The sequence below is a fragment of the Ambystoma mexicanum genome, chromosome 4p, assembly GCF_040938575.1.
Source record: "Ambystoma mexicanum isolate Mex_15411 chromosome 4p, UKY_AmexF1_1, whole genome shotgun sequence".
Taxonomy (NCBI): domain Eukaryota; kingdom Metazoa; phylum Chordata; class Amphibia; order Caudata; family Ambystomatidae; genus Ambystoma; species Ambystoma mexicanum.
Genome location: NC_090927.1, coordinates 754547185 through 754835542, shown reverse-complemented (window position 1 = coordinate 754835542; position 288358 = coordinate 754547185). Strand labels below are relative to the sequence as shown.

The 288358-nt window shown below is 45.7% G+C and overlaps 1 long non-coding RNA gene and 1 pseudogene across 1 annotated transcript; one reads left to right on the top strand and one right to left on the bottom strand.

Annotated features, from left to right (window-relative positions):
- Nucleotides 1–63904: 63904 nt before the first annotated feature.
- LOC138452617 (histone H1-like) lies at nt 63905–64470 on the bottom strand (annotated as a pseudogene).
- A 176172-nt stretch (nt 64471–240642) lies between these two features.
- LOC138453450 (uncharacterized) lies at nt 240643–245955 on the top strand. Its single transcript, XR_011260432.1, has 2 exons — nt 240643–240740; nt 245472–245955. It is a non-coding gene; the product is annotated as an uncharacterized lncRNA (long non-coding RNA).
- Nucleotides 245956–288358: the final 42403 nt, after the last annotated feature.

Here is a 288358-nt window from a genome sequence, read left to right as displayed (position 1 = left end):
CTGTGTGGCATCATTCAGAGGAATAATTAAGGTTAGTACAACTCAATGAGCTTTTTAGTATTTTCCATCTTACCAATATATTCCTTATTTATACATAGGCAACCATCAGTAAATTTCAGAATTTCCTATTATGATATGTATACTGGAGGGATATGAGTAAAGAGATCCATTAGAACAAATGAGGATTCTGGCAATGTGATCTTTAATTGACCTCAGAGCATTGGCTATGGTTTTGAGATAGAAATATGTTGGAAATATATTTTTTGTATATGTGTTGTATATTTTGTGAATACTGTACATAAGGATTAGAACCCCCTAAAAATCAATATGTTTACAATGTTACTTTTGCTGAAAAACTATGAAATAACTATGATTTAATAGTTGCTAATTTGTAATCTAATAATGATATATCTTTAATTTATTTTCTAGAAATGTTGTGAATGTACATACTTGCCTCCGAAGAAGAGAAATTATCTCAAAACCCATTGGGCTATATAAAAAATAATATAATAATAAAATAAAGCCTTTGTTTGAAAATGAAAACTACTGTAGATCTTGTATGATTATTACTTTGATCAAGATTAACCTAATGCAATTTAGAGAGTGTTAAACAGACATACATTTAGTATTTGTTATAAGTTATTGGGCTTATTATTTTTATTTTATTTTTTATTTTATTTTTGGATTTGTAAAGCGCACTGCAGCCCTCTAGGCAATGAGGCGCAATAAGTATACTTAAGGAGGCTTGCTTGTGGGTTACAATAAGCGGCCCAATGTGTGAAGCTTAACAACATGCAGTTACTTATACAGTTAAATAACAGAGTACAATGTTCTACAGTGTAGAGTGTGTCGAGTACAGATTATAACAGTGCTAGAAACATTATGTAACATTATTGATCAAGCCATTGAAAGTGTGTAAGAGATGGGAGTTATTTTACAAGGTTCTTTTGTTCTTGTGATTCACAACCCATATGCCAGGGTTGACAGTTATCTCCCCTGCACCTGAAGTTCTCTCTAATGAGTACTGTTACATAACACTAACAATTGTTTAATAGAAATTGTGGTTTGACCAAACTCAGGAGTGCATAGTGAATTAACTGCTTTATTTCATTAAGCATAGCAGCAGTTTGTAGCAGAAGCTGCAAATATGAAATGATGCTGCTAAAAAGAACAACATCATTGGGTGCGCAGGAAGAAGAAGATGTTACATTTGTAGTTAGCAGGATTGTCATTCTAAAAGGGAAAAATACTGAGCAGGAACGAAGAAGTGACATGATCTAGGTGAGGGGAAGGTTTCCTTTTGACTGACAGGCGTAGACCATAAAAGGGACTGTTTGAGGGAGTGCTGGTCAGACATCCACCAGCATCCAGGGAGTGACATTCTTGAGGGATCCTCGAGTGCTGGGCTGAGACAGGCAGTCTGAAATGCTTTGCAGAGACCCTGCTGGCGAGTTTCCTGGGGTCCTGATAATCCTTATCAGTGGGTGAATCAAGCAAGAGGGATTCCCACATTCAGCAGTGCAAGGAATATGGCCAATTTCTAGGTAAATATTAGGTCAAAGTGAGGGTGTGCTGGATTTGCCTGTCCGACAGTCAGTCAGGAATGGGTCATTTCATGTCTAATGTTTCAATTTTATAAGTGCATGCAGTTCCAAATTTATAAGATTGCTTTACGGTTTGTTTTCATAAAGCTTCATTCTTGCCAAGTTCCCTGCTTCCAATGTTGGGTTGCTAGGTCTGGGTAAAGCTCATTCTATTTCATTTTTTGTTAAGTGTGCCCCTTTGCAATTTTTTTACATTTGCATTAGCAAATCTGTCTTTTGCATAGATGTTGTCATGCATAACTGCTAAGTTTATCTGTCACGATAAAGACACATCATAAAAATGACTGTTCTGATGGATTTTGCGGTAGCTGGTCATTTTGTTTGATCTGTACACACAGACAAGTGTGTGGTAATAAATGTTTCCATGTGAATAATCTGATGTGAACTCTATAGTTAGAAAGTGAATGAGTGTGCAGTGTTTAATTTCACCTGTTTGCAGCTGTGCAGATCAGCCACCAGGGTTGCAATAGACCAGTGCACTCAAATTACTGCAAAGGAAAGGAATAGAGTGGCTCTCTCACTTGTTCCATGCCAATGTCAAAGAAATGCTTGGCAGTATATCTCCATGTGTCCAGAAAATGACCGTATCTGTAAAAGCCCTCCAGAAGGTTAATTAACAAGAAACTGTGTGTGACAGAAACCGCATTTGTAAACTTGACAAAAGAAAAATGAACCCATGTGTAAAACAGTGCTTTTACGAATCAGGAGAATCATGCAGTTAAAAAGTAAAATACAACTACAGCCTGTGCTTACACAAAAATGGGATTGAATATGTGGGGGGGTTTGCTCTAAAATGTGCATTGTATTTATTCCCCAAAAGACTTGGTTTCTGTTGAAAAAAAGACAATAAAACTTTGAAACCAGCAGAACAGGTTTGGCCCAGGCATTTACTTCAAAGGTGCCCTGCCTCCCATGGGAAATTAATTACCTCCCTAAGTGAACCAGCCCCCATGGGCATATGAAAGGCCCAAGTGTGGAAGTTTGTGGCCTCGTCAGACTTGCCGGCATCCCTATAGAACAGAACAAAGGACCCACGGGGAACTAGCATTTTCACCAAGAGGTGCGATTTCCTTTGACATCCCTTCGCAGCCCCAACTGCATGGCTTCAAAGGGCGTCATGGGAACCCTTTGTTCAGACTGACCGAGAGAAAGACAATTTGGCTGTGGAGGTTGGAAGGACCGCCCACACTTGTGACTAATCCAGCCATTGACTTTAAAGGATGTTTTATATTAAGACATTTCTCCCAATGCCCTGAATAAGCAGTAATGTTATATTATGCAAGCATTTTATGTGAGTTATGGACAAACCCAAAGTAACTAAGCAAATGTTCCTAGCACCTTGGGAACTCGAATGGCAGGAACTATGCATTTCTGGGTGAAGTATAAATGATACAGACATAAAACTTGGTGAAAATATGTGAAATAGTAGTGGGCATATGTGTAACGTTTTGCCAATTTTAAATATTATGTTTCTCCTAAAAATGGCAAAATTGTGCCAAAAGGCAATGCTACCTCGCACAGAGTTGGCGATCGCACTGTCCGATTCCCTGTGAAATATGGAATCTGAATATCTGCTTCTTATGATGGTGACTAGTAAAGATTTGAGGTTTTGATCCATAACTAATCTTTGTCAAGAAATAGGCTTGGTGAGACAAAGGAAGTCATAAATGCACACACATGAAATGATGTAATTTCCCCTGACCCAATCAGCCCAGAGGGAGGAGGGGAACACCAGTAGCCTGGCCTATCCCAGTAGAGGGGTAAGTCCACAGTACTTTCCCCCAGATTGTAAAATTCTATGATGTTACTCTGGCTATATAAGCAGGAGACAGGGAAACACAAGGGGTATTCAAAAACTCAAAAAACAGATCCAGAGGCAGCTGATTCCATCCAGGCAGGACAATCCAGATTCAGGCAGACCCACCCCTCCAGATCCAGCCATACCCAAGCATCCTGTGAGAAAGGAGGAAAGGCAGTTTATCCCATTTAGGAGAGCCCAGTGACCAGACCTTGCCCAGATGTCCCATCCTGCTGTCCACAGTGACCAGACCTTGCCCAGCTGATCCCATTCAGCAGAGGCCGGCTGGCCCAGTGACCAGATCTCTTGGCCCCCGCTGTTCCAGTGACCAGATTCCTTGGCCCCGCTGTCCAGAGACCTTGCTGGCTGTCCAAGTGACCAAACTCAAACTTACCTTGTAAGTATCATATCACCCAGTACCCAAAAACTGCATATCCCGCTCTTTTACACTTGCATAACATTCAAATCCTATTAAAATCCCATGCAAAATCCCAAATTTCCAGTATCATCTGTTCACCTTTCCTTAGAAGAATCTGTGTTAGTCCATGTCTGTTGGCGTATTCCTTTTGTAATTATTTCAGTTATCTGTGTATGTCCTTAGTTCCATTTTGAAATAAATTAATTAATTCCCCTATAAGGAGGTACGTAGTGCGAGCTGGTTAAAATTCGAAATTAACCCCCTTGCGCGCACTGTCTTTCCTTCATAATATAGTAATTAGAATATAGCCACATTAGAACCTGCCATTGTGCAACCAAAACCGAATTTGCCCATGTATTGTGCTTTTCTCTAAATTCCGATTTGCCCTTTTCCCCCATACAAAACCCAAACCTAATCCCGTTAAGAATATTCCCTTTCCCTCAGATTCCTGTCTGTTATGTGCCTTTGTTTCTTATCCAAAAACTGATTTCCGATTTTGAAAGCTAAGCCCCTTTTCTTAGCTGCTTGTCATTTTAAAGCCTGTGTAAAATAAGAGTTGCAATTCTGCCGCGTGTTTTCTTCTGCATTGTTTTCCTTTCAAAATCGATTTTCTTACCTGTGTGATGTTGCTTTGGTGCCCTGCTCAGTAGTCTGTAAGCTCCTTGTCTCTTAAGTGCAGTCACACAAATTTCTATTATAGCTATTTTACAGCAACTGTAAACTGAGATACAAGTAAAATCCGAGTATGCCATGTTGCTCCTTTCAAAGGTTTTAATTTTCTTTTCTGGCCTCCCATCTTGGGGTGGTGGGCTGAAGGTTAAATATGATTCTTCCCTCTTCTTTCTGAGTCCTTGTCACTGCTTTCCATCCAAAAAGAATTTAGTCAGCAGGTGTTTGGGGGAAGTGTTGCAGGGGGAGTGCTTACATGTGTGCTATCTGTATTTTGAAGAAAAGTAATTTTGTTTCCGTTTCTATTAAACGTTATGTGTCTTATGTTGGGAGGGTGAAGTAACTGTATTGGGGGATTGTTTTATGTATACAGCCACAAAGTGGTGGCTGCTGTCCCAATGTTGATTTGCTTGATTTTCTTTGAATTCTAAAAATGAATAAATATTTCATTGTTACACACCGGCCTGGTTCATAGTCCATTGTGACACAGGGTATTTGTTAAGGTGGGTATGAGACGGGTTGGGTGCCTACTCAAACCAAGAACCCAGGGCTCAAATAAAAATAAAAATGTTTTTATTGTGCGCCACATTCATGGTCAATGGAAGAAGTCTGATTGGAGTGTGCTCTGTCATAAAATCTGTTACAATTCTTATCTTTTAGATACATTCCTTTAGATCTGGCAATCAATGGAATAAAATAACTCAAGTTTATTCTAAGGTTTATCCTACGTAAAAAGGGGAGGTGAATACAGTGCAATTACCTAGCAACTGACTTCTGTTTTACCAGCTGACTAGGTGGGTCAACTGGTGGTTGCTGGAGGTATGTGTTCCCACTGTTGTTACCAGTGAGAGGTGCACAGGAGCTGCTTGGTTCCACGAGCAGAGTGCAACCCTATGTGAAGAAGAAATGCAGAAGATGCCGATGTAGACCACTTCAGGTTCCAGTTACAGCTACTGCACACGTAGAACAGCAGGTGTCCCTGAAGACCTTCCAGAGCATGATCCCTTGATGCTGGGTTGGTGAAATTCGTCAGGAAGGAGGATTATCCCACAAGCTGGTGACCATAAAAGTTCTGGTGATTAACATAGAACAGCAACAATTCTACGAGGTAGCCCACTGGAGAGCTGGTTAGACCACCAGGTAGTCAAAGGGCCCTTTCGAAAGCTCAGGATGGCAGGATAACTATGTGTTTGCCTGCCATGGCCGCTGCGCCCGACAGGTCTGACCCTGCCGGCACAGCCGCCAGGGTAGGCTGACCCTTCATGAAAGCACCGGCATGGTTAACAACTGTGCCATCGCTTCAGTGTCCCCAATCCTATAGAGTCCTGTTGGACTCTATGGTAATGGGGACTTACATTTTTACCTGCGCCTGACTTCCTGGGCTGCCGGACTTGTAATCTCCCAGTAGCAACTGGAAGTCAGTGGTCGGTAAAATATTACAAGTCTGGCGACAACACACCGGTAGCAGCATTACGGTTACCGCCGTACTCGTATTTAGGCCCAATAACTCCATCACAAACCATTTTACCCTCACCACTGCTAATCGTGTTAATATAATGAGTTACAGCTCATCTAGAGGATGTCAACCACCTTGGCCTTTTTTCACATTCTAATACATCTGCGTGCTGTCTAAAGAACCTGTTGGGTTCTGTCTCACAGAAAACCCCATATCAATTTCCCAAATCATATTGATCAGTAAGGGGTTAATAAGGATTCCATTAAGATATATATCAACCCTAAATGCATCAAGCAGGTGTTGGTTAGCATATGCATTAATTGTTGGGGAGAGGCATAGGATATACATATCGCATATATAATGACTAAGCATGTCCCTCTAATGTAACTGCTTTGTTACAGTAGGAATTATCAGTCATTCTACATTAGTCTTTCCTCAAACCAAATTGAAGTGACTGCCTGTCTTGTAAATTGAGCTAGGCGAGGCAGGCACCAGCTAGGACTTCAAATAAGTCCAAAAGGATGGTTTTATTGAAGATACAGATTCAAGAACAGGTAAGAGAATACATTATGTGCACCCACTAGGTATTAGATCGTCACCCATGTGCACTACTACCACTCTTCGAACACTCACCTACTCGCATCTGACCTCGCACACCAAAATTCAACCAGCTCTTCATGCATTCACAGGCAATATACCACACAGGTCCATAGAGTCTGCGACATCTTGGAGAGTGCTTAGCTTTGTCTGCAGATTTAGATCACAGGGGTTCAAATCAAGAGACAACCAGCAACAAACAACTCCTGCATTTGCCACAATTGAGCATATAGCCATAACTCAAAGATACAGTCGGAGATCCACTTGAGACTTGGGTGGGTAAAAAAGAAAACAATAAGATCATTTAATAAAATAGAACATGCTAACAGAATTTCATGAATTCTTACTCCCTTCGTGGCTTTCTCACAACCTCAACCTTACATTTCTGCCACCTCTCTCAGGTACTGTACATCTACTGTAAAATGCCTCCAAGAACCACATTTGCAGAAAAATATATCCTACACCAGGCATTTCTGATTCTTTCTGAAAATCGCCAGCCACTCTACCTCAAACTCTCAGATCAATTATATTGGAGAGCCATTGAACCCTGGATGACCTGAGGACCGCCATCTTGAGACAGTCAACATATCCAAAATATTCCTCAAATCCAATGTATCCAAAGTCGAAGGGCTCTATCAGTTTGAAGCATGTTGAAGTATGCTACCATTACATGCTCATGAGTGGGTAATGGATCCGCAACCAATTGAAGCTGGTTCCGGCAGCTGATGTTCAGAGACACTGAGGGGGAGAGTTTAGTAGCGGGCAAGGCACATGCAACCAGCTGAAGGGAATCCAGTGATAGCCCACTCACCAGTTCACCAGGCACTCAGCAGGTCAGACAAACCAACATTACTGGTAGCCACTTGGTCAATGTAAGGGCCATTGTTTTAGAACCTTCTCTAATGACAACATCCTGATTTTTGTATCAAACTGCACTGCGCCAGGAAACTGGTACACAAACGATCCACTGCCAATCAGTTCTTGAAAGTGAGCAATAAGTCAAAACAGCTGGTACGATTATCCAATTTGTTTTTGTGTGGGGAAAATTCCTGGTAATCTGTTACAAATGGTTTCTACTGAATCCATTAAGCAACATATTGGTTTTCTGACTGCTCTGAAGCTGTCGTTGGGTACCTTCATTGATTTCAGTAGCATTGTACAACTAACTGGCTGTTGGTGTCTTGTGATTTGCAATAGTTTATGTTGATATTTTTACTGTGCATGGTCTTCTGATGAATCTATACAGTTCAGTGTCCAAAAACCCATCTGCTCCAACTGGATGCAGTAAATCATTTTGAACTGGTCAGCTGCATTTTAAGGTAGGATATGAGATGGCACATCTGTGGGGGCTAGTTCAGTATGTCTGCGTGCATTTAAATGCAAGTAACATTGTGTGTAGTTCACTACTGAGTACAAACACTTCAAACATATTTTGGTGGATATTAAAAGAGTATTGCTTGTTCAGAATCACACACATTGATCATATTTAAAACTTTTGGGATGACGTTCAATGTTGAGTTTAGGGCTAGACCCGCACCGCACATCACGCATATTTTAGAATGATTTTAATAAAAACAAAATAGCAGCTTGCTTCAGTCATGCCATGAACACAACCCTATATCGGTGGATGGAAAATACATAATTTAACAGAAATTTCCGTTAAGAAATGAACAAACCACCAGCCCCCAAACCCCCTCTCTCCCGCCCCACTATGAAAACATGTAGCCCAATTTCTGTAACAGCTGTGGGGAGAATTGTCCGATGAGTCACAACCCAATGCAATTACTGGCTGTGCTTCCTCGGGGTATACAATACAGTGTGCTGGGTTCCCAGGAACACAACAGCAGCACATCGCCGGCTGGAATGAAAGCTTTCTATGGAAAATAGCAAAATGGGATACATCATAGAAAGGTGCCATGGAACATTTGAATAAGTCAAATCATATCTTCGGCACATAATTAATTATCAAAAAAATATCCAGCTTGCTTTCCTAAGAACCTTGCGCATTCGAATTGCTCACAACTGTTTGCAATTGCATGTATCACATCAGCAAGCATTTTAACCAGAAATACTGAACACATGGAACAGAAACTGTACATAGGCACATTATTAAACCATTTTTTTTTGTAATTACTGTACCGTTCAGGTCAAAGGAAAAGGTGATTTAACACGTGACAGCAGCCCTGAGCCCTTCCTAACTCCTTTAGGCTTACAATATTTAAAAACTCCTGAAAATCATCCGAACTGAGTGTATGCAAACTTAAAGAAACGGCATTACTATTAATAGCCATTCATGCCTTGAGGCTATAAGTATGGCTCTGGGGTATTAGCTGGGCCGGTATTACCCCCCCGCCCCCCGCCATGTAATATTGCTTAAATAATGTGCATACTGCTTCAACTCATGAGGGGAGGAAGGGGGAATAGGGGTGAGGCGAAACGGAAGCGGAGCATATAGCGACCAAATGCCTGGATCTACGTCCCAATAGCAAATGAGCGCATACTATACAATGAGGATGTCACGCCAATTATAGACATGTACAAGGCAGAAGGGGGAGATGCTGGGCTGGGGAGGTGATTACCCATTGAATAAAATCATCTTTCATAGCCGCTGCTTTGAGTTAAGTATCAATGCAATCAGCCAATGCAACCATTTGTAGAGGCAGGTTGCTGTCCATGCTGGAGACTGGCGTTGCTACTGGTTACCGAGGTAGTTGAGGTCAGGAAAATGTAGACTTGGGGCAGTGTCAGGGCAGGAATACTAGTTGATCTGTTGTCAGTCTATGATGTGTACTTTTTGGTTGCCTCCATCTCATCAGAATCAGAGGTGTGGCTCTGTCAAGGATCACCTCCTTAACAAAACTTTCACAATCGGCTGATCTGGCAGCTTTTTTAATCAAATTCAACTGTAATACCATAAAACTCTGTCATTTTAACTTTTTTCAATCAACCACTGATGTTAATGAATTCATTAATCTTTCTTAACGCTTTTCATAATGGAGACCAGTCTCTAAGCGTAGGACCGCAGAGCAGACTCGGGACCGGAGACCAGTCTCTGAGCACAGGACTGGGTTTCACACCTGTCTTGCTTTCATTGTCTTGCTGCATTGCCCCTTTGCTATCCTAGTGACCCAGCGTAGTGAGTATGTCCATGTTAATTACATGCTCTTATTTATGCACATTTTAAAAGCTAATGGCATGGATAAACAGCAGTTGCTTTAATGTACTGTTCAATGCAATATGTCCATATACTTACATTTCTTTGATAATAGCTGTCATTTTTAACAAATGTCATAGTACAGAATATAGCGATTTCAAAAGTGCTGACTGATGATGTAAGTGTTGGAGGACAGCACCTACATCATAAACAGTTCCCATGGACTAGTAGCACTTGAATAAAGATCAGTTAAAATGTAACCCCGCCAAAGTCAAGATTGTGATTACACGGCCACTGTAGTGGCCGTGTAGTTATGGTTAAGTTGCTAATCCCATAGAAAGAGCACTTTTTGGGCGCTTTATAACTTCGCTCTCCCTGGACAAATCCTCACCAAACTTTGCAAAAAAAGTATATGACCCACTCTGAATTTTCGTGCACAGTTTGGTGATGTTTGATTCAGGGGGGGCAAAGTTATAGGGGGGTCCCAAAATGTCTTTTTTTCCCATAGGCTAAATGGGGAAAAAACTTTGCTCATGCCTACAGCACAAACCACTCGACGGATTTTCACCAAATTTGCAGCAGGAGCAGCGACTTGGTCCCAAAAGCGTGCTTTTGTAAATTTGTGAAAATCCGTCTAGTAGTTTTTTAAAAAATGACAAAAAGTAGGTCACAAAAAATTTGTGACATCTATGTCCGGTCCGCGGACACACTTCCCTGTTCGCTCCGTGGACAGTGTCCTGATTGGCTAATCAGCTTGTGTCATGCAACGTGTTCGCTGATTGGATGGTGAGGAGCGTGAAGTGCATCAGATTGTTCCAATGCGCCCGCCATCTTGGATCCGCGGACATCCGTGGACACCGCAGTGACAAATTGTGGAGAAAGAGAATTTTGGCAAGTGTGTTGGCATGTAAGACTGTTTGGGTAGGGTGGGGGAGTAAGAGATGGGTCAAATGTTGTATTTATTTAGGTGGCAAGCACCCCTGTTGTGTTCGTTGGGTCCGCGGAAAGCCGTGCTGTCCTTGATGTCCGTATCGATCAAAATGGGGGTGTCCCAAGGACAAGGTACCTGTTCGTGTTGTCCGCAAGCATGTTGGAACAGTTCTAAGAACACGCTCGGCGTCCGGGATGTCTGCAATGAAACAAAAATGGGGGTATCCTAAGGACACTATACCTGTCCGTACTGTCCGCAGGCAAGTTGAAACTGTTCTAAGAACTCGTGCGGGGTGCTGGATGTCCGCAATTAAATAAAACATGGATGTGTCCTAAGGACAGTATACCTTTCCGTACTGTTCTAAGGACACTATACCTGTCTGTACTGTTCGCAGGCAAGTTGAAACTAATCCAAGAACAGGCGCGGTGTCCGGGTTGTCCGCAATTAACCAAAATGGAGGTGTCCTAAGGACACTATACCTGTCCGTACTGTTCGCAGGCAAGATGAAACTTTTCTAAGAACACACATGGTGTCTGCAGACATAAAAAATGCCCACATGGCATAGTTAAAATGTTTGATTCTATGGGTGTGATCTATGGGTGTGATATGCTGCGGTGGTTGTGGCCAGGGCCTAGAGTCTTGGGTGCATGGCCAAAGGCCATGCACCCAAGACTGAAGTTATATGCACTGTTTGCTTCAATGGTTGTGTTATGGAGCAGTATTTATGAGTTGTACTTATTGTAATATACTTACTGTTTTGTTTGGTAAGTGGAGTACATATATTTTTTGTCAATTTCTGTGATAAAAGAAAATATCATGTTAGTATTGGTAGTTTGTAAGGACGTATAACATTGAATAATAGACATTCTTTATTAATTTCGACCCTCATATTTAGTAGATTACAAACCGGTGTACTGTGCAATTTGCTTAGTTTCTGTGTTTGTTTTTCAAATTATTGGATCTGTGGGAGAAAAAATCCATGTCGGATTAAAGAAAAGCTTTTTTTGTTATGCTACATGTATGTTTGTTTGTTTTCAGTGTTCACTTGTTGTTTCTGGCTAATGTTCTATCTGTTGGCTTGTTGCAGATTTTTGGAGCAGTTAAGATACCTGTTGGCGTATTCTAACTGTTTATTTTTTGTTATAATTTAGTGGTATTCATTTATCTGTTTGGTTGTTATAGAATCTTGGGGCAGTTAGATACCTGTTGGCATAATCTAACAGTTTATAGTTTTTTAATTGAAGTTTTGTTTATGTTTAAGTACAGATTAGTTATTAAATTTTGGGTTTAAGAAGATTAAATAAGTGTTTGTAAGATTTTCTGGTAATCTCTGCTTTGGAGTAATGGTACTTTTATTACATTCAAACCATCAACATTTCTTTTTAATATATGCAGTGTAGTGGCCTGCATTGGTTGTGGCTCCTGTGTGGTAGATTACACCTATTGTTGTGTAGGTCTCCTTACCAAGTGATACTTGACCATGTATGAATCTAGCTAGCTTGCAGATGTTTTAAGTACCCTCTGCATTGTAACGTAGAAGCCTTAGTATTACGTATTTACTATGTGTTTGTGTTAGTAAGGTGGATAGATTTTCTGAATTGCAGATAGTACATAATCTACCATGGTTTGCCTTTTGTAAAGGTTTTTGAAATGGAACAGATTCACAATTAGGTATGGATACATACACAAGGCGCTCATTAAGGATTTGTTCCTGTGTCACATTGTTGCAGAGAGTGCATGTATGTTTCCACATGTATGAAATCTGGAAGATTTCATTTATAGGTATGTTTTTGTTTTCCAGTACTTGTAGTAAGCACATTAGAAATTCTTGTGGATCTTCTTGTGAGTTTATAGTGAATTTCACCATTCCAGTACAGTAGTCCAATTCTTGTCTTATTCGATGAACACTATATGTGTCGTCAGGATTGTTTGTTGCGTTTCTATGAAGTACTAACATTTGCAAACACAATTGGTCTGTACTGTGTAGGTAAATGTTGTCAACAATTGGTGGTAATTGAAATAGAATATTCATTGCTACATTTGCGTAGCAACTTACACCAGTTACATTTGAAAATTTGAATGTACCAGATAGGTCTGTGTCCAAGTCATTTTTTCGGAGTGTGTGTTGCTTCTTTGAAGAAGTACCTGAGTTACTTTGAGTAATAGGTTCTTCTTTGGTTGAGTAATTGATGAAGTATTAGCTTCTTTTCCTCTCTTTGGAGGATTTGCAATGAGATCCTGTCGCATTTCTGTTTGAATTAGTTTTCTTTTACAATGTTTTCCTTTTTGTGGAACAGGATATGTTTTTAGATGAGGGGTGTATAGTGAACATAGTCTATTGTATTCTAAAATGCAAAGAATATCAGCATTTACTTTACTTGCATCAAAGTTGATTAGAAATACACCGTCAAATGTACGTAAGCATGATAGTGCTACGTAGCTCATGCCTTCTTTAAAGACTGTGTTTCCAATATCTATTAATGCTTTGTCTAGGGTAAGACTTTGTGATTTATGAATAGTGACTGCGTATGCTAGAGTTAGAGAAAATTGTTCTCTGCGTACATACATGTCTTTGAAGAGAAGGAATCGAGCTGTTGAGCGCCCTATCCTTTTTCCTTCTGAAAGTTTGTCAAAGAGAATATTAACAAACTGAATGTTGTTGTCACATGGGTATGTTTGAAAGCCAACAACTGTACCCAGTGCTCCATTAACTAGTCCTTGCTCTACTTCAAGGTTACGTTTAAGCATTACTCTAGAGTTTAAGGGTAATTTTAATATTTTATCCAAACCAGCTATGTTGTAGATAGAATTTTCTAAGGTATTTAGTCTTGTTGTGGCTTGTTGATACATGGGTAGTGTCATACCATGTACGTCCAGTTTGTCTGTGGAACAAATTTCAATTATTGGTTGCATTTCTTTTTCAAAATTGTTTCATTGAATTTGGAACAGTTTACAAGAGTTGGCATTAAGGACATACAATTGACATTTGTATGCACTAATTGTTCCATAACATCAGCAGCACATGTGTTTTGGCCATAAAGTGCATGGATGTGCGAGGTTTTTAATATTTCTTGTGCTTCTTGAGATAGTGCACCAACTCTAATACTTTTTAAAATGTTGGCGTAGGTGAGGTCTGCAGACTGTCGCATGTTTTCTGTTAATTCTCTGTATTGGAAATGTTGCCAAAGGTTGACATTTCCCATGCTGCCAACAGTTTTACGGCAGAGTTTGTGTCCTATGGTTTTAAAAAGAGGTTCACCTTTCACTGGTGTCAATTGAAGAAGATCTCCGAAAACAATAATGTGTTTTCCTCCAAAGAGCTCTTCATAGTTTGTTTTAAGTACTTCTTGTAATCTGAGGTGAATCAAAGCCAACATTAGGTAGGAGACCATCCTCACTTCATCTGTTAGTAGCATTTTCATTTGTTTTAACACTCTGCGTAGTTCCATTGCAGCTTCTGTAGAAAGTTTGTAATAATCTAATTTGTTTTGGTGTTCTACTGGCAGGAGTAGTAATCGGTGTAAAATGACACCGCCTATGTTGTAGGCAGCTAAACCTGCGGGGGCAGTTACAATAGCTGACAGTTTGTTGTTTGTCAATTTTTGAAGGAACTTGTTGATGATTTTGATTAAGAATGTTTTGCCGAACCAGCTTCACCACTGACATATAGTAGTATAGGTTTGTAATTTTGGCAGATACATTCTTTATTTTCATGTTGTACACCATGTGCAATTTGTTTTGTTACTTCTTGAAAAATGCTACGCTGCTCATTGTTTAGTTTTGATTGTAGTATAGTTAAGTCTTCTGTATTTTCATACTGACACATGGTGTTTTCTACTTCTATCATAGCTTATTCTGTCTCATTTGCTATTAGTGGCTGTCCCAGTGGTTCTTGTCTTCCTCTTACAGAAGGTTGACTACTGTCAGGAGTGTCCTTATCTAGTTGGCCTGGAGTTCTTCTTCATGTTGCTGTTCATTGTGCAACATTGTTTTGCACTGTGCAAAGTTTACATTGGTGATAGTGCTTTCATTTGCTTTGAAAGCGTCTTCATAGCAGTCATAGTTATCTAGTATTTCTTCTTCTTTTCTCCATGGTTTAAAGAGTTGTAGCAGTGACATGTAATATAGTTCTTTATGTTGAGGAGTTTTAAATGTCAATTTGATATGATTAATTAAACTTGGTTTGGTAAGTTTTACTAAGCTGCCTTCAAAATTTGTCACTCTGTATGTATCTTTTTTTCATCGAGTTTTTCTATTATTTTTTGGATGTGAAGTTTTGGGCTATGTGGTATAGACACATGGTTTCCAAAGTGGTACCTCTGTTTGGGAAGTATGTGTCTAGTAAATTGTTTTTCAAAATGTATTGGCTGTTGGGATCATTTTTGGCTATTGTTTCTATGTTGTCGTATGATTTTAGAACTCTTTTTCTAGATTTAGCAGGACCAAGACTTAGCCATACTATATTTTAAGATTTTCCATACAAAGCAGTACAGATACAATTAAATGATCTGCAGCTTCATAGCAGCCACATTCTCTATGGGAGAGTATTTTTATGCCCAAGCTGTACAATTTCTGAGACAGTGTTTTGTCTGATGACAGATCATTCCAGAGGTCTTGAAGCTCTGTTTTTTCTGCTTTGTTTAAGTAGGCTGTAACATATCATGCTACTGCAGTGGAATTGTCTGCAATGTACTGCACATCTATGTTTTCATTCCACAATAGGGCAATGACTGCATTGTGATCATTGATATATTTTGCTTTTTCTGTTCTTTTTATGTAATATTTATTTTAATATGTATTTTTAGGTGATTTACCTTTAACACTATGTCTAACTGAAGACATGAAGTTGTTCACTTCACCTGTTTCTGTAACTGGTCTAGCGAAACCAAAGCGGCATTTGGTGTAGTATTTCCCTTTGTTTTGTATTTGTGACAACAATATTTGCCACATTTGTGTCTTTGAAATTGTATAATTTGTGCATGAAGATCACTATTATTTCTGATGGAATTTCACAAGTGACATATTTTTCAATAAACTGTAACACAGTGGCATCACAGTCTTGACCAAATTTAGGAGCATATTTAATCTATAAAAGCATGTGGGTATGTGGTGCTCCTCTGGCTTGGTATTATTTTCTCCAAAGCAATGAAGCGATGATGGAAATAGCTTGAAACATTAACAGGATCTAGAGAGCAAAGTTCTCCAGGTGTTAGTATATCTATGTTTGTTTTGTTTTTGTTTGATATGCCTAGGAAATCATGTAGATCTTCCCATGATATTCTGACAACTAATGTAACAAACCAAGTGGTTGGGCTAAGGTTTCTTATTCAACGTACATCTCTGTGACATCAGAACCAGTACTCTTTCGTACCACGCATGTTTGCTAACAGATTTGTAATGTTTGATTGTAAATCCTCATCTTTTTCTTGCACTTTTTGTAGTAATTGCGTAGCTGACATATTTTGAAAGTGGTTTCCTGATGTTATTGTGTGTGCAACTCTGTAACATAGAGTTGCTAGTTCACTTTCAAAGAGTAGGTGGAATATGTATTCCACATTTTGTCTAAATCTGGGGTCTTCAGAATACATCCGTAATGAGTGCTATTCTGATGCTGATATTTGAATAGGTCTACTATCGTACCTTCCTCCTTTGCCAGTAGGAAAGAGCAGAGGAAAAGCATTTGCTTCTATACTTTTTTCCCATATGCTAATTGGCAATCCTTTGGTTTGTCGCATTTGGTACATTTCTAGTCCATCTTCTATGATGTCATTAGAGTGTAATGGATGAATTATATAATGGTCTAAAATATTGGATACTGTAGCAGGATCTAGAAGTTCAAATTGACCAGCTTCTGGTGACTCTTGAATTATTTCAGTTGTTTCCCTTAAGTTTTCTTCAATATTTATTTCTTTGTAGTATTCATTATTGTATTTTAGATATTGCAAGGCTTGTCTAACTTTATGTAAGTCTACCAGTTGTTGCCAAATGTATGTCTTTTGTAGGTACACCATTTACTAAGACAATTAAAGATTGCTCTATTGGATGTTGCATTCCCCGAGTGTGCACATTTTCTTTTATATCTAATGGTAAATAGACTACTTTGCCACGAATGCCTTTGACCAATTCAGAAGGAGGTAATTTTGCTGTTTTTGGTTGAAGGCGTATTATTGCTTGAAATTGGTGCACTGTTTGAATTATGATGCTTTCATATCAATTGAGTTGTTGCAGGGGTTTTGGTAGTGGGAATAATTCCAAATTATTTGTGATAACACGTGAAGGAGTTTGATTGTTTCCAAGTTTTGTAGTGCAGTAACTGCAAAGTGTTAAGGGGTCAGTTATTTCGTATTTGTTTTCCGCTACAAGGTAGAGAGCTAATTTAAACCATTTGGAATCTTCATTTTCTTCTATTATGTATGTTAGGTCTATAGTTTTTGTGTTATTTTTATAAAAAGTGCTGCAGTAACACACACACATGGTGTACTTCAGCGGATGTACTTTTGAATTTTAGTATTTCTTTTTTGTATGTGTGTAATAGAAGGTTGCCATGTGCAGAATTGTTGTTAGTCTGTTGTAAAGCTATTGCATTTTGTAAGTGGTTTTCACTTACAAAATATTTCCTCTGGATATGGTAGATTTCTTCGAGTAGGTCTTTGGCTGTACCATGTAGAACATTGTTATTTAAATTGGCTAGTGCTAAAGCAAGACTTTTAGCATAGTACAGTTTATAGACTAGATTTCTTATAGTTGAATGAGGTGTTAATATCATTTTGATATGATGGAAGCTGCTTTTGCAAATAGGTCCTGAAATGCAGGCCAATGAATGTCCTTGCAGTCCTGTATATTTGCGCACTGGACAGGTATCCATATTTTGCAGCAGTTTTATTTTGATTTTGCCTTTGCCTTTCACATTTTGATTGAGGAACTGGCGTAAAGATTTGAAAGATTTTTTGGCAATGTTACACATTGACGTGCATGGCCATTTGTATAATGGAGGTTCTGGTTCAGTCGAATGGAGAATTGATACTGAGTTTTCTGGGGATATTTTTGTAAGCAGCATTTCTTGTTCCATTATGGTATTATTAAGTTTTTCATGACCTCGTCCACTGCTATGGATGGCAATTGTGTTTGTTTGATTTTGTTTGTATGCTTCTTCATTGAAATATGGTTCTGTGCTTGTGGTGTGACTCCGTTCACCCCCACAGATATTTAAGAAGTTATTTTTGTTGACACTCTGTTTATTGAGAAGCCTTTTTTGTAATTTAGTACTTATTTTTGTTAGTGGTTTCATTCTGTTTAACACTAAAATAAATAACTTTCTTTTGAGAAGGATTGCACTGTCTATAAAAGCTTCTAAGATTAATTTTTTACAGTAGTTTTTAAGGGTTGCGCATGATTTGTCCCTGATTTTATAAGATTCTGAAGGACTCTGTGGCGGAACATTTTTGCTAATATACATTTTGTGGTATGGTTACTTCCTACTTTATCAAGATTTATAGAAGCAGTTTTAGCAGTAGTGGTATCTGCAATTCTGTTTATCATTTTCAGCTTTCTTTTACATTTTGATAGAGGAGGAAATCTTTCTGTACTGGAAGATTGTTTTGTTTTGCTAAATGACTGTATTAGCAGTTTTGTTTGAACTTTTTGTACAAACTCTGTTAGAGATCGATGCTTATTTTGGAAATGTTTTATTTTCATTTGCTCTATTTCTGCGTTTCTTTCTACGGACTTGCTTTCTGGTAGGCATTCTGTGGGGTCTGTTGAAACAAAAAAAAGAAGGTATGGGTTGGGCTGTTGTTCAATGTATGTGTGCTGTATGCATGAGTGTCTGAGTATGATTGTAAAGATGTTTCTGGTGGTGTGTGTTTGTGCATTGGGCAGCTACAGTTAGTTGGGAAGGCTATTCTTCTATTTGTGTGTTGCTATACTGCAGTTCAGATGACAGTAGAAAGTGAGCTAATGGTGAGGATAAGCACTAATAGTAAATCAAATGGTATGCAATTAAAACAATTCTCTGTTTTGTAATACTAATATTCTAGGGGCTGAGGTATGTTTTTTGTGCTCTGAAAAACGGGGATTTGTGTGCCATTCTGCGTGCTAATCCTTGTTTAACAAATGGTGATTTGTGGGCAGAATGGTGCACAAATCTTTGTTTTTTTGGTGCACAAATTACATGAATCACCCACACATAACAATTAACATTATAACAGTAACAGTGGAAGCAATTTAAAATTGAGAATCAGACCAAGAAAACAGTAAGTATAGCAATTACACTGAAGGGGTGGAGGGTAGTGCAGTAGAATTGAGAGAGAGGGAGGGGTGGGGAAAAGGAGGAGGAGGGAAACGGATGGGGTTAAGGGTGAGAATGAGGGGTAGGGGGAAGGGGAAGGAGATGATTAAGGAGGTAAGGCAAGGGGGGAGGGGGCAAGAAGGTGGGAGGGGTTTCATGGTGGGTAAGTGCAGGATGAGGAAAAGGTAGAAATAGAGCAGAGTGAGAGAGGTAAGGAGTTCCAGTGCAGTGGGGCTAGCAGATGGAAGGAGTGGAAACAGAATGTGGCACAAGGGGAAGGGGGAATCATGAGAAGAAAGTGGTTAGGAGAGTGAAGGGAGTGGGAGGGGGTGTAGAATGAGAGGTGAGAGGAGAGATAAGGGGGAGCAAGATTGTGGAGAGATTTAAAGACTAGGCAGAGAAACTAAGGTAGTATTGTGCTTACTCTTTTTTTGTGGAATGAGCAGGTTTCTTTGTAGTTGGCATTTGTAGTTCAGATGTTGCTGTTTTCCAAGAGAGTGGTCTTCACTGCAATTGTAAAAGAAGGAAGTTAGTCATTTTGTGTGTTTATAGCAGTGATGTTAATTGAGAGATTCATTTTTATGCTGTGTAGTAGTATTCTTGTTTGATTTCTGAACATAGTGTATGCATGCAGTTTCATTTGATTATGTGCAGCCTTTATATTTTATATATATTATGTTAGTTCAACATGCTTTGTAAATGAGTAGAATATAAAGTGTATGAAATTCACTTGGGTTTTTAAAGCTGTGTTATAGAATATTAGGAGAAAGAAGAAATAATGTTATATTTATTTTGCAATTTTTATTAGGTGAATGGCAGAAACGGTATAGAAAAGCATGGACTATATGTATTTGTGAAGCTGTGGGTAATAAAGTAGAAGGATGTGATTTACAGGTAGTGGTGTTATTGCAGCTGGGAGCATTTCTTTGAAAGTGTCTATGTGTGTGAGTGTATGAAGATGCATGACATTTTACTGGCTGTGTGCAATTTTATGATACACGACTAAGTGTTTTTCCACAATTATTTGTTATTTTTTCCATGTTTGTTTGTTTGTTTATTTATTTGGTAATGCGCTCCGAGCCCGTGGGCATCTGGGCGCAGCAGTACAAGAGGACTCGAAACTTAGTTACAATGCCTGACACAGGCTAACACAGCAAAACAGTGGTCACTTCTAATATTATAATTTTTTAGATAGGTGTGTGTGTAAAAAAATGTATTAGATAGCAGACAGGTTTGGAAGTGACAGTTGATTACAGCAGATGGAAACAATTACAATAAGTTCATTTTATAGGCTATAAAGGTTAAGTGCCAGTTACTCTGTTTATATGCATTTATAAGAGTTGTACATGTATTTCAGAGTAGTTTTTGTAGTAGGTGCTTTCCAATGATATGAGACTTGTACTCAGAGTGATCAACAGTACATTTGAAGTGCTGAACTCTGATGATGGAGTTAGATGTAGAGGTCTTGGATGTGATTGGTAGATGGTTGTGTGACTGGTTAGCTGTATCCAATGAGGGAATGGCACAGAGAGTGAAGTGGAAATGGTAGAAGGTCTGTCCAAGTTACGATATATCTGCGGACATGGCGGCAGTCCCCGGACATCACGTATTACATAAGGGGACTTTGGGGTGGAGTGGTATGCAAATGAGAATGAGCAGAGCAACTGATTGGTCAGTAAAGTTTAGTGGGTGTGTTGTGTAAGGAGAGAGTTTGTCAGAAAGTCTTTTTCCTGAGAGAAAAACAGTTAGCTATGGCTGTGTGTTTCAGAAAACAGATTGTCTGGATTTTGGGGAGACTCATGGATACATTGGTTGGAGGTGCATGCAGAACGCTGTGGAGTAGCTGCAGATCTTGGATTCCCTCATGTGGAAGTGCACTGGCATGGAGTGCGTGGAATGAAGTGGCTGGACTTGGTACCTCTCTGTGCTTGTTTGGAGACAGAGCTTCATCCAGACATAATTATAATTCATTGTGGAGGGAACAGTTTAGGACATGTGTCAGAAATTTCTTTGCACTTTGCGATGAAAGGACTTGGGAAGGTCATGGACATGTTTCTAAATTCCCAAGTAATATTTTCTCGTATTGCGCAGAGACAAATATGGCTGCGTTCTTCTTCATTTGGTCCACAAATGGAGAAAGCAAGGCAGAATGTTGATAAGACTGTTGGTGCCTTTCTAAGAGATGTTGGCATGTCCTCTTTCCACAATGAAAATATTATGTTTCGTAGCACATATATTTTTTTGCAGAGATGGAGTTCATCTTACTTATGCTGGTAATCAGATTTTTCTGAGAAATGAACAAAATGCATTACAACCTTTTGTGGAATTACAGCCATCCATTTTGCAGTAAATGTTGACTATTTCAAGTTTTTGAAACACAAAAAAAACACCCAAAGGCTCTTTTCAGAGCCACCACTTCCTCCCAGAGAAAAGTGCAATGGTTTTGATAGGGCAGCACCCCAGAATTTTAGATGTCCGCGGACTGTTCGCAGACTTCTAAAAAATGCACAGGGCCCTGCTATATTTATTTACCACTTCTAGTTTTAGACTGTGAAAGGCGGCTCTGAAAAGAGCCTTTTTTTGGGGGGGATTTTTGTTATTTTATATTTGCTTTTTAGTTTTTTAAACACAACACATTAGGAGAGGAGTGGAAAGGAGGGTAAGGGGGGTCATCAACCACAGGGATAAGAAAGGGCAGGTGGAGAGAGGAAGATGTAGGGTGGGCCTTATTTAGGTAGTGGGCAGGTCTTCTCGTGCTCTGAGACCGTAGTCTCAAAAGCACTTCGAAGTCTCTCCCCCCTGCAGAGTATTGCGTTGCATAACATACACAAAACTGTGACCCTCGAAAGGTAAGGGTCATCAGCATTGTGAATGGCCTGTGAGGCAGCTGGAGGGATGCGTTCTCCCACAGGAGTGTCTCTTGTGGTGAGAGGAGCGGAAACAGAGGATGTAGTAGAGGAACTGAACCTACTATGTTCCTCACAAGGTACAACCTTGTGAACGGCCCGACGGTGGAACAACCTTAGGTGTCGCTACATAGTTGTCGTGCCAAAGCTGTACGAACCAGGCCTCCCGCGACTCAGCACCATATTGCACTGGTTGCAGGTGACCTTGTTCGCACGCGCCTTGGGTACGTTATCATGAATGGTAAATAACCGCCACACCCAAGACTCACGGCGAGTGCTGGTAGTAGGGACTTCCACTACCTCATCCTTGTCATCCTCTTCATCCTCCTCCTCTACATCCTCACAACTGTTCCCCTCTTCAGGCCCTGGTGGAGGGGGTGGGGGTGGTGCTGAGACAGATGTAGCACCAGCTGGAGCAGCAAGCATTGATGCCATCAGGACTGATGGAAAGCAGCAGAAAAAGAAAAGCAAAATACAAGCCAAAGTAGGCAATGCTTTGTCAAATAGCCAAAAGCACAATGAGGATGACCTCTGGGGTGTGGCCTTTCATAGGGGTGCGTGTGCGCACTTCGCGGACACCCGTGCTGTCTGCGGACAGATTGAACACCCAAAAAAGACAAAAAAGTTCCAAAAAGTATGTAGAAAGTCAGGGTCATTGTCTGGGACATGTGCTATGGTGAATTTTTACTATAAAATACTGTGGATTGCCTGAAAAGGTATTTTTAAAATGTTTGGGGACCCGGACAGTGTCCGCAATTCAGCTCAGTGTGGGTGCGGTCACATGATGGTGTCGCAAACATGTCTGCGAAGGGAAAGGGTGTCCGCAGGACACTAAATGCACGGGAACGGTCATGCGCATGCGCGTGGGTGTTCTACGGACAGCGTTCGGGTCCTGAAACTAATTAAATGTGCGACACAAGTGAGACGAACAGTTACAGACAGGCGCGATGTTCGTAGACCTTATGGGTGTAGTGCGCATGTGCGTAGATGTTCTTCAGGCAGTAGGGACAGGCATAGTGTCCTTAGGACACCCCCATTTTGTTTATTTATGGACATACCAGACACTGCATGTGTTCTTAGAACAGTTTCAAGTTGACTGCGGACATTACGGACAGGTATAGTGTCCTTAGGACACCCCCATTTTGTTTATTTACGGACATCCCGGACACCCATGCTGTCCGCTGACACCCCAAATGCCTTTTAAAAAAAAGAAAAAAAAGCACTGAATTCAAACGCACATAATATTTTTTTTATTATATATAGATGTACAATTTATGAAAGAGAAGGCGAAGCAGAAACTGACACAAACACAGGGGAATTGGGGGTTTCAAGAGGATGGATAGGAGGAGATGAAGGGATGGAAGTCTCATCAAAACGTTTTTCTTCATGGAGAGGGTTTGGGGATAATTGACTGGGTATGGAGAGGGGGGACAGGTACATGTGCGACAATGGTATTTAATTATTTCTTTTATGTTTTCCTCCACACATTTTTTCAAATGGTTGAAATTTGCCTTGAGCATGTCAATTTTTTCTTCCATGCACTGGAGAGTCTTTTTCAATGTATCTTTTGGTGTACTATTTTCAATGTTTGTATGGTCTGTTAAAATAAAATATATATATGTTAAGTGCACGTAAAGTAATGCTTATTAATTTGGTTATATAGAGAAGTGTCTACCATTAGTATCACTATCTTCAGACTTTCTCACATGGGAAATTCTCCTCAAGCCACTCTAAAGTACTGGACCTTTCTGTGAAAAAAAATAAATATATATTACTTTCATTGTATCTAATACAGACATTTTAGAAATATATAAGAAAAATGAAGTTTACTTACTAGCTTCTGGGAAGTTGTGTTATTACTGGTCTGTAGATCTGCTGTTGCTCCTAGTTGTGCAGTTTCTGTGAGGTAATTATGTCAGAAGTATATCTTTGTTGTTTTGGTATATTCCATTTTAGTACACATGGGGCCTCATTACGACCCAGGCGGTAAGGGGTTTACGGCAGCGTAAACAGCGCCGACCCTTACCGCCTGAGTACGAGGTCCCTTAGCGCCATGGCGGATTTAACACCTGCTTTCAGCAGGTGTTAAAATCCATGGCGCTAAGGGACCATGGAGTTAATTACGCCACCGTAATTTACGGTGGCGTAATTAACGCCTTCCCCACTCCCATTATGCCCTATGGGGCGAAAATGGGAATGGGGAAGGGTAAATGGGGATTGGGGACTTACCACCCCGCCAAGGTCGGAATAGGGCGGTAAGTCCGCCAACCACCATGGCGTAAACATAGTTTACGCCATGGTGGTAAAGTCACGGCCCAGGCGGTAACTTACTGCCTGGGTCGTAATGAGGCCCATGGTATTTAAATGGATGGTTGATGTGTTAGATATATAGGTTCCACTTCTTATTTATTACTACATATAATGTGTTTGTGTGCTGGTTTTTGAACTTGTGCAGTGTTCATTCGGCATGATATAACAATTTGAGATACCCCCTGAGTTTTTGGGTACTGTTGCTGTTGTCCGCGTCCGTCCACGGACATACGCACAGTCCGTGGACATCAAAATCACTAGCTGAGGGGTCATTATGTTCTATGTAACATGTATATAAAGTCAGGGACATTATAGTTAAGTTGCGCTACTAAAAACCTATGAAATTCAGTAAACAAACTTTGTTAAAGGGACGTTATGGTTAAGTTGCGCTACTAAAAGCCTATGAAATTCATTAAAAAACTTTGTTAAAGGGACGTTATGATTCCAAGTAAAACTGAGAAAAAAAACTTGCTAGTTATGGTAAGGTAAGCAACCATAACTCACACCACCACCATGCACTGCTAAGATTAACACCCAGGACATCAAAGATGACATCACAGATGTCATTGATGACATCACTAATGACATCACATGTCTGGTTCCCCAGTTTTTCCTTAACTGACATATCTAGGCCATATGGTTTTCTTCAGTAACAGTCAGCAACTACAAATTGAAAAGGTACTATACTTGTAAACTTATCCTTCAAGTATGTTCTTACAGTAATTCCCTTAGGGTCCAGTCACATCATATGAAACATATACATAGGGGAAGACACAAGCTTGAAAGACAGCAATGCTTTCTGTGCATGAAGATAATCAGTAGGGTTATCAGCACTTTCTGATAGTTCTGTTTTTTTTTTATTACTGTACTTTCCCTGTATATGCTCATATTTGTATACATTGTACTCACACTACTTTCCCTAGGGTCGTATCACATCATGTGATACATATACATAGGGGAAGTAGTAGCTTTGAAACAGAACAATCATTTCTCTGCATTAAGATAATCAGTTAGGCTATGAACACTTTCTGCTACTACTGCTGCTTTTTTGCTTACTTCACTTTCCCTGCATATACTTATATTTGTATGTATTGTTGTCTCTTTGTGTTTTGTCTGTAATAATGCAATTATGTAGTAAGTGTGTTTCATTAGCTACTTATTACATGTTTCACAGTACGCAAAACTCTAATAAGAAAGCAGTTATCATTTGACTGTTCAACAAGGCAAGATTATGAATATTGCACCTCCATCATGTATGCTGCACACAATTCCTATGTTTCTACATGAGTAGCTTAGTATACTGGATAGAACTTCATAATAGAATGCTATTTACATCAATGCATTGCTTAATGCACTAAGTAGCTCATGATATTAATTCCAATGACCCTTGAAACTGTTTGTCAACATTATAATAACAATCCCTTGTACAAACTTTTCATGAAAAGTAAATGCACATATGATGTCATCAGTGATGTCATCAATGACAATTGTGATGTCATCTTTGATGTCCTGGGTGTTAGTCTTAGCAGTGCACGGTGGTGGCGCGAGTTATGGTTGCTTAGCTTACCATAACTAGCGAATTTCCCTGGGTTTTTCGGTTTTACTTGGAACCATACCGTCCCTTTAACAGTTTTTTTTACTGAATTTCATAGGTTTTTAGTAGCACAACTTAACCATAACGTCCCTTTAACAAAGTTGTTTTACTGAATATATATAAGAATAGTTCTCTCTGGCATGCTAACCTTTGTCCAGATGTGCTGCTACCTTGTTCTTTCCAATGTGCACAAGTTTGTACTATGTTATCATTTTCATTTTTGAATGGCATTTGCCTCTCATATTGCGACATTCGAGTCAAAAATGTTTTTTCTCTCTTTGTGCACGTCATCAGCTGTAAATATTTTCCACATTTCATGATAAAAGTGGGTAGTTAAATACATTCTCTTTCTTCAAGGTTGGACTACTGGAGTATGATTTGGTGTCCCATTAATGATTGTTAGGATTTAGTGTATTCAGAATGCGCCTGCATATTTCATGTTCCATCAGGGGTTAGATTACAGAAACCTTGCACTGCTGTGGTGCAAGTGCAAAGTTGCACAGTATTATCACTAGGGCAAAGTTTGTCCCAGGTTGAAATTTTGCATGGTATAAGCACTAGGACAAATATAGCCCTGACCCTTGGGCACGAGGGTTGCTTCCTTGGTCCTGGATCACATGATTGCAGCAATGATTTTGGCATCAGGCTTGTTATTCCCTAACAAACAGTACATCAGAATTGAGTCTTTGACAGTGACGCAGAGTTGAGAGGTTTATCCTCTCCAGCTGAACTGCACGCTAGCCAGTGGGCATCGGGAAAGGACATCAAAACCCCTAACTAACTTGGGAGGTTGAGGAAGGATCTGGTCCTCTCACACCAACCATCGTCGAGTGGCGGTGATACTCGAAGCAGTATCAATGAGTAGTTAGCGCCACACTCATGGAGAATAAATGAGTTTATAAGTGTCGGCATCATAGACAATGAATTACCACTAGCCTCAGTGCTGTCTTAATGTACCCTGGTTCCCTGTGGGATAGGTGCTGAATCCGGTAGTGCCCTTTGGACCTTCGTTAACTATTGGCACTGGGGGCATTACCAGACGTGGTAATGGCCCTCCGGCTCAGGGCATATTGCCTTATTATGACACATGCCGTTTTTTAGCATATGGTATAGATGATAAACACACATTTGCATTTTAGCAAGATATGCTAGAATTTGAAAAATAAACATTGGTAAATCAACACACATACAATCATTGAATAATCTAAATGGTAACCACAATTCTACAGCGAAATCCAGCAATTGTTTGACTATCACTGTATTCCAAAACACTTGTTTCCATATTATTTATTTACAAAATAGGAGACCTTTGCACACCATCAAACATCCGTTAAATCTCTGAGGCACAGTTAGGGAATGCCAATTGCCTTATGTAATTGAACATTGCAATACGTTTTCTTTTTGTAGTGGCTGAATTCCAAACTGTTGTCAAATACCGTTGTTATAGTACCCAACATAATGTACTTGTTTTGGAATAAGTGAATTTAATTGTCGCGTGAATCTTATTAATGCCTTTACTCACATATTCAAGATTTAAAAAAAAATCTTTGGCATACCAAAACAATATAATTGAGGTATAATTAAGATATTGATTTACCACCTTTTTCCCAATGATCCTTGTGGACAATGGACATATTATGGCGTTAAGCCCCCGTTGCAAGGGGTGGAACGGGGTTAACGGCTCAGTAGCCCAAGTTATTGGCCCGAGCGAAGCAAGTGGGGATAACGATGGCTGCCGGGCCGTTAATGCACGCTCCAGCCATTGGAACGGGGGCTTAAAGCTATTAGCAGCCTAGGTTGTGAAAGCGGGAACCCGGGGTGCTATAAAAGAAAGTATTTTCCTTTGTACAATGGGACATGCATGGAGTCCCATTGTACCAAGGAAAATTCTTTAAAAAGATGGCTGCCGTGGAAAGGGAAAGGGGGCTCTGTTGCGAGCAGAGCGGAAGGTGCGGCTTCGGCAGCGAGTACTGTCGCAGCCAAAATATGGTAATCTGGGGGTAGGGGTAAATGAAAATAAATGGGAGGGAGGATGGGGGGAAGATGGTGACTGGGGGTGCTAGCCAAAAGGAGGCATGGAAAGCAGCCTTTCACCAGCAGTTCAAGCCCACATTCCTAGCCACCTGATTGGCTGCCCCCCCCCCGGCAAGTGCTAATTACAATTCCCTTCATAAAATAGTTGCAAATGCCTCGGTATAGCAAGCTCCCTGTGACATCCCTCTGAATTAGTGAGAATTACTGAGAATTGAGTAAGATCATTAAAAAATGAATGATTAACGCCTACTGTAATTTAATTACTTTGGGGGTAATTCATGGAATTAATGTGCGCTGAAAATGGGTGCGCAAGCGTGAAAATTGCAGCGCACGTGTGTGGAAGCCACAGGCTCAAGCGTCTGTTTGACGATTCATGGAAGGCACTGTGCGTGGCTTACTTGTGACCTGCGCCGAATCCACATGTGGCGCACACGTCATTGCAACATCCCGAAGGCTGTGAGCGAGACACCCAGTGAAGGCGCACAGCGCACACACCTAAAAAGGGGGCAGATCACGTGGATTGGTGAACAGCACGCAAAAATGTGGGCGTTACGTGGAAGTAACGCAGCAAAATCCTCGCAACACCCACGCGCTCTAACAACACATATCCATGGAATCGAACAGGGGAAACACATGTGCCACAAAAGACGTGCTAAGCCAGAAACACGTACGCCAGGCAAAAGCTGGCTAAGCGCCCCTGCGCAGCATAAAAGTGCGCGCAAACAACAAACAAACTCATACCGCTATGATGAATGTACCGTTCATTGCAGCAGGGGTTGTGGGATACTGCAGGAAGAGCAGGATAGCCAGGCCCCACATTTCTTTACCCAGGACCAGCCTTTTTGGGATGCCTGATGACCAGGTCTATGGCAGGTACAGGTTTCCACCCCATTTCATCCTAGACCTGGTCACTTTGTGGGAGGATGACCTCACATCACCCAACCTGTGCTCCCAAGCACTGAGACCCTTGGAAAAGGTGCTCAATGTACTGCATTTCTTGGCCACTGGGTCATTTCAGCGGACAACTGCCATAGTTGGTGGCATCTCACAGCCCACGCAGTCATGTTGCCTACACCAGGTGTTGGCAATCATGACTGCACGCCCCTCAGTCCGCAGGCATATATACATGCCCAGAACACCCGCAGAAAGGCAGGCTGTGGTACAGGACTTTTACGGGGTGGCACACTTCCGCAAAGTGCTTGGTGCCATTGATTGCACCCATGTGGCTCTATGTCCACCTATGGCCACTGAGAACATCTAATGCAACCGCAAGCACTGGCATTCCATCAACGTGCAGGTGGTATGCGATGCCAAGGGAATAATCACCTCTGTCTACGCAAACTATCCAGGGTCCACCCATGATAGTTTCATATTCAGAATGTCACCCCTAAACTGGGACCTGGAAGCTGGGAGGCATGGCGACACATGGCTCATTGGTGAGTACAAATGCCTGCACACATGCATGCATGTCACACACAGAGAAATGGAGAAACCCAACTAATCACAACCATAATCACCTCCAAAGGGGACAGTGCCTACCCTCTGAGAACAAACATGATGACGCCAATACGGAACCCCACCACATCACCCGAGGTAAGATACAACACACCCCATATTGCAACCCGGGGCATAGTGGAGCGCACATTCAAAGTGCTGAAGTTACGTTTCCGCTCCCTTGACCGCTCTGGTGGGCAGCTACTATATGCGCCCCCAGTAGTGTGCAGGATCATTGGGGCAGCATGTGTCCTGCACAATGTTGCAACCCGGCAGGGCGTACCGGTGGACATGGTAGTGCCCCCACATTCCCAACCATATGCACGGTCCCTGCACATGGGAGGGGAAAGGGCACGTGGCGAGGCAGCCCGTACCCAGCTTGTGGCTACATTTTTCACCTAAAATCCCACCCCTGTGGAGTGCACACAGGCCTGGAACATACCAGGTGACAGTTGATGATGAAAAAGGGACAGTGAACTGCCACAACTTTACCAACCTGCAAATGTGTCTCTGGAAGTGCTACAATGTGTGCATCCCTAGCTACTTAAAGAAATCCAATGCCATGTGACCAAAAGGCACACATCCTTGCTGCATAATCCACTACCCCCTTGCAAATCAGCACAGCCAAGTACTGGTATGTCACCTAACCCCTCCCACAGCCCATGTCACCTGCCCAATACACCATGCCATGGCATGCAATGTGAAAGCAACCAAATAAAGGCACAACACATAACACAACTGTCACAAAGTGCACTGTCACATATCGAAACAGGCCACAGACAATTCCCTCTCACATATCAAAATGAAACTTTACACATGAACATATATTTACCTGCATGACAAATCATGAATACAGGACCCAACAGTGGCAACATCAGACAGTGACCAATCACAATAGCCCGAGTGTCACAATCTGAGAAAGCCACCACGTGGACCCATCTTCAGTGTGTTGCTGGTAGGCAAATGTGGCAGGGTACTGCATACAGCATGAACTGCATCTGAAATGGAGACAGGCAAGGTAACACATGAAGAAGCAACATGTAAATATGCACAATGAGCAATATTAAAAGCAATATACATATCAACCATGCAGTGGAGAAGCCATCAAGAATCCCCACTAGGGGTATATACACAGTTTGGACTACAGACTGGCCACACAAATGATGGAAGCCCAATTCCTCTGGGTAAGTTACTGTCACACGGTGCCATCCTGGCAAGCCCATGGAAAGGGGAAGCAGGTTTGGCATATCTGTCTGGACCCCAAGCCTCAAACACAAACCCAAGACAAACCTGTATGGGCCCAGCTGGAACACACAGTGGATGCCTTCGGATGCCACACAAAGCAACACACTGTTACATAAATGCACAATAAACAGAAAAAGTGAAAAAAAGAAAGAGAAAAATAAAAATAAAAAGTCAAAAATGTCCACGGTCGACCCTCGTGGGTGTTGAGAAAAAAAACCTCTATGGGCTCATGGCCTGCATGGATAGCTGATCGTGGGAGAACTGCCATCGCTGTCGTCGCCCTCTGGTGGAATATGTGAAGGTGTGCGTGGTACAGGAGGCAGACCACGCAAAACCCTGGCATGCTCCTCCATGGCAGCAAGCATGCGGGTATGAAAGGTTTGGTTCTGCAGGATGATGGTCCGGAGGTCCCCATGTAGCACCTCACATGTAGCACAGAGTTCTGCCTGCATGGCCTCACATGATGCACGGACCTATTCACGGGTTGCCTGGAGCTCAGCTGAGATGTTGTGTGTTGCGTGTTAGCTGCTCAGTTGCTGTTCTGACCGTCTACTCCGGGCCATTTTAAGTGCATCTGTGGGCCTGTGCCTCTGCAGATATGGCTGTGCGCAGAGCCCCCAGTTCAGCCCATCGAACCCTGTTGACAGCCAACATGTCCTGCCTGTATGAGCTGCACATGGACCATGCCTTTCAGGGGGGAGAATGGAAGTGGCCACCCTTTCCACAGCCTGAGCCATCATCTCACATGATGTCCCCTGTTGTGCAATTGCGATTGTTCTCCCACACAGAATTGCTTGGTGGCGCACGGCCACTGCGTTGCCGGACACGACACCTGTCGGGCCCAAAGAGACGTGCACCTTGCTGTGCTAGCACTGGAAACAGGCACTGGGATGATGACCAAAGGTCTCACTGCAGGCGTTGGCTGCTGGGTGCTGTTGCCAGGACCAAGCACCACAACTGCCTTGGTGTGAGTGGCCTGGACCAACACTGTCCCGGCTGGGTGACTCACCGCCGGGGTAGTGTCACCTCCAGCTGCCCCTGCAGCCTCCACAACCTGGTTGCTTGTGGAAGCAGATGACATTGCTGCCCCAAATCCACGTGGCCTGGTGACAGCAACTTTCACTGCCACACGTGGCTTGGACTTCGTGACACGGTAGTCGGCCTGTGAGTCATCCCGTGCCTGTTCTGTGACCAATCCGGGCCCGGCTAGCAGGGCCTGAGCTGGGATGGTGTCAGCTGCATCTCCCTGACCCACGGGAGGAGTAGCTGTCCCTGAATGGTCCTGGACACACTGCCCTCTTGGGACACCCTGCCCACATCAACCCCCGCTGCCACCTTGGCCACCCTGGTCATCCTGGCCACGTCCCCTACCACCGACACCTCTGGGAGTTTGCACAGCTTTGCCTCCCTTACCACTTTGTGGCATCCCAACCATGGCACTGATGTACTTGTGCGAATGGGAGGTGCAGAAAAAAAATTGTCCTGGGCAATTGGGGTGAAGGGGGCAGGGTACTAGATGGAATAGGTACCCCAGTGCTCCTGCAAGGCTGTCTGTGACCACTGGGGAAAAATGACGGCTCACGCAATGCTCAGGCACCCCAAAAACAAAAACTAGCATGCACGCGACCCCTCGTTACTCCACGTGCGTAGAAATAAGGTCCTGCAGTACGCTGTGGCACCCAGAAGCAAAAAAATGCATACGCGTGGAACACGCAGGCTACTATGACCTTGTGAATGGGGTACGCAACACATGGGGGCAACCCTAGTAGAAAAAATTCGTGCGTGACTCACCGTCTGCCTGGAAAAAGTACGAAAAAAACACACGTGTGTGTGCGTTGGCAACTGCCCCGCAAAAACAAGAAGTAATCTCTGCTGCAGTAAACAAGCAGTACGCACTGAAACCGTTGTGAAGTAATCACTTGTAAAAGCACAAGAAGTAGAAGAATCTCACGCTCGCTCTCGACAATAAGCACATACAGCAAAAATGGCATACTATGCAAACCTTTATCCCATGAAGAAATCAACGACTACGCGCATCACGTCACTTAAGTGCTTACACGCTAAGGTCCTTTCCTCGAATTACATGCTCACATGCTGTTTTTTTCATGTAGGGACTCACTCTTCATCAAGCTGGCCACCCGACAACACACGGAAGACCACACTCCTGTCCAGAAGGCCATTTACCTGCCCCCCCAGAGCCCCAAGCAGCCTCCTGCTATTTGGTGCCTGCACAGAAGCCATTGCCAGGGATCCTGTTCCTGAGACCACCTCTGCTGAGCCAGAAGACTCCCAAATGGTGTACCATCACTCCACAGCCCAGCCCCAGGACCGAGTTGCCCACCCACACCTGCCTCAGGGGTTGCCATGTCAGGCCAAACCCCATCCGGGGCCAGTGGCAACCCCCCCGACACACAGGCAGAGGGCTGTCAGCTTCACAGCAAATGAAGTTGGCATCCTGGTGGAGGAAATCCTGGGGCATTATGATGCCCTATTCTCATCAACATCGTGCCTCGACAAGGATGTACGGAGGAGTATCTGGTCGGACATCGTGGATGCCATCAACGCAGAGGGGATGGCATCCCGTGACTATCATTGTTTCCTGAAGCGCTGGGAGGACTTCAAGGCCAGGACCCTCAGCAAGTCCCGGTGCCTCATAGAAGCTTGTGGAGAAGTGGGGTGCCAGGACCAGTTGTCCAACATCCAAATGAGGGTCCTGGAGCACACACACCCAGTGCTTCCCCACCTGGTCCTCGAGTTCAGACCTATCTGGAGTTGAGTGGTAAGTGTCCATGTGTTCTTGTCCAGCGTAATACATGTTGAGGTGTGGCAGGAGTATGCACCTTGACCTCATGTCTAGCATGCCCCATGTATGTATGTCTGTGTGCAGGGCCATGGCAGTGCTACAGAAATGTTTGCATGCATGTGTCTGGACTTGCCCATGTTTGGTGTGTGAGACATGGATGCTGATGTCACCATCATGGTCATGCATGGTGTACCTGTGCATGTGTCTGAGTAGTGTGTGTGTGTGACTGGGAAACGCCATGGATGCATGACACATGACCACTACAATGTGTGAATTCACTGATGCCGCCTAGTTGTGCATGAATCCACTGTGTTGGGAGGTAGACATGGCCAGATGCATGACTGTCCGGTGGTGTGTGTATGTGATCAGCATGTCCCATGATGCAGGTGATGTACAGACCCCCATCGGATGTTCCAAAGGTGCCTTGGACATGGATGCAAATGTCTTTTGCATGTGCCATGCCTGTTTCTGCATGTGTGTCGCTTGCACTGACCCATGTGTTGTGGAGGGTGATGATGGAAGTGACCTTTCACAGTGCCACTCATGTCCAATGCTTTGTGTCTAGCAGACCATTCTTCAGTACCCTGATGCTTGTGTTCAATCTCTCCCTGTCTACAGCGGCGACTGAGGAAGAGGGCGGAGACAGCGCTGTGGAGCAGAGCGGCAGGGATGCCTCCACCAGGCTGGGACGCAAGGCCCGGTCACCCTCCCAGGACATGTCATCTTCCGGGAGCGAGGGGACTGGTGCCACGTCCAAGGCCGGGCCTGCCGAGGGGATTCCCAAGAAGCGGAGGTTGGAAGTGGGCTCCTCGGCAGTGGTAGAGGCAGGTGAGCCCACACAGGGGCTGTCCACAGCGGAAGATGGTGCGGAGGACTACAGGTTGGTGGTGGGTGAGGAGGAGGAAGAGGCCGCATCAGACCCACACATGGGGCCTGGTGGGGGTGTTTCCACTGGTGCAAGTGGTGCAGTCCAGGGGTAGGGGCAGGAGGCAACACAGGTGTTCCTGATATTGAGACTGCATCACCATGCACCAGCAAGGATGACCCATCCCAGGCCCGTCCGTAGGTAGGGAGGAGGCCCACGTCAACTGGCACTCCTCTACCTGCGGATTTGACGATCCGTGATAGGGTTGAGCCCATCCATATCAGTATTGCGTTGCACACCCGCAACATTCATGATGATGTGTGTGCTTCCTGGGGGGACCACACACGTCATCACGAACAGGTGTGTGCCAACGTGAACCGGCTGGGAGGGCTCATGGTCGGGGGTTTCCTCCGTGTGTAGGGCGCTCTTGTGACCCTGTCCTCCTGTTTACACACTATGTGCCAGTGGTACTCCATGCCGTTTTCCGGCCCACATGCCACCAGGGCCCTCTGTGGTCCTGCCCAAGCCACCATGGCCACGCTGGTGGAGATCCCATCCCTGCCACAGTCGGGAGTCGGAGGTCCAGCAGAGGTGGTCACCCAAGCAACTGGACCCCTGGAAATGGAGGTTGTGCAGGCACCATCAAGCAGGGCACGTGCACTACAGCCCCGGGTGTTGCCTCTTCCCGGAGGCAGTCGTGGTGGCAGATGCAGTTGGCATCAAGGCAGCAGCAGGCTCGAAGTTGGAGGTGCTAGGCCTCGGGGCCGACTACATCACGTGGGCAGGCATCGGCGGATGGGCAGGAGGACCTTGGACAAAGTGTGTCTTCTGTGTGGCAATGGTTGGGCCAGCTGATAAGTGCAGAGACGGGGTGGGCAGAGAGTGCAGGGCTCACCATGGATGCGCAGGGAGCTGGAGGAGAGCATGGCAGCGTCCCTGCAAGCCCTCGAGGACAGGGCGCAGTCCCGCCTCCGGGCCATAGCGTCGGAGTTCAATGATATATGATATGATATGATAGTTTATTTATATAGCGCCTTTACACAATGTGTTTAAAAGCGCTTCAAGGCAATGGGGGGAACAAGGGAACATACAATGACATTCTTACAGGCCATGAACAGTAAGGATGTGAAATTAACTATCGTACTCGGCCTGACGACATTTCAGATAGTGCAAGAGCTAAGACATAGATAAGGAAGGGAGGGGGAGAGTGGGAAGGAAATGGAAACAGACAGGCGACTACCGTACTAGGCCTGAAGACATTTCTGGTAGAGCCAGAGAAAAACAAAAGATGAGGGAGGGGGGTGCAGAAAGGGAGGGGAGGAACAAAACAAGCGACTATCGTACTAGGCCTGACAACATTTCAGATAGTGCTGGAGGGGGGGTGGGGAGGAAAAAACCAGTAAGGGGAGGGGGCAGGAGACAGACGAGGTTGCTGTCATACTAGGTCCAGTGACAATTCTGATAGAGTAAGTGCATAGAAGAAAGTAAGGGGAGGAGGGAAGGAGATAGGAAAAGGGAGAAAGGGAGAGGAGGAGAGAACAGAGAGTAAGCAGTCAAAAAGAGTGGCGAAGCAAGAGGGGGGAGCGTTTACAATTGCAGAAGTCAGTAGTGACACATAATGTTGCAAGCCGGGATACAAGATGAAGATGGGAACAGTGTGATGCAGGACCACCATGAGTACAAGATGCAAAGGAAGTCCAGCATGAGAGATGAGAAAGGATGATGCACCATGAATCAATGAAGTCCATAAAAGTCAAATCCAGCATTGGCCACACGACGGTGATGGTGAAACCAGAGGGTCAGTTCTTGAGGCTACATTTCTTACAGAAGATACTGTGCGATTACACATAGTCACATCGTTACAAAGAACAAAGGGGTGCGATAAGCCAAATAGTTTGAAGAGCTATGTGGAGCCCATGAGGTGCCTGTGTCAAGACTTGGGAGCAGACAGGCGTCAAATTGCTGTGTAGGCCTGAGCAGCCTCGCCTGCCGCAGCACTCCACAAGCCTGAAGGACAAAACACGACGTGAAACATGAACGACAGCCACAAAGGCTGCAGTTTAATTCAAATCCGAATTAAGTGAGGCGAGTATGATGAGTGGAGATAATGCGTGCAAGCTTGCTCATCCAAGAAGGAACAGCGACCCTCAGACATGACATGCTGGCGCTGCCTCCAAGTTTCACACTTCCTAAGCTTCCCCACACTCGGCTTGATACAGAAGTCGGATGGTTGCTAGTGCTAGTCTCCGCAAATCAAGCAATTTTGTTTGGGATGGCGTCGATGATCTGCTCAAATTGAGATCCCATTGATGTCAGTGGTGCCCTGGCCAAGACTCTTGGGGAGGAAGATGAGCCGTAGGACTAGCCCACCGCCATTGTATATAGTTTATTAGGCTTAGGTTTCCTTTCATTTTTTTGTACATAGTTGTATTTTTGTAGGATTTTTACTAGGTTTCATTTGGTTTTGGGTTCATGGACCCTGAGAACTTTCATTGTAAATAGTTCTGGAACTGTGGACTTTATTCTTTTATGTTTTTCACACCCATAAAGGAATGTTTTATTTACCCTTGGATTCTGATTTTCTATTTTATGGACATGGACCACTTAGAGGATTTTCTTATTTTTTTAATCACATTTTTTTTAAATTTCCATTTCAGTTCTGTTCACATTCATTTATTTTTCCTTGTCATGATTGGTTTTCGTTTGTGAGATTTCAGTTTTTTAATACATTTTCATCTGTTCATATATTTATTTTGTCTGCTCTCAGTGTTGTGTGGCCATGTTGGGCATGTCTTTGGGTGCATGCATGTATGTTTCTGTGAATAAAATGCCATGGGGCTTCTACTGGGAAGTGGGGACAATGGATGGGTGTGGAGTTGCACTGTGGGCGGGGGGCAGCATGGGGTGGCATTTGGGTGGACATTTGGTACATGCATGTATGTTGTGACAATGGGCCTCATTACGAGATTTGCGGTAAAAACCAAACATTACCGGCATGAAGGCAATACTGCATCTGGGTAGCACTGAAGCTGCTAACCACGGCCGATTACGAGAATGTGTGCATGTGCGTAGCGGCATGCCGGTAACGTCTGTACCAGCATGCCATTAACGACCTTAAAACACCCGTTAGCGGCATCATGCAAAGCGCTGACACCTCCTCCACCTTCGGCCACCGCTAAATAACAGGCACGATCAATAACGGGCACCGGCAATAACTGGTCTGGCAATACCGGGCCCGGGCAAAACTGGAACCGGGAGCAACGGCGGCCATATTGAAAAACTCAATCCATTGCAATCCTCCACACACAGGAGCTGCATCCACAAAACACCAATTACATCACCAGCACAATGCCTAAGGCCATCAAGAAAGGTGCCTCCCATCAGTGCAAGGTGCGTTTTTCAGAAGATGAATTGAATATGTTGGTAGATACTCTGGCCGACAATGGTGATGTGGTCTTCGAAGCAGACCTCAGATGACCTGCTCAGATTAAAAAAAAGGAGATATGGGAGGAAGTGGCCAGAAAGGTCAGTGCGGTCGGCACTACCCTGGCACAGTCAAAGATGTGAAAAAGAGGTGGGATGACCTATGCCTCCGTATGCGAAAACATTCTCTCGGCCAATCAGAGCCAGGGTCTGGCAACAGGCAGCGGGGCCAACTCCCCCATCAAGCTCAGCAGATGGGAGGAAACATGTGCCACTATGATCAGCATGGAGGCTATTGAGGGAGTAGGAGACATGGAGCGTGCAGTACCGTCATCGTCTGATGGAGGTGAGTGTCCACACAAACCACTGGAACCCAAAGCATGATGACGGACCACAAACGTGACAGTGCCATAAGCCAATGCATGGGCCATCACACACACATGGACACATCCCTGTCTAGATGCTGTCCCCAGCACCGTCACATCAACATGCATGCAGCATGCCAATGCCATACCTGAGACACACCCCACAAACAGCTAAACGGCATGTGTCACACTGCACGCAGTCCAGAACACAAAGGCATGTCACACAGCATACACCACCTTACACATGTGAAAACCTGATGTATGGCTGAATAACCCTCCCATATAGCAAGCAACCTGTGTGTCACAACTCCAAGACAGCAAAACATCACATGCATACAACTGCACCAATACCAATGTATGCATGATGCATGTGCAACCATCACTGATGCCGTGCCTCTCTCGGTCCCCCACAGGCTCAGATTCCGACAGCCATGCTGAAGATACAGCGGCACAGGCCAGGACACCATCCAAAAAGGCCAGGGTCAGGGATGACGGCACCAGGCCAACCACATCAAAGGCCACTGGCAAGCAACAACTGCCACCCAAGCCAATACCAACCCAAGATCCCAAGGCACAGGGGCGGCAAAGAACTGCCACAAAACCAATAGAAGGCAAACAGGTGGAATCCACTGACCCTGAGGCAGTGGCAGACGGCACTCTGTCAACTGTAAACAGCTCCATAGGGGAGGCAGCAGCCACAGCGTCCCAGAGTGGAGACGAAGGACACTGCCTGGCTGAGGAATGTCTACCTGAGGACGACAACCTATCAATGGATGTGGTACGCACACCCAGCCCCCAGCAAACCCCCCAGCACACCCCACTGAGCACCCCCGATAGCACCTCACTGGACCAGTCAGGAGGAGAGGCAATCCAAGAGGCCTGGAGCCCCCCAGAGGACACACCTGCATTGGGCCCCTCAGCAGATGCCCCATCCACCTCAACAGGCATCCGGGACGTAGAGTGGCGCATGGCCCAGATGGAGGGGCGGCAGCAGGAGCTCACAGGGCTTATCAAGCAGTATGTCTCCGATGGTGCTTTGACAAGGCAGGAGGCATGAGAAAACACTGTGGCCATGACAGGGGTCATGGAGTCAAGTACCAGGCAGATTTGCGAGGAGCTGTCAGCAGTGAGGCAGGTCCTGGACAGGATTGCCGATCCTTGGAGGCTCAGTGTCCTGCCCCAACAGTGGACCATGTGGGCACAGCGTCATCCACCAGTTCAACACAAACAAGCCCCCTTCGTAGTTCTTCATGCACCACGAGTCACTCTGACATGCAGCCCCCGGAGGTCGACAGAGGCTGCCAGTAGCAGGGGCAGCCTGCATGTGCAGACTCATATTGACAAATAGTGCATGCAATGACTATGATTGCACACCATGTGTGGGGGAGTTGTGAGGGGAGGGATAGGGGGAAAGGGTGTGCGGGGGAGTTGTGGGGGGCGGAGTAGAGGGAGGGGGGAGAGGGAGTTTTGGGCGGAGGGGCAGGGGGTGTCTGGGGCATTGTGGAGGAGGGGGAGGGGTTGTGTGGGGGAGTTGTGGGGGAAAGGGGGTGTGTGAGGTGGAGGGTCGATGCACTTTGTATATATCAGCTGTTTAATACACCCGTTGTGTACGAAAAAACACATGACCGGACTTTGCTCATTATGTATGTGTGCTTTATTGGTTTACAGTGCACAGTGTCCATGTACCCCCACACCAGGTGCACAGAGTCCCACATCCATGGCACCCTCTGCATCCATGTGTCTTAGAAATACTGGTCCATCACAGACTGGCGCACAGCACGTCCCTCATGTGCATCGCCACCTGGCTGATGTGCAACCCCTTCTACTTCATCATCTTCATCCTCACCTGGTGGTTGCTGGTCAATGTCAGGCGGCAGAGACACGTTCCGTCGGATGCACATGTTGTGCAGCATGGCACATACCATGATGATCTTCAACACCTTCTCATGCCCGTACCGGAGTGTCCCACCCGACCTGCTGAGGCAGCCAATCCGTGCCTTCAAAAGGCCAAAGGTCTGCCCGATCACCGCACGGGTACAGGTATGTGCCCGATTGTAGTCCTCTTCGTGCCTGTTCTGCAGGTTCCGAACAGGGGTGAGGAGCCACAGCTTCAAGGGATAGCCAGCATCACGTGCATGGGCGAAAAAAGAGATATCTGTGAGTCAATTTCTACCATGGCACCTGTACTTATCACTCTCATGCCTGCAGATATTTGTTGTTCACTAGCACATGACCCTGGATGTCTGCACACATGTTTATTTGCCACAATGTGTGCTGTTCCATGGTCTACAGGTGTGGGTTGCGTCGTCCATATGATGCAGGGTGCCCACTTCCATGCTGGTGCTCATGTACTGTGGATGCCTACTGCTGAGTTTGCAATTATATAGGTGATGTGGAGTGATTCGTATGTATTTTTACTAGCAGCATTGGTAGATGTTACATCATGATTCGTCATTCATCAGTTATTATTCCCATGGTGACATGCAGCGCTTCTGTGGTGGTGGGCCAGTGACAATCAGTGTATCCTCCTGGTGGGATTGATTTGTACGCACTCATGGATGCATGTCCTGTTTTGTGCTTTGCTGTGGTCATGTACATTGTGCATACTCACAGCATGCTGCTGCATTGTGTTACAGAGGGTACAGTCTGATGATGTGCAGTGGATGTGTCGAGGGATGTGGGCTGGCATATTGGCATTGGTGTGCAGCATCCATCATTTCTATGACGTTTAGGTGTCATGTTCAGGTTAGGATGTTTTGGGGCACAGTGTTTTGCAGTATGGCCATTGTTCAGTCGCCACCCCATTGACACCCAGGTGGTGTGTACATCCCCCCCATTACACTGCCATGTGCCTGTCATGCAAGTTATCAAGCAGCCAGGCACGTCGTCCTGCATGTTGCTCCATGTAGCGTGGTATCGTGGAGTTCCGCAGGACCATTGAATCATGAGTTGATCTGGGATATCGGGCATAACAATGTGTGATGAACTTGCGGAGTCACATACCATCTGCACATTGACGGAGTGGTATAGCTTATGATTGCTCTACGCCACCTCCATGGCATGTGGGACCGCCAATTTCACATGGGTGCCGTCGAAGGCACAGATGCAATTTGGCATGCCTGCCAGTGCATGGAAGCCAATTTTAGTGTCAAAGATCTCCTGGGCAGTCCGAGGTAGGGATATGTAGTCGCTTGCGTGCTTCAAGAGGGCATCCAGCACTTGGTTCAGCATGTGTGAGAAAAAAGGTTGTGATATGCCATGCATCTGCCCCACTTTGTGGTGGTAGGTGCCTGTGGCCGGGAAGTGGAGCACAGACACTACCTTCAGTAGAGGGGGGATGTAGGTGCATATTTCAATCAGACTGACAATGCCATTGTGTATAATGTCCACAATGGTGGTGATGGTGTCCCAGTCCAGGCGGTACAGGGTATGGATCTGCACAGGAGTTAGGTTGAAAGGACTGCCTCTGATGCGAGGGATTGGTGGCTGCCTGCGTGGTACCACTGGCTGCACTGGTGGGACTTGCTGTGCCTGTCTCACCCTCCTTCTCCTCGTGTGTTTCCTCTGTAGTGCCTGGTGTAGTTGTTGCTCATGGTGTAGCAATGCAAGCATGTCCTTCCGCCCCAATATCACAACTGTAAGTGGGATCATTTTGGTGTGGGAAGGGGTGTGGTGTGTTGGTGTGCTCCTTCCTTTTGTGCTGGGCCAGACACAATTGCCTCCACCTGTGGCAGTTGGGAACACAGCACATTGCTATTAGCGGGTGATCCGCGATGCATGTAATGCTGGCATCACGGTATCCCTATTTACTGCCTTCTGGATGCTGGTAGGTGCATGTCCGCGTGACTTGTGATGTCCTCCTGTTTGCGGCATCCCGGTATTGCCAGCCCAAAGGGGCGCGTGCCTACGCACATGCCGGTACAGAGGTGCATGGTCTAAGCGGTGGCACTGATGCTGGGATGTCTACTTGGAATGGGCCGGAGCGGTATGTGGTGCCGGTATTCCCTTACCAGCATCGTTTTTCCATTACCGCGAATCTCGTAATGAGGCCCAATGTGTTGGTTGGGTGGACATGTGTCAGGGCCTGCTGTCAGGTGCCCGTCACTGGTGGGTGGACATGAGTCGGGGCCTGCTGGCAGGTGCCCATCACTGGTGGGGGGACATGCGTCAAGCACTGCTGGCAGGTGCCCGTCACTGGTGGGGGGACATGAGTCGGGGCTTGCAGGTGCATGGTGCCATGTGGGCTACCTGCCGGGCATGGTCAGGGGTATTGGGGGTGTCCCCTGTGGTGTGGGCTGCTTGCGGGTTGTGGTCAGGGGTGATGGGCTGCCTGAGGGTCATGGTCAGCGGTATTGGGGGTCCCCTATGGTGTGGACTGGCTGCGGGGCATGGTCATGGGTGATAGGGGGGTCCCCTGTCGTGTGGGCTGCCTGCGGGCCATGGGGAGGTGGGGAGGAGCCACTCCATAGCCAAATCACGTGAATAGCGCTCTCGCGTACCCCAGAATACACATACCCCGCTCGTGCCAGCCAAATCGTGTGAAAAGAGCACTCGCGTACCCAGGAATACACGTACCCCGTTGCACCAGCCAAATAGCATGATAAACCCACTTGCGTACCGCCTGATTTGTGCACTCGCATGGTGAGGAGCTGCGTGCACTCCCTGCAGGCAGTCCACACCACAAAGGACCCCCAACATCCCTGACCATGGCCCGCAGGCAGCCCATCACCCCTGACCATGCCCTACAGGCAGCCCACAGCACAGCAGACCACCCATTACACCTGACCATGCCCCACAGGCAGCCCACACCACAGGGGGGACCCCCAATACCTGTCACCACACACACAGCCCTATCCACGACTTTTGGCTGCCGCGTGCGGGGTACGCATATTCAAGGGGGTGCAAAAGGATGCTTTCACGCTTTTTGGTTGCCGCGAGCGGGGTACGCATATTCAAGAGGGTGCGTAGGGATATTTTCACGCGTTATGGCTGCCGCGAGCGGGTTATGTGTATTCAAGTGGGTGCGCTGGGATATTTTCACGCGTTTTGACTGCCGCGAGCGGGGCACGTATGGTTTTTCACGCGATTACAGTGTATGGGCCCTGTAAGCTGGTCCAGGGTTAGCGCGGCCCTTTGCGCTGTATTGGGGATTTCTATGCCTTTTTCTGGCACAAGGGGCATTCTTGGGGGCATAACTGGCACTGCTGGATGTTCACTGCGCCATGGCTGCAAATGGCTTGGGAAATCCATGAATACATGGTGCTCCTGAATGCTGTTTTGCGCACACAACTAGTGCACGCTCCCTCTCTGCGCCAGCCGCGTGCGCTGCATCTGCGTCGGATTCCATGAATTACCCCCTTAATCTCCTTGTGTTGCTTTTATTCCTCCATGTAAAATGTTTGTATAAAGACCTACAACATTAGTGGTGGCTATTATTGTTCATGAAGACCAAACCCTGGTGCTTTTTTGGTTAATTCTGCTGTGTCTTTATTAATCAATGGTTATTTGCCCAAAACATTGATGTATATTGGTATTGCTGTTTGCGCTGGGCGATGCTGTGTTACCTTTGGGGGTAAATGTGTTGTGCTGAGTCTATCAGCACCTTTGTATCACGGGTGCGTTTCAGAACCCTCAGACTCCACCTCCATCTTCACACGTGGCGTGCACTCCACTGACATCATTGGGAGGCGCCACAGACCATAACTGGCACGCATCAGCATGAAGCACTGACACAAAGCCTGTTTCGGCCTTTGTTCGATGGATACAGAGGCCAGCGCAAACCGCTTGTGTTTTATGTTGGATTTTGGCATGTGTTGGGGGTGAGTAAAGCACTTTTTACTGTTTTTATTCTCTTATTGCTTTGCTTAGCTGACGATATGTCGCAGCATGCATACAGCAGATCTACTCTCTTCACACAGAATAATCATTTTGAAAATGTTACACTTCGTGCATTGAATAAAATGTGGGCGTCTGGTTTAGAGAATCCCTGCTATATCACGGTTTATGAACCTCCATGCATGGCGAGTACATTTTTTAAAGCAGCATTATTAAATGTGAGATCCGCAGTTTGCCATGCACAAGAAAGAAGGAAAATAAACTTGATATTTTTTTTTATGACTGATACATGGGTCACCAATACCTGCCAGGCTTAATTTCATTGTCTAGGACCTGAGGGTTACACTTTTCAATGTATTAATCATACCACTGAGAGGGATGGAGGGGTAGCCATCATTTTAAAAGCTTCTTTAAAAATGTGTCCCTTTGAATCGTTCAGTTGGGGCAATGCTAGACAGATCGGACATGTATCTGTTTGGTTGTCCCGTACCCACTCTAGAACAATTCTGTTTGGGTACCATCCTCAAGGATCAGCCAAGGTTTTTCTGGAGCATCTGGGTCTCTTCCTCACCTCGATGAGTAGCAAACATGGGGATCTTCTTGCCTTGGGGATTTTAATATTTGGCTTGAGGATCGTTCTGTTCCTGATTCAACGCAGCTTTGGGATATTCTAAGTAACCATGATTTAATACTGTTAGGTGTCCCCCCATCTCATATTCAGGGGTACTTTCTAGACATACTCCTGTTGAGGGGTTCTATCATTTTATTGACAAACATTCTGCCCATCTCATGATCCGATCACCTTGTCAGGATGTTTTTGTTTAGTCAGCATAGCATAGGTAAATTCACTACTACCATTTCCCCTTCTTATTATTGCAGTGTCAAGGACCTGGATAAACTCCCTGGAGCTGATATGACAAGAGCATTGGATCTTATTGATCCCTTATTGAATTGCAATACCTTTCTGGCTAGGGGCAGAGGTTATGGGGAATATCTGTTTGTCGTGGCTCCATTTAAACTAACCAGGCATACCAAATCACTGAAACCCTGGATTTCTTAGGGTTTAACCCCCTTCGAAAACATTTGAGAGGGCTGGAACAGAAGTGGAGGAAACACAAAACACCTTCCTTCTTACCAAGGTGAAAATCCCCTTGAAAGAATATAAAGTGGCAATTTTTAGAGCAAGGTTAGATTCTTTACATAAAAAGATTATGGTTGCTAATAATCAGTCAAGAGAACTATTCCATATTATCTCCAACCATTTGCCAGCCAATGTTCACCTATTTAATCTCTGAAGCTTATGTAGCTCAGGACAATGTATTCAACACATTTTTCAAAAATAAAATACAATAAACAATTCTCCCATCAATCTCAGGAAATTGGCACTGATATGTGTCCCAATCAAGGTACTTGGATGGCGGACACAGGAAATCCTCATCATGCCTCTCCCTTTCAAATTTCTACGGTGTCTGAGGAGTCCATTCAGTCCTTATTGGGAGCGCTGAAGCCTACCAACAACAAACCTTTTCCTTTACCAGTGAATGTGGCAAAATTCCTAGTCCCTGATAGTTCATCGTTCATGACGCAGTTTGTGAACAGATCGCTATCATCTGGCTTTTTACTGTTGGAGATGAAAAAGTCCATGATTACGCTGCAATTGGGGAAACCTAATCTGGACCCCGAGAATCTCCAGAGCTACTGCCCAGTAGCTGGATTACCAAGGCCTGGTAAAGTACTGGAGAAAGTAGTTACATTACAGCTTCAGGAGTATCTGGAGAAGGAGTTCTTGTTAGTTTCAATCATAGTTTCACCCAAAATGCAGCACCAAGACAGCTTTACTATTGGTGTGGGATAACTTCCTGAAGGGTGTGCACCAGGGGGACATATTCCTTCTGATCATGTTGGATCTGTCTGCCGCTTTTGATTCAGTGGACCACTGTGCCTTACTTAATCATCATAGTGCAATTGGAAATGTGTCCACACAAGCCATCCTTTGGTTTGAATCATTTTTAAAAGGAAGACAGCAACAGATGACATTGGTGGATGTGTCAAAAAAGGGACAGAGAACAAAACCCAGGAGTGTAGAGAATCACAAAGAAAAAGGGTTTTGTTTATTTTACATTAACAGAGAACAAAAGCAATTTAACACACTGCGCCTCGGCGCTGGAAAAAGAGAGAAAGCATTACTAGACACATAGTAATCGGCAATATTTGTGGATTAGTAAGCATAGTGATCAACAATATTTGTGTATTGTTTTTAGTTGCAATACATTTTACATGGTTTAACATTGTCTTGCATATGTATTGTTAAAAGTGTCAATACATTTGACATTGTCTAGTATCGTCGACACACGATTTATGTGACGCTTGCAGACTGCCACTCCAGATAAACTAGCGACTGGAATACTTTCTTCTACGACCAGGCGCAAAAACTACTCGCTCATGGTAGGTCACCATTTTTGCAGTTTTTAAATTTTCCTTGACACCATTTCCAGAACTAACACAGTCCCCTATGACCCTTAGGTGGACATCCAGTCTCAACATCGACCCGACCTTAATCACCTGTCCTGATGACCGTTCGGTAACATCTCAGCAGTGCTGTCCCAACCTATACAGCCACTGCCTCCAGCAATTAAATACTGGCCCAGAAACACATAAATCGTGTGTCGACGATACTAGACAATGTCAATTGTATTGCCACTTTTAACAATACATATGCAAGACAATGTTAAACCATGTAAAATGTATTGCAACTAAAAACAATACACAAATATTGTTGATCACTAGGCTTACTAATCCACAAATATTGCCGATTACTATGTGTCTAGTAATGCTTTCTCACTTTTTCCAGCGCCGAGGCGCAGTGTGTTAAATTGCTTTTGTTCTCTGTTAATGTAAAATAAACAAAACCCTTTTTCTTTGTGATTCTCCACACTCCTGGGTTTTGTTCTCTGTCCCTTTTTTGAGTTAGTATTTACCTAGCTCTACTGCAAAAACTAGGTGACCCTATGTTACGCCTTTAGTCTGGGTAGCTTTTGACTCAACCCCCTCCTCTCTATATTATTTACCCTCCTGAGTCAAGCCCCCGTACAAAAAAGAGGGTCTGCCCTATTATTATTACTTCCCATTGGTGGATGTGTGCCAGATCTGTTTGCCTAAACCTGTGGAGTACTGCAGGGGTCCTCACTATCCCCTCAACTATTTAATCTATACCTTTGCCCTTTGATGGATATTCTGAGGAAGCAAGAAGTGAACTTTCACTCCTATGCTGATGACACCCAAATGTATATCAAAATGGGCAATGTGAAGGAGTCTTTCAGGTGACTCACACACTTTTTGTACGAGGTCAGTATTTGTATGTCATCAAATCGGCTGCTACTTAATGCCAATAAAACTGAAGTTGGGCTGATGGGGCCCAACCACCTTCTTGGACCTGGCAGAACTCCATCACCCCATTTTTTGGATGCAAATCTGCCTTTTGCTACCAAGGTACAAAATGTAGGTTGCATTTGGCAGGGGAACCTGAGTAGCGAGGGACAGGTTAGTGCTAAGGTCTAATCTGTACACTCTCCTTCTCCTCCGGCAAGTATTGCTGATTGTGACACCAGAAAATCATGCAGTAGTACTTGGGGTGTTTGTTAACTCTCAGCCGGACTACTGCAATAGCCTGCTTGCATGTATTCCATATAAACAATAACAACGACTAGAGAGGACTCAAAATGTGACAGTGAGACTTATAGGTTTGGAAATACCATAAACGTGTGAAACCCCTGTTCTTCGCCGAGGAGCCAATAAGATTTTAAGAATTTTTAGGAATTGTTCGGCAGGAATTATAGTACTGGGGCCTATGAAGTAGGCAGTGTTTGCATTAATAAAATGTAAATCATTGTAAAAAGTAAATTATCCAGTGCCTAATGTATGTGGCTAACCATTTTTCTTTGTCAGCACCAGAGATGTATGTCCTATTGGGAGTGGGTCTGCAAGGGTTTGAACGTTTTTTCTCTTGGAATCTTGTAGGCATTTGTCAGAATTCTAGTAATTTGTATCAAAGTAAAAGCATTGGCAACTGATGAACTTAAAATATGAGGCGCAAGAAACGACCAAATTGCATAAGTATTTTTTTTTTATTGTAAAACTTCAGTTCAATACATGTATCAAACTTTTGTTACATTGAGGTATCTAAAAGTTTAATTTATCCGCTCCACTCAAAGTTAATTGAAGATAAACAACTCCCTGATGCTTATTAAAGATGTTTTCCAGTTTCTTATGTTACTGATTTAAATTTAGTCTGTAGTCAAGATCGCATCGAGGAAGTTTATTAAACTGCATGTTCGCATGATGTTGTTCCCAGCTGAGACAGTTTACCACCATTCTTCAGCATCATAGCATGCAGGTTTGAAGATACTGAGATGTAGCTCTCGTGTGGTACTAAGCTCAGAACAAGCTGTTATAAGATGTTTTAGCGACTCAACTTCGCCTATATCACAGAACCTGCATTTGTCAGAGACAATTTCTTTTGATCGCCGCAACCGTTGCATTTCTCTGTTATTCAATGCATTCAATCTAAATCTCAGAAATTGATTCCTGTGATAGCGTGAAGGACACATTGTTAGGTACTTAGGTTGAGAGTGTAGTTTCAGCATACACAGGGAACCAAGGAGGGTAAATTTAAGAGTTGCTCGATGGTCGTAGGTATTAATCCCACATTTCAAGTTTTTTTTCTCGCATACTGGGGTCGATCAAGCAGGTCATCAACGGAAATGTTTGCGGCTCCCATGTTCGTTTTTATTTTTGACTTCCATAAACAAAGTAAACTCAATGGTGTATGTTCGTTTCCGTTGGTGAAGATTTCGTATGCTGGAATTTGAGCTCTAAGTAGCATCTTCCTCAAGGACGATAAGGATTTCCACATTATCGTCATATAAAGCGAGTTTAAGGACAGTTCGTATCTTATTGCTACCATTGAGATGTATTTAGGGAACCCCAAGGCTCGCTTTCAGAACCTGCCTTCTAGTTGCTGCCAAAGACGATGGTCAAGATTCCAGCCTGTTTCACCGCCTAAGCTTATTATTGGTATGAACTTCTGCAGGTAGAAAGTAATTATTGGCGCCAATGAGAATTTCCCAAAATCCTTATTGATTTTTGCTCCTTGTAGACCTAATTTATTTGTTCTGTCAATTAAGTTGTTTGTCCAAGCAGATTCACAGATCGAGTATTTGACCATTATTCCTAAATATCATATAGATGTGACAATACTTAGAGGAGCTTTTCCAATTGCCCATCTGAAGTTTTTATCTTTCCTCGATAAACTTTTTCCGATGCACCTGATCTTTGTTTTTCCTGTGTTTAGATGTAAATCATTGGCTTTTAAGTACTTGTTTAAACTGAGCAACAGGTGTTGCAGACCTATCTGAGTTTTATCAATCAGCACAATATCATCTGCATACACAAGGCATTTGATTGGTGTTTCTTTTATCTTTGGGGAGAAGCAGTGAGCAGATTCCAACCACTTTGGCAAGACTGAGATAAATAATTTAAAAATTTCAGCTGCTAGGCGGCACCCTTGTTTTACTCTTTTATACGTTGGAATTTGTTTGGTCAAGACGCCTTGCGAGTTTACTTTGACCTGAACTGTAGTGTTGGTATGCAAGACTATGAGCGGACCAAGAATCTGTGCCGGACAATTCCACCCTCAGAGTTTGGACCAGAGTTTTCCCCGATTTATTGCATCGAACACTTGTTTAAGGTCGACGAATGTGAAAAATATTTTATTCTTTGATTTTAAAGCTTCGAGTTTGAGTATGGTTAGTAGTGTGAGATTTACATCAACACCTACTTGGGCCGTAAAGCCAGTTTGTCGGCAATCTTTTTGCTTTTCTTTTGATGCCCATGCTGTCAACTTCAGGCGAAGGAATGATCCAAATATTTTACCCATGGTATCCAGGAGGGCAATAGGGCGATAGTTGGATGGATCATCTCTATTGCCCTTCTTATAAACCGGACCAGTATTGCTTTTGACCATGAGTCAGGGATTTTCATGGTTCATAAGTAGGTGAAGTGTGTGAGCAAGCCATCCTTGCTTTTTCCAGGAGTTTTAGTGGGGATTCATGGCCACAAAGGGACAAAATCATGCATTTTAATGTGTTATTTCCTAGCAAAATTGGCTAAAGAGATGTAGGTTTTACCGACGATTCTGAAGGGAGCGTTGATTAAATATAGAACACGCAACAGCTGTGCCCTTCCTGCATAGAAAACAGGTATAGCATAGGTACTGACAGGGAACGTTTTCCACACATATTGAACACAGCATTGCCAAATGCACCAATGGAACCTTCGGAATGCTTCCATTGCGCAGAACAGGTCAACATGAACAGATCAGTAAACATGGATCTCACGGACACCGAGCAGGCACATTGTGGGCAGCAGCACTACACATTTCTACCAGGCACTGACAAACAGGCACAACATGTACCACAGCAATGTGAACATCCTACAATTCAGACCAAGTATAGCATGGACACAGCAGTGTAACCTTACCACACAAACAAAGAAAAGGTAAATATGAGCTCTCCTCACAAACAGCAGGTTGCAAAAGGCCTCAAACCAAGATTTCCTCAAACAAAACCGGTTTTTCATGGGCCACAGCAATGCCCGTTTCCTCACACATAAAAAACAGGCATCTATACTACCACAATCCCAGTTCCTTCCCCTCCTCCCAATTGCCCCTGCCCGTTCAAATGTCAGCCCCATTTCCAAACCTTCATTTTCCTTTCACCTCATCACTTAACCCTCTTCTATCTTAACCACAGAGCAAGGTCTGGTGTCCCCCTGCCAGGGTCACAATATGCCACTTCGTGGACAAAGTCAGGCACTGTAAAACCACTATGATGGTGATGGGTGCAGTATAAATAACATAGAGAATATAAACATGGATAGAGAAGTAAGCGTGTCACTGAAAAACATGTCACCACGGATTGCAGCAGTGCATAGTACAAGTCAGCATTGACCTCAGCAATAAAGGTTAACCTCAAATAGAAAAGGGCAGAATATGCTGCAGCAGCAAAAGTTAATCTTCCCTCAACACAGACCAGGTCATCACCAACCACAGCACTGCAAGATTCTCTTACAAAGTATAGGTACTGCATGGGACTCAGCATGACTTTTTTCTTCACATAGGAAATAACAAGATGGGATTCAGAATTGACCGTCGCACTGACAAAAAAGTCACCACAGATTGCAGCAATTCGATCTTCGTTCCTGCAGTACAAGTCAGCATCAACCGCAGCAGTAAAAGGTACTCTCAACTGCAAAAGCACAAGCTTCAATCACAATGTGTAGGTAATGCATAGGATTCAGCAGTGCAAGCTTGGAACACATGCAACAGGCAAAGGAATGGCCTTAGCAGTTCAAGATCCACTGACGTGGCCTCAACCGTGTAAGCTCTCCTTGTGCAGAACAGGTAACACAGATGTGTATTTGTTTATTTTACTTGTTCATTATAGTGTGGCAGTCACCACGCTACACTTAAGGTGAGTAACAAGTTCCAGAGGAAATCCGAGAATTGAATTGCTAATAACATTTGATTTGCCCCCCTTGGATTGGACATTTTGTAAAATATTCTTTACAAAAATATATATATTTATTAAGGAAGCAACCAAATGCCTACTCCCATTTATTTTCCTGTAGAGAAAAAGTCCACATTTCTAACATCTGCATGGAATTTCATCAAATAAGAAAAAACTTGGATATGAAGCATTGAAGCAGAGAGGCTGAGTGGCTTTCTAGAAATGGCAAAGCAGCCATTTTTCACCCAAATTCTATTGCTAATAACTTTTGACTTGATGAATGGATTTGGATGCCATTTTATTAAGAAGGTAAAAAGAAGGTAAAAACACAGTTTTCAGCCTAGACCGATTAATTTTCCCATAGAGAAAAAGTGCAGTTTTTTTAACAGCCATAGTGTTAAAATCACTTGGCAGATTTGGAATAAGAAACAATTTGGGCATAAAGCATTGACTTAATTTCCTTCACTATTTGGGGTAGATCCATGCAATAGTTTGACAAATATTTGACATGGGGGTGCCCCCTATTCCTTAAAACCTTTATATATATATCAGCCTTGGCACTTTGCAGCAGAGAGGCTGAGAGGATTTGTAGAAATTAAAAGCCACCATTTTGTTTTGCTCTATGCAAGTGACCCCCGCAAATATTACTGGGAGAAGATGCAAATGAAAGAACACAAAACGCTATTTGGAAGTGGAAAAAACATGCCATCAACATTGCAAAGAGCTCCCCATGACCATACAGAGTCTAATAGCATTCTCAACATCAGAAAGAGACTCACAACTCTTGTGTTTATGTAGTCACTTCTAGGGGAATGCTGATTGTTTTGAACGACAGCACTTAGATGGTCTGGTCGTATGCGCTATATCAATAGCAATAGCATTAGCAATCACATTAGGCTAGAGGATGGGTGTGGGATAAAAGATACCATGTAACATTGGGGATTTGGGTGTGGATTGGGGAACCAGTTATGGGTGGGAAATGTGTGGATTATCAGGGGGAGACAGTAGTAATCTCATGAGATTACTGCAGCAACGCAGCAGGATGCGCTCAGAAGAAAATGTGTGTCACACTAAGCGTTGAGTGATGGGGTAATAGGGAAGGGTTAGGGAGGGAAAAATCATTTGGGTGGAGTGAGATGACCTAAAAAAGGAAGGGGACACATGCTGAGTGCCTGTAAACACTGGGAAGGCTTTTTAATTCTGAGCAATTTTTCCCATTATCGCAGTAATCAAGTCCACCTTAACTATGCACCCCCTGTTGTACAGTGCATGACCACAGTGATGACATCACAGATGGCAACACTGATGACATCACTAATTACATCATACATGACATCATGACTGATGTCGCTAATGGCATCATACATGGCTTCACTGATGAGATCAACAGGTACATCATATATATCATTATTGATCATATAAATTAGAATGTCTTTGTTCACCTCTTTTGATGCATATTTAATTTCATTAACACTTAACAATAATAGCAACATGAAATGGAATAATACACTGATACAAAAGTAGCATATGATTATGTGTTGAGAATTCATTTGTAGTACTTATCAACGTATACAATGTATTTAATGCCATAAAACCCCAGAAATTCAACAGGTGCTGGAAGCTTTGCCACATTAACTACGAGGCCCTCATTGTGTAGCCCCTAAGCACACTGATGACATTACAAATGGCATTACTGATAACAACACATATGACATCAACTATGGCATTGGGAGTAACTTTACGGGTAGTATAGCTCAGTGGCAACAACCTAATCTTGGAAACAAGGCGACGCAACATAACACAGGTTTGAGTCCAGGGTCTGCGCATAGAAACCTCTTCAGTATTAAGTATGTTATAAATAACCAATTATAATTATTGGTACAGCAGATAACACGTGCAAGAAAGAGAGATGCATCATTTAAAAAGTATGTTTCTGCATATATTTTGGATTCAGGGGCGAAGCTTAGCTGGAGTTTGCTTTTAAAATTACAGCATCCAGCGCCGCCACACACACAGGATTTTCTGGAGTGCCAACCAGAGAGAGAGGCTCCATGCCAATGAAATGGAATTGCCTTGAACAATGAATTCCGATATGGTGGCTGAATTGTCAATTGACTGAAGCACATCCATCCTTGAGCTTGGAAGGGTGTTCTTAAATAACAGATGTGTGTCTCGAATGTCTCATCACATGGAGATTTGAATATGTCAACTCCAAACTATTGTTCTATATGAGAAGAAATGAGGGGCTCACTGATTTAAGTTTATAAGTCATTTCTTGTCCTGAACAAGGCCCGGTTTAAATAAAGGAGAGGAACAGATGTATGTTATCTTCGTTAACGGCTGAAACACAGAGGGGCCGATTCATGGAACAAACGTGCGCCGAAAATCTTGGCGCAAGCAGGCGCAAGCAGGCGGAAGCAGGCGCAAGCAGGCGCAAGCGCAAAAAAACAGGCGCACGCGCACGTGTGCGATTCATGGAAGTCCCTGCACGTGTTTACCTCGGGATGTGCGCCAAACCTGTGCATGGCGCACAAGTCACTGCAACACCCCGAAAGGCGTGCGCGACGCGCACAGTGAAAGCGCACAACCTCGGCGCATACACCAGAAAGTGAGCGGAACACGGGGCGTAACGCGCGGAATGGGGAACAACGCGCGAAAATAAGGGCGTAACTGGGGATGTACTGTAGGGAAGCAGACGGAACGCCCAAACGCACTCGAACCACACATATTCATGGAATCGAATAGGGCAAAGCCACGCACAGCCAAATACACGCACAAGCCGAAACACGTCCGCCACACGAAGGCAGGCGGTAGCGTCCCTGCGCATTACAAAAGTGGCAACATACAGCAATTGTGCCTGTGCGAGCGGGGCACGTGTATATCGGGGGTGCGCGGGAAGTTACACACGCGATTGAGCGGGGCACGTGTATATCGGGGGTGCATGGGAAGTTACACACGCGATTGAGCGGGGTACATGTATTTCGGTGGTGCGCGGGAAGTTACACACGCGATTGAGCGGGGTACGTGTATTTTGGGGGTGCGCGTGAACTTTTTCACGCGATCGGGCCTCGGGGAGCGGGCTATGTGTATTCCAGGGGTTTGCGTGAAGTTTTTGACGCGATCAGGCCTGGGGGAGCGGGCTACGTGTATTCCAGGGGTTCGCGTGAACTTTTTCACGCGATCAGGCCTGGGGGAGCGGGCTACGTGTATTTCAGGGGTTCGCTTCACGCGATCGGGCCTGGGGGGGAGCGGGGTACCACTCACCGTCTGCCTTGCGTGTAGAAGAACGCATAGCCAACACCAGCTGTGAAGTAATAGCGTGTGAACCCCAACGGATGGAAAACACACGCACCGCACGAAAAGCACGTACAGAGCAGTTTAAAGGCACGCAGGATCTCCAAGCCCTGCCAGGGCAACGCCCATGCGCGAAACGTCACAGACGCGCTTACGCTGTAAGGGCCTTTGGTCCAATGAAACCGTGTAAGCGTGCTGACGCGCTTACGCGCTAAGGGCCTTTCCTCGAATTTCATGCTAACGTGCAGGATTTTCACGTGCCAAATCACTCCGTATCAAGCTGGCCACGCGAAAACACACGAAGACCACGCTCCTGCCCAGAAGGCCAAATTACTGCCCCCCAGTGCCCCGAGCAGCCTCCCACGTGCCATCTGCTGCTGCCTGCCTGCCTGCTGCCACCGTGCCCTGCCATTTGGTGCCTGCACATCAGCCATCTGCAGGGGTCCAGTTGCTGTGTCCACCCCTGCTGGAACAGAAGACTCCCGACTCGGATAACATCGCTCCACAGCCCAGCCCCAGGACCCAGTTGCCCACCCACTCCTGTCCCTGGGGTTGCCATGTCGGGCACATCAACATCTGGCACCAGTGGCAACCCCGGCCAGAGGGGCAGAGGGGCACCAGCTTCACTGCCACCGAAGTTGTTGTCCTGGTGGAGCAAGTCCTGGGGCAGTATGATGCCCACTTCGGATCGTCCCGCGCCAACAAGGAAGGACGGGAGAGGATCTGGGCCGCCTGTGTGGTTGCCATCAACGCGGAGGGGGTGGCAAACCGCACCATCCAGAAGGTCAAGAAGCGCTGGGAGGACTTGAGGTCCAGGACCCTCATAAAGGCCTGGCGCCTCGTGGAGGGGGGCCGGGGCCGCATGAGTTCCATCCAGATGAGGGTCCTGGAACGCGTACACCCAGCGCTCCACGCCCAGGTCCTTGAGAGGGAGACCCGTCTGGAGTTGAGCGGTAAGTGGCCAAGCATTGCTGTGTGAGACAGGGCATGTTGCAGTGTGCTGGTTGTCTGATACTTGCCTGTATGTGTGACATAGGCCATGTACGCATGTACGTGTGCAGGGACATCATGGTAATGCATGTGCGACCAGTAATGTGTGAACCGCACGGTTGTTGCATGTGTTTAAATGCGACATGGGGAGCCCTATGCAGATTGTACACATGAGAGCATGGCAGTCTCTGTTCCTGGACATGGGTGGGGGTGAGGGATGGGTGCTGATGCCAGGTACATATATGGTATGCATGTCTGTGTGCCTGACCTGCGTGTCTGTGACTTGTGAATGCCATGGATGCATGACACATGTCTGTGACAATGTACAGATTCACTGATGCAGCCTAGTCATCCTTGTATCCACTGTGATTGGGGTGTACGGGGCCAGATGGATGTGACTGAGGTGAAGTGTGCGCATGTGATAGGCATGACCCATGATGCATGTGAGTTCCATTACATTGTATGTTTCGAGAGTCCATTGGACATGTATGGAAATGTCCATGGCAAGCACCATGACTGTCACTGTGTGTGTTTTGCCTGGACTGACACATGTGTTGTGGAGGGACATGATGGAAGTGTACTTTGACAGTGGCACTCATCTGCTATTGCTTCCTGTCTAGGGGACCATTGTACAGTACCCTGATGCTTGTGTTCGCAGCCGCTAGTGAAGAAGAGGGCGGAGAGGGCGCTGTGGAGCAAGGCGGCGGGGATGCCCCCACGGCTGCAGCGGAAGGGGTGGGTGAGCCCCCACAGGGGCCTGCTACAGCGGAAGACGGTGAGGAGCCATCCAGGTTGGTGGTTTCCACAGAGGAGGAGGAGGCCGCCACTGAGGCGCACATGGGGCCTGGTGGGGGCATCCCTGCTGGTGCAAGTGTTGCAGTCCAGGGGCAGGAGGCAGCACAGGTCACTGTGGAGGGGCCTGCGCATGTCGCTGTCCCTGACCCTGTGGGTGCACCACCATGCACCAGCAGGGATGCCCCGTCCCAGGCCCGTCCGCAGGTAGAGGGGATGTCCATGTCATCTGACTCCCCTCCACCTGCGGACGAGGGACCCCTGGCCGTATGGAGATGGTCCTGATTGGGGTCGCGATGCGCACGGCTGTGATTCGTGATGCCGTGCGTGCTTCCCAGGAGGAGCACGCACGTCATCACGAAGAGCACCGTGCCAATGTGGCCCAATTGGGATCGTCCATGTTCGGGGGTTTCCTGCATGTGTCGGCCAATCTGGCTGCCCTCTCCTCCTCTGTGGAGACTATACGCCAGTCGTTCTCCTTGCCGTCTTCCAGCCCAGATGCCACCAGGGCCCCCTGTGGACCTGCCCTGACCAATGCAGCCAGCTCGGTGGGGATCCCATCCCTGCCACAGTCGGGAGTCAGAGGTCCAGCAGGGGTGGACACCACAGCAACTGTACCCCAGCAGATGGAGGATGTGCCGGCATCATCAGGCAGGGCACGTGCACGACGGCGTCGGTGGATTCCATCAGCCTGGATGCCGTTGTGCTGGCAGAGGCAGTGGCGTTGGAGGCAGCAGCGGAGTCAACGTGGGAGGCATCATGGCTCGGGGCCATCAACATCGGAGGGGCAGGCATCGGCCAGAGGGCAGGAGGACCCAGGACGGGAAGTGTCTTCCGTGTGGCAGCGGTTGGGCCAGCAGATAGGTGCGGAGCGGCGGCGGGCGGAAGAGGCGCGGCTCACAATGGTCAGGGCGGAGAACTCCATGCGGAGGGCCCTGAGGCGGGCCGAGTGCCTCGAGGCAATCCGCAGGGGGTTGGAGGAGGAGATGGCGTCGTCCCTGCGGACCCTCGGGGCCTTGGAACAGGACCGCCTCCGGGACATCGAACAGGAGTTCGATGATGCCCTGGCCCGGAACACCACAGAGTGAGCCGCTGGACTTGCCCGCCGCCATTGTATATAGTTATATAGTTAGTGTTAGGTTTCCTTTATTCTTTTTTTTTATTTGGTTGCGATTGGACAATGCGCCACATTTTTGTATGTAGTTCAGTTATTAGTTAGTAGTCATAGTTAGGTTTCATTTGGTTGGGCTCATGGACCCGGGATTATCTTGTAAATATTTCTTCAATGGATTTTTTTATTTTTTGGATTTTTTTCATCGCCATGGAGCAATGGTTTTTGTTTATCATTTACACTTGGATTACTTTTCTGACTGTGACTTTGGACACCATTTATTTTGATTGTGCTTTGTGTTTTTGATTATTTTTCATGGACATTCATCTTCTTTTGGTTGTTTTGCTTTGTGGTTTTTCTCATTTCATTTCCATTCAAGTTGATTTTAAATACATTTTTATTTTCATCCTTCAATGTGTCGTATCATCTCATTGCTTTCATGCATGTCATGTTGGGTGTTTTAACATTCACTTGCAGCCATTGTGTGTGACAGACATGTGTTCATTTGCATTATTTACATTGGGTGTGTAACATGTAATTGCCTTTGATATGTGGGTGGATGTGATAGTTGGTTGGGCCTTTTGGCAGGGGAGGATGGCCATTACGGACATGATTGGGGATTGGTGGGACCCAGGTGCAGGGGGGCATGGATGGGACATGGGCGAGGGCCTGGTGGAGGGTGCCCCATGACTGCTGGGGGTGGGGGTGGTGGGAGACATGTGTGGGGGCCTGCTGGCAGGTGCCCCACAGTGCTGGGGGGTGGGGGTGGTGGGGAACATGAGTTGGACATGGGTGGGGGCCTGCTGGCAGGTGCCCCACAGTGCTGGGGGGTGGGGGGGTGGGAGGTATGGGTGGGGGCCTGGTGGAGGGTGCCCCTGGTGGCTGGGGGGTGGGGGGGTGGCAAACATGGGTTGGACATGGGTGGGGGCCTGCTGGCAGGTGCCCCACAGTGCTGGGGGGTGGGGGTGGTGGGGAACATGAGTTGGACATGGGTGGGGGCCTGCTGGCAGGTGCCCCACAGTGCTGGGGGGTGGGGGGGTGGTAGACATGGGTGGGGGCCTGGTGGAGGGTGCCCCTAGTGGCTTGGGCGTGGGGGGGTGGGGAACATGAGTTGGACATGGGTGGGGGCCTGCTGGCAGGTGCCCCACAGTGCTGGAGGGTGGGGGTGGTGGGGAACATGAGTTGGACATGGGTGGGGGCCTGCTGGCAGGTGCCCCACAGTGCTGGGGGGTGGGGGGGGAGACATGGGTGGGGGCCTGGTGGAGGGTGCCCCTGGTGGCTGTGGGGTGGGGGGTGGGGAACATGAGTTGGACATGGGTGGGGGCCTGCTGGCAGGTGCCCCACAGTGCTGGGTGGTGGGGGTGGTGGGGAACATGAGTTGGACATGGGTGGGGGCCTGCTGGCAGGTGCCCCACAGTGCTGAGGGGTAGGGGGGGGTGGGAGACATGGGTGGGGGCCTGGTGGAGGGTGCCCCTGGTGGCTGCGGGGGTGGGGGTGGTGGGAGACATGAGTTGCACATGGGTGGGGGCCTGCTGGCAGGTGCCCCACAGTGCTGGGGGGTGGGGGGGTGGGAGACATGGGTGGGGGCCTGGTGGAGGGTGCCCCTGGTGGCTGGGGGGTGGGGGTGGTGGGATACATTGGTGGGGGCCTGGTGGAGGGTGCCCCTGCACTGCTGGGGGGTGGTGGGAGACATGGATGGGGGCCTGGTGGAGGGTGCCCCTGGTGGCTGGGGGTGCAGGGGGACATGCGTTGGTGGGCAGTAGTGCAAGTTGACATGTGGGTTGGCTGGGGGGCATGGCCATGGTGGATGGGGTGCCTGCAGGACATGTGCAGGGTAGGCCCCTGTGCAATTCACGTGTGGTGCTCCCCGCGCACCCCTGTAATACACGTAGCCTGATGGAATCGTGTGTGGCACTTCCCGCGCACCCCTGAGATACGCGTACCCTGCTCGCACGGGCCCAATCGCGTGTGGAAATTCCCGCGCACCCCTGAAATACACGTACCCTGATGGAATCGCGTGTGGAACTTCCCGCGCACCTCTCGAATACACGTACCCTGCTGAAATCGCATGTGGCACTTCCCGCGCACCCCTGAGATACACGTACCCTGCTCGCACGGGCCCAATCGCGTGTGGAAATTCCTGCGCACCCCTGAAATGCACGTACCATGCTGAAATCGCGTGTGGAACGTCCCCCGCACCCAGAAATACACGTACCCAGCTGAAATTGCATGTGGTACTTCTCGCGCACCCCTGAAATACACGTACCCTGCGGAAATCGCGTGTGGAACTTCCCGCGCACCCCTGAAATACGCATGCCCTGCTCGCACAGGGCCAATCGCGTGAGGTACTTCCCGCGCACCCCAGTGATACACGTAGCCCGCTTGCCGTGCTGGTACAGGGTTGGCGCAGCCATTTGCGCTGGATTGGGTATATTGATGGCTTTTCCCTGCGCGAGAGGCGTTCTTGGGGGCGTAACTGGCGCTGCTGCAGGGTCGCTGTGCCACTGTGCGCCACGGCTGGTTTTGGTGGCTGGAATCCATGAATACGCTGTGCGCGGAAATGGATTTTAGCGCACGCGGCTGGCGCAGGGATTCGCACGCGCACACTGTGCGCCAGCCGCGTGCGCCACTTGTGCGCTGAATTCTATGAAGAGTGTCAACGATCTTTTGCTAGTTGATATCCAGTGACTGTTCTTTTTTTAACTGGGGCTGAGTCTGTAGATCTGGGAAAGAGTACCAAATTGGGTAGTCTTTTCCAGTGTACATTCTGGCTATTGTTGGAAAGACAGCATGAACAAAAAAAAACACAAGGATGATTTGATTATTTTTCAATTTGACCAGCCCGAGATTAGATTGTATGGCACAATAGGTCATATGGAAATTATGAATGTGTGTTCTTCATATTGCATGGCTGCACTTTACTAACCTCCCATTCAGCACATATTGGGTATTAATATTTATATATAAACATTGTTCCATTGTTCTTACATTTTTTTGTATTAATGAAGTTGCATTAGTCCCTGTAACTCAGTTGACAGTGTTTGATATAGATATTCCTCTATTGGGTGCTGTTTCTGTATAAATGATTTACCAGAGTGGTGAGGATATCAAAGGTATATATATCTGGTACCCCAAACCTTTTGTCCCTATTTAAAAATACAGGCCATTTACAACCATGGTATTCTAACGCCTCAGAGTTACTCTGTATTGATTGAGCATTGGCTATTGTAATTGTAATTGGTTATTTGTAACAATTCTAATACCCAGAGGTTTCTAAGCACAGACCCAGAGATCGAACCTTTCTTGCTCCAAGTTGTTTTGCTTTAAAGGTGAGCGTGTTGCCCCTAATCACTATGTTATAAAAACAGTCCCTATGCAAAGAAGACATTGTAATACTCCAGTCATGAGTTTACACATGTCCACTAGAGAATAAAACATACATAATGAGGAGCAGTGTCAGCCACCTAAGTTATATCATTATATTTTGTACCTATATTTTGTCAATTTTGAATAAATAAAACACTGAACGAATTAGCATCAGATGAGCAAAAGAAAGCTTTCGGGACCTGACCAAAAGATCCTCACGCAAGTTTGCTATAAATTCATCTTGCATTTCAGGCTGTAACTGCAAGCAAAATGTTGTCTGCATTCAAGTATATCTAGATTTCGAAAATGTTTGGACTCCCTACAACTTTTACCACCCTTGACGTAACCGAACCAGACTTTGCAAGAATTTTCAAAGTCGGGTCTATATTGTTTTTGCAAAGATTTATGTGAATTTGTTGAACCACACCAAAATTATAAGCCACCCAAAAACTGCTCTTCACTGACACTGACCCACCTACAACTTTGGCCCTTCCTTAACGAAACCACACCAACCTTTGTAAAATGATTCTGAGTCAAGTTGATGTTGTTTTTGCCAAGACTTGTTTAGATTATTCAAATAACGGCAATGTTTTAAGCTGCTCAAAAACTGGTCTTCACCTACCCTGACCCACCTATAGCTTTGCTCCCCCTTGATGAAATCACACCAAATGCAGCAAAAATATTGAAGGCCAGGTCTATATTGTTGTCACAAAGGTTTGTGCAGATTTGACAAAATGTTACCAAAGTAAAAAGCTCTTTGCCGTCTCTGTAATGTATGCATGTATTATATCCACTGAAAAAAACTTTAGTTTGAAAACAGTTAAGATAAATAATACATTGCAACAAAAACTTTAAGTTAAAGAGATGTTAAGGTGAACATGTAACATAGCAAAACCCTTAAAATTCAGCAGACAGTTCAGGCAAAGCCTCCTTAACAACTCACCCTCTGAAATTAGAGATTCTATCACTGATGACAACACTGGCAACATCAATAATTACATCATAGATGACATCCCTGAGTACATCACTGATGAGATCAGACATAACATCATATATGACTTGACTGATTAAAGCACTGTTTACATTAATTCAATGTTCAGCTTTTTAAATGTGGTTAGTTGGGATCGTGCGATGTATCACAACAGTCACCAAGAGACCAGCCATAAAACTAGGGTGTTGGAGCACTCTCCCTAACCAAAGTGTGTGGCCCATGGCAAATAACGTTATCTCACTGCAAAACATTGTGAGTTCTCCTTGTGCTAATTTGTTAGGCAAAATGGCCTGAGGGTGCCAACCGCTGCCTTGCTTTGAAGCTGAACAGGGTCACTCGTGGTTGATACCTACATGGGAGTACTTGGTACCTATGGTGTCACTGACCCCGGACAGTGATTTTGGAACCCCACTGTACCTGTCAAAATATATGTTCTTATTTTTTAAACTTTTTTCTAAAGGCACAGGTATAGAACTCCAGATGACCTTGGCTATCTGTGTATATGAACTGCTGATAGCAGCGATTAACTGTAATTTACTATAGTCACGGATATCAGAAAAAAGACTGAAAGAAAAAATGCTCTCTTGCTCCCCCAGGATCTTACCAAGTGCTCTGATCATCTGTGCCAGCTCCCCCCACTCCCCAGATCGCCGTCTCACCTCCCCTGCCCTCTCCCTTTCCCCCACAACACACACTGTTTCTGTGACGCAGTTTGCTTTCAGATGTACGAGGACACAGCCAAGGTTACAGAAAAGCTTTGTGATGGAAAATCAGTCCCTAGATACCTTCCAACTCCCAAATTGTACTTATTTATTTATGTATTGAGTATTTATAATCTGCCCATACAGCAAAAGGTGTTTCAATGTGTAATAAGACAAGGGGGGGGGGGTGAAATAACAAAAAACGTTCCTACTAGGTCTTGTGTTATTCGAATCGTGTAAGTGCAGTAACAAGTGCAGGGGGGAGGGTTGTGGGGGAAGTGCTGGACAGAGCAGAATGCGCTAATGAAGGGGGGAAAGGAGGTGAAAGTAGGGGTGGAGAGCGCAGAATGCGCAAATGACCTGATGAACTCTAGCGACCCCCCTACCTCTAGACTAGGGACATTTGCAATTATTTTGACCTGCAAATGGCTTTTTCGCTACTTTTCATTTTGGGATATCCATTGCTATAGCCAAGGCTATCTCTCGCATTGAGAAAGGTAAAAAGATGGCAGACGTTTCATTTCTAAAAATACAAGGTTTTGGTAATTTACAGAGATATAGCTATCTATTTTTGAGAAGGAGGCACCCCCTACTCCGTCAAAAATTTTAAAAAAACAACTACATGGAATAACCACAAACCACACACATTCTTCTTTCAAATGCTTCATGTCCAAGTTGGATCTGTTCCAAATCCATCTAGCCGTTTGGGCTGTGCGGCCCGGCCCAAATGACCTTGTTTGTCTATGGAAAAATGAATGGGAAGTAGACCGCAACTTTGAAATATGTTTTTTTTTCCTACCTTTTTTTTTATTTTTTAACAAATCTTTTACGGAACTATGGAGTCAGGAAGGGCCTATGTGTCCCTAACCAACTTCAAAATGTCTCCCTAATCCGACACACAAATCAAAAGTTAATAACAATAGATGTTTTGGAGTTTCCTATATCAGTCTGACTTAACCTAACTATAGGGATATCGCTGCCCTAAAGTGGACTGTCTGGTGGAAGAGAATTCCATTCAAGTGGAGCAAGACGAGAGAAAGAGCGGAAGCGAGAGGAAGCACAGGGAGGGATAGGATAGGGAGGGATAGGCGCCACAAGAGTAGTCGAGGAGGCAGAGAAGAGATTATGAGAGGGCCGGTAGAGTTGGCTAGAAGGGGATAGATACAATGGTGTTGACATAGATTTGTGAACCAGGAGAAGAAATGTTGTTTTTTAAGGTCTTAGCAAAAGCCTATACTTCTTCTTGGGTGCAGCCTTTTTGGGCTTTGTCACTTTGGGTTTGACTGCCCTGGGCTTTGGCTCGGCTCTACTTTGCTGCTTTCACCTTTATGGCTTTGGTTATTGCAAGGCTCTTGGTGACATTCTTGGCTGGAGCATCTTTGAGCTTTTTAAGGGCTCTTGGCTTCTGCTAGTTTCTTTACCTTCTTGGGACTCCTCCTGACTGTGGCAGGAGCCTTTTGGGTTTCTTGGCAGCACCAGCAGGCTTCTTTGTTGTGGGCGTCTTGCTCTTTACCGCTGCTTTCTTGGCTGACTTCTCCTTGTCCTGCAACTGCTTCTTGTTGAGCTTGAAGGAGCCAGAGACCCGCTGCCCGTGAGCTGGGCTCCTTTGCTCACTAGGCTATTGACAGAAAGCTTGACTGTGCTGTTGTTCTTGTTCACGTCATATCCCTAGGCACCCAGAGCCTTCTTGAGGGCAGCCAGGGAAACTCCCTTTCTCTCAGGGAAGGCAGCGTGGCCTTGAGCATGACGCCAGACACGCTGGGCTCAGTGGGCTTTTTGGCCTTTCCCGAGCTGGCTGTTCTCTTCTGATTCTTCTTGGTAGCGGCAGTTTTCAGCTGGTGGAGCCACAGCAGCAGGAGCAGTTTCAGACATTGTTCTGCAGGAGGATTCGGTCAGCGCTCAATTTGAATCTGGCCCTGTTTTGCATCATCAGCCATCCAGCCTTGTGACAGTATGAGGACGTAGGTGTGAAGTGAGGGAGGGAGTCCTGGTAGCGTAGTTAATGGTTTTGTTGAGTAGTCCAGTTTATTGAAGAAAAGACTCGTTAAGAGATGCTTGGTGGTGTTGGAAGGAAGCAGGTGCCTGTTTTTCCTAATATTGAGGAGGTTTCGGCGAGTTGCCATTGCAGCTTTGGAGATAAAATTAGCGAAGGTATGAGAAGGGTCATAGATGACACAGAGGTTCCTAGTTGAAGAAGAGTAGGGTAGAGTGTCAGATCGGAACTGAACAGGCAGGGTAAGGGATGCCACAGAATATTTGGCATGGAAGAAGAGCACCTGTGTTTTTATAGAGTTTTACATCAGAGAGTGCAAAGTCATCCAATATTTAATGGCACAGAGAAAGTTGGACATTTTGATAGAGATCAGCGGAAAGTTCAGGAACAAGAAGAACATTTGTGGGTTGGCCACAAAGAGTTGATATGAGAGCCCAAACGAGGAGATTATTTGTCTCAGAGGTTCAAGCTCCACTCAAGTACAACAAGCATAGCACTGGTGCCTGCAATATTAGATTTCCTCAAGTACAACTGGCTCAGTTTGGATGTGAACGGTGTACACTCACCAAAGGAATCATCGCAGTATAAGCCCTGGCAGTTTCTGATCCTCTCGCACATAACAGTATGGACTTTGCAGTGCGGGCTCCAGATGTAGGACATGCTTGGCATGGGCCACTGCAACACAAGCTTCCCACAAACAGAGCACGCACAGCATGAGTCTCAGCAAGGCATCCCCCTTGCCAGTTCCAGCCCACCCCTCGCAGAAAAGCCAAAGCATGGGCCTCAGCAGAACGCCCTTCACCCATCCAGATCCACTTCCCACCCCCTGCCCCCATCTCCATGTTGAGCTCTTCATTAAGTGATCAGCTGGCCTAGCAATAGTCCAGGATGCGGATTGAAGCAAGGTTTGCAAATATGGAGCTGGGCATTTTTTTATTACGTTAACAGGGCACAACTGTGCTGGATTTCCCGAAAATAGTATTGCAAAACTACCTAAAATGCAATGAATGAACTGTGGGTCTCATTTTCTTAAATGCACGCAGAATTCTCGAGGGAACGAATGAATGTAAACATGGGAAATGTAATTTAAACATGTTGCTGAGAACTCGGTCAATAATTAACCATGACATTTTTAAATATAACTTGATGCAGTTTTCCAAAAATATTTAAAGGCACTACTACACAGCTTGCTTTTTTAATCTGAATTCACTGATAATCTCACTTAACACAGAAAGCTAACCTGCCAGGCTGTGAGAGCAGCTGTTCCTACTTTTCCCCTCTACTACCAGTGGCATAACACAAGCTGTGGGGGGACCTCCTGCAAGCCATGCTGAAGGGGCGCCCATGCGACTCTGCAAAAAATCACGAGTCGCACCACACTCTGGGTCTCCCTAGATTACCACGCTTGCGCAATACGCAAAAACATGTTGCTTAAGGGGTATGCCACACACTGTACTAGGAGAAAGATTTAAATATGTGTTTTAATGCAATATACAGCACACTTTCTGAGAACATTTTACTAAAAAGCCACCGTTTTTTCTATTGTTGTGTAGGGTAACAGCAATCCAAAACATGTTTAGTTTAGTTTAGTTTATTATTTAAATGGCGCGCCATACCCTGGGGCATCAGGGCGCAAGCAGACAAGGATATGCTCAACTTAGTTACAAGTACATGAAAGTATGAAAAAATACAGAGATATGCTGTGCTTGGTTACAGATATGCTCAATTTAGTTACAAGTACATGAAAGTAGGAAAAAAATACAGACATCAACAATGTTACAGTAGGCAGGTATGTACAAGGAAAGGTCAAGGAACTAGGGGGACAAGGTACATGTTCCTGCCTGGTCATAGGATAGTAATATACAGTTATGTACAGTGTGACATACCAGGTCATGCAGGTTAGAGTAGTTAGCTGTCATTGGCTCTCAGCTACCTAGTTAGGTTCTGTCTAAAATTGTCGAAAGGCTGAGGTTCTCTGATGTCATGGGGAGGGAGTTCCATAACTGCGCAGCCTTGACAGGGAAGCTATTTCCTCCTATAGTGGAGAGTTTGAAGTGCGGAACTTGGAGGCAGTTTGCGTTAGCTGTTCTAGTTGGTCTGGAAGAGGTTCTTTTACATAACCTGTCCATGAGGTAGGGTGGAGCTTTATTATTGAGGCATTTGTGGGTGAGGGAGGCGATCTTGAGTTGAATTTTATCAACGGTGGAGAGCCATTTATATTCTCTTCTTATAGAGGATATGTGCTCATTTCTGTTAATCTTGAGTGCTACTCTCAAGGCATTGTTCTGGAGGACTTGAATTTTGTGGATGGTCTGTTTATTAGCCCTAATGTAGAGTCCATTACAATAATCTAATATGGATAATATCAGGGCTCTGGCAAGTGTAATGCAGCTGTCTGTAGAGAGGAATTGTTTACTCGCTCTGATAAGTTTGCATGTGTATGCTGTAGCAGAGGCTAGAGAGTTAACTTGTTTGGTAAAGTTCATGGTGGCGTCTAGGTAGAATCCTAGGGTTTTCACTTTGTTAGCTACATTTATGTTGTTCCCATCAATAATGAAGTTGGCATAATCAGGGCTGAGTTTGGATATATAGGTAGGGGTGCCTACGATGATAAGCTCGGTTTTATCATCGTTCAGGCATAGGCCGTGTGTGGCCATCCATGCCTGAACAATGCTATGGATTCTGTTCACTAGGGCCAGATCCTTGGCGTAAACTCCTGAGAGCGGGAGGAGGATCTGGGTGTCGTCTGGTAGTTGGTGTAGGCGATACCCAGATGATCCATTTCATCAAAGAGGGGCTTCGTGAAAACATTGTAGAGGGTGGGTGACACTCAAGATCCTTGTGGTACACCGCATGTTATGGGGATTGGATCTGCTGAGGCTGATGGAGCGAAGACTCTCATAGTCCGGTTACTCATAAATGACTTGATCCATGTTATAGCCTCTATTGAGAAGTGGGCTGCAGAGTCGAGGTGACAACATAGGACTGTGTGGTCAACTAAGTCGAATGCCGCTGATAGGTCCAGAAGGAGGAGTAGGGCTGCTTGGGCATTATCTCTGCATTCGTCTATTTGGGCCTTAAGATCTATTAGAGCTGTCTCAGTCCCATGTTGCGGGTGGAATCCTGATTGGCGGGTTCCAAGTAGGTGGTTGGACTCTAGGAAGTTTTGTATTTGCATCTAAGCCACTTTATCTAGAATTTTTAGAAGAAAGGGCACAGTCGTGATGGGCCTGAAGTTAGTGGGAATGGCAGGGTCGAGGGTATGTTTCTTTAATAGTGGCAGTACCCAAGACTCTTTTAGGTTATTCGGTACTGTGCCTGTGGTAAAGGAGGAGTTGATAAATTTGGTTATAAATGGCGATAGTTTTCTCTCAGCATCCTTGATAAGTTGTGCTGGGCATTGGTCGCCTTTGCAGTTAGACGGTTTAAGTCCCAGGATGACCTTTTCTACCTCTATGGTCGATACCTTAGAAAAGCAGAATCGGGGCTTCTTGATTAGGCTGTGGTGGTGGCGCTAAGCTCTGAGGGATGTGAGGCGTTAGGGATGCCTTCTTGAGAGCAATTTTAGTTTGTAAATTAGCTACTTTATTTGTTAAGGCAAGTTGTATGCTGGAGCACCATTTTTTGTCCTTGGTGCAGTTTTCTTGAGGTACAACGGGAGTTTCCAATTCTTTCAAAATGCTGAACAGTTCTTTGACACTAGATTTTGATTTAGATATTCTAGTATTATGGGTTTCCTGTTTGGCTAATAGTATTTCTTTCTTGTACTGGGAGGAGGCTTTGGAGAGGTTGAGTTTATTTTTGACTGATGGGGAGAGTCTCCAAATGGTTTCAGGTTTTCTTTTGGTCAGCCTGAGATTTTTTAGATGAGGCGTGAACCATGAGTTGAGGTGTTTTTTCGGTTTGCTATTTCTTAGTTTGAGCGGAGCTAAGTGGTCAAGGGCTGAGTTCATAGCTTCATTATAAGTCACCAACAGTGCACATGAACATTAATGCTTTGCTATTACAAACGCCATGCCACAATCAAAACATGTCCAACTGGCTGCACAATGTAGACCAGTGTAGACATATAATAACATTACAGTAAAGCATGCCAGGCCACATTAAGACATACCTAGACTGGTTGCACCAAAATGTCAGTCAAAGCAAAAACACTCATCAAGAAGAGAGCACACATTCAAGCCTGGGTCTCGCGGCCTCTAACAACAAAGCCAAACTCTTTGAAATCTGCAAGGAACTGGCCAATCGTGTTAAGGTTGCTACCTCTCCTGTTTCCTCAACAGGCCCTCTGTAGGGCTATGGCCTCTCGCATCTCCGCTAAAACTCAGGACATCCTGTCCACTATCTCCTCTTCCTCTCCCTCTTCCTCTCTCAGCCCCTTTGGCCATCTCTCCCTCTCCTCCTCCTTTCTCCTCTTTCTCTCCAACACCTGACAAGGTTTCTAGACAAGTCCCATCTATGGAAGTGTCGTCGAAACAGGTGCTCGCCTGCTCCTCCAGAACCATTCAGGACCACATTGACACCCTTCATCCAGCCTTTGCCGATTTCTGTAATCATTCTTTGGCCACTGGAACTTTCCCCTTTCCCAAATTCGTGGAAAAGCTGGCCAACTGCCAGCTTACTCTCCACACTGAATTTGTTGGTTGTCTCCCTGACCATCAGTCTGGCATAAGAGCTGCCAGAGGCATGAAAACTGCTTTCCTGAACACCTGTGAAGATCTTATCTATAACCTTGATTCCAGTATTCCTTCTGTCCTCATCTTCCTGGAACGTTCCTCTGCTTTCCACACGGTCAACCACACCATCCTGATCAATTGAATTTGTGAGAACCTGGGCATCATGGATGAGGCCCTGGAGTGGCTGACCTCCTTCCTCTTGGACAGCCCCTCTCAGGTCCAACTTTGTCCCTTTCACTCCGCCACCTCTCTCCAGGGCTTTGAATAAGCTTTGAATAACCATGCTGCTCATGCGCCCTCATACCCTCGGATCTGGTGCGCAATACAAATGAATAAACTAAACTAAACTAAACCCTGCTTTTTCAACCTCTACTTGGCCCCTTTGACTAATCTCTACCTTCTCCTCTAACTTACAGTGTTATGCGGATGACACTCAGTTTTCCTTCAGGCTCCCCTCAGCCTACGCTCCTCTCTCGCTCATTCCTGGTGTCATTTTAAACTCCACTCTCTCTTTCTCTCCTCACATCTCGGCCGTTGCCAAGAAGTCCCACTACCAGCTGCACCTACTCAAAGGGACTCTTCCATTTCTCACTTTCCCCCAGAAGCTCACTGTCTCCAGAGCTCTGGTTCTCTCTCTAGGTTGGACTACTGCAACAGCCACTTTCTCAATCTGCCTTCCTCTACTCTCCACCCTCTGCAACTAATCCAGAACAGGACTGCAAGACTTATCATTGGCCTCAAGCCCAGGGACTGTATCTCTCCAGCCATGAAATCTCTCCACTGGCTCTTGGTGGCTGCAAGGATCAAGTTTAAGAACCTTTTCATTGTCCACAAGGCTTTTTGGGGCTGGGATCCGCACTACATCCAACGCTATCTTCCAAAATACCTTCCTTCTAAAGCTTATATGCTTATCCAGGCAGAGAGTGGGTGGGTAGATCCTTCTCCCCAGCTGGTGCCTCTCACTGAAATGGCCTCCATGACCCTCCCAAACTTCATCCGGACCACCTGAAGTTCCGGAAGCAGCTCAAAATGTTCCTCTTCTCCTCTGCTTTCTCTCTCTCCCTCCCCTTCTGAACTACCTGACCTACGTGCCCGCTGTACCAACTGGTTGCTTGGCTACCCTCTGTCTCACTGAGTTCAGGCTCTTTCTTGATCAGTCACCCTTGCACTGCCTCCAGGCCTATCACGCAGTTAGGGGCTGTAACTGTAACCCTACAGTCCCTTGTTCTCCTTGCACTACCCAGAGCCGCGTTGCCCTGGCGGCACTTACTCAGAGCATTGCTGCCCTGTTTTCCCCTCCCCTCTCCCTTGCACTTCCCCCTCCCTTTCCCCTTGAATGACACAAGGCTTAGTAAGATAATTTGTCTTGTCCTCCCTCAGTTTTCCTTCTCTTGTCTTGTCGTGCCTAAAAACACTTGTGTACAGGTGTGTTATATATGACTTATCATATCATAACATATTTGATCACAGATGCCCAGAAAAATATACAGTGCCGCAATAAGAAATGGCTAGACTGGCAGAACCCAAATGCCAGCCTAGCCAGGTAATTACACTTAGCAGGACTGCTTTATCAGAAATGCCCAGTTAAAAAACGTCATACCAAACTGAGGAATTACTAGACTGACTGCACCAAAATGCCTCTCTAGCCACTAATACCACACATCACGCCTGCTTAGCATGGACATGGAAAACCATTATGATTTATTGCACAACCCCAACCCCCGCACACATCCCTTCTCCCTCCCATCCCCTACCCCAACCTCCAAAATCAGCTCATTGGCCCAGAATTACCACTGTCCCTCTTCCTTGTCCCAGTACTTACGTATGAGGCTGCTGGCCTCACTGGTAAGTACTGCAGGAAGAGTGGGAGTAGGAGTAATGAAGATTACAGGTAGCTAAGTCAGGCAATACCTTCATGTACCTCTACCTTATCCCAGTACTTGTGTATGAGGCATACTGCCTCATACACAAGTACTGCCTCATACACAAGTACTGGGATGAGGAAGAATAGGTCTAAGTGTAAAGAAGATTACCAATAATTAATCAAGGCATTAAACACAAGTAGTGGTGCAACACCATTGAGCTGACTGGGCTGCAGCAACCCCTCCACTGAAATTGTGGGCTAAGTTGACTTGACCTGGCTGACCTACAGAGAAGTTGCCGGACAGAAAAGGACAAAGATGTTAAACGGCACCTGGGTTTTGCCGATAACAAGGGCCCGGCCCAGCAATTACTAATGTACAGCATTTCACTGTTTGTACTTGCATTCGAATGCTAAATGTTTTAAGAAACTGAAATTGTCATGTGGGTTTAGTACTTGCATGGGAGTGATCGGAAGGATAGAGTGGAAACAGGAGACCAGTCATTCTCACAGCAGCTCATAAGTGGGTGCTTTCAGACCTAAAGGAGAGAGTTAACTGCTTGTAAAATTGAAGATTCACTAGAATAGTCTCATTAAAATGCGTAAAGAAGTTAGATGCCCCCACACAAATAAGTTTGCTCCTCCCCAACACACATCATGAAGTTAGCACCTCTCCCAACATTTGAAGTTAGCCCCCCTGAAATGTAGGTTTAGTTGCGCCCCTGAACACAAGCACACACACCATTCACCATAGTTACACACGCACACCCAGCAATCCATATATTTAAGAGTGCACTCTTTCACCACATAGGCATACCCAGGTAGCCACACATACATTTAAGTGTGCATCCTTTCACCATACAGGCACACCCAGGCAGCCACCCATACATTTAAGTGTGCATCCTTTCACCGTACACGCACACCCAGCCACCCATACATTTGTGTGCACCCTTTCACCATTCTCTCACACAGACAGTCACCTATACATTTAAGTGTGGACACTTTCACCATACAGGCACACCCAAGCAGCCAGCCATACATTTAATTGTGCATCCTTTCACCGTACACGCACACATGCATACCCAGCCACCCATACATTCACCATACACTTACACACGCACACGTCTTGGGTTGAGGGGATCCATAATACTTCAAAAAGACATTGGGCCTCATTAGGACCCTGGCGGTGAAGGTATGAATGGTGCCGGTAAGGCACCGGCACCGTTCATACCGTCCCAGCCGCATTATGAGTTCTACTCACGGGTTCCTGACAGCCCGCTAGGTCTTACCTGGCGGGTGGTGCAGCACCCGCAAGCAAATGGGCTGGTACTGTTATCAACGGTGCCAGCGCAACCATGCTTCCCACCCCCATTCTGCCCTATTGGGCAGAATGAGGAGCGGGAGCCCTGCAATACCGCCACCCACCAATGGGCAATTATCGGCCCATTCATCTCGTAATGGGCCGGTATTGCCCAATCGCGGGAGGCAGTACCGGTAGCAAGCATGGAGGTAGCCGTGCCTGCCATACAGGCACGGCTACCGCCATGCTCGTAATGAGGCCCATTGTTTCTCTGTCACTCTGACTGCCTAAAGAAATTATTTCCGTTAAGGACTGAACCATAACGGAAAAAATGTCTTTATGAAGGCAGTGTGATTTCAAAAATAAAATATTTATTTTTAAAGTCATTGGGCTTCCCCCACCCCATGACATGGAGGCCTCCAGCCTAGGGTCTTCCTGTCATGGGGTGGGGTAGCCACCAGACTTTTTGTATTCACTTTGCCTTCATAAAGAAATTATTTCTGTTACAGAAATCATGTCTTTAGAAATGCAGAATGAATTAAAAAAGAAAATGTAAATAAAAAAAAAAAATTGAAAAAAAAAATCTTTTTATTTTTTACTCCAAGTGGGGGCCCCTTCCAGAACTTGTGGTTGCGGGGTCCCCCGCACCGCGGGGGGTTCCGGGGCCACTGTTACGCCAGTGTCTACTACTTAAAAGTCTGCTGAGGGCAACGAGACCCAGGACAAGCTCATTCAGCAACCACAACGAGACCCAGGACAAGCTCATTCAGCAACCACGCCAGTGGGATTCAGGAGGAGCTGTGAAATACCTTCGAGGTGTGAATCTGCAGAGATCTGGTAATGGGTGCGGGAGAGGACAAAAGTCAACAAAGCTCAGCAGGGTCAAGAGTACAGAGCACCATCTAGATGACATCGGCCTGCAGACAGTGCTCTGCTAACCTTTTCCAAACAAGGCAATTTCAGTTCAGAGCAGAACTTTGCAGTCCCTCACTTTCATGTGGGTGTGGGCAGTTACTGTAGGCCCTGTACATCCGTGTTAATCGCATGTGCATATGCTGACAACAATAGGAGGGGTACCGGGAATGGTCACGGGTTGGTGTGGACCACAGTGTTTAGGGTGCAGATTATGGACTTCCTTGTGTCCATAGAGGTTGGTGGAATGCACTTTGTTTACTTTGTTGATGGATGAGTAAAGGCAGTTTCAAAGTCCAAAAAAGATTGTAATTATGCCATCAAAAGTGTGATATACTGCCGTTAAAAGCAACGATTTTTTTGTTAAATGTCATGTTTCATTAAGATTTTATGAGAAATGTTTCTGCTGTTAATGTTTTGTTTATAATATTGTTGTTACGTACAACAAATGGCAGCCTTATTGTGGGAAAAGCTGGCGAGTAGCTGGATAATAATGAATTGTGCTTAGATTCTCCTTGATGCTGTCTGTGCTGCCTACATGTGTGTCTAGCTGCTCTGCAGGCTGCACAGGGCTTTTAAAGTACTTAAATGAAAAATGCAGACACTTTTGTCAGGCGCTCCAAACAATTGTTTAATGTTGTTTTGAAATCATCGTTGTCTCTGTTACTTCACAGTTTTTTTTTACAATTGTTCGTTCTTGAAAATTACATGTAAATTACGTGTTATGTCCTCTACACGTGTTTCCCCACCTTACTTCAGGTGATTCATCAGGAGGTAAAGTAAATCTTTCAATTTACTAGAAGTAAAACTTGAACAAGAAAAAAGGTAATTTATATTCCACTTAAAAAAATTATAAGTTTTGAATCATTTCCTTAAAACAGACAATCATATAATTAGTCAAAAATTGAGAGTTCACTGCACCAAAAAGTATATGGTTTACGGACAAAGTGGCATATTGACAACAGCCTTTTAAGATGATGCACATTTTGATATAATACATGCATTAATAAATGTAACTGAATTAGGGTGTTCAATTAGTTCTGGTAGCATATTTTTAGAAAATACAAACATTAATGTGGTAGATAAAATTAATAGTCTGCCACATGCAAGAAAATATATGAAATAAATTGATGCTTACTTATTTGTTCGTTCTTCTTGGCAATTTTATGAATAAGTCGTATTGTGGATAAATTCAATAGGCTTTAGTGGTAATCATCATATATAGTCAATTGTTAGTTTTCTCTTTGTTTCTTAGGTAATGTACAGTTCCTGTAAAATACAGAATTCCCTTGTGTTTATGAAAAAATGACAGGCTAAGGGGTTGAAATTAATGTTCTAAAACAACAATGGATGGGTCCTTACCCATCCAAGTGATTCAAGTTGTAAGTGAAATTGACAAAGATCTAGCTCTAACACATTTCAAATACCTGGATTTCTTCAAATTCTAGTTGACACTGCAGGATGTGGTGGTCATCTTGCTGGAACTGCTCTTTTAATTTTTATATGGCCGCTATTTATTTACGTGCTGTACCGTAATGACGTAAAGCACATAATCACGTGGTTGCAGTGATTACGTTGTGGATGTCATTTTGGAAGCGCGTGTCTATGTACGCGATTACTTACTGGGATCCCTCCCTCAGATCATTATTATTATCATGGCTGGTAGTCTGCCAGACTAAAACTTTAATGTGCTGAATTAGTTGATCAGCGGGACTCAATCTATATATTAATCAATTACATGATTTTTGCGGCAGGCAATTTTAAGAAACAGATTATAAATACATTAGATAATAATTTCATGATTTTAAGCTAAAGGCAATTTTTTATTTTTTAAAAACCAGTTTTGCATTTGTTAAGTACCCTGTCTTGTGCCACTATTTGCAATAAATGGTATAAAACCATAATTGACTCATTAATTCTATCTGTGATGGTATATAGTTTCAATTGGAAAATGTTGGTTTATAGATGATTGAGACCTAATTTATGGTGTAAAGTTATTATAAGCTTCTTAGTTGCATCTGTAAAGGTGTACAGTTACAGTTGAGAAATGCGATGCACTATAGCGGTCGCTTGATAGATAGATTGAGACCTAATCTTAAATGTTTGAAGATTGACATGTGGATACAAATGTCCAAATTCAGAGAACTACATAATTAGTGTTACAATGACTCTCAAATGTGCATAACATCGTCATAGGAAATGACATAATTCATGATCCGAGTTTAAACCAGTATTGTTACTGTCCATGCAAAAAATCCAATTTGCTTCCACTTTTCGTAGTAGTCTTTCCCTATTTTCTCCTCTGTTAGATGTGTTTACTTGTTCAATACCATAGAATCTAATTAGATTGATTTCATCATTTCTATGATTTTCCCAAAAATATTTGCTTAGAGGGTAACGGATATCGTTCAATCTAATTGAAGGGATATTTTCATAAATGCGAGTTTTCAGCAGTCTTATTGTGCTTCCTATATACAGTTTGGCACAGACACATTTTATTGCATAAACTATAAATTTAGTGTTGCAATTCAAAAAGTCCCGCTGATCAACTAATTCAGCACATTAAAGTTTTAGTCTGGTAGAAAATAAATAGCGGCCATTTTAAAATGAAAAGAGCAGTTCCAGCAAGATGCCTACCACATCCTGCAGCGTCAACTAGAATTCAGAGAAATCAAGGTATTTGAAATGTGTTAGAGCTAGATCTTTGTCAATTTCACTTACAACTTGAATCAATTGGATGGGTAAGGACCCATCCATTGTTGTTTTAGAACAATAATTTCAACCCCTTAGCCCGTAATTTTTTCCTAAACACAAGGAAATTCTGTATTTTACAGGAACTGTACATTACCTAAGCAACACGGAAAAAACTGCAATTTACTATATATGATGATTACCACTAAACCACTAAAGCCTTTTGAACTTATCTACACTACGACTTAATCATAAAATTGCCAAGAAGAATGAACAAATATGTAAGCATCAATTTATTTCATATATTTTCTTGCATGTGGCAGACTATTAATTCTATCTACCACATTAATGTTTGTCTATTGTCTATTTTGCGGAAAATGATTCAAAACTTATAATTTTTTCAAGTGGAATATAAATTACCTTTTTTCTTGTTCATAATTTTACTTCTAGCAACTTGTTAGATTTACTTTACCTCTTGATGAACCACCTGAAGTAAGGTGGGGAAACACGTGTCGAGGACATAACAAGTAATTTACATGTAATTTTCAAGAACAAATAATTGTAAAAAGCTGTGAGGTCAAGGGAGACAACAATTTCAAAACAACATTAAACAATTGTTTGGAGTACCTGACAAAAGTGTCTGCATTTTTCATTTAAGTAATATTGTTGTTACTCCAAAAAAGAAACTTAACATGTATGATTCTGATGAACTCATTACAGCATAAGAAATAAGGGATTTCACTTGTTTATTGATTTGGCACACCTGTTTATATTAAAGGTTTTCTCACATCCCCGCGTAAAAATTTTCAAATTTATAATCAATCTATCCTTGCGAAATCTGTATAAATTTCATTTGAAGTAGTTCTCCTTAGTGAGTATGGGTGATGTATTTTAGATTGGTGTCTTATACTGCTGAAGACCAGGTAAATGGCGTCATTATTTCATCAAATAACTGACAGTATACCTGTCCTTCAGAATTTGTTTAATGAAGTTTTGATTCATTTAAAATGTAACAAACATTGGGAAAGCCAATAGTTTTGGCATTTACTGCTGTTGTTTTCATTTTGCATTTATATGCACCGGGTTACAAGGAGGAAAGCGCAAAGTTTCAAAGGAGGATGCGATTAGAGGCACATGTGTGCAAGAGATTGAGAAGGAAGCAGATTAGAGCAAGAGAGGAAGTGACTGAGGGAGGATGGAATCAATGATGTGTAAGAAAGGGTGAGAGTGAGGGAGTAAGAAATAAAGTGAGAATGTGGGAGGAAGGATGAAAGGGGGTAGAGAGGTGGTGGTGTGGGTGGGTAGGTGGGTCCAGAGAGCAGAGAGAGTGGGGGTAGGTGGTAGGGCTATACAGAGTGGGGTTATGGTGGTTGGTTGAGGGCAGAGAGCTTGGTGGTAGGGTGGGTGGCTGGGGATAGAGTTTGTGAGAGCGGTGTTGGTGGGGGTAAAGAGTCTGGAGTTAGGGAGGGTGGGGGTAGAGAGCATGGGTAGGGTAGGTGGGATTAGAGAGAGTGGGGGTAGATAGTTGGCTGGGGTTAGAGAGAGTGTGGGTAGGGTGGGTGGGTGCGGGTAGAGAGAGTGGGGCTAGGGTGAGTGGAAGTTAGAGAGAGTGGGGGTAAGGTAGGTGGGTGTAGAGAGGGAGGGTGCAGACTGGATGGGTGTAACAAGAGTGAGGTTAGGGTGGGTGGGGGAATAGAGAGTGGAGGTAGAGTGGGTGGGGGAAGAGAGAGTGGGGCTATGGTGGGCACCTGGAGATAGAGAATGGGGTAGAAAGAGTAAGTAGTTTGGGTAGGAGGATGGGCGGGTGTGAGAGAGTGGAGATAGGGTGGTGGAGCGGGTCTAGTTTGCAGCTAGAATATCCCTTTGAAGCCAGTAGATATGGAAGGGTTGGAGCTAGAGTAGCCAGAGAGGAGCAGTGGGCTGAGAGAAGAGACCCACCATCCAGGGAAATGTTTGGACATGGATATTTTTCCAGGTGAACAATGAGTTGCTGTTAACTGTAAGGAAGATCAATGCAGAATGCTTTGAATGGGGAAGTGCAGGAAATGGAGATGTAAATTACTTGGCAGGATGCCTTTGATGGCACTGCATACATAACTCCCTGGAGTCTACAATGAGTATGGTCTGAATGGAATGATTATTTTGTGGTCAATATGTTTATTTGTTTATTTATTTAATGTTTCCATTTAGAAGACGTGCTTAGCCCACAGGCATCAAGGCGCTGTTATCAACGGTGCCGGTACATCCGACATGCTCTGCACGTGGGTGCCGGTACCACCAGGTCAGACCTGGCGGCCACAATGGCACCCGCAAGCAACACTCGTAGTTTGCCGGTCCAGGAACTACAGTACCGGCATGCTTAAAGGTACCATAGTTCCCGGACCGGCAAACTTATAATGAGACCCATTGTAGACCCATTGAGGCCGCCAACAGCACATCACTGCTGTCTTGCACTTTTCCAGCTTCCTCCCACTAACTACCCTCCCTTCCTCTTTCAGAGCCGCCAGAGCGCCAGGGTCCACTCCGGTGGTGATAGTGCGCGGTACAAATGTCCTTTAACATTAACATTAACATCAAATGGGTTTCGATTTTCATCTTTTGTGATTGCAACTGCATTTCAACTTAGGTTCCAGAGTCCCTCACATCCATATAAGACTAATTGGAGGTAAAGGTCAAAGCAGATATTACACTGGGTCTCATTACAAGTTTGTTGGTAGCGGTGCTGGTAAAACTGACAAGCTGCCGCCAAACGTGCACATTTTTCCGGCGCCCAGAAATGTGCAATTACTGGGTCATTACGGCCTTGCCGGACCCAGTAATCGCCCATTCCCGGACGCCAGAAAATATTCTTCCCCATTCCCATTTTAGCCCCATAGGGCTCAATTGGAATGGGGAAGTCGGATGCACCAGCACCTTTTGTGAATGGTGCCTGTGCATCCGACATGCTGTGCTCGTGGGTGCAGGTTCGCCCGCCAGGTCAGACCTGGCAGGCACAAAGGCACCCGCGAGCACAACTCGTAGTTTGCCGGTCCGGTAGTAACGGCATGATATGTGCATTACGTTAAAAGGTGATTCATAAAGAGATGAGTTAAGATGTCTATTAAGTCTGGAATACATTAATACCAATGCGTGTGAATGGTATTGCTCAGCATTTGTATCACATACTTCTGACAAAGAAACCCACATAGCTAAGTGGGCTGCAGTCATTCAAAATGTGGGTCTAGGGTTTTCTTTCTTTCAGACTGTTTCTGAATACTCCTAAAGCCCATTCTGTGGCATATTTTGTTGACTTTCAACCATCTCGGGTGATGTATGCCACAGTAACAACCTCACATTAGCTATGCATTTTAGGAGCATGCGGGCCATCTGTTGGGCTATCAGTAGAAGTATTCAGAAGTTATTCTTCCTGAAACCATCCCTTTTTAAATGAAGAGTGGAGGATGGCCAATGACACAGTCACTCCTATGTGTGGGGTGGTGATGATGTGTGTGAGTTAAAATAATGCATATGCTACTGCCAGTGATAGTGGGTCACTGATGAAGTGGTAATTTATTTTTGGGAGACCTGTTTATCCAGGCTGACATGATACTCGTGCACAGCCCTTGGGCGACCTTCACATCTTTTGACAGGCATTTTAGCATTTGGAAAATTGCCTTTTTCAGTGATGTATACTTTATCTTCAAACTTGCAAGCTCCTAGACCTGGTAAGTGCATAGTGAATGAGATACACTAAATGGCGGTTGACATAATGCAGGCTCGGATCATGAAATTCACCCCCTCTCCTGTTCTGAGCACTATGATTGGCTGAACATAAGTTTGAATGTGCCAATTAAACATTATTTCCCACTGCTCAGGGCAACATGAAATTTGATGAGCCTGGAAGCCGAGCATATCAGTCTGATCTAAGAAACATTACATATGAATGACTAAGGGATCATAATATTTCATTTTGTCCAATGGCTCTCAAGCAACATGTCTATTAGCACCTGTTTACTTCATATTTCTGGGGCATAAAAATGCACACTCGGCAGCCTGTACGCAATAGTCCATAGTGCCTTTTGAATTTTGGCAATGAGTCTGATAAGTGGAACAAGACACCCCCCTGTGAAGACAAAGTAGGAGTGGGTCACCCACTGCAGTGAAAAACACAGGAGGTGAGCAGACATTCCCCTCTGTCCTCATCTTACTCAATCTCTCTTCTGCCTTTGACACGGTCAACCATGCCATCCTGCTCAATCGTCTCCGTTATAACCTGGGTATCACCGGTCAGGCCCTGGCCTGGCTGACCCTGTTCCTCTTGTATCGACCCTCACATGTCCAACTTGGGTCCTTCCTTTCCTCTTTCTCACTCTCTACCTGTGCTGTTCCCTAGGGGTCTAACCCCTTTCCCTGGCTCTTACCAATACCTGGCACCTTTCTCCCACCTCATTGCCACTCTCTGCTCCAACTTTCAGTGCTATGCGGATGACACTCAGCTCATTTTCAGGCTCACCTCTTCCACCTCTTCGCCTTCTCTCATCTCTGACTGTCTGTCTGCTATCCAGGAGTGGTGTGCCGCCAACAATCTCTGCCTTAATGCCAGTAAGATCTAGATTCTACTCAGCGGCACACCTGCACCCTCCTTTCCTGTCACTCGCTGGCTGGTCTCCCTTGGACCTCTTCCTGCTCCCAACTTTGAGGCTAAGAACCTTGGGGTCATCTTTGACTCCACACTCTCCTTTTCTCCTCACATCTCTGACATCTCTAAGGAGTCAAACTACCAACTGCAAATATTCAAAGGTATTTTTCCTTTCCTTTCCTTCCCCCAGAAGCTCACTGTCTCTAGAGCTCTGGTTCTCTCTAGGCTGGACCACTGCAACAGCCTCTTTCTATATCTGCCTGCTTCTACTCTCCGCCCTCTGCAACTCATCCAGAACAGGACTGCGAGGCTTGTCCTTGGCCTCAAGCCCAGGGATTGTATCTCTCCAGCACTGAAATCTCTGCACTGGCTCCCAGTGGCTGCAAGGATTAAGTTCAAGACCCTCTGCATTGTCCACAAGGCCTTCTGGGGCCTGGGTCCTCATTACCGCCAACTCTCCCTTCGTAAATACCTTCCTACTTGAGCTCTTCGCTCCTCCACCTCCAACTTCCTCAGGGTCAGTCGCTTATCCAAGCAACTAGATGGTGGAAGATTTCTTTCTTCGGCTGGGGCTTCCCTCTGGAACATGAGGAGAACCATCTCAAGTTCCGGAAGGACCTCAATACCTTCCTCTTTGCTTCTGCATTCTCTCTTCCTCTCCCCTGAGGATTTCCTGTCTGATACTGCACTGGTCAACTTGCAGCTTGAGGAAAGTAGTGAGAGAGTTAAGGGACAGTCTCTTCTCTATCTCCTACCCTAGATTGGTGACACAACACCGCTAACTAGGGAGAGTGAATACTATTTAGGGGCAGTAATAGGGTTATGTAGTGAGCGGTTGGCCACCATAGATATCCAAGTTCTGAACAAATCCTCTAATAACCTTTTCCTTTGTTGTGTAAAAAGATTGTTGAGCATCAGGTTTAAGTTGCTGCTCGTAGGCTCTTGTGGTCTTTGTGGTAACTTACTAGCCTGTTCCTTTTTCAATACATTGTGGAAGTTGTAGTATTCCTCTGGTAATTCACCTATGATTGCAAGATGGGTGTCTCTGGGCTCACCTTGGATTAGGAAGAAGTAGGCCTGTCTTTTCTTGTATGAAATCATGAGGTTAGCAATTCCTTTTACAGTATGAAGAGGAGAAATCCACTACCCATTGTTTCCAGTGAATTAGTGGATTATGCGCTACTAGGCATGATATTCCCAGAATAAGCCAGAATTGTGGGGCATTAATGAGATGCAACTGGATCTCCTCTCTATGCCGTTACCACATAGAAAAAAACAGTGGCTGTGTACACAATGATATAGGTCATGAGGTTAATTTTAAGCCATCGGCTGTGTAAACATACTCTGCAGAATTGTTCATCTCAGTGGGTATACAGAATTGAGAGGCATGCTCTAAGTCCCAGGGTTACGGGTAATGTGAGATGCAAGGTTTTACATTGTATCCCAGACAAACCAACCTCTGATTTTGCCAGGCTTGCTAGTTTTCCACCTCCTGGGGAAGCTGATTGATTGGTTTGCTAGCTCCTTTGGTTTCACTGAACATTCTCATTGGAAATGGGCCACTTTGCCATAATATAGAAACAATTCTAAATGCTGGTGTGCCCCTCGTTCTTCCTTGGTGAGTGGTCCCTATATCTCACCTATCTCCATGCATTCACAAGGGTGTTCAAAGTCAGCAAACATACATATTTGATAGGTGATCCAATAGGACCACTAAGTCAATTACCTCTGCACATTTGGACTGCTCTCTACCCACCCCTGTCTATTTTAAGATATGTATAATTTCTTTTGCATATGCAGTGTTGACGTCTGTTTTCAATAAATCACTATGGTTCTTCAAGAGTGCTTGTATCTTTTCCTTCATTTGCTTCTCTGATGCTGAAGTCACGTGTCTGAGCTAGTTCTGTGGTGTACTAAAATTGTTCCCCAAATAGCATCTTCTGTTTAAGTTCCCTTGTTTTCTGAACAATAATATTAGAAGTTTTCCAGAGTTTTGAGCCTGCCCAAGGGAACTCCTACTGTCTGTATCCGACACGAAGTCAGCCTAATATCATAAAAGCTAGAGTGTGTTCGAACATGCTTTCCCTATACAGGAAAATCACGTTGTCAGATTCACCAATACAGTTTAAGATCTTGCAAGCAACTACTCATTGTAATGAGAATGCAATATTTGCTTTATGGATGAAACGTTGTAGCGATATAATGCTAGATCACAACATCAAGCTCGAGATCTTACAAACAAATCCAGAACATGCAAAAAAAATGTTATGGCGACTTGATTGGTCCTCTACTTGTCATCAAAACAGAAAACATTGAATAATGAAACATGTCCCACATGAGAAAAGAGCATTTAATGAAACTCCAAATTTCTGGAAATTATTTCCTGACCCACATCGAAGAAAATTGTATATGCAATTTTGTTTAAATTTGTTCAAAACGAGAGAAAAAACAAATATATGGGCAGGATTAAACTATGAGAGTAACCAATGCAGACTCTGCAAAGCTTCGGAGGAGACCTTAAAACATTTAACGTTGTTCTGCCCTTTACTCAGGCGAGAAAGAACAAAATATCTGGGAAGCTTCATTGAAAAATGTTCAACATTAACCGCACTGGACTGGTGGCAATTAATGTTCGACGAGACCGACAGGGCACTGAAGATATAGTGCAACGATTTTGTGCTATAAATGAGGAATTGTAAAAGGTTGTTTTCTTTCTTTTCTGTTTTTTCCTGGTTTTTTAACACATATATACCAAAATGATGGGAATTGTTCAAAGATGAACCAGTACATGTCCTTGTATTATTGCTAATGGATATGTTTAGTTTTCTTTGTATTTCCTCTGCATTTACAGGTTGCCAGTTCGGTCCTTCTAGAAGAGTGTGATGAATTGAAGTGTTCGGTTATTTTTTGTTTTTTTGTGTGTTTTTAACTTGAATTACTGATAAATAATTTTGTATGGATGATCTGTTTTTTTAAAGGTTTGTAATAAACCATATAAAAAATAAATAAATAAATAAATAATATTAGAAGTTCATCTTTATAATTGCTACTTTACATTTCATAAAAGTGTTTTGTTTATTTTGTGTAATGTGGTGCAGTATCTGATGTCTCAATAACGTGCTGGAACCCAACATTGCTTGGTAGAATGATTAAACAGTATCTATAGATTTGTAGAGCCACCTACTGTTCTGAGTTATCCACATTGTAGTATTCCGTAGTGTCAAATGACTCCAATCCTTATTCATTCCATTGAAAGTATATATTTATTTTGCTTTTAACCAATTACACAATGATCATTAAATCGCAAATTCCACCATCAGGAGATTGGTCACTTTTGTAACGATTCCAAATGTGATGACCACCTGGACTTACACACTGCATATTTCAGGCCATGGGGCCTTGTGGCAGGTCCTCTGTTAGAACATAAAAGTAAAAATAAATGAATATCAGAAAACATATCGGCATGAGTGAACCTGAAGATGCAATTGAATAGAAGGTGTCACCACGCATACCATAGTGGTTTTGATCTGCTGCATGAACCACCCACTAGTCTGTATTTGCTCATTTGACATGACCCTAACTAGAGGTATTTTAATAATGTGCTGTCCATATGTATGAGCAGAAATTATATGTGTTATCATTACACTATATGCCTGCCACGTGACATCTTCTCCCACGTGACATCATGGACATAGACACAAATCTCTGCCATTCAATAAATGGCTTGCCAAAATAATTGGAAATAGTCCTGTTATGATTCTGATGTCATCCGCCTATCAACAGCTATTACTCACCTACATGTAGAAGTCCTGTTAATTGTTAAGTCCTGTGAGTTTGATAGTCCTAAACTGGTGAGAGGTCCTGCCTTTATTAATTTGTCTTGACAGGTTAACCCAATATTTTTTCATAATGATTCCTCATATAAGTCTTCATCAAGGGCATCACTGGTGTGGCATTTGAGGGGTTTCAATGATTTCTGCCAGTAGTTTTATAATTAAATTGAGATGCATTCTATTGTATGTTGGCATTATCCCTAATAGGAACTTATTCGTACTAAAGATAACAGTCTAATGTTGTATTCTGTGAGAATAAGTGGGATACAGATGGCGTCATATATCGCCATCACTTTCACATTCATCAGAAAGTGAGAGCCAGAAAACAACATGGCCAGATGTTTACATCCATAGGTAAGTGGGGGCAAACGTCCTAGACAGATGCAAAGCAGAGCAAGCAGATGATAACACGCTATATGCCCACAACAAAAATAAAGGGGAGGAATTCCATTAACATCCCCACCCATTACAATAGCCAAGGAGCCAGCTACAGTGGCCATATACAACGTGCATAAAGACCGGTACACCCAAGAATGCATAAAATAGCAATGCCGTCTACAAAACCTTTCAACATGTACTCTTTCAGCCTCAGCCCATAATTAAAAAACTCAGTGTCATCCATCCCCCAGTAATATGGGAAATGTGTAAGGTGAGCGCCCTTTCCTTTATAGGATTGCTTTGTGGAGGTTTGAGGGGGAAATATTTTAGACATCAATGTATGCATAGATATTTAGGTATGCTGTATATTGCTGACTGTTGCTGGCTCTTTGGCACTTTGATGTGTGTGAGTGTCAGTGGGGTGACTCCTCTTGCACTTTGTTGTGAGCATGAAACTGTCATGTTGCTCCCTACCCTGCTTATTGAATCTAGGGTGGGGGGAGCAGTCTGCTTCTTGATGTGAATTTTAGAATGTGGGCAGTCCTGTTGTAGCACTTTATTTAAGTTACTAATCACAGGTTGATGTTTTTTAGACTGGTATTGCCTTAAGACTGGTATTGCCTTCTTCTCAGTGTTTATTTTTCAATGGTGGTAACTACAGATAGGTTGATCTGCCAGACTACCGAGGTGATGTCTGCCTCTGGGGGAGTATTATGCATTATCTCCTAGAATACCAATCTGATTAAAAATCCTCTGAAATGGATGAAGATCCTCAATCATTTAAATAGCATGAGGGCTTACATAGCGTTATTACAGGAGACTCACATCACAGAGACAGAAACTTCGAAACTGCAAAGAGGTTGGGTAGAAAACATGTATGGATCCTCATTCAATTCTCACTTTGAGGTGGTGGCCATACTGATCTGCAAGAATCTAGCAATCCATGTGCAGAAAGAAAGAGAAGTTAGGATGATAAATCTCTCAGTGTGCCTGCAGTGGGCAATGTTTATGTTGTGTGATATGTACGCCCCTACTGTAGACAATGGATCTTTGTTTACGGAGGTTGCACAGTTCCTGCAGGTACGGGGATGTAACAATATCATCCTGGTTGGAGACTTCAACAAAGTGCTGGATCCATTGTTGGATAGAACTAACACAAGTGTGTTGAGGATTAATGGGTGTCAGGCAGAGGCCATGAAAGGCTGGATTTCAAAACATAATCTGTCAGATACCTGGAGGTTAGAGCATCCATCTGAAAGGGTCTATAGTTTTTTATTCTAATGCCCATGACATGCATTCATGGATTGATCTGATACTGACAACTGTTTTGGCTACCTCAAACTACGTGGGAGGTGCAAATAAAAGTAACCACATTTCTGATTCCTTGCCTGTTGAGATGATTATTTTGTTGCAATTTGCTACTCACAGAAGTTCGGTCTGGAAGCTGAACACATCTATACTTGAAGAGTCGGAAATTGTGGAGAACTACTTGACAATGGAAATTTAACCAGATACAGTTTGGGAAGCATTCACATGCACAATGAGAGGTCTCTTGATCAGTTTATTAAGCAAGAAAAAGAAGACCAAGGAGGAATCGATTAAGCAATTGGAGCATATAATAAAAATTATGGAGAAGGAGGTGATGATAACGGTGGATGAAGTGAAGAAGAAACTGTTGGTTCTTCTTAAATGTGAGTTTAATACATTTGGTGTCCAAAAGGGCAGAATGCATGCTTTTTCACAATAAGTGCACGTACTTTGAGAATGGAGAGAAGTGTGATAGTTGGTTGGTGCATAGGCTTTGGATTCTGGAGAAAAACAAAGAAATCTCTTCCATTGAGAATTCTGATGCTACCATGACTTTTGACCCAATGGAAGTCAATATTTTGTTTTACAGCTTCTATAAGGAACGTTATGTTCTGGATGAGGATGGTATGAGCGATATACCTGACCTTGGTCAAAACTTGGTACTTCCAGAACTTTCAGTTGAACAAAGAGTGGTTTTGGATAAGAATTTTTCAATTAAAGGACTGCGGATATCGGCATTGAGTCTTCATTCTGGAAAGTGTCCGCGCATGGATAGTTTACTGAGGGAAGTCTAGAGAATGATGCAAAATACTGTCTTTGAGCTACTTAGATATATGTACAAGACCTTCAAAGCCCTTCTGAGCCTTCCAAAAACAATGCGCCACGCATCCATCTCACTAATTCTAAAGAAAGATAAGGCCCACCTCTCCAGAATACAACTGACCTATAAGCCTCATCAATACTGATAATACAATTTTAGCATGTCAATGGCGAGACGTATGGACGTGGTTTTACCGAGGTTGATACACTCAAACCATTGTGGCTTTGTAAAAGGAAGACATACAACGATCACTAGGCAGATGCTACTCCAGACCATCTCACAGACAAAAGGTCATGGATTAGAATGCAGTTGTCTTTTCATTAAATGCAGAGAAGGCGTACCAGCGGACCAGCTGGAGTTACTTGTTTGCAGTGCTGAGGAGGATGACTTTTGGTGAGACCCTCATGAGTTGGGTTAGAATGTTACTCTCAAGTCCTACTGTGGATGTGTTGACTAATGGAGTATGTTCAGAACCTTTCATTTTGCCCTCTATCATCTTTGTTGTTTGCAATTGCAATTGAGCCTAAGGCCTCAAACATCAGACAAGATGTAAGAATAAATGAAGTTAGTGTTCTTTGGGGTTTTTATGTTATGCATGTGTCACTGTCAGAATGGAACCATTCAGTTGATCGTTGTTGTCCTTGGTGGCCGTGAGCTCCGAGGGCTCTGTAAATAAACTTATTGCCAAACAAAGGATTTGTTGCGCCTCACCTTGAATTTATGACAATTGGCGATGAGGAGTTAGTCGAGCCCCCGGAGGAAGGAACTCCTGCTGTTTGGGCAGTCTACATCAGCTGCCGTTACAGACGCATAAGAGGAAGGCACATCTGTGCGTGCCTATGCGTCATGGCCATTTTGAGGGATTGTTTTGCGGTTACTTTGGCAACCGATGTACGGAGCTCGCTGCAGCGAGATTAAATAAAAGCACTAACTTGATGTAAAGGGAAAAGCAAACCGCTTTCCGAACCGCAGTTGGCAGACAATATTGGACATAAAGGAAATAAAAAGAGGCCCTATATAAAAAAAGTACTGAATCACAAACAACGCTTTGCACCTGGAATTGCATTTTATGCCTCATAGTTGAAAGTCACACACTACCCAAGCACTATGAGACAGGCAGGCTGGCACAGTATATGCACATTATGAGTACCATCGGAGGCTGAATGATTTTTTCTTCTTCTCCTCACTTAAGCTGTAAAATAAGATAACCACACTGACATTATGGCCTTGAAGCATATGACTGTGCCGATCCAGTTTCTTCCTCAGCCAGGGAATCCCATATGTCCATGGGAGCAGTGGATAGATGGATTCCAGGTGTATTTAAGGGCCATTGGAGGAGCCAAGTACAATGCTGACCTAAAGGAGGCCACCTTACTAAATTGCATAGTAGCAGAGGCATTAAGAATATTTAGAGCTTTACCAGACCTGGATAGTACTGATAATAGAACGGGGATAATAACCAACAATTTGAAAGTGCCCTGGGGAAGTTGGCCAAACACTTCAGAAATAAAGTCAATGTTGTTTTGGAAAGATATCATTTTTTCTCAAGACAACAAATGAAGAATTAATCTATAGACACATACATGGTAGCATTAAGGAGCCTTATGTCCACGTGTAGGTTTACAGGCATTGCTGATGAGTATCTGAGAGAACAATTGGTACTGAATGTGGCAGACTCCCACATCCAATAGCGACTTTGGCAAGCTAAAGACCCATCATTGGAGCAGGCACTGGAGATTGCTAGGTCGATGGAGTTGGGGGAACGCTGTCTGAAAGAAAGGTTTGAAAGAGATGAAGTGAGGGAAATCAAATCCATTCAAGAAGAGAAAAAGGAAGATGGTGATGAAACTTTAGTGGCATTGATAAAGAGGATGACCACCAGCAATGTCAGAACAAATCCCAGTATTGAGAAGGAGACAAGTTACAAAAGGCAATTTAAGAATTGTTGCCCGAAATGTGGTTGGCACAAACATATCAACATAGAAAAGGAATGTCCTGCAGCAGCAGTTGAATGTTATAAATGTGGCCAGATGGGACACGTTGCCAAGGTGTGCAAAAATGTTTGTTGGCGAGGCACATATGGACAACAAATGATGAACAGACACCACAGAATATGGTCAGGATGGTTGAGGAAAACAAAAGGCATGGTAGCATGTTCTCTATTACCAGTGAGGATGCGCAACATGTACAGATTCTTACAGTCAGGGCCAAGAAAAGTAACAAGGGGCCTTGGGTCCGCATGCAGATAAATAGGGTGTCCATACCTGTCATGGTAGACACTGGTTCACCATACACTATGGTGGATGTTGGTACGTTTGTCAAGGAGTTGGAGGGCAAACCTGGAGAACTTCATTTTACCATTGTGAGAGCAAAGGGGTATGGCAAAACACCAATAGACATTATTGGCTACACATGGGTCGAAACTGTATTTACAGGACCGAGAGACTTTCTGCAAGTTATATGTGGTGAGGAATGGGTCATCCGTGGTCGGGTGGGAGGAGCAGGCCACTTTACGGGTTAGAATTCATCCTGGTGAGGAGGTCCCGATTCTAAGTATGTTGAAAGATGATGGTGACATTAAGGATGCTTTGGACAAACAGTTTCCCAGAGTATTCAATGCATTCATTGGACTTTTGAAGGGTTTTCAACACAAATAATCATCAAGAAGGGAGTGAAACCAGGAGCACACAAGGTAAGAGGTATTCTCATTGGAACAAAAGAGGCCCTAAAAAGGGAACTGTCCAGACTGTGTGAACAATGAATAATTGAACCTATAGAGAGCTCAGAGTGGTTATCCCCAATTGTTTTAGTGAAAAAACCTGATGGGGCTATAAGAATGTGTGTGAATCGGAGGGATCTAAACAAAAACATCTGAGTGGACAGACATCCGTTACCAAACTTTGGGGAATTATTGACGACCATGGCACCAGCAAGATATTTCACCACATTAGATCTATCTTCAGCATACCATCAGATAGTTCTGGATGAAGAGTCTAAACACCTAACATCGTTTGTCACTCCACTTGGGGCTTTTATGTTCAAGAAGATGCCTTTTGGCCTTGCCTTGGATGCAGCAGTCTTTCAGAGACCCATATTACACCTGTTTGGGGGTCTAAAGGGAGTCTATTGCTTCCAAGACGACATATTGGTCTCGGCTGAGACAGAGGAGGAACATGATGCCAAGTTGGTGGGAGAGTTACAGGTGATTCAAGACGATCAAGAAAGAGGAGTTGTCATATCTTGGTCATTCTATAAGTGCTAATGGAATAAATCCCATGAGGGAGTTAGTGAACTCCAAAATGAACATCCCAGAGCCAAGTAACAAAGATCAGTTAAGGTGTTTTCTAGGAATGACTGAGTATTATTCAAAGTTTTTGGCACATTATATGGAGAAGTCCAAATGCATGAGACAGTTGATGAAGAAATGTGCAAAGCTTATATGGTCGGATGGATGTAAACTGGAATTTGAACAAATGAAAAGGGAGATCAATGATGCCGCCACATAGAGAATGTTTGATTGCACAGCTCTGTGGATGCCAGCAAGATTGGTTTAGGTGGTGTGTTGGAAAAGATTCAGTACAAAGAGTCAGTTCCCAATGCATTTGCGTCAAGGACCTTGAGGGGTGCAGAGTTAAATTATTCAACAATTGAGAGGAGGCGCTGGGAGAGAAATGGATTTTAGAACACTTCAGAAACCGTGTGTGGGGGTTGCCCATATTACTTAAGACTGATCATAAACCCTTGGTGCACGTGTTATTATCCAAGACACCACATTTAATTTCGCCGAGGATACAGCACTGGATATTGGACATCTTGCAATATAACATATGTATAAATTACAGCCCAGGCAAACTAAACATAGTGGCCAATTGTTTCTCAAGGTTGCCATGGGACTGTTCAGACTATGATATTCAGTGTGGTGTGGATTCTAATTCAAGTGACATTGTAGCCATGGTGAATCCAGGTATAACAAAGGAGGAATGGAGTGAAGCTACTGATGATGATCCAGAGGAAGTGAACCTCAGTCAGGCTATAAGTAATGAGTGGAATGATATTGACCAAAGTGTCGGAGTGTATTCACAGAAAAAGGATGACATTTCAATGGACTCATTACATGTATACAGGGGTGACAGTGTCATTCCTCCTACAGGTCTAAGAGAAAGGATAATATCTTTGGCTCATGAAGTGCATGTGGGCAGAAGCCTTACTAAAAGAAGGGTGAGAAGCAGTTATTGGTGGCCCGGCATGTGGGATGCTATGGAAGAGAGTGTTTAGAACTGTGTTATATGTGCTGCCAGCGACAAAGTAAGGAGAGTGAGAAAGACCCCTTTACAGCCTGTGGAAATGCCAAGTTAAGTCTGGTCCAAATAGGTGATTGATGTCATGGGGTCTTACGAAAATCTGAATGCTATAAAGATCTACATTGTAGTGTTGTTAGATTACACCTCAAAGTGGGTGGAGTGGGGTGTTGTTGAAGGAAATTTCACTGATGGAAAGATAATACATTTCTTGAGTGAAATATTCAATAGAGAAGGTGATCCAAAGGAGGTTGCTTCAGACAATGGAGCTCAATTTATATCAACAGAGTTTCAATCATTTTTAAGCGAGTGGACAATAGAATACATAAACACGTCGCTATACCATCCGATGGCAAATGGCCTTGTTGAAAGAATGAATAGTTTTGTAGAAAATGTTATCCAATTGGCTCTGGCGAATGCACTTCCATGGAGAGAGACTTTGAAGGAAGCCTTGTGTACCTACAGGACAACCCCGCATTATGTGACAGAAGTGGAGCCATGCAGCATGATGCGGGGTAGATTGGCTTCGAATCGCTTGAGGCCTGCGTGGATGTTCACCAATGTCTGTGATGGTCATATTGACATTGGGGAGATTGTATGAAGAGTGAGAGAGAAACAAGCCAAATAAAAAAAGTACTATGATCGTAGGAATGATGTGATGGAAAGCAAAATCAAAGAGGGGAGATTTGGTTTGTATAAAGGAGCCTAAGAAAGTGTTGAAAGGGGAGTCCAAATTCAGGTCTCCACATAGGGTGATAAGCTGTTCGGGAAAATCAGTAATATTAGATGATGGCAAAAGATGGTCCTGTGATGATGTGGTAAGGATGGAAGAGAGAGTGCTTGTAAGCCAAGCATGCAGGAGTTGGCAGGACGTGGTGGAAGAAATTCAAAGGATTGTGAATTTAGCACAGAGATTGAAGGCTCCGGAACAAAGATTGTTGGTTCAGGAGACATGTTGTCGAGGAGGAACCACAGGGTGATACAGAACTTTGATAAAGATTTTATTTATTATTAACGCTCATCAAGACTGATATGACTCATCCTGTTGGATGCTATATTGTGGAAAATATGTATCCTTTTCTCTTTTATGGAAATATGTGTCCTTTGTTTTCCTATTCTTGTTTTCTGCCCCATGTTTCCTTCCCAAACTTTCTTTATAATATCAATGTTACATGGGGTTTTCATGTTATGCATGTGTCACTGTCAGAATGGTTCTGGTTGCTTGCATTCCAGAACCATTCAGTTGTTTGTTGTTGTCCTTGGTGGCTGTGAGCTCCAGGGGCTCTGTAAATAAACGTATTGCCAAACTAAGGATTCGTTGTGCCTCATCTTGAATTTACGACAGTCAGTTATGGAGGGTTCATACAAAAACTCTGGTTGTATGCAGATGACTTACTCTTACTGCTGAGTGACCTTGACAGCTCACTACCAGCATTGCTGGTACAGATTGCAGAGTTCAATGTTTGATCCGGATAGAAGATTATCAGGTCCAAGTTACCTGTATCAGGTCCAAGTTACCTGTATCGTCATCTTGCCGGATGGAAGCGATAGTGGATTTAGGTTTCGAATGTGCCCCAAAAGGATACAATATTTGGGCATCTGGCAGACTAGCAGAGAGGGTAACATTTTGTTGGAAAACACGGGGAGGCTGCTGTCGGGTCTGAAATCAGATTTGGAGAGATGGAGGCTATTTAACCTGTCCCTGTGGGGGAAGGTTAACATGCTGAAAATGAATTCTGCCCCTAAGATTAATTATATACTTAGTATGATGCCTTTGGCCCCAAGTAGGAAGGTGTGGTTGGAAATCAATGTTCTATTGCAAGCATTTGACAGCCGTCAGGGGTAGTTTGGGTATTTCTAACTTCCAGGCTTACCCTTTAGCTTTTACTGTCAGGTATTTGGCGATGTTACTGAATCTGGAACCAGATGAATGGGCTAGAGCAGAGGCCAGTTTATGTGAGCCGTTGGCACCTCAGGCTCTTCTTTCAATGAAATAAGCGCAGGCCTTTGCCTCCACATTACAAACTTCATTTTTTGAGTGCATCCTGGAAGAAGCTTATTATCCTTCTGTGCCAGAGGTGGAGGGGGTGGTGTTCTGACATCTTGACTCTTCAATTTGGTACAAGCCAGATATAAAAAATGGAAGGTACGTTTTATTTTGGCCGGATTGGTACCAATGGATAGGAGGCCTTAGAGCAGATGGGAAGTGGCTTACTTTCAGCCGGTTGCCAAGCATATTCCAAACTGAACAATCCAATTCAAGAATTCTACACTCTAAAGAGGGCTATATGCTTCAGAGAAGGACAATATTGATTTTGTAGGGATAGTTTTTCAGACTGAATCTGAGGGACACCAAGGGAGCAGGTAGAAAAAGGTTTTACCCAGTAGTGATACTGCATTGTTGCAAGAATGGTCGTCAAGTTTGTCTGGGGAGCGCACTGAGGTGCGCTGGGCAATGGTCTGCAGGAATGTAGTTCTGTCTTCTGTTAACCTGGGGGAAAGGTTGAAACAAGTAGAACAGAGCCTATTGGACACCTGAATTACTGTATAGGTGTTGTATGACTGCTATGGATATGTGCTTGGGATGTTTACAATGGGCTGGGGCATTAGAACACAGGCTATGGGAATGTAATAAAGTGAGGCTCTTGTGGGAAAGGATAACCTTGATATTCAACAGGGTGCTGAGAATATCGCTTGATTATGATTATGATACCTTCATAGTGGGAGATGATCCGTTCATTGATGATTTGACTGTTGCACAGAAAAAGTGGTGTTTAGGGGCTCTTTGATGGCTAAGAAATGGATCTTGACACACTGGAAGTCAACAATTCATCCCGTGGAGAGCACATGGATTGAAGAAAGGGGCAAGCTTGCAATAATGTAGAGGGTTATTCAGAAGAAAAACAAGTTGATCTAGAATATCTGGGGCAGATTTCTGGAATTGTACTAATCTCTTTTACACTGTTGGGGAAGGTGGTGTTTCTTGACTGCTGTTCTGTAATTTTGTAAAATATAAATAAAAATAAATAAAAAGAAGCTCCTTCTTTCTTATTTTTGACACAATGTTCTTGATTGATAGATTTAGTACATTTCTACAGTGCACTGGTATGCAAAGGTCTCTGTGCGCTGCACTTGTACTGTCTAAGTGAATAGAAAGATGTTTAAATTGTGACCTAATCAATGATAACAAATCATTAGAATGCCATGAAAGAGAAATGGAATTCTAGATTGTAGCTGCCTGGACTAACTAAAGTCTACTAACTTTAGATTTAGCCAAAGATAAAGAGTGCACAGAAAAAATTGCTTCACACTTCGGAGTTAGATTTAAAGGCTAGAAATGCAATTTTAAATTACACTGTACTACGGACATCAAAGGCTAGAAATGCAATTTTAAATCACACTGTACTACGAATATCTAACCAATGCAAAGAAGATCCTACAGCATAAACATGCTAAAATTTGCATAGCCCATAGATGAGTTAGACAGCTGCATGTTGCACCCTTTCAAATGTTGCAATACGGGACTGATGGAGCCCCAAATAAAAGGCGTTACAAGAGGGAAGTCTACATTTGATTAGGAAGCTTGCTACTAATATCCGATGTGACAGTGAATGAAGAGGCACTGTTTGCATTAATTTACTTAGCTGATTGAAACAACTACTTATTACCAAGTTGTCTTGGAGAGAGGATGACATATTAATTGAACAGAAAACCTTGATTCATCAATTTGCCACTTAAAAGTTGCAAAGCTACAAAATTGATGGTGTATTGAAAAACAGATTTTTCAGCCTGTGTCAGCTTTAAATCCTCTCCAAAGCGAATCCTTTGTGCCAGTTGAATTTAGTGATTCCAGGGTCTGCACATGGAGTGCCTATATTGTGGCTGAAACAATATGTGGACCAAACTAGCAAGTAGTATAGTTGGTACTCCAAAGGTGTGCGATCCCCAGAACATAATTTTTCACCAGTCGGTTTTTCAAAGTAATTAGATTTTATTAATTTAATATTTTTTTGGATTGCTCCATGTATTTGTTCCATACATTTGAATCTTTAGTTCCATCCTTACAACATGAGTTTATCTCCCTTATCTCCCAACACGTGTTTCGCCATAACTTTAGCTATGGTTTCTCAGGAGAGATTCCTTGTTTTAGTTTTTAGTACGGTTGCCTCGATTCATCCCTAGTCGTGGACTAGGGATGAATCGAGGCAATCGTACTTCGGAGAGGGAAATGCTCTAACTTAAACAAAAGATTCCAGATAAAAGATTGGAATATACTGATAAAAGTGAATGAGAAAAAATAACTAACAATAACAATCAAGGTTAAGAAAACTAAAACAAGAAAATCCTTACAAGGTTAAGGAAACTTAACACCCAAACCGGCCCGCCTGATAGGGTGTTAACACCACAGTAATGCTATTCATTTACAGAGCCTACCCTTAGATTACACTGGCAAACTAAAATAAAATTACCACTACTCATAATTGTGAATTATGAGTGTATTGTTGGTGAAGTTAATCCCAAAGGAGAAGGAGACGCTACAATTCTGGTGGGGGAAGGAGGAGGGGCCGTTTGAATCTGGTGATTTCTTTTTTAGTGGAGGAACATATATAATTTCCTGGAATTTGTAGAAGTCAAGGAGCAAGCACAGCCAGTGTACCCGATCTAATTAGACAGAGTTTTGGCGTATGGGTGCAGGACTGGCAGACGGGGTTCCCAAGTGATTTGTTGGAATGATGTATTTGCAGCACACATTTAAAAAACATTTGGTAAAAGATGTTTTGGGAGCAATGTTGCTCTGTTGAACTTCTAAGATTGTTGGGAACGTTTATCCTGTTGAAAATGTTGACTCGAGTGGGTCTTTTAAAAAGGTTATCATTTTCTTTGTAACATACACTCTATAGCTGTATTTATTATTTTTTGTAATTGATAATGTCTGTGATCTTATAATTATTTGGTAATGATCTCTTAGTTATACGTTTAATTTTAGGTGTATGTGAAAAGTCATATTGTTGACTAGAACACTCGTTCTGTAAGGGAACAAATAACAAACTAAACTCCAATAGACGCGGGACTCAATACCAACATTACCAACATTATGTAAGGACATCATTTCGTGAACACCTCTCATGCTGGCTGTGTTAATAGACAAAGTCAACAATATGCAAGCATTGCCCTGCAAAACACATTTTTATCCTGTCCATTCCCAACCTGGTGTCCCAGTATTGCCACTGCAAAAACACATTTTGAGGTTGGTTGTGACCAATATAGACTAGCATGCCACTGTGAGAACCAATTGCTATGCTGGCAGTGCCCAGAATATCTCAGCATTCTATTGTCAGAACACATTTACCTGGCTGCGCTCAATATATGCAGGTATGTAAATATAAATAAACTTAATTCTGGCTGTGCCCAATGTATATCAGCATGCCACTGTAAGGGCACATTCCCGCGGGCTATGTCTAAAATATGCGTACATGCGTCTGTAAGAACACCTTAAAGCTGGGTGCCCCAAATATGCCAGGATTACCCTACAAGTGCACATATTTAAGCTGACTGGGCCCAATATGTGCCAGCATGCCACTTTAAGAACACATTTTTTTATGTTGAATGAGCACACAGCATTGTCATGATGTCTCACTCGACTGTACCCCACAATATAGGCCAGCATTGACTTGTCATCATGATTCATGCCCCCTCTGCTCACAAACTCTCCCTCACACCTGCACTCACACATGTACACACACACACACGCCTATACATGTGCACATCCGCTCTCTATGTGCTTTTGATGCTTTACCTCCTAACCTGTCACTCCCCACTGCTTGTACTTTTCTCTTCCACATCCATCACCACACAGAAATTCAACTACAACTCCATGGCCCTCTACTCTGACCAAGGGACGACCTCCTACCAAACTCTACCTACTACTCCGACAAACTAGTCTTTGCCAAATTATACACTGCTTTGGCTACTCACTTTGAAATCTACTATCCAGCGTGCTGTTTCACTCACTATCACCCCCCTGCAAATAGCTGTGAACCTCCCCAATTTGCCGCCCATGTCTTCCTGTCACCTAATTAACGTGACAAATTACTTCTGATAAATGTTAAGGGTATAAAGTGCTATTTTGGTGAATATAAGGCGAGATGGGTTATGGGGAGAGATAACAGACAAATAGTCTAGTCAGAGAATGTGTCACCAAAGCATTCTGTGATATGCTATATAGGTTATTTATAACGTGCTTCATACCCAGCGGTTTCTAAGCGCAGATCCGGGGATCGAATCTCTGCTGCTCTGTGTCGTCTTGCTTCCAAGGCGAGCACGTTGCCGCTGAGCTATCCTCCCGAGACATTCCTCCCTCCCATTCTATTGCTGTCCAGGCCTACTGCTCCTAATGTGTAAGACAGACACTTGAGAAAATGACTCGAAAGATTGGCTCTGGTGGCAGCTCTTTTCTCGACCTGGGTTGCAAGCTTTGGCAGTAGCCAAAACCACTGTTTTAAAATGGACTGCCTTGAATGGTTTAAACAAAGGTGAAAAAAATGTCTGTTCTCCAGCCCATACACATCTTGCAGCCACTAGTCTTCAATTACAACGCCTGGAGACTGGCTGATGGCAAAGTAAAGTGCAGTACAAGCAATCAACATAACATAGCAAAACAAGGAAGATATGGTAGTGGAAGGTTTACGCAGCAGGACCTCTGTGAGAGGATTATGTCCCACTGTGACAGATAGGGAATCTCAAGACATCATGGGACTAGATGTCAGTAGTGCCAAGAGGCCACCAGACTGTGCACTATACAAGGCCACTTTACATTACAGTGGATAGGCCATTGTCATAGTGAGCATACACAAAACTGAAACCCCATCACATGTCTGTTGCTATTTGAACGTACAAACTGACTCACACTCTAGGTGAGGCATATCACAGCAAACACAACTTGCCTGTCTGTTACAAGCCGATCTCTTCTGCAAGGGCTGAAACCACTGAGCCATGATCATTTCCTGTTACAAAATACATAGGTTAGCAAACTTGACTTAAGGTTCTTACTCTACTGTTGCAGTTTGTATGTTTTGTATACATTTGGGAGCACAGAGCTTGCACTATACCTAAGCTAAGTGGGTTTTGTGTCATAAACAGATCCATGCTGTACAATCAAGGTTGTTGTATGGACGTGTGTTTGGTTTCTTAACAGTTTGCATACTACCCTGCCTCTTCTATGCTGAACCACTAAAATGAGCTCTAGGGGATCTTGGGGGTCTAGGGGCAAGAAGCAAAGAACAAATACAAACAAGAAGTCCCGTATGACTGAGTGTTATGAGGATGATGCCCACTCACGCTTCCAACATGATTGATTCTCCCCAATAGTATGTGGGCATCTCACAGGTTTTTACTGCATTTGGTCCTGGGGAGTGACTCAAATACTTTATTTTATTTATTAAGGGGCCAGATTACAGAAATGTTGCACCGGTGCAAGTGCAAAGTTGCACAGTATTAGAGCTAGGGCAAAGTTTGCTATATTTCTGAACATACTAGTTTAGTTTACTTTGTTTATTTGTAAAGCGCGGCCGAACCCTTGGGTAACTGGGCGCTAACATCTTTCGGATCAACAGTGGTTACATATTGTTGCACATACAGAATATAATACATCACAGTGAGTGGTACAAGGGACCTGGTTACAGAATGGTCCAAGGTGAGGTACGGTGGGTCATACTGGGACCAAGTTACAGTTTAGTTTGTAGCCGTCATAACATGTATTAAGAAGCTGAGACTAGGCTGGCGGCTTACAAAACAATTTAGTAAGGTGATGGCCACATCGGGATAGTGCCGTGGCCAGTCTATTGTTGGGTGATGAGCAATTCCTTGACTTTGGCTCTACTAGGACATATGATAAAATCATTTCACCATTAGAAGTGCAGTTTCGCATTTTACAAGCACTGGGGCAAAAACGGGTTATTTTTTGCACTTTTCCAGTGTAGTTTGGCATGTTACAAGCAGTGGGGCAAAAACTGGGTATTCTTTGCACTTTGCCAAACTGTACCTCTCGTGATGCAATGAATTTCTAATATGTCCCAGCGCTTTTAAAACATAGGGCAACATTTTTAAAACTGGTGCAAAGTTTCTGTAATCTTGCCCCTGGACATTGGTCCTGGATCTGCAGAAGAAAAAGGCAGGCAGGATTTAGTGTGGAACTTACAGCTAATTCGCTCTGGCTATTGCATGGGTGCAAGTAGAACGACTTTATATGTTGGGAGAAGATCTAACTTCAAAGACTGTGGGGGGAGGGGCACACTTACTTCTGTGGGACTATTTAACACCGAGGCATGTTTGTGGTATAGTTTGTAGTGTCAAGTTAGCAGCAAATTGTGCAGTTCAGTGCACACCAGGCCACTGTCACTCCCTCTGAGCACAACAGGATTGTAGCACTTGCCAGGATGTTAATACTGTGGTTGGGATTGATCAAAATATTTGCCCAGGATCACATACTTTAGTTAAGCAGTCTAGCCAGGATTTGAACCCAGCAATGTAGGCAACTTCACATATACCTTCCAAGCTCTAGTTAGTACAAATATGTGTTTGGGCTTTCGAGAACCATAATAACACAGTATTATACAGTTCACTTGGAAAGTACACAAATCAACCAAACAACCTTATCATATGCAAACCCTATTATTAAGCCAAAAGTGTATCTGTAGTTGCCCCATTCTCAACTGGACTACAATTCCCAGAATGCAAACCAACTTTTCTTTTCATCTTAAACTAGTAGACCTCATGGATATAAAGAAACACATCTTTAAAAAGTAACTTTATTTTGGTTAGTCACTTTCTTTCTTTGGGATTTCTTGACCAAATGTGGTGCTTATGGCATTTAACTTCTTTACACATCCTGGTGAGACTTTTCTGCTGAAGCTTCAAAGTTAAAAGCAGCCACAATTCTCCCTTTCAGAAAACCAGATGCAAATGCTAACATCCCATTATAAAGCCGCATTTGCCCAATGGGTGTTGTTTGTCTGGTCTATAGTGTGCACTGGTTCGAGTGCCTGGTGAGTGCTGTCACGACTGCATGGGACGCTGCTTTTCTGCTAATTCAAGCCCTCTTCTTTACAGGCCGACATTGTTTTCTTCGTTATTACCTCTATTAGAGGGTTTATAGTCATAAAGTCGAATGTCATAATGTCGAAAGTCAAAATGTCTAAAAAATAAAGTTGAAAAAAAAATGTCGAATTTCTTTTTTGGGTTGCTTTTTGTTCAACCCCCCTTTTTTGTAATTTTTTTTTGTTTTACCCTTTTTTTTACCCCCGGAACCCAAAAAAAACATCTAAATAAAAAAATACAAAATTCGACATTTTTTTTCTCGACATTATGTTTTAGACATTTTTGTAATTCGACATTATTTTTTCGACATTATGACTGCACACCCTATTGGAGCAGCCTACGAGCTTAGTTCATTCTACTGGCTACCTTGATTGCTCCCGCCCTCCGAACTTTAAAAAAGCATTAAACAGGCTCCTGCACGCACTGGTTCAAATGTGTCTGTTGAGTGCTGTCCCACTGTCCCGCTGGACGGTGTGCCTGTGACGAGGACTACCAAAGTGAGTTTGGACTTCATTTTCAAATTACATCATTTGCTTTTGCAACGCTGTTACCGCTCTAGGAAGTTGCTTATTGTTGTGATTTTAAGTAACGTCTCCACATTTTACTCTATTATAATGCCAACCAAACCTAAAACAAACATAAGTAAATATAACTTGGCAAAGGTAGTAGGACTGTTCCATCAGTAGTCACCAAATCTCAATGAGAGAGATTCTTCAGTGGAGCAGACTACTGCAAATGCAGCCCAAGCAAATACCTTAGCCTCCAAACCTTGCACAAAAGGAAAGCTCACTTCATTCTTTCAAAGCGTCTCAGCGTCTCACCCCACAGAAGCAAGTAATATTGAAGTTGTGACAACACTAAATACGACTCTCCCTACTGTCTCTACTGCTAATAATTACAGAATGGTGGGGAGCACTTACTTGGGGGATATTGATAATAATTCACTGTTAGAGCTCTGTTACTCACCCCCACCCCCAACCCACCCCTGGGCAGTATTGCTGCTGCAGTCGATAAGGCGCCTATAGGGGCATAGGAAATATTGGTATCTGTTGAAATACATCATGAGAGATGTGACAACCCCCCCTAAAGAATCAAATAGGGTATCTGCTTCACCCAACATCTACATACCCTCAGAGTCTGCTGTGTCATCACAGGAACCGTCTCTCCATGCAGGCTCCTATGCAGAAATTCAGCCGTTCATGGTAACCGTTCAATTTGCCATGAATATACTATTGACATTGTGTGGAAAATCAACAGAAATCGGAAAGATTACTCTATCTCAAGGCACCCAAACCATGCATCTGCCCAAAGGAATAATTTTAACACTGGGGTGATAATTGTGAATTCCCAATCAAAAGAAACTTGGCCGATTAAGTGACAACTGTATTCTGGGGACAGATGCAATTGAGGTGGAGCAGGAAACAACATACAAAGAGATAGTTCTGAGATGTACTTTACGCATACGCAGAGGCGTACGACTTTACGTAAATAAAAGTCCATTAATAAACAACCTCGTGTTCATGTAAGCTCTTCAAACCCAATATAACAAAACTCTCCTTTAAATTCGGGAAAAAGCACAAATCAATGCAGAAAGAAAACGGTTCGTCGGAAAGAGAGACTTTCAAAGAAAGCAGGGACATTGACGGGTTGGCTCCTGGACAGTGAGAAATCCAAAGCAAGAATAGACATGATTGATGATGTGGGTGATGTGGCAGAAACCTGTCAAAATGTACCAACCAGTGAAGCATTGCGCTCAGACTATAGCTCAACACCGGAACACCGTTTGACGGTTCCATCAGTATCTCAGCCATTAGTGGTATCTTCTGATGGGAATAAATCGGGAGCAATCACTCCAAAGCCCTGGATGACTATCTTGATGTTAAAGTGGATGCATCAAAAAAATAGAAACTAATGGATCAATAGATGAGCTTTCCTTGATCTTCTGAAACACATTCCACCTAGCAAGTATTGGTATCAGTGGACCTGGAGTTTGTGAACCACTGGATTGTAATAATCCCAATGTTACCCGCATACATCGTAAAGTGAGTGATGCTGTAACTATGATTCGCAATTACAATAATGAATTGCATAACCTGGGCTTGGAATTAGATGCTGATCCTTAAAAAACTGACTCTAGTCTACCGTCATCGGAATCTAATTTGACTCTGTGCAGCCTCAAATTGGTTCTTAAACCACTGAGTAGTGGAAAGGGTGAAACAAACCTTGAGGTCGTCCAGAAGGCTTTAAGTGGCTGGTGGATTCTTTATCTTTACTGAAAAATTGAGTAGTGCGGGTGACTTCTTGGAACACTCGGGGGTTCAGTCATCTCTTGGGGAGGTGGGGAGGTGGGGAGTCATTGGAGCTTCTGACATGCAACCAGGCTTTCATGTTACAAGAAACATGGATGCTTGGTGATCTGTATGTGGATAACATCTTCGAAACTAAGGCAAAGAAAGGGGAATTGGGGAGGCCTTACAGAGGGCTAATAATTTGAACAAATGTCTTAAAATTCTGGAAGAAGTGTTTGGAGTGATTAAAACATCACAGATGAATGAGGCTTCTTCTAATAAGCAGGGTTCCAAATAGGTCTCCTTCCTGGATAACTAGTATATGTATACACTAAATGGAAAAAGTAAGAGTGACTCACTGGGTAATTATATATGGTATTCAGGAAAAAAGAAAGCTACATTAGATTATTTTTTGTCAACCCCTTTTTAAGATATCATGTGCAAGAGATGACAATTACAGTCTTGGGAGGATAGCTCAGGGGCAAAGTGCTTGCCTTGGAAACAAGACCACACAGAGCAACACAGGTTCGATCCCTGGGTCTGTGCTTAGAAACCTCTGGGTATTAAGCGTGTTATAAATAACCTATCATATCATATCATACACCTAAAATGTTTAGCGTTCATGCTCCTATTACTGTTTCCATTGAATTATTGTATAAGGATGGAGTTGAAATTTGGATTAATGGAGGTAAATCACAGTGGTAGCCATATAAATTGGTCTATAAAAAATACAGAGAAAGCATCTAATGGCATCAGACTTGCTGACTCTGATCTATATGATTGGATGCAGCAAATGAATATAGATGAGATCAAATAATGGATATCAAATCTAACTCATAAGCTCAGTCGCTTTACATAAGTCAACACACATTGGCCCTGATTCATGGAATAATCTGCGTGGAAAATCATGGACTTGCACGCAGAATGGCACGCAAGTCCCCGTTCGTCGATTCAAGAAACACAATCCGTTGTGCTTATTGGGACTTGCGAGGAATCAGCGCCGGTCCAACACGTCAGGGCGACACCCCAAATGCCTTACGTGAGACTCCAATCGAAGGGCCGGCCGGGCCTGCGCAGCCACCTAAAAAGGGGGCAGAACACATGGAATGAGGAACGACCAAGTGAAAATGTGGGCGTTACGAGGGACGTTCCACATTCAAACAATCACACTGCCCATAAGTGCGCAAAAAAAACCATTGAATTGAACAGGGATTGACGGCGTATGAAAAAACACATGCAAATCCCGAAAAACCTATGCCACGGGATAGCAGGCATAAACGTCAACGCACACACAAAGAATGCATACAAAGCATGCACGATCAACAAACGCACATATACACCCACAATGAATGCACCATTTGTTGCAGCAGTCATCCTGTGACACCGCAGGAGGACGAGAATGGCCAGGGCTTGGTTCTTCCACCCAAGGACCAGCCTTTTCGGGATGTCTGACAACTAGGTCTACGGCAGGTATAGGTTCCCGCCTCATATCATCCTAGACCTGGTCAGGGAGTGTTAAAATGACCTCACATCACCCACCCTGTGCTCCCAAGCACTGAGCCCCTTGCAAAAGGTGCTCACTGTACTGCTTTTTTGCCCACTTGCTCATTCCAGCAGACCACCACCATAGTTGGTGGCATTTCACAGCCCATGCAGTCACGCTGCCTACCCCAAGTGTTGGCAATAATAACTGCCCATCCTTCTGTCCGCCGGCATTTCTATATGCCCAGAACACCTGCGCAAAGGCAGACAGTGGTCCAGGATTTTTATGGCGCACTTCCCAAAAATGCTAGGTGCCACTGATTGCACCCATGTTGGTCTACGTCCACCTCAAGCAACAGAGCATATCTACCGCAACCGAAAACACTGGCACTCCATCAATGTTCAGGTTGTGTGTGAAGCTAAGGGCATCATTACTTTAGTCTGTGCCAACTATCCTGGCAGCACCCATGATAATTACATCTTCAGAATGTCCCCCCTACACCGGTCCCTGGAAGCTGGGAAGCATGGCAACACATGGCTCATTGGTGAGTAGGAATGGTCATGCACATGCATGCATGTTGCACACACACAAATAGACACTGTAAATAAATGACAAACATTCTCTCCTCTACAGGGTACAGTGCCTACCCTCTGAGCACATACATGATGATACCCAACACACCTGCCCAGGTAAGATGCAACACTGGTCATATTGCAACTCGGGCCATAGTATAGTGTACGTTCGGGGTGCTCAAGTCATGTTTCTGCTCCCTTGACCACTCTGGTGGTGTGTTGCTATATGCACCACCAGTAGTCCACAGGAACATTGTTGCTGCATGTGTCCTGCACAGTGTTGCAAGATGGCATGGCATCCCGGTGGACATGGTGGTGGCACCCTATCCACACCCACAGGCCTTATGCTTACGTATGGTTGAACAAAGAGCACGTGAAGAGGCTGAACGTACCCAGCTTGTGCAATCGTATTTCACCTAAAATCTCTCCCCTGTGGAGTGCACACGACCCTGCTACATCCCAGGTGCCATTCAATGATGACAATGGGCCCATCCACTGTGCTCACGAAACCACCCTGAGAAAGTGTCCTTGTAAGTGCTCAATTGTGTGCATCCCTTAGAACTAAAACACATTTATTTTGTGTTTCCAAAAGAAACACATTGAAGATGGAGTACCCCACTACCACCATGCCAACCATTCGATTAAATCACCCATGTTTCATCAAAACCATCACATATGTAATGTAAAAGGATAATAATACTGTGTACAATACCCACTGTAGTGGTCCACTTCTGAGCTGGTGGATCTGAGTAAGTAACATACCTGTCAAATGTGTAAGCATTGATAAATCCAGAAACATGTCGGAGCTGTAAGCCATACATGACCTCAGCCATTCCCATGTACACAAACTGCAAAAAGGACAATTGGTAATATATGCACACATGTCCGAGATTGTGTATAATGCGTACAAACATGTCCCTATTCTGGGGTGTAGAAAAGATGTGCAGTATTGACCCACAAGTTCTTGAACCTCCCATAATGATAAATATAAATCAACATCTTACCTGTGGCCCTGGCATGAGTCAAATTTCATCGCATGAAATAGCCATCATTCCCTGGTGGAAGGATCTGCAGACAAGGAACAAATGGAAACATAGTGCAGCGAACACATACATGCCCCAAAAAAATGAAGACCCAGGGGCACCACAAACAAAACACATGCAAACAACAACTCACAAGACAACCTTCTTTGCCTTCTTGGCACGTGGTGTTGGCGTTGGCCCTGTGTGGCTGGGACCATTCTGGGACCACTTTGGGCCCACATGCCGGACCACTAGTGGCCTGGGGCATGGCATCACCCACTAGGATTGGAACAGCTGCTTTAGCTGCACGACCCTTACCCTTTGGGTCTGGGACAGCACCTTCCACTGCACGTCCCCGACCCAGGCCACCTCTGCCACCTTTCCCTCTTAATGCCTTTCCACTCATGTTACAGGTGTACTTCAATAATGTAGGCACACCATGCAATTGTTCTCGGTAATTAGAGTGAGGGAGCAGTGTACATGATGGAAAATGTACTTATGTGGTCCAGCAAGGCTCAAAAGTACCTCAAGTAACTAACATACAGGATGCATAATGCACAGGCACCCCTAAAAAAGGGAAATTGCATATGCAAGAACTCCTGGAAAGCTTCCATAAAAAGAAAAAGCGTTACGCGATACGCAGTGGCACCCAGCAATACAAAAAATGCGTACCTGAACCACAGTAAACTACAGTTAAGGTAAGAATAGAGGCATGTGATACACAGGGGCAACCAGAGTAGGAAAAATGCATACGCGACTCACCATTAGCCTCTAAAAATACAAAAGTAGAAGCACGTATGCGCGTTGGCAAATCCCCCACCAAAAGAAAATGGGTATGCGATACCTGAAGGGAATGATTCTGTATCAAATATAACAGCATACAATTGTGGTTCCTCACCTCCTTACTCTCTGAGTGGGTGGACCTCTCCTCCTCCCTCCAGGCCTCGACCACTCAACTTCTTCTTAATGGTAACCTCAGTACCCATCTGGTAGTTCCCTGCTTCACCTCTGGACACTTTCGTGGCCTCTGTGATTCTCTCTCTCTTTCTATACTCCCCTCTGGCCCGACTCCCTCTGCAGGGCACACAGTTGATGTTTTGATCTCCTCTGACCAACCCTCTCCATCACTCTGACCACTCTTCTCTCCTGGAGTGATCACTCCCTTCTTTCCTCCCATATCTCCCTCTCTAAACCTCAGGCCAAGTCAACTCCAACACTGCCACCTACCTTCTCGGTCATCTGACCCATGAAACGTGTGTCAGTTCAGGCTTTCGCCGCCACTTTCTCTCCCCCTCTGGCTGACTCTCACCCTGACACAGCCCTTTCCATGCTCTACTCTTCTATCTCTGATACTCTGGATGTTTGTGCCGCTGTCATGAGGATCCACTTGAAGGCCAAAGCCAAGTGCAACTCTTGGTACGACTCCAAATCAGCTCCCCTTAAATGTGAGTGTAGGGTGGCTGAGAGGAAATGGCGGGCCTCCTGTACATCCTCTGAAAAACTGGTTGGCCATCTGCTCCAAAGGCAATACCGGCTCCTTTTCCAGATCCCACATCAAAGCCTGCATCTCTGCGGCATCTAACAACTCGGCCGAACACATTAAAATTTGCAAGGAGCTGGCCAACGCTACTGCAGTCTTTACCTCTCCTATCGCCTTCCAGGGCCTTTGCAATGCCCTTTCCTCTCATTGCATCACAAAAACCCAGGACATCCTGTCCAACCTCTTGTCCTCTCTTCCTCTTCTTCCCCCTTCCCCCTTTGCTATCTGCTAACGCTGGCCCTCCTGCAGCTGCCCCCCACTCTTTCCCTTCCTTTCCTCTGTTCTCCCCTGACAAGGTTTCTAGATAAGTCCAATCAATGAAAGTCTTGTCAAAACAGGTTCTTCCCTGTTCATCTAAAACCATCAAGGACCACATTGACACCCTTGCTCCTGCTCTGCTCTCCTTCGCCTCTGGATCCTTCCCCTCCCCTCTGAAGCACTCTCTTGTGCACCTTCTTCTCAAGAAACCTACAGCCGACTCCTCATGCCCGGCTAACTATCGCCTGATCTCCATCAATCCTTTCCTGGGAAAACTCCTGGAAAAGCTGGCCATCTCCCAGTTTAATCCTCAGACCGATTCTGTTGGTTGTCTCCATGACTAGTGGTTTGTGCAAAGACACGTTTGAGCTCCTGCACAAATTCCCGTGGGGCCTGATCTTCCTCGCACTGTAGATTGTAGGCTGCTTTGCGAGCCTCTTTGGGTTTTCTGTGGGCGGCAAAGTGTTTCGAGATGGCCGCCCTGTAGGGGGACCATCTTGAATGGTTCTGGTCCTCCAGTCCAGCAAAAGAAGCTGAAGTACTCAGGGGAGAAGGTCCATTTTACATGCTCTATGCAATTCTGGTTGTCTTTCATATGAAAAGTGTCCATCATCTGTTCATAGAGTTCCAAGTGTTCCCAAACAGAATATTTTGCGTTTTTATGGTATGGGGTTAGGACGCTCATAAGGGCCTTAATCTGCCTAATGGGGTCTTTGATCATAACCCTCTTGAGTTTATTTGCCTTTTTTGGCTTAGTCATCTGAGTCCACTCGCCCTCAGACTCAGAGGTGCTGCTACTTGAGGTCCCCTCATGATCATCTAGGCATGCCCTAATTCTGTGAGCTTGAGAGGGGCTCGCAGAATGGTGGGGCCTAGATTCTCCACTCCTGTGGTGCTCAGGAGAGTAGTCTTCTGACACTTCCCTGCTCCCCGGGTTGGCAGAGTATCCCCTCCACTGCCCTAATTGGGTAGAGGTCTTCAGGACGCTCTTTTTGGGCCTCATTTCATTCAGTTTTTCATCAAACTGAACCCACTGGTCCCTTGGAAGGTAGTATTTCTGTGGATCTAATTCCCTGCCCCCTCCCCCCCTCATAGGAGACTTCCTTGTCAGAGACATCAGCCTTAATGTTTGAATATCTATACAGGGACACCCGTCCATCAATTTCTGGGGGGCGCTGATCTGTCAGTTCCATCATGCTAAGCCTATTGAATTCTGCCAGCCTCCTGGTTTTTGGCTCATGTGAACCGGTAGACATGAAGTTGGCAGGGTTCACAGTATTAAATAGGTTTGAGTACCTTAGTACAGAGGTCCTTATGCTATGATCAGGGGTTACCCTGTCCCTCTTTACCTGTTCAGGGTCCCTCCAGTTAGAATTAAATCTGCACCCTCTTTCTCCAACCTTGCTAGTTTCTCCTTCTCAGCCCCTACTTCTTGATAGTAAGCAAAGGTCTTAGCCTTTTGCTCAGCTATCAAGGCTTTACTGGCCTCTGTGACCTGCTCTTGCGCTGCCACTTGTTTGTGGAGCCCATCATTCTTTTCACAGAGGTCCTCATTGTCTCTCTGTGCTTCCTGTATGGTTTGAGAATGAGACAATTTCTGTTGCAGCAGACTCATCTACTGGGTTTGTGCCTCTTTGGTTTGGGTGCTTTCTTCCAGAGCACCTTCTACCCATCTGGCACGCTCCAGTAGATTCCCATACTCTATTTTGAGTTCATTTAATTTCTGGAGGGCTAACTCACTTCCCTGTAACTCTGTTTTTAATTTGCTTACTTCCTGTCATAGGGCGTCTTTCTCCTGATTTAGGGTGCCTCTCTGTTCAGCCAGGTCATCTTGTTGCTTGGTGGTATTTATTTTTTGGCACTCTTGATCGAATTCTGCTTGAGAGTGGAGGTCTCTCATAATTAATTTATTATTTTCCTCTTTCAACCCTTCGACCTGGTCTTTCAACATGGTTATTTGTCCTGAGCAGACCCTGTTATAGGTTAATTGTTGAGTCAGCTTCTGTTGACTCTCTTCTAGGATGAAGAGTGTGGAGCGGATGAAGAGCGTGGAGCGGATGACGTGCGTAGAAAGGACAAAGTGTGCAGAGCGGATGAAATGCATGGATCGGACGAAGTGCATGGATCAGAAGAAATGCATGGAACTGATTGAACAGTGCATAGAACTGAGGGAGTACATGCGACAGATGGAATGCTTGTAACAGTTAGGGGGTATGATTGAATGGACATTCTACAAGAATGGTTGGAGTGCATGGAATGGTTGGAGTGCATGGAACGGTTGGAGTGTATGGAACGGCTGGACTGCATGGAACGGCTGGAGTGCATGGAATGGTTGGAGGGCATGGAATGCATGGAGCATGAAGGCGCTTGATCTAAAGCACCTACTGAAAACAACCATATCACATCACCATTCTTACTCTCTTCTATACACCAGCACTCAACTAGAACACAGCGATACTATGACACATTCGGTAATGCCGTCCTGATACCAACACCTGCCACACACTCCAGATCATCCTAACTAAACACAGCTGGCTGCACACCCGCCAGCCTAGGCGTTCACCTCAGTACTAATGCAGCCAGAATCAGTCTGGTATCACCCTGCCAGAACAAACACATACTCCTGATCTCCCAACCACCACACCTACCGCTAAGAAGCAGCTATCATACGAGTGCCACACTTGCTGCACACATATCCGGTGCACACACGCACCTTATGACTCTCTCTCTCTATTGACTTGAACTACGGTTCCCGAGGGCGTTCAACCTACCAGCGCCTTGAGATCATACCAATGGTACATAAGGCGCTATATAAATGCAAAGTAAAATAACATAACAAGAGTCTGGATTTAGAGCTGCCGGAAACATGGAAACTGCTCTCCCGAACATCTGTGAAGACCTGCTCTCCAACCTTGACTCTAACATCCCTTCTATCCTCATCCTACTTGATCTCTCTTCTGCCTTTGACACGGTCAACCATGCCATCCTGCTTACCATCTCCGATATAACCTAGGTATCACCGAACAGCCCATGGCCTGGCTGACCTCTTACCTCTCTGATTGACACTCCCAGGTGCAACTTGGGTCCTTCATTTCCTCTATCTAACTCTCTACCTGTGGTGTTCCCCGGGGGTGTAATCCCTCTCCCTGGCTCTTAAACCAATACCTGGCACCCCTGGCCCACTGCATTGCTGTTCTCTGCTCCAACCTTTAGTGCTATGCAGATGACACTCAGTTTATGTTCAGGCTTCCCTCTGCCACCTCTTCTCCTTCTCTCATCTCTGACTGCCTGTCTGCTATCCAGGAGTGGTGTGCCGCCAATGATCTCTGCCTTAATGCCAGTAAGACAGAGATTCTCCTTATCGGCACACCTGCACTCTCCTTTCCTGTCACTCTCTGGCCGGCCTCCCTTGTCCCTCTTCCTGCTCCCACCTGTGAGGCTAAAAACCTCTGGGTCATCTTCAACTCCACACTCTCCTTTTTTCCTCACATCTCTGACATCTCTAAGAAGTCAAACTACCAACTGCACCTCCTCAGAGGTATTCTTCCTTTACTCTACTTTCCCCAGAAGCTCACTGTCTCTAGAGCTCTGGTTCCCTCCGGGCAGCTGCAACAGCCGCTTTCTAAATCTGCCTGTTTCTTCTCACTACCCTCTGCAACTCATCCAGAACAGGACTGCAAGACTTGTCGCTGTCCTCAAGCCCTGGGATCATATCTCTCTAGCCCTGAAATTCTTAATTGGCTCCCATTGGCTGCAAGGATTTAATTCAAGACCCTTTGCATTGTCCACAAGCCTTTCTGGTGCATGGGTCTAAAATACCTTCAACTCTCCCTCCATAAATACCTTCCCACTCAAGCTCTTCGCTCCTCCACCTCCAACTCCCTCAGGGTCAGTTGCTTCACCAAGCAACAAGTTGGGGGTAGAGCTCTTTCCTTGGCTGGGGCCTCCCTCTTGAGCAGACTCCTTGCCACTCTGAAACTCGAGGAGAACCATCTCTGGTTCCTGAAGCACCTCAAGACCTTCCTCTTTGCTTCTACCTTCATTCTCTCTCTGCCTGGTGATCTGTCTGTTTCTGCACTGTTCACCTGGTTACCCTCTGACTTCGGGCCCAGGTCCCTTCCCACCCAGCCACACACCCACACTGCCTCCTGGAAACCCTTGCACTTGGGTCTGTATCTGTATCCCTACAGTCTGCTTACCTGCACTCATCAGACACCCCTTGTCTGTGCTCTAAACCTGCACTTGCCACCTTGCTGACTGCACTACCAGTTGTTATTTCTATCCCTTTCTCAGCACTTTCCATTTCTCCTCTCGCCCTTGCACTTTCCCCCTTTCCTCTCCCCTGCATGTGCGTGTTCTCAAAATCACTGGGCCCAGTAAAATCGTTGTATTATCCTCCCTTGTTCCCCTCCCTTACCTCATTGGGCTCTGAAACACTTGTGTATGAGCTCAATACAAATAAAATATCATATCATAACCTCCACCTTCACGCCTACGACTTGTGATGTGTGTCACGTGACTTATATGGATTCGTCAATGACGTGAGCGTATAGGAGTCCCACATGGGCGCGCAGACTGTACACTTGCAGGACGTAACTTATGTTTAATCCCATCACGAGACAAGGGCCTTTACTCTGCTGCCTGCAACTGTGGTTGCATGACGCACACCCTGGCCCACACTGCTGCTTGTCTTGCCTTTCTGGCCCTGTTTTGCCTCATTCACCACTATAGTGCTGCTGCATGCTTGGGTCTGAGTGCCTGTCTGCAACCTGCACTACCTTCTTGTGCGAGCTGCCACACCTTTGCCTGCAAGCTTGTGTTGGCCCTGCAACCACCTCCACTGTACATCCAGAGACTTCCACTTTTGCAAAAACCACCATTGCTCCAAGACACTCATCCAGGACGCAGGAAGCCCATACCTACCTCAAGGGTGCCATGTCTGTCCCATCTGCCTCATCTGGTGAGGGCAGCACCCCCACATTGAAGCAGAGGGCACCCAACCTCACCGACATCGAAGTTGGGATCCTGGTGGATCGGGATCTGGATGCCTATGATGCCCTCTACAACCCAGGGATGCAGCTGGGCTGCGACGCAAGGCTGAGGATCTTCCATGAGATAACGACTGCCATCACCATGAATGGGGTTGCAGTCCGTACCAGGGACCGGGTGAGGAAATGTTGGGACGATCTCAAGGTGCACAGCCATATCAAGTTGTTGACAGCCCTCGAGATGGAACCCACCAGGGAGGTGCAGCATGCAGGCTGCACCACTTCCAACTGACACATCTGCGGGTGCTTGAGAGGTTCTACCCAGACTTCCACTCCCAGTACTTGGCCTGGAAGAGACGTCTGGATGATGCTGGTGAGTACCCATGTGGGATTATGCCCTACAGCCTATGTGTGGCATACATGTTTGCAGGTGCCAGATCCTGTTTGTGATGTGTGTGTTGTGTGTTGCAGCTGATTGGCGCCTCAGGCCAATGGTAGATATGTGTTGTGTATGAGATTGTATAGTAGCGATTGTGTGTCGATTGGTGTATGGTGCAGCGGCGGCTTGTTGTTGGACAAATGCAGGGTGTGTGCATGGTGTAGTTGCTAGGATATGATATGATAGATTATTTATAATGCGCTTAATACCCAGAGGTTTCAAAGCGCGGTCCCAGGGATCGAACCTGTGTTGCTGTGCGTCATCTTGCTTCCAAGCCAAGAATGATGCCCCTGAGATATCCTTCCGAGAGAGATGTGGACTGGATGGATTTTGGCCATGAGAGTTATATGCATGATGTCCAAGTCTATGCGTGATAGGACTGGCAGTGCATGCATGCAGGCACATTTGATGAATGTGACACAGGCGGTCAAATGCCTGCATGTGGGGATTGTGTGTGACTCAGTTCATGGATGTGACATGATGACTGACTTGCCATGTTTATTTGTTGTATGCTAGACATTCATTGGCAACCATGACTGATGTCAATGTTTTCTCTACTATGTTTGTACAGTTGCTGCAGCTCATTGAGAGGGCGGAGACGTAATTGTGGAGCATCATGGAAGGGATAGGACCACCAAGCATAAACGCACTCCCCAGACAGGCTGACTTGAGTCCACCTCATCTGAGGGTGAGTCTGCTCGGGGTGTGCATAGACAATCGAGTGCATCTGCTAGGGGTACGTTCCAGGAGGTTGGCGTGGAAGGGGGACTCCTCAGTGGCTGTGGGCCAAGGTACAGGGATGGAGGGGCCATCCAGGGAGGAAGGCTCTCTGGAGTCATCAAGGGAGATGGAGGTGGTAGTGGAAGAAGAGGAAGATGAAGGCCAGCACAAAGGGTTGTGTGCAGACATCCAGCAGGGGTTTCAGGCTGCACCACTGGAACAGGGACAGGAGGATGTGCAGTGCACCGTGGAGGGCACTGACCAACCTCCTGTCCCTGATCCATCTGATGCAGCACAGATCCACCTTGTGGATGCCTCCCCCCAGGCCGGGCCATGATTGTCACCCCAAAGCTTTCGCATGCCTTGCTGGCTGGAATTGTAAGGTGAGTGGGTGTGATGCATGATGATGTGAGGGTAATTTGTGAGGCACTCTCACACTCATCACGGATCAATGAGCAACTCCATATCCCGGCTGTGCGTGCACTGTTCTCGGGTGGTCTGTTTGCACCGTACCCCTCCATCAACCAACATCCCAATGGCGGTGGTGCATTGCCAGGGCACGCTGGAAGAGGTAGCTGCACTATGGATGTGGTCAGGGCCACACTTGCCAGGGCCAATTTCGATCAAGGAGGCAAGCTGCACACAGGTCAATGGTGACCAGGCAGGAGGAGAACCACTGATCAAGGGACATGGTGTGTGTCCAGATGGAAATGATGATGATGCTGGTCGCGGAGTAGGAGTGGGCTTGGGAGGCACAAGTTGCCAGGGCAGAGGCGGTGGAGAGGAGGGCACAGAGGTGGGTCCAGATCCTGGAAGAGGCTTGCAGGGATGCAGGGGTGCAGGAGAGGAGGATGAGGGACATTCTGCAAGCCATCCAGGACCAGGCAATGGCCTGCCTCCAAAGGGAAGAGGAGGAATGTAAGTCCGCCCGGATAACCTAAGGGACAAACAATGAGCCAGATTTCTGTGTAAATAGTTCATGTGTGTCTCTGTATTTTATGTTTTGCCCTTGGACATTTCCCCCTTCGGACATTCATGTTTAATTTTGTGTGCATGTCAGTAATACAGTTTTCTGTTGTTGCATAGACATTTTTTGTTGTCTCTTTGTTCATGGGCAGCAGGTGGTTTGCATTCATATTGCCATGGCTTTGTTATGTGACTGTCAGGTGGGTCGTGGGCATGGCTGTCGAGATGGGGCATGCCCTCATCAGTCATGCATGGGGTGTTGCTTCCCGATGCATGGATGACCGACAACACACAATGCTCTCCATACTGTGTGTGCTTCCGTGCCATGCTACTCATCAGCCACTGTGGTGCCTGGGGGTGGTGTCAGAGGTGCGGGGGATGGGGGGTTGTCATAACTTTAGGGGGCTGACCTAGGGGTGGTGAAGTAGGTGAGGGTGTTTGGAGGTGTTGTCATCACTTGAGTGTGAAAGATTGGGGTGGTAACGGAGGTGAGAGGGTTGGGGGGTGCTGTCTTTACTTGAGGGGGCTGTCCTGGGGGTTATGACGGGGTGAGGGGTCTGAGGGGTAGTCTCCCTTGACCACTCTGGTGGTGTGTTGCTATATGCACCACCACTAATCTGCAGGATCATTGTTGCTGCATGTGTCCTGCACAATGTTGCAACACAGCGTGGTGTCCCAGTGAACATGGTGGTGGCACCCCACCCACGCCCACAGGCCCGCCGCTTGTGTATGGTTGGGCAAAGGGCACATGGAGAGGCTGCACTTATCCAGCTTGTGCAATCGTATTTCCCCTAAAATCCCTCCTCTGTGGAGTGCACACGACCCTGCTGCATCCCAGGTGCCATTCAATGATGACAATGGGCCAATCCCCTGTGCCCACAAAACCACCCTGAGAAAGTGCCCTTGGCAGTGCTACATTGTGGGCATCCCTTAGAACAGAAAGACTTTTCATTGTGTGTTGCCAAAAGAAACATATTGAAGAGGGAGTACGCCACTACCACCATGCCAAACAATCCATTAAATCACCTCTGTGTCACCCAAACCATCCCATATGTCATGTAAAATGATCATTAGACAGTGCTGTCTTATGTTATGTAATGGTAAAGTATATTCTGATACACAAGGCAAGTGTCTTAAACTGCTCAAACATGGATGTAACAAGAGGGAATAGAACACTTGTTCATAGCCCTTGAATTTCTCAAACCATAATAGTCTGTACAGGCAGAGTAAGTGCATATCATACAATTAACAGTGGAGGTTACAGTGAATATGTTAGATGACGATTCTGCAGTTTTACTAAGTGCATAAATGTGCCACCATGCAGGGAGTGAGGACAGGGTGGAACAGACAGATGATCTACAGGCATGGTGAAATCAGAACGAGCAAGTGCACAGATGTTTACAGGAGAGTGGTAGGTGGAGGGTGGGAACAAGTTTGGGGTGGTCCAGGTGCATCCAGTCGGTGGAGGTGGGGGTAAGTGCAGAGAGATGCAACTCTCTAGGGCCATTCACCAAGTGCAGTGATGATGAGGCTAGTGCAGTTCCCACAGTCAAGTGTGCAAAATACTGGTGGGGTGCCATGGACCAGTGAGACACTGATGAGGTACATCAGGCAGCCAGTCATCGAGCTGTACGGGAAGAAGGAGGGAGAGAGGGATAGAGCAGAGGGATAGGTTAGCAGGGACGAGTAAGAGAGAAAGAAGAGTAGAAGAGGAAACTCATGAGGATTTCCTGGAACTTAAGGAGATCAGGCTCCATACAGAGAGCGGCAGGGAGGCTATTCCAAAGTGAGGCCCCTGCTGAGGATAAAGATCTTCCTCCAAATTTCTTCTTCAAGAACTGCCTCACTCGAAGAAAGTTGAAGGTACATGACGGGATGTCTCAGGAGGGAGAGTATTTAAGTAGGAATCATTGCAGTTAGGTAGGTCCCAGGCCCCAGAAAGCCTTGTGGACAATGCAGAGTTTCTTAAATATGACCCTTTCAGCCATGGGTAGCCAGTGGGCGGGATTTCAGTGCCAGACAGATGCGGTCCGTGGTCTTGAGTCCAAGGATAATTCTTGCGGTTATGTTCTGTATGAGTTATAGAGTGAGCACATTAGAAGCAGGGAGGTTGATAAAGAGACAGTTTCAGTAGTCCAGCCTGGAGATAACCAGGGCTCTGGAAACAGTGACCTGCCGGGGGGGTACAGTACCTCTGAGGAGGTGTAGTTGATAGTTGTACTTTCTAGAGATGCCTGAAATGTGACATGAGAAGGAGAGAGGGGAGGCGAAGATGACCCCAAAGATTTCTGTCCTTGCAGGTGGGTGCAGATGCAGGGCCAAGGGGGTCTGGCCAGTGTGAACATGGGAAAGTTGGAGCTGGGGTCTCATTGCAAATGATCTCAGTCCTGCTGGCATTAAGGCAGAAGATTTTTGCAGCACACCATGACTGAATCGTGGACAGACAGTCAGATATGACTGATGAAGATGAGGCGGCTGAGGGTAGCCTGAAATTAAGTTCTGTGTCATCCACATAACACTGGAAGTTAGAGGTGAAAGTGCCAATAACAGATTCTAAGGCAGCCATGGACATGTAGAAGAAACAGGTGGATAGCTTACCCCTTGGGGAACACCACAGTTTGAAAGAGCCATAGAAGAAGGAAAAGTTTCAAGTTCCACCTGGGATGGGTTGTCAGAAAGAAATGAAGTGAAGTACGCCATAGCCTGATCCGTGAACCAAGTGGACATACCCACTGTAGTGGTCCCCTTCTGCTGAGGTGGATCAGAACAACTAACATACTGGTAAAATGTGTAAAATTCCATAACGATCAATATAAAAGAAGATCTTACCTGTCCCCTTGCCATAGAGTTGACAGTCACATTTAATTCCATTAAATAGCCAACATTACCTGATGTAAGGATCTGGAGACAAATAAAAACATGAAACATAGTTCATCTACCACATACATGCACACATGAATTGAAGAGCCATGGGTACCCCTCAGTGACATCAAACAGATGCAAACCACAAGTCCCACACAACCATCAACATGTGTCCCTGCACACATGCACACATACCTACCTGCACACTGCATACAATTCAAACACATAAAACACACACACTCACACCCAACAACATCACCAACACTGCCTGTCCCCCTCAATGACATGCAGCAAATTTGCATGTAACATATCCCCATTCATTACACAATGTCACATACACAATGCACACATCACTCACCATGCAGCATGAAAATGTGAAGACTGCACATATGCATAAAATTGATCACAACCAAAGTATGGCCCGCCCCTGGAAGACTACCAATGCCATAATAAGGAACTACCACCCTGACGTTTCCGGTGAAATTTGGGGATCCTGAGGAGCTGATGAGAGTCTGATCATACATTTCTCGTTGGACTGGATCTTTGCAATTTATTTTTCAAAAGGTGAGGGCCTACATTGTGGAAGACTCGATGTACAACACACAGGATCTTGAACTCAATACGAGCCACCACCGGAAGCCAGTGCAGACAATGTAATGAGGCCAGAGAAGGGGTCAAACGAGGCACCCCAATCATCAGTCCTTCTTGGGAGGAGCAGCCTTCGAGGAGTCTACCAAAATATTAGCTGCGTATCATCTGAATAGGAGTAGCAGTAAAGAGGTCCGCCAGAAGCCGCACATATAAATTAAAAAGAAGAGGGCTGACCCTTGCAGAATTCCACAGAGTAACTCCACCCGAGAAGAATGGCAGAAGAAAGGAGACTGTTTGAGAGTGGCCTGTAAGGAAGGAGCTGAACCATGCAAGAATGGGGCCAGTAATGCCTGTTTGCTCGAGCCTAGTCAATAAAATCTCATGGTCCACAGTATCAACAGCCACAGAGAGATCTAGGAGAATCAGGACTCCAGTCTCTCTGTGGTCCTGAAGCAGTGCAAGGTCATTCAGTAAGGAGATCATCAGAGACTCAGTCCCCATCTTGGGGCAAAATCCTGACTGGAATGGATGCAGGCAATCATTTTCTTCCAGGAACGAGGAGACCTGGGGGGTAATCACTGCCTCCAACAACTTCATCATTGCGCGAAGCAGGAAAATAGGTCTATATTTTTCCGGCAATCTACGGTCCAAATTAGCTTTCTTCAAAAGGAGCAGGACCACTACATGTTTCAGAGCAGGTGTAACCACACCCATCGAGAAAGAATACTGGACTACATCCGTCAGCATACCAATAGCTCAATAATGGAAGGCTTTCAGGACATGCAGGGGAACAGCATATAATGTAGAAGCCGATTTAAGGCTCAAAAGGGCCTTCTCAATAATTTTGTCCGTTATAGGGTGAAGTTCATAGTTATTTGCCAAATATCTGGAGAGAGAGCCAGTTCTCTCCTGGGTCAGTGCAGCAATCTCCCCCGTTTGGCAATCTTTAATGGCCTTACGGATATAACTAATCACATCACATCTCAACTGATCATCGGGTTGATTAACAGAATTCCCGGTTGGGCAAACGGATAGCTCCTTAGCTCCCCAGAACAATTCTCTAGAGGCACAAGGTGCCTCGGTAATCCTAGATGCATAGCATGTTGCTTTTGTGGATCGAATCATCTGATGGTAGCAGAGCACAGTTTGCTTATTAAAATTGTGTGTGGCTGCATCATACATCAGGCATCATTTTCTTTGCAGGCATATACAGCCTTGTCTCTGGGCTCTTAGCTCTGCAAGTATACCACATCTCAGAGGGTTTTGTTCTACTGAAATGAGGAAGCATCGGGGGAACTTTATCAGCAACTCTTCTTTCCAAGGCATTTAGTATGGATGAAAAAGGATCCTCTCCCGTCGCCCTGGAAAGCCTGTGCTCCTCACATAAAGACTCTGTCATGCCTGACTGATCCACTTCACGCCACTGTCTACTAAGTTGTAGCCCATGAGATGGTTTAGAGGGACAGGGAGAGACTTGAACCAGAAAGGGGACCAGGAAATGGTCAGACCAGGTTACTGGCACTGGGGTGCAGCTAGAGACCCTACCAGGCTCAGCAAAAATAAGATCAAGAAGATTACCACTCTCATGAGTGGGAAGATGGTTGTATAGGCCCAGTGAATGGTCCGACAAGCAAGTCCCCAGAGTTTTTGCATAAAGATCCATAGGATCCCCTGTAGGGTCCCCCAATACCACTAGATTAGGGTGCATCAAATTCAAGTTGGCCACCAGTTGCGCAAAGTTAATAGCAAAGTCGGCACGTTTTGCAGAGGGTGGTTGGAATACCAATAAAAGGTGAATGGCCATGTTCGCGTTAACCTGCACTCTCAAAGTAACAGTTCACAGGGTAACAAGTGTGTCACTAGAATAAGCTGACAATGGAAAGTGTTCCAGTAAATTATTGCCAGGCCACCACCTCTGTTAGGAGGGGGCCTATCAATATGGACCGCAATATAGGAGGCTGGCATGAGTCCACACAGATCTGGCCCAGAGCTTTCAGAGAAGCAGCTCTCTGTGATGCAAATACAGTCCGGCATAGTATACATCAGAACTGTGTACAAGTCATAACTATGTGCAACTGCTACCGTAGCATTGACCAAAAAGCAGGTCAATAACTTTGAGGTGTCACATAACTCCTTGCAGGCCTAATCTGGGTAAGCTGTAGGTGTCACAGGGCGAACCAAGGAACGCTTAGGAGTAGGCTGCTGCAGTAGTGTAGCCTGGAGAGTGCCACAACATGTGTAACATTGCACCTCTGTGTGAAGGTGTGGAAGGGGACAGTTACTTTGAGCATCATGAGTTGAAAGTCTGACTTCTTCACCATCTCACGAATATGAGTCTTGACGGAAAGGGGGTAGTCGAAGATGAATCCAAGATTCCTGGCTTGGGATGAGGGAGCAGGGAGTGAGCCCATGAAGGAAGGACATAATGGGCCTCATTCCGACCCAGGCGGTAAGGGGTTTACGGCAGCGTAAACAGCGCCGACCCTTACCGCCTGATTCCGAGGTCCCTTAGCGCCATGGAGGATTTAACACCTGCTTTTAGCAGGTGTTAAAATCCATGGCGCTAAGGGACCTTGTTGTTAATTACGCCACCGTAATTTACGGTGGCGTAATTAACGCCTCCCCCACTCCCATTATGCCCTATGGGGCAAAAATGGGAATGGGGAAGGGTAAATGGGGATTGGGGATTTACCGCCCCGCCAACCTCGGAATGGGGCGGTAAGTCCGCCAACCACCATGGCGTAAACGTAGTTTACGCCATGGTGGTAAAGGTACGACCCAGGCGGTAACTTACCACCTGGGTCGGAATGAGGCCCAATGAATGCTAGAAGTAGGCTGCAGGGGATCCAATAGGGACACTCTAATTTTTGTATGGCATACAAACCAAGATCATTTGCAGGGCACCAGGCCAGGATGGCTGAGAGGCAGACATGGAGAATGCGGGTGCAAGTGTGTCAGTAGGAACATTGCTAAAGAGTAGTGTTGATGGGGCCCCTGAGGGATTCTTCATTTGTGGAAACAAGGCACAATCACCACACACGAACTGATACGCCAGACACAAGGTTGTATTCCCAAAATCTAGGGTTTATTGCAAAGAAAATAGTCTCAGTTGGCCAACTGGTCCCATGCCCCGCGACGTGTGTCTATCAGACCTCGGGGGACGCAAGAGAGCGAGATTCATACAACAGTTACATATATACAAAACAAGCATCTAGTAATCAGTAGTATCACAATTTATAGCGCCCCTATTGCATTTCCTTTGAACTAGGCACGATGATTGACAATGGTGACGAGTTTGACACCTTCAAACATTCATTGTGTAACAGTTTGCAATGTTGTAAGCCCACAGACACTAAGGGCCTCATTACACGGATGGCGGTAAGGATTTACCGGTACCGGTAAAATACCGGTACCGGTAAATCCTTACCGCCTTACTACGAGGTCCCTTTGCGGGTTGGGGGATTTAACGCCTGCTTTTTGCAGGCGTTAAAAACCAACCCGCAAAGGGACCCAGGGAGCTAATTACGGTACCGCAATTTGCGGTACCGTAATTAGCACCTTCCCCATTCCCATTATGCCCTATGGGGCAAAAATGGGAATGGAGAAGGGCAATGGTGGAAGGGGGAATTACCGCCCCGCCAACCTTGGAATGGGGCGGTAATTCCCCTTTCTGCCAAGGCGGTGCCGGTATTTTACCGGCATGAACCATGGTGCTAATAGCGCCATGGTTCTCCGCCATCCGTGTAATGAGGCCCTAATTCTGTGTTTTAAAGAACACAATGCTTCTGTTTTCTGCAAGCAAGCTGTGCGTAGGGAGAGACACATTCCTGGCCTTGCTATCGCCTAGTTGCTATTTGTGTCCCGGGGGGTTGACTTGCTTTCCAGGGTTGTACCAGGCTCAGGGAGGGGGGGCGCAAAGGAGAGCATAATTCAAGTCATTTAATGTTTGCTCCGGCGTTCCTACTGTGCTTACCGAGACTAGCTGGCACCTGCTGTACTTATTAAAATGCCTTGTTGCTCTCTTTCCAAGGATATGCGAGGGAGGGGACCGGACATTTCTGTCTGAGTTACTGCATTATGATTCAACATGCCACTCGCGGCCTTGCATTGTGCACCATTGAAGCAGAATAACATTTCAGCAAAGCAGTTTTACATGAGGCAAAAAGCAAATGTTAGAGAGAAAACAAAATGGCGATTTCAGTGGCTTCAAAATGGCCGTACCTCAGTCAAGCTTATGGCTATCTATTTCTAATACTAGATGCATGAGACGGTTGGTCTTCGGCCAACATAATTCATAGCCTTATGACCGAGGGGTGTCTATTTTTCTAGATCGACAAACCCTCCTTATGGCCGTATGCCAAACGTGTCATCCGTACATTGCATCCTCTTCTGACCAAGTATCTGATTCAGATTCAGATTCTGAATCTTGTACATTTTCAGTTTCCTCCTCATTGTTATCTACATCGATAGACATGCATTTTTTGACCGTCTTTGTTTCCTCATTACCATGGGTACTAATAGTGCTCTTTTTTTTCTATCATCTGCACACACCCTTCACTAATTTCGGTGCATATTACAGGTAAGCAGTGTATGCAACAACAATATGTCATGAATATTCCTAGTAGTGCTACTAGGATCGCAAATAGTTTCCATCCCCATGAATATAATAACTCCCAGAACCAAGAGCCTATATCCCAACCTCCTTCTTGGGTATGGAGTTCAGAGCTCAAGACATGTAGCTTTCTTATCGCTTCAAAAATCGTGGGAGAGGAATCGTTTACAAATACACAGCACGCTGATCCCACGATTTTGCAAACATTGCCATGATCAACCAGGACTACATCGAGAGCCATCCAGTTCTGAAGTGTCATTAATCTAATTCCTTTCTCCTCTAATGTCATGTTGTACACTATATCTGTCGTTCCATTTATTGTTTTTTCTAAGATTCTGGATAGTTGTCGAATATTATAGGAGTTTATTGCTTGGGCCAGAAATGGTACAAATTATTTTGTTATGTCGTCCACTATTAATCCATCCTCATTAATCCTTCGTGGCCTGGATTTAGATAGTTTGGCTATATCCGTTGTTTTTAAAAGAAACACTCCTGGGAACAAAAGTCCTAAATAACAAGTACCTCCCCAATTTCTAGGCAACCAAGGATACGCTCTTTCTCCACATATAAAATATACAGGGTCACCTACATATTCTGGTTCTACTTCCCTATTAAGAATCGCTTTATTCATACATCTAGTGAATGTCCCTACTGAATAAGAACCCTTCTTCTTTAAACAGAAAGGAACAGAACGTGGGCTGTAGTTTACTGTATAGGAGGGAGGCACTGCATCTTTATTTCCCTCTGTTTTCATACGAAATATGATTACTGATGATTTCTCCGGCACAAACAATCTATCTTGTGGCATTGGTTTGGGCTTAGCTTTTGGCATTATCATTCGTGCTCTATGAAATATGGAGCAACCTATGGGTCTCATAATTATCTCCTCAAATTCATTCATGTTTGTGCTATCTAATTGACCCGTTTCACTTTTATTCAATTTTCCATAATACAATGTACACAGAGATGCACTACATGCAGAAATTAAAGTTAGTGGCTGTACGTACCAACCTATTCCTTTGCCACCATGCTGTGGCAAATGAGCACACACCCAACAGTTATTCTTTTTCAAAATTGAATGTGTCATGTTCATTATTTGCAGTAACGTGTTATTCCCATAACCTTCTCTATGTCTTTCTTCCATTGGGGACAGAGTGCAAGTAATTACACGAACAGGGCTTTCAGTGGTGGAGTTGTTTCTTATGGGCAATAGAATTTCTAAGGGGTGCATTTCTTCCAGGTACCATAATACCAGTGCTGTCGTTACTGGGGCTATTATGCTCATTACGCACATTATTATTGTTAGAATTAGCATACAATTTTTTCAATAACTCTTTTTGTGTAATCTTTCAGTTTCTATGTTTAATTCATTATCAACAGTGGTGCAGGAGGATGCAAAAGCTGGATCCGGCATTTTCTCTAGCAGTCCTTCTTCTTCTGCGTGAATGTCTCTCGTTGTTGCACTCGTTGGAATGTCAATAAGTTTGATAATGTCAACAGTCTTTCCTGCCAGTTCTTAGCAGCCTGAATTTCTACACGTTGGGCAAGATCTCTGTGCGTCTGCACATTTTCTCAAAAGAACTCCGGAGCAGTTATCAATTGCCTTCGTACCATGTGCGCCCCGTTTGTCTGTACAGGTTAAGGACACATGGGGCCTCATTACGAGTCCGGGGGTAACCGCGGCGGTAAAACCGCCTGGTTACTGCCGGACTCATATTACCATTCCGCCTCTGTGACTCCCGGAATTACCAGGGCATGACAGCCCCGGTGTCCCTGGAGTCACGGAGGCGGAATGGTGTTATTCCCCATTCCTATTGAGTCCCATAGGACTCAATGGGAATGGGGAAGTGGAAACACCAGCACCATCTCGTGATGGTGCTGGTGTTTCCACGTCCACCTGCAGGCGGGAGGTGTTCAACCCGCCAGGTCAACCCGCCCGCCTGGTGGGAAGATCACCTTCTGCCTGCAGGGGTCGGGATCGGGCGGTCCGGAATTAACAGTGGCAGCGGGTTTACCACCACTGTTAATTCCGGACCGCCCGACCCATAATGAGGCCCATGGATTTTTTTGTTAGCACCAAGGAGTCTCGATTATTGGGCTGTCCGATTCGCACAACCCTCACGACGCTCTCCTCTAGGCCTCCGGTTCCTACTTCATCCGAGAATAGGAAACAGAGGCAACAAAAAGAAAATCAACAGGAATGCAGGTTTGATCACTCCTTTTTCCTGGGCCGCAAATTGTATCGCCTTGCTCCTGGTATCGTGTGATTAACGAACAGTGCGGATGCACTTCCAGACTCAAACTCGGAGTCTGCCTGTGGCACTCTGACAGATGATGGCGGGCGCCCACGTGATGATGCAAATTTCGTTTCAGGCTGTGGTGCGGCAATAGATGGTGGGCACCAAAGCGGTGCACGCTTGATGTCGGCCAGCAGTGATGCAGGATCTGCTGGACAATGCTGGGCCGCTCCTTGTCCTTCCTCTTTCACAGCAATCTCTTCAGGCTTTGTTTCAGGATCAGGCAGTTTTTGTGGCAGAGAACTGGCAATCGTGTCTTTCATTGCTGGGACAGCTGTCTCTTTCTGGTCGTCTCGGTCAGTCAGTTTTTCAAGCGGTGGTGGGACCTTCTTGGCGTGTGTCGCGTGTACCCTCACCTTCCTCCCATCCACCCGAATTGCCGTCTGCGTAGTTAGGTGGATCAGATTGGGCCCACGCCATCTGGGTGCTAATGATGTCTTCCGATCAAAATTTTTGATTAGCACCCAGTTTCATGGCTCCAGTGCTTGTCCCGGGCCAGTGTATCTTATTGGCAATGCCTCCTGCACCTGCTGATGAATCAAACACAGTTTTTGCATTAACAGATTACAATAGATACTGAGTACAGGATATTCCAGTTCCCTCAGCCTCTTTGGCTGAGGTGCACACCAAACATTCTCTGGTCTCCGCATGATGATTTCATACGGGGAGAGCCCAGTTCTCGCCTGCACAGATGTGCGCATGCACAGTACTGCTAGCGGTAATGCATCTACTCAGCTTAACTTGTTGCCTGCACATATCTTGCTAATCTTAGATTTTAAGATACCGTTATGGCGTTCAATAAGACCGGCAGACATGGGGTGCATAGAACAATGGCATCGCTTTTCAATCTGCAGACCTGCACAAATCTGTAGTATTACTGCGCCCACAAAATGTGGACCGTTATCTGACCATATGACACAGGGCAAGCCAAAACAGGAAAAGTATTCTTTTAACATTACTTTCGCCGTGCTCATAGAAGTGCAGTCTTTCAATGGATATGCTTCCACCCATTTGCTAAATGCACATATGACCACCAGGACATATTTCAAGTTTTGGCATCTCTCCATTTCTATGAAATCTAAATGGATTACCTCAAACGGCATAGAGGGAGGACCAAAACTGCCTGTTGGAGTCACCGTTCCCTTCCCCACATTGTGTTGTAGACACGTGATACAATTTTGCACCAACCTCTCAGCATTTTTCTTTATGTGCGCATTCTCCCACACTGTGGCTAAATGTTGGACTATCTTTTTTGGCACAAATATGAGTAGGGCTGTTGGCCATTGTGACCAATGCAGTTACATAGGAATTGGGCAGCATCCAGTTCCTACTCTTCTTGACTACCCAGCAACCCTCCAGATCTAATTCAGCAGAGCCCTCAGCCCACCCTTGTATTTCATCTACAGTGGCTTCCGCCTGCATTTCTTTGACTGTGGCAATTCCATTCTCTATCATGCAGAGCACTTTCTCTGACTGTACTGTGAACATTCTGGCATTCAGGTCAGTGGCAGTTTGTTTCACAATCCTGTCTGCAAATGCGTTTCCCTCTCCCACTTTGCATGTTACTTTTTTATGCGCCTCGCATTTTATTATTGCCAGGCGCTTTGGACACGTAAGTGCAGACAACAATCGTACAATCAAAGGGCCATGTTGTATTCTAGTCCCATGTGATGTTAAAAAACCTCTCTCAGCCCAAAGTCGGCCAAAGTTATGAACCACGCCGAAAGAGTATTGACTGTTAGTATATATGTTTACACTCAAATTTTCAGAAATCTCACAAGCTCTGGTCAAGGCTATTATCTCCGCTGCTTGTGCAGAGTTGTAGGGGATTCTTTTACTTTCCACAATACTTTTTAATGTGGTGATAGCATAGGCAGCAGTTGATGTGCCATCCGGCAATTTAAACAGGAGCCATCACAAAACAACTCTCCATCTGGCTCTTTTTGTGGGGTGTCTGTCAAAGCAGTTCTCCCCTTCGTTTCTTCCTCAGTAACCATTAAACAATCCTGGGGAGATGATTTTCATCATGTTTTTCCATGGGCAGTGGCATTAATTCAGCAAGATTCAAAGCACTACACCTCATAATTTGGATGTGTGGCGCGAACAGAACAATTTCATATCTAGTCAATCTAGCAGAGGTGAGGTGTTGCGTCTGTGTTCTATTTAATAGAACGTCTATGGCATGTGGCACCATCAAAATTAAAGTGTGCCCCAGTACCATCCCTTCCGTTTGTTTCATTGACGCCTCTGCCGCTGCAACAGCTCGCAAACATTGTGGTAATGTGCGCGCTACAGGGTCCAGCACAGCCTATTTCTTCCACCTTGTTCCTGGTTAGAACAGCCAGCTCTCAACCGTCATTCTCATGCACGAATGATTTTAATTTTCTTTCATAATTTGGTGTGCCCAAAACTGGAGCGGAACACAAAACGCAGTTTTGAGCAACCCAAATGCTCTTTGACATTCTTCACTCCACTGCAAAGTCATCACAACATCCTTCCTTGTCAACTCCACCATTGGCTTCACAATTAGAGCAAAATTCACTATCCACTACCGACAATAAAAAGCCATGCCTATTATAGCTCTGACTCCTTTTTGTGTTTTTGGAATAGGCATACCAGAAACAATCTCTATTCGCTCTGGCGTTAGTCTTCTCCCTTCTCTCGAAAGTAGGTAACCCAAATAAGCCACCTCCTTTCGACAATACTGAAACTTCTTCAAGCTTGCTTTGTGGCCATGTGCTGCCAAATGTGTTAACAATAAAACAGTACCCTCTTTACAAATCTCTTCTGTATCTGCAGCGATCAACAAGTCGTCTATATATTGTAACAATACACAACCTGTGGGTAACTCTAACATGTGTAGTTGTTCTTTCAATGCTCTGCTGTAAATACTCAGACTCTCTGTGTAGCCTTGTGGAATGTGCGTAAATATGAATGATTGTCCTCCTAATGTGAAGGCGAACAAATATCTACTTTCTTGGTGCACTGGAATACTGAAGAAAGCGTTCTTCAATTCGATAACGCTAAAGTATTCTGCTGAAGCAGGAATCATTGTCAAAATGGTGGTAACATCTGGGACCAATGGAAATTGAGGATCCTTGTTTAATGCACGCAGATCTATTATGAAACGGTACGGTACTTCATTACCGCCTTTCTTATACACCGGGAGAATGGGACTGTTACATGTGCTGCCTTTAATTTCTTCAATCACTCCCAGTTTTACCAAATCAGACACAATACTTTTCAATCCTTTTTCTCCTTCCGCTGAGATATTGTACTGCGGAATACGTGGTAATGTTACTCCTTCTCTTAGTGTAATTTTCATTGGCTCTATCTTCAAGCATCCCACATCATTGTCATTTACCGCCCATATACAAGTTGGCACTTCACTTAATTCCCCTGTCAACGGTTTAGACAAAAATGCAGATACTGGCACATCCTGCGGAGAAATGGTCAAAAATACTCCATCTGGCGTACAGTGGATTACTGCACTTAGTTTTTTCAACAAATTCAATCCCAACAGATTCTCCCCACAGTTTTCTGTTAAAAGGAATGGACAGTATTCAGTGAATGGGCCAAATGTTACTGCTATTGGTTGGGACACTGGATTAATCACTGGGGTACCTGCGAACCCTACTGAAACCCTGCGAACCCTACTGAAACCCTACAGATACTGTGTCAGCGCAAATAAATATCTTTGCGCTGACACAGTATCTCTGGAACCAAGTGATGGTCTATCAAACACTTTTGTGCCCCCATATCCACGAGGAATCTGTGCTCCCTATCCCCGACTTTCATTTCTACGTAGGGTCCTTTCTAATTCACGGGAATAGACACTGGTTCCAACCCCTGTCCTGGGCTGTCCTATTGGGGAAACAACACATCATCCGATGTGTAATTGCTGCTGTTATTATAGTACGCATTCGCATGGGTATCAAAAATGTTCCCACTCCTTCCTCTATCTCCATTTTGCATATTCTGCTTGCTCTGATTCTGAGTAGAGGTTTGATTCTGGTTCTGGGCACCATTGCCTTGACTATTTTGGTGTTGCTGCATGTTATTCCTGTTATGCCCATTTGCCCTGGATGCCCTCTATGCTGTCTTCTCTGGACATACTCATTCCTATTTTGCAAATGTGGACATTGTGCTCCCCAGTGACCTTCCTCTCTGCAATACGCGCACTGATTCAATCCCAGGGGCCCTCCATGCATGTTCGGATTAGCTCTGCCTTGGGAGTTTCCTCTACCACTATAGTGTCCCGCTACTTGCTGGAGTAGCACCCCAACCATTGTTCATAACGCTTCTATTCTCATTGACAAGGGGTATGCATTACATATCTCACTTATCTCCATTACGGGAATACTAGGGTCTGAAATCCATTTCAATGCCTCTCGTATACACACTCTTAGTCGGTCACCTGTCTGTCTTGATGACGATAAATATCACCGCTGTATATATGGCTCTACCGCTTCAGTTCTATCTCTCCTAATTTCTCTACTCCTATATCCAGGTGTGGCAAACATTTCAGCATACTCATTATCAAGTTCATTTTTCAGTTCAAAAAGCCGATCTACATGTTCCCTCATCTCTTCATCTCTCCCTCTACAACGTGCCAATGCATTCAAATCTAACAATCATTGTGGCGGTAACTTCCCAGTCAACTGTTTCCATCTAGCCACTAAATATTCACCCATTCATTCCAACACTACCTGTCTTTTGTTGCTCCTCCTGAAGTCAAGTATTGAAGCCATCGCTGCTGTTTCATCATTCCCATCTATATACATTTCGGCCTGTTCTTGCAACTCTCGCTTCCTCTCCTTTCCAATCGCACTCCGAGTCACTCTCACACATCCACTCTGTCCGGCCCCTTCTTCTGTTTCAACAGCTTCAAGTCCAATCACGGGAGGGGCATATGGGACAGAAACGATCTCTAGAGAGGGGGGTGCGGATGGGATCATGGGAACGGGCTGTATCTGTTGCGATGTTGATTGGCTACCAGGAGGCACTGCATGTGCAGTCTGTGGCTGTGCTAGGATCTGAACAGATGGGAGGGGCTGAGCAACAGGAGGGGGTTGAGCAATAGCCATTAACACTATCTTTTGAGTCTCTCGCCTTGGGCCTTGTTTCGTATAAGTCAATATTTTTTCTATCAATTCATCTGATGAATGCAATTCTTGTTGTGGATATAGTTTTTCTATACTCAACTGCTCGCGTCTATTTGATCTTCTCAAACTATTCCCCACTCCTCCTCCTCTTTTTCTTCCGCCCTTTCTGACTTCGATTTATGCCTGTGCGCATGTTTCTCACTGCTTCTGAAACGAAGCATAGCTTCCCTTCTCCAGTCCCTAAGGACATCAAATGCCGCACGGCGTGTTTTCTTTCTTATTAAAACCTTCTCCAAATTATCTATCCTCGTCATCTCAAAACTGCCATGATTCGGCCACTGAAGATCTTCCTGCTTTCTGGTTTGCCTATGCCAAATCTCACAAAACATTATTGCTCCCACACCATATTTCACATACATCTCATATGCCGGCATTTCCATCGGTGGCGCGACCTGGCCAGTTTCCAAAGATTGTCCGACGCAGCGGAAAAACCCTGCTAGGGTGGAAAATACCCCAGGCATGTTTTAACCTTACCCGTGGCTAATCAAACTTACTCTGGGTGTTTGATTTTGCAAAATCAACTCTCAACCAATATCAGAATTACTTACGAATTGGGGCACGACTCACCTGATCAATCAATTTGTCTTTTCAAGACACAATTCGTCCGTATACTGACGCAACCAATAACGTCGTGTCTGCGTATCTTGTCTCACTCTGCCTCGTTTTGGGACCCTCGCCTCCTTGTTCTCTGGCCGGGCACGTCGATCAGGGATCAGATGTGTGCAGATCTGCATAGGAGTCTCATCGTTTACGCAGCGGCACCCCGAACACCTCTTGATCTCGGGTTGATCGTCCCGTCCTCACCGTTCTTTCCGCCTTCCTTATCTCTCAACGTACACGATGGAACAAGTGGGGGAGGGTCCCTATTCGGACGCCATCTTAATGGGGCCCCTGAGGGACCCTCGTTTGTGGAAACAAGGCACAATCACCACACACGAACTGATACGCCAGACACAAGGTTGTATTCCCAAAATCTAGGGTTTATTGCAAAGCAAATAGTCTCAGTTGTCCAACTGGTCCCACGCCCCATGTCGTGTGTCTAACAGACCGCGGGGGATGCAAGAGAGCGAGATTCAGACAACAGTTACATATATACAAAACAAGCATCTAGTATTCAGTAGTGTCACAATTTATACCGCCCCTATTGCATTTCGTTTGAACTAGGCACGATGATTGACAATGGTGACGAGTTTGACACCTTCAAACATTCATTGTGTAACAGTTTGCAATTTTGGAAGCCCACAGACACTAAGGGCCTCATTACACGGTAGGCGGTGAGCCATGGCGCTATTAGCGCCATGGCTCATGCCGGTAAAATACCGGCACCGCCTTGGCGGAAAGGGGATTTACCGCCCCATTCCAAGATTGGAGGGGCGGTAAATCCCCTTTCCGCCATTGCCCTTCCCCATTCCCATTTCTGCCCCATAGGGCTCTATGGAAATGGGGAAGGCGCTAATTACGGCACCGCAATTTTGCGGTGCCGTAATTAGCTCCGAGGTCCCTTAGCGGGTTGGATTTTAACACCTGCAAGAAGCAGGCGTTAAATCCTCCAACCCGCAAAGGGACCTCGTAGTACGGCGGTAAGGGTTAACGGTCACCGTTGCCATTAACGGTGACCGTTAACCCTTACCGCCGTCCGTGTAATGAGGCCCTAAGTCTGTGTTTTAAAGAACACAATGCTTCTGTTTTCTGCAAGCAAGCTGTGCGTAGGGAGAGACACATTCCTGGCCTTGCTATCTCCTATTTGCTATTCGTGTGCTGAGGGGTCAACTTGCTCTCCAGGGTTGTACCTGGCACAGGGAGGGGGGCCGCAAAGGAGCGCATAATTCAAGTCATTTAATGTTTGCTCCGGCGTTCCTACTGTGCTTATCGAAACTAGCTGGCACCTGCTGTACTGATTAAAATGCCTTGTTGCTCCCTTTCCAAGGATATGCGAGGGAGGGGACCGGACATTTTTGTCTGAGTTACTGCATTATGTTTCAACATGCCACTCGCGGCCTTGCATTGTGCACCAGTGAAGCAGAATAACATTTCAGCAAAGCAGTTTTACATGAGGCAAAAAGCAAATGTTAGAGAGAAAACAGTCGCTTCAAAATGGCTGCACCTCAGTCAAGCTTATGGCTATCTATTTCTAATACTAGATGCATGAGATGGTTAGTCTTCGGTCAACATAATACATAGGGCCTCATTACATGGTATGCGGTAACCATGACGCTATTAGCGCCATGGTTGCTGCCGGTATTTTACCGTGTCCGCCTTGGTGGATGGTGGAATTACCGCCCTACTCCAAGGTGAGCAGGGGCGATAATTCCCCATTCACCAAGGCACTTCCCCATAGGGCTCAATGGGAATGGGGAAGAAGCTAATTACGCTACCACAAATTGCGGTACCGTAATTAGCACCAAGGTCCCTTTGCGGGCCAGTTCCTTAACGGTAAAATCAGCCGTTGAGGTCACGCCCGCTAAGGGACCTCGTAGTAAGGCGGTAAGGGTTTACCGGTGCCCTTACAGGTACCGGTAAACCCTTACCGCATTCCGTGTGATGAGGCCCATAGCCTTCGATCGAGGGGTGTCTATTTTTCTAGATCGCCAGTGTGTTGTCAGTATAGCACATGCATTTATTGTACAATGAGGCAAAGATGCGTTGCAGCCGGGAAATGTGTATGTCAAAGATGCATGACAAAGGAATGGACACCTGCGGGATGCCACAGGTGGAAACTGAAGTAGGTGAGAAGAAAGGGCACAGAATGGTTTAGTAGGAATGGTTGTTTAGGAATGAGCTAAGCAAGTACACTGGCCTTCATGGAGCATTTTTATGAGGATAGAATGTCTCACTGTGTGAAAAGCAGATGAGTTATCAAGGAGGATGAGGATAGCTGGGGATTATGAATTGAGGGATGCTACCATGTATTCATGGGTGTTCTGCAGAGCAGTGTCTGCGGCTGCGGACAGTTTCAATCCACACTGGTACATGGACATCACCAAAAATTACATCATGGGTGTCCATTTGTGGGAGGGCAAACTTGTTAAGCAGTTTCTCTAAGAAGGTGGTGAAAGAAATTCAACAGCAGTTTGGTGATCAGAAAGGCTCTGCATATGCCATAGTAAGGATGGTGTGTACAAGGGAGTGCTTGATGGACGATGGGAACTAAACAGCAGAAATGGAATGTTTGCAGAGATCAGCAAGAGCAGGTGCCAGGGAGGAGAATTTGCCATTGATGGATCCGTAGGAGCACCGACACACCAGTTGGGATGACACCTTCATGGAGTTGTGAACTCTGGTGACTTTTTCAGGGGAGACATGAGTGAAGGAGGAGAATGAGGACTGATGAGGGAGAGTGGTAGGGGGAAGAGGTACAGTGGGTTATGTTTGAAGAGCCTGTCACAAGTAAGTTTAGTCAGTCCTGTGTATTTAAAACACATATGAGATTCAAGCGCATTACAAAGGGACTGTGAAGGAGTAGGTGCAGAATATACAGTTGGTGGGTTGGCAATTTGCAGAAATACTCACTTCTTGCACTAAACCATGCCTGAACCATGCTTTATGTAACAATGGGGTTGTCCTACCCTCTGTGAATCTAAGGGGTGTACAAAGGAAATTAGATGTACACTGATTTGTGTTGACCCTAATAGGAGCACATGTCATTCTGGGCAACCATTAAACACAATAACATACTTGCTGATGCTAAACACATAACTCAAACAGTACATAAAACGAATTTTTAATTTTTCATTTGACTTTGTATTGTAAGCTTTTTACTTTTTTGTGCAATAGTTCAAGGATTACTTTACATGACAATCCATGATGTCATGAAATCACATACATAGTTGAAAATTCGCTGAAGAATAATATTTGTGAATGACATGGGATGTGGATTAGTAATTTGTGCATGTGAACAACATCTTGAAAATACAGTGTCCCATGTCATTGGAAAGGAAGAGCACACTATGGAAGTGTGAATGAAGGAGACGGTAAGTCTTGGTCTCTTTTGCCCGGCTGAAGTCTGACCTTATATTCGGTCTACGTCTAGAAATGATGTTAGAAATTTAAAAAAACAACACAACAGAAAACATGCCCATCGGAACTCTGGGTAAGTGTGTTGCGGACGTTTCGGCAGGATAGGTTGTAGCCTTCTTCCTGGGCCAGAAAAAGTCAGAGGACTCTGTGAGAGAGAGGGAAAGTGAGAGGAAATCATGAAAGCAGAAAGTGAGAGCGAAATCTGTGTTAAAACCAGCAGCAAGGTGCTGAAGTGGGTCGATGCAGAGTATCCAATACTAAAATCACAAGTCCTAGCTAAGGTTCCTAAATAGAGGGTCCACTCACCACTGGTTATGCTTTCAGTGAGATGAGATGGGCGTCTGAGGTTCCAACTCGGGGCAGATGGAGGCGCAGACTGGCGTAGCTGGAGTGATATAGGGGGCCAAGCTGGTGGTAGGCACCCTGGAGTGGAGTGGATTCGGAGCCCCTGGTGCGGTGACCGGGGTCCGTGGAGGATCCACTAGGAGTGTCACGTTAAGGCAACTAAAAAAGAACGAGGTGGAGAAGGGCAAGCATCAGTTAGTAGAACTGCAGTGAGGAATTCAGTATAACCCAAATCCTGGGTTTTTGGGGTGGCTGTGGGGGCAAATGCTCGAAGGACAAAAGATATATGTTACCTGTGTGCTGGAGGTTGGAGCACAAGGTGCATTAGATGGGGGGTCCGCGCTGGGAGGTAGCCCAGGGCTCAAGTCTTCAAGGCTGGGGAGTTCGGAAAGATCGTGGGTTAGCTGGTGTGCCCTGTGTAAAAAGACACAGGGGGAAAGAATCAGTCAGGGAAAAGGATAAGCACGGGCTAAAAACTACGTGCATGGAGGCAGAGCGCTAAATGCTGGAAGTTGTTGTGTACTGCGGGAGGAGCACGGCGGACACGTACCTGATGTGGGAATCGGCGGGCAGCAGCGAGGTGCAGGCGTTGCAAAATGGTGCCTGTGCTGACACTGGGGGGAGGAGTTCAATATATGCGCTGTGAAGATAAGCGTGACGGCGCGTGCGCTGGAGACTAGTGTCTCATAGTACTGTTGGTAACGTGGGACAGCGCGTGCGCTGGAGACCAGTGTCTCGAAGTGCTGTGGCAAAATGAAGTGCACAGAGAAGATGCCTGTCTTCAGTGAAGATAGGGAAATGTTGGAGTAGGAGGGCGTAAGTGCCAGGGAATAATAAATGGGCTGCCATCGAATGTTATAAGAGGCGGGATCGTGTGGGTAGGACACAAGGCAGCCGTGAAGTGGGTTGCGGAGATAGAAGGGGGGCGGTGGGCGGGAGCATGGTTTAATATTGGTGAGTATGCTGAGTGAGTGCTGAGGGAAAGAGGCTTCCTGGGCACAGGCAGTGAGACATAACATGGCCTCCTGAGTAAAGACAGAGAGACATGGCATCCCACACTAGTGTGTAAGATGAACATTCGAAGGGGCATCTAATAGTAGGGAGAAGCATGTTGTACAGTGGACTGTATGCAGGACTGCAGGTGGTTAATGTGCAACACTGCAACGAACATTGGAATCATGCTGTGAGCATGATAAGTCACACAAAGTATTCAGTGAAAACTGCGTATCATGATGGAGAACCAATACATGTGGTATAAGATTTATCAGGAGTGGAGAGACCATAACAACATGTTGCCACAGTGCATACCAAACAAGGGGAGGACTAAGTGTCACAACATATATTTCAACCCCATTATGAATACAACATACTTTTTTATTGAGACAACGGTGGCCATGTGTGCAGACAGTTATATGCATGAAAGAAGCCTATTGTCTTGAGGCGATGTCTGGCGGGCTGGATATGGAGGTCATGGACCCCAAAGGGGTGCTTTATGTCACAATGTAATGTTGCCCACTGAGGTAACTGCTATGGAAGAAAGAAGCAGACAACACAAAACAATGTGATACAGGAATCAACGATAAAAGCATACTAAACGTGCAATGTTAACCAGCAGACCATGTTCAATGCAGACTTCCTTGTCACAGCATACAAATGGTCAAATACTGCATTCACCCAGCTGTGTTGCACTAGAAGCTGCAAACACCATGGTGCAGCATGCATGGTAAATTCACGGAAAAGCACCAACACCACCATCCCTAATGTGCTGGTACACAAGATATCCCACAAAAATGCATACATACCAACATGTTTGTGGATTTAAACTGGTGCTGCACACCGTAATACTTGATCCATAATCAAGGCAGGCCAAATGTGACATACAGCCATAAACCCACTAACCCTGCTAGGGATCTGAACTGTCACTCATTACACATGATAAACGTGCCATATACCACAAACAGTTGACCATGTTACCCACCTCCCAACAACCATGAAAGCCCCACACAGATAGAATGAACACATTTTAGAATCAGTTAACAGTGCCTCCAGCAAGCCATCAGAAGAACATGCCCATATCCATCATCAGAAGCACCCCCTGTGAAACATCCACCCCTTAAGTAGTGTTGGACCACAAGCTAAGTCAATCCCAGGGGAACACACACAGTGCTACACTCCCATGCAAACACCACACAAGTGTCAGAAAATGCCATTGACCTACCTGTCCAGGGAACCCACCTGCCTTGCATACAATGCACACCATTGGGAGAAGCTTCCCCTAAATGTAATAATATGCATAGTAACAGCAGAAGCAACATGCTCATCCATGACAACACATGATTTCACAATGAAATTATGCAGAAACTACAGGAGCAAATGAGGGTGCCACAGGGTGACTGGAAATAGATTGTGATCATCCCTGGAGGAAGTGTACCACAACAGAGAGAGGGAGAGAGAGTGACACAGAGAGGGAATCCCAAGGAAATTCCAGATCAAGGAGTACACATCCTGGATTTCAGATGTACAATGACATGCTGTACAGCACAGTAGGTGTGACCATAGAGAAATACACATAGGTAGGTAACACAGTGACATGAGCACCACTTACATAACCATACCGGCATGTTAGCATGCAAAGCACATATAGGATAAGCATAACATGCAGCAAACATGCTCACCAATGACGCATGCTCAATATGCAAGACACTGTTGAAGCTTACTCGCTGACTTTGCCGGTGTGGTTTCAATCCTGCATCACCTTCACCCAGAACTGTATCTCCTAATCAGGTACAGGAAGGACAGTGTCTGGTGGAGGGCATGGGGAGCATGGACGTCAATGGGTGCAGGGTGTCTCCCTCGGGGCAGCAGTCATCACTAGATCACAGATTACTGAGCAACATGGGAGAAGACATTAAAAAAGCCATTGTGAAGTACCATTGACAAAGCACACACGTGCAAAGCAACAATAAACTCATAATCACCTGCACATGCCTTCCTTTGCACCACCATACAAACATGTGAATTGCATGTACACAACTGGACACGTCTTGGCCTTGAGATGTTAATGCCACACCACAAGGAAAATAAAGGATAAAAGGAAAAGGAAAATAAACTAGGAAAGGGCAAATCAAATAATACAATGCCAACATCCGGGCCTGGTGTGAACAAAAGTACCAACCAATCAAAATAAAATTTAAAAATCAAAAATGTGCATCATGGACCAGGGTTTGATGGGGTCCACCCATGAGGGGGGAGCTGCAGGGTGCATGTCAACTTCCACATGGGTGGATGTTGAAAAACAAACAATTCCCTCCATGGGCTCATTGAACGCACAGCTATGTTGGATCGGGAGGCGTGTCTCTGCTGGCACCACATTCCTAGAATCAGAAGGTGGAAGTGGTGCAGGAGGCTCACCATGCAGTGCCCTGGCCTGTTCCTCAAGGGCAGCGGCCATGTGTGACACTGATGAACGCACTAGCACACTGAGGTTTTGGAGGTGACCATGCATAACCTCACGGTATGCACGGAGATCTTCCGAGATGTTCTGCCTCAATTGTTGCATCTCATGTTGGAGCAGTCTCCTGGTGGTTGCCTCTTCCTCTTGGATTGCAGCTCTGTGGGTCAACAACTCTTGCCTCAGGGCTTTTCTGTGTGCCCAACCCTCTGCAAGCAGGGATGCCTGCAGAGACCTCATATCTGCCCGTCGGCTCAAGCTGTTGGCCTTCATGTGCAGCCGGTGTGAGCGGCATGTGGACCGCATTACCTGCAGCTGTTATGCTGTCTGTGTTGCTGAGGGGATCATGGAACTGGCCACCTCATCCATGGCCTCAGCCAAACTATCATAGGCAGCACCCTGTTGATGCGCAGAATGCAACCTCTGCTGCTCCCACACTGTTTGCCCAGTCTGCACACGTCCCCCACGTATACAGGGCCCACACCTGCCTGACCCAGGGGAGCATGGCCCTTGCTGTGATGCCACTGTTTCTGGCTGCAGGACTGCATCCCTCCCTTTGACATCTGGCCAAGGACCAGAAGGCAATACATTGGAGCATGGCCGTGCAGCCGTAACCACCACAGATGGATGTGACACCACTGACTGGCCTTCTGAAGGCACCTGACCACCTGCAAACTCACAGGCCCCAACTGCTCCAACACTTGGTGCACTCACCTCCACCAGCATTAAGGGTTGCACATCCGAGTCAGCACCAGAGCTTCTGGATTCATAAGAGTCAGTGGGCTTTATTAGGACCCTGGCGGTAGGCGTGCCCTTATTAAGGGCACGGATGCCACCGGAAATACATTTTTACTGCGTCCATGAAATGGGCAATTATAATGGACTCATGCTGAATACCTCAATGTTGGATATATGTACTCATTCATGCTAATGTTAACAAGAAGTGCTAACCTTTTCTAAATTTGATGAAGCTGTTGATGTTTTATTTTTATTTTTGTGTATAGCACACATTACAGGCTCATAGGCACTTTGCAAATATATCAAGCGGCTTAATTTAATTCTTGCATGCAACAGCTGTGTGCTGAAATATTATTTATACATGATGTTTGCTTGTGCCACCAATATAGGCAATCTGTATGTAATTATACCTCCCAGTAAGTGTATTCATGACATCTCAGAGCTACAGTTCTTTGATCTATGTCAAACTGTCAAACTGTCTTGAGGGGGGTATGTCATGATTTACAAATGTTATGAACGAGCTAAGACAGTTGTGCCACAGAATACAAAGTACACGGTTGCACAAGGGCTAGTGTCAGAAGACAAAGTTAGACATTTGCTGGAGACGATATATTGCCATTGATGAATAATGCTCATGGGTTCAGCAAAGAGCAAGCACATAACTTGTTTCCAGGCTTTAGCAAAGGCGATTAACAAGACATGATAGATTCCTCTTCCTAACCACAGAATAGCAGCCTCTTGCCTTCAACGGCTTAATGCCTTGAAAATACACATGGTGCTGACACCATCATAGTAATAAGCTATGGATGTTTGTTGGCAAATAGCACGCATTCATATACAATGCGACCTTGGCTTCCTAAGGACAAAATCAGACACTAACTGCAGACTCATAGACATGTGCCGTTAGGGTCAGCTAAAGGCAAACAGTTTCCCCTTTTCCAATAGAAGAAACCCAACTACAAGTGGCAGCTTCCTGTTTTAGATGAGCTTGTAGCAGAGCCAAGAGATGCTTCTGCACTGGTAAGCAGCCAGGGACAGGAAGCAGGGTACCAAACTACACAAGTGCAGTTAAAGCAAAGCAATTGTCGTGCCTAAACCCGTTCAGAAAATACATCCAATAAAATCGCATTTGAAATATCAAAATAATCAAGAAGCAAATACCGTGCCAGTCACTTGAGTTTTCACATATGTAAATCATGTGTGCAATGCAAAGCTAAGCTCAAAAGCAGGTTCAGACTCTAGACGTTCTGTCCAGGCCAAGGAAATGACGCACATAGTATATGTAGACTAAGGGCCTCATTAGGACTCGGGCGCGAAACCATGGTGCTTTTAGCACCATGGTCCATGCCTGAGTCCGCAATGGCGGAATGGGGAATTACCACCCCATTCTGAGGTTGGTGGGGCGGTAATTCCCCATGCCGCCATGGCCCTTCCCCATTCCCATTTTTGCCTCATAGGGCTCAATGGGAATGGGGAAGGACCTAATTACGGTACCGCAAATTGCGGTACCGTAATTAGCACCAAGGTCCCTTTGCGGGTCCCTTCTTTAACGGCTGGTAAAACTAGCCGTTAAGGTCGGGTCCCACAAAGGGACCTCGTAATTAGGCGCTAGGTGTTTAACGGCGCTGCAGCCTTTAACAGGGCGCCGTTAAACACTTAGTGCCTGGGTCATAATGAGGGACTAAGTCAGGCGTGTTAATATAAAAAGCACAACAGACTAAGGCTAATAAAACCTCGGCAGCAGGCAGCAGAGAGCAAACCAGAACCTGGGGGTGGGAAGAGCCTTCGATCGCAGGTCAGAGCAGCAGGTCCAAGTGGTCACTTTCCATGCAGAAAAGCAAGGCCTGGAAATCGTGAGTTTAAGTGTGCTGGTTGAACTTCTTGCATATGTGAGACTGAAGTCGTGCTTTATTATGTCACTCCACTCCTGATCATACCATAGCATAGCTTAGACAACATAACATGAACCCCATAATTGCTCAAGCTGTTGTTTTAAAAATGATGAATTGTACTTGATCTTTGTTAGACGCCAATCATGTTTTTGGCTTATACAATAATGCTTTCCATATATATGATAGTATGTTACGTTATTATTGCTGTTATTATAGCAGGCATAATGATGATCAAAGCTGGTAGAGAACAGAAGTGATAATGAATATATTGGGCCTCATTCTGAGGTTGGCGGTAAGGGGTTAACGGCACCGGTAATGGTGCTGGTGCCATTAACCCCTTACCACCACATTACGAGGTCCTTTAGCGGGTCCCGCTAAGGGCGGCTTGTTTTTCGAGGCGCTCTTAGTGGGAGCCGCTAAAGGACCAGCATGCTAATAACAGGGCTGTTAATAACGGGCCTGTTATTAGCATGGTTCCCATTCCCATTGAGCCCTATGGGGGCTCTAATGGGATTGGGGAAGTACCGGGTCCGGGTTCCTTGAATGAGGAATTAACGGGCCCCCCAAGGTTGGAATAGCCCAGTAATTCCCCCTTCAGGGAACTCAGACCCGGTATGCGGTAAGGGTGTAGCCATGGTGCTCAAAGCACCATGGCTACCTCCAACCTCAGAATGAAGCCCATTGACTTGCTACCTTCAAATGTCAGATTCATATTTTTGAGCAATGCTTCATAATAAGGTCTCTATAAGTCAAAAGGAACTACACAATATTTTCTGGCTGTATTTTTGTCAATTATGGCAAGGAGTGCAGAACTCAGGGAACTGTCGAAGCGCTAGGCCAAACTCCTGAGGCACCTCTCATCATAACTCAAGACTTGTGATTCTGTGCCCATTCCACACAGCCCTACCTTAGGTTGAGGGGGTAGGCAGGGAATCACACCCTGAGGGGCAATCAAGTCAACAGTACAAGCTGTTATTGTGATCAGTGTCCATTTGGTCCTAGGGGATAATGACCATTGATGAACAGGCCTATTGTCAGCAAAACGGTTGATGTCATAATTACTACGAGAGGCCCCAAACACAAGCTTAGTTTCTCAGTGTCCGTCAAGAAGCCTTACTGTTAGGCTTTTTCTTTTCAGGTCATTCGTTGGTGACACTTCACCACGTGGCCAATCTTGCTTCAAGGTAACTTTGCCGGTCCCTTCCTCTTATCGTATACAGAAGAGGAATTACGAGGGACTGGCTCAACGTTGGTTCATTGTGGGTTTCTTGTGGGTGCAGAATCCTAGCCACACTTTCATATTCTATTAAATTAACGTAATGTCAAGCCCTCAATCTAAATCCTGTTTCGTGGTAGCAGATTGTACTTTGAAACACCAGGCACAGAATGGTCAGCAAACAGTGCTTTGCCGCTCTCTGAAAAGGATGAAGAAGCAACGTCGGTCGATTGTGAAGAAGAAAATGAAGACGAAGTTGCGGTCTCCCCAGGCCCCACGGGCTCAGGAAGCAATTTTGTAGCACACTCAATCTCCTTGGTATTGATCAGAGCTGGCTCACTAGGAGCATTGGGATCATCAATTTCCTTCTCATCCCCTTTATCATACGGCAAAGGAAGAGGAACTCTTTTCACAAGTGTCACGTGAATCGAGTGTCGCTTGCCGTTCACTCGTGCAGCTGTTTGCATAGCCAAAAGGATCTTGGAGGGCCTCTTCCAGCAAAGTGCAAGACAGGTGCCCCTCTCAAAATTCTTCACCAAGACCCACTCGCCAGGTTGGAGTCAGTGACCTGGAACCTCATATTTTACAGGGAAGGCTGCTTATACCTGTTGGTGAATCAAACGCAAGTTTTGAGTCAACTGATCACAATAGTCAGACAAAAGCGGATATTCAATGTCCCTCAATCGTTTTGGTCTCAGTGCATTCCATACATTGGCTGGTCTCCCCATGACAATCTCATAGGGCGAGAGCCCTGTTTTTGACTGTGCGGTCATCCGCATTGATAGCAAGGCTATTGGTAAAGCGTCAGGCCATTTCAGATTGCGGTGTGCACACATTTTAGAAAGTTTATGCTTCAAAATAACTACCCTTTGGTGTTGTTGTTCCCTTTCCGATGTCATGGTGTAAACATATCCTACAACTCTGAACCAAGCGTTCAGCAGCTGTCTGAATATTCACATTATGCCAGACAGGATCTAACTGTTGACAAATCTTTTTAGCACATATGTGTGTTGGGCTATGAGCCATGGTGACTATAGCAGTAACATAGGTGTTGGGCAGCATCCATCTCTGTTTCTCATTGTCTACCCACCAACCCTCATCATCTAAACCGGCTAGACCCTCAGCCCACTGTTTGATTTCTTCTGGGTTAGCTTCAGCCTGAATCTCTTTTACACTGCCAATCCTTTCCTCCATCATGCAAGTATCAGTAACCCATCTTGCTGAATCAAGCACATACATTTTCGAGTGCAGATCAATAGCAGCCTGTTTGGCTATTCTGTCAGCAAAAGCATTTCCTTTTCCTACATCGTCTATCACTTTCTGGTGTGTGGCACACTTCATTATTGCTAGTTGTGTAGGAAGCGCAAGTGCTGATAGCAACTGGACTATCAGAGTGCAATGTTGAATTTTTGTTCCATATGATGTCAAGAATCCCTTCTCAGCCCATAGTCAGCCAAAATTATGAACCACCCAAAATGCATACTGGCTATCTGTATATATGTTTATACTAAGGCCTTCAGAAATTTCAAAAGTTTTAGTTAATGCAATAATCTCTGCATCTTGCGCAGAATTGTGTGGAATTCACTTGCTCTCTACAACAGTGTTTAGCGTGGTTATCGCATAAGCAGTGGTGGATGTTCCATCCGGTAGCTTAAAACAGGAGTCATCACAAAATAGCTCCCCTTGTGGACTCTTTAAGGGTGTATCAGTTAAATCAATTCTGCCCTTGGTTTCTTGTTCTATAACATAAAGACAATCATGTGACATCTTGTCACTGCAGTCTGTCTCTTATGGAGAAGGCAATAGTTCAGCCAGATTCAATGAACAATATCTCATAATTTGGATAAGCGGAGCAAATAGAATCAGCTCGTACCGTGTTAGTCAAGCTGATGTAAGATGTTGAGTCTGCGTTCTGTTTAATGGAACATGTACCGAGTGGGGTGCCATCACGGTTAAAGAGTGACCTAAAACTATACCCTCACTTTGTTTTACAGATGCAGCAGCAGCAGGTACAGCTCTCAAACATCTTGGCAAAGCGCATGCAACAGGGTCTAACGTGGAGGAAAAATAGCTGCATGGCCTATTCTTGCCCCCATGTTCCTGTGTCAAAACAGCTAGTGCACACCCATCACACTCATGCATATAAAAAACAAAGCCCTTTTTGTAATTTGATATGCCCAAAACCGGTGCTGAACACAACGCAGCCTTAAGCAAATCAAAAGCGTTCTGGCAATCCATGTTCCACGGTAAAGGCAAAGAAATGTCCTTCTTTTTCAGTGCCAACACAGGTTTTATCAACAGTGAAAAATTCAGAATCCACTGTCTACAATATGAAGCCATGCCAATTAAAGCTCTGACCTCCATTGGTGTATTTGGATCAGACATATAAGAGATGTTTTGTATCCGTTCAGGTGTCAGCCTTCTTCCCTCCTTCGACAGGAGATAACCCAGATAGGCGACCTCCTGTCGACAATACTGAAATGTCTTCAATGAAGACTTATGCCCATGCTCTGCTAAATAAATGAGCAGCAACACAGTGCCCTCCTTGCAAGCATCTTCAGAATCAGCAGCTAGAAGTAGATCATCTACCTATCGCAACAACGTGCACGTGAAGGCAATTCAAGCATATCAACTGTTCTTTTAACGATCTACTGTTAATACGTGGGCTCTCAGTGTATCCTTGCGGGACACGAGTGAACGTGAACGAGCGTCCCTCTAGTTTGAATGCAAACAAATATCTTCTGTTAACATGCACAGTAATACTAAAGAAAGCTTTTTTCAAATCCACAGCACTAAAATATGTAGCCGTGGCTGGAATCATAGTCAGAATAGTGGTGACATTGGGCACAATCGGAAACTGTGGTGCAACCACCTCATTTATTGTGCGTAAATAAATAATGAAATGAAAAGGAATAGCATTATCCCCTTTTTTGTAGACTGGTAAAATCAGGCTATTACACACGCTCCCTGCAATTTCTTCAATCACACCTCGGTGTATGAAATCTGAAACAATACTTTTCAAGGCCTGTTCACCTTCGACCAAAATCTTATACTGCGGAACCCGCACCAATTTAACACCTGGTTTCAAAATAATTTTAACTGGCTCAAGCTGTAAAATTCCAATGTCATTGTAATTAACTGCCCGTAAACATGTGGGAACCTTATTTAATTCAGTTGGTAAAGGCATAGACACAAATTGTGAGACAGAAGTGTGTTGGGGGAAATCATCAAGTACACTACATCTGAAGAACAATGAATTGCAGCATTCAATTTCTTCAATAAATTCAATCCGAACACATTTTTGCCACAATTTGTCATCAACAGAAATGGACAAGAATCATTCAATGGTCCCAGTGAAATTGGTACTGGCCGAGAGACCGGACTAACCACTGGCTTATCAGAGAACACTACAGAAATACCCTGACAGTGGAATAGCTGAAACCCGTGGATGATCCATAGAACACTTCTGTGCTCCTGTGTCTATCAAAAAGAGATACTCCCTATTCCCCACCTTAATTGCAGCATAGGGCCCTTTGTGATCGACGGGAATAGGTATTGGTTCCAGACCCTGTTTCGGGCTGCCCTAACAGAATAGTATATCGTCAGTTATAAAATCTTCAGAAAAATAGGCATTCGAAGGATTATCAAAAATATTCCCATGATTAAACATTCTGTTGCTGATTATGTTGTGATGGTGTCTGTTGGTTCTGTGCAAACTGATTTCTACCAGGACCCCCTATCCCAGGACGGCCTCTGGATTGTCTACCCATGGCGCAATATGCACTATTCGATCTCTGCTGAAGGAGTGGGCATTGTGCTCGCCAATGACCCTCTTGTCTACAGTATGCACATTGGTTTATATGCACGGGACCTAGTTGTGCACCACCCTGTGGCAATAATTGGCCTTTAGACTGTGTATTCCCACCTCTAGCTCCTCTAGCTATTTGCTGCAATACCACTCTAGTCTTCAAGTCTCCCTTCTTCTTTTCCACCTTCTCCTTCTCCGTATTACTCCTGTTTTCATAATACTGAGCCATGTGTAAAACTTCAGAGTGTGATTCTGCTTGCCAGGCACTCTCAGAAGTCATAATCTGTGATTGTATTTCAGGCAACAACCCACACGCAAACTTGTCAACAAACAACATCTTTCCTGGCTCCGTAATTAAATCTTGACCACTAAAATCAGAAAATACTTACTGAAATCTGTTAAAATGCTCTGTTGCACCCTCTGACTTCCCTTGCATGCAATCTGTAAGCTTATCCCATATCATTCTCTTTTCAGGTACCAGAGATTTTAATTTAGTCACTATTCTATCTGGCAACATCAGTTTCACATGTGGCGGTTTTTCGCCGGCTTTCCTTTCCCCATCTGCTTGTACTAAGTCATCCCATGTGTCACCCATCACTGCGTGATCATCTATAGTTCTAATCTGCTTCCATAAATCAGCAGGAAGGATCAAGGGAAACAACAAATCAATATCACCCTGTGTGAAAACTGATGATTGCAAGAAACATTCTATTTCTTTATAAAATCCTGTCTAGAAAACTGGACATGGACAAACTCTTGGATATAATGTGCTGCAATAGTGGTGGCAGGTGTTCCTGCTCCTGCGTCACTTTTTGAACAAATGTCGGAGGAACTTCTCTCATTGGCAATTGTAAATAAGGCAAACCTGAACGTCTATTAAGCAGTAGGGCCAATCAAGTGTCAAAGAAGTCAATGCAGTATCGGGTGAGAATGCTCTTTTATAAATAACAATCAAATCTGCGGGACAACATCCTTTTTTCTTCATACATTCATACTGTAAATACTCAAACACTCAACCATCACCTGTAACACTTTCCTTTGCATTGCCGGAGTATACTGACCAAACATGTCCTGCACTTAAATGGGAGGAATTGAAACATCCGAAATCCATCTAAGAGCGTCTCTTGTGCAAATGCGCATTTCTTCACTCATTGGTTCCAATGGAGGAAGACCTTGCTTCTGCACATATGTAGCCTGCTGTCCATTTTCATCTTTCTGTAACCAATCTATCTCCCTTTTAAATTCAAATACCTTCGCTACATGCTCATATACTTTCACTGCAGTGTCCCTTGAGCGGGCAAGGACTTTCAAATCCTGCAACCCCTGTGGGACATTCATGTCTGTCAAATCACTCCAACTAAATACGTTCCCATCCATTCTATAAAGATATTCTGTTCAGAATACCCCCTTGGTCAGAAATTGCAACCAAAGAAGCCGATTCATCACCTTCTTCTATGTATTTTTCAGCCCATGCATACAATTCTTTCTTCCTCAGCTCCCTCCCCTTCAACAACTACAGAACCACCTGGCAAAGAGATTTCATACAATATCTTGTTCAGTAGGCAGCAGGCAGCAGAGGAAATACTGCTACCGGTGCAGACGGGACTATGGGAATGACAACTGTTGGCACAGGTGCAGGTGAAGGAAGAGGAACAACAACGGGAGGAAGCGGCACAAGAACGGGAGGATGCCCATGAGGAGGCGATGAGGCTATGCTGATTCAATAATGCATTAATTAACTCGTCTGATGCATGCAAATCCTGAGAGGGATATATCTTTTGCATTTCTAGTTGGAAAGCCCTATCCATACCTCTAATGGATTCTGACTGTTTCTGCTGATCTTGCAACAATGCTTTCTCAGCATTTGCCATGTGTCTACGCACATGCTTTTTTCTACTTTTGAGTCGCTGCATAGCTTACTACCTCCAATCCCTAATGGCATCAAATGCTGCAGACCTAGCCTTTTCTCTCAACAATACAGATTCCAAATGCTCTAAGCGGGCAATTTCAAAACTACCATAATGTGGCCACTGAAGCTCGGAAACATGTCTGGTCTGTTTGAGCTAAATAGCATTAAATATAATTGCTCCCAGGCCATACTTACAATACATTTCATATGCTGGCGACCCATCGGGTGGCGCTGGTTGACTATGTTTCAAAGAATGTCTTTCCCTGCAGAAAAATACCACGAAGCAGGATGACAATTTCCCAGGCATAGTTAAATCACTATCTTAACTGGCGAGGTTTGTATTTGCAAACACATCACTGGACATCTATGAATCAGGTCACGACTCACCCTATTTCAACCAACAAAGTCCCAAACGGACATCAATCATTGTGGCTGGCACTTTCGTCAAACAAGCCTCGACATCGGGACCCTCATCATGATGTTATGTTATGTTAATGTCCTCTAAACTCTGCCCACCGTCCAGGGATCGGATGTGTAGTACTGCAGAGGAATCGCGTCTCACTTTGCAGGGCGCCCCATCACTCTCCGATCGCGGTCTGGTAGCCCCGTCTTCGTCCAAGCAATGCGGCATCAATCCTGAGGGTCCCTATTCGGGCACCATCTGAAAGATTAAAAATAGCAAAGCTTACTACCAAATAATAGAAATACGCCAGTCACAAGGTCAAAGTTACAATTGTATTTATTAGCAAGTGGCCACTTGGTTATCAACACCCCACAATGTGTGCAAGCAGACACTGCGAGATGAGAGACTACTGAACATTCCAAAAGTACACATATTTATACAAATTCTTCACAGCCTTGGACACATCATCCAGCCTCTCTTCACATAATACATAACCTAGGGTTCGTGACCTAACTACATAACTAATTAATATTTAAACATCATTGTAAAGTTTGCTCTTTTCCATCGAAAAATTCACATGTTCTCCAAATACAAGACACAAGGTAACATTCCTCATTTTACTTGCTTATATGTGTCTACCATTTGTTCTTGAGCTTAAAGTCAGTTAGTTCCAAGGAGAGAAAACAAGGATTTCTGCAGAAGAGCACGTTCAGCTATTCAGTATTCTACTTTACTGTTTGAACAGGGAAGACACTGTTGGGACAGATGGCATCTAAATTACTGATTAATACAGCTTTTCTTTATCTTCAAGGTTCTTCAGTGCAGGATAACAATCCACCTTAGCAGCTTCAACATTCTTATCTAAGTTAACATCATAAAGCAGCACAAAGTTCGTCTTGCTCCAATGAAGCCGAAAACACAAGCTCTGAACATGGAACAGAAAGCAGGAGGTGATCAATATGGAGGACAACTCAAAATGGCAGCGTAGTTAGCCTGTTTCAGGTTTATTCAATGCGATATTACAGTGTGATGCAAATGTGCTCAAGCCAATATTTACTATCAGGCAGTATTATAGAAACTACATTTTCACACTACAATTATCAAATATATCCCCAAGAACTTCCCAAATGATATGGTATGATGTCAATTATAATGCACCTGTACACACACATCATACATACCCTTCTCATGCAATCTACTAGACATTCAAATTAGGAATCATTTTCCTGGAAACAGAGAAATACTGCAGCTATCATGTCTGGTTTGAAAACTGTGTGGCTGATTGGAGGCAGTTGGCTGTTTTGGTTGCTGGATTTTTGTGAGAAACTAAATATATATACATGGACCTAGGTTTGAGATATTTTACAATTAAATGGTTTGGATTGCAGGGAATGCGTTGGTTCCAGGTTTTCCAAAATGGTTAAGTCTGAGAAGTAAAGGGCACCCAGATATCATACTAATTCATTGTGGAGGCAATGATTTGGGGATTGTACAAGGGGTGTTCCTTACTTTAATGATGATACAAGACACACCATCTTTATCTTTTCCAATCTCACTCAGAGGCATAAATGGAGATGGACCACCAGATATAATGGTAAAATTTAGAAATTCTGGAAGATTTGTAATAAAGCAGTTTCAGCATTCATGACAGACCACAACCAATTATGGATTCCAAACAACAACATACAGTTCAACATGGCCAATTTCTATAGACATGATGCAGTACACCTAACCGATGAAGGAAATACTTCAAAACAGTACTCGTAATGTGCTAAAGTCCAACACACAGTGTACCCCAAAACAGTCCTTTTAAGGACTATTTACCATATAAAAATACACAAATATAATAACTAATATCAACAACATTTTTTTTTATCATAACCGTGGCTGCAGTTCATTGACTTTTATCATAAACGGGGATACAAAAAGTCAGTTGACTAGGGACTGACTTCAAGTTTTATACTACTATCCAACTTAAATGATCAATACAGAACAACACTACTCATGTACTTATGTAAATTAATTGAAAAAAAATAAAAATCCATAGAAAAATACTTAACAGTAAACTAGATCGGCAAACATTGCCCACCCACACAACATAATACCATAAGTGAGAATACACAACCTAAAATACATTGTATGGCACATCTAAAACTAGACCACAATTGCTCCCTTTTATATTAATTTTGTTAAACTATTTTCTTCTATCTTTCTCCAAAGTCTCACATGCTCAAAAGTCTGAAAACACACATTCAAAATACAAAAAATGACTCTCTAATACATACCAGGTCACTGACCATGGCCTTTGGCAATGGCCAGTGATTTTTCACCCCTGACGTCACTATAATATAAAACAATGACACCACAAACTATATAGCCGCGGATACCGTACTACACATAGCCTCGGCTATCTGTAGTCCTTTGTTGCCTCGGATATAGCTGCGAATATTGGCAAAACAGCCAGAAAATAAATGCTTTCTGCTTCCCATGCACATCACCATGTACCCCCCTAATCTGTGCCAGCTCCCCCCGCCCCCCAGATGGCCCCCTCACCTCCCCTGCCCTCTCCATTCCCCCACAACACACGCTGCTTCTATGACCCAGTTTTTTATGAGATGTCGGCTATTCGTGGCATTGACCAGGTTACGGAAAGCTTTGTGTTGCAAACTTGGTCCATGTACCCCCTCCAACTCCCATATTTTACTCAGTGCCCCCTAGCCACACCCCACCTGTACCCTGATGGCATTTGTATGTTTTCTGAACTTCAAATAGCTTTTTACTGTGATTCATTTTCCCATAACCTCGGCTATAGATGCAAATATCTCTCGCATCGAGAGAAAAACAAGATGGCGGTCATTTCTTTTCTGAAAACCACAATCCTCCAATGCACCATGGGAGATATAACTATCATTTTTGGAGAAGGGGACAGCTCATTCTCTGAAAATTTTTAAAATATCTACAGCACGTAATAACCCCAAACCATGCCTGAACCACGAGTCAATGCTTCGTACCCAAGTTGTTTTGGACCTGGTCCAATTTAATCCAGCAGTTTGGGCTGTGCGCTTTTTGCAAACATTTACTTTTTATGTCTATGGGAAAATGAACGGAAAGTAGGCCATACTTTTGGAAAAGATTTTTTTGACCCTTAATAACTTTTTAATTTTTTAACGAAACAAAAATGCAGTCTGCAGGGGCCCGCAGACCTTTAATTATTTTTAAAATTTTGTCCAAATCTGTTACTCGAATCAAAGGTTATCAACAATAGAATTTTTAAGGGTTCCTATGTGTCTTCGACTCACCTTAACTATAAGGGGAGACCGCTGCCCTATAATATATTCAATTGTTTGAATAAGCTCTGCCTATCTCCCTTCAAAATAGTGACGTGCTCCGCAAAGTGGGCCGTCTGCAGTCCTCAGGTTGCCGGCAGATGCAGTCTTGCAGCACGCACCACTTTTTTAAACATCAGAAACCTTTACTTTTAAAACTATTGCTGCAGTTCGTATCAAATCAGGGTCCAGTGAGTCCCGCAAGTATTCATTTTTTTAATGAGGACAGAGTTTGCAGGTGCTGTTGTGGCTGTTAGCATTTGTTTCTGTGGTTCAAACACAGCCTAAAGATACCCCATCTGCCGAAAGCTAGTCACAGAGTTGGAAAACCGGTAAATGACCCTGTGCCTGCGAGATCCCATGTCTCTCAATAGTCAGCATTGTTTTGAACTGTACCCTTTAGTATCCAACGGGTAAGGCCATACTTATTACACAACAGACCTGAGTGTGGCATCTACCGGAGGCTTGACAGCAATCACGTGGGGTTTATCCCTTGGAGCTGGATGGATTGAGTGCTCCAAACAGTAGAGAATTTGAACATGCCATGCTACCATTGACTTTGGGTACTGAATATTAACAGGGCAAACATGATACGCTGAGTATAGATAGAAACTGATAACACACGCTTGAGCAACTGCAGGGGCTTCTACCCTTTGAGATTCCCTAAGGAGCTCAAGTCTTGCCTGTGAAAATTGCGCAAGTGCGATATAAAAGACTACGGATAAGCAGGTTTTCTTTCTTCTTGGCGCAACTGTATCCTAATAACTTAAGACCCGTGAAATTCTGACCAAGTGGTGTTTCGTGCAGGGCTAAGAAGAGAAAAGGGTGCCACATTGCAGGGTGATTTTCCTGTAAAAGAAACTGGCGATGGAACTGGTTCGAACATAAGAGGAGCAAAAAAGAATGGCTCTACATACCAAGAAGAAGAAATAGTTGTCTTAAAGCTCAATTTAGTGCATAAGAGATCCTATACCAAAGGCCCGGACATGCTGAAAAAACAACGGGCGCCAAGGTTGAAATGGGGAAGAACAACTAATCCCAATCTTAAAAGACTCTCAGATAACAAACTACTAGATCATCCTATATTGTCACTGATTACTGGCCAGAAAATTACAGACTTCTTTAAAAGAACCGGATCCAGTACCGAAATAAGGTCAATTCATCCTATTAGAGGGACCACCATTGATCATTCACACATGAACGATATAAGTATGATTGAGCATGTGGACTCGGTTCTATTAGAAGTAGATATAGGCCTTCCGCGAGTGTGCTGCAGCAGACCTGTGATGCCTCACTTACTGGATCCTCAACAGAACTAACTAATTTGATTAAAAATAGTTCAAATGAAGATTCCTTGTCAGGGCTTACTGGGTCAGAGGTCTCACAAGGAGGAGCTGCTTTATACCACACCCTTAGGGAAGGTGATGAGAAAATAAGGCACTCAATATGGTGCTCAGTTCTTTTGTCAATTTGTATGATAACATCTATGATGAGGTTAAATCACACACTTTGATTTTAAGTGCCATAAGCACTTAATTTGAGTTATTTGTAGAAGTCCCCTGCTCATGTCCCTTATCCCATTCCATCTCAAACCATGAATTAGTTGTAGGGGTTGAGAAAGGGGTTATAAACACTACTCCAATAGAAGTAGGTGAGGAAACAGATGATGGGGAAGAGGTAAAATATCACACTAATATAAGAGATGGGGCGGTAGTTGTCCCCTCTATAGGTAATGAGATGGCTGAAAATGGAGACACAACCACCTCATTGGGGGAACAAACAAGTTACACAGGGTCCTGGTAGGGGAAAAAGGCAAACACAAAGAGAAATGATAAATGGGGGAACTAAGAATAAGAAGACAAAAAAACAAACATTGATAAAAAAGAAATGTGTCCTCACAAAAGGTTCCAAGAAAGGTAGAGTCACTAAAAAACAGCAGGTTGGAAAGTTGAAAAAGAACGCTGTCCGAGTGATGACTCCAGTGCTGGAAGAAAATGTGTGTGATGCTAATGGAAATTATTTGAAAATATGTGAAGAATGGGAAGGAACTGAACAGAGAATTAGCGATGAATCCATTAATATGCAGTGTGACCTTGACCCCATAAGTGGAGTATCAAAGGGTAGACCCTGTGTGACATCTGCACAGACGGAGAGAGTAACAGGGCAGCAGATGTTGTGAAGGAATAAAGATCTGCAAACCCCAGAGACAACCGCATGCAATGGTCATCTGTTAATCTTGGCTACCCAAACAGCCATGGGGCCAAAGGTGTTTGGGAATATTCCAACAATAATGTCATTCCCTTCTTATCGGAAGGAAAATAAACCCACTGAACAGTTTCCCTTAAGCACGGATACAGAAAACCTCTTGAGAAAATTCTATTGGTCAAATTGTGGGGGTGGGTCGAAGACTAATAGCTGTGTACCCGATCCCACCCCGTCAACGAGTAGCACACAGTTGAGGGGTCTCCCAAGATTTGGTCTGCGAGAACAAGAACATGTCATGGAGGTAGATCAAGTGCTAAACTATGACACCATGGGTAAAGAATACAATAAACCATTTAGTATTTTATGGCATGCTAGGAGTACAGATGTAAGGGCGGGAGCCATTGAGGAGTTATACCCAACAGTGAACATAAACCCTGCGAATCACCCTGAAGGATGTCCTTGCTCAGGGAAGTATGTGGGAAATAAATTGTTATTAACAAACACATATGACACTCCTTCGCTCTGAATGAGGTCCAGCTGCTCAGCTCTCCCGTAGCCCCGGATTCGTGATGCCCTTCACCTCCTTGGGCCCTACATGGCGTGGTAAACTCTGCTTGAATCATGATGATGTTCACCATGGCGTGATTGAAAAAAGTATTAATTTATGGAAAATTAATTTAAACGTCATCATGACGACCTAAGGCATTTGTGAGCAAGAATCATCCTGTGCAAGTACGCTTACTCATTCATGCTTTCTCTGATTTCAAATTCTGCCTCATCCTTGATGCCATGCCAAGATGGCCACATTGTTTATACAAGTCCCCATGGCACCTGCTGTTTGAGCCTGCTCTCCCTCCCATTGGCTGGCTTGTTATTTTTTAACCAATTGCAGCAGCTGGGAGGCGGGAGTTGGCCCATCTCACTAAGGCCCGCAACAAGGCCTTAGAGAGCATCTTTCTTACACTACCTCACTCTGAATGAGGTCCAGCTGCTCAGCGCTCCTGCAGCCCCGCATTCCTGATGCCGTTCGACTCCTTGAGCCTTACATGGCGTGCAAAGCTCTGCTTGACATTATGATGATGTGCACCTCGGAGCGATCAAATAGTATTAATTTATGGACAGTTTATTTGAATTTTGTCACAACGACCTAAGGCACTCATGTGCAAGAATCATCCTGCGCAAGTATGCTTCCTCATTCATGCTTTGTCTGATTTTGACTTCTGCCTCATCCTTGATGCCATGCCAAGATGGCCACATTGTTTATACCAGTCCCATGGCACCTTCTGTTTGAGCCTGCTCCCCCTCCCATTGGCTGGCTTGGTATTTTTGAACCAATTGCAGCAGCCGGGGGGCAGGAACCCGTCCATCTCATTAAGCCCCGCAATGAAGGCCCTGTCTGCTCCCTGTCTCCTGCCTGGGCGGGCCAGGGGAGTCTGCCTGATACCCTAACCAAACACAAGATTGCTGTTGTAACACGGCACGCCCTGGAGGCCACTGTGGGAAGTATCACGCCCGCTTTGTAGGTTAGATTTTATTCCCAAATCTCCCTGCTACACCTTTGACCTCCTTCCCTGCATTTGACTCTCCTGGACTTATTATTGACTCCTACACTATTGCGAGCTGTGCCTAGTGTCTCCACTGCTTCATATTTGCCTGCTAACTTGTAAACCTGTCTGTGCATAGCGACGTCCCTGTGCCCTCATCCCGCCTGCTCTTCTAACCTGCTTTGTCACTCCCCCTGTTTGCACCCCCCTGTGTTCTCCCCTAGTGTTCCCACCTCATCTGCAGACCAATGTTATGTGACTCCTCTTAACTGCACCTCCCATCTCCTCACATTGTCACCTGACTGTACAGCCTGCCTTAAAACTGCACTCCCTCTCCAAATTGGGCTCCAAAGTTATGTTACTTACAACCTACCTGTATCTGCATATTTTGATGCAGCACCCCATACCATAAGGTGAGGCTTTCCAAGCTGTGCCTATGTCGCTTATTACCAACCTGTATCTACATATATTGATATAGCCCCCTGTACCATGAGGTGAGGCTTTCCAAATTGTGCTCCAAACGTATATAGCTTACTAACTACCTGTATCTGTATATTTTGATGTAGCGCCCCGTACCATGAGGTGAGGCTTTCCAAATTGTTCTCCAAACGTATGTCTGCTAGTAACCGATGTAACCACCTTAAGCTAAAACGATTTATGAAACTCGACTGTAACTTTTTCCAATGTTGCTTACAGTGCAACTGGGTTTTGCCTCTGGGTTTTGTGCGCTATAGAAATGACAAAATAAATAAATAAAAATGAAATGATAACACTCTAGTGTGTTTGAACAGAAGTAATGTGTTATTAATTTTTACAGAGAGCCTGAGAGCCCTGTCATACCCTGAGTCGAATTCTCAGACAGAATAAAAACTTCTAGATGCATACTACACTTTGGACCACGATTAGTCAGGGACTTGGTACAATCAGAACATTTGAAATTGTGTAAATTGGGCTTTACAATTGAACATTGGGTGACCAAAAGGCTGAAATAAAGGGGAATATTCGAATGGGTGGTCTGAATTCAGATGGCATACGAAATTGAGAGGTGATAGATCATTTGGACAACCAAATTGTGACGCAAATTGATTGGTCAGGAGTTACATAAACATTGTGGAGAAAGACTGATCCCTGATCTTTCTCCACAGGGAGTGCAGGCAAAATATGGACATGTTTCACTAGCGTTCGATCTGTATTCAATATGCTAATGGCATGCTTCTGAGGAAGAGGCTAAGGAAATTACTTCTGACATGGTGGCCTCCAACTTTAAAGACCAAGCGGATAGGAAGTGGAGTGTGGCTTTGGTGTCTGTGGTTCTTCAGCTGCTGAATGGAAGAGTAAAGGGAGATGAGAGTGTTATCCTGTGCTACTACACAGCTGAACACTGTATCTAAGGTTAGACATTTTGAGGAACATTATGCAATTAGAGCTGGGATAAGGGGCGTGCCCAAAGTCTTGCGGGATAACCAAGCAGACAAAGATTGGTCCCTATCGATGGATGCAGAGGTGGTCTTGGAAATAATACCATTTTGCAGATGCTTCAGGGCACTGGGAACTAACGGTTTTACCAATAACACCTTGAAAGTGTGTCCCACTGTTTGGGCCGCTGTATTGACAACTCTATTCAGGAGCGTTTTGCAAAAAGGCTGTTTCCCTAAATTGTTGCAGACATCTTTCATGGTGCCGATTTACAAGTGGGACACAAGGACCAAAGGTAAGAATTACCGCCTGATCACCTTGATCGATGTGGATAGCAAGGACTTTGCGTCCCTCCTGCTGCAGCACTTGGAAGACTGGGCATTGTCTGTGGGAAGGCTGAATAGGCTCCAGACTGGTTTCCGAAAAAGGGCCATTCTACTAACCTAAACAGCCTTGTACTAAGGGCAATCCAGAAGTTTGCATGGGCAGGCAAATCCTGGTGCTCTTATGTTGCATTGATAGACCTCTTGGAAGCATTTGACAGAGTTAACGGAGGAAGACTCTGGTCAAAATTGGACTCTTCGGGCTGCTGGGGGTCTGCTGAGTGTGCGTATGGGTTTGCACGAGGATTCTGGCATTAGGGCCAAATTAAACAAAGAAGGGGGTTTATCCAAATGGATTGTGACAAAATCTGGCCTGAGGCAGGGATGTATTCTGGCCCTCTGCCTCTTTAATTTATATTTTTCATATATTGGGGAACATCTGACACCTTCGGCTCTCATCTTCCCAAATTAGGCCATTTAAAAATACCCTGGATTGCCTACGCCGACGATTTCCTGTTCTTTGACAAGACGGGATGCAGAGGTTTAGTCCGGTTTTTCAAAGTATGCTAAGGATAATGGGCTCCTAATAAATCCAATGAAAACAAGAATTCTCGTGTTGTCAAGAGGCAGGACGCAAGGCTTGCAGGGATGGCCCTTTGAAAAAACTAGAATTATGTGTACCCCAAATGTTTATTTGGGATTTCCTATTTTGGCACAGCTGTCACAACTGAATGTCCATCACACTCTCACCCAAAAGGCAGCCTCCTTGAGCAACCAATTGCTAAAGGTTTACTGAAAGTACGGTCACTTCTCTATTAAACCAGCAATCAACTTCTATGTAGGAAAAGTTGTCCCAAATTTGAGATATGGGATAAAACTGTGGCCAAAAGTCGCCTTCCGATGGTTGGACACAATAGAGGCAGCTATGTGGTGACAAGTATTGAATGTAGCCAATGCTGTCCCAGTGGCAGCAATTAGATTTGAATCAGGATTCTTATGGTTGAGGGTTTGAGCCAAGTGGCGGATGCTGTCTTTGTTTTTTTTGAAAAATAAGCTGCCCAATCAGTGGGTCATTCTACACAGAAAGAAAACATGTATGGAACTGAAAGGCACTTTGGCTGGCTCATCAGAGTATGTTGCACAATTGAGGGAGTACTGTGAAGGAGTGTTGAGTGAATCTAACCTTGATATGGAGGTTTTGATTTGGAATCCCGTTAAAGCTAGAAATGCTCTGTATGATGGGGACTGGGTTAACACAATAGACTCCTTTGACGGTTATAAGGCAATAATGTCCATATATATATATGGTCGCCGTACATAATGTCGCTGTGGTAAGTTTGTGGTGACATTATACCTCGTGCTACCCTCATGTTACGTGTATTAATGTCTGCAGGGAAATATTGCCATTTTTCAGCTATTTTTTTGCATGGCGACATTTATGCAGGGACATTATTACATGGAACCCTTTCACGGTTACGCATATTTGAAACACGAGCATAAAAGGAGAGTGGCTGTTGCCTCTTCTTTGAATCTGTTTCCCAACCGCTTCTATTGTACAATTTTAATGCGATTTCGCTCTCATCTACTATGAACAAAAGAAGTGATGTGAAGGAGGGGTAGGACTGGCACACCAGATGCAATGTGCAGATTCTGCAAGGTCAAAGGCACCTAGTGTTGGACTGTAGCGCTTTGAACGTGCCAAGAATGGCATATTTTAAGAAATTGTTTTTAACAATGAACTGTAATGATTATGAAAACGTGTGGAAAAGGTGCCTAAACAGTGATATTGCGTGTGATGGACTAGCTGTGGCTGCGTTTTTGAATTCCCTGCACTTGAGCACTTTAAAAGTTAGAAGTTCGCACTTTAGATTGTACTATTACCCAAGGACCTCTGCATTTTGGCACATGAAAATCGATGTATTAAGTACCCAAAATCCCTAAAACTACTTGCACTAATTGCAATTCGTAAATTGTTAGGATGAGTTTTTAATGTCAAAGCTGTGTGATATAATATTTAGTTTTTAAGAATTGCGGGAAGTTTCTATTTTATTAATACAATTACGCCGTGTTTAAATTAATGTCTAAAACCAACTATGAAACTGAAGTTTTTAATTTTTAATATATTTTTTAAAATATGTTTTTCTTGATAATTCTGCGTGTTTTGTAAAGGTTGTTTAAAAACTAAACACAAAAACAAATAAAGACCTATAAGATGCTGCATCAGAAGACACTGGAACAATTGAAAAAAGAAGCCTTCCTCTGATGGCTGCTCTTGATTCTTGGTGGACGCAGGACTGGTAAGTAGTTTAAACGTAGCAGGTATCACGTGAAGATATCTCAAAAGTGTGATATAGGTCCCACTGCATTTAAGACTCTGACGCAACCCACAAGTGAATGTGTGATATGGGCACCTACCTTCTCGTATTCTTTGTTTGATAAAGACATGCAATTCTTTGTTATACATGTAGTGTATTGAAGTTGTAATTCCACCCCCAATCCGACGTTCAAGAATGTCCCCTTTCATAAGACAATAATCATCCAGTCCTGTTTCGTTTTTTACATTCTGTGACTTACAGTTTAGGTTTGCAATCTTAAATCCAGGAATGCAAATCTCATAACGAAAAAAGCAAAAGCAATGATCACGACCTCTCCCAAGTCACATGTGGCACGTACACATTTTAAAAATGTTACATTCTTTAGAAAGGTTAATACAGATCGTGTCCATCGAACAAGCAGATATCGTGAACCAGTCACTTTTTAGAATTACTTTGTAATTTAAGAACCTGTGGATTTTGAAATTCGCATGGCCACACATGATAAAAACATATCAGTCAGTCAGTCTCAGCATCACTTTACACGAGCAACCACTTGTCAGGGAAAAGTGTCACTCCTATACTATTTTTAGGGTAGCTTCTGCAAACCCTGAAAAAGCGTTGCTTGAACGTCCCATTAGAAATACATCCCCTAAAACAAAGAGACAGGCAGATTCAAAAGTGATTTGCAAACTATCGTGAGCCACTGGGGCCAAGCACATTGCACAACCATTGCTCCTCGAGAGACACCAATTGACACAAAAGTCTGGTATCCCTTTAGAGGGAAACCTGGGGTTGGTGCCACTTACCTCACATTCAGCATGCCCCTAGAAGAAGAGGTTAGGGTGAATTGAGTGGGACCTGATGTAGGAAAGTAGACATACCCTGCAGACAGGAAGGAAGCTTCTCAGCCATAAAACATGCAATCCTTTGTGAAGGTTGTCCAGTTGGTTGAAATGCAACCGTGGCGCCGCAGTGAGAGAGCACCTGAAGGATGAAGACCTCTTATCATGCATTAGCCAGGGTGTGAGTGGTTTGTTTGTTTGTTTAATTATTTATTTGCTGGGACAAGAGTGTGAGAAGTCAAATTCAATCTAGCCACTTGGCTCACCATGACAAAGCTCTGTCTGGGTCACCCTCCTCGAGGTATATGTTAACATTATCCAGATTGCCCTGCTTTCTGCATGAACCTTTGCCGTAATACTTTCTTGATGAGATGGTTCAGAGGCCAATCGAATATTTTGCAGTTGTATCATCAGAGGGCCAGTCCTTGACTGTGTTTACTTTATATCTCTCTACCCACAGTATGACGGTAGCCATGTAGTTGTGGGTTGATTCAGAGGTTCTTTCGTTTTTTGTAGACCAGGAGATGCTTATAAAGGGTGTTAAGATTGTTTCCCCCTTCTAATATTACCAACAGAACATTCAGCCAAGTCTCCATGACTCCCTACTTGGAACATGTTGAAGTCCCCTTCATTCCTCTAGTCTACTACATTGTTCTAGCCTTCAAAGAATTCAGTAGCACACTTGCCACCTCCCCTGACTTCTCCCCTAACTTGCCTACTGAACTCTTACCTATGCTGTGGTCTGCCAACCCATCGTGTACTCCGATAGACCATTTTGCACTGCCTACCATAAAGAAAAACATGAATCTAGGCCCTACAGAGTGGGAGCCCACATAAAACAAGGTCTTTGGCCACTGACATTCTCAGTAGGGGGGCTCTCGCATTTTTGCAAATTTTTAAAAGCCAGGAATCTAACCTGAAAATTACCAAAGGTAATTCAGATTTGGACCCCTGCACTCTGCAGTGGAGAGGCTCTGATTCACTTTACTGATGGTGCCAAACAAGGCAGAAACAAGCGTGTTCTCTTGTTCAGAGGAGAATGACCTAGCATTGTGTTGCTAGCTGACTCCTGACTGGGAAACACCACAGAGAATAGTTGTTTTGGCTGAGTTCCTTCCCAGTAAATGGGCTCCATGTGGTTGTGCATTAAAGAGCGTATACCTGTCACCTCTTACTACCTCTACTCCCTCTTCAACCTCTTCCCATCTACATAGGACTCTTCCCTGCCTGCTTGTGACCATCATCATCCCAATAATTACAAAATAAACAGCTGACCCTAACAATCATTTACTCTAGAGATGAGCCTCACCCCTGCCACACCCCCACCACTCAAAAATTCTCAAGGGAGTAGTTTCTAACCACCTTATCATCTACTTTGAGGAATGACCACTAGCTTATCCCATCCAATCAGGATTCTGGAGCAAACATTCCATCAACACTGTGCTTTTCCATGTCTAAAACTTCATGGCCAGTGCCCTCCACTTTAAGCTCTCGTCCATTCTAATCCTACTCAACCTCTATGTAGCCTTTGATACTGTGAAGCATCCCCCCTACTCCAAATCCTCTCATCTCCTATCTTGAAAGGCACCACACTCAACTGAGTGGCGCCTTCTATCTCTGATAATGCCTTCTCCATCTCATGGAATTTTAATGCTCCTCTTATGTCCTTCATTGTGAGGGTTTCCAAATGTTCTTACCATGTCGACTCCTCTTCACACTCTGCACCACCCTCTGGGGAAAACTCATATTATTCTTTGTATTCTTTTTGAACCTCTAGGCTGACAACACACAGATCATCTTCTCATATCCATCATTTAGCCTTGATATCTCCCAACGCATCACAATCTGTCCCATGGCCATGCGTCAACGGGTGCCACTGCACTACCTCATGCTAAATTCTTCTAAAACAGCAATCATATTCCTTCCCTCCTCCAATGGAAATCTAATTCCGCAATCTCCCAGCTCCTTCCGTTCAGATGTCCTCTCTTGTTGCCCCAAAGCTCACAACCTAAGTGCACTATTTTACAATGACCTGAAACTCCAACAATTCATTATAGCTACTGTCACAGCTGATAGACTGAATATAAAGAAAATGACCCCACCTTACCCATCATTAATCCAAAACATGTACCACTACTCTTCTGCTCAGAAAACTGAACAACTATTTAAGTCTACTACTTACCCCCTCTATTCTTCTTCTCCCCTTAACAATGTCTTGAACTTTGCTAGTCACACCATCCATAACCTACCTCAATCCTTCCCTACTTGTTCTTATTGCCACCATGCTGTATGGGTTTCAGTGAAAAATGTTTTTTCCTTCAAATGAATTCCCACTCATATTCAAAGTCACGCATTGCTTTTTCACTCCCTACCTTGCTGACAACTCCTTCCAATACTCTCTCTCATGCTCTACACTACTCCTCTCTTCTAAACCTCTCAATCTCCATCCCCCCTACACCCTTCACTTCTATTCTGTCCTGCACCTCTCACCCTTGACTGTGATGCACTCCTCCAAGAAATCAAAGCCATCCTTTCTATTGAGCAGTTCAAAACGGTTCTATGATGTTTACTCACAATCGGATTTGATCAAAGCCTGTTTTTCCATGCTTCATTTAATTGATGAGAGAACAGAACATAGTAAGCCCTCCCGAAATGGAGCTCACAGTGACTATTCTTTAGGTTATCATTGTTGCCCATCTGTAATGACTTCCTCGGGTTTTGAATGAGGCAAGTATATTTGAGACAGTATTTATCATGGTTGCCCATCTATATTTACTTACTCCGTTTTTTTTGTTTAATTGACTAAGAAGAAGAATAACACAGGGTTTATCTTTGTCGCCCATCAGGTTTCCTTTTTTTTTTGGAGCATCACTTAATCCCAATGTGGGGTACACCCTTGCAAATTACATTCCCTCCCACACCCTTCTCCCCTCAGACCCAATTGTGTTTCCTGTGGGTGACACCCATGCAACCCATGTCTGTTATACCGCTCCAGCCTTGCCTAATATGAGGAAATGATATGCGAATAAATAGGAAGCAGTGAATTGTATGGTAATAGCTGTGCGGTGAGTTGGCTGGGAGCAAATAGGCCAATTCTGTTAAAAACTAGACTCAAACCTCCAACTGCCAACTAGCAAAGGGTATCATCCTTATGCTCCCTCCTCCTTAAACCAGTGTACTCCTCCATTCCTGACTCCACTCCTATTATCCTGTTGTAAATATGTCAATGTCAACATGTTTATGTTTGGTCCCTGTCTAAGTCCCTGGTTTATATCTCAATATCTTTCTCCTTCACCAAACAGTTATTCAAACCCAGATACCTTGATCATGATTTATATGCATTGGTTTAATGTCACTGCAATAATTAATTGCGTAATCATGTTAACCATTCATCTATTTCTAAAGTATATTTGTACACCATTGTTAACAACCACAAAAGATATGTTAGAAGTGAGGATATTTAATAAATGAAGAGAGAGAGAGAGTTCTCCAGCCTTTACAAAGCTCAAAGAAAGGGCAAATGCATTGAGTGTTTTTTGTACCCCTCTCTTCCCCAGAAATGATCCACAGTGGGTAGTCTAATGGTTGCATGAAAGAAAGACATTATTTTTCTTTGTCTTTTTTTTTTCTCTGGAGCTCGTGTTGGTTTGAGCTCTGCCTGTGATCTGAACAATGACTGAGGATGGAGCATCTACAGACTGTACCTGCCCCTTGCACATGAGGTAGAAGCATTGCAGCCATCAATCTTGAAAATAGAACTTTGTCCTGGGCAAAAAAAAGAAAAAATCGGAATTTTGTTGCAAAATTCGGGAAAAAGAAAAAAGCACACCCGAACATTTCTTTTTTTATCCTGCACATTTTCATCTGTGCACATGTTCCTGTCTGCTGCCCACATGCTAATTCTGTAGGTGAGAGCCACTTCAGAAAGCCTTTCCTGCGGCCTCGTGGCTTTTCAAACATGGCCGCCATATTTTGTTATCACTGAAGGCTCCCTGTGGCCTCCAGCAACTGCCTTTTCTGCCTGCCTATTGGTCACCTGCAGTATCATATTGCCCTATGGTGGACCGGCAGGCTTCAGCCGGCCCACCCCTTCCAAGGTCCATTTTTTTAAGGTCCCTGTCAACTTCTATGTCTGCTTTACAGGCTACACCATGAGATTCCTGCAAAAGCCAAACCCTCACTGAGGGTTCTACCCCTGGACTATTGGACTGCCATGACTCTCCTACCATTTTCTGTTGGGGTTAGTTCCCTTCTTCTTGATTTACCTGTACTTCCTTCGCAGAGAGTACTCTCAACTCTCCCTGTTATGTACTCATTTGAAGCTGTATCTATACTCACCTCTACCATCTGATTAGCACTCTAAATTCCTTAACTACTGATTTCCCATTTAGCTGAAAGTCAAACCTGAGTGTATTTTTGCATTTGCTTGAAGTCAAACTTGAGTGTATTTTTGCATTTACCTGAAACTCAAACCTGAGTGTATTTTTGCATTTAGCTGAAATTCAAACCTGAGAGTATTTTTGCATTTAGCTGAAGTCAAACTTGAGTGTATTTTTGCATTTAGCTGAAGTCAAACCTGAGTGTATTTATTGCATTTAGTTGCAAGTTAAACTTCGGTGTATTTTTTGTATCTAACTTTGGCCATTGATTGTAACCTGATAGCCCAGTAACTGTTCAATACTGCTTTACTTGTTTACTCTTCCCTCTGCTTCCACTCTTTTTCCATGTAACCAATTATTTGTATCCTTACTGGTAAAGAATTCTTTAAATAGAGAACAAATACTGGGGGGGACAGATACAGATTTTTAGGCCTGTCCAGAGAATTTTCAAAGCTTGGTCTCCTAAGTAGGAGATCCAAGGAGTGAATCTGAAAGTAATAACCACTCACTGGGCCTCATTACGAGGTGGGCAGTAAGGGATTACTGGCACCGGTATGGACACCTTTGCCGGTAATCCCTTATCGCCCTATTCCGAGGTCCCTTAGCGGGTCCCTTCCTCAACGCCTGGTTTTTGCCAGGCGTTATGGAAGGGACCCGTTAAGGGAGTTCAGAGCTAATAACGGGCCCGCTGATAGCGGGAACTTTATTAGCTCCATCCCATTCCCATTGAGCCCTATGTGGGACGAATGGGAATGGGGAATGGTTCCCGGAATGGGGATTTACCAAGTCCTCCAAGGTCGGAATGACCCGGTAAGTCCCTATCCCGGGCACACGGACCCGAAATGTGGTAAGGGTGTAGCCATGGCGCTAATAGCACCATGGCTACCTCCTACATTGTAATGAGGCCCACTGTGTTGGTATATTAAAGTGTTAGGACACAATTATTTATTTTCTAATCATGTGAGACTTGTAATACATAAATGAGACATGCTAAAAAATTGAAACATACATGTAAAGATTAACAGTTGACAGTGACATCATAAAGTTATACAAGAGAAAAACATAATATACTATACAGCAAATATACGAGTAAGTATCAATTGTTATTTCATTGACACAAGTGGTGTACATGCTTATGTGAATACATAAGTACTTTGTGTTGAGGAAAGGAAGAACAAAGTGCCTGGGAACTCGCTCTAAAGATGTGACACTTGTCACTCAGGTGCAGGTTAAAGGTGCAATGAATCACCTACACTGGTGAGTTGGCCGAATTTCAAAGGCTCCTTAATTAGGATGTCATTTTAATTGAACAGTGAATGTTCTGTAAAGATATAACTTAAGTTGATCAATAAATGTGCCAGGATCATAGAACGAAAGATATCTTTGCCAACGTGGCAGAGACTGACTGAACAGGGTCTCTAAAACCGGGAACAGTCTTGATCAGGTGTTCCCAGTTTGCTTCACATTTCGGCAGTGTTGCAGTAAAACTACGTCTGCCCTCATCAGGCCTCCATGTGGGCGACCCTGTGGGAAATGCAGCGAACTCCAGTGAGTGAGGTTATAGTGTGCCATTAACTACTGGGCACTGTAATTATGGATCGGTTCTCACAGCACTCTTTTTCCACTCGTGGAGCTCTCTGTCTCTCCCATCTATTCCAACTGCTTCTCTATCAATTATCAACTATACCTCCCTTCTCACTAAGTCTGGAAAAAAGAAATTTAAAAAGGATATCTTAGCCTCCAACCCTGGTCTTCCTATCGCTGATACCTATAGCAGCCCTTCTTCCAAACAGACCCTCACTGACATCCTCTTTGTCGTCGCTTCGCCGGATCTAAGGACCCCCCATCTGATCTCTGTGCTTTGCCCTGTCTCCTCCTCTCCCATTAATGGTGGCACTCGCTGGGATATCCTCATGGCCTCTTTCGACTCCTCCAGAGTCATCCTTAATGTCTACCTAAATGGCACTATCATGGTCCAAGGTCCTCAGGCCAATCTCCTCCTCTTCGATAGGTGCTTCCCTCGCCTCATCAACTTCCTCTCATCTCTTGCTGTCCCCTCACCTCATTCCTTGACTACCTTGCCCACTTTTTCCTCCTCCTCTGCCACTCTGCAGGCTACCTCCCCAACCCGCAGGGCGTACCTATGATTTGTACCCCTCCCCGGAAGGTCTTTAAGGCTCGCAACCTTTTTCATCTTTCCACTCTCAACTCTTGCTCTGCTGTCAAACACTCCTCTGACATCTGCCACCTCCTTGAAGAACTTTCCCTTGATGTCCTTGGTCTTATGGAGACATGGTTCACGGCCAACTCTGTCACGAGCTTTGACACTCTACTCCCTGAGGGCTACAAGATCCTCTCCGCACCCAGATCCACTCGACCTGGAGGGGGTGTAGCCTTGATCTTTCCTGAGTGGATTCCCTCCACTATCATCCCGATTCACATTTACTCCTCTTTTGAATGCCTTGTCTGCAGGCTCTCAATCTCTCCCAGCCACTCCCTTACTGTTGCTACTCTCTACCGGCCCCTCGGGCAAACCACCTCTTTTCTCTCTGAGTGGGCTGACCTCTCCCCCTCCCTCCTGGTCTCAACCACTCAACTCCTCCTCCTTAGTGACCTCAACATCCACCTCGATGCTCCCTGTCCCTCATCTCTGCTCTTTCGCAACCACTGCAATTCCCTCTCCCTCTCTACCCTCCCCTCATGCCGACACACTCTGCAGGACACACACTTGATGTCTTGATCTTCCCTGGCCTCTCCCTCTCTATCCCTCTGACCACTCCTCTCTCCTGGAGTGACCACTGCCTTCTCTCCTCCCATCTCGCACTCTCTTCCCCCCAAGCCAACCCCACACCAACACTGCCACTTACTTTCTCGGACATCCGACCTATGAAGCGTGTGTCAGCTGAGGCTTTTGCTGCCATCTTCTCTCCCCCTCCTCCTCTTCTGGCTGACTCACACCCCCAACACAACCCTGTCCCTTCTCTACTCTTCTATCTCTGATACTCTTGATGCTCTTGGCCATGTCATGAAGATCCGCTTGAAGCCCAAAGCCAAGTGCAATTCCTGGTATGAATCCGACCTAGCTACACTTGAACAGAGGCGTAGGGTGGATGAGAGGAAATGGAGGGCTTCTTGTACATCCTCTGACAAACTGGCCTGTCGCCTGCTCCAAAGGCAATACTGACTCTCTGTCCGCACTAAGAAGAGAGCCCACATTCAAGCCTGTGTCTCTGCAGCATCTAACAACTCGGCTGAACTCTTTAAAATCTGCAAGGAGCTTTCCAACCCTGCAGCAGTCTCCAACCCTCCTCTTGCCTCCCAGGCTCTCTGCAATGCCCTTGCCTCACACTTTATTTTAAAAACCAATGACATTCTGTCCACTTTCTCCTCCCCTGGCCCCCCATTCCCTCTCAGTCTGTGCTTGCAGACCCCCCTTTAACCACCCCCCACCGTCCTTCTCTTCCTTTCCTATTTCCTCCCCTGACAAGGTCACTGGACAAGTCTGATCTATGAAAGCCTCATCAAAACAGGTTCATCCCTGTTTCTCTAAAACCATCAAGGACCACATTGACACCCTCACTCCAGCCCTTGCCAATTTTTGCAACCACTCCTTTGCATCAGGATCTTCCCCTCCTCTCTGAAGCACTCCCTTGTGCATTCTCTTCTGAAGAAACCCACAGCTGATCTTTCCTGTCCGGCTAACCATCACCGAATTTCCATTACCCCCTTTCTGGGCAAACTCTTGGAATAGCTGGCCATCTCTCAGCTTAACCTTCATTCAAACTCTGTTGCCTGTCTCCATGACCACCAGTCTGGCTTCAGAGTGGCCAGAAGCATGGAAACTGCGCTCCTGAATATCCGTGAAGATCTGCTCTCCAACCTGGACTCCAACATTTCCTCTATCCTCATCCTTCTTGTTCTCTCTTATGCCTTCAACATGGTCAACCACACCATCCTGCTCAACCGTCTCCGTGATAAACTGGCCATCACTGATCAGGCTCTGGCCTGGCTGACCTCTTTCCTCTCTGGCCGATCCTCCCAGGTCCAACTGGGGTCCTTCCTATCATCTATCTTCCTCTCTAGCTGGCAGCTCTCGCCCACTGCATTGCCATTTTCTGCTCAAATTTCCAGTGCTATACTGATAACACTGAACTCATTTTCTGGCTGCCCTCGGCCACCTTCTCTCCCTCTCTCATCTCTGACTGCCTTACTGCCATTCAAGATTGGTGTGCCACCAATGATCTTTGTCTGAATGTTAGCAAGACGGAGATCCTCCTCATTGGCACAACATCTCCATCCTTCTCCCTCACCCTCTGGCCAGCCTCCCTTGGCCCTCCTCCTACCCCTACCAGCGAGGCTAAGAACCTCGGGGTCATCTTTGACTCCACACTTTCCTTCTCCGCCCATATCTCTGACGTCTCTACAAAGTCAAACTTCCTACTGCACCTCCTCAGAGGTACTCTGCCTTTCCTCTCCTTCCCTCAGAATCTCACTGTCTCCCAAGCTCTGGTTCTCTCTAGTTTGGACTATTGCAACAGCCTCTTTCTAAATCTACCTGCCTCTACTCTCCGCCCTCTGTAACTTATCCAGAGCAGGACTGCGAGACTTGTCCTTAGCCTCAAGCCCTGGGATCGTATCTCTCCAGCCCTGAAATCTCTCTGTTGGCTACCAGTGGATGCTAGGATTAAATTCAAAACCCTCTTCATTGTCCACAAGGCTTTCTGGGGCCTGGGTCCAAAATACCTTCAGCTATCCCTCTGCAAGTACTTCCTTTGTCGAGCTCTTCACTCCTCTACCTCTAACTCCCTCTGGGTCAATCGTTTTTCAAAGAAACGAGCTGGGGGTAGATCTCTATCTTCGGCCGGTGCTCCTTCTGGAACAGCCTCCCTGGCAATCTATAACTTGAGGAAAACCATCTATGGATCTGGAAGAACCTCAAGACCTCCCTCTTTGCTTCTACTTTTGCTCCCCCTTTCCCCTGCTGATCTGCTCTCTCTTGGCACTGTGCACCTGGTCACGCTCTGTCCCCTGAGCCCAGGTACCTGCTCACTCTGCCACCCTCCTGCACTGCCTCCCAGCCACTCCTTGCACTGGGGACTGTATCTGTACCCTTACACCCCCCCCCCCATTTTTCCTCTTTTTCTGCACTTATCAGACTTACCCACTCTGCTGCCTTAAACACAGTACTTGCCACTTGCTGGCTGCACTACCACTGATTATTTCCCCCATTTTCTATTTATTTTTTATTTATTATTCTCAATGTCACTGGGCCTAGTAAAATCTTGTTGTTGTGTTGTGTTCTCCCCTGTTCCCCTCCCTAGTCGCGCTCTGATACACTTGTGTATGAGCGCGATACAAATAAATGATCATATCATATCATATCGAGCCCGGCGGTAGCCATGCCGGTAAAACCAGCGGGCTTCCACCAGACTCGTGCTGATTTACCGGCTCCGGACCTGCCGGAATTACCGGGGCATTACAGAACCAGTGATCCGGTAATTCTGGAGCAAGCATTCTGTAAGAGTCCCATAGGACTCCAGGGGAATGGGGAAGTGGAAACACGGGCAACATGTGGAAACTGTGCCGGCGTTTCTGCATCCGTCTGTGGCCGGTGGCGATACGCTAGCCAGGTCAGACCTGGCGGGTGTAATACCATACGGCCACAGAACTCGTATTTAGCCAGTCAAAAGGTGCTGGTATGGTTTTACCAGCACCTTTAAATCCAGACCGGCTAACTTGTAATTAGGCCCCATAGTTTTTTCCCCCCAGAGTGCTTCCCATTTTTTGTTTAAAATCTTGATCCACTTGTAAAGACACCCTAGTAAGGGATGGTATCTTTTTCCTGTACTGCTCCCTCTTCATGCTATGTCTGTAAATACAAGTACAAATGAATACAAAATAATTCTGTTCATACTGTGTCTGCTTCACCTCAATAACATATGTATACGCTTTTGAAAAAAACAGCATTTAGCCATTTTGAGAACATTCCGAGTATTTTACCTGAATACAGTCTCTATTCGATCTTTTGTTGTTGCCATTGCTGCATTCCATGTATCCTGGAATGATAATTACATGTGAGAGTCATACACTACATGTGAACAATCAGGTGATTTTCCGTAGTGTCTAAATCCTTCAGTAGACAACAGCCATCATAAAAAGCTGAACCATAAACTTGGAAACAAAGCACACTTAAATGGTCCCGCCCAATCGAGTAAGGCGTGGGAAATTCGAAGCCGTTATCCAGACCATCATTCATTGTTGTTTATTGTGACACTTCTTGGGTGTTGCCGTGCATTTGAAATATTTGCAAAATGATGTAAATTGTAATATTAGGATGTACTGTGAATGTTTCAAATACCATTGTGTTTTCCAAACTGAGTTCTTGCTTTGATTAATTGGATTAATATTAATTCTGTTTCTGTTCTTGCCAATAAATTGTGATTTATTTTCAAACTCAGCATGAGCTATGTTTGATGTTTATTTTCTTTGCTTTTGAAACATAGTTTCATTACAGGCTGTTTTTTTTTAAATGTGCAGAATTAAATTGTATTGTACTGTACCAGCACTAGGATGCCGGTTCATTATACATAGACATGTCTCTAGTTCGACATCGAATATGATAGTGGTGATGTTTTTCCCTGAGGGGATCGCCTCTCAACTCAAGTTCTGTCTGAAACAAACATAACTTCAAGATGTGGACATTCATAGTGGTTCATCTTTCACTCACAATTCGTCCAACACTGAAACAACGTGTCACTTGCCTCTTTCATCTCACATTCACATCTATACTGTCAGCCCCCATCCATATTTAAACCACTGTGCACTCCTTCAGGTCATCCCACAGACACTCACAATCATGGATCTCTCTGGCCACCCGGCAACTAAAGACAGGCATGAAATGATGTGTATGCTCCTGGTGAAAAAATCAATCCCCTACTCTCCCCACTACCTGCAAGGACTTACTGCTAACAATGAGCAATTGTTTTGGCCAAACACTCCCATTTCTCTAATATGATTGAATTTCTCGTCTCTTCTTGCAGCCTCACATATACCCTATGACCTTCCTAGACACACTTCCTCCAACCCCCGAAAGAACCGCTCATTTCCCCTTCTCTCTCTGTCGATGGTTATCCCTCCTACGTCGTTACACAAGTCATTGAAATAAGGGACATCTTGTCCACCCTTCTATTTCTCCCACCCAGTCTGTTATTTTCCTGTTAATTCATCATCCCCACCCTGACCTCCATATCTCGTTTCGCCCAACTTCCTCCCTCAACATCTACCAATGTTTCACTCTGCCAACCCACGCTGCACTCCCGCCTACCCCTTTGCATAACACCCCACTTACAAACCTCGGCATATCACTTGGGCTCACCTCTCCACACTTTTCTTTCAAAATGTATCTTCTCAGTCTTCCACTAAACTGCTGCAATTCTACACCACTGTAAGAATCTACAGGATGGCTGTCTTCAACCACATTGTAACCTACTTCAATGTGCACTTTCCTGATGTGCCCATAATCTACATGTTGGTCAATAGAAACCACTAAGAGTGATGTCAGCCACATCACTAATTATCTTATTCCTACACTCGCCTCTCTTCCACCCTCTTTCTTCTAGACCTATCAGATACTTTTTACACTGCCAATCATCCCCCCTTCCTCCAAACCTTCTCGTTCCTTGTCTTCAAGGACACCACACTTGACTGGGTCCTCACACCTCTCTGATTGTGTCTTTTCTATCATACAGAATGTTGCCAACTCCTCCCTGACAATCCTTCCTGTAGGCATAATTTAAGGAGCATGGATTGTGAAATGCATTATTTTTTTATAATACATATTGTGACACATGATTAATTGAAAGACCAGAGCTCTTTGACACCTGGTCACACAAGCCACCATGTGTGTGTGCTTGTATGTGTGGCTGTGTGCTTGTTTCAGTGAATGTGCGTAAGAGGAACACATGCCTTTGCTAGGTGATGGCAAGTCTACGCTGGATCCCTTGTGATTAAGCATGTCAAGGCACCCCATGATTCTTTTTCAGTGGCATACTTGTAATCAATCCCTGTTTTCTGTATGGAAATGACAGTTGCGTATAGAGATTCCCCAGTAACAGATCATTGTCATATTCTGTAAATTACTTTGTTTCCACACCCTTTGCCAGGGCAGATGTTGCCATCACAAAATCACGTACTTCTGCAACTCCTTTGGAGAGATTCTTTCACCTCTCTATGATGGTAAGTGCAACTAAGGCATACTCTGCTAGATTCACTGTGGGCATGTATACATCTATCTACAAGTGGCTCCAGGGGAGAGGACAGACACAGTTCTATCAGAAGATCAGAAGTAGCTCTGCATTGGATCCAGTCTGGATTGGTGCAGCAGAACTAAGAAGTAAGGTACCATATCAGCCACTCCCAGTGTGTAGCTGCTTTGCTGGTAGAGTTGCAGATAGATGTTGGATGGCATCTGTGAAAATATTGCTGTAATATTGTGCAGGTAATTCTATTTACAGGCACATTACCGCACCAGCAAAGTACAAAATTGTTGGTGGGGCACCTGATTTACCTCCAGCTAAATGCTGGAGGTAAGTCAAGTGCCTTACTGGCAGAAATCGCCAGCATTACCGGCACCGGTATTACCGCTAATACTGCCAAGTCCCCCCATGGAGTCCTAGCGGACTCCATGGCATGGGGATTAACATCACTTACCGTCACTCGTAATCCAGCAGTAATTCCGCCAGACTAAGTGATGGTAAGGATGTTACCAGCAACCTCATAAAGAGGCCCAGTGGACCTCAAAACGAGTTTGGCTGTAGCTGTGCCCTTATTAAGGCATGGCTACCGCCAAACTCGCTACCGGCCTGGCACCCGCGAATGAGCCATTACCGGGCCTTCCCGGGCGCCGGTATGGCCGGCCTCCCAATCCCCATTCTGCCCTAAAGGGCAGAATGGTGGTCGGGAGCATGGTTGCACCGGCACCGTTAATAATGGTGCCGGTGCAATCACGAGTTCTGCTCACTAGTGCCGGTCTGCACGCCTGGTCAGACCATGTGTGCAGTCTGGCACCGGCAAGCAGAACTCGGAATGTGGCAAAGAGATAACAACGGCACCAGTAGAACTACCGGCACCGTTGTTGCCTTTCCGCCACATTTGTAATGAGGCCCAGAGTCTTTTATACTCATTTCTTTTATACTTATTAAAAGAAACACATTAATCATGCTCACAGTCTCTAGTTTAGCATTTGTTTATATTTATACAGGGCCAATCCTTTCAATTATCTGCTTGCTCTCTTAACCAGGCGGTCAAGTCTTGTGGGATCAGCTTGCTTCTCCAAACTCTGCCCCAACCTGGAACTAAAGTGATGTGGCCCCTGACTGCTTCCATGAAATATGGTACTACTGTCTTGTACAACTGGTTTATAAATACTTAGGATCCCCACTTCAGCTAATTCGGACCATCCCTGTATCTTCATTAGCCAATTGAATCCTAACAACTCGGTGTCATCCATTTAATCAAATGCACTGACCATCCTGTTAGTTTCCATTAGATTGAAGCCGATTTTACTGTCTAAAGTATTCATTTTAATCTGGTGCTCGGCCCAGAAAATGAGGCACTCTTTTATTCCTTCTTGAAAATCCAAGACCAGTGCCACCCATCTCAGTCTCCTATTGAATATTCTTGATAAGTGAAAAGAATGGCAGCGCTGCTCCCCATTGAAAAATAATTTCCAGCTGCTTCAGCCTATGGAAATAAAAATGTTCAGTTTCAGCTTTCATTAACTAAAATGGAAGTGCGCTGAATGTTTACTTAAGCAACTTCAGATTAGGATATGTAAAACCCCTAGTTAGAATTGTAGGATATTAGCATCTACTTCTTTTGACGTGAATGATAAGTAAAAAACCACCACACCCATGACTCTCTCCGTGTGCTGCAGGTAGGAACTTCCACTACCTCATCTTCCTGGTCCTCTTCATCCTCCTCCGCATCATTGCACCTGTTCCCCTGTCCAGACCCTCTAGGTGGTGATTGTGGTGGTGGAGGGATGGCCATCACTGATGCCAGTTGAGGTGAGAAATATGATGAATTTTTGCAGATGTCTCTCGTGGTGCTCTCTCCTGGATAGCCAATTGATAGAATGACTAAAAGTAATGGGTGATTGAGTTCTCTTCAGAGGAACTGTCTGTGGACCTTGCGATTGTCTGTGGACTACCAAGTCAAAAAAGGCCTTGGAAAGTTGCAAAAAGTTGACAGATCAACTAAGAATGGGTCTTCAACCTCTGGAAGGGTAAACTTTCAACTTGAAACATTCTAGATTGGCCGGGAATGCAGTTTCAAACTGTCTGCTGAACACAAACACCATCCGTAGACACATATTTACACAAAACGGGTGATGTCAGGGGACGTCCGCAGTGCCGGGTGTCCATGGACCCTGTTGATCGGGAGACGCATGGCGCATGCACATGGATGTCTGCAATCGGGTGCGCTGTCCACGGACTAATAAGAAATGCGTCATGAGAGACCAGAAATGTCCGGACATGGCGCAAGGTCCGCAGATGTCTCGTTTCATAAATGGTAAAAAAAAGGAATTCATCACACAATAATATACAAGATATTTATAGTATAAAAAATAAATGTATTTATGAAAGGGATGGGGTATTGGAATGGGACACATAAATGGGAGAATTTGGAATTTCTCAAAGAAATTCTTCATCGGAGGGAGGAAGAGAAGTTTCATCAAACCATCTTTCATTTATATTTTGTCAACTTGATTGGAGTAGTGCTGGGGCAAGGGGGACAGGTACAAGTAGGACAGTGATAATCAACATTTCTAATAACATGATTTTTAACATATTATAGAAGTTCTTTAAAGTGTACTGGTAAAAACCTAATAAATTCTGCGAAAAGAACTTTGTTAAAGGCATGCTATGTTTAAGTTGCACTAATAAAAACTAATGAAATTGAAAAAACTTGCTTAAAGAGACGTTATGGTTAAGTTGCACTAATACAAACCTATGAAATTCAGTGAGAAAACCTTGTTAAAGTGACGTTATGGTAAAATCGAAAAACCCCAGAAATTTGCCAGTTATGGTAAGATAAGCAATCATAACACACGCCATCACTGTGCACTGCTAAGTGTAACACCCAGGACATCAAAGATGATATCACAGATGTCATTGATAACATCACTGATGACATCACATATTGAGGCCACTTGTTTTTGTTCACTGACATATCTAGGCAAGTTGTTTTTGTTAACTGACAGAGAGAATTTTAAAATTCAAAAGGTGCTACATATCTACACATTAACCTTTCCTATGTTGTTAAGGTACTTTCCTTAGGATTTGTCCTCCGGTCATGGTGCACCTACATCGGGAAATAACCAAGCCTCAAACGACCAATTCATTTGTGTACATGATGATGAACTCTACTGTTGTTGTCATTTTCTAGTGGTGTTCTTTCCTACTTACTGAAATTGCCCTGTTTGTGCCTCATATTTCTAAGCATTCTGGCTCTGCATATGTATTGTTTGTAATTATTAGCTATTTATTCCATATTCAACAGATGCATGCTGCAGGCATTGCCTATGTCTATGCAATATGTGGTTCCTGTACTAACAACAACACTCCAATATATTATTTTGTTTAGTTGAGTACATTTATTAATACATTAAGTAGATCATGAGAAGACTCGCGATCACCCCTGCCATCTTGTTATCAACATTGTAAGCACAACCCCTTGTGGGGACTTTCATCAGAATTAATGTCAGCTGTGATGTCATCAGTGATGTCATCAATGACATTTGTGATGTCATCTTTGATGTCCTGTGTGTTAGTCTTAGCAGTGCACATTGGTGGCGCCAGTTATGACTGCTTAGCTTACCATAACTGGCACATTTCTGGTGGTTTCAATTTTACATGTAACCATAACGTCCCTTTAACAACGTTTTTAAACTGAATATGTATATATGTATATAGCCGGATTAAAGTGGATCTCCAAGGCCATTATCCTAAGGGACTTAGTGATCCAGTCAAAAGAGCACCCGTTCTTGGACTGTTGAATAATGGGACAGGAGAGAAACTAGGTGATAGTGTGCTGGTAGATTTGGGTCAGCAGATTGTTTCTTCAATAGGGGCAAGAGAGTTGGAGGCAGGGAAGTCTCCAGTGGAGAGAGCTAGAAATTTAAGAGCTGAGAGGAATAAGGGTAAGTGATTGAGGCTAAGCCTTTTGCATTTGGAGAGTAAAGGGGTTGATGGGAGTGCAAACTGGGTCAGCACTATGAAGGATGGGTGCTTATTCATTAGGAGAGGCAATGGAGAATTAGTTGAGTGTAAAAGAGGTATGGGAGAGAGGTGGTAGACAAAAGGAGAGTTTGGGAGGGTGAGAGAGGAGGGCTGTGAGAGTGTCACGCATTTTAGAGAATTTAGAGGAAAAGTAGTAAGCAAAGTCATTTGCAAAAAAGGAGCAGGCACTGGAGATTGACTTGGGTGGTGTGAGCAAAGACTGGAGAATATATGAAGGTTTTTGGGGATGATTGAGAAGGGAAGAGATTAGGTTTGTGAATTAGGAGAATTTGGCACACTCCAGTGCAGAGGTTAGGGTAGCAAGGGAGTTTTTGTAGGGTAGGAGTAGGGAAGGTGTCCATTCACCAGTTCAAGCCAGAAGCATTGAGGAAAAATGCAGGAGTCCTGGTGTTGCTGTGGCCATGGGCACACATGTGGAAGTTCACCAGCTGTCACTGTGAGGTCAAAGAAGCAGGATGTTCATTCAGCGCCTATGGGCCCATTCAAGGATAATAGGAGCTACAGTGTGCTGGCTGGAGCTGGGAAGATGTCCAAGTTGTCTTCGGGATTGAGTGGTCCACAAAGATGTCTGGGAGGTGAAAGCTCTAGCATATTTGGAATGTTATACACTGAGTGTACCCGCAATAAAACTAGACCCATGGGTAATATTAGTCATGGATTAATCCAATGCATGGAAAAGTGATGACTAGCCAAACATTAATTGTCACCAGCAAAGGATGTTGGGAAGGGGTTGCTTAACGACGTGTGCAAAATAATACTCACATGTTTCTGTTTAAAAACAGTTGTGTGTACCCTAAAAAAAATCATACATGTACTATTAAATTGTCCTTGATTTCTATAACGGAACGGTATGAAGTAGACTGGCCTGCTACAGAAAAATGTGACATTCGATTTAACTACAAAATACATTTTGATTGGACAGCCACAATTTCTATTGATGAGAGAATGTAAATCACTTTCTTCCAATACCACAAAAAAATTCAATTTTTAAGAAAGAGTTATGTGTGATTAAGATGATATTCAGTCAGGAGAAACGTGCATTCAAGAAGGGTCACTGAAAAAGAAATATGTATGATGCCCTGTGTCGTGTGGTTAACTGGGTGAAATGATTTGGGTCTTACACATGGGTTATCATGTCCTCTATTAATGTAATAAAAAGCATTGCTTTTTCTGGTTGTTTCTGGTGTTGTCTTAGGAAGTTAGGAACTGGTCCTATTATTTTCCACAAACTCATGATGCCATTAATAATGGATAGCATAGAGTTTAAGTTTGTAGATCCTATGAGATAATGGTATTGTTCATATCTGAAATGTAGACTTTACTTTAGAAATTGATGGATTGTACATCAGCTGGTTTTTGGAGAGTGCATAACTCATTTTTGCCAATCTGTATATCGGAATTGTCTTTCCAGTTTATGTTTTCACATACATGTTTGTATGCTTTGTTCATTTGTTATTTATATTTTGAGACTTATTTCGTATGTTAATATATCTTGTTTCTGATATGTCAGTACGTATTAATGTACTAATTGTTCTAGGGTTTCCTAACATAATATAATTTCCCATCAAAGATTTGCTTAAATTGATTACATTCTTATTGAATTACTTACATAATTGAATAATTCTTTACTTCAATAAAGGGGGAAGGATGCACTTTGTGTCATTGATTGTGCTCTACAAAATGATTGGTTGAATGTAATTTTTCTTAGGTATACATTAGGAATGAGCATTTATTTTATGATGTGTGTATAGCCCCAGCTCCCTTTCCATCATAGGGGCTGCTCTTTCATTAACTTTCTGTAGATCCTATCAGATGATCCAAAGAAGATGATACCACACAAGATGAAATTCATATATAGCATATACAATGGTGCTTGGGTTACCTCTGAATGTTTTAGGCTTTATGATTATCACACTAACTGTACGATGCTAAGTTATTTTTATGAACCTGGGACACACCCGTTTAACAGTATCGATTCTTCATTTCTTCCCTCCCCTTTTGAGACAAGAAATACAGAGGGTTGCCCAAAAAGGTCTATTTAATTCAAATCAAAATAATTAAAACCAATTTAAAATATAGACCATTGTGCATCTTTTCCAATATCTATGAAATCTAGAATTTGGATGAATTTGAATATTTATTTCTCACATTTATTGACTGTGTTTATACAATCGATGTATGGCATCTGAGCTGTTGGTACAGAACAGATGTAGATTGCATTAAGTAATTCAACTGGAATAAGCTATATATTTGTAATTGACCCTTGAAGTTGTTAGATTCCCTACTGATGTATTGTTAACATTTAAATTCCAGGATGAGTAGGGTGCCTGAAATCCTGGAGTCTTGTGAGTTTTCACATCTTAGAGTTTTCTACAATAAAAAACATGTGATTTTCTAAAACTTTATGTTTCTCACATGTGATTAAGTTACTAATAAGTTTGCCAGATTGCTCTCATTCAGGTGAATCTTATAATGTATACTAAAGTCTCATCTAGGTACAACATATGATGTGTGTGATGTATGTCTTTTCATTCTCTTATAAATTCATTCAAAGACTCTATTTCTATCTCACAATATTACCCCAACGAGCACAGTCGCTAGAGTACATGAATCAGTGAAGTTCAACATTTCTGTGAAAAAATTGCTGCATCCAAATAATTAGCATATTTAAAAAATATCAAAACAATCCTGTTTACATTCAGCTGATGGAATTTTTTCATCCTGAAAAATTTCTTTAAAGTAAGTTGCTGCGACATTACTATCAAAATATATTAAATAAAATGTGATGCTATATACAAAATATCAAATGCAAATGTTTTCTTTCCTGTGTGATGAGTACACAAAATATTAATGTTATTATCTCCAGTTCCTGGCCAGGCCATATGGTGTTGGTCCCTTTGAGGTCCAGAGCCTTATTATTTGTTTGTTTATTTTATTTATATAGCACTACAGACCCGGGAGTAAAAGGGCGCTTAAGGATAGGTTACAAGGCACAGTAAATAGAAATGACAATGATACATTTGTAAGGATATGTACAGTACATCCAGTCAGAGGTGATTAGACATACAGTTGTGGCATTTATGCATGTACAATATATACAATTTGTGGTGGGCTAAATCAAACTAAGGTTGTTTTTTATTCAGTAACCATCCGATGGCAAGTTTCCTAAATAGTTGGAAGGATTTGGTCAGCTTGATATTCAGTGGCAGGGTGTTCCAGAGTTGAGAGGCGAGGACCGTGAAACTTGAGCCGCCGGCTCTTTTAGAGGTGAATCTGGGCACTGTAAGACATAGGGCCTCATTACACGGATAACGGTAAGGGTTTACCGGTACCGGTAAGGGCACCGGTACCGGTAAACCCTTACCGCCTTACTATGAGGTCCCTTTGCGGGTAGGTACTTAAAACGCCTGCTGTTTAGCAGACGTTATAAACCAAACCGCAAAGGGACCAGGGTGCTAATTATGGTACCGCAATTTGCGGCACCGTAATTAGCGCCTTCCCCATTCCCATTATGCCCTATGGGGCAAAAATGGGAATGGGGAAGGGCATTGGGGGAAGGGGAAATTACCGCCCGCCAACCTTGGAATAGGGTGGTAATTCCCCTTTCCACCAAGGCGGTGCCGGTATTTTACCGGCATGGACCAAGGTGCTAGTAGCACCTTGGTCCTCCGCCTACCGTGTAATGAGGCCCATAGAGTGTTGGAGGATCTGGTAATTCTGGTGGCTGGCTTTATGGTGAATTTGCTCGTGAGGTATGGAGGGGCTAGGTGGTTTAAGGCTTTGTAGGTAAGGCACAGAGTTTTTAAGTCAATTTTTTGTTGAATGGAGAGCCATTTGCATGAGATTCTTGTGACAGAGACGTGCTTGCGCCTAGAGATGTTTAAAGCTGCTCGTAGCGCATTATTTTGGAGAATCTGTAGTTTGTTGATGATAGATTGGTTGGCACCTAGGTAAAGGCTGTTGCAGTAGTCTAACTTGCATTGTATGAGAGCCCTAGCCAGCGTGAGGCAGCTAATGGTGGATAAAAAAGGTCTGCAGGCTCTAATTAGTTTCCCGGTGTCGGCGGTGGCTGAGGCGGTCGTGTTTACTTGTTTAGTGAGGTTAGTATTGGTGTCGAGATAAAAGCCAAGGGTTTTCACATTTTTAGCGATGGGGATATTGCCTTTGTCTTTTATGTCATCAATCTGACTTTTGAGGTCAACAAGGGCAGTTTCTGTTCATGTTGATTTCGAAAGCCAGATGGACGCAAACCTAAAAGTTGGTTGGTCTCTAAGTAGTCCTGAATTTGCAAGTAGGCAACTCTATCAAGGATATTTAGCAAGAATGGAACTGTAGTGATTGGCCTGTAATTAGTGGGAATGGCTGGGTCTAAGCTTTATTTTTTTAGAAGAGGGAGAAGCCATGATTGTTTCAGGTTATTGGGTACTGAGTTGGTGGAGAAGGATAGGTTGATTAGCTTGGAGATGAAGGGGATAGGTCTCTTGCTGCATCTTTGATGATCTGGGTGGGGCAGCTGTCTCCTTTGCAATTTGACGGCTTGAGGGATGTTATAATTTTTGGGACTTCTGGTATGGTTACCTTTTTGAAAGTGAAACCAGTGGTAGTATTAGTGGTGCTAGGTGTGCTCGGGGTGGAGGGGTTACTGTTGGAAAGTTGAAGTCTCTTGGCTTCAATTTTCATTTGGAGGCCAGTAATTTTGTTAGCAAGGGCATTTTGGATGCTTGTGGACCAAGATTTGTCTTTCACAGACATATCCGTCAGAGGGTTAGGATTTTCTAACTCCTTTAGGATGGTGAAGAGTTCTTTAGTGCAGGAGGCTGCATTGTTTATTCTAACATTGTAGGCTTCCTTCTTGGTGCGGATGATCTCCTTTTTGTAACGGGAGGAAATGGTATTTGAGATTGGATTTATTTTCAGCTGATGGAGTTGTTTTCCGTAGGGTTTCCATCTTGGCTTTCTTTTTTCTAAGTGATTTAAGTTCAGGGGTGTACGAAGAGTTCAGATGAGCTCTAGGTTTGCCTTTGCGTAACTTTAATGGGGCAACAGAGTCAATGGCTTTGGTCATGGCGTCGTTATAGGCACTGACTAGTAGGTTGAGGTCAGTGGTGGCAGGGAGCATATTTAGGATGGTCAGAACCAGTGGTGCAAGGGTTTCCGTGGTAATGTTGCGCTTGTTTCTGGTCAGACAGGCTGGTGCAAAGGGGCACTGTTTGGGGTTCTAGTTGTTAATGCTAATGTCAAATGATATGAGGAGATGGTCAGTCCATAGGAGAGGTTGGGGGGCTTTGCAGGTGATATTGCAATTATGGGCAACGCGCCAGTCAATGGTTCTGCCTTTCTGATGGGTGGGTAGAGTAATGAGTTGAGTAAAGTCGTGTTCAGAAAGGGCATTAGCAAGGGAGGACACAGGAGTGTCGTTGTGGTTGTTGTACCCCAGGTTGAAATTGCCTCAGATGATGTTTTGTGAGTGAGGCTTGGAGTTCTCAGCTATGAGAGATGTGATGTCTTCCTCGAAGGCACCTGTGGGACCTGGGGGTCTATATATTAGTTCCAAAGTGATAGTACTCTTCGGGGTGGTTTGTATTTGAATGGTGAGGTGCTCGCATGATTTAAGTGGAAGGGAGGTAACAAAGCTAATGTCGAGTGAGGATTTAAATATAATAGCTACACCTCCTCCCCGAGCATTAGGTCTGTCAGCCCTGAGGATAGTGTATTTGTCGGGAACCGCGAGGGTTAGATAGGGACCTGCTGCATCATGTAGCCAAGTTTCTGTAGTGACAAGGAAGTCGAGATCTGCTGAGAGGATAATGTCAGCAATTTCGGTGGGATGAGCCACAAGGGATCTGACATTAAGTAGAGCACCTTTTAACGAGGCGATGTTGGTGTTGGTGACATTGGTGGTGATCTTGTTGATGGGCTTAGTCCTAAGTGTTGCAGGTGATTTATTAGTTGAGGTATGGAGTTTGGAGTCTAGTCTATTGTTGCGGGTAGTGAGTTCAGGGTTGGCTGTGGGACAGTATTTTGGAGGCATGAGGGGGTTCTGATTGGTCTTGGTATGGACATGTTTAGTGGTGTTAGGAGAATTAGATAGGGGGTTGTCAAATGTGGTGCTGACTTTGGCGGTGTGGTATGAATGGGCACTGTGGGGGAAAGGTGGCAGGGTAGGCAAGAATGGTGTGGGACGGGACGGGGTGGTGTCTCAGGCAGCAGAGTTTGGCAAGTCCATTGCTAATCGGTATGTAGCTGTTTCTACTGCAAGGCGTATTGTTGTGCATGACAACAAAAGGGAACATGATGAGGATGAGCCAGGTGGGCATAATTGTGACTGCAGTGTTGGTTGGACTGTTGAGCTATGGGAGATAAGAAGTGCTATGGGTTGGGCACTAGCAATTGAGCACAACGGTAGCGCCTAGGATCAGAGTACCTCAGTTAGGTTGAAATGCAAAAGGTAACACCTAAATATGAGATAGCATAATTAGACTAAAATGCACTAGCAATTGAGCACAACGGTAGCGCCTAGGATCAGTGTACCTCAGTTAGGTTGAAATGCAAAAGGTAACACCTAAATATGAGATAGCATAGTTAGACTAAAATGCTCTAGGTAGCACCTGGATACAGTAGAACAAGGGTAAAATACATAGCATAATAGTGTTCAGATGCAATGAGCAGTGTTGAGGCATAATCAGACACATTTGAGCAGAGTGCATAACATGATTAGGCTAATATGCGGTTGGGCAGCGCCTAGTTCAGATGGGCCAATTGGTCATAAGGTGTAGTGGGCAGTAACAGTAATCAGAAAGAGAACAGTAGGCTGGATGGCAATGGGGGGATCGAGTTAAGGGTAGAGCATTAGTCTGAGATATGTTAGAGAGATTGTTAGAGACAAATACGCTAGGTTACAGGTTATGCAGAGTCAAGAATTGGACTAACACATTTACACCGAATCATGTGTTGATCAGGGCAGCAGGAAGCGAAAGTATTAACATTTAGCTGTTGAGTGGGCTAAAGCAAATGCCAGTCACAAGTAATACAAGTATAGATGCACAGGTGTCAATGCCAGCAGAGTGTCGGGTACGCTTGTGGTTGTGTCGGATGTAGCTGTAAGTAGTGCATAATAGCTACATTAAAAGTTACCTTTTCGGGCGTGCATGCGAGGGCCAGGGGGTCTGGCAGACGGCAGAAGCGGCAAGAACAGGCACAGAACAGGTGCTAGCCTTGTCTCCCGTGGGCCTTGGAGGGAGTGGGCCAGCTTCGCCTGCCGGCGGCCAATGGGGCAGTAAATAGGCCGGGTAGCCAATCATCTGGCTGCTGGTGGCCTAGTTTTGGCATATGGGGCTGCAGGAATCAAAGGGCAGTCATCTTGCAGTGGCTGGGAGCCTGGTGTGCTTCAATGGCGGCAAGGGGCTCTCTTGTAGACTTTTCAGTGCCGGGCTATGTGGATGAAGCCTCCAGGAACTAAGCAACATGGAAACATTGAATGACTGCGTCAATATGGAATCCAAGAAACATGGGTCACAATTGCACCAGATGGACGGTTTTGTGTGTATACTTCAATGCAAAAAAATCTACAAAGGGGTGTAATAATGTCTTTGGGCTCCGACTGGATAGTCTTTCCATACTTTTTTTAAACATTGTTTTACATAATAAACCATAATCATCATATAAAGTAAGCGATACCTTAAACAATCTTCTCACTGTGTTTGCCTCATTTCCAAACCATCCCGCCCCCGCTTGTTGCCTATTATACTGCTTCCTACTCACCCTTATGATGGCACACTAAGCATGAGTTGGTTATGGTGTTTGTTCATTGGGGCATGTCCTCTTGATCAGGTGCAGTGCACGCAAATGTGAACATAGGGGTCACAAGGGTGTCCCATGCCTGAATGCTGTCACTCGTGTCCCCTGTGTTTAGGAGTACTGCCCTTTTCCATGCAGCAGCCTCGGCTATCGGCCATTTTTTCAAATCTCTCCACCAGCTTTCTATGTTAGAACCCCCCCTCAACCCCCATGCATGGTGATTCTGTGCTTGGCCAATATATATGCCAGGTCTTGCATCTTTTGTGCGCATTTTGTATGCTTAGGACGCGCAGATCGGCCCACTAGGCACGCACCTTGGGAGTGCCAGTCAATTTTCAGCCCTCCCTTGGTCATCCTGTCTGCCACCTCTTCCCAATATATTCTGTGTGGAAAGCCCAGAACATATCTAGGATCCCAGCATCTGTGGCTTTGCATCTAGGGCAATGTTGCACCAGGGAACTTGGGAGGTTCTCAAAGGTTTTAGGTATGCTCTGTGTTATTTGCATCAGTTGTAGCCTAGCGTTCCGGTGCACCCGCCTATGGTAAGCCAATATGCCTTTACATTGTCTATCAAGGAAAGGGGCCCCAAGATTTTCCTCCCATTTGTGTTTCACTTGCATTTCCGTGCTAGGTCCACGGTCAAGAGGTCGTATATCCTGGGTTTGGTTTGTCCGCCCTCTTTGAGTGTCTACTGTTGCCTGTTTTTCCATCACCTCACTAAATGTAGGCATATGATCTCCCTTTTGACCGTACAGTATTACAAGTATGGATCGCTATGTAAGCTAAGCCTGTATGCCTCACTAATTACCAATATAGGTGCTACTAAGGCATTTACGCTCTCCCCCCGTGTTAAGCCCTGTCTCCCTCTATCCAGGTGACTCAAAATCTAGGTGCTGCTATTGCATTACCACTCAGTACAGCCCCTGATCTCCCCTCCTGGATGGAGATACCACATCAACAAAGTCCACCTCTCTGACCCCCTCATCCCCCGCCCCTTCTGCACCATTCACACCCCCATAACTCACCCCTCCTGTCACATAGCCTCTGCTCTAGCACCTATTTTCATGAACCCCCCAACCCCCACCCCTTATAATCCTACATCGGGTCGCCACCTACGGCCCTTGCCCCCAAACACTAATACCCTGACCCCCCCCTTGCCCACCCACAAATCATTCTGCCTCTAACTCTAAGATCAGAGGAGCACTTTGGCATGCCAAACACCCCACAAACCCTCATACAACACAGCTCAACCCTCCTGAACATATCCTCCCTCTACCACCTGGCATCTATTGAGAATGATCCAATACTCCCAGTCCCTCGCCACTACCGTGGCATCTCTGCCACCCTCCCACGCCCAATCCTTCCCACCATGTCTCTCGCATACCTACCACAGCCTGCCTACTCTTTCCGCTCCCCATCGACCTAACCCACTCACCCAACCCTCAGAGTACATGCATCCAGATCCCCCCTAACCCCTCAGTCTGTCTCAACTCTCCCCCCCTCCCTGTCTGCACCCCCCAGACTGATCTACCACACCTCATCTCACTGGGCACCAATGTCCACTGAGCTCTCCCTGTGACAAGCATCATAAAAATCACCTCCCCTCATGAAGTCACATGCATCCTTTTTAATGCCCGCTCTGTGGTGAGAAACAGACGCAGCATCTTTGACCCAATCCCAACCTAATTTTTATCACTGGAACCTGGTTCTCTGACAATTTTGCACCAGTTGCGCATGAGGCCTTCCCCCTGGCTACTCTTATTGCCCACAATGGACCTTCCAGAGGTGGCGGAGTGGCAATCCTCTACACCTCTTTTCTGTCTCACTCGTTGAAAAACCCAGACATGCAATGCTACCTGTAAATCCCTTCTCATAATATTCTCGCTACCATAAACACTCGCTGCTTCTACTATGACCTACATTTTGCCAACAATCTGTGACTCAATAGCTACAATTCGGATAAATCACCCACCTCTCACACTATTGGGAGATTTCAATATCTGGTTCGATATGCCCAACAACCCCATGACCCAACCTCTGATCTACAGTCTTGAGGCACTCTACCTCTCCCGACATACAACAGGTCCAACTCACTCAGGCGGTCACACCCTTGATGCGATCTTCAGCTCGTATCACCTCGTCTCTATATCCAATCCCAAACTGCTTATCTGGATAGACCACTCTGCCATCCCTTTCTCTGTCGACACACCAGCCCCTCCTACCACAGCCTGCCCCCCACCCTCACTTTTGATCACAAATGCTGGAACTATGTCAAGGTACTCCCTGACCTAGCCGAAGCCCTGCTACTCAGTCCCCAAGCGACGCAGACCTGTGGTAGACCCTTTCAAATCCTTTGACTCCTGGCTTAAAGAATCACTAATTCCTCTCACACCCTCATGCCCTGCAGCCTCGCGGCAAGGAGCGTTCCACAAATGGTTCACGCCCTACCTGAAGGCTTTCAAAAGTCAAAATAACTCTCTTGAGTACAAATGGCGAGCATCTAAAACTGATCTCAGCAGATCTGTTTACCCACCACCACCGTAATTAGAAATCTGAAGGGCCATAAAGGCCTATTGCAATAAACTAATTATGAACTGTGGCAGCAGCAGCAAAGAACTCCACAAGATCATCTCAGAATTCGTAAAACCTACATCTGCCCAAACCACCCACACACAAATGCTCTGCGACTCGGTAGGAACGCATTCCCACCCCACATCCGCCTAACTGAAGATCTAATGTCCTTACGCAAACTACTGAAAACTTGTCTCTTCCCCTAAAACCAATCCATACGCAAACTAACCCAAACAGAATAACAGCAGCTCAATGACACCAATCCAACAAACTGCTAGATCCTGAATAACAATAAGACAAATAACAATACAACATCAAGATCCATGTGAGAAATCAACAACTAATAACCGCTAATGTAAACTAAAAGGAAAAACAGAATAGAACGAGTAAAATAGACCAAAGCAGTGAAGTGGATAAAAAGAATAAATTGCACGGAAACTGTAATGAAGTTTAAATTAATGAAATGGATGTAATGAGTGCAATGGACAAAATGAACAAAAACGGGCAAAATGAATAAAGAGAAGAGGATGGAAAGATGAATACAAGAAACTGATGAGTACACAGACAAATGACTCCGACTGTATGAGTGCATGGCATAAATGGAAAGTACAGAATAGAAGATTCAAGTACATGAGATGAGAACAGTACATGAAATAGATAGAGCACGGAACGGATCCAGTGCGTATGACAAGTGACATGGCCTGAATCGATAAGGCATGACGAACTAACAAATTGAATGGAGCGGATGAAATCGTTTGAATGGATGAAGCGCGTGGAACGGATGAGCGCGCTGAGCGGACGAATGCGTTGAGCGGATGAGTGTTTACATCGGATGCGTGTATAGAACGGATGAGCATGTCGAGCGGATGAGCATGTCGAGGGGATGAGCGTATATAGTAGATGAGTGCGTATGAGCGAACGACTTTGTAGAACTGAGTGCATATAGCAGATGAGTGCGTGGAAAGAACGATTGCATAGAACGGATGGGTGCGTGGAGCATGATGGGTGCGCAGAGCGGTAGAGTGCGCACAGCCGACGGAATGGGTGAAGTATATGGATGGACCAGTGCGCAGAACGGATGGAATGGGCGGAGTATGTGGAAGGAATGGGGACGTATGTGGATGGAATGGGGACGTATGTGGATTGAATGGATGAAGTAAGTGGAAGGTACTGATGTAACATGTGAACTTACGGGTGAAATATGTGGAAGGTACAGATGAAAATGTGGACGGGGTGCATAAAACAACTTAGAATTGTGCATAAAACAACTTAGAATTCACGGAAATGATCCGAGTGCGTGGAACGGTTTCGGAGTGCGTGGAACGGTTTCGGAGTGCATAGAAGTGCGCGGCATACATGAATGGTTTGGAAAGCATGTAACATTTGAAAGAGCATGTAAACCATCTTATCACATCACCATGTTTACTCTCCTCGTTACACCACCACTCAGCTAGAACACAGAGATACTATGACACCATTCGGTATAGCTGTTCTCATACCAACATCTGCCTCATACTCCACATCACGCTAACTAATCACTGCTGGTTTCACCCCCCCCCCCCCCCCCCCAGCCAGGCGGTCTCCTCAGGCCTAACAGAGCAAGAACCGGTCTGGATAAAACCTGCCAGAACGAACACATATCCCTGATCTCTCAACCACCACACCTACCGCTATGAAGCAGCTATTGCACGAATGCCACACCAGCTGCACACATATCCGGTGCTCACAAGCACCTTTGACTCTCTCAACTCTCTCTACTGACTTGAACTTCGGTTCCCAAGGGCGTTCAACCTACCAGCGCCTTCAGACCATACCAATGGTACATAAGGCGCTATATAAATGCAAAGTAACATAACATAACATTCTAAAGATTTATGGTGTGCTCGCATTCAGCAAAGCACGGGCGAAATAAGCGCTTTTGCAGAAAATGGAGCAGGTGCATCAGCGCTTACCGTAATTTGGTACGCTTATGGATCAGTCGGTCCTCTGCTCCTGCAGGATCATGGCCTGGAACTCCTGCTCCTCAGGTGGGTGGTGGGGACTGCTGGGCAGGCACAGAACAGGTGCTAGCCTTGTCTCCCGTGGGCTTTGGAGGGTGTGGGCCACCTTCGCCTGCCGGCGGCCAATGGGGCAGGAGATAGGCCCGGTAGCCAATCAGCTAGCTGCTGGTTGCCCAGTTTCGGCATATGAGGCTGCAGGAATCAAAGGGCGGCCATCTTGCAGTGGCTGGGAGCCTCGTGGGTGGTTGTTATGGGATTCCTTTTGTCAGAAAGTTCTTTGATGTTCAGTTTCTCAGAATGATTATGCAAGCTTGCTGTCACAAATGTAAGACTTTATGTTTGTGTAAGCGTGAATTGCATCCTTATTGGAAGGCCTGTTTGATGAGAATTCCTGATTACTTGGTGTGAGTCAACTGTGAGCCCATTTCTCAAAATATATTCTTGTTTTTTTTAAAACTTTTATTCATTAGCTTCACATCATTCACAGACACATCAGAATAGGTACAACCAAACAGGAGTAAAACATTGGCTGTGGTACACAATGACCACAAACATGCCCGCCACCCCCTCTGAAAGAACATAAAATGCATTTCTGGCCCCAGCATATAGCTACTGCACTCTCAATCATCTTCCACCATCTGTGGGCTAAAAGGTCTTCATCTCATATCTACTGACCCGCTTACCTCTCCCGGGCCGGAGCGCCACTTTCTGTCCACCACCCGCAGAATGTCAAGCACCCAAGTATGGTACCAGAGGGCTCAATAGTTTATGATATCCCTTTGGCAAACATGGCAGCCACCCACAAATACAACCCAATAGTTCACATGGGACTTTCTAATATAATATTGCAGTGAACATCTTGACCACCTTCTTCCAGGGCACATGGGTACAGGGTGATAACATATGAAGAGAATCTGCTCCTTCCCCCTGTCATCTAGGACATGGACTATCCCTGGTGGGAACAAACCTTTTAAGAAAAGATGGGGCCCAATACACTTTATGCAGGGTCTTGAACTGAATAATCTTAAACCTAGTGCTCACCGCCCCCATATGTGTGTTTGCACATAAGCGACTCCACTACTTTTCTGGGAAAGGAGCACCAAAGTCCCTTTCCCACTTCTCCCTACATCGCAGTGTCATCCTCTGGGCATCCTGCTGAATCATCCTGTAGATGGAAGAAACCACCAACATCACCAATGCTGAGTTTGGGAGATACTGCAGAAGCAGTAAGAATACAGGTTCCAGCTGAAAAGACAGTGACCAAGCTCTAAAAGCTGCCCTCATACGAAAATACTGGAAACAATGGCAAAAATCACCCCAACCTTTGCCTCAAACTGAACCTGTGAATACAAGATCCCTTCCCGATATAGGTCATACTTGTGTGTGATACCAAGAGTCCATGTCCGCAACTATAATGCTATTGCATGTCAAGGGCAGCACCTCAATACCCCATAATAAAAGCATCGGAGTGTAAGGGACTGTCACCTGCAGCCGTTTGAGAACTCTCTTCCATGCATGTCTCGTACAGGTCACAGGATCAAATTTACACTTATCATTGACTAGCCTGCAGCGAGAAAGGGCGCAACAAGCATCTCTCAACCTGCACATGGGTAATGGAACAGAGCCTGGCATCCAACAGGACACAAAATTAAGTTGAGCCACCAAGAAATATAATTCCAGCTCCAGAGCTCCTACCACTCCTCTATCCCATGGCAAGATCAAAGTGTCCTAGCTAACACGAGATTGTCCGGGGTGCTATGCCTGGCAAACTGGGATATTCTGGAAATAATACAACAGTTGGGGCGGGGGCACCAGCATCTTAACCAGTGCAATCCGACCTAGCAGTGACAGTGAGACAGCACTCCACCGAACCACTTTGGCTCGAAGGGTCTTCAGGTACAACAAATTATTGTTATAACAGAATATCAGCCCACCTACTGACATGTATCCCCAAATACCTGACTGAGTTTTGCCCCCATCTATAGGTTCCTGTATTGCCGGGTTGCACAGTACCCTCATTCAGTGGGAAAAGGATAGATTTCAACCAATTTATACATAGCCCTGAGTACCGTACAAATTCCTCCAGCTCCTAGGTCAGGGGAGGCAGATTCCCCTCTGGATCCTTTGAATACAAAATCATGTTGTCCGCATATAGGGAGATCAGCTCCCTTGCCCCACCCAGAGCCAACCCTTGGTGATAGTGAAACTTCCTGATTTGTGCCACCAAAGGATCAATCGATATAGCAAAGAGCAGAGGCAAAAGCGGCCAGCCCTGCCTCGCACCATGTCAGAGTGGGAACGATGCCAAATGCTTGCCAAAGAGGCCGATATGAGCATTAGCCTGTGCACACAAAAGCCACACCACTGGAGCAAGTGATACAAGGGTGGTGAGTGTCGGAGGGAAGCTTCAGTGTTGGCAAGCTGCAAACGAGCTCCTAGTGAGTTATAATGCACAATTGAACATGTATTGAATAGCAAACTGAACTGAACATTGTATTGAACGAAGCAAAGGGATAATTGAACATTGAATGTAAAAAAGAACATATACAAAGGGGCTGTTGAGCACGAAACATGAAACCAACAAATTCTTTGTTGACTTTGTGGCAGGAGGGGCTGTCTGGTCCCAAATCAACAGAAACTGCATATTGTTAATGTTTCCAACGAGACACCTCAAGAGTACTTTGAGCTGTCAAACCATTGAACATCAGCTGTTGGAAACTTGTGGCGGTGTAAGCTGTAATGGGTGGGCCATATGGTCTGACAACTGAGCCTAGACAGGTGGGTTTCCTTGTGCCAAATGTATTAACATCAAGACTCAAGTTACAAGGACACAAGTTGGCCTCTAGTTGCATGGCCTGAAATAGGTGGACTGTGTGGTCAGACAACTGCACCTAGACCAGAAACCACTAAAAAGGTTTGACAAGTGGCTGGAGGTGAAAACTAAAGGAACTTGTGTTGAAACTAACCAAAGGAGGGTCAGGTGGACCCTATGTTTTCTCATGAATTTAAGAGGTCCCTAAGAGGTAAAGTTGGATAACCGTTGTCTTTAGGAAGGGAGTCCCAAGACTACATTGATGTATGAGCTTTTTGTTGAAATTTGATCTTGTTGAAGGGAGACCCCTAAATCTTTGTTTGATGTGAACTGAGATTTGTTCGAATCTACAGAAGTTAACTTCAGAACTTGTACAGTCCTTGTTGAGAAGAGGTTATATTGAAACTTTGTTGAACTTGAAACAGAGAACGTTATGTGAACTTGAAGTGACCTTTGTTGAACATTTACTTTGGAACAATGACTAGGGTTTAAAGCATTCCCCCACTAGTTTTGTTGTAGTTGCAAGGACAGCGTAGGTTTCTAAAACAAACCGACTCTTTCTTGTGGACGTCCTGACATAGACTTTCTTTTGATTTCTTTAGGCAGGGAAATATCGCGATAGCATAGGGTTAGTGATGCATCGCACCATCTTGATCAGTAATAAAGTTATTGAAATTACATTTTAATTGTCTGTGTCATCTCTCCTGATACCACGGGGTCTCCAAGGACTTCCTTGATAAAGGTCTCCATAAAAATCTCCACGTTCTGTGCCTGGACAGACTCCGGGATCCCGACCCCCGGAATATTGTTACAGCAAGACCTAGCTTCCAAGTCCTCATTTTTCTCAGGCACATCTTTCACCTAGTGCTGCAGCGTGCAGCTGGCTTGAATCATCTCCGTAGTCGTGTCCTCCAGCACACCCTCTCTGTGTTTAGTCTCCCGAATCTGGCTTCTCTCCTCTATGCGCTCTTGCATATGATCTATTTTGTATTCCATGTTTCTAATTTGGAATTGATGGATGCAACACCATTCTTCATGTCAGCTAGTACAATGCCCAGTTCCAGGGTCGAGCCAGTCACTGCAGTCGAAGTGCCAGGGGCACTTCTGGGCAGTGCCACCACCTCCTCCGCAGAGGGTCGCATTGATGACATACTGTTTTTATTCAAACCCAGTCTCTCTCTCTGGGTGAACTGCAGGCGACCCTGCTTCTTATTGCCTTTGGTCATGAAACAGTCACTGGGCTGCACTAGATCTGGGCACTCAATACCCCTCTTGTACAGACAAATAGCAGGCTACCTCCACTCCAAACCGCTGGCACCAGACCAGGCTCTCCTCACATTGCAGAGGCCGATCACGTGGGTACAGGCGCCACATCCCCACTCAGACTCAGCGCTACCTCTGTCCTTAAATGAATATCCTGCATAGGATCCTGCTTGATGGTTGTTCTACAGGGGGACCTCAGCCCACTCCCACACCCCTCAGGAGCGTCCCCAGGAGTGGGGAAGGCACCCACCACTAATGACCATCCTGGGATGCTAAGGACAGTCTTATGTATCTCAAACGTCCAGAGAAAAGATCTGTTCACACAGCAGGGCCTGCCGCTCGGTGACAAGGGCAGAACAGCACCCCACTCTCAAAGAGGCAGCTGCTCCATAGTGACCAGGAATGGGGTCCTTAATGGAGGGGACTCCCTCATGAGATGAGGCCTGAGCCCTAACCTTCACCCTGCAAAGCTTCAAAAGGTAGCAAGAGGCCCACTGTGCCCCACTCCTGCTGTACTTCAATTTGTTCATCTCACCTGGTTTCCTCTTTGTATTGTTTGTTGAAAAGCTGGGAGATTCAACATCTGAATGTATGGACTGGTCAAGGTATGCAGCATCATCCTGCTCTGCTGTAACCTATAAAATACTGCCCAGTGTTGGGAAGTGATACTCCAACCCAGTGAGGATATTGACAGTGAGTATAAGGGAGGCAGCCCAGAGGGCACAGCAGTAGAGTGGTCTCACAGACACTCTCAAGAATGCTCAGCCAGGGTACAGGCATTGTCTGTGCTTTTTTCTGAAGGTGAGTGTGCAGAAAATGCATAGCAGTGCCCAACCAATGGAGGGACTGAATGGTACAAGTAAGCAGGAGTACAAACTGGAACTGAAATGGTGCTGGCAGTCCATACGACTGGTCAAACACACCAGAAAATCATGTGAGGATGGCGCCCACATGGATGGCCCCCAAAAACACATTTTGAAGCCCTGTCTTATTCATAGCCAATGAGGACTGATGTATGTACTCACATGTCACATTAGCCACATTAGCCCAATGCCATCAATGCATGATCATCATAAGTTATAATACAATATGTGAAGTAGGAAATGTACCTACATGATTTGTGTGTGATCTTCCCATGGTGAATTCTGCAGTCAGTCCTTGCAGCTTCCCTTCTCCTCCCCTTCCTTGCAGGTTATGCTTTGACATCTGATGCTTCATCTATTGATGTGTGAGTGAAGTGAATCCTTGTGAGTGGTGGTGATAGCGCCTGTGATTTCAGACTTGTCAAATGTGATGTTAATGATTGCACACATAGGATGTCAAGGATTGTGTTTTTTATAGCTCTGCCAGTTACTGTTGTACAGAATGGTCCTGCTGGTCCAGCACAGATCTCATCCATTCCTGCACCCGATTGGTTGCTGCAAGACACCAGAGCAAGTCCAGATGCATGTCATGCTGAAGGACGACAATGGTGGATACTGCATGTGTGACACCCCAGTTGCATGATGCCAGACCCGCATTATGTTACATCAGCCTCCTCCTGCTTTCAACAGACTGATTTGGGTCATCCCTGGTTAGCTGATGCAGGGACAAGAGTGCATCATTTTGTTAGTCCAGGGAATCCTTGATGGATGCTTGTATCTCATGCCATTTTCAAAGCTGGTTCTGCTCTTCAGGGCCTAGGATGAAGCGTTCATGGTAATGCACCTATTAATCCATAGCTGCAGCCTCATAGATTAGCTTACAATGGCCACCCACTGATAGACCATCTACGAACACGTCCATGTGGTCTGGGATGCCGCTTTCATCCAATCAGGTTTGCGTGTGCTGGGGCTAATCACGAGTGGTGGTTTAGCTGGGCATGTGTCTCTGAGACCATCCACAGATTGGCCACAGTCATCCGTCCTGTCCACATGCTGCTCATGGCCATGCATCACCATGAATGCTGGTGTCTCCTCATCCTCAGGCTCCTTTGCCATCGCCTTAGTTGGCGGTTGTACCAACTCCCGATGGGCTACATATGTTGGGTGGCTCGTGCCACTTCCTGTTCCCACTTGTTTGTGATGAATGTTTATTTTTGAGCACTTACTGTCTGTACCTTGGTTCCATCCTGGGTGGGGCTGTGGAGGGTAGAGAAGTGGCTAATCCCCTTGCTGCTTTCTCCTTGGGTGCTTCTGTGCCTGCTTTTTTCAGTGAATGACAGTGGCATCTGGTCCAATGGATTGCACTGAGGTGTTGCCTGCAGTGAGATAGGCATACATGTATGCCACTAGAAGTTTGGCCTGTACGATCTTGGTGCCAGTGCATGTGCTTGCACCCTGGGCTACCTCCCAATAATGGTGTGTGTTGTACTGAGCTCTACATTGACAACTGTGATGTGTGCGTGTGTGATGTTACACCACAGGTGCTTGTCCTTTGTGTGCTTGATTTCAGCTGACTGTGTGGATGGTGTCAATGGGCACACTGCTGATTTTCTGATGCTGCACAGTCTAGGCTCGTGTTGTAGGAATGGCTTGTTTGGGGGTAATGTCCTGTTGGCATTGTCATGTGTGTGTTTCACTCATCTGTGTTGTAGTCCACCTCCTACCCTGTCACACCTTTGAGATCTATTGATGAATATGTTCTGCTTTAATGGAGTCCATGTCATGTTCTCAGGTTGTTTTTCAGGAAGTGAGGGCTCACATTGTGCACGACTCGAACCACACTCAAGATTTTAAACTTAATACGAGCCGCCACCGGTAGCCAATGCAAGCGGCGTAGCAGAGCTACATTAATGAAGTGGAATTCTGTCTATTGGTGAGTTGATTGGATTGAAATGTGCTTTGGGTCCCTTAATACTTATCCATGACTTTTAAGCAAGATCAAATGCATGCTTCAACTGTACTACACAACCCTTGCACAGAGCCTGAATTGTTAACGTTTCCTCCTTAACAGTTTTCCCTATCCCACTAGCCTGATCACAGGTAGGCCACCATGTTTGTATATCCATGTTAATCAAGGCTGCCTCTTTTGGACCAACTTTGCTCCTTGAATCCACTCCCTGCCTCCTGCTGGTCTTTTTAGATTATGTGTCTGGTTCCCATTCTTACATAGTGAATTAAGATCTGTGAAATTCTAATTCACTGGCACAGACATGCATCAATGGTCTTCTGTAAAGCAGCTAATCAGCATTTCCCATTGTAAGTGACTTCAATTCAGCAATCCAACTAAGTCAATGCCTAATCTGGGATGCCCAATGGAAGCCCTTATTTATATATTTTTATGTCAAGTTCTTAAATCTGGATGATGAACCCTTATATAACGCCCCACTCTTTGAATCCCCCTGACCTCACTGAGCCAAGAAGTATGTTTGTTTTGCAAATTAAAAGATTTATTTGAAAAATTAAACAATATATATATATATATACATATATATATATATATATCAAACTTTTATGAATAAATTAATATTTGATAGCACTCTTATGACTATGGCAGTGGTCAACAATGGATAATTTTATAGTAGCACAATTCCTTAATTACTTAGGAGTGGGTATAGAAAGGATAAGGTAACAGAGAATACTTTGTATGGTTTCAAGGAAAACTAATTATGAGAAAGAATGCATGCACAGAAACAAAACTCAATATGGATTCAACAAGAGATAATATGATCACTTTTCCTCACTCCTCCCCTATGCAATATGAAGAGATGGAAATGAGGGCACACAGGTTTTCAGGAATACAATCAAAAGCAGTTCAGTTCCCGTTCCCCCCCAGCAAGCTTAGAGAAACAGGGATGATTTTAAAACACAGGCCAAATACTTTTAAATGTGGTTGCAATAAAGTGAAAAATATGCTACAAATGATTTTAATTCCCTATAGGAGATTCAGGGTAGGTGACAGCTACTTTGAATTAGTTCAGGTCAACACTAGCAATGATTCAGGAATGATTATCAGAGTGAAAACAAATTTCAGCAGTGGAAAGCAAGAAGCAGCTATTTTTACAAGTGGTGAAATTGAATCAAATTGCAATTCGTGGCACTTTTTCCGAGTGCATCAATCGCGATTACGGAAAAACTATAAGGAGTTGGAATGTCGTATTGGGTTTGTTGGAAAGCTTAGATTCTTAGCTTTAACATTAAAGTTAAATCTCGTTTGGTTTAAAAGATACAGACGTTTTTGGGGAGGTAGATTTTCAGAAATAAAGTTCAAAATTCAGAATGACAGATGCACTGTGGAAGGTTTTGAATCAACAAGATGGACACACAATTCTATGACGCAGTTCTGGATAGGTTAAAATGGTTTGAATAGGATTATTTTAGGCTAAGAGATTGGTTCTGTACAGTTCTGGCTGGATACTCACTCCTAGTTTTGGACCGGAATGGGCCTTGGACTGCACTCTCGCCATGGGATGGTCTCTGCCACTGGTTCTGCTCACAGCGTGGCCTCTGGTCTGGGTCTGGCACTGCACAGCGGTCTGGTCTGCTATTGGGACTGCACAGCGGTCTGGTCTGGTCGGCCTCTTGAACTGGACCTAACAGTTCTGGATACAGCTCTGCTTTCTCTGGATCTCGGTTCTGGCACGGGTTCTGGGCCAGAAGCGAACAGCACAGCCTGGCTGTTGAATAGTTTAGTTAGGTTGCTGGATTCTGAGGCATGTTGAGAAGGATTCAGCTTTTGGTTCAGGCCTCTCTGCTTCAAGTTCTGGAGTCTATCTGGAGTCTAAGTTCTGGATATGGTCCTTCTGGATATTGTCTGGCCCGGCAAAGTGCTGCCCAAGAAAGTGGAAAGAGCAGTCCCTATCTGGGTTTCAGTGATTCTTTTTATGTCTTTTGAAAGTGGGTGGGAAGGCTGACTTTCTATGCCCAACCCTCTGAGGATGCTGATAGGTTAAAGGATTTACTGTGACTTGACTGGAGAAGGGAATTGTGAGTCAGAATGAGTCAGAGTGATGCTATGTTTATGGCTTGACGGAAGTCCCTCCCCTTAGCATTTACTTAGAAAAACAATTTTTCATAACCAAACATGCTTCCCAGATATACAGGTTGTTGAAATTACATGTACACATCACATATGAATTAAGACAGGTTTCTGTTCAACCCTGATCTTTCTAAGAGCTTGGGTGCAGAAGTGACAACATTTGCGCTTTTGATGGGTTTCACAATATTAGTTTTTCATCAAATCTGATACGGAGGAACACACCCTCTCTGGGCATATTACAGTAAGTTTTGAGGTCTCTAGCATAAACACAGACGTTGCAATATTAATAATTACAGGGCTTGGCCTCAGACATCCTACAGCGTCCAGCTTCGTCTCAAATTGTGGGTGCATTTTTCATATTAAGAATCCCCAAATTGTACATTTCTGTCAACTTGATACAATATTTTATAAGCAATTTAATAAAACATACATTTGCCTCCACTGCAGTACATCCATTTGTTTGTCCCCGCCCCTAGAAACTTGGCTCTGACTCAGATAGATCAGATGTCTTGCCTTCCCCCAGAGCAGTTGTTCAAGCACACACAAATCAGCATATTCTGTTCAATTGAAAGAGTCTGAAAGCTTCCCGGGGACAGCCAGCCTTTGAAGTCTCAGCTAACTCAAGTTACAGTTTAGCTTCAAAAATAAAGGTCTCCTGTCGGAATTTAGATCACCAGCGCCGGTCAGTGGCAAGCACCGGTATTGCACCCATTTTTAACAGCTGCCTTACCAGTAAGCAATCCTCAAAATATACTTTGTTCAAATATGGATGCACTTCTGTGGACCTCAGATTCATGTAGATTCTTGCGGGAGAATGATGTTGACCCCCCCCCCCCGCAACAAGGAGGTGGGCTCTTTTTAGTGGGTTTGGTGAGCCCTAATTTTAGCAATTTTTGACATAAAAATGAATTCCCCACAGCTCTGGGTTGCTTTTAGCAATCACTATTCATATTCCCAAATGGTTTCAGGCTACTGTGTGTGTAGCCCAATGGTGGATTTAGGCAGTGACCTCCTGTGCTCACTAATATAGGCAAAAGTGGGTGGCAGCCTATTTTTTCGATTTTTACTGTGCATTTTTGGCTGGTTTTGAGCGGGCAGCATGCTTTCCGGCAGCCGTTATGATGTTTCCCATGCCAGTAATGCACAATGATGTTGTATGGCTTGGATGGGTGGGTTGAAACATCCCACACCATGGTACTGAAACAATTTCGAGTCACTGGGGATATGGAGTCACGTGGGAGATTCCGGGGTAAAGTAAGTGTAAGTTGTAGATCACTCAGAGTGATTGAGTGTGTTCTATAAGAACTTCACACATTCCGAATTGAGCTCACAATGTATTTTCTATATAGGTGTGCAGGGGACAAACAAGGGCTGCCCCCACACTCTTTTTTCCCAGCACACATATAGTAATTCCACATGGTCACCCCATGAGGGGCCTTTTGCATCAGCAGGAGAATTTTTCAATACCCATGAAGTCAGTGCCCGCATAATAGGCAGAAATCAATTGTTGCTGTATGATAAGTGTTTATTTTAGTGACTTCAATAGTGATGCATGCTATACATGTACCTCTTCAGGTACAGGGGTGCACACGTTAGGGGATATCAAATGTTGCAAAAACAGTCTACACAACGGTTAGTAGGGCATCTGGGATGCCCCATAGGGTTAATTTATTTATTGTGCATTTGGAAGGCACTTTATGCATCACGAATTTATGTTTCAAAGCACCCGCAGGGCAAAGGGGTGGGAACATGGGAACAAGAGGCAACTACAATAATACTGATGAACAAGACAGAGGCGGTCCTACTAGGCCTTGTGAGCATTCAGAATGTGCAAGTACAGAGAGAGAGAGAGACGGACAAAGGAAGGGGGTAAGTGCTAGAGGTTCCACAGAGGGGTAAGTGCCAGAGAGTCAGTTGCAGGCAACAGGTAAGTGCTTGGCAGAGATCGCTAGGTGAAGAGTGTTAAACTGCCAATATCGTAGGTTCAGACCTGTGGGACAGCACAGGCCAGTGGGTACCCAAAGGCAAGTGCTGGAAGAGGGCGGAGGCTGAGGCAATTGGACGGAAGGGCAGGACCCAGAAGGACACATAAGAGCCCAGGACACCAATCTTAGCGACTGTGGGGTTTAGCATGGGAGGGAGAGGGGGAAGGAGGAGGTGAAGAGGAAAGTCTTGAGGAGCTTCTGGAAATTTGAGGAGATCCGGCTCAAGGCAAAGAGAAAGAGAGAAGCTGTTCCAGATGAGGGAGCCAGCTAAGGAAAGAGATCAGCCACCAGCTTGCTGTTTAGAGAAGCGGATGACAGACAGCGCTTGACACTGTAACAACCCAGGTATGTGTAAGACTTAGTCTCAGCACAATACTTTTTTTACTTTACTTTTAATAATTTATACCACGCTACCCAGAGGCTTAAGGGCACCAATATGACATACATACACACACAAAACATATAAGAGAAAGGTGAAGTAAGAGTATCAAGGGTTGCAGAGGTCAGTTAAAAACTGAAGTAAGACTAATCATTTAAAAAGCCAAGTCTTGAGTTTACTTTTAAAAACACCAATGGATTTCAATTCCCGAAGCTCAGGGGGTAGTCCATTCCAGATTCTGGGAGCAGCATGCATAAAAGCCATTTTTCTGGCCTTGACAGTGTTGAATTTCGGAATATGTAGCAAGTTGGTATTTCTTAGACCTTAGGCACCTGAGATGAGCCTTACCATTAATCAGGGCCTAAAGATACTCCGGCATCTTGCCCTGCCGGCATTTACAGGTAATGAGAACAAGGCGGTATACAAGTATGGACTCCACGGGGAGCCAGTGAAGGTTACGGCGAGCTTCTGTGATATGGTCTCTGCGCGCAGTACCCGTTACCGTTCTCAGTGCACTATTCTGCACAACCTGTAATCTCTTGCAATCTCCTTTATTGATACCAATCAATAAACTGCTATAATAATCTATTTTAGCACCCACTGTTGCTCTGGCAATTGTATCTGCGTTCTGTTGGCTAATAAAAGGAAGCCCATGTGCCAGGAGATTGATATAATATGCAGACCATGACACAATGTTGTTGATATGCTCTTTCATATTGAGGTGTTTGTCCAGCACTACACCCAGTGTTATAACCTTTTTTTGTGTGGTGATTTTAGTTTCCTTGAGGCTAAAGCTTCAATGTTTAGACATTTTACACCCACACTACACAGTGAAACTTACAGCTTCATGTTATTGTTTTTCTAGATACATGATCTGATGACATGATTCTAACAGAACATCCTTTCATTGAGATTACTGCCTTTTGCATCTTTAGGAAGTTCTGGAAATAACTCCAGGACTGAAACATGTTACGCTGCATGCTGAGACATGCCACCATACACATCTTTTCCAGGCATATAAGCATGACGTATTACATTTATGATTTAAGTGTGCATGGTCTCAAGTATTGGATCAGTCTCCTGTGTTGGTTTTGTTCTGTATAAAAAAGAAATGCAGGTAGTAGAAGAGAAAATAATTTGTACATTTTGAATATGTTTTCTCGCTACACACAAGTTTACCATTCACATGTTTGTGAGAATGTTGTCGACTTTATTTGCATTTTGCTAATGCTTTCCGGAATGGAGTCTCTCAATCTCACTTTGACATGTGTACAGTCCCGTTTTCATTTGCTGTCACTTACATTTTTGGACAAGTAAAATCAGGAGGGACTACAACAGTCGCAGCACACCCGTGATTCACAGAGGGATTTGTTTGCAACTGGATTGATTCCTGACCTTATTCCCATGTGCCTGGTCTCCCCACGTCAGGAATGGTGCACACTGGAAATTGAAATATTGCTGATGCCTCCTACGTTCCATTGAAGCATTACTCTGGGTATAATAGAACACGTTTTATTGTTCATCATGTCCACCTCCCAAAGGAAAGCCTGTAGAAAATGCAGAAACTACAATTATAATGAAAGACCTACTTAGGCCTGCAACTGCAAATGTGCTCACTGAACCCACATGGACAGAGAATGAGTGCAGTCGAATACCCAAGTGTAGGCCATCATCCACTTCATACCTAGGTATCTGATGTGTGTGTGATACTTATCTATGTGTAGGGGGGTTGGTTACTGCACATTTTCTCCTGCACCTGGCATCTTCATCATCACACAGGTCCTTGTTTTTAATCATGGACTTGTGAGGTGCATATCAACTTTCCTCCAGAGGCGCACTGGAGTCTCTGAGTAAATTGCTTGCCACACAATACCAAGTGCACCTCATTTTACTGCAAAGTCCTTTCTTCTGTAGTAACCTGCGCTTTTTACTTGGCCTCTTTGCATCTGTTCTAGTTGCTATTTTTGCGTTTGTCGCCATCTATTCATTTTTTATTTATTTAGTACATATTTTCATCAAGTGCAAACAAGGCACAAAATACATTTGAGTGATGTACAATAAAACATATACAATGAAGTAAAAAACATCACATAATTATATAAATCTAAAAAAAACAAAACAAAAACCACTAAAAACCACTTAAAAACAGTGAATCCAACACCATGACAACCATGTTTTAGAGATCAAACTATTGAATATAAATATGAGTTTCAGGATAAAATGCAAACAACTAAACAACTAAACAAAATACCAAAACCAGGACTTCACAACCTTCCTACATTTTAAATAATCAGGAAATAATCAGGACAAGTGCATCTTTTCGTACGAAGTGAATTCCAAAGAGCGACTGCAGCACTTGAGAAAACTCTCTTGAAAGAGGCTGCCAGTCCTCATCCCAGGACCTCAAATCCTAGTAGCTCCTGGCTCCACAAACTAGAGCCTGTTGAGATCTTCAATTTATCATAAAGGCGTAGACGCATGAACAGCTGTGTAGTTAATGCAAATCATGCTTCTAATGGATACCAGTGTAAACATTTCAAAATCGGGGTGATTCTATCAAACTTCAATGCACTACATGTTAATCTGGTGGCGGCATGAAATAAAGCTTTTAGACGCACCTTTGAAGATTGGGGAAGATCCATCAATAAGGAGTTACCAAAAACAATGCGGGACAATTAAGGAAAGTGAGCACAAGATTTAAAAGAAAATACCTGAAAGTTAGCTGATTAAAGTAAAGAATTGAAATGGGGAATCTTAGACAAACGTGAATCTAAGAGAAAACAAAAAGATTAAGCATGGGGGCAAATCCAGATTGTTCCCCTGTAATATTTAATGAAGCCAACCACCTGTAATTTGGAGTTGATGAGGCTGAATGAGAAAATAGCAAAAACTCTGTTTTGAAGGGTTCAATTAAAATAAAGAGTCACAACTATGTTTTCTTGGCAGCAGAGTTAAGTGTGGAGTTTAACTCTGATACGAAGACATTCTCTCTAACTTTCACTTTCCTTGCTGTGAGTGCTAGACTCAAGGCGGTATCTTAAACCACAGCAATCTGTCTTCTTCTGAAATGCAACATTCATGTTTACATTCACAGGATTTCACATTGCCAGATTTGAACAAATCTTAAATAGATAATTGTCCTTCTCCCCTTTCCTTAAAGCCTGTCACATGGGTTACCTGGTGAGATGGCTTCATTATTGGGAAGGGGACATGGTTAGAGACATTAATCAATATGCTGTCTCCGGAATCAGGAAGGTAGTAGCCTGTTACTATGTGCAAGCAATGAGCTGACCATTGTTCATGTTGAACAGTAGAATGCCTCACATTGCCTGCCAATCACTGGCATGTGAGCACAAAGTGTATCTGTATCTGTCTAAGTTAATTCAGTGAAGACACTTACTTCTGTGCTTAAAGGTAAGTCCTCAAGTGTGGTGTAGTTATGACACACCTGCTCTGCAGTTCTACCACCACCATGTCCTTGCTGGGCAGTACTCATAGCACGGAATGCAGACGTGACAAAGGAGGCTGTCACATACAGACACAGGTACAGCCTGCACAGCTTTTTTTATTTTTGATACTTTCTCTCTGTCCAATATTCCTGTGTCGCTAACACAATGGGCCTGATTCATAGAATATTCTGCACAGTACAAGGTACTTTTCACTTTCCCCACATATTCCAGGGGTGGAGTTTGTTTATATGCTTTTACTGGTCCTATATTATGTTGGAAAGACTGATTAGTTGGTGAAAGAAAATGTTGTTGACCCAGACAATGTTTTTTTTTTCCGACTGATATAATCTCATAGACTCATAGGCCCGTGCCTTTGTGGTGTTAACATCTGTGAAAAAGGGAAGCGGGCAGTGTGCATGGGCAATGTGCATGTTTCATTGCATGTGTGGATGTAGTCAGTTCTTCATTGTTACAATTGTTCTTTATGGAGTAATCTCTTGCTTCTTAGAATGTTGGTCCCCTTTCTATGTCTAGTGGAGCAACATGTGACTGATTGAAATGGATTGTTCTGAGTGGTTGGTCTTGTCAAAAGGACCATATTTCGGCGGTAAGAACATGGGCCCTTAGATTGGTTGCAGTTATTGGGTTGTAGACATTAGATTCATTCACTGTATGGGGAGTAAAAAGGTCAAGTTCCCATACTTTAAATTGCTCTTGGATTCAAACTCTTTGGTTGGGTAATTGGTCTGATGCTTTGTGAGGGTCTACATGGAGTGCAGCGATGGGCCTGGAAGGTGGGAGTATTACATTTCTTTATGTAGGCTGGTTGATTCAAGGGGTGCTGGTTCATAGCGATCAAAAGAAATTGCTTCATTGTATTTTTTATATTCGTATATTTGGCGGCTTTGGCCATACAGGTTCTGTTCTGTGCTGTGAATGCTTTTGGTACATTTTCTTCAAGTGTGTGAGTTTTCTGTGAGTCTGGACCTGCCCTGAATTGATTCCATTTTTTTACTTGAGTCAAAATGTTTACTCATCATATTCCAGTGGCTGTGTCTGAAGAAATATTTATTTTGAACATTGACATCAGAGAGTGCCCTTCTCTCCTTTTCTTCCTTCCAATCCTATAATATGTAAAATGGATATCAGATCTTGAAACGGTGTGGTTCCGGTGGAAACAGGTTGGTCATGACTATAGAAAAGGTGCAAAGGTGATCGAGTAGGGTTCAAAGAAATTTGGGGAAAGCAGCAGGTGACGAGTTGTGTGAATGATTGAACTCTTCAATGTGGTCATGTAAAGATCAAGTGTGCTTAGATATTTCCCAACAGGTCATCTCAAATTCTAAAAATGTGGCACATGAAGTCTTCAGTGTTGATGTGAATACTTACAAAGGGAATTCATACCATGGTGGAAATCTTAAAGGGGAGACTAGAGAATAAATATGTTTTAAGTTGGCACCCATACAGAAGTGGCCTTTTCAATGGGCACTTTCAGTAGGAGCATCTAAAGTTGCAGCACTTCTAAAGGAAGTCTATACACATGTGGTGCTTTCAATGGAAATATTGTAAATGGCACCTTTAAAATAAAATGTCTTACACTGGGTGCATGTCTTATCGGTACTTTGAATGTGATCACTCTCAAAGGAAGTTCACATCTATTCAAAAGGTAAAAAGACAACAAACTGGGATCACCTGACGACTGATGGACATACTCCAGGTCCAGAAATAGATTAAATGGGTAAGCCACCAATCATACTCCTACGCCACTGATGAGCCTGCTCAAAGATAACAGAGTGTACAAGGACAATCAATTTATTTATTTATTACAAAAACATTTTTTTTAATATGTATTTTCTTTTCATCAAAAAATACAAAACCCTAACACAACATCATTTGTTTATTTTCAATATAATCAAAAGTACATCAGTGCTGATAGTATATCATTTTCACTCACACTATCATTCCAACAACTAACATCACTGCCACTCATTCAACTGCAATCATACTTCTAATATCTCATATAAAAGTGCTAATGCTGTGCTACAGTGTTCACAAACATAAAATGCTCACAATCATGAAACTTCAACTGAGGGGATATGTGGATCACTCTTTCAACCCACATATATTGAGCATGTGACCGCGCTATCAATCCACATATAATCAAATATGTGGTTGACTAGCAGAGGTCATCAGAAGACATTATAATTATATAAATATGTATGTATGCCTTCCAATGCTAGTTTGAACTTTCTAAACAAATCAATCTTTATTATTGTCAATCTTCATCAGGACCAGATCTATGTGAAACAATCACTCAAAACATCAAATATCCGGGTGTCATATATCACCTTAAGATGCTTGTGTTCATCTGTGTCTATACACATCTATTCAGCAGGGACCCTTCCTTTGGATTTCATTCAGTAGAGTCCCTTTCAGTGGGAGCACTTTAATGAGTGCACTTTCGCTGGGGCACTTTGAATGTTTTGGTATATTCAATGTGAGTAATGTTTATGGTGTTATATAAACTAGAAGCATTTCAATGAAAACATACTGTATTCATTTCATGTATTCATTCAGTTATTGCATATTTATAACAGTCCTGCTGTAATACAATAGCTTTGCGATGCGCAAATAGAGGTATGTACCAGTAGAGGCAATGATAATTGGAATAGATACAATGCTAGGAATTTCAACGGAATCATGTATTGTGATCTTTTTTTCACTAGAAGCTCCAACAGTAGTAGCACATATAGTACAAATGAGATATTCTTATGTTACAAAGCATGGCTCTTAAAAAGGATATTTTGGCTGTCTCTAGTGCCTTCTTGCAGAATAATCGTCAAGAAAAGTTTCACACTCACAATGGGACAATCCCAATAATTGTTCAAAATCGCAAAATAATTATAGGCTTTTTGGCATCTTTCTAATAATATTAGAGAGAAGCACCAAGCAGTATAGTTGTAAAAATACCTCAACACCTTCAAAAAAGAAATCATAGAATAAAGACTTACATAATAATTATATAAAAAGAATGGTGTCCTTTTAATAATCGTATTATCTCAGTGATGACAATGAAAACAATACATAAGAAATTATAATGTTGAGTGATCTTATAAATGAAAATGTTCTTTGACATATTATGAAAGCATATTGAGAAAAAATGCTAATATGTACAATAGGTTATACTTTTTTGTGGCTTTTGATTTTAAACCCTCTACAGTTGGAAATACATCACTCTTTTTCCATCATAGATGGAGTGGGTTCCTCATAGAAGGATAACGTCTGGGAGATTATGTTCTGGGATTTGGAAGGGATGTATTAAGCACGACACACATGAGGCTTTACGTTATTAAGAAATGTGCAACAATGAACTGCCCATAAACATGCAAAATGCAAGAAGGTGTGCCTTATTACACCTTAGTTTGGGGAGAGAAGGGAAGCAGGACATTCTGGATAAAGAACACTTGAGAAGTCGTGCTGAATTTGTTGTATACCCCCTGCCTCCCAGTTCCTGATTGTCCCTCTTAGTGAACCTCATCTCTGTATTTTCTGTATTGTCTCTGTCCAGTGCTACTATGGCCTTTGTCTCAGCACTTTAGAAATAAATTAAATACATTTGATCCTGAAAAGTGTCTAAACACGAAACGCCTAGAGATGACCATTTTTAAGATGTTCCTGTTATGAGCGTGACACTGTTTCTGCAGATTGTTTTGCAAGACGGCTTTTGTAGAAACCAGTAGTCTTTTGATATGGCACTGGTACTTTAGCTGTAATATTAAGCTCAACCAAATTGTTTGAATTACACACTTTTTACAACAGAAGTACAGCTTGTTTGTAATGTATTTTTTTCTATCAGGATAAATTGTCTGGCCCGGTTCTGAGTTATGATAAGTTCACCATCTTGAGTCAACTGAAGCGGAATGCCACACTGAGTCCTGCAGCCTCAGCTGCTCCAGTGGGCCTGGAAGGGACCACAGAAACATGGTGTTACAGAGTCTGAAAAAATAATAAACATCAGAATTCAGGCTGGACCTAAGAAGAGGCAAGAAAAAAGAACTATGAGCAACTCTGAACTAGAAAACTGTGCGTTACTTTATTGAATTTGTGCCGCACAAACCAAACATGCCTGGTAGCATATGGGCACAGAGAGTGACACCTAAAAGAAGGAAGCAAACAAACAGTGGACAACAAGCAGGACTAACCTAGAATACCTGCAATGATGGCTAAACACTGGGGGACTATTTAAAAAGATGGGTCTTCAGTTTCTTCTTAAACTTATCCAGTGTTTCTTCCCTTCTGAGCTCAGGCGAGATTAAGCTCCAGAGTCTGGGACCTGCTGTGTGAAAAGCACTCTTGTTCACTTCAGCTAATTTAGCTCTTGGTATCACCAGGAAATTAGAATTATCTGATCTCAAATTTTTCACTGCTTCTTGCTTTTTCTTTCTGCTAGATATTGTGGATTTCAGCTATTCGGGCATTTGAGGACTATATTTAACAAACAGAAGTGTATCCTGGCTTCCACTGGGGGCCAGTGTAAGTTCATCCTGGCTTCTGAAATGTGGTCATGTTTTTTTAGTCCTATAATATCCCAACAGCACTGTTCTCAATAACCTGAAGTCTAGCAGTTTCACCTTTATTGACTCTCATCAACAGGCTACTACAATAGTCTATTTTAGAGCCTATCATTGCTCTAGCGATAGTCTCACTGCTCTTAGTGGAGAGGTGTGGACGTATATGAGAAAGTAGAGCTATATAATAAGAGGAAATGAACACCAAATTGCTGATGTGCATTCTCATACTAAGGTTTTGATCCAAGTAGACTCCAAGGGTTTTGATCTTCTTTTTAGTCTGAATTTTACATTCTGCTATACTAAACTCTGAATATTTAGACCCTAATCTTGAAATTCTGGGACTCTATAATCATAAATTCAGTTTCATCATTGTTTAGCTTGAGCCCATTCTCAACAATCCACTGTTGAATTTGATCAAATATCTCATTAATAACACGTTTATCCTTGCAGTAGTTACCTTATAGGCTAGTGATACACTGTGCATCATCGGCATAGTTGGAAAAACAAATACCCTTTCTCTGTAACAATTGACGCAGGGGGGCCATGAACATATTATACAGCGAGGGAGACAGACAAGCATCTTGTGGTACACCATAAGGCAAGGGGACTGGGAAGGCTTCTGCGTCCCAACTGCAGACCCTAACAGATCTTTCCTCCAGGAAAGAGCTTAGCCATAGCACTGCATCTTCACTGAAATTGGCAACTTCCCTCAAGTCTATGAAGCAGGAGTGAATGTTCCACCAAGGCAAAAGTGGCTGACAGATATAATACCATCGGCAGCATAGTTTGCCCATTATTCATGTTATGCAACATATTTGTCATTAGATTCAGAGGTGGCAGTTCAATGCTAAAACCTGTTCTAAAGCCTGACTGCCATGTATCAAGGACATCATATTTTTTCAGGTGTTCCAGTATTTGCTGATAAGCCACCCTATCCAGAATCTTCAGCAAGAATGGAGAGTTTGTGATAGGTCTTTAATTTCCTGCTATGTCTGGTTCTAATCCAGGTTTTTTGATTAGCAGAGTTATCCATGCATTTGTAAGATCTCTGGGCACGTGACATTCACTCACTGAAGTATTAACTATTTTTGTCAGAATACTAAGAAGAGAGTCTAAGCAGGCGATAATCAATACTGCTGGCTGGGCAGATATCACCCTTACAATTTGTCAGTTTGCTTAAAGTCAAACTAAGTTCGCCTTCCTCCACTGTTCTAAAATTGAAAGTAGTGATTAGCTGTTTTTGTGGAGCCTCTGTTGCAACTATAAAGCTGTCACATGGGCACGTATCTGTGGGATCGATCACTGACCTATCTGGATCTTACATTTTATTCCCTCTATTTTCTTTAACATGGCATCCTGAGTTGAAGTACACTAGGCTTTGTCTTTAACTGGCCCTTCTCAAATGTTATCCAACGGTTTTTCCAGTACCTTCAGAATTGTAAACTATTCCTTAGTGTCATGTTGTGCTTTCTCTATACTAGATTCAAAAGAATGTTTTTTTTTTGGCCTGCATCACTGCCATTTTATATTTTTTAACATTCCTGCATTATATTAATTTGTCATGATCTTATTTGGAATGTTTCCATACATAGAAGCGTTTCCTTTTGCATTTTCTGAGGGTCATCAACTCAAGAGAGAACCACGTATTACATTTCTTAAGCACCATCTGTTTAGTTTTAAGCAGGGCTAGGGAATTCATGGCTTTCTCCATTGACTCTTGATAAGATTAAGTTCATTGTTCAGAGGAATGCATATTGGGAAGATCATTTATTAGAGGTAAAATCCATTCCTGCATGTTTTCTGATTTCACCTTCCCAATGTTTCTCCAGGTGATCCAGGTTTTAGCTGCCGCTACTGGCTTTATTTTGTTAGGACAAAGTATAGTGTAATGAATAAAGAAATGGTCGGACCATGGGCAAGGCGTAATCCTAGGTTTACTTAATGCAATATTATATGTCGCAATCTAATCATTTATGTGAGTGGCTTCTTCAATACACTGGATAAAACCCAAATTGGGTAACATGTTCTCAAATTCCGAGGCCTGTGTATCACTTTTATTGCCTTTCCACAAGTTTAAATCTCCATCAACATGAATTTAGAGGACTTTTTAAGCAGTGGCAAAATCAAGCTACCCATTTCAGTTATAATATCATCCATAATTATAGGGGGCCTATACATTAACATTATATTGACTGTTATAGTAGCCTCCCTCCGTACTTTTATTAGAAGTGCACCACACTCCTCTGGGCTACTGATAGCTGTTTCCCAGAAATCCAAATGCGCTTTATGAATGAAGGCTGCGCCTCGCGTAGTTTGGCTCAGTCTGTTTCTACACCGCAGAGTATAGTTTTCAGCCATTGCCAAAATCATAGAGGGGCCGGTTGCCTCGTGAAGCCATGTTTCTGTAATTGCACAGATATCCACGTCAGGTACTATGATGTTGTCAGCCACCTCTGTGGCATGATTAACTAACAATCGTGTATTAAGCAATGACATGTTCAGCTGTTGCTGTTTACCTACTAAATGCTCCAGGATTTTCGTTGCACTTATGTTGGGGGTCCCTGTGTTGTTAGCTTTATCCTCACATAGAGTTAAAGACTAGGCAGCATCACTGTTGCCCTGAAGTAAGTCAGAGTAATACATGTCGCAAGGGGACAACTACAATAGTGTAGAGGTTATCTGAGTGGGCAGAGCAGCAAACAGCAACACGAAGTGCCACGGACCAGGACCAGCAAAGACCGGCTTGGGACTGTCGCATCAGCGCTGTCACGCCTGATGGCCAATGAAATAGCTGGAAAACTACAAGTCTGCTGGGAGTTGTAGTTCAGCAGACTGGGAAGCCTGATGAAGAAGTGCTTAACAGCACACAAACGTTACTGTCAATCGGTGGCTCAATTCAATTTAAAAAGCAGTTTTTTGTTAAAATAAAGTCTGCATAGTAAAATACATTCTGAAAAGGCTCAAAATCTGCGGGTCAGTTCGGCAGAAAAGCGGGACAGCAACCATTAAGTACCGGCAAAGATCGTCTTGGGGATGTCGCGCTGGCGCTGTCGCGACGGATGGCCAATAAAATAGCTGGAAAACTAAGGGGGTAATTCATAGAATCCAGCGCACAAGTGGCGCACGCGGCTGGCGCACAGTGTGCGCGTGCGAATCCCTGCGCCAGCCGCGTGCGCTAAAATCCAATTCCGCGCACAGCGTATTCATGGATTCCAGCCACCAAAACGAGCCGTGGCGCACAGTGGCGCAGCGACCCTGCAGCAGCGCCAGTTACGCCCCCAAGAACGCCTCTCGCGCAGGGAAAAGCCATCAATATACCCAATCCAGCGCAAAGGGCTGCGCTAACCCTGTACCAGCACAGCAAGCGGGCTACGTGTATCACTGGGGTGCGCGGGAAGTACCTCACGCGATTCCATCAGGGTATGTGTATTTTGGGGTGCGCGTGAAGTTCCACACGCGATATCAGCAGGGTACGTGTATTTCAGGGTGCATGGGAAGTTACACACGCGATTACCGCAGGGTACGTGTATTTCAGGGGTGCGCGTGAAGTTCCACACGCGATATCAGCAGGGTACGTGTATACCAGGGGTGCGCGGGAAGTTCCACACGCGATTCCATCAGGGTACGTGTATTTTGGGTTGCACGTGAAGTTCCACACGCGATATCAGCAGGGTACATGTATTTCAGGGTGCAGGGGAAGTTACACACGCGATTACAGCAGGGTACGTGTATTTCAGGGGTGCGCGTGAAGTTCCACATGCGATATCAGCAGGGTACGTGTATTTCAGGGTGCAGGGGAAGTTACACACGCGATTACAGCAGGGTACGTGTATACCAGGGGTGCGCGGGAAGTTCCACACGCGATTCCATCAGGGTACGTGTATTTCGGGGTGCGCGTGAAGTTCCACACGCGATATCAGCAGGGTACGTGTATACCAGGGGTGCGCGGGAAGTTCCACACGCGATTCCATCAGGGTACGTGTATTTCGGGGAGCGCGTGAAGTTCCACACGCGATATCAGCAGGGTACGTGTATTTCAGGGGTGCGCGGGAGTTTCCACACACGATTGGGCCCGTGCGAGCAGGGTACGCGTATTTCAGGGGTGCGCGGGGAGCACCACACGTGAATTGCACGTGTGGGTCCTCCCAGGTGTTCCCTCTACACCCTCCACGGCCCCTGCAGGTGGCTCACACCACAGGGGCCTACCCTGCACATGTCCTGCAGGCACCCCACCCACCATGGCCATGCCCCCCAGCCAACCCACATGTCAACTTGCACTACTGCCCACCAACGCATGTCCCCCTGCACCCCCAGCCACCAGGGGCACCCTCCACAGGCCCCCACCCATGTCTCCCAGCACCCCCACCCCCCAGCAGTGCAGGGGCACCCACCACCAGGCCCCCACCCATGTCTCCCACCACCCCCACCCCCAGCCACCAGGGGCAGCCTCCACCAGGCCCCCACCCATGTCTCCCAGCACCCCCACCCCCCAGCACTGTGGGGCACCTGCCAGCAGGCCTCCACCCATGTCCAACTCATGTTCCCCACCCCCCCACCCCCCAGCACTGTGGGGCACCTGCCAGCAGGCCCCCACCCATGTCTCCCAGCACCCCCACCCCCCAGCACTGTGGGGCACCTGCCAGCAGGCCCCCACCCATGTCCAACTCATGTTCCCCACCCCCCCACCTCCCAGCACTGTGGGGCACCTGCCAGCATGTCCAACTCATGTTCCCCACCCCCCCACCCCCCAGCACTGTGGGGCACCTGCCAGCAGGCCCCCACCCATGTCCAACTCATGTTCCCCACCCCCCCAACCCCCCAGCACTGTGGGGCACCTGCCAGCAGGCCCCCACCCATGTCTCCCAGCACCCCCACCCCCCAGCACTGTGGGGAACCTGCCAGCAGGCCCCCACCCATGTCCAACTCATGTTCCCCACCCCCCCACCCCCAGCACTGTGGGGCACCTGCCAGCAGGCCCCCACCCATGTCCAACTCATGTTCCCCACCCTCCACCCCCCAGCACTGTGGGGCACCTGCCACCAGGCCCCCACCCATGTCTCCCACCACCCCCACCCTCCCAGTCACCAGGGGCAGCCTCCACCAGGCCCCCACTCATGTCCCCCTGCACCCAGGTCCTCACAATCCCCAATCATGTGCGTTATGGTCAGCCTCCACAGCCAAAAGGCCCTACCAAGTAACCCATTCACCCACATGGAAATGGAAATTACATGTTACACCCCCAATGTTCATAAAGCAAATGAACCCATGTCCGTCACACACAATGGTTGCAAATGAATGGGAAAACACCCAACATGACATGCATGAAACCAATGAGATGATACCACACAGTGAAGTATGAAAACAAAATTGTATTAAAAAAAATTGAATGCAAATGAAATGAAACAAACTACAATGGCAATGAAAAAAAGATAAGCTGCATGTCCGTCCAAAAAAATCAAAACTACAAATCCAAATCCCAAAAAAAGTTGTTCAAAGTCACATTAAAAATAAAATCAATCCAATGAAGAACTATGTACAAAACATCCAAGGGTCCATGAGCCCAACTGAACAAAGGAAACCTACAAAAAACCCTAACTAAAATGCAACTATATACAAAAAGTGGAGCTGTGTCCGTCGACTCCAAATCATAAGAAGAAACAAATGAAACCTAAAACTAAAGAACTATATACAAAGGCGGCGGGCAAGTCCAGCGGCTCACTCCGTGGTGTTCCGGGCCAGGGCATCATCAAACTCCTCGTCTATGTCCTGGAGGCGGTCCTGTTCCATGGCCCCGAGGGTCCGCAGGGACGACGCCATCTGCTCCTCCAACCCCCTGCGGATTGCCTCGAGGCACTCGGGCCGCCTCAGGGCCCTCCGCATGGAGTTCTCCGCCCTGACCATTGTGAGCCGCGCCTCTTCCGCCCGCCGCCGCTCCGCACCTATATGCTGGCCCAACCGCTGCCACACGGAAGACACTTCCCGTCCTGGGTCCTCCTGCCCTCCGGCCGATGCCTGCCCCTCCGATGTTGATGGCCCCGAGCCATGATGCCTCCCACGTTGACTCCGCTGCTGCCTCCGACGCCACTGCCTCTGCCAGCACGACGGCATCCAGGCTGATGGAATCCACCGACGCCGTCGTGCACGTGCCCTGCCTGATGATGCCGGCACATCCTCCATCTGCTGGGGTACAGTTGCTGTGGTGTCCACCCCTGCTGGACCTCTGACTCCCGACTGTGGCAGGGATGGGATCCCCACCAAGCTGGCTGCATTGGTCAGGGCAGGTCCACAGGGGGCCCTGGTGGCATCTGGGCCGGAAGACGGCAAGGAGAACGACTGGCGTATAGTCTCCACAGAGGAGGAGAGGGCCGCCAGATTGGCCGACACATGCAGGAAACCCCCGAACATGGCCGATCCCAATTGGGCCACGTCGGCACGGTGCTCTTCGTGATGACGTGCGTGCTCCTCCTGGGAAGCACGCACGGCATCACGAATCACAGCCGTGCGCATCGCGACGCCAATCAGGACCTTCTCCATACGGCCAGGGGTCCCCTCGTCCGCAGGTGGAGGGGAGTCAGATGACATGGATATCCCCTCTACCTGCGGACGGGCCTGGGACGGGGCATCCCTGCTGGTGCAAGGTGGTGCACCCACAGGTTCAGGGACAGCGACATGCACAGGCCCCTCCACGGTGACCTGTGCTGCCTCCTGCCCCTGGACTGCACCACTTGCACCAGCAGGGATGCCCCCACCAGGCCCCATGTGCGCCTCAGTGGCGGCCTCCTCCTCCTCTGTGGAAACCACCAACCTGGATGGCTCCTCACCGTCTACCGCCGTAGCAGGCCCCTGTGGGGGCTCACCCACCCCTTCCACTGCAGCCGTGGGGGCATCCCCGCCGCCTTGCTCCACAGCGCCGTCTCCACCCTCTTCTTCACTAGCCGCTGCGTAGAGGGAGACATAGAACACAAGCATCAGGGTACTGTACAATGGTCCCCTAGACAGGAAGCAATAGCAGATGAGTGCCACTGTCAAAGTACACTTCCATCATGTCACACCACAACACATGTGTCAGTCCAGGCAAAACACACACAGTGACAGTCATGGTGCGTGCCATGGACATTTTAATGCATTTCCAATGGACTCTCGATTCATACAATGTAATGGGACTCACATGCATCATGGGTCATGCCTATCACATGCACACACTTCACCTCAGTCACATCCATCTGGCCCCGTACACCCCAATCACAGTGCATACAAGGATGACCTGGCTGCATCAGTGAATCTGTACATTGTCACAGACATGTGTCATGCATCCATGGCACTCACAAGTCACAGACACACAGGTCAGGCACACAGACATGGATACCACATATGTATCTGGCATCAGCACCCATCCCTCGCCCCCACCCATGTCCAGGAACAGAGACTGCCATGCTCTCATGTGTGCAATCTGCACAGGGCTCCCCATGTCGCATTCAAACACATGCAACAACCGTGCAGTTCACACATTACAGGTCGCACATGCATTCCCATGATGTCCCTGCACACATACATGCGTACATGGCCTATGTCACACATGCAGCCAAGTATCAGACAACCAGCACACTGCAACATGCCCTGTCTCACACAGCAATGCTTGGCCACTTACCGCTCAACTCCAGGCGGGTCTCCCTCTCATGAACCTGGGCGTGGAGCGCTGGGTGTGCGCGTTCCAGGACCCTCAACTGGATGGAACTCATGCGGCCCCGGCCCCCCTCCACAAGGCGCCGGGCCTTCATGAGGGTCCTGGACCTCAAGTCCTCCCAGCGCTTCTTGACCTTCTGGATGGTGCGGGTTGCCATCCCCTCCGCGTTGATGGCAACCACACAGTCGGCCCAGATCCTATCCCGTCCTTCCCTGTTGGCGCGGGACGATCCGAAGAGGGCATCATAGTGCCCCAGGACTTGCTCCACCAGGACACCAACTTCGGTGGCAGTGAAGCTGGTGCCCCTCTGCCCCTCTGGCCGGGGGTTGCCACTGGGGTCAGATGTGGATGTGCCCGACATGGCAACCCCAGGGGCAGGAGTGGGTGGGCAACTGGGTCCTGGGGCTGGGCTGCGGAGCGATGTTAATCGAGTCGGGAGTCTTCTGTACCAGCAGGGGTGGACACAGCAACTGGACCCCTGCAGATGGCTGATGTGCAGGCACCAAATGGCAGGGCACGGTGGCAGCAGGCAGGCAGGCAGGCAGGCAGCAGCAGATGGCACGTGGGAGGCTGCTCGGGGCACTGGGGGGCAGTGATTCGGCCTTCTGGGCAGGAGCGTGGTCTTCCGTGTGTTTTCGCGTGGCCAGCTTGATACGGAGTGATTTGGCACGTGAAAAATCTGCACGTCAGCGTGTAATTCGAGGAAAGGCCCATAGCGCGTAAGCGCGTCTGCACGCATACGCATTTTCATTGGACAGAAGGCCCCTCAAGCGCAAGCGCCCCTGTGACGTGACGCGTACAGACGTGCATGCGCATTTCAGCGCGCGTGAAAAACTGCACATCCGCGTGTAATACGAGGAAAGGGCCTATGCGCGTAAGTGACGTGACGCGCGCAGGTGTTTCCCTCATTGCACGTGATGACAGAACACACATGGATTTCCACCAATCGCGTGTGAAAGTTGCCGGCACCCCGGAACACACGTACCCAGGCTAATCGCGTGTGGAACTTCCCGGGCACCCCGAAACACACGTACGCAGGCCACTTGCGTGTACGCACACTCCCCTCCGATCACACGCGATGACACTCGGACCGTATCCGAACACGGGAAACACGCGCACGGCAAAAGACGTGCACAGGCGTCAACGTGTCTGCCACACGAAGGCAGGTGGAAGCGTCCCCGCGCACAGCATAAAAGTGCGCGCAAACAACAAACGCGTATATACAGCTACGATGAATGCCCCATTTGTCGCTACACTGATCGTGGGACACCGCAGGAGGAGGAGAATAGCCAGGGCACGCATTTTCGCAACACGGACAAGCCTTTTTGGGATGCCTGACGACCAGGTCTATGGCAGGTATAGGTTTCCACCCCATATCATCCTAGACCTGGTCAGGGAGTGGGAAGATGACCTCACATCCCCCACCCTTTGCTCCCAAGCATTGAGCCCCTTGGAGAAGGTGCTCAATGTCCTGCATTTTTTGGCCACTGGGTCATTTCAGCGGACCACTGCCATAGTGGGGGGGGTCTCACAGGCCACGCAGTCACGCTGCCTACACCAGGTACTGGCAATCATGACAGCGCGCCCCTCAGTCCGCAGGCACATATACATGCCCAGAACACCCGCAGAAAGGCAGGCCGTTGTCCTGGATTTTTTCAGGGTGGCACACTTCCCCAAAGTGCTCGGTGCCATAGATTGCACCCATGTGGCCCTACGTCCACCTAGGGCCATTGAGCACATCTACCGAAACCGCAAGCACTGGCATTCCATCAATGTACAGGTGGTATGTGATGCAAAGGGAATCATCACCTCTGTCTATGCAAACTTCCCTGGCTCCACCCATGACAGTTTCATATACAGAATGTCCGCCCTGAGCCGGGCCCTGGAAGCTGGGCAGCATGGCGACACATGGCTCCTATGTCAGTACAAATGCCCTTGCACATGCATGCAAGTCACACACAGACAAATATCCAAACCCTAATTATCTCAACTATTATCATCTCCCCAGGGGACAGTGCCTACCCTCTGAGCAACCACATGATGACGCCAATCCGGAACCCCACCACACCACCCCAGGTAAGATACAACGCCGCCCATATTGCAACCAGGGGCATAGTGGAGCGCACATTCGGAGTGCTCAAGTCACGTTTCCGCTCCCTTGACCGCTCTGGTGGGCAACTACTCTATGCACCACCAGTAGTGTGCAGGATCATTGTGGCAGCATGTGTCCTGCACAATGTTGCAACACGGCAGGGCGTCCCGGTGGACATGGTGGTGCCCCCACATCCCCAACCACAGGCGCTGCCCATGGGAGGGGACAGGGCACGTGGCGAGGAAGCCCGGACCCAGCTTGTGGCCACATTTTTCACCTAAACTCCCACCCCTGCAGAGTGCACACAGGCCTGGCACATACCAGGTGACAATCAATGATGACAAAGAGACAGTCAACTGTCACAACCTTACCACCCTGAGATAGTTGCCATGGAAGTGCCACATCGTCTGCATCCCTAGCTACTTAAACACAAGCTATCCTGTGTGACCAAAAGGCACACATATGACATATGACATGATATGGGCCATACACAAGTATTCCAAGGCGCAATGAGGCAGGGAGGGGGGAACAAGGGAACACAGAGAACGGTACTACTAGGCCAGGTGTCATTGGGATCGTGCAAGTGCAGGGGTAGGGGGAATGGGAAAAGTGCAAGGGGAAGGGTGGGGGGGAGTCCAGTACAGGGGAAGTAGCCCGAAAAAATAATACATAGGTCACCTGGTGGCAACTACAAAGGTGAGTGCAGACAAGTGCTGGGAAGGGAGGGCTGTAGGGATAGAGAGACAGTACTGCAGTGCAGGGGTTGCCAGGGAGGAGTGCAAGTGGAGAGTGGCTGGGGCAGGGACCAAGGTCGGTGAGAGTGGCCCAGTTGCAGCTCCTGTGCAGTTCCAGTGGAGAATTCTGCAAGGGAGAGGCAGACAGTAAGCAGAAGCAAAGAGGAAGGACTTGAGGTGCTTCCAGAACTGGAGATGATTCCCCTCAAGTTCAAGTCAGGCCGGAAGTCTGTTCCAGGGGGAGGGCCCTGCTGCGGAGAGAAATCTACCCCCAGCTAGTTGCTCTGAGAAGCGGATGACAAGGACATGCAAGGTGTGCATCACACACACCTGCAAACCAGGCCATGGCCATCACTGTCATGTCACACAAACCCTCCCAAACATCAACATGTCATGGCACGCAATACCCATACACCAATGCAGTAACGATAAGGTACACATTGCCATGTCCTAAATGCACAGTGGCATCGGACACTGCTGCCTGACCCGGAATCAGATGAAATGACAGACCAACAACCTCCCACCCAAAATAAGTAATTTCCAAATGCATTACAACAGTCGTGGACGTAACATCACAATGAATGCCTGTCTACATGCACATCATGCATTGCAAAATCAACACTGCAGCTCATGTGTGCAGTGTCCTACTCCTGCATCACACTGCTCAGCGCACAGCACAGTGAACAGCCATTGTGTGTGATGCACACCCTGAGCATCACATCTAAGTGACAGACCACGTCAAACATCAAATCAGGCATGTACTGGATCCATGATCGGTCACTGAACATGTGCTGCCGGGACACAGTGGGCACCAGAAGGCAAACAGTGTACACATGGATATGCAAGGGTGGGAGTACATGTAGTGCATCAGAGTGCAAGTGTGTGGTTCTGCAAGGACATGCACTCCACATATGCATGTGCACTCAAGTGACCATCAGTGTTCCCTACACATCACATGTGAACATCCACCATGTGTACACCCCAGCATGTCAAACCACAACTATCCCCTCGCCCCTGAAAGGAAAACACAACACATGAACAGGCATTGATCAGCAGAACACAACATGTACATGGGATACCACCATTACTATGTCAGAGTTCCCATCACACTGCAGGGCAAGACAACAATCAACAACAACCCCCCCCTCCCTCACAAATGACCATGACCCACTGAACAACTGCACCTGGGTCATGGAGCCCCCAAACCTCAATTCCACCTGGCCACAGGATCACCTTAACCCTTCGTCACCATCTCCCACCTTGTGTGTAAAAAGATGCCTGAACCCTCAGAATCCACACTCATTTCCGAAACACAAAATCCAAGGCATGAAAACGAACCCAAACACCCTCCAGTAGATGACTTGACGTAGCAGTACCTCACAAGGGCCAAGTACTACCACAATGATGCAACAACCAAGGTAGCACAGCAAAACAATGTCACGACAGGATGTGAGACATGTGTGGTACATGACATAGGATGATGCACCATGAATGGATGTGTACTTTCAGAGGTCCCCTGTATAGGCGCGGGAGTGCCACGAAACAACCACCCCCACCATGTCCCGGGTGCCTGCAACGTCAAACTCACACAGGCCCCTGAGACCCTGGTGGGGAAGGAGGTTCAGGGATATGCAGTCGGGACAGGTGTTGACACACTGGATGACTGGAATGAGCGGCAGGAGAGGGGAGGTGGAATGACACATGAAACTAGGGAATGCACGAAAATGTACAACCTGCATGAACACATACACAATCCAAACAGACTTGGACATCATTGTCATGGCCTTCTGTAGTCCAGGCTCAGGAGTGGTACGAACCAACCACCCCCTCTAGGGTTTTGGCGCCTGCAAGTTCGGGGCTTACACAGGCATCCGCAACCTCAGTGGGGAAAGAGGGTCAGGGAACGTTGCTTGGATAGGCACGGGAAGCAGGAACACCGGGTAGAGGGTACAGGTTTCAAAAATGCATAGGATCACGGGTGATTAGGGAGAAAATAACATACCAAATCGAAGCACACATACATCCATGCATCAGTACACTCCCCAGCAAGCCTATGCAGAGCAGTTTGTAAAAAAAACAACAAGACACTTAGCTCTGGTTTTGAGTGCTGGCCTCCTGCCTGCGCACTCTCAGGTCCGGTTACAGGAGCACTGCAATGCTGCAAAGAGAGACACAGTCAACAACCTGTACGTGCCAATTGCACATAAACACAACACCAAACATGCCCCATAGCAACAGACTACTCTACAAACAGATAATCTGTGGTTGATGCTTCGTACCCATATATAACATCACCCCTGTGACGGGTCATACACAGTCAATGCAGTAAGGCAGCCGCTGCTGGGTGCGTGGCAAATGGAACACCAATGTGTCACAATTCACACAACATGCAATGTTCCCTGGGTAAGCAGACAGACCCATATTGCAAGCCATGACTACAGAGCAAGTTGTGTACCACCATGACCGAAACAAAGCTGGCAGTGCATTTATCATGAAGTACGTGGAAAAGACATGCACTGCACCCGAGTATGTCCCTTGCTGCATGTCCCTGTGAGCTGCCCCTTTCCATGTCTCGGAAGGCTACATGGTTGATACAAGTGGCTCAATGGACCTTGGTGTACCGGAGGGTATGTGCCACTGCCCCTGCATGTGTCCCAGACAACCCTACTATCAGCAGCCATCAGTCCACAAACACATCTGAGCTGCATTGTGTGCTTCAACACCAATATTCGTCTAAGCTCACCCTCAGTGCTGTGACTAAGCCTGCATGTGCAACTCGCCTGGTGCAAGCTTTGCTGTGTCGTGGCCCCCCTGTGATGCTCACCTTGCCTGGAGTTCCTTGGAACATGTCAGCAGTACTAGGATGTGGGTCTGCAATCACTGTGCCTCTGCTTCTGCACACATGTGCATGTGTGCACCAACAAACGGGTCCAGAATTCCGTCGTCCAATGGGACATGTCTGCTGGCAAAGGTGCTCTGGAGGCTCATCCACCTGCAGAAAGGGCATGTAACACATGATTAATGCTTCAAAGTCATCTGTGTGTGTCTCATCAGGCATCTCATTACTTGACCATGTCAGAGTTTCACATCACAAATCACACCATCAGTCCGTCTTTCACCTCCAAAGTGTGGAACACTATCTACAGCATGAATTGCTACAAGCACATGTACAGGAAAGAAAATAAACATACTACACAATGCATAGCAATCAATGTCCACATTAATCATGATACACCCCATCTAGCAAAAGCTGAACAGTGGACAATGACACCTAAATCATCCCCACTAGGGGTGTCAACACAAGTCACACAGCACCAGACATGCCACAGATATGACAGTCCAATGCCCTTGTGTAAAATGCTGTAACATCGAACCATCCTTGCGAGCCCATGGATAAGGGAGGCAGGAGTGGCATATGTGAGTCAAGGAACCCAAGCAGCAAACACATACACAAGACAACCATGAAGGGCCCAGCTGGAACAGACAGTGGATGCCTTCAAAAGCCACAAAGCACCGCACCGTCACATGAAAGCACAATAGACTAGCAATTTTAAACTAAATCAACTATTAACTAATTACACTAACTATGGAAAACCTACATTACCTATTTAAACTAACTATCAAACAGAAACTTAACTAACTAAACTAGAGGAAAAATCAAAAATGGCCACATACGACCCGGGGGGGAGGGGAGGCACCCAGGAGGGGGGAGGTACAGGGTGCTGCTCAACATCCACATGCGATGATGCTGAGCCAAAAAAAATCCTCCATGGGCTCAACGCCTGCACAGCACGACCTATGTGGGAGATAGATGGTCGTCCGAGTCTGGCTCATCCTGGAAAGGAGGACGTGGCACAGTAGCCTGGCCATGCCTAGCCGCAGCTTGCCCCTCATCGGCAGCAAGTCTGCCGGACGGGTGAGCCTGGTTCTGTGTGGCGATGTGACGTAGGTCTGCATGCAGAACCTCCCGTGATACACGTGCTTCCTCTTGCAAGGTAGCACGTGTAACACGGAGTTCCTCCTGCAAGGCCTGGCTGGACAACCGCTGCACCTCCCGGCAAGCCTGTAGCTCAGCCGAGATGGTACACTCAAGCTGTGCAAACCTCTCCTCTGCCCGCTGCCTCTGGGACATCATAAGGACACCCAGAGTGGATCTGAGGGAAGCATACTCCTCCCTCAAGGCATCCATGTGCGCCTCTGCGTGAGCAGCAATTGCTTGACGCAGAGACGACATTTCTGCCTGCCGTGCCCTGTCTGAGGCCGCCATGCCCAGCCTGAGCGAGCGGGCCGTGGACCGTGCCGCCTGCTGCTGGAGAAGCACCTGCCTAGCAGGGGGGAGCACAGATCGGGCCACACGCTCCATGCTCTCAGCGATGTTCTCCATTGCTGCCCCCTGCCGTTCGGAATTGGCAGTCATGTCTTGCTCCCACTCAGTATACAGCGGTTGCGCGCGGCGACCGCGTTGCCGGGCTTGACCCCTGCGGGACCCAAGGACCGGGGGTCCTCGCTGTGTTGGCACCGCCTGCGGCTGCACGACTACATGCCCCCGTCGACGTGATGTCCCAGGCACATCAGTGACTGGTGTGGAGGGTGACCCTGCGTCCCGATCCACCACGGGCGGAGGAACCAAGACTGTCTGATCCCTCAGTGCAGGTGTCGCAGACAGAGGAGTGTCCACATCAGAATCACTCACACCTGACACATGGACTTGATGGTCATCCAACTCAACATGGACGTCAGAGTCATCATCAAGGCTGGACTCATAGGCAGCCAGAGACAAGATGGACTGCAGCACTTGGGGGTTTTCGTGGCCTACCACCCCACAACCCCCACTAGTGCTGGGTTGATGTGGCGTTACCAACCCTGTGTCTGGCATGACAACACCATCCTCTGCCTCCATTGCGTCATCACCTGAAAAATAGAGAGGAAAAGGTCAATACACATGTCAGAAGCACACGACACACACACACACACCGACAGCAAAGGCATTAGGCAGACATGTGACACACAACATATGACCTGGCATGCATGCTGGGTCTACTTTGAATAGCTTCAGTGATCAGACCTGTTGAAAGGTGGCAGTTTCCATGGAAGTGGGTCTATGCAGTGCAGTAAATGTGTACGCCACTCACTACCTACATGTACAAGCACTACATGGTGTGTGCCAGGAAATGTGAAGGCAGTGCAATGTCAAAATCAGACATCACGTGCATTGTGCATTCAATGTGTACCATGTCCAGAAGCCAAGCACCCCTCCACCCCAGTACCAAAGCAGGGATGCCTATCATGGTATCAAAAGGCTGACCATACACCTGTGTATTGACAGGCAGTGTTGACTGGCATCAACAGCTTCATGTGATTCAAATGACAACACTGCAAATGATGCTGGGACAGTGGGCAGGACACATGATGGAAACTCCGGAGGCCACCAACGTGTGAAGAAGACACAACAAGAGTTGGACAGAGTCATTGGCCATTGAACAGGCTGAGGCCTGTGAGCCACACAGATTGTCAGAGCCTAAACATGTGTGCAACGCAGGACTGAGGCACAGTTGACATGGGAAGGCTGATGAGATGGCAGGCAATGTATGTAACCAAGGACTGATATTACAGTGATCATCCAGTCAAGGACACATAGGGGCATGCGTGCAATGCACATGGAGCATGAATGGGCACTCATGTCCCTGCGGGACATCTGACCCATGCACAGTACAAGTGAGATACCCTGCATCGAGTACCAAGGCTGTACGACATGGCATATGTCTGTCAGATTCTATGCTGGAAGTTAGCATCTACACAGGATACATGGACAAGAAACTACACATTGGCAAGATTGGAGCAGACCAGTGCAAAGGTGGAACTGGGGTGCAGAGTGGCGGAGGAGGGGCAAGGGAGCATGCCTACATGGAGTCCCGCATGCAGGCAGAGGAGACATGCATGACGGTAGCATTGCATTACTTGCAAATCAGAACCATGTACACGTCACATGTAGCAGCAATCATACACAACACATCCCACAAGTGAAACACACACGTCCTCAACAAACACGCATCAACACTCACTGGACTGGGCATCAAAGTCCAGCTTCTCTCCCACTCCTTCGACCAATTCAGGTGGTATGAACTCCGCAACGAGAGCCTCATGCGGAGTGAGTTCTTCCTCCTCTGGTGCAGGCCCACCGCCAGTCACCAGAGTCAAGTTGTAATTTGAGGCACGCTTGGCCTTAGTGCTGCGCTTGATGTCATTCCAACGCTTTTTGCACTCCTGCGCCGTGCGCACCTCATGGCCGAATGAACTGACATGTTCCGCAACATGCTTCCAGTGGGTGTCACGTTGGGCAGCCGTGGTCTGACTATTGGCACCCACTACCATGTCACGGCTTTGGCCCCGCACGTAGTCCACGAGGAAGTCCAGTTCCTGCTTACAGAAAGGCTTCTTCCTCGACGTGCAGGAGGTCGTGGATGTGTGTGGGGTCCCAGCCTGTGCTGCAGGTGCAACCTTCCTCCTCTTGGACTGCTGGCTAATGCCGCCCTGACCAGCATGGCCAGTGGGTTCGGTGGATTGAGCCAAGGGAGTGACAGGTGGAGGGATGACCAGAGGCCTGACTTGTGTCAGTGGCAGCTGGGTGCCCACTAATGGACCCTGCGCAGCAGCATCAGCTGTGGCAGGGTGGTTGGCCGCAACGGTCCTCGTTGGCAGACTCACAACCGGGGTGCCGTTGGGTGCATCTGCCCCTGCACTTGCCAACACCCGGCTGTTCGGGGCAGCAGATGACATGACTGCCCCAGGGACACGTGTCTTGGTCTGAGCAGCCCGGCGTGCCCCTATGGTTTCCCCCCTGGCCTGTTGGAGATCTACCAAGGGCTCTTCAAGTGCCAACGCAGCCTGCGCTGGCAGACCCTGAGCCTGGGTGGCGGTGTCCACAGCTGCACCTGCAGCTACCACCACCCTTGGGCCCGTGGCAGTCAATGGAACGGACTGCCTGGTCATATGGGTGCCAGTGCCAGATGCAGGAGCTGCATCCCCCGGAACCACAGGGGGTGGTGGCATGGCTGCACCGACACATGGCACAACATTGTGCTCAAGTGGCGCACCCCTGCCTCTTCCCCCTCTGTGGCTGCCTTGGACACCCTGGAGTCCCCCTACTCCCTGGTCACCACGGCCACGTCCCCGACCACGCCCGCCACGAGGAGTACGCCCAGCTGAGGCGCCCCTCACCTTTGGTGGCCTCCCAACCATGGCACAGATGTAGTAGTGCTGGCACAGATGGAGTGGTGCCAATGGGAGGTGTACACCACAATTGACCTGGGCAATTGGGGTGAAGGGGGTGGGAAGCAAGATGTTAACAGCCCCCCTGCACCTGCAAGGCTGTATGTGACCCCGGTGATGTGGTGACGGGTCACGCAACGCTCAGGCACGCCAAAACTGCAGTAAAACCGTGCACGCAACCCTGCAGCCTACGTGCGTGGATTGAACCTCCGGCAGTACGCGGTGGCACCCAGTAACACGAATAACGCGAACGCGTGGGACACGCAGGCTACTATGACATCAAAAATCGGTGCGATACACAGGGGCACCCTCAGTGGGAAAAAGAGCGTGTGTGACTCACCGTCTGACTAGCGTGATGCAGAAAAACACGCATAGCCAATACCCCCGCCAAAAGAAGAGATACGTCCTTGAGAGCTGTGAAGTTGTGATGGCGCGCGAAACAACAGGAAGCAGCAACACACGTCGGTCTCCACGAAAGGCACGTACATCGAACTGCTGGGCCCGCTCACCTTTAACCCGTGCTGAGGGAAACGCACGCGCGCGTCACGTCACTTACGCGCATAGGCCCTTTCCTCGTATTACACGCGGACGTGCAGTTTCCACGCGCGCGCTTACGCGCATGGCCCTTTCCTCGTATTACACGCGGACGTGCAGTTTCCATGCGCGCGCTTACGCGCATGGCCCTTTCCTTGTATTACACGCGGACGTGCAGTTTCCACGCGCGCTTACGCGCATGGCCCTTTCCTCATATTACACGCTGACGTGCAGATTTTTCACGTGCCAAATCACTCCGTATCAAGCTGGCCATGCGTATGCACACAGAAGACCACGCTCCTGCCCAGAAGGCCGTACTACTGCCCTCCAGGGCCCCGAGCACGCTCCCACCTGCCATCTGCTGCTGCCTGACTGCCTGCTGCCCACGTGCACTGCCATTTGCTGCCTGCACATCAGCCAGGGGTGCTGTTGCTGTGACCACCCCTGCTGGAACCGAAGACTCGCGACTGGGATTCCATCGCTCCACAGCCCAGCCCCATGACCCAGTTGCCCACCCACTCCTGCCTCTGAGGTTGTCATGTCGGGGCAAACACCATCTGTGACCACTGACAACCCCCGGCCAGAGAGGCAGAGGGGCACCAGCTTCAGTGCCACCGAAGTTGGTGTCCTGGTGGAGCAAGTCCTGGGCCAGTATGATGCCCTCTTCGGAAGTTCCCACGCCGACAAGGAAGGACAGACTCGGATCTGGACTGACATCGTGACTGCCATCAACGCGGAGGGGGTGGCAGTCCGCAACTTCCAACATGTCAGGAAGCGCTGGGAGGACTTCAGGTCCAGGACTCTGAACAAGGGCCGGCGCCTCTTGAAGGCAGCGGATGCCAAGGGGCGCCGGGGCCACTTGTCGGGAGAACAGATGAGGGTCCTTGAACGCATATCCCCAGCGCTCCACGTCCAGGTCCTAGAGAAGCAGACCCATCTGGAGTCGAGCAGTGAGTGTACATGCATCCTGATTGTGAGCAGTGCGTGTGGTGATTATTCGGTAGTGTGCAGGTTGCACATCTGTTTGTATGGGGTCGAGTATGGGTGGGGGTGTACAGGGCCGTGGGGCTGACACATGCGAGGGCTGTGATGTGTGAGACATGGATGGTGCTTGTGTGTGTAGGCTTGCATGCCAAATGCAGTTGTGTGGGCACACATGTTTGGATGAATGTGTATGTGAGTAGACATGTCCGTGATGTCACGCATGTATGTTGTTTTCGGCTGCATGTATGAGCACTGTGTACATGTGCATGTGTGTGTATTTGACAAGGGTGCAACAGTGATGCCACATGGATGCATGTGACAGCGGTATGTGGAAGCCTGATTGGCAGATGTGACATGGATGGCCGTCTGAACAGTGCGACACTTGGCAGGGGTGTACACATGCATGCAAGTGTGGTGGTGTGTGTACATGTGTGGTGCACTTCCTGTGTTGCATGTGATGTCTGGCTCCCCTTTGGCTGCTCATGCTGTTGTATGTGTATGGATGGTGGTGGCAGTTGCGATATGGCTGTGGTATGGCTCATGTGTGCGAGTTGTAATGACATTTGTGTTGGGGATTGTGAGGACCTGGTGGAGGCTGCCCATGGTGGCAGGGGGGTGGGGGTGATAGGGGACATGAGTGGGGGCCTGGTGGGGGCTGGCCATGGAGGCTGGGGGGTGGGGGTGGTGGTAGACATGGGTGTGGGCCTGGTGGATGCTGCCCCTGGTGGCTGGGAGGTGGGGGTGGTGGGAGACATGAGTTGGACATGGGTGGGGGCCTGCTGGCAGGTGCCCCACGGTGCTGGGGGGTGGGGGTGGTGGGAGACATGAGTTGGACATGGGTGGGGCCTGCTGGCAGGTGCCACACAGTGCTGGGGGGTGGGGGTGGTGGGGAACATGAGTTGGACATGGGTGGGGGCCTGCTGGCAGGTGCCCCTGGTGACTGGGGGGTGGGGGTGGTGTGAGACATGGGTGGGGGCCTGGTGGAGGCTGCCCCTGGTGGCTGGGGGTGCAGGGGGACATGCGTTGGGGGGAGTAGTGCAAGTTGACATGTGGGTTGGCTGGTGGGCATGGGCATGGTGGGTGGGGTGCCTGCATGACATGTGCTGGGTAGGCCCCTGTGGTGTGAGCCACCTGCAGGGGCCGTGGAGGGTGTAGAGGGAACACCTGGGAGGACCCACACGTGCAATTCAAGTGTGCTGCTCCCCGCGCACCCCTGTAATACACGTACCCTGTTGATATCGCGCACACCTGTAATTCATGTACCCTGATGGAATTGCGTGTGTCACTTCCCGCGCGCCCCCGAAATACGCGTAGCCCGCTCCCCCAGGCCCGATCGCGTGAGAAAGTTCACGCGAACCCCTGAAATACACGTAGCCCGCTCCCCCAGGCCCGATCGCGTGAGAAAGTTCACGCGGACCCCTGAAATACACGTAGCCCGCTCCCCCAGGCCCGATCGCGTGAGAAAGTTCACGCGGACCCCTGAAATACACGTAGCCCGCTCCCCCAGGCCCGATCGCGTGAAAAAGTTCACGCGAACCCCTGTAATACACGTAGCCTGCTCCCCCAGGCCCGATCGCGTGAGAAAGTTCACGCAAACCCCTGTAATACACGTAGCCCACTCCCCCAGGTCCGATCGCGTGTGAAAGTTCACGCGGACCCCTGAAATACACGTAGCCCGCTCCCCCAGGCCCGATCGCGTGAAAAAGTTCACGCGAACCCCTGAAATACACGTAGCCCGCTCCCCCAGGCCCGATCGTGAGGAAGTTCACGCGAACCCCCGAAATACACGTGCCTTGCTCGCACAATTGCTGTATGTTGCCACTTTTGTAATGCGCAGGGACGCTACCGCCTGCCTTCGTGTGGCGGACGTTTATCGGCTTGTGCGTGTCTTTCGCTGTGCGTGGCTTTGCCCTATTCGGTTCCATGAATACGTGTGGTTCGGGTGCGTGTGGGCGTTCCCTCTGCTTCCCTGCAGTACATCCCCAGTTACGCCCTTGTTTTCGCAAGTTGTTCCCCATTCCGCGCGTTACGCCCCGTGTTCCGCCCACTTTCTAGTGTATGCGCAGAGGTTGTGCGCTTTCACTGTGCGCATCGCGCACGTCTTTCGGGATGTTGCAGTGACGTGTGCGCCATGCACGGGTTTGGCGCACATCCTGAGGAAGACACGCGCAGGGACTTCCATGAATCGCACGCGCGCTTGCGCCTCTTTTTTTCCGCTTGCGCACGTTTGTTCCATGAATCGGCCCCCAAAAAATGTTTTCTAAAATTATGGATGTAGAATACTCTGAGAAATCTCCTTCGACGCAAAAGACAACCACTTGAATTGTGGGGCCATTAGACCTGTTATCTGAAACTACATGCTGTCAGGATGTGATGTAACTTACTGCTTATGCTCAAAAACCTCATCCTGTCTATCCATTTCATCCGGGTACAACGGGAGCCTGAGTGGAAAAAGAAAAGACTTGGAAGAAAACGTCAGGAAGTAGGCTGTGATCCCTAGGCTGCAAGAGGACAATACACTGGTTATGCAATCTAACAAAAAAGAAAACAATAATTATTTTCCCAACTCCTCTACCAATCCAAGACCTTTTAGGGATGTCTGCAAGGCAGGATTCCTAACTATCTGGCAGAATGATGGCACAGTGAGGATGAAAAAACAGCAGCATGTTATGTAGGCAAGTGGGCCAAAGCCCGCACAGGAACAAGTCCATGGTCTGTAGAAAGAGATAAGTCCAAACAGGTTTTAGGATGAATCCGAGTTCCAGAGTGAGAAATTCAGTGGTTCAAGTAAGAAATTAAGTACATTTGTCCAGGAAAGTCTCTTGTCCGTTGGAGAGGTGAGGGGAAAAGGCTGGGAAGGGTTCCATTCGGGAGGAGTTGAAGGATCGGCCAAGAGAAGGAACCGCACAAGCCACAAGAATGAAGGAAAGCACAATTCGAGAAGAGTTGCAGGGGGTGAGAGATTGGATGAAGTGAGCAAAGTACCCAACATAAAAAAAAATGACAGAGGACAGGTAATGTGTCCATATTCTTAAAGGCTAAGGACAGTCTGCACAGAGCATGAGCGCGGAAGCCCATGCAGGCAGTCAGCTCATGGCGCTGTGCGGCTGGCATTTACATAGCTGGCAGTCCCAAATACATGCTGGGCTCAGCTTTGTGGGGCAGGGACGGGACACAATCTCAAGGTAGAGACAATCCAGGGGGGGAGATAAAGGTCGGTATCCACAATATGAATTAAAAGCACTAAAAACATTATTGAGGAGCAAATGCTGCGAATACGGCAACAGAAAATGCCCGAGCATGCATGAGGTCACAATCAGAGCTTCTGGGAAATATAGTTCAACATCTCATGGATACCTGAGCAGCACGATTATGTATGAGCCGTACACAGTGCCAGGGTTAAAGCACAGGAAGGAGACCATCTAATTGCTCCCTAAATATGCAGTTCCATGTGCTTTGAAGAAAAAAGAAAAATAAAGGATGACTTTATTGCTTTTCGATCCATTTGCATTTCCTTGCAGCTTTTCTCATGAATTGATCTGCTTCACTGTCTCTCTCTTCTTTTACCAGAAACATCTTGATCATAGACTATCCCTCTTTTATGGTTTTGCTAAATGTATTACACTATGACACAATAAAGGAATGCAACCTTAATGACTGTAGGTACTATAAAAACCTTTCCTAATTCTACATGGCCTTCCTTAAGATGACGTAGTGTAGACACTATTTGGGAACCGGATCTGAAAGATCCCTGTCTCCCCCACCTTCCCACTACCCTTTAAAATATCATTAGTTGTCCGTCTTAAAGGCAGTTATGTTAGTTGAACGAATTCCAGATCTACACGAGGAATGGCGCCAATTGGCGGTGTGTTTGAAGGCCTAGATTTTAAACTGTTGTTGGAATTGCGACACATGGTAACCAAAGCCAGTCTATCCAATGCCTCCGAACAATGTGGTGTTAGGAATAAGCTAATGAAATGTGTGTAGTATGAGAGAATTATGTCAGAGGTCTGAAGGTCACACGGTACCAGAATGTGAGGTGTGGGTGCGTGTATGAATGCCTTCTGTGACGGCAGCTGAACCCAGCTCCTGTCATGTGTAAGGTCCCATAGGGGGCTCCTGCAATAGCCATCAGAATAAATAGTTCATATAAAATACAGAACAATGTGACATGTTTGTTTGATTTACTAGCCTTATTTCGAGAGGTAATATGATATGACATGATATGGCATTTATAACGCGCCTATACACAAGTTTTTCAAGGTCGTCAAGGCAATGGAGGGGAACAAAGGGAGGACAGACAACAATACTATTAGGCCAGGTATCATTCAGATCGCGCAAGTGCGTGCGAAGGGGGCGGGAACAGTGCAGTACATGGGAATAGATAATAACAATAAGTAACGGCCAGCAGGTGGCAAGTGCATGGGTTAAGTGCAGACATCAGGTGTCAGGTGATGCTAGGGGGACTGTAAGGATACAGAAACAGTCCCCAAGTGCGGAGGTTGCCAGGTGGGCAGAGCAGGTGTGTTACGCTGGCAGGGGAGGGACCTGGGTCCAAGATCAGAAGGTGTCCAGGTAGCCAGTGCAGTTCCTGTAACAGCCAGGAAGTCAGCAGAGAGAGGAGGAGAAAAAGCAGAAGGAAAGAGAAAGGTTTTGAGGTGTTTCCAGAAGCAGAGCTGGTTCTACTCAAGTTTAAGGGAGGCAGGGGGGCTGTTCCAGAGGCAGGCACCAGCCAAAGAAAGAGATCTACCACCAACTCGTTGCTTGGAGAAGCGACTGACCCTGAGGGAGTTGGAAGAAGATGAGTGAAGATCTTGAGAAGGAAGATATTTAGGAAGAGAGAGTTGAAGGTATTGAGGCCCCAGGCCCCAGAAGGCCTTGTGGACGATGCAGAGGGTTTTGAACTTAATCCTCGCAGCCACAAGAGCCAGTGCAGAGATTTCAGTCCTGGAGAGATACGATCCCTGGGCTTGAGGCCAAGGACAATTCTTGCAGTCCTGTTCTGGATAAGTTGCAGAGGGCGGAGAGTAGAAGCAGGCAGATTAAGAAAGAGGCTATTGCAATAGTCCAGCCTAGCGAGAACCAGAGCTCTAGAGACATTGAGCTTCTGGGGGAATGAGGGGAAAGGAAGAATACCTCTGAGGAGGTGCAGCTGGTAGTGTGACTTCTTAGAGACGTCAGAAATGTGAGGAGAGAAGGAGAGTGTGGAGTCGAAGATGACCCTGAGGTTTTTAGCCTTGCAGGTGGGAGCAGGAAGAGGGCCAAGAGAGGCTGGCCAGAGAGCTACAGGAAAGGAGGGAGCTGGGTGTCATCCGCATAACACTGAAAGTTGGGGCAGAGAGCGGTGATGCTGTGGGCAAGGAGTGCCAGGTATTGTTTGAACAGCCAGGGAGAGAGGTTAGACCCCTGAGGGACACCACATGTAGAGAAAAAGATAGTGGAGAGGAATAACCCAAGTTGGACCTGGGAGGGTCAGTCAGAGAGGAAAGAAGTCAGCCACGCCAGAGCCTGACCAGTGATACCCAGGTTATCACAGAGACGGTTGAGCAGAATGGCATGGTCGACAGTGTCAAAGACAGAACAGAGTTCAAGCAGGATGAGGATGCAAGGGGTGTTAGAGTCAAGGTTGGAGAGTGGGTCTTCACAGATGTTCAGGAGAGTAGTTTCCATGCTTCTGGCAGCTCTGAAGAACAGGCTGATGGTCAGGAAGACAACCAACAGATTCAGTGTGGAGATTAAGCTGGGAGATGGCCAGTTTCTCCAGGAGCTTTCCCAGTAAGGGAGTGATGGAGATTGGGAGTTTGTTTGCCAGGCAGGAGCAGTCGGCAGAGGGTTTCTTAAGAAGAGGGTGCACAATGGAGTGCTTTAGGGGGGATGGGAAGAATCTAGTGGCAAAGGATTGATTGCAGAAATAAGCCAGGGCAGGAGCCAGGGAGTCGATGTGGTCCTTGATAGTTTTGGATGAACAGGGGTGAACATGTTTCAACAAGACTTTCATAGATCGGACTTGTCTAGAAACCTTGTCTGCGGAGAACAGGGGAAAGGCAGAGAAGGAGGGAGGAGAGGTGGCTGCAGAAGGGCCAGAGGAAGAGCACGGAGTAGAGGGAGGGCGGGGATAGATGGAGAGTGAGGACAAGATGTCCTGAGTTTTAGAGATGAAGTGAGAAGCCAGTGCCGTGCAGAGGGCCTGAGAAGGGACAGGAGAAGAAGAGAATGTGGCAGGATTTTTTTTAATTTATTTTAAACTTTTATTTTTGTTGGCAGAGGCAAATAACATACACACGCAGCAGAGCAGTAATAAACGACAAAATCATTACACAACAAGGTACAGTGGCGCATAAGGACAGTGGGAGATGGCCGCTTAAGAGATGCGGCCCCTCAAAGCATCCGGTATAAAGGCATATTGTAAAGTTGATTAGGGTGAGTCGTCTGCAGAGGAGGGATTATCCAGGCCATTGAGATTGCTGTTAAAGGCATTCCAGATGTTTTTAGGCCGAGACCGGTTCGGGAGGGTATTGAGGTATTCCTCCTCACAGTTCCGAGACCAAGTCAATAAATTCAACCATTTCTGGAAGGTAGGAGGGGCAGAGCACTTCCAGTTCTGTAGAATAACCTTTTAGCAATTATACAGCTCACATTTAGGAACTTAGCCTCCCCTCTGGCTCCCCCGGCCCCCCACATCCCAAACAGTACACCCAGGGGGTCAGGCTCTATAACAGTGTCACAAATTTCCGACAGGGTTTTCAGGATCTCCTCCCAAAATGCAGCTAGCCGCGGGCATCCCTAGAACATATGCAAATGGCCCGCCTCCTCCACACCACAGCAAGGGCAGAGCGTTGGATCAGAACGGCCAAATCTGGAGATCCTACGCGGGGTGTAGTATAGCCTGTTTAACAATTTATACTGGATGATGCGATATCGAAAGTTCAGGGAGACTTTATTAGTGTGGGAGCACATTTTCCCCCATATTTGGTCCGTGAGTTCTACTTCGAATTCAGACACCCAGTCATCCCGGGCCCTAGAGGGCTGTAATGGGGCAGCAGTGAGGAGGAGTTTGCATAAGGAGGACACCACCCCACGGGCCCCACCCGAATTGGTAATGTAGGAAATCCCAGGGGAATCAGGAGGTTCATTAGGGAATTCAGGCCATGCGCCACGGAAGGCAGCGCAAAGTCTAAAGTATTGTAGTAGTTCCATTGGCGATCCCTGCTTCCATGTCTGCGGAGTTATGAACAGCCCATCTGGGTAGAAGTCTGTTAAGGCTAGGTATCCCAGGGCCTGCCAGTGTCGTGCCAGGGCTATGTCGCCTGTGGGTTCCAACCCAGGGAACTGCCAAGTGGGGAGCCACTTGTAGTATGGGTGTTCCTCGGCACCCGCAGCAAATAACCGCCTCCGGGCCAGCAAGGTGGTTCGGACCGGGTCTATGGTGGAGTCTGGTTTATATCGTTGGTGTAGGATCAAAGACATTATGTTGGTGCCAGAAGCAGCTAGGGCTTCCAGCTTGACATAGGGGTGAGGGGGGAACCAGGGTACCAGTAGGAGGCAAACTGTGCCTGCGCTGCTTTCCAGTACCGTGTCAGATCCGGAGTGGTGAACCCACCTTTGTCGTAGGGAAGAATCATGGCCAGCCATTTTTTACACACGGCTCCTGAGTGCCATAGAAACTGAGCACTGAGTTTATGTAGATCTGCAAAGTACTTCCCACCCGGCCATACAGGGACATTTGTGAATACATACAACAGTTTAGGGAGCAGTATCATTTTCACCAGTGATAGTCTACCCGCTAATGATAACGGAAGAGAGCGCCAGCACGCTATCTTGGATTCCGCCAGTTCATCTTCAGCCCAGTAGTTATTAGCTAGGAGGGCGTCTCTGGTCAGGGACACCTGAATTCCCAGATATTTGATCCAGTCGGGGGACCAGCGTAAAGGATACTCTGTGGTGGGTTGGACTGTGGAGCTCGTGAGAGGGAAGAGTTCGGACTTGGAATAATTGATGGTGAAGCCAGAGTATGTATCAATGCGGGTGATGTCACGCAGGATTGGGTCAAGGTGGGCGTTTGGGTCTCTGACGAACAGCAAGACATCGCCAAGGCGGCAAGCGGTTTGCCAGGTCTGTCCCCCTCGCCGTATTTCCACGCAGCCTGCGGGTGGATGAAGTACTGCACTTCCCTATTGGCTTGCTCATTGAAGGTCTTTCGCTCCTCGCTGATCTGGGAGAGGACACCCGGGTCGACTGAGGCCGAATGGGCACGCTCCAGGTCCCGAAGTTTAGTTTCAGTGCGGAGCAGCATGGCTCTTATAGTTTTGAGGACCCCCGACTCTCTAGAGATGGGCGCCCCTCTAATGAAGGCCTTGAAAGCATCCCAACAGACCCCCAGGGTGGTGGATTGTGGCGTGTTGTGCTCAAAGTAGGACTGAATGTCAGAAAGAATGTCCACTCTAAATACAATGCAGAGCGGCCGATTTAAAGCGCCATGTGTTGATGGTGGGGGAAGGTATTCCCAAGTCTAGGGTCATGACAATCGGAGAGTGGTCAGATAGTGTGCGCGCAAGTATACGTGTCTCCACAACCCTGCGCAGAATAGGGCCGGACACTAGGAACACATCAATCCTGGAGGAGCTGTCGTGTACTGAGGAGTAGTAAGTGTACTCACATGCCTGCGGGTGTATTTGTATTTGTATTTTATTTATTTATATTGCTCACCTAACCCCTAGAGGGGTTGCAAGGCGCAGAGGCAACAAGAGGATTGCAAAGCTTGTTTACATGCAAAGAATGAAGTCCAGCCGTGGGTGTAGTGCCCTCCAGGGGCCTAGGGGTTGTGCCAGTTCTAATCAATGCGGTGTCAAATATAAAGTTCATATCTCCACCCCAGATGACCTGCACCCCCACGTACCCTAGTAGTATAGAAACCACCTGGTCAACGAATTTGGGAGAGTCCACATTAGGGCCATAGGTATTCACGAGCAAATATTCCCTGTTGGCTATGGCGCAATACAGCACAATGTACTTTCCCTCGAGGTCTATATAACTGTTGTGGATGACAAACTTAAGTGATTTGTGCATCAACGTTAATACCCCTCTGGCACACGTAGAATATGAAGTGAAATATCTGTGTGGACCCCAAGATGGCGCTATACTTTTGGCCAGAGGGCCAGTGGAATGTGTCTCCTGCAGGAGCAGTATCTTGCAGCCGTGTCTGCTGGCGTACACCGCAATTTTACGAGCCTTGGTGTAATTGCTCAGGCCCCGCACATTCCGGGTCATCACCGTCACTGGCATCTCAATGATTTAAAGAGTATACCCAAAGCCGGAGAGCCCATGTAAAGCGTTCCTGCAAAGGCACCATATCACCCCCCAGTTTATCGACGTGCGCCATGTTACCAGAGTCACGTATATTCCAGGACATCACTGTTACCAGCATGTTGATAACCTAAGTGACATCCCACCAGCGTTTTCGTAAGGTAAGTTCAGGGTGGAACCCGCCCTCATTAGGGTCCCCTGATGCACTGTGATCTGCCAATCCGCCTTTGCCTTTTCCCATAACACAAAAGAAACCCTTTCCCCCCTCCTCCCGTACCACCCCGTCCAAGCAGGCAGTAAGATCCCTCTCCCACACCAAAAAAACCCAGTAAGTCCCACAAAACAGGGACAACAGGCGGTTCCCAACATGGGCCCGCAATACCAGTGGCCCAACCGGGGCCAATACCCAACTTCAAATGAACATGAATATACATTGCAATCTCAGTGGGGTGCGCTATTGCTGTGTGGTGGACACTTGGGAAAGTAGAAATGACAATAAGTCACCAGCAGTACATTGAACATACATTATGCATGGCGGGGAGCCGCCCCTGGACGCTAAAGGTGAACTATGCAAGTGTGATCGACATAGGTGTTCAATGCGTATACATGGGTGAGCCAATAAGGCTGCATTGCTATCAACACATGAATAAACAAGCACTAGTCAGCTGAGGGTTGAACTACACAGTGGTGTGAGCTTAGTCATCAACCCTAGGGTTACCATTGGGATTCGGTAGTGGTATCTGAGTCTCTATAAATTTGACAGCCTCCTCCGGCACCGTGAAGAAGTACAATTTTTCTCTGAAAGTAATCTTGAGCCGGGCTGGGAAAAGGATTGCGTAGGGGACATTCCGTTCACGTAGCAATTTCTTGACTCCCAGGAATTGGCGTCTCTCCTGCTGCACCCAGACCGAGAAGTCAGGGAAAATCCGAATGGTGTTTGAATCAAGGCGTAGGTCACCCTTTTCACGTGCCAATCGTAGGATGAGGTCCCGGTCCCTGTAATTGAGGATCCTGGCAATAATAGGTCTGGGGAAGTCTCCCGGTTTGGGCCGCGGGGACAGGGCCCGATGGGCTCGCTCGACTGTGAAGAAAGGGGATAGCACGGGGTCTCTCAATAGGTCTTTAAGTAGAGTTTCGACCGCCAACTCCATGCGCCCCTTCAGGGCATTTTCAGGGACCCCTATTATGCGTAGGTTGTTCCTCCGAGAGCGGGATTCAAGATCATCGCACTTTGACTTCACCACTTTCATGTCACGAGTCAAGGTGGCCACCGTATCCTGCAAAGTATGTAGTTGATCTTCATTAGCCCCAATTCTGTTTTCGGCCTCGGTGATCCTTGTTCTGGCCCGATCGACTCGGGATTTCAGGGATGCAACATTGGCGTTAATATCGTCTAGTTTTTCATGAAACGAGGCAAAATTCTTGGCCATTGACTCCATCATGAGAGTGAGGTCAGGGGCCACTGCTCCAGGGAGGATGTCGGAATCAGGATCATCCTGAGCGGATGTTGTAGCGCCCTGATCTGCGCGTGGGGTTGCCTTTGCAAATTTGTCCATGGCACCCACCTTGCTGGACCCTCTGGATCTGCCAGACATAGCTAATGCGACACAGGGGGTGACCCAACCAGTTGGGCCTGGTCCAGAATGAGGAGCAGGAGTATAGGGTTAAGTTCCACCGTCCAGCAGATGCGAGTCGTTGAAATTTAGGGGGTGTGGAGGCGGCAAGAGGCAGCCGATGCGTTCGGGGTCTTGGTAGCCGGAGGGCCGCTATGCAAACAAAGCTAAAGCAACAGACCACCCAACCGCCCAATATGGGAGGCGCCGGAACAGAGAGGGACCACCATATAGCACTGCCAGTGTGATGTTAGCCTGGGTGGGAAGAACAAGATGTCCACTGACGAATAGATTGCTGATAATACTTGCCTGGGGACAGTGCTGGTTAGGCCCAATGTTCTATAACCGCCCAGATGAGCCACTGGATGAGACGATAATGGGACCGTGGGGCCGCGGTATGGAGGCGGTGAGGTCGGTCGGATGAATAAATCTCCAGTACAGAGGATGCCAGGGCCGTGAAAAGTTACGTTGCACCAGATGGGTGGAAGGCGCAGCAAGAGGCACACAATGACCACCTAGCAAACAAGCCAGCGCTAAGGAGGCGGTTTTAAAGTGATCCCTCTAGGTGATAGCTAAGGCTCCGCTAGGATACACCGACCTGAGAATGCGGTCAGGCCTCAGTCACCAAGCAGTGGCGCAGGTTGAGGCAGTTCTGGGAGAAGGTGGCCGACTGCACACGGCCCGCGGCCCTGCAGGCGCACCGTGAGCCCAGGAGACGTTCAGGGGACAAGAATACCAGAGCCCACCTCCACAGCCAGTTGATGAGGAGGACCAGGGGGCACTTGCGTGGGAGCTTTGGCACGGGGATGAGAAGTGCTGGTGAGCTCCACGGGTGTCAGGCCCCTCCTGCCCCCCGGCTCCCCACCTGACCTGCAATCACGGGCCTCCGCACGTGGGGTGCGCCGTCCTGTCCCCCAGTGGAAACAGCATCCAGAGGTCGTTCGCCTCCAGGAAGCAGAGGGTTGAGCGGCTCCGGCCGCCAGGTGCGATGTCCACTTGAGCGGGCCCCCGCAGGCACCAACCCGCCCTCCCACGGCCAGCAGGATCGAGGCCCAGTGCCACAGGGTGAGGAGAAGGGGCAGCCGAGGGCCCCGCGCCAAACACAGCCTATGGCCCGGGCCCGGCGTGGCAGCAGCAGTGGTAGGGGTCGTTAGCCCCGGGAAACAAGTAGCTGAACCGGCTCCAGCCGCCAGGTGCGATGTCTTCTTAAGCGGGCCCCGCAGGCACGAGCCCGACTCCCCTCGGCCCTCAGGATGAAGGCGAAGCGCCACCGGGTGAAGAGGAGGGGCGGTCGCAGGCACAGCCTCTGCCCCCAGCACGGTGTGGCCAACCAGAGGGATCCTGGCCACACACGCGGAGTGAGGGAGAAGCCCAGCAAAGGCAGTCGAGCTCGGCTCAAAGCACAGATGACAGGAGCAGGGAGGGATGGAGCCGGCGCGTCACAGGGCACGGCACGATCAGCCAGCAGCGGCGGCCCCCAGCCGGGCCTCCGGCAGCGCCGGGGTCTGGGTCAGTGTTGAGCTCCAAAAAAACTTCAGTCGGGCCCAGCGGGTGCCCAGAGTCACGGTTCTGGCCAGAATCACGTCAGAACCCTCAGCAGAGTATCAGGAGAAATCTGAGATATTTTAAGGGTGGTGATTGCAGCGCGTACCGCCGATGTGGTCGGATATGTGCCCAAACCTCACGGAGCTGTAAAGCTAGGCAGCCAGTTTTTGGGCTGCTCAACAGCGCCCCCCAGAATGTGGCAGGATTGGCCAGTTCCTTGCAGATTTTAAAGAGTTTAGCTGAATTCTATGACAAGACAGGAGGCTCATATTATGCAATACAATCTTTACTCTGAAACCACAGCAGCAAAGAAAATACTTTTACAAACAAAAAAGTTTCCACAACAGAACTAGATAGAGTTCAATGTCAATGTATGGGGAACTCCCCAAACCATCATGGAGGACAGGTCATGCCCTGCAGGGGACCAATGAGCAGGGACCCTCTTCTATATATGTCCATTACTCTAACCCCAACCCCTCTTTCTTTGCTGCTGACACCACAGAGCTAAGTCACCCCTTTCAGTTGTGTCTTACATTGTTTGTCAGTAGTAGGCTTTATTAGTTTGAATATGGCATATATGGTAAATATGTGTTAATTACCTTTTATTATAAAGGAATTTGTGTATTTGATACAATGTATCTGGATAGCCGCGTGCGGCCGTTGGTTTCATTTTGGTGTCTTTCAAAAAGAAAATATGTATTATGCTCATACATCCTGTTTCAGCTGAAGCAGTGGTGCAATGGTTGAATTTCGGACTACAGTCCATGAGGTTGTGAGTTCGAGGGAGCTCTCTAATTTATTTCTTCTTTAAAAATTTCTCGCGCTTGTAAACTCAGGTGTTTCTAGTGCATTAATCAACTCGCTCCCGGCGTGCGCGAGAGCAGTGTTGTTTACACTGTTCCCTCTTCATTTCGCCTGTTTGAATTCATGCCCGTTGACAGATTTATGGTCACCTGGGGATTCCAGGTGCTGCAGGCTTTGGGTTCGGCCTGCCCCTGTGGCTTATGTTTGTAACAAAAGCCTCTGTTTCAGTACTGAGCCAAGTTAGCTCAAATATAGAGCTGCAGGTCTCCCATGCAGGAAGACCCGGGTTCGCGGCCGACCAGCGCATGTTTATTTGTATATTTTAAGATTAGATATTTTAATTGTTATATTTTAAATAATTGTATTTTACAGTGGAGGTATTTGATTGTCACCTTTTTTGCTCAGTTGAGCAGGGATTTCCTAATGGGCATTTGGTTGGTTCATGACTTCTTCAGAAAGATTATAGCACAAACATTTTAATAGTAAAAATGTGGTTTTGTTAAATGTTTGTAATTTCGTATCCCTGGTGACACAACACATTTCCTTACCTTTAGTGCTGGAAAGAAAGAATGTTTACTGATAGACTGTGGGTTTGTTAGGTCAAAGTCTGACCATCCAGCGCAAGAGCCCGATGCACTGCCAGTCTGCAGTTTTATTTTATTTTCTTTGTTTATTTATTCATTTACTTATTTCTTAAGTTATGTGCTTTGCCTTCACTGTAGGTGCCATAAGTTCGGTTTCAGGTTCAGCCTGATTCTATTGCGAGGTTACCCCCTCGTGTACTGCTGATTATCACACCCTGCTCGGGCGAGCAGTTGGAGGTGCACTTGCTCAGTGTATCCTACCTTCAACTTGACAGTTTTCTTTTGTTTGGGTTATCTTCCCTGGAAAGGTGCAGTCACCTGCTCGGTGGCAAGGTTGCCTGGGGTTTCTGCGAGGGGTCCCCTTGTATACGGCTGTGTCCACACCCTGCTAGGGTGAGCAGTTGAGGTACACTTGCTCAGTGTTTCCTCCCTTAAAGTGGGCAACTTGGGTAATTACCTTAACTGGCATGCACCATAACCTGCTCGGTTTCAGGCTCTGCCTGAGTTCTAATGCGAGGTTACCCCCTCGTGTACTGCTGATTATCACGCCCTGCTCGGGCGAGCAGTTGGAGGTGCACTTGCTCAGTGTATTCCTTCCTTAAGGTCGGCAGCTTTGTTTAGGTGCTGCATATGGCTGACGCCATTGTTTGGTCTTGTAGGCGTGCAGTAACCTGCTCGGTTTCAGGCTTCGCCTTGTTCCTACTGCGAGGTGCTCCCTCGTGTACTATTGGTTGCCTCACCCTGCTGGGGTGAGCAGTTGAGGTGCACTTGCTCAGTGTACGCTTTGATAAACAATATGTTTAAGTGTTGACTGGAACACATTTGCGTTTTTTCAGAATTGTCAGTGGCCCAGAAAGCTCAGTGAGTATCAGCTTATATAAGGGCCGGGGATTCGGTCCCCTGTGAGGGCGTAACCCCTCTTCTTTGGATATTTTATATATATTTCATATATTATATATTCTTTATTTATTAAGTGCTTTAAAGAAAAGAGTGTGGAAGTGGTTGTAAACAGACCCATATGGGGTTGTACCTTCCTCTCTAACCATCTCTCTGGTGTTATCATTCATCTTTTAGTTACAAATTCTGTCACCCTTTACCTTAGTTAGTTTCAGGACAACTCAGTCCTTTCCTTAGGTTTTGATTCCCGACCTCAATTGCTCCACCCAATACCAGTGCTGATTAAGCTACAGTATTTTCTCTCAACATGAGGAAGAATAAAGATGATGCGTTATGCCTCTATTGAGGTCTGTAGGGCTTAAGGCTCTCTTTAGTGGGGACGTTTGTTCTCCCCTACTTTTGTCCCATTGGACATTCCTTATTCTTTTGGTTCTGGTGGAGACAGGGTCAGCTCGAGGGTAACCGTTCAGTTTTTTACATGACAAGTTGAGCAACCATGTTTTACTTGGATGGAGTGTTTGGAAACACTTGATGGTATCAGTTAGACGAGTTGCCAAATAATAACTTGCTGGCGCCAGCCTCATGTTTTTCCTCCCAAAGCTTGGCCTATGGTTCAGCTAACCGTCTAACAGTGTGTTGCAACTTCTCCTCTGCTCGAGGAGTACACGCAGGCTTCTGTACCCTCATGAGCGTTGCTTAACCTCTTTAGAGTGCTGTTTTCATATCCGTGCTGACCGTTCTGATACAGGTTCCTAATTTTGGAAAGGTCTACATCAGTCTTTTATCCTGCTGAGATCGATAAGTGAACACCTCACACCACACAACGCTCGTAGTAGTGTTAAGCACCACTCATATACCTGAGGGTTCGTAGTACTGTATAAGTACTGTTTTGCTATGGACAATGTGCTTAGTTTTTCCTTCCCCTGATTCCCTTAGTGGCCAGTCAGCCTCACATGAATACAGTGACTCAGACCTCAGGGTTGGAGGGGACAGTGGTCCCAGATTTCTTCTCAACCTTGCATTTACAGGGCATTGGTAATTATCCAGAGTTCTTTCCCCCTCATTCCCCTTCCTGCCATCCTTGGGGGAGATTGCATCATAATATTACACCACTGGGAGTATCCAATGGTTTCAGTTTTTTCCTTTTTACAGGAGTTCTGGCGGGTGACCAGTGCAGACTCGCTCTGAGCATTTCCCTCCCGTCTGTTAATTTCCTTTGTGCTAATCTCTGGTATTTCAATAAGTTAACTGGAGTCTGTCCAGTCAGGGGATTGGTTAGAGGCGCTAGTGGGTATTTATTTCTCTTAACGGTGTAAAGCGGGGCTTTAATGTGGTCCTCAGGGTAGTTTTCTTTCTGGATTGCAAGGTTTTTCCTTTGGATAAGTGGGGGAGGTTTCTCCTCTTTTGGGAAGGCTCAATATCCCTTGGTGGGATAGAGGGGTCTGGGAGTGATACTATCCCCCATCCACGTTATGACCCTCTATCACGATGCGTTCCAGAGTCTATACATTAACTTTCAGACGGTGTCTGCCGCTACGATTACCAGAGTGCTGGGATATATATTTGGTTGATGACTTGATTATCATAGTCACCTGCATGGCAGGTGGACCTTTGGGGTTTTCACAAGAGTTTGTTTGCAGTAAGGTGCCAGCTCAGGGTGCTGTGAGCTTCAAAGATCTGCAAATTGGCTGAAATATAGGTTGGACCTCTTCTGGTGTACACCTTCAGTTTAACCATTTAGTGATCAGTTCTTTGCAGTTTAGAGTCTTGCTAAGATTTTGGAAATTTGGTGTCCTCCTTCGGTTACTTTTGATCCGCTAGGGGATTTATCACCAGGGAGGAGGGATCAAGGTTCAAGCACCGGGCATACCTACAAAGGAGTTTAGATATCACTATAATGATAGTGATTGGATGTCGGATACATTTTTTCTTCTTGCCAAGTTTGGCCTCTTAAGGATCAGGTTTATAATATCTGCCTTTTGTCATGGTAGCAGAGTCCTTCTTCAAGAGTTCGGGAGGTCTGAGGGTCTCCGTGTTGGCGGTTTGACGGGTTAGCTTCTCAGGTGGGGCCCTCTCTTCCATTCTGCTTCCGCCTCCAGAAGACTTCCCTCCTTAGTATACACATATGTCTGAAGACAATTGTAGATTAATTCTATTGCTTTTCAGCTCCGCTCAGGATGGATTGTCCTATTACAAAATTTATAAAAATGATTTTTTACTCCCATTTTACCCTTTTGAAGATTTGTCTTTCCCTCTTGGTTCCCCAGTGTAGTTCTGTGACATGCCCTGTTTCTAATGCGATATCTTCCTTTAATGCATGGGATGGAACCTATAAGACTTTCACCCCTATGGGGTACTTTTCTTTATCTCCAGGAGAGCTAGGTGTTTGTTTTCATTGGTTTGCTTTCTAGGTCCCCAAAAATGGTACGAATTTAAGTGTTTTGAATATTTGATTGAACAACATAGGTGTTTATTTCAGATGGTTTTGTCCTAACCTATTAGTATAGGAAAACTTTGTTCAATGTTTTCCCCTCTTTTAACCAGTTGGTTTTGGTGGCCTGTAAGGAACGCTGGATTTGGCACATTCCTGTTTTTCTTGCAGTGGATTTGACTTTGCCTTATAAGACAGCTTTTTGGGCAATCTAGTCTTGGGCAATTCTCTGATTGGTCAACAGATTGATTTAATGAAAGCATTTAAAAAATGTTTCCTTTCCTATTATTTTATTATATTATCTATTATATTGGATCATTTTGTACGTACTAATGAGATGCAAGGGCTTTGAACTTGCATAATATGAGCCTCCTGTCTTGTCATAGAATGACTAATCCCCCACACTAACGTGAGATGGGGGTTTAGATTCTATTAAAGACAAGGAGGCGATTATTATCCCTCCCACCCACCCTGAATATGATATGATATGATATGACAATTGTGATACGCATGTACACAGGTGGTTCAAGTGAGAACATTCTTTGGTTTGTTGTTCTTCCCAACCACCCACCCTTCTTGCTTGTTGTTCTTACAGGTACGAGTTGAGGTTCTGCTCAGGAGTGTGGATCGCAGTTACAAGTTCTGGAGTGCGTGATTTCGGCCACGAGTTGAGGTTCTCATCAGGAGTGTGGCTCGCAGTTACAAGTTGTGGAGTGCGTGATTTTGGATGAGAAGTCCTATCCAGAAGAACTTCGGCATAGATTCAGGCTGCGGGAAGGTGGAGATCTCCAGTTTCAATGGATTCTTTCTCCGCGCTACGCAGTTCAACCGTTTCATTGGACTTCTGGTGCAAGACAGCTGCAGAAAGAGGGGTTGGGGTTAGAGTAATGGACATATATAGAAGAGGGTCCCTGCTCATTGGTCCCCTGCAGGGCATGACCTGTCCTCCATGATGGTTTGGGGAGTTCCCCATACATTGACATTGAACTCTATCTAGTTCTGTTGTGGAAACTTTTTTGTTTGTAAAAGTATTTTCTTTGCTGCTGTGGTTTCAGAGTAAAGATTGTATTGCATAATAATCGCCTCCTTGTCTTTAATAGAATCTAAACCCCCATCTCACGTTAGTGTGGGGGATTAGTCATTGTTAGATGCCGCAGAGACGCAGGCTTGGATATGAGCTCTCTTCTTGGTAGGAAAGAGAGCCGGTATTACCAGTTTGTCTGGCCTGCTGACTTCAGCAAAACAGTGCCGTCCAAAATGATTTGAAGCTGCATATCAGAACAACTTGTTGAAGTCAATAAGGTGGGAGCAGTCCCTTCGCAAGATGAATACATTATAGCGCCCTGCTAAAGCGCACAGGGTAAGATTACCGTCTACCATCCACACATATAGTTGAACCGAACAACTCAATGACCAGAAAATATGGCAGCATGAACTGCACGTTTACAAATCCAGGCATGTCTACAGTAAAATACATGGGAGTTTGGGGGGTGCTTTAACAGTATCAGCCATCACCATTATGCATTCTTCCAGTGAGCTGAGGCATTTCTCAACGGAGTCCACTGGAAATTGCACACGGCACATTAAAGGGCCCAGGAGCTGGAACTGAAACTTGTTTCCATTTCAATTAAGATTCTGACATTTACATATTTCACGGTAGTTTGTAGGTAGATGGATTGAAAAAAAAACGCTTGTGGTTTCCTTTAAGCAAACCTCAATGATTCGATGATTAGACGGGCTTCTGTAAGAACAAAAACCGATGTCTTGTGTGCAATGAAACGTGTTTCCAATTGGCCCGTGTCCAGGCGTTACCTTGTTTACTTTTCCACAAGAAATCGACATGAACAGAGTTACATTTCAGCAACTGGAAAATCCCTATTCATACTTCTGTTGATAGGAATCGATTCGCAGAAATCATTTATATAAATAGTTTGTCCAAACCTCTAGCTGAAAACTGCACTTAAAATTATGAATTTCAATGCATCTCACAATCACTTCAAATAATAATAGCATTGATTTAGCATAATTTCCTTGTGCCTATTGAAGTTAATTATATATTTACTCGAGATTTACATTGGGCCATGTGTGAAACATACTGACTTTAGAGTGGCCCACACAGGGAGCAGGAGAAGCGGTATGTGAGGAGGGAAGGGCTGTTCCTCAATCTCGTGGAACAGTTAGCTCAGGTAAGTGGGTGGAAACACGGAGAAATGTGAAGGAAGACGGAGAAAGTGGGGATGCTAAACGCATGCAAGGTAATACAGTCCAATGAGAGACAAAAAGTGCAATGCACTCAAGAACAGGCGGAACCGCAAAAGAAATGGGGGAGGAGTGTGATGAAAGTAAGACAGCAAGAGGTGGGAGCTCAAGGCCAGCCAGGAGGCTGCAGTGAGAAATCCATCAGAGGCCGGTGGCTTTGTCCAGTAAAGATGCTGGGAAGCAGAAAAGCCCCAGCTTGAGGCAAGCACTAAAGTTCAAGAGGTTTTTGGAAAAATTGAGTCTTGAGTCACTTTCTGAAGTAAAGGTGACTTTCTTCCCCTTCACGGGCAGATGGTAGATCCTTTCAGAGGCTAGTCCCGGCGGAGTTTGGAGTCCTGCCACCAACCGCATTGGTGATCTAGAAGAGGTAGATCTAAGTAGCCTGGAAGGGTAGTTTCTGGGCACTTTACACTGCATGTTCTCTGTGCATGATGCACAGTGAGCCTGATGAATGAAACAAGCAGCATTAAAGGAGATCTGGGCATTGACAAAGAGACAGTGCAGAAGATTCAGGGCTGATGTAATGTGGTCCCATAGCTTCATTCCAAGGACAAGTCTTGCAGTTGTCCTTTGTATGACCTGCATTTGGTGGTGAGGACTATTAGGCAGGCCACAGTAGAGACAGTTGCAATAGTCTAACCTTGAGAGGACTAACACACTCATAATGTTCTCCTTGTGAGAGATGTTATGGAAATTAAGGATAGTCATGAGTATCTGAAGTTAACATTATGATTTCTCAGCAAGTTCTTGGATCTGAGACATGAGAGAGAATGCACACCATATAAGATACCTCCCAGGTTCCTTGACACAAGGAGCAATGCACTGGTAGCCTGAAGGGGGAAGACCAGGAAAAGGACAGAGAAGGGAAAAAGGTGTTCCCATGTAAATTATATCAGTTTTGGCTGTAATATGTTTAGGCTTTCCTGTTTTCAGTGAAATTCGATAACCACCAGAAAAACAACACCTGAAGAAAAAGTGCCTCCTAGTTTTAAACTGAAAAACACTTTCACCTATCCCAGTGGTGCCTTAGTGTGAGCAGGGTTGGGAGGAAGTTAGAGGGCAAAGGAGTGATGGGGGGGGGGGGTTGGCAGTCAATAGGAAAAGGGTGCTACTCCCCCACATGTATGCTTGTGGTGGGGTGGTTGATAAGGGTCCCACGGGTAAAGTGAAGTTTGAATTGCGCGCAGCATATTGGTGGCTGGGGTGACAGCAATGTTGACATAATGTGGCTTTAGTCTGAATCTAGTATAGCAAATGGGAATTAGATATGTGTTATTTTTAGTATTGCTTGTGTTTTAGTTGACACATTTTTTAATTGCATGTGCACAGCAAGATAAGTGTCAAAACTGCTAATACGATATAAATGCAATACAGGTGTTTCATGCCACGTAGCATGTAACAACCAGGCAGCAGGAGGCTCTACCTGTGCATCGGAGGTAAGAGATTGGCAATGGAAAAATCAGTGTGAGGGTATGCGGTAGTCCTGAACATACATGTATAGATAAACATGCATGGGGTCTCTAGGGAAATAGGTTTTGCACAGTATGAATATACAGATCTGTTTTGTCAAAGTGTTCTCTGACAAGTTAGGAATTGCACTGGCTAAACCTGGGTTAGGCAATTGAACTCTGTGTGACTGAAAAACTAGTTTTACAAGGTTGGGGAAAGACAGCAGCAGTTGTGAAGAATATCAGATGGTCAGTTTCGGGTAGGTCTTTTCTATGGTCTAGGTGCATTGTGAAGGGGCGATGCAATCTCTGTAAGTATATTGGAGTCTGTTTTTGAATATTCCAGCCACCTCATAGGGCCGGACAATTAAACCTGTTGCAGGCTGCTTGCGGGGAAAGGAACACTGATAGATCATGGATTTTCAATATAGTTGTCAAGATGTGGGTTGGGACCATATGGCTGGAATTGTAAGTTGCATAGTTTAGAATGAAATGTGGACACCAACATGTTTGGGTGATAAAACCAGTAACAATAGATCAAAAGGAAATGTGTTTGCTCTCCTCTTCTTTTACATCAATGACATTTCCATAGATTAGCCGTGTGCGTCACACCTAGCGGTAAAGGTTTCTAACCAGATGGAACATGTTATAATTGAAATTGTTTGTAAGTTGGGTAAACTGCGTAACTAGGAGATGGGACTATGACCAAATATGGAAATGCACCAGAGAGAGGTGTAGCGTAAATATGAAACATGCAATTATAAGTTAAAGGGGATGGTACTTAGATGAATGTATCCAATAAGAAGTGTGGGAACTAAAGGGAATATGGTTACATTAATAGGTTTAACCAGTCATGTGTGGGGGGTTGATGTTGTAATGAAATCTTTAGGAGTGTTTTAACTGTTGCAAATTGTATAAAATGTGTGTTCTTTGTGTGGTTCAGGTAGACAGGTTAGTTTGACTCTTTGATATCATCTAACCCCTCCCAGCAGCTTCTACAATAAACTTGCTTTACGGACAAAGCATGTACGTATTTAGGGTGGGCCTGTCTTTGGTTAAAGTGATCAAAGGCACAATCCTACACTTGTTTGCTTTCCCCCATTGCTTCTCCTCCTGTCCCCTGACCGTATTAAAAAACACTGTACATTCAATGTTACATCATTTTCTTTGTAAAAAAAAAAAATTGTATTTGTATGTGGTCAGAGAAATTTGGAGAAATTGTAGACAAATGTGAGCCATTTATGTGGTTGCCGATTCACATCTTAAAATTGGCTAAAAATCTGGAAAATAACTCTTGACCACCAACAAATATTTTCATTTACAAAACATGGTTTAACATGGATTTTTCAGTGTCGCTGTTTGTGGCCGCAGACCCTCAGTGTATTTGTATCTGTCTGGAGGTGAGCTGAAAAGTGTCAGCTGCCTGTCGGCTACCAAAAGATCCCCGGGTGAGGCTTCCATGTGCGAAACTCGCATGAGGCCACAGTGTCACGGTCACCTCCCAAACTCCTGTGACTCTCTAGAGTACCCACATTCAGTGACCCATCAGGAGCTGCAGGCTCCATAATTGCTGCTTAGCACTTTTTTTCTTAAAGGAGAGTTTTTAAATTAGGAGCGTTTTTATAAATGCTACATATGGGCATTTCATTCTGAAAGCACATAGAAAACAAAAGTTAGGTGCCTAAATCTATGCCATCCTCCAGGCCAATATCACACAGAACACTTTTAAATTAAATACATTATTTTTGGATGTTCATGTTTAACACCAAAATGTTTTTATTTTTGGTACAATGTAATATTTTCATCACATCATAGATGAACCCTGAATTTGTCAAACACAAACAAGTAATCATTTCACACATTACATTTTGTTACACGCCTTTCAAAACCCAAAGGCCATGTTTTGCCTTTTGCTGAATCGCATTCTGCTATTTGTAGTCTCCCAATAAAGAGGGGGGACATAATGCCTACCATAGTTCGATAAGGATTCATATATTTGTGTGAGTACCTTATGTGTACTTTTAAAGTTATCTTTATAAAGCAGAGTCATGTCGAAAGCCAGGCATGGGGTTGAGGAGGGGAAATGATGAGAGGACAAGTGAATCATGAATATTTGCCCAGGATGTGGCAAGAGAGGTAGCAATCCTGTAGACTGGTGCAGTTATTTTTCCCTGATTGTGGCTATGTTTCAGGGAACAAGTAAAGGACAAATGTGGGTGGACAGAGCAACCTTTTTTTCAGAGGACGGACGAAACCTCTTGTATTTTTTCTGAGGTTGGTAAGCTTGCTCAAGTATTTGGTTACCAGGGTTTTACCCAGGTTGTCATGTTCCCAGTTCAGCTGCCTACCCACAAGAAAACAAGCACTTGTTTTTTATTGGGATTTTATTTTCCTGGGAATATTTCAGTACAGATAGCTGGGTTTAAAAGGTGAGCACCTTTTATACTTTGACAGCTTATTTATTTTAGCAGGTTATTTTTCTGGTTTTCATTAATTTGTTAAAAAGTACAATGCTCTTTTGTGTTGCCCAATTTCTTCTAAGGGGAAGGTCAATTGAAATAAATTTGCATATTTCTCTTTAAGATATGTTCACTTAATGATTCCAAAATGGCGGCGGAGAGGAAAAGACGTGCCTGAGCACGTCATGGTTCCCCCTCCCGGGCCATAACAATTAAGAATAGCAATAAAACAGATTCTCACAAGCAGGAATTAACTGGAAGCTTCGTGGACAAGCTGCACCCCCGACTAAGCAAGTCGGAGCGTTTGACGGGGAGTATGCAGAGGTGTATGCCGATGGATGCCTGGAACTCCGCACAGGCTTCCCAGAGGCCGGGCACACCTGACAACGAAAACCAAAGATCTGCACAGCAGCAAGGGAGACGGCTCAATCAGACACCTGGACAGAGGACCTGGACAGCACCCGATCCAGCACAACTAGGAGGTAATACGCAGTGGCCAACATAAACAAAGCTGCGAGATGACACGAAGCACACAGAGGAGCACTCCGTGTGGGCTGGAACCCACGGAAGGAGTGTCAGCCCAGGGAACCAAGAACCCGATGAGTCAGTTTACACCCACCAGCTAAACACTCAACCACCAGCGAATCGTGAGGGCCAGCAGCTCCGGGCACAGGAACGAAGAGAGGAACAATGTACCCAGGACCCAGACCATTCAAGATACGCAGACCCGTGGTGAGGCCCGGCCAGGAAACGAGGAGGGCACAATGCACGGCACACCTCGGAGGGAAGGGGGATTCCCAGACTGGTCACTCAGGCGCGGGGCAACCCTGTGAGAGCCCCTCACGGGGATTAGCCATATCCCTCCCACGGGCAGAAGAAGGACACGCAGTGGAGGCACGAGAATCGGTTCCCCTCCACCCCATGTGCAGGTGACAAACGCAGGCAGAATTCAGATCACAGCCGGGTAGGGAACATTACTCCGGTGAAGCGCAATAAAGGCACGGGGGAAGAAGACACCATTGGAGACACCACAGAATCACCAGTAAACAACCGCACGTAGTGGGAAGCTCCCCTCTTTGGTCTCACCACAACTGCCAAGGGGGGACCCATTCCAACGTCCCTGACTGTTGATGGCCCAGCTACAAGGACACGAATAGCCCTGCAATCCAGAACCTGATCTACAGCTGCGAAGTGCTAGAAACGCAGTGGAGCAAAGAACCGCGCAACACAAGTTAACGCAGAGAGGAGGACTACAACTAAAGCAAGCCTCCCCTAAACGCGCCAAACATGGAAGAAAGTAAGGAATCAGATCTAATCTAGCGCAAAAGGCCTCTGGGGTACGGCCGACAATAGATCACTGCAGCAGACCCAAGAGCCGGGGAGTGGCAGCAGGAGAGGGGCACGACAATAGCGAACCAAAATGAAAAATGAAATAGCAAGGCCACCTTAGCAGCCCCAGACCCAAGAGGAAGACAAAAGGCTCCGGGAGGTAAAGGATGCGCGACAGCAATAGACTCGATACTCTCATAGTGTCTTGAGGGGAGGGTGTCTGAGGGGGTGTCTCAGGAGGATAGCTCAGGGGCAACGTGCTCGCCTTGGAAGCAAGACGACACGGAGCAACACAGGTTCGATCCCGGGTCTGCGCTTAGAAACCTCTGAGTATTAAGCGCATTATAAATAACCAATCATATCAAATAACCAATCATATCACCACAAATAAGCTCGGGAGAGGACCGGAAAAGCACAGAAGGGAGACCCCACCATAACGTGGAAGCACTCTGCAAGAGCAGAGCTAACCAGAGACGGCTGGAATGACAACCTTGCATCAGGACGGATGAATAACTGCATCTATGACACCCAAGCAAGGCATGAATAGAACCTGCCACAACTCTGGGGTGCTGACCCCACAATATAGTCAAGAAGAAAGAACCAAGAAGACCAAACCACCAAAATAGTCTTAGATACTTCTAGGGCAGAGATGGCGACGAGAGAAGATATGAAATCGTGGTTTGGGGAATTTCAAGCACAGTTCATGGCCTTGATGCAGAACCAATTCGAGACCCTGAGAAGTGAAATAAAAATGGTGGTGCAAGAACTAAGAACAGAGGTGACAAATCTTGGTGAAAGAACAGACACCATCGAGAAAATGATGCAAAATCTAGAGGAAGAGGCCCAACAGGGCGCTGAGACGAAGGAGCACCTAGTTCGTTTGACTCACAATTTTGAATTACAATGCGAGGACTTCGAAAATCGTTTCAGGAGATCGAACCTAAGGATAAACACATGGTGGAATCGGTAGAAGACAAGGACTTAAAAGAGGCAGTTCAACAAGTCTCCAAGGATATCCTGGACGCGAGGGAAGACGAGAAAGTCCCAATAGATAGGATACACAGAGGGGGCCTGAGGAGAACAGGTGAACCAGGAGCCCGCCCTTGTGACACCTAGTAGCGCTCACTTCCTACTCCCGAAAGGAACAGATCCTGCAAAAGGCGAGGACAATGGACCATATATTTATGAATGGTGATGACATTCAACTATATCAGGACCTTGCACAGTCGATTCAGCAGAAACATATGGGAGATGGGGCCAGTGGTATGAGAGCTTGCCAAGCAAATAAGGTATAAATGGACATTTCCATTCGGTCTGCCATTCACGTGGGAAGGCAAACAACGGAGAATAACGACCTGTCAAGAAGGTCTGTAGATAATGGGAATACAGGAGCAAGAAGGGGACCACCAAGAACGGAACAGAGGAAGATTGTCCTCGAGGAGAATAGCTTGGGAATGGAAAACGAGCGAGAGGAGGGTGCGCCAACACTCAAAAAAGAAATAGAATTCTTGAGTTTGAACTAAAACACACGCAGAAGATGGATCTGCATTCCAGTCACAGCCACTACCCCAAGCAGCTGAAGCCACATTGGGAGTGAGCTTCCATACTAACTCAGGTGCCGGGAGGAGGGGAGGGAGAGGCCTTGTGATGGTTATTGGAATCTAGAAGGGTTTTAGGACACCCCACAAGTCATCCCTGAGGCTAAAGAGGGCATGGCGCAGAAGGCCTTACGCTGAAGCGATCATAGGAACCAGAGCCCTCCTCTGGGCAGTTTACGGGGGGAGACACACAAGTTGGGGGTTTCAGAGTTCGGTGGGGGGGACCCAGAAGTGAAAGCACACAAGCAACGTTAAAACAAGGAATGCATATAGGAAATAAACCATCCATGACAAAATGGGGATACAAATTCTAACATACAGTATCCGAGGTTTAAACTCCCCCATAAAAAGGAAGAAAATAGAGCACTTCTTAAGGCTGGGGAAATATGATATTATAATGCTCCAGAAAGCCATATATAAAAGGGCAGGATAAAAGAACGATGCGACTGAAAGGGTACAACCAAATGTTCCAGGCAAATGCACAAGAGAAAAGAGCGGGGGTTATGATTGCCTTTCAGGAATCCCTAAATGCACAGATCCTGAACACAGAAGCAGACAAACAGGGGAGATACCTCTTTGTGAACACGAAATTAGAAGGGTATCCCCTTACACTGGTGGCACTATACACCCCTAATACGGGACACAAGAGATTCCTCAAGGATACGCTAAACACATTAGAACACTTTGCCATGGGGGTGGTCGTGTTGGGAGGGGATTTTAACATCGCCTGGGACCCAAGCCTAGACAGATCGGGACCCAGACAGCAGGGCCAGGGAACCCCATCAAAAACCCTACGGCAGAAAATTAGTAACTTAGCTCTGGAAAATGTTTGGCAAAACATAAACAGTTGACAAAATGGCTACACATATTTCTCACATATCCACAATACCATGTCAAGAATAGATTACCTCTGGGTTTCGTCAGGGCTCCTGGGAAAAGTACAACAAGCAGAGATAGGCTCAATATCACTCTCTGGCCATGCTCCACTGTGGGCAGGCCTCTCGCTAACACATGGCCACTCAGGGCTATGGAGATGGAGACTCCCATCGGAAATAATTTGGGACCCAGTTATGGATAACACACTCAGGGAACATTTTTCATGCAATAACCTTCCAAAGGTTTCCAGGGAAACACTATGGGAAGCCTTTAAATCAGTGACAAGGGGACACCTCATTGCACCCAAAACACAGAGGGAGAAACAGAACCACCAATGGGAAAAATAGTTAGAGTTGAAAGTGAATGCTATCCAAGTCGAATTGTTGCAGAAACAATTTTCTGTATTACACAAAGCCTTAAGACACGTCCAAGGGCTGCTGGAAACCCTTCGCACTAAAAGAGCGGCTAGAGACCTGCAACATTTGAAACATTGTTACTATATAAAAGTGAACAGAGCCAAAATACTCTTGGCCAGGCAATTAAAAGAAAAAAACGAAAACCAGAAAACCAGGCATTAAAGGCTCTAACAGATGATGAGGGCAAATGTGGACACAAACGTTGGGGACGTATTTAAGCAATTTTACCAGAACCTTTACTCCTCGGATCATCCAGATGAGGAGATGCAAGCATCCTATCTATATAGGGTCGGCCTCCCAGCATAATTGAAAAAGAAAAGCAACAGCTAGACAGGGAAATATCTGTGGAAGAGGTCAACAGGGTGATTAGGGAACTCCCAAAGAAAAAAGCCCCGGGCCCGGACAGCTATACCACAATATTTTATAAGATATATAAGGATATACTAGCCTCAATCTTTGCAGAGCTATTTAATACATTTAAAGGTAAAGGTAATATTACCCAATCTATGAACAAAGCAAAAGTCTTGGTCTTCCATAAGCAGGGGAAGGATCCGCAACTTCCAAGCTCATACCGATAGCGCTAATTAATTTAGATGCAAAGTTTTACACTAAAATCTTAGCTAATAGACTCGCCCAATTCCTCCTGAAATTGATCCACTGAACAGACAAACCCACGTAACCATCAGGAGAGTAATTCACCTGATGGAAAAGATAGGGATAACACAATCCCCTGCGATTATACTGGCACTCGGCATGGAGAAAGCGTTCAACCTCGTTGAGTGGTCGCTTCTCTTCCATATACTGTGAAAGATGGGAGTGGGGGAAACATTGATAAATATGATCCAGGCCACCTATAATTTCCCAATAATACGCGTGGCAGTGAATGGAGGGTTGTCCAAGAAGGTCCAGATAGATAGAGGGATGAAACAAGGGTGCCTGCTATCCCCCCTCCTTTACGCAATATTTTTGGAACCCCTATTGGCAAGAATAAGAGACATACCATAAATAAAAGGTATAGATATGGCAGGGCACCCCCATAAGATAGCTGCATATGCGGATGACATGCTGGTGGCTCTGGAAGACCCAGAGAAGACTCTCCTGATCCTCATGCAGGAGAATGAGACATACAGATCTCTCTCAGGGTTGAAAATTAACAGACAAAAATCAGAAATCCTGATACTAGCGGGGAACAGAACGCATATCCAATCAGTAGCATTGACTCTACAATTGAAGTTTGCGAAAGAAGGGGTCAAATACCTGGGGATTACCTTTACGGGAAGGATAGACGAACTATATGCACAAAATTATCCCCAACTGTTAGATAAAATCAGACAGGATGTAACGAGGTGGAACCCTTTATCAACATCATGGTGGGGCCGATTACGGCGTTAAAGATGACCATCTTACCTAGACTCATGTATCTGTTCCAGGCATTAACGATTCGAGTTCCATCTTCCTTTTTTAAATCCCTGATAAAAATAATAACAGCATACATATGGCAAAATAAGACCCCGAGAGTGTCTAGCACGGTACTGACAGCACCGAGGAAGGATGGAGGCTGCGCCCTCCAACACTTCCATAAATATTATGAAGCTGCCCAACTATGGGTGCTGAAAGAATGGATTCCGGATAGGTCCCAAAAAATGTGGGCATCCCAGGATAGAGCAGTAGTGACAGGTCCCACCCGACACCTCGTATGGCTAGGAAAACAATATTGAAACCCTAATGTACAAATTAGCGAAAAATGAAAGCAGCACTAAGTGTCTGGGATAAAGCCACACAGAAACAGACACTAACTAAAAACCTAGCCGCTTTGCCCCTTTAAAGCCCCTGTTTAAAAATCCGGAATTCCTGCCGGGGATGGAGAAAGGGTCATTCCAGAAGTGGGAAGAGGCAGGATGTAAAATGGTTGGGGACATTTATCTGTCGCAACGGATAAAGTCCTTTGCAGACTGTACAACACAGCTTGGCCTGGACACCAATGATAGATACAAATATGAACAACTACACCACTGGCTGATCTCCCCATGGATTAAAAAGGCGGTGACGAGGGAGTGGACCCCATTCGAAACATACATTATGACACACACAGGTACAAAAAGTGTGTCTCGAACATCTATAAGTTCATAAATACCCAAGCCGAAGACGTCAAATGGCAATGCATAAAAAGATGGGAGGAAACACTAAAGGGCCCACTCCCAAAAGAATGCTGTGAATACATTTGGTGGGCAATACCCAAGCTCAGGAGTGCTATCCAGGCTAGAGAAATGTGGATGAAAGTACTCACACAATGGCACTACACCCGAGAAAGACTCTCCACGATGTACGGAAACTCCTCCAATAAATGCTGGAGGGAATGTGGAGGGGAGGGAGACTGGAGACATATCTGTTGTCTGGTGGGACTGACCGGTATTACAGCAATACTGGTCAGAAGTAAAGACTCAAATGCTGACAATGTTCCCTGATGCTGGACACCTGGAGGAAGTAGTGTGGTTGTGCAGGTTCTGGGATCCCCGGGATAAACATTTAAAAATGACACAAAAACACAATTTTATGGTGCTACTGATAGGGGCATGGCTGGAAACTGCGCAAAAATGGATAAAGAAGCACCCACCTATAGCAGTTGACAAGACACAAAGAGTCTGGTCTCATATAGCCATGGAACACATTACATATAATATCCAAGGGGAACATCAAAGATTTAGAACAGACTTTCTTCAAAGTGATTACATGGAACTATGATGCCCGCATAAAATAAGTATACTGGACATGTTCAACTAGAGGAAAGGATGAGACATCTCAACACGCAGAGTCATTTACGGGGCCTTCCAGTAGGGGAGGGGGGAAAGGAGAGGAGGAGGTAAACCTTCTGATCATATTCAGAGAGGGACACAGTTCCACGGTGTATTGGAAATCAATAAAAATATTGTAAAAAGATATGTTCACTTACTGTGCGTATATTTATGGGTGCGAGCTTTTGATTTTCGCTATGGGTACAAACGTTCCTACACAGAGTGAAGTCAGAGAGCTGTGCTCATCCCCAGTCAAAACAACTCATTTTACAGCAGGTATAGGATTTAGAGGAAGGCATAAACATATAACATCTCAGCAACAATTACCTAACCTGCTGAGTTGCCTTTGCAACATTCTGCTGTAGGATCCCCTGATATTCCTGCACCCGGAAAACAGTTTTGGCCTGCTCAAACCCTCCATTCGAGCCTTAGGGGGCAGATTAATGAGACTTCCTTCTCATTTTGTAGTGAGCAGCACTTAATAAACAGTTATTATCTTCTTCTTGTTTTTTTTTTTTTACAGTCAAAATAATCCTTATCTCCACCAAAGAGAGTGCTCCAGGGCAAATCCTCTAAAATTAGAAGTCACTACAATGTGGAAAGGTCATTTTCACAAATCAAAGCCTTCATGTGAAGAAAAGAAAGGCCAAGGATGGCCTGAGAGTCCCTGAAAAAGTATTGCATGATTTACTACAATAATTTTGACTTGAAGAAATGTTAGATATTACTGCATTAATACATTCATCTTTACTCTCCAAGAAGTGTTCCTAACACAACAATTCCCCTGCTTCTGCACGAAATGAAAGAATAAAATCATATTAGTGGATTTTTTGAAGGGGGAAAATGGGAAAACACGGATAAACACAGATTCTGAACATTTCTGAAAACACCAGAAAAACACCCCTGGAAGTAAAAAAAAATAAACTCCTAAAACTGGAAAAACTAAATACGATGGAGGGTGCTGGATCCATGCAATGCAGGATGTGATGGGACGAGAAAAATATGGATGCCATCACCTCCCAGCTTGAATGTGATCTGCATGCCATCAGCGTATATTTGAAAAATGTCAGAAACGCAGGTGGTTACCTCTGCCAAACGTTCCAGAGCAAAGTAGAGTATGTGGAGTATACGAGTCCCCACACTTAAAGATTGTAGTTTCACAGACAATGGGGTTTGGTATGGAATGGACCCTTCTGTCATGGTGGAAGGAAAATATCCACTGACGGGCATTGTCTTGCCTGATGAAGGAGGTTTTCAGAAAGTGAAGTAGGGAGGCATGATTGACAGTGTGTACGGTGGAGACCACATTCAGTACATGTAGAAAGGCATGACAGTCATCTATGAACTGGAGAGGTTAATCTCCCAAAGTAGATTGTTGGTTTCACAGAAATCCTGGACCTGAGAGATGGCCACCTTCTCATGGATCTTTCTGGTGAGTGGAGTGATAGTGATAGGGTAATTGTTAGGAATGTCAGAGCATTTCAGTGTTCCTTGAATGAAGGCAGAATGCAGCAAGTGTAGGCACCAAGGTAATAAGGTTCTCTTTCATGGTGTTGTCAGGCAAAGGGAACACTTATTCCAGTGGGGGCTTTTTCAGCGTATAAATCCATCTCCTCTGGGAGAGAAAAACAATGAACCACACTTAGTTGGAAGTGATCCTGGACCTTGAGAGGGCCCTAGTTAATCTGCACTAAGCCGCACTGATGACAAATCTTCTACAACCCATTTGGAATGTAATTTACTTGGGATGAAACATACAACACTTACCAGCAAAACTAGGGAACATCCTCTCAACAAAAAAAAATGAAAATGTGATACCAAACTACAATCCAACCTTTAGACCATATTTCCTATTACTGTGTCCTTAAATCCACCCTCTTTCCTGCTGATGAGAACAGATACATAGATGTTTTCCCTATCTTTGCTTTTACTTTCTATTAAGAAGAGGAGCTAGGTTACAATACAAGAACTTCAGGATCTTTTGTATTTGTGTTGCGGAATGTGAGGATTGTAATGGGTAATTAATTGTGATGGCTGTTTTGACTTGTGCATTGCAGGTTTTAAGGTTGCAGCAGGTTCTCAGAGCCTTACTGTCATGGTGTTTTATCTTCCTCACTCAAGCCATCTGGCTTATTATCCCACACTTGTCTCTGTATCGGGTCTAAACAAATGTCAAGCAAACCTTAATGTGTGCTTGGTTGAACAGTGGGCAGATGGAGACATCTGGTGTGTAAACATTAATTAGAACAGATGTTAACTCATGAAGGTTTTCATCTCATCTTCCAAACTTGTCGAATATGGTTAATCACATATCAAATGGACACTCACAAAGCCCACAAGTCTACAGTTATGCAATGTAAATAAGATGGCTGGACTATGGATGTGCTAAATTGATGTTCAATTTCAGATGACATCTCTGACACATTTCTAGGTGTGTTGCAACATATGTCAAGGGGCTACCCAAGCTCACAATATATAATGCATAAGTACTTCCTGAAGACTTACCACATCAACAAAGGGTGCAATGGAGTAGAGTTGGGTTGTATATGTGAACAATTTTGGTGGCAATGTTTTGATAGGCCCAAAATAAACGTAAGGAAGGAATATATTTTAAAAACCACAGAATAGCCAATGACGCAGAAGAATAAAATGTCACTACTACCTACTGCACTAAGACAGTCCTTCTGTGCTTATCCCCTACTGTTGCCACAGGGTAGGAGACAAAAAAAGCTAAAAGCAGGACAGATTCACTAACGCAAATGCTGCAACCACAAAATGCAAATCCACTAGACATGAAGCACATATGCAATTACCATGAAAAATACGCACTAGGTCAAATATGCACTTATGCACAGAGAATATTAACTGCATCCATTTATACATGAAGAACATAACATAAGCAATATATATGCTGAATGCAACACTAATGGCACACGAGTACAGCTTAGTAACATACAAATGCAATAGTTAGGGGCAGCCATCTTTTCCAAAATGGAAGCTGCAGCAAGCCTTTTAAATAGATAGCCGCCAAAAGTCTTTTAGAGAGAACAGAATGCTGAAATCACAGAAATAAAAGATCCATGCAGAGCACAGGCAGTAACTCCAAGCCTAAGCCAATGTCAAGGAGAATTTAGGGAGTATATGCATGCTGCAGAAAAGGCACCGGATAAGGATTCCCAGGATGCAAGAAGTATACTCCCAAATTAATTAAAGTCTGGAAGAAGCACAACTGAACATTGTGATCCAGGTGCACCGACTCTGTAAGTGAACTATAATGCAACATAAGAATTAAATAACAGAAGGTATACTTCTTGACAGTGCCTTGCAGAGGTTGTTTATAACTAAACTTGGCACATAGCAAGGGAGAACATGGGGAGGACTGGTACAAGCTCTGAGGAGAGGTACAAGGAGACAACCAGGAGGACAGAACTGCAAATACTCATGGCCCTGCTCTCCTCACATTATTTGCAAACACAGGACTGTGCCAGCCAATCGAAGCAAGAGTTTTTTGCTGATCAGCACATGATGATGTAATTGAATGGAGGAACATTTCAAGACTGTGATGTCAGAAATGGATGGGGCAATGTATTTTAACCATAAGGGCCTGAGGAAGCTTCACCAACCAGTTATTGTGACTACTCCTGAAATATAATTTATGGGGATTTTGTTATTATGTGTTTCAATGTATAAAAATGAAAGCCTGTCGGTGTCAGAGTGAGAACCTTTTCAGTCAGTTCGAGCTTGCAGGGCTTTTTTGAAATTCTTCTCCCAGCTGAGCGAGGTTCAATAAAGGTATTGTTTTTCCTTCACAGTGTCTGCTTATCCATGTAGTATTTTTTATCAGGTTACGTCTGAAATGAGTCCTCCTTTACATATGGTGAGCCAGCTATCAGGAGCGCTCAGTCTTCATAAGACTGCAGTGACAGAAGCCTGTACCTCTCCCCCTATGTGGCAATGGGTGCATAGAAGGAGCCCTGTGCAAGCAGATATTGAAAATGGCCTGCAGCCTGCCCTATTCAAAAAGGCTGGCTAGTATCGTAGCGCTTCTGTAGAATGCAGGTTATGGTGCCGAAAAGCAAGCTTCATAAATTATGATGAGTGTGCACTCTGCGGGAGTTGGTTTATTTATGGATGTAAATATAGCATTGGCCTGGCAAAACGGGGGGGGGGGAATTTGCTCTATATTGGGGGTGAACTGGGGTGTCTGACCTAGCCTTTTAAGTCGAGGTAGTAATACTTTGAGATGGATGGAGATGCAAAATATAGTCAAACATCAATAATCAAACTAACTCAGGAAGTTAGCAAAGTGTAACTCTTTTAATATCAATTATCTAAAATAGGGAATTACAACGAACATCAACAAATTTGCTTGATCTTCACACTCAATGCATGTCATGAAAAAAACAATATGTATACGAAAAACTCATCATCATTGACGTCAACCTACGTTGCAAACTACAAAACCTACTTGGGAAGGTGATAGGCTTAACAGGAACATCTATGTACATGTTCCATACTTGTTGGGAAGGTGATTGGGTCTCTAACAACAGGTGGGGCAACTGAGCCCTCCTCTAATGCACATTTTTAAGAATGTCATCAAATACACAATGGGGCCGTTTAATGGAACAAATGGGCACCGAAATCTGTGGCGCAAGCTGGCGCAAGCGTGAAAAAGCAAGCGCACGCGCAGACGTGAGATTCCTGGAAGGCTCTGTGCGTGTTTTCCCCGGGATGTGTGCCAAATCCGCACACGTCATTGCAACATCCAGAACGCTGTGTGCGACGTGCACATGAAAGCGCACGTCAGCGCACACAAAAAAGGGGCCGGAACACGGGGCAGAACACAGGGAATGGGGAGAACGTGTGAAAAAGAAGGCGTAACTGGGGAAGTGCTGCAGGGAAATACGCAGAATGCCCACACGCATGTGGACAACACGTATTCATGGAATTGAATACGGGAAATGCGCGCACGCCAAAAGATGCGCACAGGCGTAAACACGTCCGCCACACGAAGGCAGGCGGAAGCGTCCCCGCTCAGTATAAAAGCGCGTGCAAACAACAAACACGTATACACATCTACAATTAATGTCCCATTTGTCGGAGCACTGATCGTGGGACACCGCAGGAGGAGGAGAATAGCCAGGCCCCGCATTTTTTTGCCCAGGACCAGCCTTTTTGGGATGCCTGATGACCAGGTCTATGGCAGGTATAGGTTTCCACCTCGTATCATCCTAGAGCTGGTCAGGGAGTGGGAGGATGACCTCACATCACCCACCTTGTGCTCCCAAGCACTGAGCCCCTTGGAAAAAGTGCTCAATGTCCTGCATTTTTTGGCCACTGGGTCATATCAGCGGAGAACTGCCATAGTTGGGGGCATCTCACAGGCCATGCAGTCACGCTGCCTACACCAGGTGTTGGCAATCATGACTGCGTGCCCCTCAGGCCGCAGGCACATATATATGCCCAGAACACCCGCAGAAAGGCAGGCCATGGTCCTGGACATTTACAGGGTGGCACACTTCCCCAAAGTGCTTGGTGCCATAGATTGCACCCATGTGGCCCTACGTCCACCTAGGGCCACTGAGCACATCTATTGAAACCGCAAGAACTGACATCCCATCAACGTACAGGTTGTATGCGATGCCAAGGGAATCATCACCTCTGTATTGCAAACTATCCTGGGTCTACCCATGACAGTTTCATATACAGAATGTCCGCCCTGAGCCGGGCCCTGGAAGCTGGGAAGCATGGCGACACATGGCTCCTAGGTGAGTACAAATGCCTGTGCATATGAGTGCATGTCACACACAGGCAAATACACAAACCCAACTAATCACAACCATTATGACCTCCCCAGGTGACAGTGCCTACCCTCTGAGCAACCACATGAAGATACCAATATGGAACCCCACCACACCAACCCAGGTAAGATACAACGCTGCCCATATTGCAACCAGGGGCATAGTGGAGCGCACATTCAGAGTGCTCAAGTCACGCGTCCACTCCCTTGACCGCTCTGGCGGGCAGCTAATATATGCACCCCCAGTAGTGTGCAGGATCATTGTGGCAGCATGTGTCCTGCACAATGTTGCAACACGGCGGGGCGTACCGGTGGACATGGTGGTGCCCCCACATCCCCAACCCCAGGCACAGGCGCTGCCCATGGAGGGGAAAGGGTACGTGGAGAGGCAGCCCGGACCCAGCTTGTGGGCACATTTTTTACCAAAACTCCCACCCCTGCGGAGTGCACACAGGCCTGCACATACCAGGTGACAATCGATGATGACAAAGAGACAGTCAACTGTCACAACCCTACCACCCTGAGAATGTTGCCACGGAAGTACCACATTGTGTGCATCCCTAGCTACTTAAACATAACAAATCCAGTGTGACCAAAAGGAACACATGCAACGTGTACATCACACCACCCCCCTGCAAAACAGGCCATGACAATCACTGGTATGTCGCCCAAACCCTCCCAACCCACATCAACCTTGTCTGCCACACCATGACATGGCATGCAACATCAAAAGAGCAAACCAAAAGCCCAACACATGACCAATTATATACAAAGTGACATGTGATAAATGGAAACAGGCCTGAGACAATCACACCTGACATGGAATAAGGTGAAATGACTGACCAACAACCCCCCCACATACAAAGTCATACACAAATGCATGCCACCAGCGGTACCATCAACAAAAGACAGAATGCCTCTTGGCATGCACATTGGCCAAGCCAAATTCGCAAATCCCTAACCTGTGTGCTGTGTGTGTCTCCTGCAACACACCACTCAGCACACAGCACAGTGAGCAGCCATTCTGTTGGGAATACACCTTGAGCATCATATGAAAAGAACAAGCAACAAAAATAACCACTCATGTATACGATCCCCAAATGGTAAGTGATCATGCACTGCAGGGACAGAGCATGCCAGAGAAGGCAATCTGTGTGCACATGTGGGCATGGAGGGGTGATTTTATGTGTGGTGGAGCATTGAGTAGGTGTGTGTGTCAGTAGGGACATGCACTCAATACATGCATGTGAAATCAAGTGACCCTCAGTGTCCTGTACACATCACATGTGAACATTCCCCATGTGTACACCCCAGTATGTCAAACCACAACAATCCCCTGACAACTGAAAAGTAAAGCAAACACAGGAACAGCCATTGACCAGCAACACACATCATGTACATAGTACCCCACAATGACAATGTCAGAGAGTGCCCAAACACTGTAGCCCAAGGATACTGTCCGACAACAAAAGCCCCTCCCTCATTTACTCATCACCATGACCTTCAGATGAACTGTGTCTGGGGTCCGTTGGCTTCTTCTGTCTAGTCTACCTGACTTCAGGATCCCCTTACCCCTTGGTTTCCTTGTTCTACCCTGCATGGAAATAGGGTCCAGCCCCCTCAGGGGCAACCTTGACTGGTAAAAAAATCATATCACATAGAACTCCAAGGAGCCAAACCCCCAAACCTGGGAAAAAGCCTGTAGCCCACCAAAAGCTCTGGAAGAGTCTCCAGTAGATGACTTGAAGTTGTTGAATATGGCCAAGCACATGTCCAAGCAGAATGACAGAAGAACTACCAAGGTAGCACAGTTGAAGAATGGATCAACAAGATGGGTAGCATTTTCAGTGCACAATAATCAATGACAATGCAACAAATGATGGGTAGTGTCACAGCTCTGGTCTCCAGGTGCAGGAGTGGCACAGACCAACCACCCGCTCCGTGGTCTGGGCACCTGCAAGGTCAAATTTATACAGGCCTCCGAGACCCCAGAGGGGAAAGAGGGTCAGGGATCCGTTGTTTGGATAGGCATCGGTTTTCAGGATAACCGGATAGAGGGACAGGAGAGGGGAGGTGGATGGGCAAGGGAAAGTAGGCAAAACACAAAATCCTACTATTAACAATTACACATACTCAATCAGAGAAACCATGTTCCTCATGCACATTGTATAAAATGGGTCAAAGCCGAGAGAAAGAGAGACTTATCTCTGTGGTGAGTGCTGGCCGCCTGCCTACACACTCTCAGGTCCGGTAACAGGATCAGTTCAACGCTGCAAAGAGAGCGTGAGTTACTATTCTGTGGTGTTTTCCCCACACACAGTACACCATTCATGCCTCAAACTTAGTGACTCCTCCCAAACAAGCACTCTTGTCTGTTGCTTCGTTCGTATCCTCTTGCTTGCGCCCCCGTAATGGTTCATACACTGTTAATGCATTATGGCAGACACATGTGGCCCTGCGGTAAATGGAAGACCATGTGGTAAGAATCACACATGATAGAATGGTCTTTGGGTGAGCTGCTAGACGCGTGTGGCGAGGTGCGACTTCAGTACAGGTTGCGTTCTGCCAGCCATGGATTTCTATAGGTAGCGCACGTGGCAATTTGCATATGCTAATGACATGCACTGCACTCGAGTTTGTGCGGTGCTGGGTGCCCCCCTTTCACTGTATTAGTTTGTGTGTAGGAATGCTACTGTGCCAATAAATTAGCTTCTATGGGGCAGAGTGGACTCGGGGATATGGCTGACGCCCCCTACGTGTGCCCCTGACAACTGGGAAAGCTTCTTGGCATTTTGTCCTCAGCGCAGCTTAGCTGTACTGTGTGCATCTTCCCCAACGCCTGGCCAACCTCACCAGCACTGGCGCAACTTAGCTTGCATGTGTGAGGGGCCTGGAGGAAGGTCGGCTGGGGCATGGCCCCTCGTGCTGCTCACCTTGCTTGGAGCTCCTGGCAACACGTCTGCTTCTGTCAGACGTCTAAGCACAAGCCCCATGATTCTGCTTGTGTGCGTGTGTGACTCACCCAACGTGGCAAGGGTTTAGTAGTTCTTGGACCGGTGTCTGCTGGCAAAGGTAGTCTGGATGCGCCTTTTCCTGCAGAAAGGGCGTAAAAGGCATCAATAAGTATTGAAAGTTTACTGTGTGTGTCGTCATGCTGGTTGTCAATGGGCATGTCTGAGACCTACATCCCACCTCCTCCTACACAACCCCAGATTCTGTACCCTGACAGGTAGAGCTGGAACTTGAGTCGAAAATAACCAAGGAGGCTTGCCCAACAGGATGGTTGCCCTGAAACCCAATCATTCATAGATAGTGTGAACAAAGAAAGGCAGAGACAGCAGAAGTCTTGAAAGGCACAGAGAATGTGCCGGAAACAGCTGACAGCAAGTCAAGAGCCACAACAGTCGAATAGCATTGGTAAAAGCCAACAGCCAACATAACGGCCCCCTCCCACCATCAGTGTGACTATGACAGTCAAACGGTGCAGGCTACTGTCTACAGCATGAAGTGCATCAAGCACATCTACTGTCAAGAAAATAACATACATCACAATCAACATCAATAAACGGACATTTCAATAATGTACTCACAAAAATTGATTGCAGGCATGCCGTGGAGAAAACATCCATAATCCCCACTAGGGGTGTTATCACAAGTAGTACAGCAGCATACAGGCCACAGATATGATGAAAGTCTAATGTCCTTGTGTAAATGGTTGTAACACCGAACCATCCTTGCGAGCCCATGGACACGGAAAAAAGGAGTGGCATATGTGATACAGGACCCAAAGCTGCAAACACATACACGAGACAAGCTTGAAGGGCCCGGCTGGAGCAGACAGTGGATGCTTTCAAAAGCCACAAAGCACCACACCGTCACATGAATGCACAATAGACAGGCAATTTTAAACTATATTAACTAATTAAACTAACTATAATAATCAAAAATGGCCACATATGACCCGGGGGCGGGGCAGGCACCCAGAAGGGGGGAGGTACAGGGTGCACCTCAACACCCACATGCGATGATGTTGAGATAAACAAAGAAAACCTCCATGGGCTAAACGCCTGCACGGCCCGACCTGTGTGGGAGATAAGTCGTCGTCCTCCTCACCCTCAGACTCAAAAGGTGGACGTGGCACAGTACCCTGACCACGCCTATGCACAGCTTGCCCCTCATTGGAAGCAAGTCTGCGGAACCGGTGAGCCTGGTTCTGTGCAGCGATGACACGTAGGTCAGCATGCAGAACCTCACGTGATACGTGTGCTTCCTCTTGCAAGATAACACATGTAACACAGATTTCTTCCTGCATGGCCTGGTATGACATCTGGAACACCTCCCGGCAAGCATGTAGCTCAGCCAAGATGGTATTTTCAAGCTGTTCCAACCTCTCCTCTGTCCGCTGCCTCTGGGACATCAAGAGCACACCCAGAGTAGATTGGAGGGAATCATGGTCTTCCCTCAGGGCCTCCATGTGTGCCTCTGCGTGAGCAGCAATTGCTTGACGCAGAGACACCATTTCAGCCCGACGTGCCCTGTCTGAGGCCGCCATGCCCAGCCTGAGCGAGCAGGCCGTGGACTGTGCCGCCCGCTGCTGGATATCCCCTTGCGTAGCGGGGGGAGCACGGATTGGGCCACACATTCCATGTGTGCTCTGAGCGATATTATCAATTGCTGCTCCCTGTTGTTCGGAATTGACAACCATGACTTGCTTTCACTAAGTATACCCTGGTTGCGCACGGCCACTGCGTTGCTGGGCTTGACACCCACGGGGCCCAAGGAGCCGCGGTCCTTGTTGGGTTGGCACTGCCCGTGACTGCAGGACTATATTTCTCCTTTGACGTGATGCCCCAAGAACATCAGCAACTGGTGTGGATTGTGACCGTGTATCGCGATCCACCACAGGCGGAGGTCCCGACACCGTCTGACCCCTCAGTCCAGGTGTCGCGGACAGAGGATCGTCCACATAAGAATCACTCACCGTTGACGAATGGACATGACGCGCATCCAACTCAACATTGTCGTCAGAGTGATCACCCAGTCTAGACTCATTACCAGCCCTAGACACGATGGTCTGGAGCACAAGTGGGTTCTCGTGGCCTACCACCCCACGACCCCCACTTGTGCCGGGTTGCTGGTGTGATAGCAACCCTGTGTCTGGAATGACATCACTATCCTCTTCCTCCATTGCATCATCATCTGAAAAGTGGAAAAAACAAACATGAGTACACATGTCAGAAGCACATAACCCACACACACATAGACATCACATCGACAACCAACACATGAAGCAGACATGTCACACACAAATGAGAATCTGGCATGCATCCAGTGGCATTGATATGCAAACACATCCCAAAAGCAGAAATGGATGTGTCTAAATAGCAAAGCCTACACAAGTACAAAATGTAGTATATCACCTCCATCACACACCACCTCTGTCAGGCACATGTCACAGGCAGAAATGACAGATGGCAACAAAGAGATGACACATTCCATAAGCCTGTCTGAACTGCTAAATGCCCACACCTGCAAGTGAATCCAAACACACAATGACACACGTAATATGCATGTGCACATGCATCACTAAACCATCATCACCAATATAGCTTCATGCATCTGCATATCAGCCCGTACCGGGCATCATGGGCCATGTAGACATAGTGAATGTCCCGAGCAAAGCGAGGGCCTGCAACCAGGCATGGGGGACCATATTGCCCAGTACGGCCCGAGCTGCAGGCCATGAAGCCTCCAGAACACCCCCCAGGGCCTGATTGAGCACATTGTGCTATGAATGTGCCCTATTCCATTATTCTGTGTGTAAATTCATCACGGCTAGGCCCTACCATATTAGCTAAGTGGGCCTGGGCGTACACATACTGCACAACAGTGCACCTTCAGGATTATGACAGTTGAACATAATGGGCGCAATGCTGAAATCTCACCAGCATTAACGTCAATCAACTACATATTAGTAAGTTAACCAAAAAGCTGTGGAAGACACATGTACAAATCAACACTTTCACACACACATAATTGAGTAGCCACAATGTTGCACTACACAACGTAGAAGCTGCTTGCATATGTACATGTGAAAGTGTGCAAAAACACCCCTTTCCCTATACACCTGTATTGTGAACCTGAACAGCATCCAATACAGCAAAGCAAGCAGCTACAACTCTGCTTGCTCTGATGTATCTGAAAGTGTACACATACACACGTGTAGGCAGCTCCACAGTCATTACAACCTGATTGTCAGTCTACAATCAATCTGCGCCCTAAACCTTTTGGTATAGGCTGCATATTGACCAATCAACTTTGCTAAACACCCGCTAGGGTGTTCCAATACTGAGTACATGTGTCACAGGATGCACCTGTGCCCGTGGCATTCTTGACAGTGAAGGTATGAAAATCTGACCATATATGCCAGGTCACATTGACATTGCGGCAGTGAGCAGACATGTAGAACGGTGTAACACGGCTCAGAAGTGGGTTGATGCAGTGCAGAACATGTGTACGTTACCCACTATCTACATGAACAAGTACATTTGATGTCAATCAATAAACATGAAGGCAGTGTAAGGGCAAGTTCAGGCATCACGTGCAATGTGCATGCAATGGGTTGCATGGATACAGGCAACCCTCTCCCCCTTAGTGAAAATTCATGGAGGCATTGCATGGCAGCGAAAGGGTGACCAGAGAACTGTGTATTGGCGGACAGCGTTGACTAGCGTCAATTGCATCATCTGAGTCAACTGACAACACAGCAGATGAGAATGGGACAGTAAGCAGGACACATGATGAACCCTCAGTAGTACACCCATGTGTGCAGAAGCCACTACACCAGTTGAACACAGCCAGGGGGCCTGAAACAGGGGGAGGCCTGTGCCCCACACAGACTGTGACACCCTAAACATATGCGTGATGCAGGACTAAGCCAGCGTGGGCTTGGAATGGATGATCAAATGCCATTAAATGTATGTCATCCTGTACACATACTACAATGATCATCCGGGCAAGGACAGATAGGGGCATGCATGGAATGCACATGGAGCATGAATGGGCACTCATGTCCCTGCGGAGCATCTGCCATCTGCACAGTCCGAGTGTGACTCTCTGCATCAAGGACAAAGGACAAAGAATGCACCCCACTGTATGTGTCTTGCAGGTTGGCAGGGGGAAGTGTGCATGTACACAGAAGCGTTGAACAGGCCATTGCAGTACTCCAACATGATACCCACCAGTGCCATGGTGAAATTGGGGTTCAGGTGGGTGGACGGGCAAGGGAAAATGCCTACGTGGAGTACCTGCATGCAGGCTGAACCCACATGTACATCCCTCATGCAATGACATAGTCCCAGTGCTGAGTGGAAAGAAACCCCAGGCTACATGCAGACGGGCCAGTGAGCTGGAACATGGACCGGAGGGGCTGCCGGGTGACTAGCATGTGAGCAGGGTGCAGGTGTGGTGATGAGGACAGTCCCTGTCTGCTCTACATGTCCAGCATGCTGCACAGCAGGCACGCATCAGTGAAGCATTGCATGACTCGCACATGAGAACCATGTACACATAGCATGTAGTGGCAGTCAAGCACAACACATCACACAAACACGCAACAAAACTCACTGGTACGGGGCATCAAAGTCCAGCATCTCTCCCACTCCTTCGTAAAATTCTGGCGGTATGAACTCTGCAGCGACTGACTCGTGCGGAGTGAGATCTTCCTCCTCAGGTGATGGCCCACTGCCAGTCACCAGAGTCATGTTGTAATTAGAGGCACGCTTTAGCTTGGCAGAGCGTCAGATGTCATCCCAATGCTTTTTGCACTCCTGAGCTGTGCGCACCTCATGGCCAATTGCACTGACACCCTCTGCAACATGCTTCCAGTGGGACAAACCCTGGGCAGCCATAGTGTGACAATTTGGGCCCACTAGCATATCACAGTCGTGTCCCAAGACGTAGTCCACAAGAAAGTCCAGTTCCTGCTTGCAGAAAGGCTTCTTCCTCGACGTGCCAGAGGCCAGAGCCGTGTCTGCGGTCCCAGCCTCTGCTGTAGATGCAACCTTCCTCCTCTTGAACAGTGGTCCGGAGCCTGACTGGCAAATGCCACCCCGATCAGTATGGGCAGTGGCACTGGTGGACTGAACCGAGGGAGTGGCAGGTGGAACAAGGATGGAAGCCCCGACTTGCATCAGTGGCTGCTGGGTGCCCTTGACTTGACCCTGCGAAGCAGCATGTGCTGTGTCAAGGTCATTGACTGGGACTGTCCTGGATGGTAGACTCACAGCCGGGGTGGTGTCGGCTGCATCTGCCCATGCACTTGCCAGCATCCGGCTGCTCGGCGCAGCAGATGTCAATACTATCCCAGAGACATTTGCCTCGGTCAGGGCAGCCCTGCGTGCACTTACTGTGTGCCTCCTGACCTCCTGGAAATCATCCTGGTACTCTTCAGGTCCGAACGCAACATGTGCTGGCCGACCATGAGCCTGGGTGGTGGTGTCCGCAGCTGCACCTGCAGCTACCACTACCCTTGGGCCCATGGCAGTCGATGAAACGGACTGCTGGGTCACATGGGTGCCAGTGCCAGATGCAAGAGCTGCATCTTCCAGAACCACAGGGGGTGGTGGCATGACTGCACCAACACGTGGCACAACATCGTGCCAAAGTGGCGCACCCCTGCCTCTTCCCCCTCTGCAGCCACCTTGGACACCCTGGACTCCCCCTACTCCCTGGTCACCCCGGCCACATCCCTGACCATGCCCGCCATGTGGAGTATGCCCAGCTGAGGCACCCCTCACCTTTTATGGCCTCCCAACCATGGCACAGATGTAGTAGTGCCGGCAAAGATGTAGTACTGCCAATGGGAGGTGTACACGAAAATGGTCCTGGGCAATTGGGGTGAAGGGGGTGGGATACAAGATGTTAATAGCACCCCTGTGCACCTGCAAGGCTGTATGTGACCCCGGTGATAATGTGACGGGTCACGCAATGCTCAGGCACCCCAAAACTGCAGTAAAACCGTTCACTCAACCCCCGGTAGCCCACGTGTGTGGAATTAACCTCCCACAGTACGCGGTGGCACCCAGGGACACGAAAAACACATACACGTGAGACACGCAGGCTACTATGACCTCAAAAACAGGTATGCGATACACAGGGGGACCCGCAGTGGGAAAAATAGCGTGCGCGATTCACCGTCTGACTAGCGTGATAATGAAAAACACGCGTAGCCAATACCCCTGCCAAAAGAAGAGATACGTCCTTGATCCGCTGTGAAGTTGTGATGGTGCGCGAAACAACCAGAAGTAGCAACACATGTCGGTCTCCACGAAAACCACGTACAGCAAACTGTTGGCCCCGCTCACCTTTAACCCTTGCTGAGGGAAACGCCCGCGTGCGTCACATCACTTACGCGCTTAGTCCCTTTCCTCGAATTACACACATTAACACGCAGACGTGCTGTTTTTTCATGTGCAGAATCACCATGCACCTGTGACAAGGGAAACGCCCGCACGTATTACGTCACATACGCACTTACGCGCTAAGGGCCTTTCCTCGAATTACATGCTGACGTGCTGTTTTTTCACATGCCAAATCACTCGGTATCAAGCTGGCCATGCTACAACACACGGAAGACCACACTCCTGCCCAGAAGGCCATTTTCCTGCCCTGCAGAGCCCCGAGCAGACACCCACCTGCCATCTGCTGCTGCCTGCCTGCCTGCCTGCCTGCTGGCCACGTGCCCTGCAATTTGGTGCCTGCACGTCAGCCATTTGCAGGGGTCCAGTCCGCGACATACAACACGTCTGGAAGCGTTGGGAGGACTTCAGGTCCAGGACCCTCAGGAAGGCCCGGCGCCTCTTGGCACCAGTGGGTGCAGTGAGATGCCAGGCCCACCTTACCACCGACAACATGAGGGTCCTGGAACACATTAACCCAGCGTTCCACTGCCAGATCCTCGAGAGGCAGAGCAGTCCGGAGTCGAGCGGTAAGTGTCCATGCGTACTTATTGGATGCAGTGCATGTTGAGGTGTGCCAGGAGTGTGCAGCTTGGACATGTGTCTGAAAAGGCCCATGTATGGATGTGTATGTGCAGGGACATGACCGTGCTGCATGTGAGTCCTGTCATGTCTGATGCACATCAATGGTGTATGTGTTTGAAAGCTTCATGCACAATTGCATGTGGAGATGCACACATGTTTGCATTTCTGTGTATGTACTATGGCATGGTTGGGGTGTGACACATGGATGCTGGTTCCACCTTCATGTACATGCACGGCATACATGTGCGTGTGTGTGTTTGACATGTGTGTGACTGTGAAACGCCATGGATGCATGTGACACACACATGTAGGAACACAATTGGCAGATGTGACATAGTTGCCGATGATTGCACTGTGACAGGTGGTGGATATGTACAGATGCATGTCTGTCTGTTGGTGCGTGTGCATGTGTTGGGCACTCCCCATGTTGCTTGTGACAGCATGCCAACCTTCGGATGTTCATGCTGTTGTGTGCATATGGATGCTGCTGCCTGCTGCACAATTCCTGTCAAATTCTGCATGTGTGTGGGTTCAAATGATATGGGTGTTGGGGATTGGGGAGTGTGAAAGGTTCTGTGAAGTTTGACACTGCCACTCCTGTGCAACTTTGACATGTGTATCTGACCAATGTACAGTGGCCTGATGCCTGTGTTCTGTCTCTCCCTGTCTGCAGCATCGACTGATGAAGAGGGCAGAGACGGTGCTGTGGAGCACAGAGGCATGGATTCCACTGCCAGCCGGAGACGCAAGGCCCAGCTCTGCTCCCACATTGTCATCCCTTCCGGGAATGAGGAGTCTGGTGCTGCGTCCCTGGCCGCAAGCTGCCGAGGGAAGGTCCAAGAGGCGGAGGTTGGAGGTAGACTCCTCGGCAGCAGTAGGGGCAGCTGAGCTCCCACAGGGGCCTATGGAGGAAGATGGCATGGAGTCATCCAGGTTGGTGGGGAGTTTGGTTGAGGAGGAGGCCATGGAAGCCTATGCACGGGGCCTGGAGGGGGGCATTCAACTGGTGCTAGTGGTGCAGTCTAGGGGCAGGGACGCAGAGATGCCTGTGTGTAATCCTGTCCCCGATCCTGTGACTGCATCATCCTGCACCAGCAGGAATGCCTTCGTCCAGACCCGTTTTCAGGGAGGGGATGCGCGAACACCAACTGGCCTTCCTATCTATGCGGACGTGGCAATACGGGACCGGGTTGAGCCTGTCCTAGCTGGGGTGGCGTTGCGTCAATGTGGTATTCGGGATGACGTGCAGCGTTCTCGTGAGGACAATGCACGTCATTTCAAATACCTCGTGGACCACGTCGGCCTACTAGGACAGGTCACCCAGGCTGGGTTCCTCCGTGTTCTGGATCTTCTAGCAACCCCCTCCTCAACTGAACCCCCTACATGCCAGTCGTCCTCTGTGCCATCTTCCTGTTCAAGTATCACCTGGGCACCCTGTGGAGCTGCCCCTGAACCAGCGGCCAGGCTTGTGGAGGACACATCCCTGCCACAGTCGGGAGTCAGAGGACGTGCAGGCATTGACCAGCAGAGCACATGCACGGCAGCAGCAGGCTCAGGGTGGGCGCCATGATCGCTCGGGGCCTTCAACATCACAGCGACAGGCATCAGACGGAGGGCAGAAGGACCCTGGATTGGGAGTGTCTTCCGTGTGGCAGCGGTTGGGCCAGCGGATAGATGCGGAGCGGCAGCGGGCAGAGGAGGCAAGGCTCACTATGGTCAGGGTGAAGCACTCCATACGCAGGGCATTGAGGCGGGCTGAGTGCCTCGAGACAACTCGCAGGGAGTTGGAACAGACCATGACTGCATCCCTGCAAGACCTCGAGGCCAGGGAAGAGGCCTCCCTCCGGGACATCGACATGGAGTTCGATGATGCCCTGGCCCGGAACATAAACAAGTGAGCCGTTGGACTTGCCTGCCGCCATTGTACATAGTTCATTAGTGTTAGGTTTCCTTTGTTTTTTCTTTTATTTTGGAGTTCATGGACATTGCTCCACTTCGTGTATATAGATTTTTATTCATATGATTTTTTTGTAGGTTTCCTTTTGTTTGTGGATCATGGACCATTTGGACTTCCATTGTATATAGTTGTAGACTTGTACATATTTTCTTTTTCAATTTTCCCATGGATCAATGGTTTTCTTTTATTTGGATTATTTATTTCTTATTGACATTGACAATGGACCACTTTTTTATTCAACATGACGTTTATTTATTTTTTATTTGATTACCATTTTTTTTGGGTTATATCTCTCATTGTATATTGATTTTCATGTTTGATTTCCTCTATGTTACTTCATTATGTTTTTAATACATCTTTTCTAACTTCATGATTGGTGTTGTGTTCTATCTCTGTTGTGCATTTATGCATGGGCATGGTGGTACTTATAGGACTGTCATGGCATGGGTAATTTGGGAGTGGGTGCAGTGGATGGTGGCATGCTTGGACTGGGGGCAAGGGGGATTTGGGTTGACATTAGGGCCATGGGTCTGTTTTGTTAGGACATGTTGTTTGGTGGGCCATGTGTCGGGGCCTGCTGGCAGGTGCCCGTCACTGGTGGGTGGGTGGGGTGTGGGGGGACATAAGTCGGGGCCTGCTGGCAGGTGCCCATCAATGGGGGTGGGTAGGAGTGTGGGGGGACATAAGTCGGGGCCATCTGGCAAGTGCCCGTCACTGGTGGGTGGGTGTGGGGGGACATAAGTCAGGGCCTGCTGGCAGGTGCCTGTCACTGGTGGGTGGGTGGGGGTGTGGGGGGACATAAGTCGGGGCCTGCTGGCAGGTGCCCTTCACTGGTGGGTGGGAGGGGGTGTGGGGGGACATAAGTCCGGGCCTGCTGGCAGGTGCCCATCAATGGGGGTGGGTGGGGGTGTGGGGGGACATAAGTCAGGACCTGCTGGCAGGTGCCCGTCACTGGTGGGTGGGTGTGGGGGGACATAAGTTGGGGCCTGTTGGCAGGTGCCCATCACTGGTGGGTGGATGGGGTGTGGCGGACATAGGTCGGGGCCTGCTGGCAGGTACCTGTCACTGGTGGATGGGTGGGGGTGTGGGGGGACATAAATCAGGGCCTGCTGGCAGGTGCCTGTCACTGGTGGGGGGATGTAAATCGGGGCATGCGGGCGGGTGCCCATCACTGGTGGGTGGGTGAGGGTGTGGGGGGACATAAGTCGGGGCCTGGTGGCAGGTGTCCATCACTGGGGGTGGGTGGGGGCATGGGGGGACATAAGTCGGGGCCTGCTGGCAGGTGCCTGTCACTGGTGGGTGGGTGGGGGTGTGGGTGGACATAAGTCGGGGCCTGCTGGCAGGTGCCCCTCAATGGGGGTGGGTGGGGGACATGTGTCTGTGCTCCCGAGTGCATGGTGCCATGTGGGCTGCTGGTGGGGCATGGTGTGGGGTGATGGGCTGCCTGTAGGGCATGGGGAGGAGGACACACCCAGGAGGGCACACACTGCCAAATCGCTTGGGAAAGTCCACGCACACCCCCAGAATACACGCACCCCACCCGCGCTATTGAAAATGCATGTGAAAGTCCACGTGCATCCCTGGAATCTCAGCAGGCCCCAACTCATGTCCCCCGCCCACCCATCCACCCAGCAGTGACGGGCACCTGCCAGTAGGCCTGAGTCATGTCCCCCAACCAGTGACGGGCACCTGCCAGCAGGCCCCGGCTCATGTCCCCCACCCACCCACCAGTGACGGGCACCTTCCAGCAGGCCCTGATTCATGTCCCCAAAGGTCCACCCAACCAGCAGTGACAGGCACCTGCCACCAGGCCCCGAATCATGTCCCTCACCCACCCACCTGTGACAGGCACCTGCCAGCAGGCCCTGACACATGGCCCACCAAACAACATGTCATAACTAAACAGACCCATGGCCCTAATGCCAACCACAATCCCACAGTACAAGCACGCAACCATCCACTGCACCCACTCCCAAATTAGACATGCCATGAGAGTCTCAAAAGAACCAGCGTGGCCAAGGATGAGTGTACAACAGAGCCACACAATGGCAACACATGACTGAGGCAACGCTCATAGAGACATGCACAAAACCAATGAGAGTACACCACACCAATAATGAATGAATCTGAAATGTATTGAAAAATGTAATGAAATAACTAAATGAAAAATCAAATGTTAAAATTAAGAAATAATGAAAGGAAAGAAATTAAATGAAAAATTCAAATGTAAAACAAAAATCCACAACAGGAAAGTTCAAAAGTGGTCCATTGCCATCGTCCATATAAAGTACATTAAAAAAAAATCAAAACCATTGCTCCATGGAATGTCCAAAGAAAGAAAGTATGTACAAGTCTGCAACTATTTACAATGGATGTCCAAAGGGTCCATGATCCAGAAACAAAAGCAAATCTACAAAAAAGTCCTATGAATAAAAAACTATATACATAAAGTGGAGCAATGTCCATGAACTCCAAATAAAAATATTAAACAAAGGAAACCTAACCCCAAAGAACTATGTACAGAGGCAGCGGGCAAGTCCAACGGCTCACTCTTTGATGTTCCGGGCCAGGGCATCATCGAACGCCTCTTCAACGTCCCGGAGGCAAGCCTTTTCCCTGGCCCCGAGGTCTCGCAGGGATGCAGCCATGGCGTCCTCCAACTCCTTGCGAGTTGCTTCGAGGCACTCAGCCCTCCTCAATGCCCTGTGCATGGAGTTCTCTGCCCTGACCATAGTGAGCCGTGCCTCCTCTGCCCGCCGCCGCTCCTCATCTATCTGCTGGCCCAACCGCTGCCACATGGAAGACATTCCCAATCCAGGGTCCTCCTGCCCTCCGGCTGATGCCTGCCCCTGTGATGTTGATAGCCTGAGCCATGATGCCTCCCACGCTGAACCTGCCGCTGGCTCTGACGCAACTGCCTCTGCTACCACAACGGCATCCGGGATGATGGAATCCACCGGCGTCATTGTGCACATGCCCTGCCCGATGATGCCGGCACATCCTCCATCCGCTGTGGTCCAGTTGGTGGGGTGTCCACCCCTGCTGGACCTCCGACTCCCGACTGTGGCAGGGATGGGACTTCCGACAGGCTGGCTGCATTGGTGGGGGCAGATCCAGAGGGGGCCCTGGTGGCATCTGGCCCAGAAGCAGGGGTAGTCACTTAGGGAATCACAATGTGTGTTTAATAATGGTTTGTTTGTAAGTATTTTGAAATAACACATGAGGGAAAACTCGCATGTGTGCAGACTCAGTGCCTAAATGGCCAGCAGGGGTATTTGAGAAGCCATGCACACAGAAAAATGTTGACACATAGGAAGAAGCTTTCATATGTGAATACTAATTTTGATTGGGTAATAATAATAGTAATGTATGCACATTTGTGCAATGCAAAGCACTTTGGAAAAAGTGCTAGACAAATGTCAAATTATTCATATCGAACAGTGCTGAAATGTATTGTGAAGGAGATGCATGTTGTTGTGTTTGGCAGGTTATGACTTGTAACTTAGAAGGATGGAGAGAGTGGATTCAAGGATGATGGATCCTTTTTTCTTTGTGTTATTAGTATGATCATGGGCACAAGATGTGTTCATGGAAGAGATTGATATGGGAATGGCTGTAGGTACGCGAAAGCAAGATGTCAGGTTTGGAGGAGCAGTGTGGAAGGGATAATGACACAGAGGTGGGGCATTGGAAAGGGTTCTATTTTATAGTGGATTTTTTTAAGATAGAGAGCAGCTGGCATAGGTGTATTTGTTTATAAGGTGTATTTTGTGGATGGATAAGAGAAGAGGACTATTGAAAAGGACAGATCTCTTTCAGTAGTGGTGCTATCTTGGCCACAAAGTGCGTGCATGAGAAAAAAGATTGGGAATACATGGGATTTTGGAATAGAAGATGCATAAATGAGTTTGTTTATGTTTATCATACATCTGGTTAGTATAGATTTATTGAATAATAGGCTTGATATTTTATATGTTTTTATATATAGCCGTTTAAACCAAATTATTCTATATTTTAGCAGTGTTTTTTAAAATTCCAGCATTAGTAGTAAGAGCATCATGAATGGTTATAATGGCAAAGGTTGAAACAGACCTGGTACATCTATTAGAAAGCTACACTGCAGTGTGCATAGAGCATTCAAAAAATGGCCCAAAATTCAGATGCACATAGTTCATTTTTGGAGAAATTGTAGAAGAGAGAGAACGAGAGATAGGGAGAGAGAGAGAGAGAGAGAGAGAGAGAGAGAGAGAGAGAGAGAGAGAGAGAGAGAGAGAGAGAGAGAGAGAGAGAGAGAGAGAGAGAGAAATATTGGAGAAATAGAAATGAGCAAAGATTGCAGTTGAAGGGGAGTCAGGAAATGTAAAATCAAGAATACCAATAGACAAAAGGAGACCAAGAATAGGTAGAGATAATGTTAGACTTGTGGAAAGAGATGACATTATCCAATCCACAAAAATGCAGAAGTAGAGGGGTACAAACATATGGTGTTGTCACTTTATGGTCATAAAGGGGGCCAACAGATGCTGTACATATGTATCGCCCTATAATATCAGAAAATACGACTACAATCCAAGCAGAACATCAAATTCACCAAAATTGATAAATTGCCTTGCAGGCACAGTTTAAGAACCCATGTATAGTGAGCATGTGTCGCATGCATAGTGCATTTGGAGCATTTCAAAATTACAGAGGAGCGGCTACAAGAATAAAATGATACACATTATACCATGCCATTAACAGAGCTGGAAATGACGGGCTCTGAGAGAAGGCACAGTATACAGGATGAAAGCATATCTGCCAGCACAAGGAGCAACGTATGAGAGTAAATGACATAATAAATATTTTATTACACGGCCACAGTAGTGGCCGTGTAGTTATGGTTAAGTTGCTGTTCCCATAGGAAGAACACTTTTTGGGCTGCTTATAACTTCGCTCTCCCTCGACGAATCCTCACCAAACTTTGCAAAATAAGTATATGGCCCACTCTGAACTTATTTGCAAAGTTTGATGAGGTTTGGTCTAGGGGGGAGCAAAGTTATAGGGGGGTCCCAAAATGTATTTGTTCCGATAGATTGAATGGGAAAAAAACTTTGCTCACGCCTACATTCCAAACCGCTGGACGGATTTTCACCAAATATGCAGCAGGAGCCACGGCTTGGTCCCAAAAGCATGCTTTTGTAAATTTGGTGAAAATCTGTCCAGTACTTTTAAAAAGAATGACCAAAAAGTAGGTCAGAAAAAATTAGTGATATCTATGTCCTGTCCGCGGACACACTTCGCCGGTTCGGTTCACGGACAGTGTCCTGATTGGCTAATCGGCTTGCTGCATGTCCGCGGACATGCAACGTGTTCGCTGATTGGATGGTGAGGAGCGTGAAGTGCGTCAGATCTTTGGAAATGCCCGCCATCTTGGATTTGCGGACAGCGGCCGATGTCCGCGGACATCGCAGTAAAAACATATGAAAAAGCACCGCATTCCACTTGTCAAACTTATCAAATAATCTCTGGGGAGGTGAGGGGTGATGAGGATGGGAAGGGATATGGCTGCAAGAAGGAAAAAAATGGGTGTTTTTTTGCCGCACAAGTCCTCGAACAGTCCTGTGAAAGTTTGCGAACACCTCAGCATTACAGGGTTGGTGAAATGCAGTTCTTGGATGACTTATAACTTTGGCGCCATTTAATAGAACTGCATGAAATGTGCTTGTATATTCCTGGGCTGATTCCGAGTTGGTATGCAAAGTTTGGTGGGATTCTGTCATGAGGGGGCAAAATTAGAGGGGGGGTCCCAAAATAATGTAAAGGCTTATAAATGAGGTGCCATTTGACGAATCCTCACTTAATTTGGGAAACTGATAATAGTTTACGATATGAATGTTTTTCTGAAGTTTGGTGGGATTCTGTCAATAGGGAGAAAAAATACAGTGGGGGTCCCAAAATATTGTAAAGGCTTATGTATGTGGTGCCATTTGACAAATTTACACAAAGGTTTGCAAAAAGATTATAGATCTAGATTCAGATGTTTTCGTAAAGTCTGAATGGATTTTGTCAAGTGGGGCCTAGGATATATGATGATTGTATGTGCATACATTTGACACTTCTGAAAAAATAAAACAAGGGTGGATTTCCAGCAAACTTGCATAAGGAGCATTGGCAAGGACCTACAAGCATGGTTTTGCAAATGTGCCAGTGTTTTATTATTTGACAAGTGTCATAATGTATCTACAAAAAAATAGCGGTATACCTTTAGTGACTGAGGGGTAGCCTGTGGCCATGGGCAGTGGCCAGATTGTCCGGGTCATGGAATAAGGTCATGATCCGGACAATCTGGCTACTGGCCATGATCACAAGGGACAACACATAGGATTAAAGTGGCCATGTCCACCTGGGTCTGGCTTTGTGGTAAAGTTATTCAAAATTAGGATAGATTTGAAAGGGAAGAAAAATGTGCTTGTGGTAATATGGTCATAGGGTTCTCTTTTTCCCTTCTGCAGGCTGCTATGGAAAGCGAAGAGGGGCCCTGTATGGACCCCTCGCCTTCCCTTTCCATGGTGGCCATCCTGGAAAAGGATTTTCCTACCTACACCAGGACGCCACAGGCGTCCCGGTGTTGGAAGAAAAATCCTATTTTTTAGCACCCCGGGTTCCCGCTTTGGGAACCTAGGGTGCTAATGGCCTTCATCCCCCATTTCAGGGGCTGAAATAGGGGGATAATGGTCCAGAGACCTCGTTATCCACCCTCGCTTCGCTTGGGCTGATAACTTGGGCTGCTGGGCGGGTATCCACTGTTCCAGTCCCTGGAACAGAGGATGAACGCCACAATATTCCCATTAGCATAACACAAAATGCAAATGGAAATGTTGTAAAATGTTATTTAGTCTATGTACTTTACTGAGAAATATAAAGTAGATGGAGTCTATATATTTTTTTTTAGTTCTATTTTTTAACTGTGAAAGGTGGTTCCTAAAGGAATTTGTCGTTTGTTGTTTTTGGATGTATTTTTTTTTGGCAGGAGAGCTGCGAACGAAAGGTGGGGAGGGAAATGAGGTAAGAGCAACCAAACACTAATATGGAGGGGTAGGTGGACAAGGGAAAATGTTGCGCGTGTGTTATTTCTAAGTAAGGGGGCACTGTTTCTCATGGGCCTTGATTACAGGAGTGGTGGTGGCTCTTGGGGAGTAGGGATGGCGTTAGCTGATGCCATTTTAAGATAAATAGCAGTTTTGCTAAAAGTATGTACTGTGTACTAGATTGTTAATGGATAATAAGTAGGAATAGGTGTTGAAGCTGTGCAAGGGAAATTTTGAAGTTGGAATTTACTAGATTAGTTGAAAATGCAGTTCCAAACTGTCCGCCAAGCAGAGATCTTATTGTGAAGTGCGGACGTGAAGTGTGCAGGGGTTGTCAGACACGTCATCATGCCGCACGCCAGCGTATGGTCATGTGGCACTGTCCAGAAGGTCCGCTATAAAGTCAGATGTTCGAAGATGTCTACTAGTTGAAATAGTTGCAAGAAGTGTACAGAAGTGTTAAAAACTAGTCCAGATGGTGTGAAATGGCAGATTTCTAAGGTGAAAATCTAGAAATTGGACACACATATTGCTATATTGGCTAAGTATGATATTAGTAAGTTGTAGGAAAATAGCAAGCACTGGTAAAAACCTATGAAATTCAATAAAACACTTTGTTCAAGGGACATTATGGTTAAGTTGCACTAATAAAAACCTATGAAATTCAATGAAAAAACTTTGCTAAACGGACGTTATGGTAAAGTTCCACTTATAAAAACCTTTGAAATTCACTGAAAGTTGGACTAATTAAAACCTATGAAATTCAAAGAAAAAACTTTGTTAAACGGCAGTTATTGTTCCAAGTAAAACCGAAAAACCCCTGAAATTCGCCAGTCATGGTAAGCTAAGCAACCATAACTCGCGCCACCACCGTGCACTGCTAAGACTAACACCCAGGACATCAAAGATGACATCACAAATGTCACTGATGACATCACATATCTGGGCCACTTGTTTTTGTTCCTTGACATATATAGGCCAGGTGGTTTTTATTAGTCCAACTTAACCATAACGTCCCTTTAACAAAGTTTTTTCAGTGAATATATATATGAGTAGAAATAGTCATTTGTATTATAGATTTTAAAAGATTAGTATGTTTAATGTAAAAAAAAGAGTTCTTATAGGGCATCATTTAATGTAGTTGGAAGGCACATCATAAGAAAGAGGTCAGTACTTGTGGATATAAAGGGGAGGTGGCCAGCAGAGAAAAGGTAGGTATCTGTGGACACATGGAGTCTCCCGGAGGAATTCTGGCACTAATGGGATAGAACAACAATAAAAGGAAACAAAAGAATAAAAATGCTAAAATAAGAGAGTCTTAAGATGGTGGTGAAACAAAAAGGATTGTTTAATGGCATGAAGGGAATGTGGGAGCTTGTTCCACAGGGTCGCAGCAGACACGGAATGCGGGCGCCTGCTAGTCCTGGCACCCCGAATCTAGGGACCATGATCAAAATGCAAAGATCAAGAGTGAGTATAATGACAGAACCTATGTTGCAGAAACTTACCCCAATGTGGTGAAAAGTCTTGTGGATGATACAGAATTACTTGAATTGGATGCAGCAAATGACAGGGAGCCAATCAAGGTGGCACAGAGTGGGAGAAATATAATCCCAAGTAGAGGCTTCAGTATCCTCTCTTGCTACAGTGTTTTGGAGTATCTGAAACTGGTGGAGTATATATGTGGGTTGGGAAAGAAAAATAGAGTTGCAGTAATCCAGGGAACCAAAGACAGATGCTGCCACCACCAGGGCTCATACGTCAGGGGGCAAGAAAGAAAGAACCTGTCTAAGAATTTTAAACCTTAAAGTAGCCTCCCTGATGAACAGAGCTAACCTGGGTTTCCATAGACAGGGTGGCAGAGATGTTAACTCCCAGGTGGTCCCTGAAAAGGGCAACAGGTTTAGGTAGTGAACTAAGGGAAGGAGGCCACAGTTCAGGCATAAAGGCTTCAGCGAGGAGGCCTCATTTGAATATTGGTGTATGTTTTTGAAATTAACTACATTGCCATGCAAGGGTTCTCTCTAAAATACATGGCCTCTAGACTGTGAGCAGGGGTATAGCCTGACTGAATGCCTTTTTCACCCTGGAATGGGTGAATTGTTATGACCGTTCAATTCAATGTGGTCACATGGGTACTGTTGTGACATCCTTTTTACATCTGGAACCGACATGGGGGCCTGAGCAGATTTTCTGCACTCCCCCCCCCCTTGCTGGTTTATTGAATTATTCTCAGAAATTTTAAAACACTCTGGGGCTGTGATCATCTATTGCAGGTATTTTGCCTATTTCAGCACAGGCCTACCACGGTGGTGAAAGGGGGACTGGACCCACTCTATGCCCGGTGCTGATTTCAGATTCCCAGTACATGGGTGATTACACAGGAATTGTTAGTATTTACTTATTGTTCTTTAGACATCTCCTTTTGTCTGTTTTTGTGTGTATACGCCCAGGTAGCGTTATTAACAGGTAATCAGAGCAGTGGGGCCATCACAGGCTTTTCCGGTCCAAGACGGCGTTGGCACGCAGCTTGGGCCTAGTGGGTTGTTCCCACTGGCCGGCCGGGCATGCGACTTCTTGCGCATGAGCGTGGTCGCCATAGCAACTTGTTTAGTTGTTTGATGACTGCCGTCAACATTACTTGTCGGCTGGCCGTTTTACAAACAAGCTTCTTCCAGTTCAATTGGGGTAAACCATAACTTGAAATCTACTCCTCTACGAGGGTGTAGTTTATAGGGGTGGACATACAGGATATATAGGATATCATTGTTGTTTCTTGACATTATCCGTACATTGTAGGTTGATGCCACAGAAGTATCCGCTCGAAGTGTAATTGAGATCCATATGAGACGGTTTGGCTGGATACCAGTTTCTGGCTCTTTCCCCCGCATTTGGTGGGCACCATTCGACCTTTCCTTGCCTCGCATGACGGTGGAGAGTTAGCCCCTGCCCCCCGTTCTGGAGTGAGTATGATGTTGTGATCTGATACAGTCTATACCTTGCTTGTTGATGTTATGTTGAGATACATGTGGTCTTTGAATATTTATGCTTGGAATATTTATGCTTGGAATTCGTGCATTTGGCTAGTTATTGACATTAAGGGCTTTCTATTGGGTATGTACCATTAGTGTTGCTGATACACGTTCTGTTGCATTTGAATAGGTTTTCTACACTCGTATGAGGTCGTGGGTTTGAAAATTGAAGGTTAGCGCTTTTTGATTTTGGAACTTGGGATTGAGCAAGTGGGTTCCCTGACATATGTTTATTTTACACCCTTTTAGGTACACTTATAGATTAGAAACGCAATTCTGAACAAAGTAGGTTCTCCTTGCCCTGAAGATGGATTATGTTTAAATCCAAAATGGGTTGGCTATACATTGGTATCTAAGGAGCTGTTTTGGACACTTAAGAAGAGAATAATTCACTGTTAAGTTTCTCCTCAATGAGGAACATTGTACATCTGTTGGGCTTTTGTTTTATTAACACTGTGAGAATTGTAAACAGTGATTTTGTGTACCTCTTCTTGACAATTTTATTCTGAATATGAAAACGGATCATTTTTATATATATGGTGTTGTTATGATTTAGACTGTGTGAATAGGTGATTTATATGTTTTCTGAGACCAGAATTGATTGGTCATCATCTAATAAATGTTGCTTCATGAAATTTGTGCTCAATTTGGATTAGAATTCCTTATCATAAATACATTTGAATTGTCATGACTTTGTCTCAAGTTATGCTGTAGTCTGCCTTGGTGATCTGGTAAAGTGTTTTCCTGGATTCCCACGTATGGACTACCATACTACCTTTGGGTTCATTTTGAGTACGTTAGAGTGCATGTGAGGGTTACTGTACGGAAACGTATGGTTTTGCTTTTTTTTTGTCAGCGAGGAGACTCCCACGATTAGGACCTAAGTCTTATTGCCATTCAGTCTCAGGAAATTTTGACTCATCCAGTCACCGACCACAGACAAGCAATTTTTGATGTAAACAGACTCCACAGAAAGGGCTAGATTGAGAGGGACCAATATATGGGTATCGCCCATGAATATGAAACAGCGGAGGTTAAAGGATTGGATGAGGGAAGCCAAGGTTGCATATGGATATGAAAAAGAGTGGGCAACAGAGCTGAGCCCTGTGGAACACCACAGGTAACAGAAACAGGGGCAAACCAAAAGGAAGGCAAAGAGATAGACTGAGAGCGTTCAGATAAAAAAGAACAGAACCAAGCCAGCACAGAGCTAGAGATACATGCAGCATTCAACCTTTTAATCAAGATAGTGTGTTCAATGGTGTCAAATGCCGCCCATGAGTCAAGCAAAATCAGGGCACCAACACCTCCCTGATCAGTGAGCATAGCCAAATCATTCATAATTCAAACCATGACAGTATCAGTGCTCTTCAGGGATAGAATGTGAACTGGAAGGAGGTAACAAACAAGATTCTTCCAGAAAGGAACAGATCAAATGGGGTGACCAAGGACTCTAGAGTTTCCATCAAGAAGGGGAAGAGTGGGATAGCGTGATATTTAGCAGGGAGAAGAGGGTCTGAAGAAGGCTTTTTCAAGTAAGGAAGGACTAAGGTGTGCTTCAAACCCTGCAGAGTGGCTAACTGCCTTGGCCAGCAAGGGAGCAAGATCAGCGATGCAGGTTTTCACCATGGAAAGGGGAATGGGATCCAAAGGAGGGGGAGACTTAAGTTTGTAAATGGCCAAAGTGATATTCTCAGGTCCAACATCCGGGAAAGAGGACCAAGACTGGATGGCTAACTGAGTGGTTGGACAATTGTCATTAGGCCCAGTGAAGGGAAGCGAATCAGCAATTGTGAGATGTATCTTGTCAATTTTAGTGGTGAAAAAGGTCGACAAAGAAAGGAAAAGTTCCTGTGAAGGCACCACGGAGGTAGAGGAAGAGGCCATGGTAGCAAGAGACTGAGTGGCTTCAAAAAGCTCCTTAGAATGGTTAAGGGCTGACTCCATTTTGGCCATAAAAAGCTTGCACCTGGCTGCAAAGATGGCACAATGGTATAGCCGTGAAGCCTGTAAAAAAACAGATTTTGCCAAAGGGCAGTAGCTGGTACGTCAGCATCTTTCTGCCTGATGATGGCCAAGTCAAAGTTCTGCAAGTTGGGAGGAAAACCAAGGCTTGGACGGGTGGGCCTGAGGTTTGGAGGGAATAACCAGGGCTAAGTGATCAGCTACAGGGAGAAAGTCTTGCGAGAGAGAAGATATATTGATAGTGCTTAGAGAGAGACACACAGGGCCTCATTACACGGATGGCGGTAAGGATTTACCGGTACCGGTAAAATACCGGTACCGGTAAATCCTTACCGCCTTACTACGAGGTCCCTTTGCGGGTTGGGGGATTTAACGCCTGCTTCTTGCAGGCGTTAAAATCCAACCCGCAAAGGGACCCAGGGAGCTAATTACGGTACCGCA